The sequence below is a fragment of the Chionomys nivalis genome, chromosome 6 (assembly GCF_950005125.1).
Source record: "Chionomys nivalis chromosome 6, mChiNiv1.1, whole genome shotgun sequence".
NCBI lineage: Eukaryota > Metazoa > Chordata > Mammalia > Rodentia > Cricetidae > Chionomys > Chionomys nivalis.
In genome coordinates, this window is record NC_080091.1 from 69476183 (window position 1) to 69764540 (window position 288358).

Below are 288358 nucleotides of genomic sequence, written 5' to 3' on the forward strand. Positions count from 1 at the left end.
ACACCAGAGAAAGTGTGTGAAAAACAGGACTGCGATTCTGTCATACAAGGTCCCCTTGCTCAGCTGCAATAATCAGCATGTTGCCATTCCATCTTCTTTCCATGTTCCCCTTTTCTTCTCCCTTCTCTTCCCCTCACCCCCTTCCTGGTGTTTATTAAAGAAAACCCCAGGCATCATATCATGTAACTCATTTCCTATAAAAATTTCCTGAAGACCACAAGAGAGAATAGGCTGGGAAAGTGATTTCTTAAGATTGGGTTATTCCCCCAAATAGGGATTATTTTTGTTGTTTGTTGCTAAGATAGTGTGTTTGTGTGTGCGTGTGTGTGTGTGTGCGCGTGCATGTGTGTGTGTGTGTGTGTGTGTAAAACATTCTAAAACCTCTACATGATACCTTGGGTCTTTCGCTATGACACTCCCCACAAAAGCTTTGGGGAGGCAGTCTCTAGGGACTTTCAAATCTTCCTTTACTATGAAAACAATAACAGAATCTCTGAAATTTTGCATATCTGTAAACATTAAAAGAGGTTCATAGTGTTCTTAGAGCATTGTCTTTGAACGCATGTGTGAAGCTGAAGGGAATCTTTTATGATAAGCAGCTCTCACATATTTACCCCTGCCCTAGTCCCCTGGGCCGTTTTCGGTAACCTGAAAGCACTTAGGACCCAGGATTTAGCGAGGAACGCATGGCGCACAGTTGCTTTAGTGTTCGAACGCACCGGAGTTATGGAGCACCAACTAACTTAGGAGTTTGGTTATTTTTTCCTAGTAAACATCATCCAACTAAATTTGGGTAGAACACCCTCTGAATAAGTCAAGCAGACAAGGGCTCTAAATGAGGAAATTAATTATAGCTCGTGTCCCAGGGAAAAGCACCCCACTGCGGCACAGAGCACGTAATTAATGGGCGGGAAGTGCCAACAAATCACTCTTTAAAATATTAACGCTATCAAAGAACAGCTGGATAAGGGGGAAACTTGACCCTTGGGGGACTGTCGGAGGCGCTGTTGCTGCTGTACTGTTTCACACACGTGTGATGTAATGAAATTCCTCAAATCTTAACTTTTTTTTATAAAAAAGGTATTAAGTAGTGTGGTTCTGGGAAAGTTATTAAGAGTTAGTGTGGCTTTGCGTCTGATCATTTTATTACGATCATTGTAGCTCACGCTTGCTGCGGTTTCTAAATCACGTTCCCTTTGTTTTCCTGAAAACAAAACCACCCTGGCTGCAAAAAACTAGAGCTTTTGTTTTTTCAACTTTAAAACCTAGTGGCAACATTTTTTCCCTATATAAATAAAAATCCATTACCTACGAAATCTCTACCAAAATAGCTTCCCTTTATGCGTCAATTAAGTTCTAAGTAAAAAAAAAATGTACTCATTATGTGTTTGCCTAAACGTAATTTGGCCTTCCTTAGCAGCCTGTTAACTTATCGTTGTCCCCTCCTCCCCAAATCTATCAGAGAGTAAGTTTTGCGCAGTCCGTTAAGCACGTGTCATGATGTAGATTGATTTTATAATTAAATAATAAAATCTCGATTTTTAAGATTAGAAGCTAGAAGCAATTCTTTACCCGGAATAGACTTTAGTTTAGATACTTAAAAATAAGCCGTTTTATTCAACATTGACGTTTCTCTAGAAGCCTCTGGGACCATGGGCGAGCTGCGGATGTGATAAATACTTCTGACCGCACACTCGTGTTATCGGCGCTCACACACTTTTCCTTCATTTATTTCACGAGACTTGGCTAACATCTAAATCGGTGGCGGTATTCAGAGTGCTTGACAAACCGTGTGGCTAAGAAAAACGTCCTCACACGTACCGAACCAATAAACCCGGAGAGGAAACACAGGTTGCCGTAAAAATAAAGCCCTGACGTTAACCCAGGTTTCACATAACTCTTGGCTTCACTAGGCTCTCCCTCCGCTGGAAGAGCCGTGCCCCTGCAAACAGCCCACAAGGGACACATCATTTAAATAAATGTGTTTCTTTGCCCGAACAGAAGTTCAGATAGGCTCGATTATCATTAATTCTGCTCTTTTATTTCCTTTGCGGGCGCGAACACCGAAATCCTGGCCTTTGAAGTGCGGCTGGCGGAGCTGACCCGGGTCCTCCCCGGCGCCGGCTCAGCGGTGCGGGAAGGAGGCGACTGAGAGTGAACTTGTGGCTGCTAGGAGGGGGGTGGGGTGGGGAGCGAAGTGCGAATGTTGGTGATCTTAAAAAGCAGGTTATCGAAACCGAACGAATCCCTAGAATCGGCAGCCCAGGAATAAACTGGGTCGGTGCAGAAGCCGAGAGAACACCCGACGAACTCCAGCCTCCGCGCTCGTTTTTAAACGAAACCCGTGAAACTCAACCTGGCCAGCGTGTTCCCTCGCGAGCTGGCGGGCGTGGACGAAGGAGGGACCGTAGCCTTAGTCGTCGTTATGCGGGTTTTTCCTGGCTATATGACAGCTAGGTGTGTATGTGGGGGGGTGGGGTGATTGTTTCCCTCCGGGTCACCGCCCTAGTCCCGGGGGAGTGTCGTGGGTGGGGGAGGCGGGGAGACGTGCGTGAACCTGCGGGTGTCTGGGACCGCTCCACAGTGCGTCCGCTGTGATTAGCTCGCGCGGCGACCCCGGAGGGCGGACTCTCCTCACCCGCGTGTCTCCTCCTCCCTCGGCCTTTTTAAGGAACGCCCTGCAGGCAGAGCTGTCAGCCACCCTAAGTCCTCTGCACTTGGCCGCGGCTAGGCTGTCTCCCGCCCGCGTGACAGTCAGGGGCCGGAGCTGAGTTAGCAGCCGGTCCCCGGGCTGCACGTGGGGAGCCAAGGTGCGCTACCCGCATCAGCCCACGATCGGGACGCTGCCCGGCCTTGTGGTTGTTAGTCCGGGGCCCGACGGCCCTCGAGGAAAGCGGGAAAGGAGGCGGCCCAGGCCCGGGTGTTCCTAGCGCGATGAGCGGGGCCAAGGGCGGCCGCTGCTTCAGTTGCTGCCTCCGCGGTGGCCTCCCTTGCGCCCTGATCCCCTCGCCCTCGCGCACCATGCTATCCTTCTGCCAGCGGAGTCCGTGGCGCAGCCCGCGCCTCCTGCCCCACCGCTGCTAACCCACGAGAGAGCGTTCTCGACCGCGGGGTCAACTGGCCGCGCAGTGCCGGGAGGGAGGCGGAACCGTGGTCCCCGGAGCCCCGGCTCCGCCCTCCGACTCTCCAACTGCCACCAGGCGCGGGGCGACGATGGGGGCGCTGCTGGCGCTCTGTTTCCTCGTGGGTTTGCTGCGCTGTGGCCCGGCGGACGCACAGCAGTCTGGGGAATACTGCCACGGCTGGGTGGACGCTCAGGGCAACTATCACGAGGGTTTCCAGTGCCCCGAGGACTTCGACACGCAGGACGCCACCATCTGCTGCGGCTCGTGTGCGCTGCGCTACTGCTGCGCTGCAGCCGACGCCAGGTTGGAGCAGGGCGGCTGCACCAACGACCGCGGAGAGCTGGAGCATCCCGGCATTACCGCGCGTAAGTGCGGTTCCCCGGCACGGAGCAGCCGTGTCCACCAGACACAGACATGCTTTACTAGCTCGGGGCACAAAATGAACTCCGCTGGGTCTGGGGATTGAGAAAGGGTGGGTGACCGCATTTCAGATTAGGGAATCCTTTTGCTTTGCACTTTGGATCCCAGCTGCACGTGGTCTGCGCGGTTCGGCCCTAGGGAAAGTTTGCTAGGGGTTGCAGGGACTGTAGGGCTGGCGTGCACCTGGTGCTCCTGGAGAAGACAGATGGAGCTAGCCTGGGTTTTCGTGGGCGTTCTGGTCAGGAAAGGCAGTGAAGGCGATTGTGGTCAACAGCCCAAATCCGTTCGCAGGCAGCTTTCTTTTCTTTTTTCCTTTCCTTTCCTTTCCTTTCCTTTCCTTTCCTTTCCTTTCCTTTCCTTTCCTTTCCTTTCCTTTCCTTTCCTTTCCTTTCCTTTCCTTTCCTTCCCCTTCCCTTCCCCTCCATTCCCCTCTCTTGCTTTCTTTTTTTTTCCTTTTTTTTCTTTTTGTCGAGTGGTAACATTTCCTTACTATTCCAAACTCTCTTTATTTCTCTACATCTATTACCTAACTCTCTGGCCCAACCCCCATTGTCATGCTTTTCAGAAACACCCAAGTCTTCTAGGTAGGGATTTAAAATTCAGGGTCATAGGGCTTTCTCAAGGCCCCCTATTCTCACGTCGGAAAACACGGGTCAAATTTCCGCTCACTTGCTCACTTAAGAGGTGAATAAATCACTACCCCAAGCAGAGGAAATTTACACCTTGAAAAAAGTTTTCCACTTGAATTGGAACATTAGGGAAACCTTTTACAGCTCAAGGCGATGGTTTTACTGCCAGGAAACCTGAGAAGTGTGGAGCTGAGAGCTGGTGACTCCCCTGGACTGTGAGGCAGCGGCCTGGAGCCTGCACACTAAGAGCCTGAGAAACGCAAGGGAAGAGGGGCCAGAGAGACCATCCGAGTCTCAATCTCCAAATGACAACCCAGAGGAAAGGGGGTCAGCGGATTTCATTTTGGTGGTTGGGGAGGGTGTCCTGAGGACATGGGAAGTAGTTTCCAGACTATTTCCTGGGAAGCGGGAACTCTGGGCTATCGTGGCCTATTGGAAAACTAGACTTCTCTGCTGGTTCCCGGTCCTGTACTTGGGACAGGATAAGCCAGCCTCCTCCCCCAGCCTCCTCCGTGGAGCGGTGGGTGGGCAGTGGCGGGTGGGGTGGGGCTCCAAAAGAGAGAGCAGAGGATTGGAGTACTCTCACCATTTAGTGACTCTGAGATCAGGCCAAACCAGATGGATAGTGGCTTTGTCTCTTGCGAGCAGTTTAACCTCTGGTGACTTAACTACACCAAGCCACTTCTCGAATTTAAGATGGGCATATTGCCATCGGAGAATCAGTTTATTGATGAAACCAGCATACAGCTGCTTGGCACAGGGCACAGGTCGTGCAGGTCACTTTTGCCTGGCCTTGTACACCTCTGTTACTCACATGGGGGAGGGGGGGAATAAGGGACACTGTAGAACTGACTGAGTGTCTCTGGAAAAGTAAAAAGCATTCTGATTTGTATCTGTATCCGGACAAGAGCGAGTTTCTATCTCTCATGGTCTCCGTGGTAAGACCAATCAGATACAGAAAGCAGGCACAAGGGCCTTAGTTGACTCAGGGGTTTTGTCTGCAGCCCAGAAGCTGGAGGCTGCCTCTCAGTGCTTCTTTGACACAGCGAAGCCACTGGCGCAGCTGCCCCATGATACCTCTAGGGTGAAAAGTCTTATATCTATCTTCCCTTTAGAAATGGAAGCAAACTAGTTTGCTGTCTGAGGGATGCATTTAGAAAAAGTCTGGGTCGCCACTACTAAGAATTGCATGTTGTTCTGCCTGTGGGTGCGAATGCAGAGGCAGAGGTATGGCCCCTGGAGTCAGGGCTGGTGGTTTGTGAGGTAGTGGGAGATGTAAATTGGGGCTCCCTTTGGACCTCTTTATATATCTCTAGAGACTTGTAACACCCAGGCCTTCAACAGGCCTGCTTCTCTTTTCTTAGACTGGAAACATTTGGACAGAAGATAGATTGTCAGTCTAGGAGTTGGGTTAGGCTCTTAAGTGTCCCACCATGATAGAACTCCTAAAACCTAGATTTAAATGCACATCCATGGTGACCCTCAAACTCAGCTTTTCCCTTTAGTGCGTGAACAGGACGACAGACGGTTCATCTCTGACTTCCAGATGTTTAATATGACAGCTAATTGCTAACAGAGGCAACAGTCTCAGTTGAACATTCCAACATCATAGTTTGCGATTCAGAGATTGCCAGTCACATGCTTGAGAAGCTGAGCAGTAGCGGTATTGAACCTTCGGCCTCCCACATCTAAGATGCTAAAGCAGAGACTAAGGGTATGAGTGACCTTTACCCAGCATTTGTGTGTGTCTGTTTTTTGCCTTTTAGAGCCTGTTTATGTCCCCTTCTTGATCGTCGGCTCCATTTTCATCGCCTTCATCATCTTGGGCTCTTTAGTGGCTATTTATTGCTGCACCTGTTTGAGACCCAAGGAGCCCTCCCAGCAGCCAATCCGCTTCTCACTCCGCAGCTACCAGACAGAGACCTTGCCCATGATCCTCACCTCCACCAGCCTCAGAGCACCTTCCAGGCAGTCCAGCACGGCCACCAGCTCCAGCTCCACAGGGGGCTCTGTCCGGAGGTTCTCCTTTGCCAGGCCTGAGCCAGGCTGCCTGGTACCCTCATCACCTCCACCTTACTCCACTGGCCATGCCATACACCTAACCCAGCCGTCCGGTTTCCTGGTGTCACCCCAGTATTTTGCCTACCCTCTGCAGCAGGAGCCCCCATTACCTGGGAAGAGCTGTCCGGATTTCAGTTCCAGTTGACGGGTGGCGGCTATGAATAGGCCGCATGGTGAAGTGGGAGCCAGGTGGGGTGTTGCTACACTGGCTGAGTCGCCCGCACTTTTGAGGAAATTTGTGGTAACCTATCACGATCGTGGAAGAGAGGTCCAGAAAGACACAGCACTTTTTGGTCTTGAAGTCCTTGGCTACGGACAAGATCTGACTTTGCAAACATGGTGAACGCTACGACATATTCATCTTTTGTTAAAATATTCGGCAGTTTTCAGGCTGAAGGAAAATATCTCACTGGACAGTTCAGCTATTCTTTGTAGAAAGGTGTCCTATGTTCCTTTTCCTGTGTTGACTGAATTATAATTGCAAATATATTCATAAATAAGGAAGGAAACACACTTAATTGTAATTATAAAGGTTCACTTAAAATTTAATTGTTAAGTAAATTCGAGGGGCCAGTGAACCACCTATTTATAATTTTGGGAGTAATCTAACCATAAGTAATATTAGTATAATGAGAACATTTACTTCTTAAATTAATAACAAATTTTGTTTAAAACGTAAGAGTTTTTTTTTTCCAAAATACGAGGTGTCAGTAACCACACGGGGTAACTATAGCTTTAAATATAGACTCAGACATTCATTGTTGCACAGACTCTGTGTAAAATCACTTCCCCTGCCATCCCGGGGGAATATTTATTGCAGACTTTTTGTTCAGCAATATTAGTGTTTAAAAATAAAAGTAGGACAGTTGGGTCTTAAAACATTTATTTGTAAAAAGAGTTATATATAAATGTGAAGATTTGTAATTTAACTCACTCACCACATTGACAGTACTAATTATCTAGAAGTCACACTGTAACTTTTGTGGACGTCAAAGGCCATCTGATAGGGGAGCCATCGAGGAATCCACAGTTTCTGTGCGACTGTGTGTGTGATGTCTGGTGATTACACATGTGGACCAGGCTAGAATAAATACATTTCTCTGGTTTCCTGAACTCTATTTGAGATTTTCAAATCAAAGTTCTTCAATGTATACTCTTAATGGTGATTCGATTCTTTGCCGCCTAATAAGAGAAGGCATCTTTATCCCATATGTCAGAATGAAGGAAAGCGTTGTCTTCATCAGAACTTATGAAAGCTGCAGAGGTCAGTTCCTACAGAGATCTCAGAAAACAGGCTGTTTGTGGTACACACACACGCACACACGCACGCGCGCGCACACACACACACATCACATGGCCTGTAGAGTTTGAGCATCCAGATATTTTTCATAGGAATCTGAAGTTCTGTCTTTTGTAACACACAGAAGACGCGACACTGCTCGTCCTGCCCAACATGGGGTCTGGCCGATCCTTCAGGCTGGACACCTGCCCATTCCCAGTGCCTTGCCTGTTTCTCATGTGCTCATCTCCTTTGCTGTCACCCCGATGGTGCAGTTGGAGAGTCTAGCTTATGGGAGTTTATTGTCACCTATCACCTTCAGTAGCTCTGCCGAGTCGACAGAGGTAGGCTTCTGCCCTACGGGGGTGAATTGGCTTCCTTGCTTTCCCGTTGAGGATCAGAGGAAACTAGTTTGAAGACATGGCTCCTCTGCCAGGAAGTTAGAGCCGTGGCAACTCCTAGCCTCTTCTCTCTCCCACATGCAAATGTGGTCTTTCTCCCAAGTATTCAAGATTACACGAAACCACTACAGAAGCAGCTGAACGTAAAGAACAGATCTTCGAGACAGTGTTCATGTCTGATACATGTCTGTATCACCAGGCCGGTTGTAGCCACGTCTGCCCTGTACCACGTCTTTTTAAGGTAACATCTGCCAAATTCCTACTACAGTGCCGAGCAGGTGTGTATTAACTTACCCCATGCCCCAAACAATTCTAACACATTATAATCATCATAGTACGGCCTTGGAAGTGGAGGCAGAGGAGTGTTGGGCAGTTCTCTACAGCTAGGTAATACTGGAGATGGTGTGTACAGTTGGTTCAAACACCAGGACCGCATCTGCTTTGAATTTTTTTTTTTTTTTTGAGAGAAGGTGTTCCTACAACAAGACTGGTCTAGAACTCATAATCCTGCCCCCTCAGCTCCCCCTAGATTTGTGTGCTGGGGTTATGGGTATGTCTCACATAACGGACGTGGGTGTGTTCTTATGTGCTGGTTCATGGCCCCGCTGAGGGCAGTGAATGATTTTTACTTTGTAATTTCTTTAGTTGTCAAAAAATGAATTTCATGGGTAATATACCTGTGAGGAAGGGAGGGAGGGAAGGAGGGAGAGAGGGAGATAGAGGAAGAGAGGAAGGGAGGGAAGAAGTGGGGGGGAGAACGGGAACCTATTAGACATTGTCAAAGCTTCAGCAGATTACTAAGGACTCAGAGGCCAATCCTTTATGCAGAGTCACAGCGAGGGAACTGAGTTGGTTTCACCCTCCCATGCCCACTTTCAGAGTCTACTAGAGGTGGAAATGCCCCCTCCCATGCCCACTTTCAGAGTCTGCTAGAGGGTGAAGTGCCCCCTCCCGTGACCACTTTCAGAGTCTTGCTAGAGGTGGAAATGCCCCCTCCCATGCCTACTTTCAGAGTCTGCTAGAGGGTGAAATGCGACCTCCCATGCCCACTTTCAGAGTCTGCTAGAGGGTGAAACACCCAGCCTCCCATGCCGAGCCGGATTCTAGTTCCTCAATGGCTGTACTTTCCTTTTCCTGCTATTTTGGAGAGCAGAACACGCTCTTTAGGCACACTGATGTTGAGAAATTTGTGGAGGGTTCACATCTAGATTTCCCTGCAGGATTCTCCAGCCAATCAACTGGCCATATAGTATTTAAAATTAGGATGATACTGTGTACGTACCTCATTGTTATGTGGCATTCAGTGACATTCATGCTCATGTACTTGGTGACACAAAATGTACCGTTGTACAGGTCTTCTCTTTGGAAGCTAAGTGACTGCTAACATTATTAATATTACTATGATTATATCATAGTAAAGTCATCCCATGGTAATTTCTAGACATGTCCCATTCAACAAACCTTTGAATGACATTCTTCACCTTTGTGTGAGGGACTGAGAACATCAAGGGGGAATAAATGCAGTTCTGATTCCAGAAGTCATTCCACTGCAGTACTGCGGGTGCTTTCAGGAAAGAAGCACTGTAGGGACCAGGAGTGTGGCTCAGAGGATAAAGTACTTGGACAAGGCTGAGTGCCCGAATGCGTCCTTAACATCCACGAAAATGCTGAACGAGCAAGGCAGTCACCTTGTATTTCCAGCTCCCTCTGAAAGTGAGGATGGATCCCTGGCAAGCCGGCTAGCTAGACAAGCTAGATCAGTGAGCCCTAGCTTCCACTGAGGGGCCTTGCCTCAATGAATAAGGTAGAGGACAGTCAAGGAAGACTCCTGATATCAGCCCTGGGCTTCCACATGTACACTCCCACACAAATGTGAATCCTCCCATCCCAAACACAAACATCACACATACACATGTAAAAAGAAAAAAAAAAAAAACAACAGAGGGGCATTGTTACTGTCCCTTCTTCCTGGGAGCTCACTGTCAGGTAGGGGAAGGTAAGTCCTTGAGTCAGTGCTTAGAACTCACTGTAACTGCAGGCATGACGGGAATGCAGGATACATGGAAAGAGACCACATACTCATACTGAGGGCCTGTTGTAGACACAAAGAAATGTGGAAATGTGTGGAAGGTTTGAGTGAGGAAGACTAGCGGGGGCAGTAGAGAAGCATGATGGAATTTGAGGCAAGAAGATCTATGAAGGAAAAGAAACAGGGACATCTAGGGACAGATTAGAGCTCTTGAACATCAATGTGACTGGATACACACCAAGTGCAAGTGGCAGTCTTGAAAGATTTTATAAGGGGCTGTGAGTCCTCATATTTTCTGTTTTGGACAGTTAGACATGAAGGGTCAAGTCATCTGACATCTCTGAGGAGAAGATAGCCATATCCCACGACCACAAGACACAGGGGCAAATTGTCTGGTTGAAATTTTGTTTTCATGAAGAATTTGAATTCTAGCATCCACAAATTATGATTATTGGGAAAACTAGAACTCTAGGAAACTAGAACTTTGAAATATGGCTGTTTGTATGGTTACATTTATTAAGCAATGCATATTTCTCAAGAGCTGTCTATGCTCTGATGTTGAGTCTTCAGGTGATCTTTCATCTGAAGTAGGACTGCTATATGCTTGTCTCGCAGATGGAGAAATCAAGGCAGGACGGTTAAACAGAATGTGCCAGGGCAAGAGATGAGTTAAGATCTGTGCCCCAGGAAGTCAGCTTTAAAATTCTATGTTCTTTATAACCATAGCCTAGAAGGTCCAAGTTTCATAGGAAAACAGTCCAACATATTTCTCAGAAAATCCACTGGGGATTGATGAGTTTAATAGTGTCATATATGTCCCATAGCATCAGGGGTCATATATGTAGCTTGTACTACAGTATAAGAACATGAAATAAAGCATGAAAAGAAGTATTAAATGATAAACATTTTACCCTTGGGGCTGGAGAGATGGCTCAGCGGTTAAGAGCACTGACTGCTCTTCCAGAGGTCCTGAGTTCAATTCCCAGTAACCACATGGTGGCTCACAACCACCTATAATGAGATCTGGTGCCCTCTTCTGGCCTACAGGCAGGAAACTGTATAAATAAGTAAGTATAAATCTTTAGAAAAAAATTTACCCTTTACATGTGAGAAACAGGAGACACCAGAACGTGGTTTGACAGGACTTTCGAGCTTTATGTCTGCTTGGGTTTCTGGTTTTTGCAGAAAAGAGGTTTTGGGCCATTTGATTCATGGCTCTTTTTCTCGTTTGTAAAATGGAAGAGTTAACAGTTCTCATTGCTTTGGATTTTCTGGGTAGGAAGAACCACTGTCTTAAATCACTTGCATTCTAGTAGGGAGGGGGCGGGGTGCTAAATTAATGTGTACACAGAGCAGGTGAAGAGCCGTGAAGTACAAACAGAGGACCAATCGCTGTGATGGCAGGCACCACTGTGGGACAGAGAATAATATCTTGATAACTTATGACCCCTTGACAGGTGGCCAGATTTCTGTCATCGCCTATTATTGCTCCAGCATGTGGGGTACTGTGGTTATTGTTAGTCATCTTCCAGCACTGGGACAGGATAGTTGAGGTTGAACTTCAGGATATAAGGTTTATTTGGGCTCATGGGTTTGGAGGCTCAGTTTGCTTTGGGCTCATGATGGGGCAGCATGCCATCATCATCGCCGGAACATGTAGGAAGCAAAGCTGCATCCTTCCCGAGCCAAGGGGAGAAGCAGGATTGAGGAAGGGCCAGTCATCCGATCCCCTGTGAAAGCCAGTGTCCAAACATCTTCCAGTAGGCCCCGCCTCCCAAGGGTACCACTCTGTGTACCAAGCCTTTAACACGTGGGCCCAAAATACTGCATGAGCTATACATTCAATTTATCATATCTAACTAAATAAGTTTGCTTTATTATACATTCTGAAGACAACTTATTATACTTTTAATTGCACAAATGGAGAGATTGTTTCCCTGTAATTTCTTCTACCCACTTACTCTTTTTTGGTGTTAGGAGTTGTATGTCACATTATTGGACTGATTTGAACCCACAGGAAAATTTTCTCTAAAATGAGATAAATAAAAGGCTCCCTGAAAATACATCCAGTTACAACCAGGAATCTGATACATTACATTGAGCTGGTATTAGTTTACTTTTTAAATTTCATGCATGTTTAGGAAAAATAAGAATTTACAGGCATGTTATTACTGCAGCTAGGTGTTAACATACAATTATGTACCTGGCTATTTAAAAACTGCAATTAGACATTCATTATTAGTGGAATTATTCCAACAGAATGTTTCTTTCCATTGCTACCCAGTTTGTACTTAGAGGTAATAAAGACCAAATGTCACAAAGTATTTCATATTTTCCAACTTTTTTTTTAAATGAGTTTACTTGTGAAGCTATCTAGCCTCGGAAGACCTTTCTTCATTAAATCGAGGTGCCTATGTTACAGCCCTGGTAGCTTCAGGTTAGAGATGCTGTAAGCATGGGAAAGTAGACTTTAAATGGAGATGACATATTGAATTTATGACGTTATATTTCAGTTTGCTGTTGCCTATGGTAACAGTAGAAGGCATCTTAAATCAAGGCATCAGTATCAACACACACTATTTTTTTAAAAAGGGGAATGGCAATTAAGTGTGTAAGTTATAATAGGATTCAGAGATAACTTTCCATCAAGTGCTTTCCTAAGATTTTGCATGAAGACCCACCACTGGGTGCCTCAGGAGGTCTGTGGGAGAGGACAGGGGCTCCCAACAGCCAAACAGACATGATCACAGTATAATCAAATCAGATACTTTCCAATTTGTCATGCCCAGTACCTCTGTATCAAGAAATCCTATTTCTGCACTTAATCAAACTACATCTTCATTGGGTGTGCATCTACTAAATGATTCTTATTTCTGAAAAAAAAAATCCTTATTTCTGGTGTTTCCACGTACTTTTGGCTAATTATTTTATGGTTCCATCTTACAAATGCTATTGTATAAATTTGGCCACCTCTCTCTCTCTCTCTCTCTCTCCCACCATTCCTCTTTAAAGTGGGTTTAGAAAACCTATGAAACTCACCCAACACAAAAGGACAGAGAGCGGAGTGAACTATCGACTGGCAAGCTGATTTAAAATGCAGAGATACTTGGGAGATGTTTCTAAACAATAAAGTCAAAATACGACAACTTTCCAAAAAATAATTCTCCGCAAATCACACAGACCACCTGCCTATCAAGTCAGAGCTAGTTTTGTATTGTACTTAGCCGAATGAAGTGGATTAAATATAGCTGTAAACAAAATGTGAAGGAACTATCAGGTGGCCGCACTGTCTCAGACTGAACTGCTTTATGAAACAATGTAATTTCTAAAAGTAGCAACGAAAACTTCAGCCAGTGCCTTTACGTAATGGTAAAGTTTATTTTGTTTTTAATAACAATTAGAGGACAAATGTTTAAAATTTGCAGTTTAAAACATGCACATCCACAAAAGGCCAATGACACGGAACAGTGCATAGAAACGGTAGTAACTATTTATAAACATTAAGGTACACAAACCTGAGAGAGCCACTCTAAGCACAGATTCGACACTCCCCACTCATGCAGCGCCACAACCTCTAGAGCAGTTTCGGCAGGAATGGCTTTTCCACAGAGCTGAGCATCGGTGTAACCTCTCATAGCTGCCTTCTGAGGCTGCCTTCTAACTTTAACGTGACACACTTGGGGAAGTGAAAACTGAAGCTGGAAGAGGCCAACAACAAGTGGTGCTCACTGCAGTTATGGCTTCTAGTCTATGACTGGGAATAAAAACAATACTCTGTCCACAGCTTTGCCGTAGCGAACTTACCCATGGAAAGCTGCTGCTAAGTCAGAATCAGCACATATGCAATCCAGCTTTCTTCCTACTTAGGGAAGATTCATTTGCTGAGAAGTTTCATGGACTTTCTAAAGAAAAGTTCTTAGAGGCAAGCCAAACAGAAGATCCAATTAAATAAAAAGATTCAGTTGAATTTGTTGAAGCTTGTAAAATAACCCATTTAGTTAAAAAAAAAAGTTGTGTGGAGGACCAATTAATTTATCCATTGACTATTAAATTCTAGTTAGGCCACGATAAAGTTTTATAAGACAGAAATAAATATCGAGATTTTTTTTTTTACAAAAGCCATGCATTTGCCTGAATCACTTTAAATATTAAGTCATGCAAACCACAAACCTATCAAAAACTAAACAAAACAAACAAACACACACAGAAACAAAAACTTAAACAGCTGTTGTTTTACAGAAAAAAATCAATAAGAGACATGGAAAGCATTTATTTCCTTTTCTTCAAAATTTAACTTACATTCCACTTTAATAGCTGTTGAGGATTAATTAAAAAACACAGCAAAGTATAACTGAGTTTCACAAGTGTTTTATTTTAATCTGAGAAACACCAGGCTATGGTATGTTGAAGAGGCCGTCCAGAAATACTCATCATTAAAAAGCATTTATGAGGCACAGAGTCACGTGGGATTACTGTAAGCAACGGACAGAAGGAATCCACGTACGTGGTCACCACAGTGTGCATGAGAGGGACGTTTTCTTGATGAATTTTGTAGTTTTAAGACCCGGAGCCATCAAAAAAACCCGCCACAAGATAGGCAGGTAGCGTTGCAATAGCTCCACACTGTTCTAAGAGGATGTCCCTCTCTATCGCTCTCTGGCTAGCGTTCCCTTTCTGAAAGGCTGTTTTTCAATGACAGCATATGAGCGTGGCACTAAGTGTAGCACAAATTAACCTGTGAGTATCATCCCAGCTCTCTGGGATACCAAATTGAAAAATCAGAATATATAATTAAGTGTGGGGATGACATGTTGATCGTTTCGAGAATTCGTTCTGCCTGTTGGGAAGGAAAAGCCTGACTGATTCTCTTCGATGACAACACAATGCATGGCTCCCTTAGCTGGCAGTATCCCTTCATCTGCCTGTGAGAAAGGCAGATGCTACTGATGCCATCTCACGCACAGCGCTGAGGGGAGCGCTAGCCGAGAAGCACACTTACCAGGTTCAAATTTCCCATGTTCCTGAAAACACTGCTTTCCTGCTAATACCGTCTACAGTAAAGCATCTTTCAGGGTGCGAGGCACCAATGCATTTTTCCATGTATATCTAGCACATAGAGAACCCATGCTATATATTCCTGGGTCTATTCCAGCAGGAATGAAGAAACTCCCAGCTTTTCGATGCTAAAGTAATGAGGCTTTTCTGCTATAAATAGTCTTTTCTGGATTGTAAACATTACAAAGCAGTCATGTCAGCATTTACTAAAGCCCCTAAAAGGGACTTTTTAAGGTGGAGTTACATATTGTTTCTTTGAGAAAACATAGGTTTAAAGTAATTTTGACTGCAGTCTTTTAAATCCCAGTAAAACCATGAACTTTTCTCCCACCTAACAATGGTTAGAAACTGCAGAGTATCAAGTCTCTATAAACTCACTGCATCAGCAACTCTCTGTTTCAAGTTTTACCCAAGCTGTTGCTCCCCTGCTCTCCCCAGCCTAAGGAACAGGGAGACTGACTTTAAACACAGGATGCGGGAATGAAAGGGAATACAGAGTTTCATTTCAGGAAATGCTGTGTACTGATTAACCATGAGGAATCTCATGTGGAGGAGTCCCATCGAAATAATCCATGAAACAAGATTAAAAAGAAGACTTTCAATTTCCACACGGGTGTCAGACCACTGCATTCTCACCCACAATGTGCTGATGGGAGGAATCTGGAGACAGGTGCCTCTAATAGCTAGGGCAAAGGGAAGCCATCCCTGCTTAGCCACTCATGTCTGTTGTGTGACCTCAACTGTCACCACCAGGAGGCTGAGGAAAACCCACTGGCCAGATTTAGTTGGTAGAAGGTTAAAGTCTACAGCTTTACAAGGTGAAGAGTTCTACGTGTGCAGTTCTGCTAGGCGTTTTGATTCATGGGTTGCTTAATCTCAGCTCCAACAGGATGGGTTGGAGATGTGATATGTCCACTCTACTCCCTTTAGAATTATGTGAATGCTTAGAACCTCTCATTTGTAGGGAATGCGGAGACACACTGGTAACTAGCTACACATTTAGAGGAGGAAGAAACACAGCCTGATTTTGAATCCAGACTGAAAAAAAAAAGGGAAAATAAGGTAAATGGGGGCGGGGGGGCGGGTAATTCGGAGAATCCCTCTCCTCAAAGCCAGTCCTCGCACATGTTTCAAAGTCTCTATTTTGCTGGTAACCCACTTAAAGGCAAACAGGCTTTTGAATAAAAGGCAGAAGAGTTTGTTTCGATCTCTGAAGTGTATCTGAAAACTAGAACCCCCTTTATCTTTGAAGATGAAAAAAATAGTGTAAAAACTGTAGAAAACTGGGTGTGGTTTTTAAACAGCCCCTTCACCTTTTATTGTTGGTAGCAAAATAGGCATTTGTCAGGAGATTTCATGGAAATGCCAAGACAAATGAGCATGGACGTCTATTTGAAAGTGCACCAGCAGGCCCTATTCACGGTGAGAAGTAGTCACGGACTAGACGGTTTCCCGGAGTAGAATAGGTGTTTCCTTAACACAAGGCAAATGCGCTACTTATCTGTCTTGTGTCAATAAGCGGAGCGTGACTCACTTTGGGAATTGCTGGCTGAGTGAACTGTGAAATAATTTTCAGGCTTAAGCATATGGGTAGTTACGGTCACACCAACTCTGTTACACATCCCATCTCCAGTGGGAACACACGGTGAGGACAAACAGAACACAGGACGAAAGCCGAGCCCTACGCATATGACAAAAAGCCCATGCATCATCAGATGGATTATCCCAGACGTCGAAACAGAATCTTGGGAAATCCCACAGAAATACATAAGCATAATTTTCTTAGGAGGGAAAAAAAAAATTGAAGACGAAGTGACATCATTCAACACACAGCAGAAGCCAGTTTTTTAGGAACATCTAAAGGAGTCTAGAGTTCATCAGAAATGACAACAATACAGTTTAAAAAAAAAATACCAGTGTTGTAACAAGGGTCACAGGGACATAGGTCCCTCCAACTGGAACAAATAAAGAGACAATCGACAGAGAAGCAGTTGTAAGGCCAAAGGTGCAACATCACAGATTTTAGTAGCAAATGCCTGGAAATGTTTAATTTTTGCAAGTCGCGCTCACATTTGAAAAGTCAAGCATGCGGATCGTACATGCTGTGAGGAAACTTCCTTTTAGATTTCTGGGCAGTTGACTACTGAGTGAGAAACACACACACCGAACGTCTTTGGCAAACACTTAGCAAGACACTTTTTGACACAAACACTTAATGCCTGGTTCAGAAGTGTTCAGAAGAGCGAATCAAGAATGCTGGTTTGTTTCAGCATAGCCTGAAATCGAAGTCTGGATATCAAGAGACCTCCCCTTCACACCAGTTCAGAGTTGTTTTTTTAAATGGTTGATTGACTGCTGGCTGAGCCAATGAACTGATAGTTACAGCCCCAGAGGGATAGCTTGTGAGCACTGACCTGTCCCCCGGTTTGAGAAAGCCCTCTGGCAAAGACACAAGGTCATTTCCGGTTTAGAAAGACTTGAGAACATCTGAGGGCGATGGTGCTAGAGTCGCATAGTGCTTATGTCCATGAAGTCCGGCTGCGAGATGAGCTCAGATCCACTTTTCCTCCCCGTGGAGCAGACTGGGATTGGTCAGCAGGTTGTAGTGATGACCTTAGATTGTGACAGCTTTCCTCAGAGACACAGCAGAGCCTGTTGCTCGGGCCTCCTTATCACCACTCATCGGGCCTCTGCTTCGTGGTATCGTAGGCTCTAATCACTTCCGACTGGGAGACGATGCCATTTTCATCTTGAGAGAAAGCGTAGCCGTCTGTAAGTAACGAAAGAACAGACATCGCTTAATGAACTCACTGGAAATTATCATTCATTCTGAGGGCTGGTGGTGGCCGTGGCGAAATGACACATATTTCCCACCTACAGAAACAAGGGCACTCATTTTTGACATCTGGAAAAGACAAAAGATCAGCAGCCAAAAAGGGAGAGTTGGGAGAACCAGAGATTGCCAGTGTGGTGCTTAAATTCTTCCCCACTCAGCTAGGCAGAGGCTGTCCTATCTCCCTCAGCCCTCTGACCCACACAGCAAGGCTAGTCTCTTCATTTTTGCTTCTCCATGACTGGAGGGGCTCAGAGTCCAATCATGGCATTGGATACATTTTCAGATTGATGCAGGCGAGAGAAGGTTCAGTGGGATATATAGGCGAAGAGAGGAACGTATTAATTAGCGTGACTAAATTATTCTACCATGATTGAGCACACAGATAAAAACACTACCCTAGACTCTCTAAATAGATATATGAACATTTCTTAATTGGTGCCCTTGGAGGAGAAGGGACGAACACAGGGAATTGCCAGAGGTGGAGGAGAGACCTGCTTTCTTTAGCTAACTTTCTCTTTGGTTTCCTAGTGATGTTTACATGCTCTGAGGAGATAATCCCTAGGGGAATCACTTCTTTGGAAAAGGCCCCTGACTTATAAAGATCAAGAGCACTATACATGAGCATAAAGGAAAATAAATTACACGTGGAAACACAAAATAAAAGATATATTACCGACACCAGCAAATTTACTATAGGGCTGTATGTATTATGTTCTCTTTCAGGTCCTTGAAATGTTAAGAGGGTGAGATACCCAATAACTTCTCCCAACTCTAAATATGCATAAATATTTTTTGAAGGGGAAAATATATGCTTCCTTGCATTGCCTGAAAGCTGAAAGGACTCTTGTGAAGTTATTCAAGTAGAAAAGATAACAACGCAGAGGCAGCTTTTCAGAGTTAAGATTTATCCCACCGTTTCTTTTCAAGATTTAAGGCTGCAAGGAGTGCGGAGAGAGCATTTTAAAATCTGCTATTCACTGCGAGACGGTGTAGCCCACGGGCTTGTTAACCAACCGCTTGTTTTTATATACCACCTTGCAAAATTTTAAACCATTAATTCTAAGTGGTTAAATATGGTGGAAAGATATTTATCATCGCTCTGATAAATACTGGGATCCACAGAGCACAGAGAATTTAATCAAAACTCTGATACTCACGGAGCAGGTTCTGTTGCAGGGACTCAGAGCGGTACAGATTGGTGTGATTCTTCTTAAAGACATTCTTGAGCAGCTGGGCCCTCTCCGTGAGGCTGTGGAGCAGGCACAGGATGTGTGAAACACAATGTCAACTCAGGGAGCAGGGCTCTCAGCAGGACTACCAGCGGAGCCAGACCGAACAAAAGCCAGAGAGCCGGCAGTCCGATCTGACTCTTTTTTATTCTATTTTCCCAGATAGCAAACGAGAGTGTGAGTACTCCCTGCATGGCTATCTAGAAAAACTAAGATTTCTTTACCCAGCACCAGTAAATCTAAATCAAATGAAATACCAACTCCATTCAACATAAGTAGTAAAACATAGCCAAATCATCTAAAATCTTGATTGACTCAATATACTCAGGACAGAACTTTTAGGAGTTTAAATACAGCGATCTTACCCATACTGTATCTTGCTTACACTTTGACATACTCTGATATAAAATGATAGTTTTAGTTATACTAAAAGATGAAAACAATACAAAGTGCAAATAGTATCCCTTTTAATTAGAAAAATTCTATTACCACTCTAATCTGGTTTAAGTATCTCAATTTCATTTTAAAGTACGAATTGTTTTTTTAAAAAATAATTATTCTAGATAAAGCAACAAGGAAACAAAAATCCACGAATGCTTAGCCTGACCTCCACAGAGAGGTCTCCAGAATCAATTGTGGAGCTTGTGCGACTCCCACTGTGAGAAATCACACATCTTCCCTCTACTGCACACAGTGGAGTTCCTCACGCAACAGAAATTCAAACATTTGTCGGTAGAGGAATCTGAGCAATTTGGAGACATGCTCACACACCTTCTCCGACTTACTGATTGTGCTGCTTCTCTAGTGACTGATTTATTCAATGTTCTTTGACAGCAAAGAACAGTCACCGTGGGAGGAAAGAAGGTGTCTTTGTGGAAGGGAATAGCCATAGCGACGCAAGTGTGTTCTAACAACTGGAAGGACATCGGCTAAAACAAAAAAAATTCTCATCTTGTTTTTTTCCTTACTATGCAGCTTTAGTTAAGCTGCTGTAAATTATGCTAGTTCTGTGTTTTGCCATTTTCTTGAAAGCCCCCAATGGAATTATCTCTATCATATACACAATACACAAAAGAGATCCTTCTCATTGTATAAATGAATTACATAGACATTTAGGCAAAAATCGAAGAAGGAAAATATTTAGAAATGTTGACGTTTGTATTAATCTCTCACATAGTTTTTGAAGCCTAGGGATGTTAACTAGGGCTTATGAACATATTTTATTGTCACTGGGAATTAGCTGCATTAAAAGAAGAAAACATATTCAGGAAAGCTTGACCGGCACTGCAGTAGTTGTAAACCTCGGTTTTGCCACACACAAAGGAGAAAGGCTCATCTCTATAAAGTCACTTTCCCTGTCCTCCTTCTCTTTAAATGATCTAACACCACAGACCTGAGAGCTGAAGGCCACTAGGATGGGTAACTCCTTTGGGGAAGTTCAGAGTGCGAGCCTGGGACAATCTGATTCTGTCAGCAGAGTGCTATGGACAGGGTGCCTGGCAGTCTCTGCTGTTTGAAGCTGAAAGGATTCTAGAAGGCTGGAGGAGGGCAGAGGAGTTTTCGGGCAGCTTCTTCCCCAAACCCCTTTTTATTAGGTTTCAGGCTGGCCTTCCAAAATGCATCATACTTTACTATCACAACACCAAAATCTGAAGAAGTCTAGGGACGGACTTTATGTTTTGTATTTCAGTAACTAAAATACAAAGGATGATCCTTTTTCCCGATTTACTTATTTATGCCTGGAGCACTGAGGTGTTCCTGGAAACCTAGCACATCCATCAGGGGAGAACACAGACTCCGGAGTCCGTCTTTGACTTTCTGAGTCTGCTACTTGTTAACTGGCTCACTGTAGACAAACCTTCCTGGGCATCTCACTTATAATGGAGGACAATACATAACTCTCTGGCAGACAGGCAGGGTCTAACCGCTTGACAGTGCGGAGATTGACACTTAGGAAGCACTCAACAAATGCTGGTCCCTCCCACTCCTGTCCCCCAGAAGCCAGGGATTATTAGAAAAAGTGCTTTGTAAGACTCACTTTTGATGCCTTGGTTTGTATTTAACCTTGGCTCGGTGGGAGAGAACCGCTGCTATACATGAGTTTTAAGTCCTCATGCCCCTATCCTACCTCACTGCTAAGAAAACAAATAGGTTTTTGTTGCTCTGCTCTTTCCTTGGTGACTCTGTTTTCTGCCTCCTCCAGAATATAAATGCCATCTACAGGAGGGTGCTTAGCAAATTAGAAGTGATGGTGAGTTGGATTTCCCTGCTTTTTCTACCCTTGGGAAACAATTCATTATTTCAAAGTTGACGCAGTTTTATGTCATCCATGTTTATGGGGGACTAAGATTACCATCAGGTCCCATTATAAAGTATGTGGATAACATGTTAACATAAATAAGTATACTAAAAGTTTAGTTTTTTGGTTGAATAGTTTAACTCAGCATGGCAGAAGAGAGAGAGCAAAGGATCAAGATATAGCCTTACTAAAACCACATCTAGTACAATTCTTAGGTAGTAGTTCTTTTAATCCTGTAGATCTTTTATTTACATACCAAATATGCAAATTCCAAGTTTGTTTAATGCAATCACACAGTAACTACTTTTTTTTTTTTGATTTTTCAAGACAGGGTTTCTCCGTAGCTTTTCTTGGTTCCTGTCCTGGAACTAGCTCTTCTAGACCAGGCTGGCCTCGAACTCCCAGAGATCCGCCTGCCTCTGCCTCCTGAGTGCTGGGATTAAAGGTGTGTGCCACCACTGCCCGGCTCCAGTAACTACTATTTAAACACTGTTGCTTTATATTTCCTACTCCATTACAATGTTGTAACTTAGGTATTTAGTGGAGGTGAACGAAAAGATACTGAGTTTAAATATAGTATTTCTTTTAGAAACACTAAAATATGTTATTGGCTAAAACTCATATACAGTCAAGGAATGTGTTATTTTAAAGGAATCCTGGTCACCTTTGATGGGTGGTAAAGTGGCAAGAGTTGGTTTGGCATGGTGGTTGCTTTTTTTTTTTTTTTTTTTTTTTTTTTAAAATCATCTTGACATAACCCTAGACATATCCAAGAAGAGCAAATCTCAGTTGAGGAACCGCTCCAGTGGACTGGCCTGCGGGCAAGTCTGTGGGGATATTTTCTTGATAGCTAATTAATGTGGGAGATCTCAGCCCACTGTGGGTTATAGGCCTGAGCTGGCGGGCCTGGACTGTGTAGGAAAAGCAGCTGAACAAGTCAGAGAAAGCCAATCAGTAAGTAGCATTCCTCCATGGTCTTTGTGTTCAATTTTCTGTTGCCAGGTCCAGCCCTGGCTTCCCTATGTGATAGATGGTAACCTGTAACCTGAAATAAACACTTTCTGCTACAAGCTGCTTTGGGGCAGTTTTTTTTTTATCACACAGCTGGCAAACTATTTTGATTGGCTCACTGTAGGAAATGCCCAGGAAGTTAACAAGCATTTAACCATGAAAGGGTTAATGTGCACAGATTAGGATCTCCTCCATCTCTCTCACCCTGGTGATGAGTAGGCTGAATAAAGCTTCTTCTTTAAAAAACAATTTGTAGGTTTTATTGAAAATAAAATTAGTGTGTGCTTGTGTGTGTGCGTGTTGTGTTGTACTTTTGGTGAACGTCATTTATTAGTGTAGTTGTGTACATGTGTGCACGAACGCAGAGGGCACTGATGGTGAGTCTTTTTTGGATCATCCTCTACCTTTACTTCTGACACAGGATCTGTCAGTGAGCCAGAAGCTCATTGCTGGGCAAGTGTCTGACTCCACGGATGAGCTTCGGGGATCTGCCGGTCTCTTGCCCTCACAGGGTTGTGGTGACAGGCATGCTCGACCATCCTGGGTTTTTATGTGGGTTCTAGAATTCTGAATTCAGGCCCTTGAGATTCCACAGCATCTCCCTAGCCCCAGAACGGCTTTTCTATATCCTTCTTTATTTTCACAGAGTATGGGCTTTCATACTGACATCAAGACTGGAGTAAAAACTGGGACACAGAATTTCATTGGTTGGTTCTCAGACAATACTGAAACTGCTTTCCATTAAGAAAAGAATACTGAGAAGTTGGGAGCGATCCTCACCATGGTCCTCCATGACCAAATCATCCGACACCCCGTATGTGCTAATTTCTCCTATATGCTGAGACCAAGGGACAAACAGTGGAGATGTACAAACTGGTGACGTCTGATATGAAGATCCTGAGCCCAGACTTGTTAAGGACCAGCTCTGTTGGCTGATGATCACAGTTGAATATCAAACCGGAGCCTCATTATTTACCTGCACATAATATACATGGCTTCACATATACTCCAGTGACATCCAAGAGTCTCTGTCCCCAGTGAGGCCACAGTCTCTATAATCCCTATCGCACCCCCTTTTTTGGGGTGTGCCTACTCAGGCACCTGTGAAGGGCATGAGATCACTGGTTGTCTGGGTATTGCCACTCTCCCCCTTCTTCTGTACATACAGGGTCTCTCATTGAATTTGGAAATAGGCTGACTGACTCCGATAACCCCAACAAGCTTCGGCCTCCACCCCTCCAAAGTGCTGGGGTTATGGGCATGGATGACCACACCCAGCTTTTTATGTGGTGCTGGAGACTTGAACTCAGGTCCTAATGCTCACATAGTGAACTCTCTTCTCCCCTAAGCCATCTTCCAGCGCTTGCCTCTGGTGTCTGAATTCACATTTTCTTGCTATGGTGTTTTGATAAATGTTAAGATGTTATGTGCAAATGTTTGGTTTCAAAGGACAGCATTCCTGTCCTGTTGTGGTCCTCGCTATAGCTCATTGACTCTCCTTCAGCCACTTCTCAGCAGGAAGCCACCATGCTCTCCCTAACCACCAGCTAAGGCTGGCCCGGAACTTATGATCAGCTGCTTCAGCCCCCTAAATGCTGTGATTACAGGCTTATGTCATCCCGTTCCCGTTATTTCAATCGGGCATATGAGCCCCATTTTATTGATGAAAAAATTGAGCATTAAGAAACTCATCTAAGACAGCTCACTGCTTAGCAACGGCAGACCTGGTTTGAATCCGTACTCCCGGATTCTAGAACCTGTAAGTGACACCACCAGTACCAAGTTAAATGATAAATGCAAGTCTCACAACTTATTTCTAGCCACTAGTAAGAGAAAAATGTAAAACTTCTCTCATGAAAGAACATATTCAATTTGCCTTTTACCTTTTTCCAAGTACGACCGCCCCAGGGTCTTGAGATTTCGCCTCGAGCTCCTGAACTTCATCCACTAAGGTTTTGAAAGCCGTCCTCTTGATACTGCAGGGGAAAAGATTTGCATGGCAATTCTCCTGCGAAGACTTCACAGATGTGGACATGTGGCTGACTGTGAGCCCTTGGCAAGCACGGCAGTAACCAGGGGTGAGCAGAACTTCAACAAACCGAAAAAGCTAGGGCACTTTTGTTTAGTAATATAGGGACAGGAGTCATAGAAACTAATTGAGATCTACAATACTAAAATAGTTACTGAATAAATATATCATTAACTTTAGTAACTATGTTGTAGGGTAAGACAGCATTTTAAAACATAACAATTATGAAAAATAGTTTTTGTTCCTTTCATAGTTTATATATGTTTAGAATCAGAGAAGCAAGAAATTTCCTTTCATAGCTCCCCAGAAACATGTTCAGAGCTAAAAACCTCTTTTTATTTTCTATTTTGTGGTCTTGCAGGGAGTTTCTAAAGGCATGTGCCCTGATACAATCTTCTCCAATCCAACAATGCGCACGTGGAAGTAACCACTTTATTTCTCATTTGGCCCTTTCAGCTCATTTAGTTGTCTTATTGAATCACGTCTTTCTTCTTTAAAATAAATAAAGTCCCTGGCTCCTGTTTTGCAGATTTTGCATGTCTGAGAATGACAGAAACGTCAGGGGTGCTGTGCATACACAGTTTTGTGTCTACAGCCATATATGAGCACTTACACTTTGCAGAGCACATCCAGAAGCAAGGACGCCACAGGGATGGAGAGCAAGCCCATCCAAAAGACTCCGGAGCTGAAGAGCATGGCTGCCTGTGGAGGACATCACCAGTTGACACTTCCGTTCCTCAAGGGTATACCATTCACACTTAGTTTCTTAAGATAATTTAAGTAAGGTAATTTAAATATCAATTTATAATGGGAAAAACGACACTCCAAGCTCAAACATAAGGTATTTGGAGTTAAAAGCCATATTTATCATGCATTTACACCCCAGCTTTTCCTCTCAAGTAGCTGATCACACATCAAATCTTTTCACACATACATGATTTTGCAAAATTATTGTGCTCAATGACATAAAGTGTAAATTTTGGCCTTTTGTAACGGGGCATCATTATCAATCTTCCTGAGAAAATATATTCAAGATTTAAGTGAAATAATATGGCATATAAAATAATTCATATCTAGAAACAAAATCCAATAATTCTAGCACATGAAAATGAACTTTACACTTATCGTACTGCAGGACATTACAATCATCCAGAAACATTATGACTATGGTATAATCAAATTAAGTTATCTATGAAAGTAACAACTTGATAATTTTGCGCAACTGAATAGACATAATCTTAATTTTGTTCAATGAGTCACATAAATTTTAATCGGTATATATCTATGATTGTTAAAGTCAAACCAAATATCTAGTATGTGGAATTCAAATAAAGGTATACTAAGACTAACTTTCAATTATTCCATTGTATTAAATTTCCAATTGAGTATCAGGGTCCTTCAGACTATAAACAAATTAGTTCTGCGATTTTTAAAAAGTAATAAATTCTATTAGCTGTTTGTGATTAAAGTAAGTATCACTGTCATAGAATTAGATCACCAAGAGTGTAAAAAGACCAGTTTTGTACAATAACATACATTTTGGCTTCCCTTTGAGTTGATTTGTTCTCAAGGTCAAGCCTGCAGTACCTACTTGGTTCCCAAATATACTATGCTAATTCCAGTACACAGTGGTCAGCTAGCCCCTGCACAGTCACACCCTTCTGCAAATCAAACAGAAAGGGTTCTGTTTTCAAAATCTTCAATTCAGGAATTGTTTCAGGAATTAAAAAGGATCTAGAGTTTAATTCTGGGTAGACTCACAATCACGCATAGCTGTAGTCAATCCCTTCTCATCATAGAGGAAGATAGAATTTTAAAGTATGTACGGACCCAGTATTCGTTCTGACTCTCAAAGGGGCACCGGAAAGGACCCCCATGCTTTCCCTGTATGAACACACAGACTACCGAGATAGGCTGCCACTCAAGCACACTGAGTTTTTTCATTTTCTTTTTGGCAATAAAATTAAAATAAAAACATGCCATCATAAGAAAAAATCTCAGAAAATAGAATTTGTCACACGGGTTCTGAGGAACAGCACCCATATCCCAGACACCAACAAGTGAAAAATGTCCCCATAAAAGTCACTTGATTTAATAAGCAAAACATGATCTGGGACATGCTTGCTGACATCCTCAATAGTGAAAACCAACCGTAACTGTGTAAGAGGAAATGTCTATCAACTCACGGGTCTTTGTTGCCATTCAAGGCCGCTTTCTAGCAAGGTAACAGCTGTTAGAAAACAAAACAACAAAACCAACAAAACAAAAATTGCTTGCATATCTTCTGCTTTCTGGGGAAAAGGGTAAGGTGAGTGCTACGTATATCACGGAAAACATGTCTTCCTGGCTTACTTTTAATGTATTTTAACATTGAGGGCAAGAGAAGAAAGACTCCCTCTTGCCTTTGGCAAACCTTGTATTAACCTCGAGCTAAACGTCTCCCTGGACAAGAAAAACTGGATCCTGCAGGCTGCTAATTCTGCCCATTGTCATGCTAATGACCAAGGGGACAGCTACAGCCCACTATTCAGCTACCGCCTTGGCCTTTACAAATGAACAACATGAATTGAGGGGAAAAACTTTTTCTGAGTCATATCTGAAAGCCTGTCAGATTTTTTTTTCCTTTTGCAGCGTTAATCCAAACCTAAGAGATTTAAAGCCGACGTTCCCGTTTAAGACAGAGAGTCTCTTTGTATTTTTTTTTTTTTGGATGAAGAGGAGGGGAAAAAATGAAATCCCACAGAGGTATTTCCTTCCTTTCTGTACAAGAAAGCTCCCCTCCCTCGGTGGAAGCCAGTTTGTCTCTAACTTTTCACATCTCCCCCCTCTCAGGCAGGTCAGCTGGGAAAAGGCAAGCCCCGTGCAGACAATGGTGCTTATGGGGACGTCTGCTAGGGGTTGTTGGTCGGGGCTGCCTCTGAGAGCGGTTTGCAAATGGTCCTGAACGTGGGAGATTGGGGGGCAGTGCCAAGTGTCCCTTGTTCTCTTCCAGGTCCTGTGAAACCAAATAGAATCTGCCACAAAAGCGGCTCCCAGAGGGGCTTGTGGGGGGGGGGTCTGTGCACATAGGGCTGTGTGGTTGGTACACTGCAGGCTTGCCTGTGCTCGGCCTGGGGAACAAGCAACTGCTTGTCTCTGCAGAGGTCACAGGCTCCAGATGGGACCATTAGGGCTTCAAAATAAAGCAGGCCTACCTCTAATGGAAAACACAATCCGGCAGGGGAAGTGCTCTGAAATTTTCATGTAAATGCAGAAGAATATTTGAGAAGACAACAAGCGCATTTGGAGGTGCAGGACCAGGACCAGGACCGCTTATCTCTGACCCACAGTGAGGACACCAACAGAAGTTCTTCACAGTCAACGTTACAAAATGGAAAACTCACATTTGCTGCTTTTAGCTGCACAGTTCTTATTGTCTCTGACTTGGCCACTAGAAGGGCTGGTAAGGCTTGCTTGCTCTTCCAGAGTTTTTAAAACAAAAGCACCTTTGAGAGCCCTTGGGCCCCAACCAGAGCAGGTTTGGTGCTCTGCAGCCTTTGGCTTGGTCGGCCAGTGCCCACAGCAGCCACAAGACTCCAGGGGGAGTGACTTTTTGGTCCGATTCCTCAGCTGTCAACATGGCTGCATTCATTATTATTGATATGTTCTCCTATTTTTATCTTAACTTTTGGAATTCTTTAGAGGAGTCTCATCTCTTCTCCTTTCTAGTGGTCTGTCCCATGAACTTTAAGGAAGGGAATTTTTTTTTTAAATCAAGTTCAGTGAAAAGCAATCTATAAATTTTATGTTTTTGATCAATACATACATTCATACATACATATGCCAAAATATAGTATAAGTCAACATAAATTGACCATTAATAAATCTCAGCCTTAAAGATTTGCTAACAGGAGGGGGGCTTGGTTAAGTATATCAGTCACAGAAATTTGCTTACAGGAAATGGAGAAAATAGAAATTATTATATTATATATTAACTTTATAGGTGTATTACTAAGAAAAGACTTTTGCTATGTAGCCCAGGCTGGCTTTGATCTTACAAATGATCTGCTTTTGCCTCCTGAGTGCTTGGGTTACAGGCACATGTCACCAACCCTGGCTGAAACCTCTGGCAGAAAAACAGTCCTGTGGTCCTGTCTTCCTCCCTTCCTCTCTTTATCCTTTTGTTTCATTCCTTTTTTGTAAGAGAAAATAATGTAAGTTCAAAGGAGCGACAAGTTAACACTAGCAACAATTTTAAAAACTCCGGACAAATAGGCCTGGGAACAGTCCTCGGAGGATAGACCATCCATGCGCTGTGTGTGAGGCCTGGGTTCAATCCACAGCACTCCAGCAAAACAATCAAAACCAAGAAGTGGCATTGTCTAGATAGGGCTTTACATGGGATTTCTATATTTAAAAATAGTGGGGAAAGAACTCTCCAAAATGAATAAATTCCCAGAAACGCAGGACTTCCACAGGCTCGGGATGTGAGTGGAGAGGTGGAGCACGCTGGAGAACGAGTCTCAAATGCGTGCGATTCTGGGCTTCTATCTGGGCATAAGGAGAGCCCGCTCGTCTCCTACACATCGATTGCAACAGACAGGCAAGGCCAGAAACAGTGTTCTCAAAAGCCATAGCATCCGTCAGTGACAGTCATTCTCTGCAGTCATCAACAGATGCACTAAATTAAATCAGATAAAAAAAAAAAAAGCGCCACCAGTCGTGGCGTGTGGAGAGCTGCTGTTCAGCAGACACCTGTACCAATCCATAGATCTCCTGAAACGTACTAGCCTGTGGGAAAGGGATGGGGCCACAAACACTCCTGTCAACTTGACAGTTCAGTTTCTGCACTGTGTGTCAATCTGCACCCAGCTTCTGTGGAGGGATTACCATCTCACGAATCTGGTGATCACCAGTCCCTACAGGGTCCCAGGGTGCCAGGTGTGGTGAGGTGACTGCAGCCTCTCAGAGGCAAGGGCAGGACAGTCTAAGGAAGGCCTGGAAGAGATGGAGTAAAGAGCCCACTGAGCTGCACAGAGCAGCTTGTTATGAATGCACTGGCGGACCTTGGAATGCCTCTCCAAGGCTATGGAACTCAGATATTCGCTGTAAAACAGCAACAGCTAACAGATCAGTCTGAGTAAATGCATGTCCACATGAGGAACCTATTATGTAAGCTCTTTAAGATCCTGCCCACAGAACGCAATGAGTAGAAAATGGATTGTTTGGAAGGGCCTTGAGTAAAGAGAAAGATAAGTGCCACTATTGCACCTTTAGGGACATCTTGCCATGCTGGTCATTGTTGTGTTTCATGGGTATCACTGCTAGGTAGGATACTGGCTGCTTTTCTCCCTTGGCAGCTCGTATAGGGCCTCCTGGTATTAAGAAAGCTAGTTCTCAGAGAGTAGGCTTTCAGATTAGATCCAGTTTGGATCTTCCTGCCCTCAAAGTTCATGGCTCTTCAGCAATTAGGACTTATTTTCAGTTTCTGGTGGGAAACCAAGGGCAACAGCAATAGCCTATAATGTTTTGGTAGCCTCAGACTCCCTTGACCAATAACTCACGAAGAGGATTTTTTATGCACTGGTACTGGGTGCTTTGCTATACAACACATGGTTTCTGGGCTGAGCATCATCAGCTCAAGTGGCATAACTTCATTTAAACTATACTCTATCTCTAATACTTGATGCAGGAGGCACAGAGGTCCTTGTGCTCACAGATAAACCTAGGGAACCTGGAGTATGAGCCACATCGGATTGTTCCTACAAAGGAACGGATGCACAACCTGTTATCCACCTGGAAGGCTGGGAGCTGACATGGTTAACAGTCTGGTGACTTTGGTGCTATCTGTGTGACTGAAACCACACCAAACACTTCCCCCGACCCTTATCATGAGCTTATTTTTCTCAGCCAGTCTTAGAACTCAACTTCATGGAAAGGAGCACACGCTCTATACAAAGAGTTCTAATGCAGTCATGTCCCACATTTATTTAGCTTATTTTGCGCTTTATTGTGTACATGGGATTGAGTTAATTATCACCAGGAAGGTTCTTCTTCTTTTTTTTTTTTTTTTTTTTTTTTTTTTTTTTTTAACCAAACTGTGCTGTGCTTAAATATGCTTGTAATAAACTACTTAGGGTCAGACTCAAGATTTTTGAACCAATACAGTCTACTTAATCATGTTGAACTGAATTGCCTTTGCTTCCCTTTTACAATATATATATATACACACACATTTATATATGTATATACACACACACATATATATATAGTAAGATATATGTATATATAGCAAGACATGAATGTACACACAGAATGCTAACATGGCCTTTTCTAGCATGTCTGCCAGCCTTGGTGGTCCTAGACACCCCTGCAACTGTAGCCGGGGTTGGTTAGGTTCATACTCGGAGCTCCATCACTCCATCAGCTCCATGGCACTGAGCACCCTGCAGCTTGCTCTATCATCATCAGGCATTATGCTTATCTATCTATCTATCTATCTATCTATCTATCTATCTATCTATCTATCTATCTATCTATCTATCTATGCCCCCTTCCCCCCATGATAAGCTTCAGGGAAAACCTTTCCTTTTCAGCGCTGTATTCCTACAGCAACTAGAAGAGTGAACCTGTTAAGTGGATAAACTATTCAAAGTCCAGCATATGATACAGACAGCCCATCAGCGTGACTGACATCAGAGGTATATGTGGGCTACTGTTTGTCCCGTCCTTCACCTACTTTTTGATGCTTATTCAATGATTTTAAGCTACTTAAGTTATTAAGAAGTTTTTACTAATAATTTTATTTTTTAAAACGCAAAACATCATTAATTTTCTCTGGTATAAGAAGTACTCAAGGTAAAAATAATAATTGTTTTAATTCTTTGGTCAGGTTTCTTTGGTTTGTTCTTTTCCACACTGAAGGTTATTTTCTTAGGCAAGACTGTAATTTCAGAAAAGACATATTTTTTCCTTAAAAAATTTAAAAATTCCTTAAAAAGTTTATTTTTTTTATCATTTTTGTGTATGTGTGTCTATGTAAGCACACGCCATGTGTGTGTGCAGGTGCCTATAGAGGCCAGAAGAGGGCATCAGATCTCCTGAAGCTGTAGTTATGGATGTTTGTGAACAATCCCAGCTCAGGTCCTCTAGAAGAATAACCAACATTGCTTTCTCCAGCCCCTAACTTGTGACTTTAAAAAATTGTTTTCAATGTATCCATTTATAATTCCCATATACACACACTTACACACATACATACTCTTTCTCTCTCTCTCTCTCTCTCTCTCTCTCTCTCTCTCTCTCTCTCTCTCACACACACACACACACACACACACTCACTCACTCTTACACACACTCACACACACAGACACACTCCTTGATGGTGTGGTGAGTGGAGTCTTTTGTTTTCCTTGTACCTTTGAAGTTTTAGGACTTCTTGCAGGAAAGGCTCAGATTAGAGAAAACGCTACTAGCAAGCCTATCCTGTTTCTTAGGATTTGGTTATAAAATGGTTGATTCAAGAAGTTAACTGCTTTCTGGCTATGCTCAGCCTTCTACACCCAGAGGGGTTTGTGCTGTGAGGGGAAAACTCAAACCCTCAGCTCCCAGCTCTCTTTTTCGGTCGTATGTTGTGGGTTTACTTTTCCTCTCTTCTTGTCCCCATGCATCTGCTAATCTCCTCAGGAAACATCATCTTCGTGAAATAATCATTACAACAACAGCAAAACCCCCAAACTATTTTCATGACCGGCTTCAAATTGCAGGCATTTCTTACTTTTTTCATATGCTATTTCTTGGCACTCCTCTCTTTGCGGCTTCTCCTTTTCTGCCTACAGTAGCAGTCATACAGTTCTTTGGAAGAAGTATTCTGTGTGTGGCCATATTCCAATTTCAATCCCAAGCCACCCAACCTCAGCCCCCCACAGGGTCTTGTCTGCTGTAAATCCTGTTCTCAGTCAGTCAATATTAGTGGCTGCAAGGATCTGGGTCATCAAATCCAAGAGACAAGAATATCCATTGCTACCTTGAACCTGAGATATATGACAAAAACAAAAAAATCAAACAAACAAACAAAAAAATCAAACAAACCAAGATCTTCAAAAGTATGTAAAGTAGGCATCAGTAAACAGCATTTCCACTTCTCTTCTATGGAGAATTCTAGAGGTGATGAGGGGCTGGAGAGCGGTTAAGATGCCCAGTGTGGAAGCAACAGTGCCCTGCAGGAAACTCTCACATGTCCATTGTCTCATGAGTAGATGACGGGAGAGTAAATCAGTAAGGAAGGTGCTCGGAGGAAAAAGAAGGCACTAGCAGGCACTGGCTCAATCAGAAGTCAATTCTATCCCAACAGTAAAGCCCGGCTACACAGCTATGCATACTGGAAGTGGCACGGGAGAGAAGTCTGCAAACTGTGCCTCTGAAATGCTCATCTCTAGGACTACAGTTTCCAGAATAGTAAAAGTAATTAGGAACAGAGTTGTTGTTGCATTTTGGCTTTCCTTATTGTGCTATTTTAAAAATGGAAAGACAACAAAAAATGAGGATGGAGTCAGTAACAAAATATTATTATTATTATGAGAAATGCATATTGAAAGCATTATGCCATTACTTGGGTAAATTGTATAAGGGTGAATTATCTCAATGTTCAATGTTCTTACTATCTAAAAATAGAAATGCCTTTGTCTTAATTAGGGTTTCTATTGCTGTGAAGAGACACCATGACCACAGCAATTCTTATAAAGGAAAACATTTAATCTTGGTGACTCTCTTACAGTTCAGAGGTTTAGTCCAGTATTGTCATGGTGGGGTGCAATACAGCATGCAGATAGACAGGGTGCTGGAGAAGGGTCAGAGAGTTCTTCCATCTTGACTTACAGACAACGGGAAGTGGTCTGACAATCTGAGCGGTATCTTGAGCATAGGAGACCTCAAAGCCTGCCCACACAGTAACACACTTCCTTCAACAAGGCCACATCTCCAAATAGTGCCACTCCCTTTGGGGGGGTGGGGCATTTTCCTTTAAACCACCACAGCCTTAGACCACAGACTCCTGTTCTTCCTTGATCCTGAGATATTCTTTTACATAAAACAGGCATCTAAGTTTCAGCCTAACTGTCCCAGCTTCAAAAACACTCCTGAGCATCCATCCTATCTCATTCCGTTACTCTTCCTCCCATTATACTTTACTTCATAAAATGACTGACACTAACTCATCACGTAGAGGAGTAACTGACACATCAAGTCCCCCTGCTCCCTGCTCTAACGAACATCTGTCACATGCTGCACTCTGTCCGTGCTCAGTTATCTGGGCAGACCACATCTGGCTCACAGCTATGATGTCACTTCTGTGTCATTAGCAAGGAGACCACCTATGGGCAAGGACCAGTTCCGCTCTCTGCTTCCTAAGACAGAGCCTGGACCAAGTTTGACACTTGCTCTGCACGGGAGGAAAAGAAGCTGTGGTTATGAAAAGCAATGCCACATCTCTTCATGGCTCTCAGGAGAGCGGTCCATTTTAAAGTGTGTGCTAAGGTCCTGAGTCCAAATCCTGTTTGGTGTGTTCACACCTCTTCTGCTTGAGCAGTACTAGACAGGCTTCTCTGAACAGGAAGGGCCTGGAAATGGCAACCTACCAGCTGTCTCCCTTACTGTCAAGGGCATGGGTCTGTGATCAAGGGCATGCTTGTCCTTAGCTCACTGATGAACGTCTGCTGGAGTTTAGGCTAGTGGGTCCCTCCAGGCTACTTGACTTAACACAGTAATCTCAGATAAAAACCCTGCCCCACTCAGGAGCCCCAGCCTTACAACCAATAAGTTATTATATTGCTGTCCAGTAATTAAGAGCTGATGGATGGATAAGGACTATTTTAACCAGGAAATTCCTCATCTGAAGTACGATTTATGATGTTGGAAATAGGCAACAGCACAGTTTAGGAAAATCTTATCAGGGTTGCAGTCCATGAATGTCTTTCTTAGGGGGTGACATCGAAAGGCCCAACAAAAATTTTTACTGTTTTTCAGACGGACTTTACAAACCTCAATCAAGAGATCTGAAATTCTGTAAAACACATGCTCTTTCCTTAACTTCAATTTCCTTCAGTAGTTTTATAGGTCCCCGAGGCCAGGGAGAGCAGAAACAGATGGCGCTGGGGGTGGGGGTACTTTACAGTGTATGTCTGCAGAGTGACAATAAATTTAAAAGTTTTCCTTTTTTTCTTTTCTTTTCATTTTTGCAACCTAGCTTCTGGTATTAATCCCGATGTGAAATGACCCTTGATAGAGTTTGATATAGCTACTTTTTCTAATTTTTTTTTGAATCTGGTTTACTAATCATTTTGGCTAAAACATTTTCTTCTGGAAATTCCAAAAACTACCCAGCGCCATCATCTAGACAAGTCTGAAAAGCAGGCTGGTCTATGTTTATATGACACAGCGCTATCCCCAGGGCCTGCCGTACCCCATAAACTGTTGTCCTGGTGTGAAAAAAACACAAGTCAAGTCTGAAGAAAAAAGTCCCCCTTTTAAATCACAACCATATTTGTGAGTGGCAGGGAAAACAGTAACATATTTAGCTTGTCGCTGTTTCCTCTTTATTTTTAAAGATTTCCCTCCAATTGTCTAACTTCATAGAATCCACTTCTACTAATGTCATCATTTCTTTTAAAAATCGTCTTTTAGCAATTTTGGGCACAGAGTTACTAGTTCATCATTATCGTGTGACCATCATTCTGGGGAGGGATGCTGAAGACTGGGTTAGAGCCACAGTGTAAAACTACAAAGGGATGTTCTCACACGGGAACACCCTACCCACGACTAAGAACTACCAACGAGGAGTCAGCGGAGGATGAGCAAGGCTCTGACGTGTGGGTGATCCTTCTGTAAGTCCACAGGAAAAGAAGCCGTGGGTTTGTGTGAAACAACCCTCCAATCAGTGACCGAGGCAGCTGAGGACAGCTGGTGATGGAAATGCTACGTGCAGTATTTGGCCACTTCACCAAGCACACAGAAATAAATACAAATGCTTTGATCTATGACACTGGTACCAAATGAAGGTTAAGCATCTACTGTTGCTAAGGCTGGGAGAAAAGCCGTCTTGGCGCAGGAAGAAGAGGTCAGTGAAGAAAGGAGAATGAACGTATTTGATGGCATGGTGGTCATGCAGACAGGAAGAGGCTGGGTTCCAAGTGCAGCTCACACACTCAGGACCTTGAGGAGGTGACTGAGGTGTATGCAAGGCCCCACCTCAAATTGTACCTGTGGCTCCTGGGTAAGTGAACACCAATAAGGGTTTCTAAGAGCGTCTTGGTCAGGTATACGGTGCCCCAGATCAGCGGTAACTACGCATTCTTATTCTAAAACATGACATTTCATAGTTTTTTTTTTTCACAAAACAAGATGGACATTATTAGTAGCTGATTTTGTTATCAAAATAGGTCAAAGTCTAGGATAGAGTGTGTGTGTGTGTGTGTGTGTGTGATTTGCTTGTTTTTTTTTTTTTTTTTTTTTTTTCCCAGAGTTGGGTTTAAAAGCATAGGATTAAATTATACCATTGGCCAACCAACCAATCAACCAACCGACCAAACAACTCTTGGGTCCTGGAATGAACTCATAATGCTCATGTGCGTTTGGCAAGTTCTTTATGGCTGAGCCATCTCCCTGTGGGATTTCTGTAGATGAGCTGAAGAAAGATAGGAACTCTGGGCACTTTTAAAGAGACGGAAACAGTTTCGTACCTGGTTAAGTGAAGAAGCTGATCAGGGTTCCAGGTAAGCCATGAAGTAACAGGATAAATAAACACAGGAAGATGGCTACAAGATGAAAAGAAAGAGCTCCCATCTGGGAGTAGGAACAGCAATGGGCACCAAAGGAATGATAGAGAATTCCTCAGCTCATCAGAGGAAACCAATGGGATTTGAAACAAACGTTCTGAGGTTGCACTTTCTGGGTCACTAGCTAGTCACTGGCTACTTCTCAGCTCATGGCAATATGACCTAACAAACACAAGCCACGCCGGCCACGAAATGCACTGCCTGGACACCATTCTGGGCTCTCTTTCCTCCTGCTCTCAGTGAGCAAGGGTTTTCCCTTCCACATGCTGTGGGAAATAGCCGTGTCTTCAGGCGGGGCTGCAAAGACAAACCAAAAGCACAAGGTGGAGATGACTCCAAAATCCAGAACCATATGTGAGCCTACTGAGCTGAACTGGGAGCACGAACCTGTATCTGTACATTCCCTGATTTATATAACTCACACCCTGATACCTGGGAGCTGAGTAACAGTCGAGCCCTTTCAACTTGTTCTACCTGAGAGACCCTAGAAGCTGTGGGGTGTTTCGGGGGGGGGGTGTGCCTAGGAATAGAAGGCACCACGGAGGTGTGGGGTGGATGAGTCACTGCCTCAGTGTTGCTAGTGACTGAATTGGTCACCATCACTCGAGCATGATGTTGGCAAGCCCAGCATCCTGCTCCAGAGTCATCTGAGCTGAAATTGATCTCTCTGCGACTTCTACCCTACTGGTTTTCTTCCATTTGCAGAAGACACAGCAGAAGTTTAAATGAATGCTCAATTAGTGTTTATCATAGCAACCCTGCCCCGTGTAAGTGGGTAAGACAACGGTGATTAGGACTCGTTGCTGTGGCACTGTAATGACCGTTGCTGCATCGATGCCTGGGAAAGGCAGCCCTGTAGGACAACAGACAACAGGTTTCCTTCTCTATGAAAAGCCATGAGACACCCACCAGAAGGGAGCATCCTCGCAAACTCAGGTTGTTCTAACCAAGCATCTACTACCAGAGAAGTAGCATTGCTGAAAGCCTTCTGCCACTTCCCATGTGAGTTCAGATTTAACTGCTCAGTTAATTCATCTTGAAATTGGGCCACTAAAACAAGTCTGTGATGGGACCCAGGGAGTTAATGTCTAATGTACTCTTGTTTTGTTGACAGCAAACACTAGAGTCAATCTCTCCCTGCCAACATTCCACCTACCTGCAAGTCCCATCACTTGAAGGTCTCAGCATCTTACCTCTTCTCTGGACCACTGCCCTCCTGGTCCGAGAGACCGTTGCTATCTCTCACCTGGTTCCCTGAAATAACCGTGCATAGGCTCCTGACACAACAGGCAGAGCGCCCATGCAAAGCTCAAGCCAGGTCATGAGACCCTGAGGCTCCTCCAGTGGCTTAGCGTCTGACTGTGAGCCGAAGCCTCGGGGTTCCGTGGGAAACCTGGCACATGGTACCCTTGCCCGCTGCACTTCTCTACCCATGTATATTCTGCCTATTTATCCATCGTCCTTCTCCTCCCACTAGAGAAGTCAGCTGCAGGAGGACACGATCTCTGTCATTCCTGAATCCAGAACCTGGAATAGTGGCTAATGCAGAGGAATCCCTGGAGACCTTTGTCAGACTGACTGACTATGCATGCAGTCACTGGAGAAGAACCTGAGGTCCGAGTTCAACAGCACTGGCTGACTGGTGCTATGGCTCTTTGCAGGTCTTGGCTACCTTTAGGAGTAGCTCCTCTATTCAGTCAATGTCCCTTTAAGGCCATCGAGTGTCTCAGCTTCCAAAACCTGCCCATATTTTAAGCTTTTCAGCAACTAAAACACACCCACTGTGGTGGTTTAAAGGAAAATGGGCCCCAAAGGGAGTGGTCATAATGAGAGGCGTGGCCTTGTGGGGGAAGTGTGTCACTGTGGGGGTGGGCTCTGAGGGCTCATATATGCACAAGCCATACCCAGTGTGACAGATCACTTCCTGTTGCCTACAAGATACAGAATTCTCAGCTACCTCTCCAGTACCATGTCTGCCTGCATGCTGCCATGCCCTGCCAGGATGACGGACTAAACCTCTAAAACTGCAAGCCACCCAATTAAATGGTTTCCTACATAAGAGTTGTCAAGTTGTCTCTTGACAGCAATAGAAACTCTAAGACACCCATGTACAAAATTGTGTCGCGGGAGGAAGTGCTGCCGAGACAGGGAAGGACGGGATGGCAGGGCAGGTAGAATCCCTGAATCAGACACCAATGACCTTGCTATTGTGGTGACAGAAAGCTATTACTCACTGTGTCAGGTGTTCTTCAACTATCCCTACATTCTGGGCATTGCCCTGCGTGGTGTTTCACGGCGTGTACTATACAGCACATGTCAAACCAGGCAGAGCTGACCGCCGCAACCTACAATAATATACTGCCCTATATATGCTGTAATAGCTTTGTTATGAAAGTTAGATGACTAAATAGACTGTAAGATGACCAATCAATTCTGCACAGATTCATAACGGATAGAAAGCCTTGGCACAAGAATGAAAACTTCATATATATATATATATATATATATATATATATATATATATACATGTTCTGTAGTCTCGACTGAAATATAGAACTTTAGGCTTTGTAAAATTTCACACACAAGAGAAATCACTTCTTTCTGAAGTGATTTGAGGTTTACTAGAACAAATGACTGTGCTTATCATGAACTGCTACAAAGAGGGGTTCCGATTACCCCACTGCTCAAGCAACAAATGGACACCACCTATGTTTGACAACATGAATGGCATTTCTGTCAAACCCTTGGTCGGAGATGAGGGTCACTTGAACACACACTCATGTACACACACTTCAAAAGACGTGACAGGCACTGAAGGGCGACAGAAGGGTAAAGACTCGATCTTTTCCTTTGGCTAAGCGAAGCTGACATGTTTTGGACAAGCTAGCAAAGACTACGGCTGAACTAATTCGGTCCTTCTATTTTCAACGAAGCTCCAGCTATGTAAATACTTTAGTCAAAGTTGTGGTAGTCATGAAGCCGGAAGAAACAGGGCTCCCATTAGCAGGTCCCAGCGTCCACGAAGCGAACAGAACGTGATGGAGCACTGACATTCATTCCACTTTGAATTAAACACGGCACTGCCGAGCGTCTCAGGAGACGATATTAAGTTCTGTGTTTGGGTAATGCCAGGAATTCTACAGGCAGGGGTAGAATTCTATGTGGCTGGCTAAAAGCCAACCATACTTTACACTTGTCCTAGAAGTAGGTGGTCAACGACTCAGTTCTTGTCATCAGACCCAGTAGCCACAGCTACTTAAATGATCGGGGTCTCAAAGTCTCCTGGGATACTCGTTTTGAAGATAAAATAAACACGAAGAAACAAGGTAAATGCAGTGGACGTAACATGCAGTGAAAGAGATTCAGTTAGACGTGACCTTGGGGGAAAAGCGGGTTCAGGCGGACATCGCAATGCAGGGACATGGCAGGGCTGGGTCAGAGATAGGTGACATGCACTGTCACATGCATGGAACATGTTCCTCTGCAGGAAAAAAGACATGGGAAACCAAGGCAAAGAGGAGCTGCATTTATAGCTTTCTCTCTCTTCTCTTTAGAACACATTCTGCAAACTTGCTAGGCTTCACAGTGTGCATGTTTCGAAAGATGCCTTCCCATGTGACGGAGGGACAGCGGGCTGGTCGATGCATCTGGTTTCCCTGGAATAGTATAGAATGCCTTTCTCTAATAAATTTAACCACATTTTTTTTTAAAGTGCCTGCATTCTGTTAATTTATAAAAAGCAGGGTGCTGTCAGATCAGATTTCATGAAAATGATCTATAAACCAGACTGTCAAAAGTGAAGGGTCCTCAGGCAGACTAACAGGCAGAAAGTCCGTGCAGACCGCTGGAGAGGGCTCCTGTGGAAACGGCGGAACAACAGCCCGCAACAGGGCTCACGTTACCTTGATTTGCAAGTAACTGTGAGGTCACAGGAAATCCCGAAATGTTTTCCACATTTTCTTTCATACATTTTATGTCAAATTTCCTGCAATTGAAATCATAAACCCTCCTACTGCTGGACTCTCTTCTGAAGGAAAGGGGATAGTTTGACACTCCCCTATGAACACCTAATAACTCAATTCCTCCCAGTGTAACAAGAAACTGAAAGACAGAATTGAAAATGGAGTATGATAAGGTTGAGATGTCACGTGCCTCAGTTCCTTCAAAACAAAGAATCAAACTGTTGTCCTTGGACAACTTGAAAAGTGCATTTAATCTCGTGATGATTGACTTCTTCTTGGAATCAGAGACAACAGAGGGAGTGACAGATTGTCCCAAAGAAGGGGCCACACCATTTCCCGAAGTCTCTTATCCTGAGCGCACTTGTGGATTTATGGTCTACTTTTTAAAATGGTATCTTCTATATGGGTACTCGTGACAAGATTCAAATTCCCTACAACCATATTTTATTGTTCCAGTGTGTTTATGAAAGGATAAGTCAGATTTAAGTTAAATGTTGAAGTTTAAAATACTGGTTGGAGATTTATCTCTCCCACCTGTGGCATTTGAGGGTGGTCAAACGCAGTTGACTAGAGACCCTCAAGATGGAAAGTCATGCTGAGTGGGATGAGGGTTCGGTAACGGATACCCATTTCTAAGGTTCTGCTGGGTCATGAGTCATTAACATACATTACCTCTCCAGACATATCGGGGGCCATGGGAACGGAAGGCCACAGAGATGAGTAGATTCCAAAGAACACCACCCACAGCGCGATGCTGCCCCAGATGGCAATGTGGCTGAACTGTGAGGAAGGAAATCTGGGTCAGTCAAGCATGCAAACGCTATGAAGACAGCCACAGATTCTCTTCTGATGCGTACTGAATTCAGAAAAACCCCACCTCCCTGGACTGGGCTATAACTGCGTGCATTCGTCCCGCAATCGCCTCCATTGTCCTCTGCTCTGACATTTATCCTTTTTATCCATAGCTTCCACTCTCCTTTATCCTTGCTCTGTATGCTCTTCCTCAAAGACGTTAGACACACGAGAGAGAATTACACCAAAGTCAATCGGTGTCAAATCTAAACTTCTCGCTCCAATTTCCCTCCTCCTTGAGCATTGACCTATAATTTTGTTTTCTTTAGTAACTCTCTGTGTCTGGAAGTAGGCAGGCTGCAAAACCAATGTGTTGAAAACGGAACGTGTTTTATACAGATTGTTCATTTGTTAAGTGTCTGAAGACAGGCATCTCATTGTTGTGGGATAATCTTTTTGCACACTGTGAAGACGTGTCTTTGACAAGGCACCTTCTAATTGATTTAATAAAGAGCCGAATGGCCAATAGCTAGGCAAGAGGGGATAGGTGGGATATCCAGGGAGAAAGAGGAAGAGGAGGAGGGATCTAGGCAGGATCCACCAGCAGATTTGGAGCAGGTAGAAAGTGCTGTATCGAGAAGAGGTAATCAAGCCATATGGCAGAACGGAGATTAAAAAAAAATGGGTTAATTAAGCTGTAAGAGCTAGTTGGAAACAAGCCCAAGCTAAAGGCCAAGCTTTCATAATTAATAAAAAGTCTCCATGTCATTATTTGGGGGCTGGCAATCCAAAGATAGTCTCATAAGAAAGCTTGCTACATCTCACTAATTTTTTTTGTTCTAACAGGTTTCCTGTGGAACATCAGTCCTATGGCATCACTAGCCTGAAAGACTCCATCTCTGTGAGCTGGTAACAGTGTACAACACTGCTAAAGGCTCAAGAGGTCTCAATAATAAACACATTTAACTCAGTGTTTTCAACCCACAATCCCAGCTTCCCTCCCTCTGTACCCAGTGCTCCACTATCAATAACTGCAGGTTTTGTAACAAAGAGACACATGCTTAGAGATATTCTTACCCATGTCCAATACGAGGTTTCCAGTCCAGCTTTCAAACACACAGTTATCACTACAAACTAAAAACAGAAAGGGAAAATGTTACTTTGTCTTATAATATTGTGTCATGGTATCCAAATCTGTCAAGTGACAGAGAGGCTTTCCAAAGAACAAATAGGTCTGAGTGAAGCCAGCTCTGTGCTTATCAAATTCGTGGTTCAGGTTAAAGGCACTCATTAGGCCATGGCAACAGTTGCCATGTGCATGGTTCCTGCTGCCCCTCTTCTGCCTCTGCTCACATTCATTGCCTCAGAGTCCGTCAGGGAGGCTACCGAGGGCCCCGCTGGTTGTATCCTACACAATCCATGAGCAGTGATGGCATGTGCTTCCTTTAACAGAATCTTTTTCACTTCCTGAATTTTAAAGATAAATTATAGAGGCAAAACAACTAGATGTTTAGGAATCTAAGTCTTTATTCTGGAAGTTTATGTATGTATAATTCTGCAAATGTAGGATTATGAGAGTCAGCCACTTTCTTCTTCTTCTTCTTCTTCTTCTTCTTCTTCTTCTTCTTCTTCTTCTTCTTCTTCTTCTTCTTCTTCTTCTTCTTCTTCTTCTTCTTCTTCTTCCTTTTTTTTTTTTTTGAGATAGGGTTTCTCTCTAGCTTTGGAGCCTATCCTGGAACTAGCTCTTGTAGACCAGGCTGGCCTTGAACTCACAGAGATCCATCTGCCTCTGCCTCTCGAGCGCTGAGATTAGAGATATGCGCCACCACCGCCCTGCTGAGACAGTCACTTCTTGAAACACACACCCTTTGGGGTGATTATATGGTGTCCTGTCTAGTGTTATGTCAGTTTGACACAGGCTGACGTCATCTGAGAGGAGGTCTCTTATTAATCTTTATGGCAACTTCTGGCCCCTGCTGCCCAGCGTCAATTGTTCGACTGTCCTAGCAAAGCAAAGGTTTTGCGGCCGGGACACTAGTCCTCTCGCTAATCACAGCTGATTCTTCAGCTCCAGCTGACCAGAAACTTCAGACTTTAAATTCGAAATATTATACTAATGGCCCCAAGAGTCTTTGAAGGACTCTCAAATGTCTCTCTGACGCTTCATAAGTCTGTCTTTGTTGTCTTAGATCAGCCCATTACGCTCTGAGCACTCAATGTCATTTCCAGCCTGACACGCTACACTATTTCCCACGCACAGCAGGGTAAGGTCTGTGAGAGCAACACCCCACTTCTGGTACCAACTTCTGTTCTAGTTTGTTTTCTGCTGCTGTGATAAACACCATGAAAAAAAAAAGTGACCTGGGGAGGAAAGAGTTGATTTTGTCTTGCAGGTTATAGTCTATCATGGAGTGAAGTCAGGGCAGGAACTCAAGTCAAGAACCTGTAGGCAGGAACTGAAGCAGAGGCCAGAGGGACTTCTCTCAGGTTTACCTGGCTTATGCAGCCCAAGCCCACGTGACCAGAGATGACCCCACCTACATCAATTAGCAACCAAGAGACTGCCCTACCACATGCCCATGGGCCAGTCTGATGGAGGTGATTAATCCCTCACTTGAGATTTCCTCTTCCCAAGTGTGTCAAATTGACAACCAAGATTAATCATCGCTCTGCCCACCAGGATGGATCGACACCTTGAGCAAATAAACTTTATCAGATGTTTGTCTGTAGTGATGAAAGACCAACTAGAGCATCTTCCTCACAAGGTGGTTTTTAACTAAAACACTGAATACAGACTACTCAGACCACTGCTCACATTATTATGATCCATTTATGATTTCATGTAAAAAACTTGAAACATCATGAATCAAGGAAACTCTGGGCATTAGGATTAACTCATAGCACTGAAAATGTATTTCTTGCCTGGTACTGGCGACTGCCAATGCCCATAGGGCCCAATCCTTCTTTCAGGTTTTGGGGACAGTGCATGTTTAGACATTTTTGGGCAGGGTTGAAAAGTTAAGGTATAGGGGTACAGTTGGGCTTTCTCATCAGGATATCTGTTGGTAAATTATGATTAATATCTGCAGACACTAAACCCATATTAGTAAATATTAGCATAAGTTACATAAAATTTCCAGTAAGGGACAAAATGAAAGCAAAGCACTCTTCTGAGACCCGAGACTTCATGGTGTGTCCCCAAGAGACAGCCAAAATATAAATCGTGGCTTATTTTCAGCTACCTAGTTAAGTGTTTACACAGTTCTGTTTTGGCATTCATGTTATAAGAGAACAATCCTCTCAACCATTGTTTTTCTTTTACTTCTTCAATGGGAAGACACCCATGGAAAGAAATCCCAAGGTTTTCCCAAACCTGAAGCCCTCTGACTGAGTATGACTTCTGTTGCTGTGATAGAACATCCCCCTTTGGGCAATACAGAAACATTCGATTTGGCCTGGCCTACAATTCCAGGTTCCCATCATTATTACAGGGAAATCAAGGCAAGACCCTCACACATCATATCCACAGTTAAGAGGAGAGATAGAACCAATGCATGTCTCCGTGCACGCTTGCTTCATACTCAGCTAGAATTCTCTATCATGGCACAGTGTAGTGGAGAGGTAGAATCAGTGCATGTCTCTGTGCATGCTTGCTTAATACTCAGCTAGAATTCTCTGTTTTTATATAATGCAAAACCAAAACCATGAAATGGTGCTACTCACATTCAATAGAGGGGCTTCTCAATTCAATTAACAATCCCCACAGATAGATATGCCCATAGGACAAGTGGATCTAAAAAATTCCTCATTAAGATTCTCTTCTAGATTGTGTGAAGTTGAGAGTTCAAACAAGTTAGTACAGCAAATGAATCTAATTTCTTATCATTCAGTTATTTCAGCACTTGAGATTGGTGTATTTTAGTTTTCAGTGTTGGGGACTGAAATGCGTTCTCCTCTGAGCTATTCTCTCAGGCTCAAAATGACATTTGAAGACAATTATTAAAGAGTCAGCCACACCAATGGCTGGTTGGCCCGCTTTCTCTGCACAGAGGCTGAAGAGGATTGAGTGATGAGCAGGTGGGGAGTGAGGCATATAGGGAATAGACAGAATGCCGTCGTGGAATATACAATTCAGGCTGGAATGACTGTGCTCCGGATTCGGCTGTCTGGCCATGGGCGCCAGCAGTCTGTAGACCTCTTGAGTTTTAGCAGAAGAATGGTCTGAGTGCTTTCTGGCACCTTAGAGGCAGTGGGAAAAGCTTGGTGGGTCTCTGGCAGCTGTGTGGTAAATGTTACCTAAGCTTGCGAGTCTCTCTCATTAAAAATATTATGTGTTTGGATATTTCCTTGCATGTATATGTGTGTGTGTGTACCACTTGTGCGCCTGGTGTCTGCCAAGGCCAGAAGAAAGTGTGAAAACCCTCTCTGGAACTGGAGTTACAGAAGACTGTGAGGCACCATATGGGTGCTGGGAACTGAACCCAGGTCCTCAGAAGCAGCTAATGCTCTTAACCATTGAGCCACTTCTTCCATCCCAAATCACTCTACTGTTAGTTAGCACGAGCCTTTAGAGAACTCACTGGTTACACTCCCAAGAATACTTTGATGATGTTGTAAGCATTCAGTAAGCCACACACACACACATACACACATACATTAGTGATGACAGTAAGATAAATTAGAGGAGAAAGTTAAAAATGAATTAACGGGAAACAGAATTAATGGGAAAGTGAGAGTAAAGAGGAAATACTGAAAATCAAAGTAACAGAAATCTTTTAAAGTCAGTGACTCCAAATCATTCTTAAAAAGAGCAGGTGTGGTGTGCCTGTGCCACGTGGCCATTCTGGCACTTGGGAGGCTGAGCTAAGAGGGCCAGCCTGGGCTACACAGTGAGGTCGAGGTTGAGGTAAGAGGTTGAGGTAAGAGTACTTTGAGTTAAAGGCCAGCCTGGGCTACACAGTGAGGTCCTATCTCAGAACAAAACAAACAACAAAAAGAGCCCAATACACAAAACAAACCCAAGAAAACCGTATGTAGAAAGCTCTTAATATTCCAAATAAACCCTAAATGACCTTTAACCCCACCCTGCACACGTTTAAGTCTGAAAGGAAAGGGGCAGAGACAAAAGGCAGTGGCTTTAGACAGAAGCATGCAAGGGGGCTGAACTCACAGTGTAAACAAAGTTTCCCAGAAGCAAGTAATCTGAGGTTTTCCCATTTCCGAATACTGTGCCTGCAAGGAAAGAAGGGAGGCTTGTTAGGGAAGAAAATGAAAGAAGGTTCAAAACCAAGACAGCAACTTAGTCATTCTGAACATGAGAAGAACCTAGAGGTGTATGGTGGGGCCAGAAATGAAGTGTATCTTTGAGACCATGCTGCTCTTCCTCATAGAGTTGCTGCAGATGGGCCACAAATTATTAAACACCAAATGGGAAATCTGATTTGCTAACCAATTCTTAGCCTCCACAAGATGAAAATAAACAAATACGCAAAAATGTTGAGCTCTTAGTCATTTGGAAAGCCTAAAGTTCTGGTATTGATAGGATGAGATTTCCAGAAGGCTGACAGCATCAGGACAGTCACTGGCTCCTTCTCAGTGAAGCTACTAACATGAGACCAAGAGGGAGCTGTGAAAAACCATACACCAAGCCGATCTCAGGCACACGATGCTTTGACGGTCTGGCTGGACTTCTGGGCACATTTAAAGTCTTTTGTTATTCTAGGAATAAGTAACAAAAATAACTGTAGATGAAGGAATAGCAACTAACCAGGAGATGCCATTACTGGTAGAAAAGATTGATACTCAGTCCCAGGGAACTTGGCATGAGGCTCCCCGCTAGGGTGGTTTTCAGGTTCACTCAAGTTACATATGCTGTCTGGGCTGAGGCAGGGACACTTGGATGGCTCTGGGAAACCTCTGGCTGTTGTTCCTGGTCTTTGGACTCACTCAGAAATGATTGCGCATCCCCAGGGGCTTCTGCATACATGCTTTATAGCTATCAGTACTTACCAAATTAGAAATTAAAACAGAACATTAAAAAAAAAATCTGTATTTTTTATCTAAAAATAACAGTAATAAACCCAGTACTAAGTCATATAAACACATTTTATGAAAAATAACTATTTTCCTAAACAAAAATGAGTGAGAAAATTGGCATTATTTTACATTAATCTCCTTGATGTCCAGAATTTAACAGACTACAGCTGGGCTCTCCCATGTTGCTTTGGTTACAATATTTCAGAGAAATACGGATTTGTAGAGATATACACGGAGTTATGATGGGTGTGTCTATGTTTCTTTTGGTAATCTTTCCCAGTAATTCTTTTATATTACATCAAAACTCAACAAGCATTCCCACCCCAGAGGTAGCGGTCTGATTTTTGTTTTTGTTTTTTAAAGGCTAGTTGCCAGCATGGGATCTGATACTCCACTAGTGAACTCTGTGTACCTGGTTACATTAAAATCCACTGGTCACGTGGTGCCACGTGAGACTTTCATCCTGTGGCAGCCAGTGTCTTGACTCATGAAGAGTACATCCTTTCCCCCACTGTGAGACACTGAGCCGTGTGCTTTCTCTCAGAACTCTACCGAGACAGACCAGAGTTCAAGGGTTAATCAGAGCACTGGCCGACAGCTTCTTCACGGGCAACCTTAAGTGCTACTGGGTATATAGGGCAGTGGAGAATGCAGAGACAAGCACAAGTTCACTGCCACTGTATTCAACAAAGCACCATGTGACTTATCCCACACTGAGTTTGTAGAACAACTGAAAAAGACAAAAAACTGACTATTACTAAAATTGATAAAGACTCAAATTCTGACCCCACAGACTTCCAAAAGCTCTCGAGTTTTATAAGACATCTATAGACAACTCTTGGAACTGTTCCACTAAAAATGATTATTATGTTTCATGTTGCACGCTTCTACGGGCTCCAGTTTTTCCTTCCTTCCAAAGCAAAACAAGCCTCCCAATCTCCTAGCACTCACTTAAAAACAATTACAAAGCTCTCAACACCAAACTGGGAACTGAAGCCTGTGCTACCTATAACTCATTCTTTGAAGAAAAAGCCAAGGGTCCTCAAGACTTTTCTGGATTTGGTTTCCCCAGGCAGCAGCTGCCTGGGACGGTTGGGTTGAAGTCGGCTGATGTGGACTGTTTCCCAGGAAAACACAGCAAGAGATCTGGCATGTTTAAAGTATATTGTATGGTGTTTGGTTTGGCTTATTTTTGATATTAAATTTCCCTTTTCTAGTTTAGGATGTCGAAATGGTAGTTTCATGGTTTGGCGGTATCTTGCTTTTAATTCTCATGTTGATTTTACATTTTGAAACTAACTTTCCTTGGTGAATTTGACTAAGGCCAGGATGTCCTGAATTGTACCCTGGACTTCAGTATCTGATTGCTTCAAAAAGCAGAAACAACATAATGTACACCAAGTGATTAGTGGGTAACTAAATAATGGTACGGCTATACAGTGGAATATTATTTAACCAGAAAGGGGATCACTGATGGATACCACAATGTGAAAAAGCCTAGCGCATGTACAGAACTCCACTTACACGGCATGCTCACAATAGGCAAGTTCACAGAGATAGAAATGAGTGGTTTGCAAGGGCTATGAGGAGGCTACGGGAAATTAGGGAGTGACTGCTGACAGGCACAGGATTTCTTTGCCGGGGTGTTAAAATATGATGGCACTGGCATTATATGTGGGTGACCTTTACACAGTTCAATACTAAAAAACCACCGAACGGTGCATTATGAAGGTAAATGTGGCAGTAACTTAATTACACCTCAATAAAAAAACAAACTATTTCCCATGATCTTGAAATTGAGCAGTGTTTACTGTTAACAATTTCCTGAGTCATTGACAAAGGAGATTACAATCTCGGCTCAGGCAGGAGTCCACCACTTTCTCTGTAACATTTAATGCATTCCCCCTGTGAGCCTCGGTATCCAGCCACAGCTGACTGAGTACCCACAAGAAGCAAGGCACTGTTCCGAGCATAGCAAGTATCAGCAAACCGACCCACTCCTCAGCCTGCTGAGGCTTAGAGGAGGAAGATGAGGCAGAGAGGCCAAAACATCAAGCCAGGTGAGGCAAGCAGTGTGCAGACGTAAGGGGGGGCCGCAGCAGGGGGACAAGGGTGATCTGGGAGAGCCTCTCTGGGGAAGAACACACAAGACTCCGGAGGTGGAGGACTTTGTTGCAAGTGTGTTAATCCTTGAAGCACTTGGTTTAATGTCTTCTCAAGGTCATCCTGGAAACCCATGTTAAAGGAACTGTATGAGGGTAGGAATAGGCGGTATGGAGTTATGCGAACAGCCATGAGTTCATAGGTGGTGGAAATGCCTATACTCAGGAAGGACTGACAGCTGCCTGCGTGGAGAATGAGCCAATGTTTTTCATTCTTGCTGCTGTTGGAGAACAGAATCGAGGAGCCAGCAGCTTCCTTAGCATCCCAGGAAGGGGTCTGCCTCAGGGACTCAAAGCAGCAGGCTAGGCATGACAGACATCCTTCCTCCCTAAGGCACCCACTTCATCATTTTTATATCCGTAGGAAGTACACCGTGATCCTCTCTTTCATAACTGATGGGATAAAATCGCTCCCTTGAGACTAGCCGAGACAAAAGTGCACACTCCAGGACGGAGAGGAAAATACACGAAAACTGTCAGCTCAAGATCACCTGAAAACGCGGTCACAAGTGGTGAGGCTCAGTGGAAAGTGTTCCAATGTGAGCCTCATGGAAAAATAAAAGATGACATCAGGCACGGGCACTCATCACTGTCGCGGCAGACACTCGCAAAGGGGGAAAGAGACAACGTTTTTAAGTTTGGGAAGCATGAGAAGGAAAGAAGGGCTTTGCACATTTAATCACGTGACCTAAAGGAATAATAAACGTCTCTATTGTGCGCACAACTTTTGGAGACACAGTATTTTCGATTAAGGAAAAAAACCACAAAAGGAAAGCCTGCCATAACGCTGAGCATGTATTGACAATGAGTTGCTCTCCTAGAATGTTGAGACACCACCACCTCTTTGCATTCATATCCTTTCTACTTACCATACTGGAGGGCTTTTAGTGGGAACCAAAACAGAATAACTGAGTGGAAGAGGCCATTCAAACAATGAACCCAGAAAACCTGAGGGAAAACAAGAATCCATGAGAACCATTTGCGATAAACCCGTGCTGTGACCTCTGACCTTCCTTTTTATCTACGAGCTAGATGCACAAACTGTGTTTCTGCCGAGGCCACCGCCGTGAATTCACAGAACTGACAGACACTCTTTGCCTTAGACGCTCACGGGCCATTTATTTATTTTTATGTTTCTCAAGATGTTTTTTCAGCTTCACTTGGAATTTTTTTCCTATGTTAAAAAAAAAATCACTATCAAAAGTTTAAATTTCTGCCAGCCAAAGGGGGTGGGGGGAATCTCATAACAAATGCAGGTCCCAGAATTTCTCACACTGGGATTCTTTTCACAATTCTCGAAGAACCGACCTTTAAAAGACTATGACTGGGAAATGCACCCCCTCTTCCTGTCCCACTACTGTGTAAATGTTTCAGTGGTACGAATACATAACGCTGTTCTCTCTCTCTGGCAATAGACATGCACACGCATAGAGTGTGGAAACAAAGACGAAGTCTAACATTTAGATTATATATTCATTAAAATAAAGTACTGTGACTACGTCTGAACTTATCAAAGGCTTTTTACCATTGTTTAACATCTGTCAGTACCAAGTTTCAGTCACCACAGCCACTTAACAGCCATTACTTTTTATGTCCTGTGTATTATGAACGGGAGAGCCGGCATCGTCGGGACTGGTAACGGAACGTGAAAGATTAAGCTATGGGATACTGCTTCGAATCTTTATGAGCCCCCGACAGCTGGAGTTTCACCGTTTAAGATGGCTTCATGCAAACAAAGCTTAATGCTAAATGCAATCGGCACGTATTAATAGCTTTAAGCTGTTCAAACAACAGAAATTAAGTGGCCCGCCTCCCAAACTTTTCCACTCTGATCTCAACCTCCTTTGTTAGTTCACCCAGCCACACTGGATTGTATGATCCGATTTACGCTCCAGCACTTTACACATCTGAACTTGTGTTACTCATTAACCTTTGTTGCCTCTGCTCACTATGTCATTACCACAAGTTTTTATTTGACAGAAAGCACAGGTGGGTGCAAGAAAAATTAGTTCTACTTTTCCATTTTCCCCGACTGATACTTATTGTCACATGCTAATCCTTTAACCCCTGTCATGACCTCAGGACCTCCGACCCCTTTTACCATAACAAACGTAAGCCTCATCATTCAAGGGAACAATGCTTCCACACTCGGGACCCTCGGCAACCGCTGTGTAGACAACTATGCATTTTGTAACCATTTGTTCCTGAATTTTAGAGCATTTAGATGGAATGCAATCAAACGGTTTTGCTGAAATCATTTGCCAAAAATCTATAAGCCCTAGAAAAATAGATGGCAAGCTGAATGTATAAGCTAAATACCTACCAAAGAGATATGGGGCGTATGCAGCCTAACTGAGTTGATCTGGATGGAGTCTTTCTAAATGACCAGCTCTACAGATAAAGTACTTTTCAACAATGAAACAGAGAAGGAAAAAGTTACTCTTATGTCAATACAGCAGACTACCTGTTAAGGCCCTTTTCCTGACCACAAAACTGTGCCCATAATTGTCACATAGGAGGGCATACGAGGACAGATGTAGCTTTTCAGGTATTATTGGGTAATCCTGGGCGGATCAATGCGGGCTTTCACTCAAGAGGGACGCGGTCACGTTTGTGGCTGAACGCTACCTTCTGAGATAGCATCACAGAACCCAAACTGTGGAGACAAGGACCTGTACCTAAGCTTGATAAAACCCACTAGGCTAGTGAGAAGTATTGTCAATGTACCAGTCTGCACCTGGCTCTCAGGTCACTTTTACAGGAAAACAAGAGCTCATGACCACTGCACCTGCCTTGGCCGTAAAAGCTTTTCATCATCTGAAAATGTTCACCATTGATAATAAAACCATGGTGGCAATGTGGAGGAGAATTTGATACAAATTGTTCACAATCAATAAATACCCTAAAAAATAAAACACTAAAACATTAACTTAGACACTGTATACTATGAATAGAGACAGCTGAAGAATACACCACTAAAAATACATTTCAAAACCAGAGTACAAATTAGGCAAATGTCAGGATGTTTGATGTTTTAATTGAGCAATTTCAATTATTTAACCTGAAGCTACCAGGTATATGCACGTGTGCTGCTGGACATCCATGTAGTGTGTTCATGAAGACTGAGTCTCAGGAGAAAAATAGCTTCCTGTTATAGACTCAACACTATCATTTACGGTGTGTGGTACAAAGGCACCGAGACACCTGTTTCACGTTGTTCTTGGTACACTGCGACTAAACAGCACTAATATGAATTAATGCATATTAAAAGTTCCTATGCTAAACGCCTGTAAATTCAAAACATAGGATTGCAATTATCTCTAACTGCCACAAATTTACTATTAAACATGCACTAAACTAAGTGGAAATGAGTCAGTAAAGAGGCATTACATTTGTTCATTAGTTTTATTCCTAATCAAAGGCTATTAGAGTTTCAAAATGGCATATACCTTGGTGGTTGCCATTTTAAATTTACTCTCTCAGTTACACTAGACAGAAACCTGAATCATTACGTAATCCTAGTGTGGAAACAGGCTGGAAGATACACTCACAGCAAAGTAAACTCTGCAGATATGCGATTCTTTGCTGCTGGAAGGACTGACTGACTATCACAGGTCACAGGAGAGGACAGTGGCACAGGTGAGTATGAACCAAGCAAGGCAGTCAGCGCAAACACCCACCAGCAGATGAGTGGACAATGAAAATGATGGGGGCGTTCATGAGGCAGCGTTCATTCAGCCGTAAGGAAAATAAGTCCGTGAACCTTGAATGGAAATGGATGGAACTAGGAAATAGTATATTAAGCGGGGTGGCCCAGATGCAGGAGAACAAACCCTGTCTTTCTCTCTCGTATGTGGCTCTTAATCTCTCTCTGTTCTTTCTTTCTTTCTTTCTTTCTTTCTTTCTTTCTTTCTTTCTTTCTCTCTCTCTTTCCCCTTCCTTCCTTCCTTCCTTCCTTCCTTCCTTCCTTCCTTCCTTCCTTCCTTCCTTCCTTCCTTCCTTCATTATATTTAGTTATTTCGTTTAAACTATTGATTCTTTGTGCATTTCATATCATGCATCCCAATCCCACTCATCTCCCGGTCTCCTCGCCTCTGCCCTTGTGACCTCAATTTGATGCATGCATGTTCAGGTGAGAATATGTACAGACTGAGGTGAGGAACCCAGCAGAGGCCAGGAAAGGAGGAAGAGGCTCAAGGAAGGGTGATGGGCGGGGTAATAGAACGATGAGATCTGAGAGTACAGGGGAAGATTGGAGGTGGGAAGACACAGCAGGGTGGGAGAAGGGACAGAGAGGCTAAAATCATCACACAGAAGGAAACCTGTTGCTTTTTAGGCTAATGAAGAAAATAGAATAACGACTTTCTAGATAAAAACAAAAAAACAACAACCCAGGCAAACTACAGTTTTAGACAAAATGCTGGATGCTTCATCTTGCATTTTTAATTTTAAGCCTTGGTGCTACCTAGCAAACAGGAAGTTACTTCCCAGAGACTATAGTTTTAATTAATGTCCGACTCAACCAGTCTAAGATTCTAATGTGAACGTTATTTTCTTTGATGGGAGATTGGGAAAGAATGAGATAACGCTCCTCACCCCAATATACAAGTAAAGTCAGGTTGTGTTAGGCCTGGGTGACTAGCTGGTAAGAAGTGACCATTTCCAACACTGTCTGAAAGAACAGGGACATGACCTGGCAGGTTGCATCTACTCACTGCTGCCCCAAGAAGAGTGGGTTCATTTTAATTTTGTAACCTTCCAAAAGAAAAAGAAAGAAAAAGAAAATTCTAACAAATAAAAAACAACAAAACCCCCAAGCAATCCAATCCAACCAATAAAACTCCTTAGCCCCCCCCATACTCGGAACCTTCAAATGACTTCCACACTCGCTACTCTGGAGCTCTTGGCCGAGGCAGGCCAGATGGCCCAAGCTTCAGCCACAGAGAACCAACTCTGAAGACTCGAGTGGAGAGCAGTTCCTACCTTGGTGTTGAAGTCCAGAGCGTTCTGAGATGTTTTGTACAGCTCAGGGTATTTCAGCATGTTCTCCTTTCTGCACGACCTCTCGAATATCCCCAGGGTTAAGGGAGGCATGGCTGTAAACATCTGAAAGCACAAACTGCTTGTTACACTGCACGGCAGATGACAGCGGTTACACTTAGCTTCAGCCGTAAACAAAACAGGGATTATCAAATGGGCTCAACTTACCACATTATAAAGTCCTATGCACCATCTCTCAAAGAGGATCTGTCCAGAAAAGCCATTGACAAAGGCAAACCAGATCTAGGAAGAAAACAAGTCCCAAGTCCCAGAATTAGGACAGAATTTCAACACATGGAACCCTAAAAGGTAGCACCAGTGGACTGTCTGCAGGTCTCCGGACAATGACATTTCCTGTCTTTACTTTTGACTTAAAGGGGCACTTTTATTATAAAGTTGCCATTTGAGACAGAATTTGCAATATTTGCCAAATCTAAATATCTATATGGGCAAGCAATTGCAGATTTAAAAAATGGCTACTGCTTCTTTATGTGAATATATTTATGTCATTAAATTTTCATAGCTTTAATTCCCCTTTCAGACTCCTAGAAGGATTTGGTTAAAGATTATTTTTTATTACAGATGTTATGCTTTTTTACTTAGGAAGTAATTTCCTATAGTAATAGAATTATCATTTTCTCCTGTGTCATGTGTGTAGTTTATATAAATAATGTCACGGTTTATTTTACTTGAGACCAACTGTATAGTGTCACAGCTTACTTCTTCCCCTTAACATCACAAAGAGCGCTGGAGTTTTCACAACCCCTTAACGCACTGTTAATGGATTCAGAACTTGCAGTGTGGAGATTTGGCGGGTTTAACAGCTTTTGCTATCAGAAATGATTCCTAACTAAAACCTTACATATCTTCCTCCTCCCTTGGGATAAACATTTCAAGTAAAACTAAAGGTTTAAATATGTTCCTTTTTGTTTTCTTTTTCTGAGGTTCTTGATAACTCTTGCCATCAGAATGTTAAATTTGAATTTACATACTGAAATCTTTTAAACTTAAAATTTTAATTTTTCATTCTGTGTAGGTGTATGAGTCTGCGTGTGGGTATGTGCATATAACTGCAGGTACCGGAAGGGACCAGAGGCACGGGATCTCCTGGAGGTGCAGTGACTTCAACTTCAATGCCAGAATAAAGTCAGGTCTTTACTAGAACATGTTTGTCAGTTTCTTTGAAAGAGAAACCCTAACTTGGGAAACAAAATTTAGGAGTAATAATGATTTTTATTCAGCATATTTAAAGCAAATACAAAACTAAAGTGATTACTGGCAATACCTTGAAAAAAGAATGCATTTTAAAAAAGCCAATCTAAATATAATTAAAAATCAAGCGGACTTGGAAAAGGAAGACGCCTGGCCCAGCAGGAAGCTAATACAGGCACAGGGCACAGGAATAGCAGACAATCGGGAAGAACGGCTTGGCATGCGGCTCCAGAGAGCATTTGGAGTCACAGAAACCTTGCTACACTTCATGTTTCCTTTAACCTCATTGTGGAAGCATGAACTGCTACAAATTCGACATTCATCAGTATGAACCCAGGACGCCCCCTGCCCCCACCCCATGAAAAGTTAGTTTCTGTACTGGCCTTCTCCGTGTTTATAGTGGAAGGGAATGGCTGAGCAAGTGTTTAGCGTGAATGCCTCCAATCCAGCGCACAGGGAATGACTAATTTTAAATGCATTGTTAAATCATGATACTGTGTTAAAGTTGATACTGTGTAAGCTCATGTTAATAAAGTGTATATGGCCAGTAATTTAGAGTACAAGATTAGAGTTTAAGACCCCCCTTCAAACCAATGAACAGACAAGGTTTCAAACACAAAATAGCTCACAAATAAACCAGCACGTTTGCATTCAAAGTATATTTTAAAATATATAAGCAGGCTGTGTTATAATCGAAAACATTTAAGTGGGAGTTAACACATTTTTATCACTGTGCTTTCTGGACGGAAGGTATGTGCCATGTGCTTAGAAATTTATCCTTTGTACTTCCACAGCTTAGTCTCCGTGCTGTTTTTCTTTTTAAAAGAGAACAGACTCAAATGCCTGCATAAGGGCAGAGTCTTTCAATACAGGAGACATCTTTATGTAAACAGTTGGTATTCAAAAGTTTGCTCTCTGCTTTTCTTTTAAGGAGAAAGAGAATATCTTTGACAGAAGAGTAGTCTACCGTGATCACTTTAGTCTGAGATTTGCAGTTCAAGTCATAACACACCCCTAAGACAGAACCTGAATTACCAGAAGCATATAGAGTCCCTCCTTTCACCCAACTAAAGCCCTGGGTGTAGAAAGAAAGCATCAGACCTTCCAGGGTAGCACCCAGATTATTTAAATTCCCAGGGAATTTACTTCCCAGCATAGCTTACTGGGAAAGTACCACCTTATTGAGTTTAATGACTTTCTAGGAAGGAGAAACACTACATTGTTTTTGAGGGCTCTAAGAAAACCTAGATGCCACCAAGTATCTTAAAGAAAAGCTCCTCTTTGTTAGGAAGGGATCAGAGGATTTGGAAGAGAAAGAAAGGAGCCAGTGATTTAAGTGAACACCTACAGCCACTGCCAGGCAGCGACCCGAGCAAGCTGTCTATCGCCACCTGCTGAACCCGTGTGTGGTTGCAATTCCCAGCAACAGAGGAGTTCGCTAGTGATAGCCCTGGCAGGCCAGTGGCAAGAAAGCAGTTCTTGCTGATAATCTATGATCGTTCCTTATGCATTCTTTTGCAAGCCCCCCCCCCCCCGCCCTTCCCGCAGAGGCGTGTCAGCTAAAGCCTCACAGACATCTTCCTGATGGAGCACTTCTGAATCTTAAGCAGCAGCTTGCAAAGAGTCAGTGGGGTCCCTGCTCCCACGCCCGATCAGCACACAAACAGAAAGGAGAGATCCCAGACTGGCGGTTGTCCTGGCTGGAGACATTCAGAGACGTGTTTTCTGCCTATTCATGCTCAGTATTGACATGAGCCATTAACATCTGCAGAACTTGTTTTAGCTGGCAGAAGCTGGGTATGGAGGGAATGGTTTAAAAGTTCAACCCATGTCCAGGACAGTTGAATTATATTCAAAATACATTTCCAAAAAAGTGCTACCAGAAAAATAAAAACTCCAGTGGAGTTTCTATCTCGCTTCCTTTAAACCCCTTAGGAATGCGATCAGCGTTAAATAGCTCATGAAGGGGCTTTATGTTCAAAGCCAAGTCAAATTCAGGGCTGGGTAACCACAAGTCACATAATTCTGGGTTCGAAACTAGGTGTAAAGACTTCATTTTCACTTGAATTAAACAAAGTTTAAGTTTCCCCATTAGAATCTATGTTTTCACACTTCATTGTTGCTGTCGGTCTAGATTCAAGGAAAAAAAAAACCAATTGATTGCTAACTAGTCTATACTTAAAATACAAACCTATTTCATTAAAAATTATACTTTGTACACAGCTCTGTGTTGACAGATCTTACATTCTTGGCTTAAGATTCTTAAAACAAAAGCAATCTATATAAATAAAGTATATCACACTCTCATTGATTTAAGTGAGAACACAATTAGGAAAGTTAGATATACAGAGGGGACGGATATAAAAATAATTCTTTTAGGGAAGGACCGCAAATTTATATAGAAAACAAACATTTTGTTGCTGCCATTGCTGTTCATTTTTTGAGACAGTCTAACTTGGTAGCCCAGGCTATCCTCAAGTACTAGGATAACTGGTGAGCACCAAACTCCTGACTTCAAAGATTAAAAAACAAACAAAGAAACAAATACCCAACAACAAAACTTATAAATTACTTTGAAAGTCTGTATTAAACACAGGTTTTCCAGATCAAATCTAGTGGTAATCAATGATGCTATGTTTCCATGAATTTGCTACTTTAGCAAAGAGCATGGTAACCTAACTAGAGATGTGAAGGGGTGAAGAGATGACATAATCTGGATACCTCAAAATTAGGGATCCACATCCCAATCTAACGCATAACAAGAATTCTGACAGAGGTGACTGAGCCAACTACCTAGCAAGCAGTTCCAACTAACACAGCAGATGCGGAGTGAAAATGGATCTTATTTCCATAAAGAAGGGGGTGGGCCATGTCCTTCCAACAGATGAATTTGAAATGTCCACGGGATAGAGGGAAAGGTGGCACAGAGAGCCATCTGTGAGGATGTGGGCAGGTCCTCGGAAGAGTGGAAGATGGCTTTCTGAACAAATTATCCACATTCCTCAGAGCTGGCCAGAGGAATGTGGAACTCAGACTACCTGGAGGTTCATTATTATGATGTAGTTTCTGATGACCTAGGGGCCATATATTAAAAAAATAAACAAATAAAAAACCTGTAAGAAACCGTGGGGAGCGGAGGAAGCCCTGAGGGAGTGAAGTACTGAGTGAATGTGGGTTGGTCACATGGGCATAGCCACGAGACAACTCCACAGGCCCAGAGCTATGGAGGAAACGGCAAAGCTTTCCCCCTGGCGTGAGGCTCAGAGGGACGGGCCACCAAGTGTGAGTGCTGTGAGTGTAGGCAGAAAACGTCCACCACAGCTTTCTCCCCGGATATTTACAGCTTGAAGACTGTTGGCTTACAGAGACTGCCCTACAGAGTAGCTGGACCTGCCCCCTAATCCAGCTGTATACCATAAACCCCACTTCCTTGTGTATCTATACATAATATCCCTGCCTCCTTCTTTAGGAGTATGCAATACCCTGCCTCTATGTTCAGCTCTTTCTAAATAAGAACACTTAGTTTCTGGGTGATGTGGTTTCTCCAGCAGAGAGCCCAGACCACTCAGCCCCTGCTTTCTATGTTTTTCTTCATTACCTTGTCACTGCCCCTCTCCCCCTGCCCATCTGTTCCAGTTCCCAAGAGCTATGCAAGGAACTGACAAAGAGCCTTTGAGATGGCTCAGGAGGCAAAGACGCTTGCTGCCAAGACTGAAGATCTAAGTTCTGTAGTAGGAAGCTGCTTGTTTGTTCCCAGCTGCCCAGATTACAAAATAATCACTCAGAAACAATATTATTTGCAATACTGTTTGGCTAATAGCTTAAGCATATTTTTTAGCTTGCTCTTATATCCTAAACTAACCCATATCCATTAATCTGTCCATCACCATGAGGTCGTGGCCTACCTACAAGGTTCCGATATATCTGTCTCCCTGCGGTGGGCTACATGGCTTCTCCTGATTCCACCTTCTTTCTCCCAGCATTCAATTTAGTTCTCCCTGTCTAGATCTACTCTTCCCTATCATAGACCAAGGAAGATTCTTTATTCATTAATCAATAAAAGCAACACATATACAGAAGAACTTCCTACACCAAAGTTCCATCCCCAGAACCCATGTAATAAACCTGGATAGAATAGATTCCCAAGCTGGGTGATGGCACATGCCTTTAATCTCAGCCTTTGGTAGGTAGAGGTGGGTGGATCTCTATGAGTTCAGGGCCAGCCTGGTCTACAGAGTGAGTTCTAGAACAGCCAAAGCTACACAGAATAACCCTGTCTTAAAAAACCAAAAAAAAAATAACTAAATAAAATAAAAAAGAAAACATTTCTACAAGTTGTCCTCTGATTTTCTGTCTTCTGAAGTTTGTATGAGTCTACATCCATACCCACAAAATAATAAATGCCAAAAAATAAAAAATCACAACTGAGTAACCCTTTCTTGTTCATTTATCCACCAATACTGTGCTGCCTGCTCTGCTCTGCAGGCCACATACATGTTAGAGCACTTGGCATGCATTCAGTCCAAATTAAGATGCACTGGAGTGATGTGGGAAGTCCTTCCGTATATGTATTGCTTTTATTGGCTAATGAATAAACTTGTTTTGGCCAATGGCTTAGTAGAGTAAAGCCAGGCAGGAAATCAGAACAGAGATAGAGAAAGAGAGTAGGCAGAGTCAAGGAGATGTCATTGTAGCTACTGAAAGAGAAAGACTCTTCAGCTGCCAGAACCTTACAGTCTCATGCAATACACAGATTACTGGAAATGGGTTGATTTAAGATGTAAGAGCTTGTTAATAAGAAGCCTGAGCTAATAGGCCAGACAATGTTGCAATTAATATAGTTTCTGTGTGTTTATTTGGGCTGGGTGGCCGGAAAACAAACGAGCAGTCTCTGACTACATTGAAGGCAAAATATGTACAAGATTTCATACACTGGGCACGGAGGAAAGAATGTAGAATATAAGCACAAGTGCAAAAATATTCCTAATTTTTACATCGGTGAGGGTGGTAATATTTTTAATTATTAAAATTAAAAATTTTAATAATTAAAATAGACTTAAATAGACTTAAAATAGAGTACTGAAATCAATTGGGTTTTTGTTGTGGCATTTGCTAATGCAGCCCCTAGAAAAATTAAAATTACAGATGTGGCTTCCACTGTCCTCACCGGCCAGCTGCTGGGGTTATGGCCTGCGTTATTTGATACCTAGTTTGGTACCAAAATATCTGCAGGGTAAAACCAAGTTTTAATTCTCTGTGTGTACATATGTGTTTGCATGTGTGCAGATGCTCATGAGTGTGCATGTGAATGGAGGCCAAAGGTCAGCCTCAGGTATCCTTTCTCAGGAGCCCCCCACTGCTTGTTGGAAACATTGTCCTGGAGCTCACTGAGCAGGCTACGCTGGCTGGTTAGCTCCAGGGACCTGCTTCTCCAGTGCCTTGATTACAGACGCATGCCGCACCATGCCTGCCTACTTATATGGGCTCTGGGATTCGAACTCAGGTTCTCGGGCTGACAAGTCTTCTACTTTACCAAGGGAGCTCCCCAGACTAAGGCTTCCTCTGTAAGATGATGCTATAGTTGATATATGGAAATAACCTAGAAATAGAATGTTGTAGAGCAATTCCTTATCTAAAGCCTTGTTGTTTGCCAACCCTGGGAACTAAAAGAGATGGCTAACAAGACATGGAGAAGAGCCAAGATAGTGGTTCTCAACCTGTGGGTCATGATCCCCTTTGGGGGTTGACCAACCCTTTCATAGAGGTCATGTAACAGATACCTTGTGTATTAGATGTTTACATTACAATTCATAACAGTAGCAAAATTACAGCTATGAAGTAGGAATAAAACTACTTTTATTCTTGGGGGATCACCATAACATGAGGAACCGTATTAAAGGGTTGCAGCATTAGGAAGACTGAGATCTGCTGATCTAAGTAAGACAACAAGAATGCCTGACAGCTAAACCTAGTGCAGTTCCTGATTGCACTCATGCGCCTCCCCGAACCAGAGCTAACCATTATCCTTGACTTTATTTTTGTCCTTCCTTGCTTTCATCCCCCCCTCCCCCCTTACCAGGATAGTTACTTTTTAAATACAGTTTTTCACATGTGTGTATTACCCATCTGCAGTGGGCTGAAGAAATTCCATACATGCTCAAGCTTTAGAGTCTTCAAAGTTTTAAAAATGGAAAACATCACTCATTAGCAATTCGACTTCGGCTTCCTACCAAAGTGACCTAATACTTTTAGCTAGTGTCAAAACACTGATGACTATTCTCATGGCTGCTGTCTTATATGCTTGAACACGATAGACATTATAAAACGTGAAGAAATGGCACAGCAGTCAAGAACACTGACTGTCTTCTGGAGGACCAGGGTTTCGGCCCCCACAAAGCCTCACAACCATCTGTAACTCCAGTTCCAGGAGATTTGCCCTGGTCTCTGTGGGTGCTGCAAGCCCATGGTGCACAGACAGACAGACATGCAGGCAAAACACCCTTTCACATAAAACAAAAAACAAATCTTAAAATTGCTTTTTTTTCTTAAAAAGTGAGAAGATGAAGTACTTATTAAAGCAACGAGAAAGATCTCCACAAAGAGAGCAGTTAGAATTACGAACGGGAGGGGCAGGACTAAGTTTAACACGCCACTACCTCAATGATGTAGAGCACAATGTTCTTGTAGAAGCAGTAGAGGATGCACTTGGAGACTCTGTTGTAATTCCAGGCACCATGAACCATCAGCAAATTCTTCAGATATTTGAACTAGGAGAGGAGCGGAAAGACATTAGCATTTTACTCTTCACTGCCAGCCGCTGGAAAGCAGTGTTGGTGTGTTTTGTAGCTGTGAGGCTTTACCTGAGCTATGGAGTAATCCGAAGAGTTAGCTGCCTGCAAACCTTCATTGCCGCTTATCCCAACCCCCACGTGGGCCGTCTGTATCATGCTGACGTCATTGGCGCCATCTCCAATCGCAAGTGTGATGACTTTGACTTGTTTCTTAACCATCTCAACAACCTCGGACTTCTGAAGAGGAGAAACCCTTAAAAAAAAAAACCAAAAACAATAATGGATGACTGATCACTCCCGTTTCCTGAGAAAAGAAATTGGAGATGTTGTTTTTGACCAATACGTGAGGCAAAATATCTAGATGATTGGTTTTCTGATGAACTATGAGGGAAGGGTTGCAAATGGTTGGTGTTCTGTGAACCTATCTGTCGCTTCAAGGGAAATTCAAAACAAAAAGGATAACAAAAGTCCTAGAAGCAAATCTGTAGGTGATATCCAGGAGACATAATGCTTTCTTAAGCATTTTAAGTGACACAGAAATTTAATTCAAAGAGAAAGCATAACAAGCTGTTGAGGTGCTAAGAGACAGTTCAGTGGGTAAGAGGATATATTGTTCTTGCAGCGATCAGGATTCAGTTCCCAGCACCCATATCAAGGGGCTTACAATTGCCTGTAACTCCAGCTCTAGGAGATCCGATGCCTCCTTTTGGCCTCTGTGGGTACCTGCCTCTCACAAGCACATTCTCCCCTGTATACATGTTCTTAAAAAGCAAAATACATCTAAGACAAATGAAGCCAAACAACCAAATTACTAAATAGGTTCTATTCAGTCTTTTGAAAGAAAAAGTTTGAAACTTCCGAGTGCTAATCATATGTAATGTAAAACAACACAAAACTATGGAAATTAATAGTGGGGAGCTGGCTGGTCTGTTATCCCATCCTCAGACAGCATTGTGAGTATCAAGAAAAGTAAATTTCAGATGCTGGAACACAGTTTATACACTCCATTTCCTTCCAGAGGCACAGACGAACACGCACGCAGAAATCCAATAGCCTTGCCTGCAAACATGGACCAGGGACAGAAAGCACTGGCGTTTATACTAATATCACATTTGGTATTAAATTTGAAGCATTTTCCATGCATCTTAAAAAGCCATTTTAGAAATAAATGCCAAGATAATGATAGAAACGTTCTAAGACAGAGTGCTTTGGCGGCAGCACAATTAACCTAATCTATTGTCCATACTGCGCTGGAAATAGAAAGACAGGAAGACTAAACAGTGAGTCAGTCCAGACAACTATTAAGATAGCAATTAGAGCTGGGTGTGGTGGTGCACCCTGGTAATCCCAGCACTTAGAGGCTGATGCAGGAAGGAGGGTCATAAGTTCTAGGCCTGCATGGGCCCCATAGCAAAGTGCTGACACACACCATGGATAAGAAGACACACATGGGTAAAAAGAAGCAACTAAGGTATAAAATGCTAGTGCACAGAAATATCTTAGAGCTATACCACCACCACCACCACCACCACCACCACCACCACCACCACCACCACCACCACCACCACCACCACCACCACCACCACCACCGCCCACCACTGCCCATCACCGCCCATCACCACCACCACCACCACCACCTTGAGACATCTGAGGCAGTGTCAGCCCAAGCTGGGCTTGAATTAGTTATGTAGCCGAGGCTCATTTGACTTCCATTTTCCCCGATACTAGATTATAGCATCCACCAGTCCACCTCAGTCAGAGATAAAGTCTTTATTAAAGTAACCACCACAGATGTGTAAGAATACTTGCTGAAATAACACGCAAATCACTTGCTATTCTTTTGAAAAATAAAGGCCATTTAAGGAACGGATAGGTCTTTCCATACACTCTTTGATTGTGCTAATAATCCCCAGCAGTGGGAACTCCGCACAAATCTGTGCCTTGAGGAGGCTCTACTGCCCCGAGGAAGGGAGTGAGCTAGGTAGGAGTGAGGTACGGGCAACTCTGAATCCTGCCGGAGGTTGGAGAAGCCCAGCTTGAGCAGAGTCACTGACAGAGTGGTCCAGTTGCCTCCTCTGTGCTCTCAGAGGCTGATCCAGAAGAGAAACTGGTAAACAGCTGCTATCTCAAGGTATTATTTTTAATTTTTCTCTTTGGATTTCCTTTCAGAGTCTGGCAACGGTACAGAATGACACAGCTCTGAACTCAACCAGAGAATGAATATCAGACTACTAATGGCTCATTTCAGCGTCTGCCCCCATTTCTCTTCAAAGCAATTTTCATTCCATTTTCACGTTTTATTTAATTTTTCCTAACAGGCTAATATAAATTGGTAAGCCCACTGGCCTTAGGCCAACAAGGTTTTAAACACGGGCTATGGTTGACATTTGGTAAATGTCAGAAAAGAATGCTCACCAGAAATGCTACAGAAAGCAAATGGCAGTGGGCATTAATGAAGGAAAGCAATTGAGAACATTTATCAAGCTCCCTTGAACGGCTCCCAGTCTACACACATTAGAAAACCACACTGTGGAGCAAGGACATTGTGGAGCCTTTTAATGAACTGAACCCACATAGTGAGCTAAACCAGTGACCCACAGGAGCTCCAGAAAGAACTACACCGAACCTTTTGTCCCTTCTCGGTGATCACAGCCAGCGACTCCTGTCTCCGCTCCACACGGTGATATCTGGTTTTCTGTCATAGCTTTCTTTAGATTATCTCCGTGATCTAGCAAGTATTAAATTAATGGCAAGTGCACTGAGATACACAACCTCGGTAATTACAGTACAGAATAAGCACAACCCGGAAGGCACCAAGTCAACTCACAGAAGCAGAAGAGTGTGTGTGTGCACTGCATCATGTCCAGGCTGTGGCAGAGGGTGCTGGGGCAGCTGGTGGCCATTCTAAGAGACGGGCGTGCTTCAGGGGGTATTCTGGCTAGTAAAACTAAAGTCAGCGATAAAGATTTGAGCGAGGTGTGTGTGTGTGTGTGTGGGGGGGGTATGTGTGAGTCAGAGGATCACCCTGAATGTTGGGTCCTCCCCTTTCACTTTGTTTGAGACAGAATCTCTTTTTGCTTTTGTTGCTCACTGCCGGTATGGCAGGCTAGCTGGCAGTGACCTTCCAGGGATTCCCTGCTCTCTGCCTCCCATCTCACTCCAAGACTATTAGGAGTTCACACACATGTTGCTGTGGGTGCTGGGGATTTGAACTCAGATCTCAGGTATACATAGCAAATGCTTTACCCACTGAGCCCACTGAGGATTCTTGTCCCTCAAATCCAAACCCTGAAATTTCTGGGTGCCAATGTGATGTTGGAAATTCAACATCAGATCTCACGTGACAAGTCACAGTCAAAACACATTGAAATATATAAAATTATCTTCTGGCCCCGTGTTTCAGGCTTATGTAAAACCTTATAATAATTTATATAATAATAATTTATATAGTAATATTTAATAATATTAAAAATTATTCAATTATTTAATTAACAATTAACTGGTCATAAATAATATATAATATAATGAGAAAATTTTTATGAAATATGAATGAAAGTCATATTTAGATTTGGGGCTCATCTTCACAGTATCTCATTATCTATAAGTACATATTCCAGATTTGAGGACCCTGAGTTCTGCAGCATGCAGAACCCCAGCATTTCAGAGGGACACTCACATGGGTGCTGTTTTTAAGGCAACTACTTGAAAAGTGGCTTCTTGATACACAGGGTGGGGACACGGGGGTGCACAACAAAGCAAGCATAATGTGACTCCCAGGCTTCTGCCGCGTTAGTTCCTTGGATGCACTGGAACCAGAACTCTGAGGGAAATAAACACCTCCCTTCGGTTGCTTTTGTTAGGATGTTTTATCAAAGAACCGGGAAAGGAAACTAAGAGAAGCGGGTGTGGCACATAGCCTCTTGATAGTTCGCCTGGACTTATTAATTCCAGATGACGGACGACACCTCCTTGACAAGGACAGGAGAGATCACTGCACATTCATGAGCACAAGGCGGATTTTTCCCTGCACTCAGGTTCCACAGAGCATGGTCCTTCCAGCTCTTCAAAGGTTACTACACTCCTCACCAGGATTTGCTTTCTTGATTTTGCACATGCTTTTGGAGTTGTACAATTTCTACAACGGCTTAGAGCAACCATACCACACAGCTATTCAATTCTTCCTAGTGCTTATCACGAACTCTATGTCCAGGGCTGGGAGTATCGAAGCTTCAGCTTTCTAAGTACCAACAGTGACCAACTCTATAATACACAAGCATTGGAACAATGCTGTTTTCTTCTCCCAGGTGTGTATATGTCTGTACGTGTGCACAGTTTGTTCCACTTGTGAGCTTCCAGCAAGACTGAAATGACTCAAGCCCGTCTTTCACGGTTGCCTTTCTTTTCTGGAAGCAGTGGTGACTCTACTGTGAAGGATTACTAACGTAGCATGGGCTGCGAAGGTCTGCTTTTCTTCCTGCACACCACAAGCAGAGGGTGGTCCCTTGTGGTGTAACCTAGCGGTGAGCTGAGTGCAGTGTGCTTCTCAGATATTATTCTGGCTGCAATGTCTGCACATGTTATTCATTATTGTTCTCATTTGTTATACAGTAACTTTCAGTGCCCTGTGAACATTAGAACAGAGAGCATAGGAATGTTTTGTCATTCAAGCTAAGACGTATATAGGTGGTCTATTTAAAAAGTTGTTTTTACGTATTTGAGTGTTTTGCCTGCATGGGTGTCTGGTGTCAGTGGAGTCCAGAATAGGGTATTGGATGCCCTGGAGTTGGTGTTACAGACAGTCGTGAGCTACCATGTGGGTGCTGGGAATCAAACCTGGGTCCTCTGGAAGGGCATCCAGTGCTCTTAATCACTGAGCCATCTCTCCAGGCCCAGGTGGTCTAGCTTATACAGGTTTTGTTTTGCGCTCATTTAATGGGAATAATTGTCTTTCTGAATAGAATATGGATAATGATTATATGTATATGCATCTCCACAGTCTAAAGAATTCTGTGAGGACTTTTCATGGGTAGCCAAAAGACTTATGCTATAAACTTAAAAGTTAAGAACATTATATTGTCAGTACAATTTTAAATGTGTAGGTGGGATTGTTTTGTAGGGACATAGCCCCACCCATTGGGGGCGTGTTCGCCTCGGGCTAATGTTTACGGATAAATCTGCCGGGCGTGAGCCCAGCAGCCCTTTTCTTTTGCTCCACTTTTCCGGTACACCGTGGGAACCTGTGGTCCTGTAAGTTTATTTCCTTATTAAAGCTGTATATATCTATATAATCTGTCTACATTCATTTGCGCCACCACATTGTTTTTTTTTGGGGGGGTTATCATCCTAAAACATAATTTAGTATGATTAATTATTATATTCCTTTCAGCCATACATTAAAGGTAAAACCCTCAGGAACATGGAGAGCTATAGTTGCAGTTCCCACTGTAATATCAGACTCTCACCGAAAGCATCTTAGAGGAGGAAACACTATTTCTGTTTCTACCGACAGAGGAAGTCAGGGCAGCAACTCAAGTAGGGAGCTGGAGGCAGAAACCCTGGGGGATGCTGCTTGCGGGGTTGCTCCCTGACTCCCAGCTCACACTCAGCTTTCTGATCCAGCCCAGGACACCTGCTTAGGAATGCTGACACCCATAATGGGCTGGGTTCTCCTCCATCAGTTAATAATAATCAAGACAATCCCCACCGACAGTGCCCAGCGGTCAGCCCAATCTGGGCCATCTTTCAATTGAAACTTCCTTCTCAGGTGATTTTAGGCTGTATCGAGATGGCAATTAAAGCTAACTAGAGTAATTAGTTATCATAAAGTGTTCTATGCACGCAGTAACCAAACTTTGGTTGTCAAGCACGATCACTCCTGGCTATTTAGAAGTCAGCCAGGATGCACTGTGCTCCCCTTTCCTACTTACTTCCTTAGCTCTCTCCTGTGAATATCAGTCTATTCTCCATTGAGCCGTATCACGTTGACTAATAACGCGGTTACAAAAAGAGAGAAAAACCTAATTTGATCTTACTGGTTTCCTTTTTAACTAAAATTTGTAAGGCTCATTAATAATGCTTCAAGCTGAGAAATATGTGGCCAAACCACATACCAAAGTTACATGTGTACTGGAACGGTGCTAGGAGCTCATGGAGGATTCAATCCTGGAACGGAAACATCAGCTGATGCAGCAATCCTAGGGCTGTTTAGCATAGGGCGCATAGTGAAACATTCAACCACCCCTGCGAAAGAAAACCGTGCTATTCAGATGACTGACGAGCAAGCACCCGCCTAGCCTCCAAAACCAACATCTGCTGATATTCTGTGCACTCAAAGGTACGGAAGAGACTTCACAATGCAGAGGCCAAGGTTGCAGAAATAACACACAGATAGCTCTTCTCGGGGGAAGAAAGCAAAATGGAACAGCAACTTCAGAAAAGACTTCCTTTCTGAGGCACAGCTTTTCTTGTGGAGTGTACACTTACACACAGATCAAACACCGTGCCTTCAGTTTCAACGGTCCAGACCATGATATTTTCCACAGGGATCGTTCATGTCGGCTGTGCATATCTGAGGGCTGTGGTGTGCTCGCTGCACCTCAGCAAACAGAAACTGGCATTTAGACCTTACAACGGGCATGAAAAAGAAAGGTGCTCCTAGTGGGAAATTTTATTGTAATGTTTACACCAAGATCAGAGTTTGGCATAGGTTAAGGTCTCAGTGGTAGAGTGTGTCTGGCGAGCATGACTCCCTCAGTTCAGTCTCAAGTACAGAGAAAGCCTACCCACAGCTGCTTTCGAAAACACTTCCTTCCTGTTGCAGGATGTTACAGGGGGTACCAACTCCTCTCTCGTACCTCGATCTGCAAGTTGTCCGTATGTACCCTTTCCTCACTTCTCTGTGCCCTTGCTGACACATCTGTGCTTCAAAACCATCCCTCCTGCCGGGCGGTGGTGGCGCACGCCTTTAATCCCAGCACTTGGGAGGCAGAGGCAGGCGGATCTCTGTGAGTTCGAGGCCAGCCTGGTCTACAAGAGCTAGTTCCAGGACAGGCACCAAAGCTACAGAGAAACCCTGTCTCGAAAAAAACCAAAAAAAAAAAAAACAAAAAAAACAAAAAAAAAAAAACCATCCCTCCTGTAGGGCACCTTCCCTTTCTCTCTGCTCCATGCCCCGGAGCTGCCAGAAAGTCTTGCCTACTTTTCGAGCCGTTTTCCACACGTGGAGCTCCAGCAGAGCTTGGAACTCAGACTTCCTTTAATTTTTCCTTGAGAAACACATTTATTAAAATGAAGATAAGCAGCAGAACCCATCACAGGCTCATAACGAATTCCGCTTCCCTTTTTAACACAGCAGGGTCCACAGGTTGAGACCATAGAAACATCCTCCACTGTGTATATCATGTCCTTAGCAAATCTGAGCTGAGGAGACCATAGGTAATGTATTGGGTGATTGCTATTTGGCTGAAGGCTACAAGAGTTCTGATTTATCAACTGGTGCCAAGCTTGGCGGGGAATTCTTAGGGGAGAGCTGCAAAGTTCAGTATTTACCATCGACGAAAAGCAAAGGCCTCTGAAGGATCTTAATGTACTGAGATACATATGCACACTGGAAGTCAGTAAAATGTAAAACAGAAAGGACAAGCTGAGTAAGAGAAGATGTAATTTAAGATGGATGGAGATGGAAATCAAGGTAGCAGCTACCGGTAAGCGACGGCAACATGAGGGGCTCCTTGGATACTGGCCATGCTGGAGTGAGCTGCCTGTGGACTTTGTAAAAATGTGCTGAGTATGCACATACAGGGTTTTTTGTTTGTTTGTTTGTTTTGTTTTTTTTAATTTTTTAAACATTGTTTCTAGTACAAATAGCTGTGACTGAAGTGTGTGATATGTCTCTCTGCACTGCTGAGGTGGCTTTTCTAGAGTCTGACGCTACCATACTGAGTATTTGGTAGCTCTTTGGTTTCTTGTTTATTCTTAGGAAGTTTATGCAAATGTGGACTTTCCTGGCATAGTACATCAGAAGTGGCTACCACATACAATAAGACCCATAGTTCCTTCAGCATCCCTTAGTAGAGGTGGAAGAGCAAAGGAAAGGAGCAAGAGTTGAGCCAGAGGATTAAGTTAAAGCAAAATATGGGCATTTTATAAAGCTATAAAACCCACTCGGTATGTCCTTTCTTCAGGTTTCTATGAAAGAAACAGTCTCTCCCACAGTTCCAACATTTATTCAGATTTTCTTGGAAGTAAATGCGGGGTTGACATGCATTAACAGTTTGTAAGTCTTCTCAAAGTAAACATCTGCCTGGTATCCATTGGTGTGCACATTTTCTTTCTCTTTGAGGAATGTCTGTTGAGTATTTACTGGCTTCATTTGTGCTCTCTAGATACCTCTTAAGTAGGACATTTATTTAGAGATGTCCTTGAGCTAAAGACAATCCCCAAAGACTCAGGAAGTAGATCTTCATTGACTCCCCCTTTTAGTCAACATACTTACGCTACAACAGAAAATATACAAAGTGTCCCTTTAGGCCTCTTCTTGGCAGACGGCATTGGGCAGAGTAAGGCAAAAGGTTTTGCCTGGGAATGCCACTCTATGCGAGGACGCTTACTGAATTCAAGTGGACTTCTTTATTTATGTATTTTTTTTAAAGTCTACCATGGGTGGGGGATAGTCTAAAGGGGGGGTTAAGCTTTGATTAGAGATGTTGCAAGTAGAGAAAAATGCTTACTTCAATTTAACTTCTGCTTTCCAGGAGACATGAGTACATAAATTATGTAGCAGAACGGTGATTACTAGACAGTCTAAAAGCTGGAGGCTCTAAGCCAATTTTCAACCAACTGTCACAGAACATAAGTTTCAAAATATGTTTAAACTAAACTGACAACTACAGGGGGAAAAAAGTAAAGACTCTTTGAAAAGCTGGGTTATGTGAACTGATGAGGACCTCGGAGACCACACTCTATTTAACACAGCGATACTGCTCTGTGGCCTTCCCTCTCTTCTGGAGGGGAGGGTCAGAGGAAGAACAGCTGTATCCCCAGACCAGGAGCTAAGCAACAGAGAGGTGCAGAGCAGCCAACAGAAGCAGAGTTCATCCAAACACTGCAAGGGTGACAGGCAGGTCTCTGAGCAGGGCTCCCGAGCTGGGGTAGGAAGGTACTGTAGGAAGGAACGTGTGAGCGTGAGCTCCCTCTGTTTCCCCTCTCAGTAGCTCTCTTCTACCTGCTCCAGGCAGCTGGGCACCCTGGAGGATTTTATCCCTGCTACCATTTCTCAATCTCATCATGTTGTAGAGAGAATGATTTAATTCAGTGTCTAAGGTGCCAGAGAGTCGTAGAGTGAGAACATGTTTCCTGAATCCCCAGTCAAAACAGCATCATGGGCCAGGTGGTGGTGGTGCATGCCTTTGATACCAGCAGTCGGAAGGCAGAGGCAGGTGGATCTCTGAGTTCGAGGCCAGCCTGCTCTACAGGGAGAGTTCCAGGACAGCTAGGGCTACATAGAGAAACCCTGCCTTGAGAAACTAAAAAGGAAAAACAAAGCAAGCAAGCAAACAACAAACATCAAAAGAGCAACAAAAACTCCACAAACAAACAAATTCCTTCTCCAAACCAGCATTATGTTAATGTATAAATGGGAAGACTTAGGGCAAAAGCATGTAAATGGAGACCATGCTTTCATTCCCTGCCATCCAGACCCGAATAATTACACAGAATCTATATTAATTACAGCACTGCTTGGTTAATGTCTTGGGCATATTCCTAGCTAGCTCTTACATCTTAAATTAACCAATTTCTATTAATCTGTGGATCGCCACGAGGCCGTGGCCTACCAGTACTTTCTCTCTCTCTCTCTCTCTCTCTCTCTCTCTCTCTCTCTCTCTCTCTCTCTCTCTGTATTTTCTGCCTGGCTTTACTTTGCTAAGTCATTGGCCAAAACAGCTTTTTTATTAGTCAATGGTAACAAAACACATTCATAGCATACAGAGGGGAACCACACATCAAAAGCATTAGCAACTGAAGTCAGGATTATTTCTCTAGATTCTAGAACCTCAGGATAGCTCTTGATTTAGCTGTTTCCTCAAATCCCCATGAGTCCTGGAGCAAAGGTTGTTTTCTGTAAAGAGCTACAGGTCATCTGTGAAACGGCAATGGGCCACACCATCCTGCATTAAGCACGCGTGTCTGCTCCCAATGGAGGAAGGAGGTGAACCAGAACTTTCTTTTGTTCTTCAAAAGCAGCTGAAAGGGCATGCCAGCACATGTCTGTGATTCTAGGATTTGGGAGGAGGAGGAACGAGGACCAGGAATTCAAAGCTAGCCTAGGGTACATAGTGAGCTCAAGGGCTAGCCTGGAATTCAGGAGACCCTGTCTCTAGATCAGCCAGTTAAACAACCAACCGAACAACCAATATATCTGTGATCATGGCAAGTAAGAAGCAGTGGAGCTGGGCAAGGGAATAAAAGGGAAGAAGTACTGGAAGGGGATGCTTATGTTGACATGTTGAAAGCAAGAAGCTCTTGGAAGTAAATTGCCCAACAGTAAACACAAAAGTTGTGTAGTGTTGTTATAGGACCCAGCCGTGACAAGCTCAATAGAGACCTGAGTCTCAGAAGTTTACCATAAGGCAATAGTTGGTTCCAAGAAAGACTACAAACTGAGATCACCCAAGAACAGACCATCCAAAGGAAATTCCTAATATTACAACCATTGTAGATAGGATTGCCTGCCAGCACACACCCATCGTTTTTTTTTTTACCAGGACACCCCTAGACAAATGTTAGCCAATCAGGGGTCCTGAACCTTAGAAATCCCTCAGCCCTACCTTTGCTATTATAAAAATCCAACCCCAACTGAGCTCGGAGCTCTCTGATCATGTCAATATGTTGGACACACGGAGAATCCAAGTTCACAAACATCTGTGAACACAGAGCTTGCTAGACTGATAAAAACAAGGCTATGTTCACTGTTTTGATTTCAGATACACACACACACACACACACACACACACACTTCTTTTCTTGAGGTATAACATGTAGCCCATACTCTGTAATACAAAACCAGGACTCAAATGCCTTGGATAATTTTGGTTGGGGGGATTAGCTCTGTCTGTGAACAGTCCCCTCGGAAAACAGTGGTGACTGAGAGATGCAATGACCACTGACAGAGGCCAGCAGCTTCTTTTAATCCAGTGGGAGCCTGGGGGGATGGAAAGCCCATTTTTGTAACCGTGGCAACTGGGTCAACACTAAAGCCTCTTTCTAAACTGGGTGCTGATGTCAGAAGAAATCTGATAGAATCCTGAAGACAAAGTGAATGAGAGACTCGTTATCTGTTCTGGGAAGATTTTCCTAGTTGCACCAGTAGACCATAGTAGATGGTCCACCTCTTAATTATGTTTATATGGATATGGACTGACAAGCAACGGGCTGGAAAGGAGTCTCAATTTGAGGAATAACCTCAAAGGGTTAGCATGAGCACGAAGGAACTTGGGAAACAGTATCATTACAGTATTTTGAAATAAGAATCAATATTTATCTGAGCGTCACTCCTCTAATAGAATAAAATCTAGAGTTTCCTGAGGCTGGGAGGTCACGAGAAATGAGGAGTGACCCTGGGGTTCATTCTCCAAGGACCATACACAGGCTCACTCCACATTCCCCAGCTGTGATAGGAACATCATTACACTGAGGTCAGTATGAGGAATGAGAAAAACACGATCTCCGCCAGCGGTTTCTATGTGAAGAGGCACCAGGCCAAGGAGGTGCACAGACATTAATCCGGCTGTGGCACTGATGTAATTATAATTATGTGTTTCGACAGGCCGCAGAGCCAGGCCAGAAGCTTCTCTTTAGGGAAAAGAGTATGAAGGTAATTAGAATTTTAAAAAAAAGTCAAAAAAGGTATTTTTATTAAAACAACATCAAAATCCTGAATAGAACCAGTGTCTGCCATTCAAAGCCCCCAAACACCCATAAAGCAGATGATGTGGATTCCCCTCTGTATGCTGTGAATACTATTGGTTAATAAAGAAAACTGTCTTGGGCCTGCACAGGAAATAGAGGTAGGTGGGGAAGACTAAATTCTGGGAGAAAGGAGGCAGAGTCAGAGAGAAGCCATGGAGCCGCTGCCAGAGACAGACATTCTGAAACTTTGCTGGTAAGCCACTGCCACACGGCAATACACAGATTAATGGAGATGGGTTAAATTAATAAGTAAGAGTTAGCTAATAAGGAGCTAGAGTTAATGGGCCAAGCAGTGATTTAAATAATACCGTTTCTGTGTAATAATTTTGGGGCCAAGCAGCTGGGAACTAAGTAGTGGCCGCCTTACTACAAGCAGAGGCAGCCAAGGAGAGAGGAGATAGCCAGACACATCTTTATAAGGACAGTGTCAGCACTGAGCTGCTGGTGCATGGCAGGGTGAGTCCCTTCCCGATCCCTGGCCTGGATGAGCTCTGAGGTCCGTATGACTTATCATCCTCCAGGACAAGGATCTTCAGGGAGAATTTCACAAGCACAGAACATATTTCTTCTCCCTCGACTCCGCTTTCTAGTGTTCCTCTGTGTTTGTTTAATTCTGTGGTTTATCTTCTGGAAGAATGGAGGGAATGCATGAAGCTCTGCTGCCGGGTCTGCTGCATCAGGAAAACTGGCCTCCTGCATCTTTCAGACCAAATGATTATGCTTGCAGTAGAGTGGACAGAGACAGCAGGGAGAGCAGGTAGCAAGTCATCCTTGTACCTGGTCAGTGCAATACCCACGCCAAGCACCTATGTCGAGTTAGCATGTCACCAATGCTAACTCGAGCCAACTGGCCACTTTATCTGAATATTGCTGTTTTGTGGTCTGTGGTCTGTTTCTGAGTAGGAGCCAGCAGTCATAACACTGATGGGTTTTTGAGCAATCGCCTGTTGATCCTCATGATCCCATTAGCGGAAGTGACTAAATAGCTCAGCGTAGCACAAAGTTATCCTGATGGGAGCCTGTGAGAGATGAGTGTTACTAAGCACTTGTCAAGACATTGCAAGAAACCAAGAAAAGTTACTGAAGCCCCAGATTTTACAAAGTATGAAGATGCCCAGATAAAAGCAAGAGTAGAAGGTCATTTATTTATTTTTGTGATAAACAGAACATGACTGTTATGAACACTGAGCATCTACGGAATATATCACTCAAGAATCTCAGTTATATCAGTAATATCCCACAGAGAAGAACAGTCTCCATAGGTAAAATAATTAGATGCCTGAAAATAAAAGGCAAGTCTTTTTTTTTTTTTTTTTTTTTTAGTTTTTCGAGACAGGGTTTCTCTGTGGCTTTGGAGCCTGTCCTGGAACTAGCTTTGTAGACCAGGCTGGTCTCGAACTCACAGAGATCTGCCTGCCTCTGCCTCCTGAGTGCTGGGATTAAAGGCGTGCGCCACCACCACTCCACCAGGCAAGTCTTAATTCTCTGAGGAAACTATAGCTTTACAGGTCAAAATGATGCTTATACCCGATCCTTACAGGGTGTGGTTTATGTACATCCCAGGAAGTAAATTTCAATTGAAATTCAAAGAGTACATGTAAGGTAGATAAGCGGAGACAAAAAGTGGTTTAAAAGGAATAATTCTCCTTTATTAGTAAGTAGAACTTTTAAAAGTATTTTGAGCAAAGAAAAGAAAGCTAAGGGCAATAGTGAGAAGAGAGACTGAGAAATTCTCGAGAAGCCCCACGCATACTCTATCTCCTCAGAAAAGAAAGAGAGTTGAGGTAGTGCCGTGTCTCTGGATCCACTGTGACCAGCTGGTAAGAGTCAGTCAGTGGACAGCAGAGAAAAATCCTTAGCTGAGGTAACCTCAGGAGAGGAGCATGGGCAGTGCTATGCAGTACTCTAAATTTTCAGAGGAAGACAATCCCTGACAAGAAAATCAGACAGGCTAGAGCTCAGTGGCGCTTGTATGCATTAGGCCGTCGTAACTCAGAGACATGTAAATCTAGGATATGAGCAGTTTTATAAGTTAGGAGGCCCGAGTCTTAGAGTAAATAAGCAGTCATCAGAAAAGTATTCAGCTGTTTGGAGAAGGACCCAGTTTGTACCTCCCAACATGCTATCCCCACAAAATAAATTCTAGCAGTTGGATCAACCATCTAAATAGAGACAACAGGGCCCTTCCATAAATGAACCAAGAATGAAATAAATGCAGATAAATAATTCACACCCCCTCCACCCCGCTTGTGTTGAAGGTCAAAGCTAAGGCTAAGAGCTCACTCTATCACTGAGTTTTGGCTCTGGCTCCGTAACTTTTTTTTTCAGTATGGGGGTTTGAACTCAGAGTGTTGCATGTGTTAGGCCAAACCCAGTGAACTACAGTCATAGCCCTCTTGAGAGTTTGTTTGCTTATTTATTTATTTATTTATTTATTTAGGTATATAGTCTCCCTAAATTGTCCAAGCAGACCTGAAGCTTTCTACATTTGGTCTTTTGCCTCCCAAGTAGCTGGGATTATTGGCCTGTGCCACATACCTGGTTGCCATTGGCTGATTTTATATACAGGTAAAGGCAAAGAGCTGGTGGGTTCAGATTATGAATACCATCTAATACAGATCGTTAGGACTCATTCCAAAGTCTCTGCTGACAAATCCACCTCAGTTGGTGAACCTTGGGACTCTGGTAAACAAAAGAACGAACCTAACATTTGTAATTTCTGGATTAAAAAAAAAACAGTATGGAACTTTTAAAAATTAAAAGAGTAAGATGGGGCTGGAGGGAGAGCTCCGTTGTTAGGAGGCACCGTTCTGCTCTCCCAGAGATCCAAGTTCGCTGGTATTAGCACCCAACTGTCTGCAATTCCAGCTTCAGGGGGTCCAGTACTTGTGGCCTCCCTGGGCTCCTCCACATGTGTGGACAAACTTGCCCTCACACACACATATAATTAAAATAAAATCATTAAAAGATACCATTAAGATAAAGTCACTTTGGTTGCAAGTGGACAGTGCTGGGGACAACTTACCTGCAGCAAATGACGGCTTTGCAGGACAGAGCTAAGTCCAGGAAATACTGCCGCACTCCAAAGGTTAAGGCGTATTTGAGGGTCTTCCCATCAATGATAAGAGCAAAATCGTTTTCCTTCCGAAGGGCATCCCCAAGGGTGGTGCAGTGCCGACTGAGAGTTTCCCTGGTTCCCTGAAACATCAGCCAAGGTCGTCAGCATTGATTCTATTTGTTCTACTACAAAGTCTTCAAGGTGTAGCTAAATTTCAAGTAGTAACTATATTTAGTTATTTTTAGTGATTTTAAAAAAAATCTTTCAAATTACTTTCACAAACATTCTTCAACTCAGTTCTCACAACAGTCTCTGGAGAGGGCAACTGACAAGGTTATCAGTTAGATTCTGTGGGTTATATACCTGTCCACAGCGGGGCAGGGATGGGACCACAGTCGCTTCATCCTGCGTGACTCTGCCATTCATTACTCTCACCATGCGATTGCAATATTACTGTAGCATTTTCAGCAAATTCTCTTCTCAAGAAAAAGAACAATGCTGACCTAATTTATGAACTAGTCAGAACTGGTTTGCTGCGAACCAAGGGAAAAAGTTGGGGAACATAACCGAAATAATTTATGAGTGTTCTTTTGAGAATACCCAGTGCTATTGAAATTTAATGCCCAGGAACCTAGAGCAGGAAATGCGGGGTTCGTAATCTCCTGTAACTTCATGAATTGGCTTCCGTGGCTCCAATCATGGTTCCGTGATGCTGTATTTTAGTGGGGGGCAGAGACAGGTAGCTTGGTAATTGTGATGGAGGCAATATAAGGAGCCTTTCCATCAACCAAAAGTTTACTCTTAAACAGAATAAAAACCTTTAGTAGCAGGGAAAGCTTTATTCATTTAAATTGCATAAGAACAGGTGTAGGTCCTGTACACCTCTGAGGCTTTTTCCCTCAGAGGGAAAAAGGAAAAAAAAAAAGATCAAAACCACCATCACTACCAACAACAAACAACGTACCACACACACAAAAAATTATCATTTTGTATACCTAGTTTTCCTCCCCAGATCCTAAAGACTCTTCTTCCAACATAATGGTTCTGTCCAGTTCCTGTTCTAAAGAGTCCCGGCACTGAAGAAACTCAACACTCATTCTCCACAAGAAAACAGACATTAAAGTTATGGCATGAGTACTAAATCTACAATTATTTATATAAATAAAATACAGTCACACATAATATGCTTATAGTATACTTTGCATTCATTATATTCAAAACAGAGTTAAGTGTGATGGTTTATTTGGATTGTCAACAGCGTTAGCCTTAGCGACACCTGAGTGTGACTGTTTGCAGAGACAAGCAGAGCTCTGAACTAATAATGGACTCACACCTTGACAGCTTCACAGTGTGGTGCTGCTGCTGGAATGTGGTGAAGCGAGGTGGCGCCTGTTAGAAGTGTCACCAGGTGCGGGGCAGAGGTGCTCTTACCTGGGTCTGTTTCAATCTTTGCTTGCCCCTGCTTCCTACCCACTGTGCTGGTCTGCTACACCCGGCCCACATCATGAACTGAACCCGGGAAACTGTGAGCAAAAGAAACCCTTTCTCATCACTAAGTTGTTCTTATTGGGCATTTGGTCACAGAAAAGTAACCGATACTGTATTCCTCCCAGCCATTTCATGGTGTGGGAAGCAATAAGGAGATTAAAATTTCACACTGGAGATATTGGAAGGTGTTTTTGTATTTGTATTCAAATGCGGTTCACACTATATCCTAGCATTTTAGAATCTGTTTATCTGAATGACAAACCATGTCATACTGTAGAGTAAGAATGCCCAATATTCCCAGCAGTAAAATCTTCCAATCTGATCATTACATATCACATTACACCAGGGGGTGAACACTTGCTCCAAGAGGACTTAAGGAAGTATAAAAGTCTATAAAATTCTGCCAGTAAAGTTTATGAATGGCAGTCTAAAGCACATGACTCCAGATTGCTTTAAAAGCAAATTCAGAGATTAGGTGGATAAATAAACCAATAAAGGTGTGAAAAATTGGAATAAGAATAAAATGCCTGACATGTGCTGCACACTGGGCTGTTTTAAGAACTATGTGTTTAGATGAGACATTTATGTTAACACAAAGTATAGATACTATTCTTGTGTCAGTGTTAGGACACAGCATTCAAGCTCCTTGCTCAAGAATACATTTACAAAGTAACATCAGTTCAGAACTAAGTTTCTGCTCTGGTTTGTCTTTCTCTGTACACCCCATCAAAAAGAAACCAAATGCCAGAAGCATCAGGTAGCACCAGGAACAAGTTCAAGGCCACAGTATTCTTTCTGTGGTTTCCCAGAAGCCTTCACTGCCCTTCATCTCACCTGTTCATAAAACAGAGTTAAAGCACAACCATATCTCTTCTTGCTCTCCCATCTTTTCAGGGATTCTAGGGATCGACCCACTAAAATCTATCCCCTTACGTAGTACTGATAGTTTGATCCCGAGGAACTTTCCCCAGAGTCCTTTCCACAAACTTGACTCTTGCATGTCTTTCCTGCCAAAGAAAGCTGACCTACCAGGCTCTCAGGCTGCCCTGTGCAACCAAGCCTATGTTAACAAAGCCCTCAACTCCTGGGAAGTGTTCAGGGCTGAGGCCCTGCCCACAACATGTACAGAGCCTACAATTATCACAGACTCAGAAAGACATTTTATTAATGACAACACTGATAAATAATGACAGCATTCCACTGGCAGTAGTCCATCTCTCTTTAGCGTGCAAACGCGTGTGAACACACACACACACACACGACAGATAGAGACAAAGACAGCAGACTTTCAAATAAAGATAAACAGCCCCCCCTTTGTGTGTGTGTGTGTGCATGCGTGCGTGTTGCTTAAGTGACACTTGAGCTGGAAACTTGAAGCAGAACCTACAAGGGACCCCAGGGAGACTTCAGGTCTCTTTGGGGGATCAGCTGTAAATGAAGAAATCACCCCCAGCACTGTGGAACGCCCATGCTCCCCAGGCTGTGGGAGCAGCCCCTGTGCCCTGCTTTCCTTTTCTAAGATCTTCTCTGACACCTTCAAATTGGCTGAAAACTCTCTTATTTGTGGCATCAGGACCTGTGTTTCCTTGGTGACTTATCAAAGACCTTCAGCAAATCAAGAGGTGTCAAGAGATGTAAGAGGCAATATCTCAGGCAGGGTGAAAAACTCAGCAGCCCACCTCGGGTGCGAGGTTACATCAACACCAGCCTGCTAACTCGCGCTATTTTAGTTCAGAGCGTCCGTGTACAAGGAGCTCTGTTGCTGGCTGGGTGTCGCTAGTTATGATTTATATTTTATCCTTATTTACTGTTTGTGCTGTTTAAAAAATTCTCTTCTTTATGAAACATCATTGCATTTTCTCCAAGCCTGGTTGGGAGCTGTGCTTTATGGCCTCATGGCATCGAAGCTTATCTCCTGTGGCTATGGATAAATTTATTACTGCATTAGCTGCTACTCTGTTTTCTCTTTGGCTACTGGAGGGGGAAATGTTTAAACATTTAAACTCAGTGACTTGTGAAAGTGAAAATATGTAAAGAAGAAGTTAAGTTAGAAAAAAGGATCAAAGACGGTATAGGGCGGAACAATACAAGGTCTGTGCAGCATCCTGCCCGTTGCTATTTGTAAGCTCGATAAAAGGGGGCATCAGAGGTGTCCCGAGGCTAAGGCAGTTTGTGGAGCCAGACACGGGGACAGAGGAAAGATCATAGTTCTGGCCAATAAGGGAAAAGTGGGTTTGACAAGGCTGTGACATTTCCTATGGCTTCTCCTCTTTAGTCCCCTTTCCCCGGAAGCCAATGTCTTTCACCCCCTTGTACTCAAGGAGAGCATTCAAGGCAAGGAAGTCCTTCCCTACCATCTTGCCCCACCTTCTCCTCTTTGCAACGTCACAACCTTGCTACAACAAACACCATTTCTCAGTGCCGGTTAGGTTTTGTCAAACTTGATACAAACTAGAGTCACTGGAGAGAGAGAGACCCTCAGTTGAAGAATGGGCTCCATCAGGTTGACCTTTGAATCTGTCTGTGAGTTGGTGCCACTCCTGAGTGGTGGTCCTGGGTTGTGTTAAAAAAAGCAAGCTGAGCAAGCCATAGAGAGTAAGCCAGTAAGCAGAGGTCTTTTGTGGTGCCTGCTTCCAGGCTCCTGTCTCAGCTCCTGCCCTGATTTCCCTGATAGACTCTAATCTGTAAGATGTAACAAACCCTTTCTACCCCAGGCTGGTTTTGGTCAGTCTTTATCACAGCAATAGACGGCAAACCCGCATAGGCAGTAAAACAGACGCATCAATCTCTTCTCCCCAGAGGCTAGTCCACATCCTTCTTCCCTCCTGCTAAAAACCTGACTCATAAACATCTGTATGCTTCACTCTCCCCTTAGCAGCGTTCCCAGCCCCCATGGTTATTTAAGCCTATGTACAAGGTCAAAGTTTTCTTACTCCAAAAACAATGAATAAATAAACTAAAAATAATTTCTCAAGATCCTACTTTCTTCAAGTCCTCCAGGTAACAAGAATGCTTCCATCTTTTGGGTCCCCTAAATAACCTGTCTGCTTATGCAACATAGCTGTGGCACAGCTTGATTTGCATCTCAGCCTTCTTCCAGTGCCTGAAGTCTGTGATGAGGAGGCCACAGAGAAGAAAATTGTTAGTGACAACAGAACTCCTTGTGGGAAGTTAAAATGTCTCACTCGATCCTGTGACCCCTGTGGATGCTTTCCTGCTGCCTCTAAACTCTTCAAGAATCTGGGGTACTCTCAATTAGAAGGAAGAAAATGTTACTGTGTTTCTCTTAATAGAAAAGAAATAAGGAACAAATAATTAGTGACAACCCCACATCTACTTCTGCATCAAACAGCATTGACTGCCCAGTGAATACAATGATATGATACACACCCAGGCTAACTACCTAGTGACCAAGGCAAGGTGTGCAATTATAGGCCCAATGGGGAGGAAATGGTACTTTATTCAGTTTATAAGAAACTGAGAGAGGGTGAGGGGAGGGAAGGAAGAAAGAGGAGAGGGATGGAGGAGGCATGTTGAGGAAGAAGGCAGTTAGGGCAAAGCAGAATTCTTTACAACAGCAATAGGGCCACGGGCCTTCCTAAACCCTCACTTTAATTTAGAGCAGAAGCCGGTCAAACAGACAGCATGTTCACAGAACACACTCCAGCAGCAATGTTGCAGGAGCCCTGAGACTGTCAGCTTTATAGAAATCTTTTGCATTATGTTTACATGATCTGTAGCAAGGAAACCCTTGATAAAAATCACAGAAGGTGCCCCAGACAATGAAATCAGATACGGTCTTAGAGGGAGATACATCGGAAGCTGTGATTTGTATGGTAAGGATCACAGGGCACAAGTTGTCATTTTTCTTTTGGCAGAACTGCTTAGAACCAGCTGAGGAACCCGAGGGCCAGATGTGCAGAGAGCGCATCTGGCCACCTAAGAAGCGGGTCTGTGATGGGCCCCAAATGAAGTGCCCCAGAGAGCAGCTGCATACAAACGACCCTGTTCAGTTCCTCGCCTTTTTGTTCCTTCCCAGATTCCTCTCAGAGGTTTACAGGACAGAGTTTTACTTAGGAACACTTCCAAGGAACACCCTTCCTGAGAATCTGCAGAAATTCCTAGGCAAAGGGAAAGAGCCATCATGGAGCAGGAAGAAGATCCAGGACAGGTCACCACAGAGTGCCTGAGGCTACTGGCTGCCACAGCTTGCCCTGAAGCTAGAGTTTCTTAGCTGTAGTGAGCCTACACAATGTGGTCACCCATGGATACTCCGAGGGCATCATCAGCAAGTCTAACCAACATTAAAAGAAACCTACACTTACTTATCCAAAGCATACGTTTGGGCCCAAACACAACTAAGCGTCTAGCTTTCTATCTAGTCTTGGGAACCTATTAATGTGAGAAGAAAAAGTGATAAATTATATTATGAAGAGGGTTTATCCCCGGAAAGGAAGAACTAATACATACAAATTCTGAATAACATCAACTTCCAGGCAATATTTAACAAGGCATTTTTATTCTGAAGAATGTCTGTGTTTCTTCAAACTTCCTATACTGAAATGCTGACTTCCTATGTGATGGCGTCCTAGGTGGCAGGACCTGCGTGGGGTCATTAGGGTATGGAATCTGTCTGGGATTTGTACATGGCTTTATAACAGAGATTCTGTGAAGTGCTCCTTCCTCCTGCCACATGAGGATACAGCAAAAGGACAACAGTGAACCAGGACACAGGCTCAGGAGACCCCTAGCTGCAGGTACCTTGCTGGCAGACATCCCTGTCTCCAGAACGCAGAGAAATGGATCTTCGTTGCTGAAGCCATTCCATCTGTGGTATTGCTCTTAGAGCAGCCAGACTGAACTAAGGCAATTTTCTTACTCTTGGATTTGTTCTTTTGTCTTTAATGAATTAAGGAAACAGGCATATCAGTAGGAAGATGCAGCTCTCATTTTGGTGAGAGTGGACTTCAGATTAGGAGGACAGTCCTTCCCACCCGGTATTAGAGCCCAGAGCTTCAAGTTCACTTGCTGTCCTCCAACAGAGCAAAGTCTAGCAACAGGCTGAATAAAGATGGAGACTACCCAGATGAGATGACTGGCAGGAGGCGGGGCCCCTGTGAAACAGCTCTTCGGAGCCTGTCTGCAGGCGAGCACAGATGTCATCAGCACAGAGGCGGCTGCCTGCCCAGAGCGCACACCTGCAGCCATGTCAAGGGAGACGTGAGACGCCGAGGCCGCCTGTCGGGGCTTACATGTCACTCCAGCGTAGTAACAGCGTCAAACTGAGTGATGATGTCATATTGTGAAGAACTAAGTTCTGGGAGCTAAACATATGCCATGGTTCAACATGGTTCAACATTCAAGGTTTCCCTCAGTCTCAGATGGATACAGAGTACAACAAAGGCCATCAAGCCTTTTACCTTCTGTAAGAAGGAAAAAGCAGATGTTTTGAGAAAATTCATGATAAAAAAAAACTTGAAAAAAGGAGAAATACTGAATAGCTTCAAACATTAACTCATCACCTTAGGACCTCTAATGTGTGTGTATGCGAGAGAGAGAGAGAGAGAGAGAGAGAGAGAGAGAGAGAGAGAGAGAGAGAGAGGAGATTCTTGCTGGTCTAGAACTCAATATATAGCCCAGATTGGGCCCAAACTCATGAACCTCCTGCCTCAGTTGCTCCAATGCTGGGATTACAGGTGTACATTACTATGCCTAGATGAAAACCCCTTTTTGGGTAAGATGAGGCAGCTACATAAGAAGTCAAGAGTTCCAGAAAAGATCTCTTGCCGTGATAGAGCCGTGTCCCATCTAACTCTCGTGGGCTTGACTCACCGGACTCATCTGACAACCTCCCATGAGGTGACTATCTCCCATAAGGTGACAACCTCTCATGAGGTGACAACCTCCCATGAGGTGACAACCTACCCTGAGGTGGCACTAGAGCAACCTGAGCTGGAAGCCTGGCTCTGCCACTTACTGACTCTTTCCTCAGGCAGGGTTCATGGGCTCCTCCGAGTCCAGTTTCCCCCTACTCATCAGATTGGATTAGTACTAACTTCCCAGAGTGACCGTCACAATGCAGTGTGCTGACTTCCACTTCCTCATCATGGAGAAAGTGTCCCACCAAGTGCTCGGCACAAAGCTGACACCAGAGTTCTTTCCCCTGCTCTGGCATCAGGCGCAACAAGTCACCTATGTGGAGAGACAGCACCTCAAACCACCAAGCTCTGTGGAGCAATAGGAAATCCAGTAGGCGCAGTCAGTCCCGGGCTGGGGTCACTTTAAGCATTCTTACAAAGTCTCCCAATGACAATATTCCCATCTACCTGTGGCTGCTAAAACTCAACTCTCCCAACATGCCTTCTGCTGCAGAAACATGATCTGTAAACCCGACTGCCCTTCAGTTCTAGCACTGAGAACATCACCTCTTCTCCAAGGGCATGTAGCTCCTGGTGCATGGTGGGAGGAGAAATATTTATAGAATTACTGTCTGTTTTTCCCTAATAATTTTTGCCTGAGGTAGAATGATCTGATACAGCTCATTTCAAAAATCACAAAGTAAAATGGAGTTCCTCTGCCATGATTTGTGTTTTATTGTGTGAGTGACTAAATTAATACATGTGTTTGTGTAAAACAGTCCACGATAAACCTAAGGCTATTTCTCCAGTGTATTCTTCAGCTATAGCACCACTACGGCAATTCTCAGGCACTGAATAGTTCTTAGGCACAGACATAAGTGTCACCTGGACAGTGGGGACTTATTCTACTTTGGATTTACTTTAATTCACCATAATTTAAGAACAAATATTAAAAAGAACACAAATAAGAACTTGGTATCTAAACCTATTTTATTAGCTATTTTGGTGGCATGTGATCCTACCTCATCATCACTTAGAACATGAGTTTTATGACCAAATGCTTCATTCTTTTCCTACTTTTATGCTCTCCAAATGTTCACACCCTAAAATTGCAAATTAGCAGAATATTCCAGGAACATTTTTAATAACATACTCTGACTATATCAAGTATGGACAACGTTAGCACGTTCTTAAAGGGTGAGTTATGACTCCTGTAATAACAACTTGGATAAACCACTGGGTATTACTTATTTTTCTACAATGTGTTACTGATTCACTGGAACAGTGGACATTCCAAATACGCCTACGCAATACATATATCAACTGCTCCTTCAGCTACTGCAGGCAATAGTAAAAGGATATACACCCGAGAGTAGAGAGAAACTACATTCATATACAATCAGTCTGTTTAGTATGCACCCCAGTCAGGAGAGCTAGTGCTCTTTGACATAGTTTTTTTGATAGAAAACCTTTGGTGTTTCTAAATTCCTATCCTAAATTAGAATATAATATTTAAAAACATATGTGTACAGAACCAAACCAATATAAAGTAATTTTTCCAAAATGCGTAAGGGCAGACAGAAGGTGAAGTCATTAAAAACATATGGTCAGAGAGGTCCTCCAAAGTAGCTTAGTGGAAGGCGGCCAAACGAATGCATTTCGTCAATATATATCGCTGAAGATAATGGGGCGGGGGAGGAGACAAAAAAAATCGCATGCTTTGTTGATATACAAATATGGGTTTTCCTGAAGGAGGATAGATGTATAACGCTGTTGTTGAGAAAACAGTTCAATCTTCCAGAGGGGCCGTGCCATCTGAGAAAGGTCAAGGGTCACAAAATGGAAACAGGTAAGAGGAGGAAGTCGGAGTGCTGGGTAAATTGCACTCAAACCTCAGTAGAGGTTTGAGACTCGGAATTATGATAGGTTCCATAAGGAAAATAATTCCCTGAGAGCATCAAGTCTTGCTTGGAGTCCGGGAGAGAGGAAGGGAGAGGAGTGTTGAATGCGTAGCCAGCCTGTGTTTTGGTGTCGGGGTCGGGTATGCAGTAAAGAAAGATCAATCCAGGAAAAGGAAGGAAGAATGAGATGGGGGAGCAATTATATAATTTAAATAGTTTTGTGGATAAAGGCTTTTACCAAAGCCTTCACGGTAATTATTTTAAACCACCACTGAGAGCCTCCTAAACACTTATTTTGAGGTTGGTATTAAATATTCTCCAGCGGTGGCTGTGACTCAAACACGAAAAGGAAGCGTTCTGGGAGGGACGGGGTCGGCAGACATCCAGTCTCTCCGAGTGCCTTCAATTCAGCCAGGAAGAGGTTGCTTAGAATATACCACTGGTTTTCTGAAAATAAGCAAATTACCAAATCCATGGTCTGGAGAAGGTAAGTTCTGAGGCCTATGAGAAACTGTTCCCCAGACCCAGAGAAAGCAAATGCCGAACCCATTTGCTTAATATTTCAATTAATGAACGGAGGAATATGGAAGAATCATTATCTGCAGGACTTTCTCAGGGCAGAGTCCAAATACACACTGTTCCCATTATTCTATGTCTTAAATAACTCCTGTGTACAATTCTCATAAGGGGAAAACTGAATTCCATGAATTTTCCAGAAGGGCACCCTCCTTTAGTTGCTCTGTGGCCCTGCGGCTGAGTGAAAGAATTAATGAAACAAGTTGGAAGATGTAGCAATGATTCTCAGGATGCAGAATCCTGTGAGTGAGTCATTTTGTCACTAGAGCACGTACAGTTATTTAAGGATACATCCCAACTCAGACTTGAGCACACTCTGGACTTGGAGTAGCTGGCGTGGAACATCAGGAGGGATACTGTGATGTCCAGCATGTGAGCACAAAGGGTCCATCTGCAGTGTGGACTAACGGCCCCGGCCCTATCTACAGGAGCAGAGCGTGCAATGCCTCTGGGTACACCTGGCACCCCGCCCTACCTACAGGAGAGAGCGTAATGCCTCTGGGCACACCTGGCACCCCGCCCTACCTACAGGAGCAGAGCGCAATGTCTCCGGGTACACCTGGCACCCCATCAGTCAGTTTCTCACAAACTGTTACTTTTAATGCTGTTCTGACCCGCCAAAGGTCTGGGCAGGAGAGATGGGAAGAAAGTGGAGGGTGAGAAGTGCGCCCTCAGAAATGTCAACAGTTTGAAGGCAGAACAGCAAGGGAGCTGCATGGTTAGAGAGCACTTATCTGTAATTCTAGGTCTCAGGGAAGAGTGCAGATGTTTATGCCGAATGAGGGAAAGAATATTCAGACTTGGGGGTGGGAGAACTTCTTGAACCAGAGACACTATGAATCTTTGAACAATTTCACTCGGTTCTTTCTGTACACCAGCCAGTCTCGCTGCAGCATGTTTAACAAAAGGGGACACGTTTAATTCCACGAGACCAAACAATGTGTTTGATGAGACTTTTTCAACCACATACTCTGGCTGCCAGCGGATACGGTCTTAAATTAGAGGCATGGAACAGAGACAATTTGTTCAAACATCATTTTCACTTTTTACTAATGCTTTCATTTCTTCCTGGGGGTAAACAGTGTGAATTACAGGATCTAAACAATCTCCCTACCACGGGGCATGACAAGAAAGCTTTAGGCTTCAGATAGAGGATGTGAACACCTCTAACTACCATCTGAAGCCTGCGACCTCACGCTGAAAGAACTTTGCTAATGGTAAGAGAAACATCAGCCTAGACATACCAAAACCGGCAGTGGAAGGGAACTCGGTGTGGTTTCAAACCTGTCTAAGCTAGTTTTCAAAGCAATACAAAACTTATTGTATTAGACTCAGGGGACATATCAAAACAAAACCTGAAGTAGCTCGCATTTTCCTCCCCCGCCCCTTCTCTTCTGGAATCAGGTCAATGACTTGCTTATTCTGGATTTCTTTCAGAAGCCATTTATTGGTGGCTGGATCCCAAAACAGTGAGGTTTGTCTGCATAAAACATGTAAGTCATGCTTAAAAGGGTATAGATGACAACTTCAGCATTTATACCTGGAATGTCCTGTATGTTATAGGAGACATTTTCAGGTTAGAAAGTCAAATGAAGCTAGGAAAAAAAAAATTAGCAATTGTTGGAAGTGTTTTCTTTTACCAAAGTGTTGAAATTCTGTCCTTTTTTTTTTTTTTTTTTTAATGCTTGGTGTAGCCAACAATTTATTTTCAGTAAAATATATCAGAGAGGAAATACTGGGATGCATAATCAAATTTATGGCTGATTTGGGGCCACATTCTCTAAGAAGCCGTGTAAAGTTATCTCTCATGGAAGCTCTCCTCTCCCACAGAGCAAGAAACTGTGTAAAGTTATCTCTCATGGAAGCTCTCTTCTCCTGCAAATAATGCTGTAGAAATCGGAGCAGTGAAGGCTGCGATCACAGCATTTCTGGGATGCTTACCAAGGCAGGGTGCAGGACCAGGGGAGGGTAAAGGAATGTGGATGAGGGGATGAGAGGATGCCCTTGACCTTTGAGCCTGGCTGAAGCCTCTTGCCAGCTAGCAATAAAACATTCAAATCCAATTAACATTGGCTGTGAAAGCTGCCTATCTAGAGAATATTTTATGTAGATTTATTTTCAAGAAAGAATGTTAAAGTAGCAATGAGCTATACCTAACGCCTACTAGTCCACTACCTTCCTCCTTTCCCAGCGGTAAAATCATAATATACTTACTAGAAATCTCATACAAACCCCTTTTTCTACTAAAGCAAAAACAAACAAAAAACCAAACCAAAAAGAAAAAAAAAGAGAGAAAAGAAAAGTAACAAATCAACGTCCTCACAGGCTCATGTTTTGAGTACTCGGTCTCCAGGAGAAGGTGTTGTCTGGGCAGGTTATAGAACTTCTGCAACATGGTATCTAGCTAGCAGATGTCTTCCACTAGGGGCAGGCCTTTGAGCGGGAAAGCCTGGCCCAGTTTCTAGTCCCACTCCTTGCTTCCTGTTCTACCAAGACAGGAGGAGAAGCTGCATCGTCTTGCATGCATGAATTCTGCCATACCCTCACACTATACACTACGATGGACTGAAACCATGAGCCAAAGGAATGCCCCCTCCCTTGGATTTTTCTGTCTAGTATTTTGTCATGGCAACGAGAAAAGCAACTCGTCATATGCATAGAAAGTCAGCAAATGATATTTTCCTAGGAGACAGCTGATACACAGCTTCCCCAAACACCAGGTGGGTCTCCTGACTAGGCTGCACGTGAATGTCTACAACAGCAGAGACAGTCTAGAGAAAGCACAGCTAGATGAGCGGAGGTGGTGGGGCTGGTTAGGAACTTGGGAATGCGGGAGCCTTTGACTGTGAGCGGAGGGATTTATTTCTCTGAATAGATTTATTTCTCTGAATAGCAATCTCGTTAACTGAATCAACGAATAGAGACTAACTATCTCTCCACCTGTTCCCCAAGGGAAAGCCAGACAGTAGTAGGCTATACCAGAGTAGGAATGTCTCTAAGATCTATGGCTTCTTCCTGGGGGAGCCCACAAATTTCTCAGACGCGAGAGATGCTAGATGCATGTAACACTAAGGATGGGCACAGGAGACCCAAAGAATGATGGGCTTGGAGTTACCTGTGGCTTCAGAAATAACAATCTCCAACCTGCCCTAGGTTTGACAGGTGAAATTGGGGATGCTGTTTTGAGTTATTGGAATGAGACAAGCCTTCAAGATTTTTCTAATTATGCAAAAACTTGGACCAAAGCTACCAACCTCAGTCTGGAGAGATGGCTCAGCAGTTAAGAGCATACGCTGCTCTTCTAGAGGACCCCAGTTTGGTTCCTAGCAGCCACATCAGGCGGAACATAACTGTAACTCCAGCTCCAGGGGATCCGTCACTTCCGGTCTCCACGGGCCCTGGAGCCCATGTGTACACGCAGACTTAACACACGTTGTTACAAACCATAAAAATAAACCTTAAAAATTATAAAAAGCTACCAAACAACCACAAAAAGAACAACAAACAAAGGCTGAGCCACCTGGAAACATTTTTGGAGATCCATAGTGTTGTCACACCAAAAAGGACTTGAGTGACCTCACAATTATCTTTCTCAACGTGACATAAACCTAGTCTTCCCACAAGAATTTTCAGTCATTTTGAGAGACTTTAATCAGAATCTGGGAAGTAAAAATAGGCCACAGTATAAGATTCCCTGGTTCTTGCCTCACAGTTTAAATGCTTCCAGTTTTTAACATGTTTTGAATAAATTATTTACCGATAGACTGAAGGATTTCCAGGAAATGTAAAAAGGAGTCCCGAACAAGTCAGTAAAGGAACGAGGCACTTCTGAGAGGTGGGTGGGATCATTCCTGCGCCCTGGGTGGGGCAGGGGAAAAGCATATTTTCTTTCTTTATATGTGTGGAATGTGCACATGTGATCATGTGTGTGTGTGTGTGTGTGTGTGTGTGTGTGTGTAAGCAGGAGGACATTGTTTGGATGGCCTTTTCTATTTCTCTCCATCTTATTTCTTGAGAAAGGATCTCTCACTGAACCCAGGTCCTGCCATCTCAGCTAGGCTAGCTGGCCAGAAAGCCCCCCCGAATCTGGATTTCTCTCCCTCTAGGGTTAAAGACATGTGCCACCCTGATGGCTTTTTAGGTAGATTTTGGAGGTTTAAACACAGGTCCATTAAGTGCGCAGCAAACGTAATACCCACTGAGGTTTTTCCACACACTGAAATTCTTATTTTTGAATTTAAAAGGTTCAACAAGTCTTTCTGCCTAAGACATCGGCATTGTCAGCAAGAGTATCTCACACTGTCATGTGGTGGCAATCCAAAGATCAGGGGACAAGATACTGAGCAGTACTCTTTATCTGTGTCTCTCTGTGCTGTTTCAGAAGGTTAATGACATTGAAACTCAAAAGATAACAGGGAAGCGTGGCAAACGTTCCCTTTATCAAAGTCACCAGAAGAAACTTTCCCTTCTTTTGAGAAATAGCATCTTCCTCTGCAGCTTAGGTCAGCCTCAAGCTTGTTATCCTCCTGCCTCTGCCTCCTGAATGCTGAGATTACAGACACGGGCTGCTGTGCCACCTGCGAAAGGGGACGGTGTCTATGCAAGTCTTCAGAACTTCAAAACACGATTCTTTATAACAACGTCACATGAGACCTATCTTCTCCACTTTCACATTAGTCTGGTAGAAAACCTGGGCAGTGTGTACAGCAATATGGGCCACCCATGAACGATGATCTGCAGCTCGAACTTACCACCTTATGAAAAATATTAAAGATGGGAAATGATACACTTTTATAAAAACACGCATTAAGCAAAATAGAAAGCTATTGGAATAGTCCTTGTGCCACCACGCTTCATAGCATCTCTTTGTATGTTTCATACACCATGTTTGCCACACCAATGCTCTGCCCAAGGTTACAGTCTCGTTATATATAGACAGCTAGACTATGGCTCGGAGAAGCTGATTTCAATGTCTAAGGTCATCACTGTGCTATTTCAGAGGACGATTCCAGCGCCCTTGACAAGATGCATGTCCATATCTTCCTTCCTGAGACAGTTATGGTCCTCGGTTTATTACTTGTTCTTTGTGTTCATGGACTGGTCACCCCAGACTGTCTCGTTATCTGTCAGTATACAGCCTACAGACGGGCTGTTTTTCTTTCCCTCTGCAATGGGAAATACAAACAATGCTTTTACCTACAGGCTACCCAGCAGCTCTCAGGGTTTGCCTGAACTCTGAGCCTCCGGATTTTATGAAGGCGTTGTGCAAAGTGATGCTTCGTCTCCTGGTGAGAAACAAATGAGTTCACCCCAGGAGGTCTGACCTCAGACAGCCAGTTTGTAAATTCACTACTCAGCTCCCAGGGAGAAAAACCTTCCCCAGACATTGCTGGGAAGACTGGCAGCCTGAGCGTAGGGAAGTGAGTGTTAATCCACTGAGCCACAGAGTCTGGCTCCTACCCTAAACTACTTGCATTCATAAGGAGGCTTCAGATATGACGAATTACCTCAAATTGAAAACTGATGCACATTTTTTTTTTTAAAAAGGGAAGCCCTTAATTTGAAATGATGGTGACTCAGCGCTCAGGTATCTATCCGTCCAGTATTTACTATGTGTTCCGTAATTTGTTGGGCACCAGGAGGGATAAGCCAGAGCAGTCCTTGCTCACAGCGAAATTGTGTGTTCCCAGAGTCTTTGGGGCCACTCTCAGAGGCTCCTTTTCCAGGGACCAGAGTGTTAAGTCTCTGGGCTGCTTCTACACCATACTCTTCGTATGTGTCCGCTTTTGAAAGGCAGGGCTGACTTGGTCACTGTTCACAAGATAGTCTTTTGGCTGTGGCAACCCAAAGCTAATACATAAGAAGGTTTCCAGACTCTCAAAGAGGCTCAGATGCAGGGCCATCATGGTACTGTTGCAAAACCACACACCATTGCAGGTTGTTCAAAGACTTCACAAGAAAAGGGAAAAGTACCAGGTTTTGAAGTTAAGTAATTAAAACATTTGCAACCAAGGGTTGAGGATTTCGGTCCCCTAGGCACCTTCTAAGCATTCTCCCCAGTGATTCCTTCACCATCTCGCAACACTGACAGGCGGCTTTGCAGCTTCACCCAAACCCCTAATTATCAATGCTCCCCTCTGCTTTTTCGTCATCATGAGTATTTTAAGCAGGTGTAAAACCATCACCTCCCTGTTTTGTCTTCCACCTTACATCACCAGTAACCACCTTGACTTTGAAGTACTTACTGGTCATTTGTCCTACATATTAGTCCACTAAATATGTCATTCTACTAGTCAGGGCATCAAAAAGGAACACACACACACACACACACACACACACACACACAGACCTTTTGTAGCAGACATGGTTATTTTGTATTAGCTTAGTATCCCTTTCAATAAACTCTTTAAAGTAGAAATAGGTATTAACTTTCGAAGCTAAAGGAGATCTAAAAAAGGCTAAATACATAAAACGCAGTGTTCCATCTAAATGAGCTGCAGGCCATACACACCGACCCAGGGTTTTTGTGAAGCAGCTTTTCGGTCCTATAACACTTAGGAAACCAGACGGCAGTTTCTTTAGCTAACACACGTCGTGTAAAGCGTGAGTCAGTTTACGTTAGTGCTGTCCAAAGCTGTACGCACAGTTAAAGCAAACAAAGAGAATGAAGTATACAAAGCTATCTTTTAACCTCATGCCAATGGATATAACAGATATCGGATATAAAAAAACAACAGAAGGCATTGAAGCACGAAGTCACTCACATCAAGGGAGCCTTCATTTATAACGATCATCCCCATGTTCTTCTTCAGAAGTCTGCAGGAGTGTCCTAGGCACACACAATAAACAGGTACCATTAGTCTTTCAGGAAAGAAGGGACGCTTGGAGAGCAAGGGTATGATCAAATACCGAAAGAGCATCTTTACGGAGAGGGAAGGGTTATCAGCTGTTTCCCAGACTAATAGGAAGTTACAAATGAAACACTCTTGCTGGCCATCAGGAAGGGTGCGAGGTAAGGACATCATTTGCAGCTGCCTTGATAAACAATATGGAACAACCGAGTTTAGTGTTTCCACATCCTGAAGGCTGCCAGCCAGACGCACTGTATCCTTTTTGGTGGCCAATATGAAGGGTAAAGGCTGGGCCAGCAGGTGTTTGCAGAGAAGGTTCAGGAGGGTGGGCAACTCTCTTGGACCTGCTGGCCTCACTATCTCCCTGTCCGGGATGGTAGTGACATCATTTTCTTGCCCTTCTTACCTGACTCATCTTACACTAGCAACAATTATACCAGCATTGTTTACACTCGTTGTCGCTGTGCTCTCAGTGCCTTGCTCAGCTGTCATCAGAGCAGCTTCCTCATGGGAACGAATACCGTAGCCAGAACAGTAGCCAGACATTATGCGGAAAATGAGAGACCCTGGAACACTCAGCCCTAAATGGGATGCCTCCATTAAACCCTTTCCCTTAGGGCTCAGGGAACCCTGGAGAAGAGGAGGCAGAGGGAATGGGGGACACCAAGGAAACAAGGCCTTCTAAATCAACAGGATCTTTGTGCATGCGAACTCAGAGGCTAAGGCAGAATGCACAGGCCTATACTGGTCTACAGCAGATGGGGTCTTAGAGATGAAGAAAGAAGCAGACACATGCCCCATTCTTAATCCAAAAGTGAGCTCCAATTGGTAACTACTTGCAAGTGAAAAATTAGTTTTTTTCCCAAGGAGTCTCACTGGGGAAATAAACTACTCTTCAGGGTAGGCCTCATAGATGCCCAGCAGTAGACGGCCAGTAGAGAACAGACTCAGTGGCATCTCATAATGTCATGACAGGGCTTAAGTGTCTTTAATTTTATTTATATATCTTCTCTCTTTTCATCCTACAGGTCTTTCATGTATAATTTATAGTTTCTAGTCCAGGTGTGTGAACAATTGGGTCTCTGCATCTATATGTTTCTTGTGCCTCTTCTTGGGCTCTTTTCCTTCTGTTTGTTTTGTCCGATTTTACTGTGATAGTTTTTGTTTTATCTTATTATTATCCCCTAGAAGGCTGTTTGTTTTCTAATGAGAGACAGAAGGGGACTGGATTCAGATCGGAAGGAAGGTGGAGAGAAACTGGGAGGAACAGAGACAGGAGAAACTACAAGCAGGATGTGAGAAAAATTCTATTTTCAGTAAAAGAAAAAATTAAAAAAAAATTGGAATACCAGCTACCTCTCATCATTGCCATTTGGTCAAAGCCACCATTACACACCCCTAGGTCACTGTGACAGTGTCCTCACTGGCTACTCTGCTGCTTTACTGGCTTCTCAAGACTGACGTCACTCTGCACTCAAGTCTGTGGCCACAGGAAGCCCACCACATCTCTCCCTGTGGAACATCATCCTATGTCTTCCCTGCCGTGAATAGCAAACCCGGAGGCTTTTCAAGGCCTGGCACTGCCATCCTGTCTGGCTCCCCCCTCAGCACCGGGGCTCACTCTGCAGCAGAGGGCAATTAATACCTTGCCAACCACAGGAAACTCCTCCTCCTCTTCCAGGTCTTTCCTCAAATGTCACCTTCTGCAAGTCCTTCCTGATTTCCCTCTGTTCAATGCCCTTTCTCCTCCCATATGACGTGTGTGTGTGTGTGTGTGTCTGTGTGTGCACGCACATGTATGCACATGCATGCAGGGCTAGAGGCTGACCACGAGTGCCATCCCTCAAATGCCATCTACCTCTCACTGGTTTGGAGCTCACCCAGTAGGCCAGGCTGAGCCTGTGCCTGTTTATTGCTTGAATGCTAACCTAAAAAAATTCAATAAATAAAATCTCTACTACTTACACAGACTTTGTGATGGCTATTCCTGGTTGTCAACTTGACTCCATCTGGAATTAATTAAAACCCAAGCAGCTGGGTACACCTATGAGGGACTTTTTTTTCTCAATTAAATCATTAGAAGTAGGAAGACCCATGTTTATGGATCATTTGAGGTAGGAAGAGTTCACATTTAATCTTGGCCATACAGTCTTCTGGCAGCTTAGATGAAGGAAATGGAAGAAGGAAGCTTTTTGCCTGCTTGCTCTCACCCTCAATTGCAAGTTCACTCCTTTACTGACATCAGAGACCACTTCTTTGGGATTCTGTTATGTACTGAAGACCTATGGAAACACCCAGCCTTGTGGGCTGGACTGAACAACTACTGAGTTCTTGGACTTTCCATTGGTAGACAGTTGTTGTTGGACTAGTTGGACCACAGTCTGTAATCATTTAGATCTAGAGGAACAAAACTTTAAGAATGAATATATATACTATGAATATATATTTATTATATGTAACATATATAATATATAATGATCAGAGAATTATGTATATATAAATATAAACATATATATATATATATACACATATTCATTCCTACAAATTCTGTTCCTTTAGAGAGCCCTAATACAAATTTACTATATGTTTATGGTATAGTTTTTATATTTTAAGGACAATTTAGGGTGACTGCTAAAACTAAAATGCACTGTTAGTTAAATGTACTTGAGATGAAGAGATCTTAACAACCTTCTAAGGGTGTGGTTCCACGCTATGTATAACATGCATGTTCAATTCTGGGGAGTTTGGTATGTAATGTGCATGATCAGTATATAGAAGTGAATCTATGTCTTACAGTGTTTGGGCTATCCATCCACGGTTACTGAACCTGGAAAAAAGAATCTTCCTTTTCTGTATTATTACAGGTTTTGAACAATACCAAATACTTTCCTCTTTGTGAGACTTGTATTACGAATCACATTTTGTCTCCTCCCTCCTCAAATGTACGTGCTGAAGCCTTGACTCTCCCCACTGTGGACATGGACACATGGACATGGCCCTTTAAGGAGGCAATTAAAGTTAAATGAAGTGGCCTGCTATGGTCTGAGTAGTCTTATATCACTTCAAATTTCAGTTTTTTATTTCCCCAAAATGTGAGAAATACGTTTCTGTTGTGATACTCTCTTATAGCAGCTTGAGGGGACTAACATGAACACTGCAGAAGATTGGGAACTGACTGTAGAATGAAAGTGAACTGACAGCCATATGTTCGGAACAACTTCTGGCCACAGCAAGTAGATCTAGCACATAAACACACCACCGGTCCAGTTTCTAGACTTTAAAAGACAACTGTAGAAATGTGACATTCATAGGCCACTGATGGATCAATTGTCCGCCAGCAAGATGCAGCGTCTGAGAGTGCATGCGTGGTTGTACGAGCTGGTCTGGCGGTACACAAAACCACTGCAACTTTAAAGGGGAGCATTGGGGCCACAAGTAAGCAAATAGGTGAGCCTAATAACATTACACATTGAGAGCCTTGGATATCACGTCTTAAAATATCTTGTTATGGGCGAGGAGAGGTGGCCTCCTCCCATGTTCTCTCTGACCCCAGCTACAGCAGCGATCTCAGCTCTTGTGTTCCAGAAGAATTCACACTGGGGGACAGGTGTAGCAAGCAAGGTGTCAAGGTTTATTTCAGCAGGTGAGAAAGCAGAAGTGGGAAGTGCGTTCCCTCCCCAGAAGGTGGCTCAGTTGAGTGAAAGGCACAGGGAGACTCTAGCCCTTGGACTAGGTGTCTTGGTTAATAGCTTCTACTTCTCTTACCATCAGTCTGCGTTAAGTTCCCAGTGCTGTGATAAATACCTTGACCCAAAGCAACTTGGGAACGAGGCAGGAACTGAAGCAGAAGTTGTGGAGGAACACTGCTTACGGGCTTGTTCCCCATGGGCTTGCTCAGTCTGCTTGCTTATATTATTTAGGGCCATGGGCCAGGGTAGCAACTCCAGTAGGCTAGGCTTGCCTACAGCAATCATTCATCAAGAAAATGCCCTACAGCCTTGTCTACAGACAAACTGATGGAGGCATTTTCTCTAGCAACATTCCTCCAAAGTCAGAAGTTTTGCTTTGGGCTGCCAACCAGCTCCATGAAAATTGAAGACACGGAGACTTGTTATTAGCTATGGATGCTTGGTCTTAGTAAGGCTTGCCCCACTAGCTCTTTTAACTTAATTTAACCTGTCTCTATTTCTCTACATTTTGTCTCAGGGCTTTTTACCATTCTTTCATTCAGTATGTTCTACTTTCTTGCCATGTGTCTGTCTGTCTGTCTGTCCTCTTGTGTTTCCCTGGTGTCTCATTTCTTTCTTCTCTTAGAGCCTAAATTCCTCCTCCTCCTTACTCTCCTTGCCTGAAGTCCCTCCTAGACTTCCTCCCTCAATATTGGCCATTCAGCTTTTTTATTAAACCAATCAGGTGTTTTAGGCAGGCAAAGTAAAAGAGCAACACATCTTTACATAGTTAAACAAATATTCCACAACATCCCTCTTCCCAGATAACTCCACCATGTGTTAAGCTGATACGAAACTAGCCAGACACCACCCATGGGACAGTCTGACATAATCTCCTTTCTGGAATAGGAAGAGGCTTTCTTAGAAGTTACCCTTTCACACATTTCCGTCTGTTAGAATTAAGTACGTTAGATATAAGAATTCACATAAAGTTGAGACGTTCCCTCGGGGAAAGAGAAATGATGTCATGTCCCTGCTCCAGGTCAGGGGGTGGGGCTCCTTGCAAGGGATCCAGGGTCCACTGAGACTGGCTCTGTGGCTTTTTCAACAGCCCTGTCCTTCTTGAATCTGTTCAGATCAACTATCCCATGACGCAAGTCCCTGTCTTCAGTGTCCTCAGCCCCAGGGCTCTAACACATCTTTAATTCATCTTATTAAAACACACTGGCCTGTTAGAAGGTACCAGGATTTAAAATTGGAGTGGGGTGAATTACCAATATTGATGGCAGTTTCTTGCTTGTCCCCAGTCAGGATCCATATTTTGATGTCAGCTTTCATGAGAGTTTCTATAGTTTCAGGCACCTGGTCTTGTAATTTATCCTCGATGGCTGTAGCTCCAAGTAGCTGAAGATTCTGGGGGAAAAAGTGTTACAATTTTGAAGGGGAAAACTACTTCACTGGTTAAGAACAAAATGTGAAATATGTTCAAATCAGAGACAAAGGTAACTCAAGGATTTGGGCATAAATCCCGACTATCCTGTTGTTTTCTTTCTTAAGGATCCTTGACTTTAATCCAGTTGTTTTTGGCTGAAAATGACATTCCCTGAAGCTGGATTACCTTAACTCTTTCTAAAGTAAGGATCTGATTCATAAAATGAAAACAAACCTGACCCCCACTCCCCAAATGAGGGGCACTAAAAAGTCGGCTAAAAAGGAGTAGGTGGCTACTGGAAACAGATCAGGGAGAAACGATCTTGACCAGTTTAAAAAGAGATTAAATTTCACTTTGATGCAGTGTCAGGAGACACACACAAACAGAACCGAACATGATGAGGTGGGAACAATAAGCTGAACGACAGCATGAGTCTCTAAGAAAACCCAGTTTGAGTGTTTTCCACATGGCTTTGGATTTGTGTGCTGGAAGGTGAGATCGTCACAGGACTCTAGTGTATTGGGCGCTTTCTTTCACATAAAAGCTAATATAGTGAATTGATTCATACCTCAGGGATGCTGCGAGTTTGATTCTGAAACACCACAATTGTGGTGGTTTGAAAGAAAATGGCCCTCAAAGGGAGAGGCACTATTAGGAGGTATGGCCTGTTGGAGTATTTAGGGTCTTGTTGGAGGAAGTATGTCACTGTGGAGGTGGGCTTTGAGGATTCATATATGTTCAAGCCATGACCAGTGAGACAGACCACTTCCTGTTGCCTGCAAGTCACGATGTAGGGCTATTCCTCCAGCACCATGTCTGCCTGCACACCACCATGTCTCATTATGATAATAATGGACTAAACCTCTGAAGATGTAAGCCACCCCAATTAAATGTATTTCCTTTATAAGAGTTGCTGTTGTCGTGGTGTCTCTTCACAGCAACAAAACCCCTAACTAAGATAATAACACAGTCAAAGGCCTAATGAAGCAAGTCACATGAACTTTTTGCTTTTTTTCAGTAAATATATCTTATGCCTATACTACACTATATATATACTATATAGTATGTAATACCATCATGTATGAAAAAACAATGCAAGTATTTTAATTCAAAATGCTTTATTGCTAAAAATGTTAATGGTCACCCGAGCCTTCAGGATCAACATGTTTTTGCCAGGGAAGCATCTGGCCTTGATGCTGATAGCTCCTGACATGTCAGCTGAGGAGGCTTGCCAATTAAAATAAGACAATGAAATCTGCCACGTGGTCAATTCACTCCATGCACTGTTTTCTCGGCAGCATGCAATGCTGTTTGACAGCCTTTTATCCACAGTAGAACTTTTTCAAAGTTGGACTCAGTCATCTAAAACCTTGCCACTGTCTTCCCAAACAAGTTTCTAGAACATTCCAAATCTTCTGCTATTATTTCAACAATTTTCATAGCATCCTCCTTGGCAATAGATCCCACTGCAAGAAAGCAGTTTTGCTTTGTTTACTTGTGTTTTTTTTTCCCCCTCATCCATTAAAGTTTTATCATATGACTACAGAAATTTATTTGCAGCCTCTAGTTCTTTTGCTATGCCCACCACATATGCAGTTACTCCCTTCCCGGAAGTCTTGAATCTCTGAGAGGAATCTCTGAGGGCTGGAACCACCCTTCTCCATGGTCCTTTAACGTGTTGTTATTTTTCCCTCATCCAGTGAATTGGATCTAGGCATCTAGGATGGTGAATTGTTTCTGAAAGGCTTTCAATTTACCCAGATCCATCAGAGAATCACTACTCCACCCACATCCTTTACAGAAAGCATTTCTTAAGTAATAAGCCTTAAAAGCTGTGCTTGCTCCTTGATTTGTGGGCTGCAGAGTGAATGTCGTGCTGGCAGGCATGAAAACATTAATCTTCTTATGTTTATAAATCTGTTAAAATCATTGGCTGACCAGGTGCACTGTCAATGAGTAATAATATTTTAAATTATTTTTTCCCCAAGCTGTATGCCTCAGTAATAGGTATTAAATGTCCAGCACGCCATGTTATAAACAGATATGTCACCCAGGCTTTGCTGTTCCATATACAGAATATAGGCAGAGAAGATTCACTATAGTATAACCCTCAAAGGCCCAAAGACTTCCAGAATGGAAATGAGTACTGGTCTACCTTAGCTACCAGCTGTATTGTCCCAATTTGGCCCTTAGAAGTCAGGCATTGATTTCTACACTCTAGTTATGAATGCTTTGGGTGGCTTCTTTTTCTGATTAGAAGCTCGCTTGATCCTCACTGAAAATCTGTTGGCTGATATAGAAGTCTTTATCAACTATTTCTGCTAGACCTTCTGAATACCTTGTTGCAGCCCCTGCAACAGCATTTGCTGGGTGACTTGGAACTTCCATGTTTGGAGATGGCCTCTTCATTTAAAGCACTTTGAACTCCTCTCCTCACCCCTATCTGCCTTCACAGAATTGAAGAGGTTAAGAGCTATGTTTTGAGAGTGAGAATTCTATGTCACAGACCCACCCATGCAAAGAGCTTGCTTTGAATTAGGCTTTGGCTCAGAGGAATGCTTTAGCAGGTTTGATCTCCTAACAAACCACAAAGACAGTCTCCACATCACTGTCAGGATATTGTTTTGCTTCTGTATCATTCATGTGTTCGTTGGAACTGGACTTTAACTTCCTTTAAGAATGATAGTTACAACTAGGCTATTTGGTGAGAAAGACCAACTTTCAGTCTTTCTTGGCTTTAGATATACTTTCCTTATTTAGTTTAATAGTCTCCAGCTTTTGATTTAAAATGAGAGACACCCAACCCTTCCTTTTGCTTAAGAATTTGGATGTGACAGCAGAGTGAATCTACTTCCAATATTTGTAGCTCAGAGAATAAGGCCCATGGAGAGGGAGGGAGATAGAGGAATGGCTGGCTAATGGAGCCATGAGAACACACATATTTATTAAACTTATGGTGTTTCAAAACAAGTACAACAGTGAAGGGTTACTGAATACAGATTATTATAAGAAATGCAATAATCAAGACAGGTCTGGTTATTATGCAACATCTCAAGAACCACCAAGACTTAACAGTAAGACATGTTGTGAGCACATGCCAGACTTGCAGGTAGTTTATGCCTGCATCAGCCTGGGGTGCTTCTAGTGGAAACTCTAAAAACGACTTAGGAGAAGGTTTGGTTTTCCTTCCATAAGTAGGCGTGAGGTAGGTAGGGACTGGGAACTCAACCACATCTCCACATTCAACTCCACAATCATTTCCTAATGTCTCAGAGGGGTTGCCCTGGGAACAACTGAAATGACTATTCTGAAGGCAAGAACAAGGAGTCAACAGCAAATCTATCTGCTTCTCATTTGGGAAACAACTGTTTCTACACATTCCAACATATTTCCAAACAAAGCCAGTTGGCCAGTCTATGTTATAGGGCTGTCACGAATTATGCATTTAGTTTTTCTAGCCTCCATGGTGGATATGCCAAAGCAGACGGATGGATGGGACTGAGTGTTAAATTAGCCCACCAATAGCCTCTTCCACAAGGGATACACAGAGGGCCAAGTGTATGAAAGGTGCTTGCATGGTATGTTTATAGCTATAGCCCCTCACCTTCCTCAGTCCCTCAAGGCTCTAGTGACACCTGACTCATACAACGAGCCAAACTCAAAGTTACTGCTTCTTTTCCCTTTCTTCTCAGAGTTCAGCTAACTCTTATTACATGTTTTCATGTACCATACAGATTGAACACGTACCATGGAAAAATCTGAAATGACATGCAATCTGCGTGTGTTTGAGGACCAACAAGATGCCGCAAGCGGGGAGGAAATCCTATACATGACCTCAGGTAACAGGTGGCAGTCAAAGTGTAGGTACAACAAGATGCGGACAGTTATAACACAAAATTACTTCCAGACTTGTAAGTGAGGGGTATATGGAAGAAATGAATTCCATATTTAGATTTGGGTCTCATTTCTGAAGAATCTTATGTAGACAAAGTTCCAAACCTGGGAAGAAAACCAAACCAAATGAACGAACGAACGAACGAACAACAACAACCAACTCTGAAACACTTTTAGTCCTGAGCATGTCTGACTGTGTTACAATCAGGTGTTAGAATGTGAGACTCAGGAAGGCTTGCTGAAATACAGGATCACATCATTTATCTTTGCATCCAAAAGACATTGAGAGTAAGCACTGGGTATGTTCACTAAGTGACAAACAAGACAGAATCCAAACCCAAATGTTCCAAAATATTGCTACCATTGAGACCTCTTTATTGTCAGTATGTTCCAAGTCCCCTGAACAGCTATCAGACACACCTGGTATGTGACATTTAGTATATGACACACAAAAAAAAAAATGGGGAAAAAAAAGAAGACAGTATTATTTTATTATCTATAATAGGAAGCAGATTTGAAACCTATCATACCCTGATGAATAATTATCACTGAGGTCAAGGAGAAGAGACAGAAAGGCCCAATATCGGCGAAGCAGCATCACTGCTGCTGTATCCCAACGTGCACACAGTGCCTCCATCAGCTCTTGCATCTACTTTAAGGCATTTGCAGTTACATCATTCCGGCTCACATCCTCTTGAGAATAAAGACAGAGCTGTGTTCAAATTTTAAATTTTCTATGGGGGCTTGATAAGGTCTTTTAATAATCACAGAGATTGTTCAGAGACAAAGCCTTGAAAGTTTCTGAACTAGAAAAAGATTACCTTTCGTAATGTGTTTCACAAAACACTGGGTAACTAGATAATTGGTGTGAGTCAAGATACGGGACACAGCCATGAGAACTGTATAAACACACACATTTGTGTAGTTCCCAGCTCTACTCTCGGGGGGAAAATGAGCTCAGAAAGGATATAGGTACAAATTACCACACACAAAGCTATAAAAATAAAATGACTTCACCGGAGAGATCATGAAGAAATCCTGTTTGGAAAAAGGCAAGAGTCTGGTTTTATACGGCAAAGGAAAACTATAAAGAAACAGGGATGTAGGGCCAGCCAGGTATGTGGGGAAAGGTGATGAGCAGGCCAGCATGGTGTGCGGACGGTGGCTGTTCTCACAGGAGTTTCTACAGGTCAGGTGTCATGACCAGTTCTGAGCCTTCAGCAAAACGACAGTGGTCCTAACACAGGTGTGAAGACACACTGCACCCCAGAGGCTGCTGTGTCCCTTTATCCTGAGTGCCCTGAGCACGGCAGTCCCCACTGTGAGTGGAGGGCTCTGCAGACGCCTTTCCTTCCTCTCGGCATTCATTGTAAGATTAGGATCTTGAGTGATAGGCTGTTTTGCTTTCGGAAATTAATATCTTTAGCTACACAGCCGTCATTAGAACAGAAAAGATGTGAACTTTGCGTGCTTTTCCTGATCGTGGCACCAAAGTGTTCAGGCGGTAATCAATTTCATCCCAAATATGTATTACCTTACACAGATGGCCATTAATGGCCACTGTGGGAATTACATATTCAGAATGTGTTGAAACACCAGGAAATTCCCATGGTATTCATGGAATGAAAAAAAAAAAAGCCTAAACGCTAATTTTCCTTTCAAAATGTCACCATATCAAAAGTTAGAAAGGGCCAGGTTGATGACTCTTTGACATAATGCGCATTTAGTTATCACAGAAAAGTCGTGAAATAATACTTAGTTACCCACAAATGCCCTCAAAAATCTCATTTTTTTTCCTTTAGATGTTTCTAAAGTATGTAGTCTCTTTTTTTTTTTAAGAGGAGGAGATAAAAATGCAAAATTTCTACCTCAGTGAAAGTAAAAACTTTCATATAGAATCTTTAAAAACTCCAAGTATATTCCGGTAACACATATTAAAGTGGATATAGAAACATTGTTTTTCCCCCAATGTATGTAGACTTTACTAAGTAACAGGCCTCCAATGTGACCTGCATTTTCATATTAGCAAGTAGGTCATCAGTGCTTAGATACTGTATTTGTGTTATGTTTTCAAATGAGAACAGTACAATAACCACGCTCATGTCAACTCGCACTTCTGAATGCAGCATGGTCTGTTTGGGCATCCGTTTCTCTGAAGACAAATACTGATATGCAGAGCTTTACCCCTGGAGGAAATACAAACATAACTAAGCAAGACACAGGAGCCCTAGTGTCAGCGTGAAAGAGGCTGATTGTATAGGGCAGCGAGGATGGAGAAGCACCCAGCGTGGCCAACGAGGAGAGAAGGCTACAGATAGTGGAAAATGGTTCCCATTTGTGATCGGGAGTTATTGACTTCAGGGGGTCAAATACACTATCTGGATTCAGAGAGGAGCAGGTGAGCCATGACATCAGGAGGAGAGCAACAGAGCAACACGCCAAGAGGAGCCAAGCGGGATGGAATCCGACTTGACATCACTCCCTTCAACACTTGCCTTGAACAGTACTCTGCTCCTGAAGATGCTTTCCTGCCCCGTTCTCAGTCATCCTGGTAGGTGAACCACGCCTGATTCCCTCTTACACATGTAGATCCGGTTTCACGGTTAGGGATTAGCTCTTTTGCACAGGCCACTCGTGTCCGCTTTCACTCACTCTTCATTCACTCATGACACCACGCAGGGAGATCAGAGCGAGATATCGGGTACAACTGTGAGTTCCTTCCATCGTGGAATTAGAATTTGTCAAGCAGGCCAGCCTCGTGGCTCATGACTGTAATCTCAGCACTCAGCACACCAAGGCAGGAGGACCTGCTGTGGATCTGAGGCCAGGTGGGGCTAACATAGGGAATTTGAGAGTGAGATCCTATCTCAAAATGGGGAAAAAAACTTACCGGAAAGGCCTGCTTCCCTTAACCTCTGCCTGCCTTGCTCTCACCTTGCCAGGCATTAGAACCGCTAGGGACGCCGTGACACACCCTGTGCTCCACACCTAGGGGATGTGCAGTTCCCCCATAGTGTTGCTGGTTTGAGGACCTCATTGTAAGAACTTCTGGAACTCTCTATGGAGACAAGCCTGGCTGCCAGCTCAGTGATCCACCTGCTTTTTAAGTGCTGGGATTAAAGGTGTGAGCCATCAGATAGAACTTGATTTCGTCTCTCTGAAAGGACATTTTGACTATTGAAAAGTCTATTAAACGACTGTCTATAAAAACATCAACAATAAAACCTCCACTAAGGTGGAAAAAAAAAAGAATCTGCTGGTCAGAGCCAGATTGCCAACCTGCTTTTCTCTAAACAATAATAAATAGTTCAGTGTTTGAAGGGTCACAATTCTCTGCAGCAACTTAACTCTATCATTATAACATAAAAAGTGCCAAAGACAGTACGTAAACAAATGGAGGTAGCTGTGCTTCAACAGAAATGGGCAGAGAGTGGATGCGGCCGTTGATCTGGCATTAGCAGATCTGTGGATACAGAAGGCTTGCAGTTGCCCCTTTCTGCTCCTGAGTCTTCTTGGTTGAATACGCTGGCTGTTTGCTTGTTTAGCATCTGCCTTTCTCCTAGGCCTAGCTTCAGGTCTTCCAATCCCAGGTCCTTCTCCCTTTATGCAATCCTAAACTCCAGGAAAGGCTTCTTAACTACAATATAGAGTTACCACCAGAGAAACATTGCGTCACATTACAGGAATGCTATGTTTGGGGACCGAGGAGATGGCTCCTTGATAAAGTGCTTGCTGAGCAGGCATGAGGACCTGAGTTGGACCCCCAGAATCCATGTAAAAAACTAAAACTAAAACTAAAAAAAGAGCTGGGTGAAGATGCGTGTTTCTGATCCCAGTGTTGGGCAGGCAGAGGCAAGAGGATCCCTGGGGCTTATTGGCCAGCCAGTCTAGCCCAGTCAAGTAAGTTCCAAGCTAGCGAGAGACCATGTGAGGAAAAACATCCAAGACTGCCCTCTGCCATCCACACATACATCCTTGAAAACACACACACACACACACACACACACACACACACACACACACACACACACAGATGTGTTTAGCACTCTGTACTTACATATGATCATAATTGATGATCATAGGAAAGAAGTACCAGCCTAGCATGGCTACTTCAAAAGAAAAATAATAAAACAAACTCTATATGACACAAGCTTGAATTCCTCTAACCCTAAACACTGAACTAAGAGTTAGGAAAACAGCCAGGATAAGTGAAGAAACAAAACAAAAGGGATGCTAATTACAGGTTACACATGCAAAGACAGGGCCACGAGGAAGCAGATCTTGTTTGAGAAGCTGTCATTTACCCAGTACATGCAATGTAGCGGGGTGGGGAGGAATATGAGACTAGAGGCCCCAGGGAAGGAAGGCTGAGGGGCCCATGCATTTTGACAAAGCCAAAACAGTATGTGGGGAAGAATTTTCAGTAAGGGAGACACGAGATCATATCTGCATTCTAGAAAGTTCACTAATGGCCAGCCTGGCACAGAAGCTTGGTGACTCAGAGGTCAGTTAAGAGACCACTGTTTTTCAGTTTTAACTGTAGTCATCCTGGGATCTGGATGTGCCTGGAACGCTCAGAGCTATACCACAAACTGGTTCTCAGGGCCAGCCAGGCTTTTCTGTGTTCTGTACTATGCAGAAGCAGGGGCCTCTGGGAATTTTCTTCTCAGCATCCGTTAGCACGCCATGTTGCAGTTTCATTTACAAAGGAGCTCCTATGTCTTTCCCTTTTAGTGTAAGCTGGGCTACAGTACTAAAAACAAGGACATGAGTTCACTGGAACGACTTGCTGGCTGCTTCTGGAGACATCATGCAACTGGTTAATTCTTCTAAGGCCAAGAAAAAGGTTTTAACTTGATTTTTTTTTTTTGAACAGAAATCACTTTTGAACTCATAAAACTAAGAACTTAGCAAATAAGGCCAGAACTTCACACACCCAGCTGAAAAGAATCAAACTTTGAGAAGCAATTGGGTGTAGCTCTCCAAAACAACTCATCTATCTTATCTGGTTCAGAAGATAGTGATGCCCAGTGTGGAAGGAAAGTCTGCCATGGAGTGCTTTTAAAAAGGGAGCTGTCATACCAGAACGGGGAGCATGTGACCAGAAATGACAGGAAATCACGAGCATTCGAACTAAGATAAGTTGAGGGGGAAATCACGAAAATCATATGTCTTCTATCTATCTATCTATCTATCTATCTATCTATCTATCTATCTATCTATCTATCTATCTATCTATTTTAAGAGTAGGGGTTCCATCCATCCATTCATCTATCTATCTACCTATCTATTTTAAGAGTATACCACAGAGAGTAGGGGTTCCATCCACCCATCCATCCATCCACCTATCTATCTATCTATTTTAAGAGTATACCACAGAGAGTAGGGGCTGCCTCACTTGCTAAGTGGAAAACTCCCGAGTAAGTTGATGCTCAGTCCTTCCCAAGTGCTGGGCTAATGATTATGCAACTGCCACTTGATTATGTTTGATTTCTCAAGTCTCCAATATTTTTACACACTCTGTTTTCTTCTAAACCGAGCTGGCAGTCTAATATATGGACTCTTAACATGAGACTGGAATTAAGACAGAACTTTGTTTTCAATCCCTTTTCTGCTGACTAACATAGATCTATGTCCTGTATCAAGTAACTTAAATTACTTGGGAATCTACTTTCTCCACAGCAAGAAAGAGAGTAAAATTACAGGTTTACTAGGATTCTTCTGGGGAATGAAATTAGATAGATCATCCCAAACTGTTTTTGTATGGTATATTAGGAAAAAATCTTGAATAACATACTTGCTCATAATGGTGAATTATAAAAAAGATGAGATGAATGTAGTCAGAAGTTCCAACATTTTCCTGACCATCCTAATGGACAACCATCTTGTACATCCACTCTAGGGAGCTCTAGACAACTCAGGGTATCACGGAGTTGGGGTTAGGGGTGCTGTAGCCTGACTGGCATGTGTGAAGCTGTGAGTTCGATCCCTGATCCTGAGGGGAAAAAAATCAGGCAAAGAGTAGAAGATTAGAAGCTTAGTAACTGTTCGAAAGGGGCAGGGTTGACAGGCAGATGGGCTGCCAAGCTGCAAATGTTCTCAAACAAATAGTAAAACAGGAAACTACTGGAATTCTAAACCCCACGGTCACTAGGACATCACATAAACTTTCATCTAGCTGTTTGGGCAAATGAAAGTGGCGTTTGCAGCCACGAAGAATAGACATGGTAGTTTTATCTGGAGAGGCATTCCACTGTAATTCAAAAGTCTCTGTGAACCTGGTAGCCGGCAGCGCTCAAGAAAACTCCTGTTTTCCATTAAGTTCGCTATTTCTCTAGGAATTCTCCAAGGCACTTCTGCTACATGCTGCCAAGGGCACAAGGCTGTTGGAATCAGTCACGTGAATGTCACGGTTGGTATACATCGTACCACATTAAGGCAATCTATAAATATCCTCAAAATATCAACTACATTTTTGGGGAAAAAGAAAGGCAATAAGGAAAACAATATCAATAAAAGATCATGACTTTGATATTCCATCATAATACCTTGTCTCAGTGCCCGGGCTCTAAACCTTGTCTAGAATTACATTCTCTCTCTCTCTCTCTCTCTCTCTCTCTCTCTCTCTCTCTCTCTCTCTCTCTCTCTCTCTCTCGGTGCTCTTCCTCTCCAGTTACTACACGGGAAGCAGAGGTTTGTAATCCACTCCCATTGCAACTCTTGAGAGTCCACCACATATCAGAGACCAAGCATTTGCTGCTGGGTGACTTTAACCATCTTCTTCTTATGTTTATATATAAGTAACATGGAAGAGCATTAAAAAAAGAACGAGCCTATATTTCTAGAGAAAGAATGACATCAAAGTTACCTGCTCCTTTGCTAACACACTCCTCTGTTGATCCTTAGTGGTGTCACCACTGCTGCCCAGGTCATTAGTGCTTGGAGAGCACACGTGAAATTAGAACTAGGGGGCAGGCTTTCATTAGGAAGGCACTTATTAGGTGCTAGTTTCTGCATAATTTACTTAATTGAATAATTCATTTATTCATCAAATATTTACTGAGTGATTAACACAGGCCAGACAGTCAAGCACTGGGGACAGGGTGATGAATATGGTAATTATGGCCACCGCCAGCATGAAGCTTCAGTCTACTGGATGATCTACATTAATCACAAAAGACAAAGCAGGGCAAGATGCTACCCAAACTACAGCATTCTGATTTCATTCCCCAGCTCATAAAGGATCCCCTGGCTCAAACGTTCACTTTGAAAAATGCATTTCCCAAGCTATGACTTGAAATAAAAGATAAAACTTTTATTAGCAGGGAAATACTGTGTTCTGTTAATTTTAAAGAATATATATATATATATATTATAGCAGCATCATATGAGGTTAAGTTAAAAGTAATTTCTGTGTCTTAGAAATAGTAGAATAAAATGAAAGAGACAGATTACATTAAGAAGGCGAGAAACTTCATAGAGACAATCACCAATCAACTACAAAACCTTCTCATTATTGTTACTTATAATTCTTCCTGAGCACATATAAATAAGTTGGATCGAAACTTAAGTTTGTTTTAAAGTAATCTGATTTTACACCATGGAGCGCACACCTGAAGCGGTTCCATAAGTGGCACGCTGAGTCTGAATATAGGGCCTGTCCTCCAAAGGAAAACAAAAGAGGTCAAGCTTGGCGTCTGCAGAATGAGACAACTGTAAATTCTCTCAGGCGGTGACGAAGAGAGAAGAGGAGGTGCTGCAGTCCACAAAGTGGGTCAAGAGCGGAGGGGGGGCTGCCAGGACTCCAGCCCCCCACATCTCAACCCTCTCAACTTCTAGCTGTTGAGGAACTTGGCCTTCTCTATACTGTCACCTTTTGTCTTGTATTCAGTAGCAAGGTACCAGTAAGCGGTTCTCGAAAGAAACCACAGTATTAGAATTATTATTCTGAAGAGGAATGCAAATGCTGGCACCCAAACAACACTGTCCTTGAACAATCATGAATAAATTTTACAGATAGACACTAAAATCCCAAATCTTCTGTAACAATAACTGTCAACAGAGAGGGCAGTGTCTGGGAACATTTTTGGGCCTCCTATGTTCTGTTCCCTGTAGTGTGGTCCTGGAGGGTAAATCTGCTGCATTCTAAGATATAGATGCTCTGGAAGAAATGTACCAGGGTCACAGCAAAGGATAAGTGTCAGTATTTTCTTGGATGTGGCCTATTTGTATTGATTTAATATCCATCCATCCATCCATCCATCCATCCATCCATCCATCCATCCACCTACCCACCCATCCATCTATCCATGTATCCATCCATCCATCTATCCTTCTGGCCAACCATCCATCCATCCATCCATCCATCCATCCATCCATCCATCCAACCATCCACCAACTCACCCACTCATCCATCTATCCATGTATCCATCCATCTATCCTTCTGGCCGGCCATCCATCCATCCATCCATCCATCCATCCATCCATCCATCCACCAACTCACCTACTCATCCATCTATCCATGTATCCATCCATCTATCCTTCTGGCCATCCATCCATCCATCCATCCATCCATCCATCCATCCATCCATCCACCAACTCACCCACTCATCCATCTATCCATGTATCCATCCATCTATCCTTCTGGCCATCCATCCATCCATCCATCCATCCATCCATCCATCCATCCATCCACCCATCCATCCATCCATCCATCCACCAACTCACCCACTCATCCATCTATCCATGTATCCATCCATGTATCCATCTGTCCATCCATTCACCATCTTTTTGAAAAAGAGTCTCACTATGTAGCTCCAGCTGGCCTGGAGCTGTCTATGTAGACCAGGCTGGCCCCAAACTCACAGGGCTCCCCCTGCCTCTGCCTCCTGAGTGGTGGGATTAAGGCAAATGCCATCACACCTAGCCACATATTTTTAAGCTTATGCAGGAGTTATAACCTCCCTGAAGGAAAAAGGCTTTAATTGAGTTTTAAAAACCGAGTTACTAGTTTGGACAAATACTGGAGGGATATGAGACTTCACAGAGTTTATAACTGCAGCTTTAATGACGCTGTAAAAATGTCACTTGGTCCACCATACATGAAAACTATAGTTCTTTAGGAGAAGCTCTACAAATCTCTCCAATTTAGAATGTTTTCAATGTAACACGATTACTGTGTCCATGGCATCTTGCATCACTAATTCAAACATGCTCAGAAGTGTCTTGCATGACACCGATGATCTGACCCTTTATAAAACACATTTCTAAAACAGCCGCGCACAGATGTAACATGATATGGTTTTCAGACTGTACCCAGTGGAGCCCAGAGTCCTGGGAAGCCCCTTGCGGACCACCACGAGCAAGGTGGAGGCAGAGGGGAGAACAGTAGGGGCTTCTCTCTGCCCTCAGGCTAACTGGAGCAGCGAGGCTACCATCAATTGCATACCTTAGGATTGAGCTAGTGTTTTGTTTGGAAAACGGACTCTGCTCTAAAAAGAAAGAGAAAAGCAAAAACCACTCTCACAGTTTAGAAATGAACTGCCTTCGACTCTCAGTCCAATACCACCGTCGACATGCTAATGGATTCCAAACATGTAAGGACCAGAGTGCACAATCAGTGTGTCTCAGCCAAAAAAGCTACGGCGGATGAAATAAACACCTAAGGAACTGGTGGCCTCTCTTGTTCAAAGTGTCCCACTAGGCTGTTTGCAAGGGGGGCAGTAACCACAGCTTCAGAGTGTGAATCCAGCTAGTTTTAACAAAGAGGGGACATTCCGACACATAGCCAGCCATCCTGCTCAGTCTCACACGCGTGAAAACACCGCAGTCCTCAAGGGAATGGGACTGGCTGGCAGAGACACTTTCCAGAAAAAATAACTTAGGCACCTGGACACCTGTGTTATTTTCCCCCAACTTTGCCTAGTCCCCAAAGACTACTGCTATCTTGTATCTGGCAAAACAATCTTTGGAGAGCCATTTCAGAAGTTTCCTTCAGACAGAGAGAGTGGGTCCTTCCTTGAAGTTCCTCACCCTGGGAATCTGTGCAGACCATGGTGGTGTCTAGAGGTCTCAGGGAGCTGTCCTCATTTGCTTAGCCACCCTGTGGTCTAGCTGCCTTAATCCTTCAGTGAATGTTAGTTAAATGAGAGCCTGAAGGAGAACCCTATGTTAAGAGTAGGAAAGCACATAAAACCCGCAGGCTGGCTGAGGATGGGACTCTGTCTCCCCACATGTCTACATCTTAGATTTCTCAACATGTGGCTTATTACAAATGTTAAAACTCAGTTAGCTTTAAATTGCTTTTTTCCCCATTCTTTTAAAAGGCAGTCTTAAGGAGGTTTCTGTATTTGTATACTATCCAAGTGTGTGTGTGGGAGGGAACAAGTTCCCAGGAAACTTAAATTTTAATATAACTCACGATCGCCATCTGCTGGACAAATATTGAATGTGTATCCCAGTTAAAAGGTTTTTTTTTTAATCACAGATGTGTAACTCTAGGTGTCTTCCCCTTAAATAATAAATAATAAGCATAAAGGGGCATATAATATTTCTTAACATGTAATAAACCAGATACTAACCCTAAGGTAACTGCAGTGTATTTTGAAAACGGAAGACTATCTTGAGTTTTATGTGTCAGAGAAAACCACTGCAGCTAGAACAAGACGTTCCCTAGTGTTACATAAAGGAAGGGTTGTGGGGAGTGGAGTGAGGTGGGTGTGAGCGAAGGGGAACAAGTCCTGGGAGGTCTTGGTGCTAGTTGCCTTCCAACCTAGGAAGTACCCAGTTTCACAGCAGAGAGGAAAAAACGTCAGCCTCATCCACCTGCAGGCATGACCAGGTGGACCGCACCTCAGAGGCTCCCTTGCTCCTATGCTGCACCCCGGGAGGGGGGGGAGACGCTGAGGGAATCAGGTAACTGGGCAGTGACTGAGTGGCAAGGTCAAGCTAGAGCAGGGCCCTTGAACACATCAGAGCACAGGGCTCTGGCGAATCCTCTCCTGAACTCTGTGACCTTGGTTCAGGGTCTTAGCCTCTTCGCGTCACCTAGATTTCTTCATCTGTAAGTAGGGACAATTAGTTCCTCAAGAGGATTAAGCATGTTAGCAGATGAAAGCGCTCCTATACCACTAGCGCACAGTAAGGACCTACACAAAAAGCTTGCTGTCGTTCATTCAGGACACAGGAGTTCTTGCTGCCGTATCAGCTGTCAGCCTGAACAGACTTGATTTCTTTAAGCGTAAAATCAAGGTATTTGACAGAAATGGCGAAGGACACTGTGGGTGCAGCCCAGTGCAGCTCCAGTGCAGGAGAAGGCACCAGGTTCTCTACAAATCCTCAGAGCGGCATCATTTCATATTACATAAACATATCAATAATAAATGTACACGTTCTGTCTGTACTTGTATATGTAGATCTCTCTCTCTCTCTCTCTGTGCATGTGCAAGTGTATGTGTCCATGTGCACATATGTTCTCATGTATATGTGCCTGTATGTATGCCCCTGTATGTGTGTCTGTGTGTGCACATGTCCCAAGTCTTCAGTCATACAGAAGCAATGACATAAACGGATCAGGAGTTGCTAGAGTAGCCAAATCATGACACAAAACTGGGAACAGTGAAGATCTCTATATAACAATACCTAGTCCTTGGGCCCTTCAGCAAGATTTTTGGATCATATTAAGATTTACTGGTTGCTGATCTTGAGGACCAACAGTGAAGTCTTGTGAATACCTGAATGGGGGTTAGAAAGACGCAGGTAGATAATAAAGTAAAAATAGGCTCTCTGGGATTGTGACTTCTCATTCCCACAAAGCACTGTGAGGAGAACTTGGCGACACGAAGGGCTAATAAGGAGAAAGGAAGGGCCCAGGGGCCCTATAGCATACCCAAGCCAGCATCCATTGAGAGAACTCCACCTTAGGCCCTTCCCACCCTGAAGGGATAAAACCGTTTCTTTACCTTTCTCTGGAGGTTTGCCTTCTGTCTTTCCTGGCCCTCGCCAGGAAATGAACTCAGCAAACCCTAGACAACCACCAGCCACCTACTACATAGCCTGCTTCTGATTCTACTGGTCCCCCAGCAAGGAAAGACTGGACACCTGTGGAAATGCACTTTCTGTAGGCGACAACGCCCCACGCACCTTCTCAATCAGCTCGTAGCTCTCCTCCAGCTTCAGCAGCCTGTTCTGCACCGATGTGGATGCTCGCTGGTAGACAGCCCGCCACTCCTCGAAGTCACTCTCGGAAATCTCAGCCACAGCAAAACACAGAGTCCTCAGCCCTGCAAGAGGCAGCATGCCCCAGCACACCACAGAAGACTGAGTCACAAGTCTGACGTTTCCAATATTTAACAAAATCCAATTTTTTTTTTTTTTTTTGGCTTTTCGAGACAGGGTTTCTCTGTGGCTTTGGAGCCTGTCCTGGAACTAGCTCTGTAGACCAGGCTGGTCTCGAACTCACAGAGATCTGCCTGCCTCTGCCTCCCGAGTGCTGGGATTAAAGGCGTGCGCCACCACCGCCCAGCCAAAATCCAATTTTGAGTAGTCTTCCAAAACCATTTGTTGATACGTCACTTTAACTATGACACAATCCTCAATATCAAATGTTTAGAATGCGCTTTTGGCTTTTAAATTTTGTACCTTGCTTACAATTCCAAGCCCCTTTAACCCTCCCTCCACATCTAGTCCCAAGCCCAGAGGGTACCTCACACTCTTCAACAGTCTCCCCAAACCCCTCGCCATTCTCTTCCTGGGACATAGGGGGTTCTCTGCACTCATTGGCCAGGGTATTCATTTTACCTCCCTTTCTCCAACTCCCCTTCACTGTCTGCAGGACAGCTCCACCTCCTGAGAGAGGAGCAGAGTTACTGACCACTGGGTCACTTGGTGGAACTTAAACCTTAGGGTTTAGAGCAGTTTTTTTCTTCCTCTTTTGGGAATGTAGCTGGAGACTTCCTTGGGGGCAGCAATGGGATAAGAAGTCTCTTTCAGCCCAAGGGCAGAAAGAATTGGGTCGTGATGGGGGCCAAGACAATTCAAACAGGGGAACCAGAGCCTGGTAATACTACTACCAGTGTGACGGTGTCCAGACCTCCAACTCAAACCTGTGTGACCTGGAATTGGGTGGCTTAAACCTGGCAAACCCAGCTGGGGGATGTGGAGGTTTCTGAGTTCTTGCATTCTTGGGAACTTGGAGAACATTATGCCCTGCTATTCCGAAGCCTATTATTTATTTACTTATTTTGGTCTAATGTTTTTAGAAAACATTCTTATCTTTTCAAAGACTAGATCATGAAGAAGCAAGGACTTGAGCAGGGGTCGGGCTAGCTGAAGGAGGAGTGAAAACGGAGGTGAGTGATTTACACACTCAGTGAATGTCGCCATCAAGTGCAGCAATACAATAATACACATTCTCCGATTAATGGACCAGAAGGCTGGATGGCCCTCTTCCACTCTTCTAATGCAGAACATCTCCTTAGACCCTGTATTGCTGGCCTCCTACATCATCATCTATTTCATTTACCACAGACTCTTGGGCCTCACACAAACACTGGGTGGGGTTCAATAAAAATAATAAAAAAGTCAGGTTATAAATTTATATAATATAGGTATTTATTTCTTTTTTCTTATTCAGATTATAGAAGCTCAGTTATTTAATTTTTCTTAACTAATTCCATGAGATACAAGGTAAAGCAATTTAAGTGGTATTCATTCTAAAAAGTAATACAGATTTAAAGGCTTTACTAGATCAAATGGGGGCCAAAGTATCTTGGTATTTTAGGTTTTTTTCTCCTTAAGGAAAAAACTTGTGGGAATAGTGCATAAGAATATCTAAGCTATCACCAATAACCAATAATTCAATAACCAATAAATTAAGAAATCTGGAAGTGAAAACGCCAATGACCCTGCAAGATATCAAAAGTCCATGATTTCTTTGTGTTTCAATCAAGTTCTATTCATAGAATGCTCACCTTCCGTAGCAAACTGTTCTAAATGTTTTAGGGTGATTTCTTTGTACTTTGAAGTCTCTGCAAGCCGTTCATAAATTACTGTGTCCTGGAAAATAAGCAGAAGGTGCGGTGGATTAATTAAGTATCCTGGATTTAATAAGACTGAGGTCAGCAATGATATTAGTTGCGAATCTGCACAAAAACTCCTGGTGGTTTCTTTTAAGCACAGAATTTTTATTTTTATTTATTTTTTGGCCTATGAGTAACAGTGATTCCCCAAAGGCAGGAAGGAATACAGCTGGACCTGTGGGTTTGCATCCATGGATTCAATCAGTCACAGGCAGAAAATGTAATCTGGCCTGTAAGGTTGGGTCTGCAGAGAACATGCACACACATTTTCTCGGGATAATTCCATAAACAGTACGATAACATTTCCCACATAATGTTTACGACACAGTAAGAATTGTAACTCATCTAGAATTGGCTGGAAACCCAGAGAAGGAACTGGGCCTGGTGGCCTTCATTTGTAGCCTTAGCACCTGAGAAATGGAGCCACTAAGTGGCTAAGAGCGCTATCCCTGGAGGTTCTATAGAATTTCGCAGAAAATGGTCTAGGCTCAGGGAATATTGGGTGTGTTTGCCTGACAAAGAAATCTGTCCTATGCAGCTCCCCCATGCGCTGGAGCCTCAGTGGCTATGTGTGTACATAAAACTTATCCAACCATAGACCCTTCCGGGGACAAGAGCACCTCTCCGGGTCTGTCTTCACAGAGGGACACACTTGAGGTGGCACAGGAAGAGTCTACCAAATGTCCTGAGATGTTCAGTGGGGACACATGAGGACCTTCAATCCTGGAGCTGCTTCAAACAGCCTACATCTCTGTGTCTGTGTCTAGCTTTAAAACTTGGTTGACTTAATTTGTAAATTAAAACTCCCGAATTAAAAACAGTATTCTTTCCTTGAAATTGCCATACAGTGTGTTTTGATCCCACTCACCCCTCCTCCGAACCATTTGAAAGTCCCGTTGGCTTTAGCTTTATGCGCCATTTACTTCCCTCTGCTCTTTTCTCCTTTATAAATTGCCTATTGTTCCTTTAGTTATTCGCTGGCTTTGGTTTAATGTCTTAAAGAACGTCAGTATTCAGCCTTCATGACTTTTTATTAGACCAGGAAAAAATAAATCATTTACCTGCAATTACTCTCTCGGTGGTAGTACCCACCGTGGGGTTTCCAGGCTCAGGCCGAGATCTGGAAACTGACTAATGGAGTATGATTTAGAGCCCTTGAGAGAAACACACCAAGTGACCTCAGAACAGATGGAATGGCCCAAGTCCCAATTATGAATTTCTTTTCATTTTCCAGTAGTGGATGGGAAGGGAAACAGAGAAGGAAATGACAGTTTGCGATCACAGCTCTTTCCTGGGAGGGAAAGGAGTCACTTTGGAGTTCTTTTTATTTTTTTATAGCGGTTCATGAAAATTTTCACAAAGCTAACAGGGGCCATTTTCAGAGGAAGAAAAGCTTTTAAAAACTTGAAAGACAGAAGTGGTAAGTGAAAAAGGAGGGAGGTTGAATTCCGCAGTATATCTGAATACACTGGCGCTCAGAAGAAGCGATTCATTGACTACATTCTTTGTGGTATTGAGAAGGGCAAGCGAGGGGATGTGGCCTTCTGCAGCACATACAAGTTTCCAAACGGCAGTCACAGTGGTTGGCCGTGCTTGCAAGTAAAGAACGAAAGACTTAATAGTATGCCATGCTTTTAGGAGTGAAAAAAAATTTCCTCCCTAGACACTAGAAGAAGTATATGTCATTAGTTCAGACTTAGAAGTTATGGAAGCTCCTCAGGGAACTTGGTTATCTTGTACCCTGGCCCTCGGTAAGGAAAAATTGGAAAACCACAGTGACCGGATTATTGTTGTAGATGGCACAGCACAGCCAAATTATTATTACTATGAATGGGTCCAAGGCTTTAGGGAAAATTAAACCCGCGGTTAATCATTCCTTTTTGGTGATCATTTACTCAAAAAACTGTTTTCTTCTTGCTTGTTATCTTTTTGCTTTTTGGAGACAGGGTCTCATGTAGTTCAGGCAGGCTTTGAATTTATTATGTAGCTGAGGACAACCCTGACCTCTGATTTTCCTGTTTCTACCTCCCAAGCACTGGGATTAAAGACATGGGACACCACCTCTGGCTCCTACTGTGTTTAAGATGAAAGTTCAAATTCAGCTCTATGTTTACGAACATATTTTTGCGCATGTGCATGTATGCATGTGTGTGTTCATACGCATGTGGAGACCATTGGTCAGCCTCCAGTATCGTTCTTCGGGAGCTAGTCACCTTATTTTTGTGAGATAGGGTTGTGGAGCTTGCCTGTTGGCTATGCCGGCTGTTTAACAAACCCCAAAGATCCTCTGTCTCTACCTCTCCTAGAATTACAAGTTCGCGCTATTTATTTTTTACTTTTATGGGTTTTCATGATCAAACTTAGGTCCTCATGCTTGTATGCCAAGCATCTTACCTACTGAGGTATTTCCCAGCCCCAACCAAAACATATTTTAAAAAAGAATAAACTCTGTGTAGGGTTGAGGTCTAAGGAATGCTAATGATGGGAGAAATAGTCTTCCCAGGGGAAGACCACACCATTTGGCTATCCAGTACCAAATGGCCAGCCCTAAAAACATACTGTAGTGATCTGACTAAGAATATCCCCCATAGGCCTATATGTTTGAATGTTTAGTCACCAGAAAGTGGAACTATTTGAAAGGATTAGAAGGATTAGGAGGTGTGGCCTTGTTGGACAAAGTGTGTCACTGGGGATGGGCTTTGAGGTTTCAAAAGCCCACAAGAGGCCCACTCGATATAGCTGTCAGCTGCTGCGCCAGTGCCTGCCACCATGGTCCCCACCAGGATGATAATGGATTAGATCCCTGCAACTGTCAGCAAGCCCCAAGACTAAAGGCTTTCTAAGAGTTTCCTTGGTCATGGTATCTCTTCACAGCAATAGAACAGTGACTAAGTGCATTCAAGTAACATGAGACAGACTGAGCAGGAATATATATGCATATATACATATGCATGTAATAGCAACGAACGAAAAAGAAGCCATGAATTCGAAAGAGCAAGGAGTGGTGTATGGGAGGGATTGGAAGGAGGGAAAGGGATGGGAAAATGATGTAATCACTGTGCCATGCTGCGTGTATGGTGACCAGAGAACAAATTACAGGGCTGGGTTCTGTCCTTCTACAGGCCCCAGGGATTAAACTCATGTTGGCAAGTTTTGGGTCAGAACCTTTATTTACTCACCCATTTCACTAGCCCATGGCATGCTCACATTTAAGTATGCAAATATTTTCTGTGATAGGCTCCATTTAGAATTAGCTAATTTGCCTCTGATGTGGGAGAGAACCGCTAAAAGCAGCTGATTTTAGAGATGGTCTATTTTGGATACAGCAGAGAATTTTAAGAGATACCTACTTTGATATTTTCAGTCTCCTTAAGGTTCCTGTAAGACAAAGTATGCTAGTCAAGTTTCTCAAGTCTTCCTGTGGTTTAGAGTAAACTTCTTGAGTAAACTAATGATTTGGTTGAGTAAATGGTCCTTTTTCTCTAACTGGCTACGATCACAGATGCAAACTGTAAACGGTACATGCTTCCTTTTTAATTTATAAATTAACAAAGCAAGGTATCTTCCTTACAGAAACTCTTAAAAACCAGGAACTATAAATCACACACCCACCCAATCCCTGCTTCTTTATACTGTACGCTGCAGGGAATTTTCAGACTGTCCTCTAATTTGCTAACCTCAGTCTCCCCTCAATTGTGCCTAGTTCAGAATTTACTTTATGATTTTAAAGACTGCTTAAGATTTCTGACTCACCTTGCACATCTACCAGATCCCCTTCCCAGTGTCTTTCGAATGCAAATAGCCGTAACTTTTTTATTTATTGTGCCGAGCTTCCAACACCCTGAGGCAGAGCTTCTACACAGATGGTCTAATCTGGAGCGAATCCACGTTTCTCTGGTTATGGTGCCCTGGCTCCTCTGGTGTGAGATTTCCACACACATCCCTGGCTCTGTATTTTCTTGTACGCATGCCAAGCTCATGGTTTTATAGTCTTAGCAGGGGTTGGCATGAGTGTTTCTGCAGCCCCTTTGCATGATTAGAAAGCTCAGCACTTTGGGCTTGGCCTCAGAGTAGGAGAGCTGGCTTGCACCTGAGCTCCCTAATTGGACTTATGGCCAGCTCCATGGGAGGGAAATCATGCCTGGTACTAGAAGCCTAGCAAACGACCTGGCACTAGTGATATTATGGACTTGGAGGAGAACCTCCTCCTGCCACAGTTCCTAACTCCATTTTAAAACTCACCCTTAACCCAACAGTTAAGTGTGGCTCTCACTTCCCACTAAAGAAACTTTGCCTTATAGCAAACAGAGAAACCACAACTGGTCCAACTGGTCCCAAAGCAGAGATCAGCCAATTGTGGGAGCCCAGCCAGTCATAGTAGATACATCTACAACACAACACCTGCACTTAAGGCTCAGGGAATATCATGGTCGAGAGGCTTAGAAAGATCAGAAAGTCTGTTGTGAGACTGTGTCTTCCAGAAATGAAAGGGAAGCTAAACACTGAAGGCTGAAGTCTCAGGGGCCCTCTGTTAGCCAGGGTTTCTATTGCTGTGAAGAGACACCATGACCACAGCAACTCCTATAAAATAAAACATTTAACTGGGGCTCCTTATAGTTCAGGGTTTTGGTACATTATTGTCACGGCAGGAAGCATGGCAGCATGCAGGCAGACATGGTGCTGAGAGGGGCTGAGGGTTCTACATCTGGATCTTCAGGAAGCAGGAAGGAAGAGTGAGCCACTGGGAATAAGTTGAGCTTCTGAAACCCCGAGGCCCACCCCCAGTGATATACTTCCTCCAACAAGGTCCTGCCTACTCAAGCAAGGTCACGCCCACTCCAGCAAGGTCACTCCTCATAAACCTCTGTGGGTCCTTTCATTCCAGCTACCACAGGCTCCACCCATAGACAATGAACTAAAGTGCAACCAAGGAATGTGGAGCGAAGAAGACTTGGTCTTTTCTTCGGGGTGTCTATGTGAATGTAGATCATTGCTGTGGGTGCCCTGGAGGCTGGGAGAGAATCTGGCTCCCCTGGAGCTGTGTGGGTGCTAGGAACTAGACTATGTTCTCTGGGAGGTAAGCAAGAACTCTTAACAGCTGGGTCATTTTTCCAGATTCTCTCACTCCAATTTCTTTTCCTGGGAAATCCTGGCTTCGGCACCTGATAGCCTTGTGTATAATTCCCAGCTCTCTATCATGGTAAAGCAGTGTTAGTCCGCTCGGCAAGCCAAGTAGAAATCCCCAAATGATCCCTGATAATCCTTTCCTTCAGCACCTGCAAACATCAATTACTAAGCCTTAAATCTTCCTTCCCTGTCTTCTCTGTGCCTGTCTCCAGCCATCCCTAGCGGTTCTTGCCTGGAAGAGATGATAAGGTTTAACCGGAACCTTTGTCTGCATCTGTTCGCAGCCCTCAAATCATCTCCCCCAATAACAAGGAAATGATCAAGAAGAGAATACCTGTTCTTGAGCACAGGTATGGGGGCAAACCCAACACAACCCCTCACCCAAAGCCAGGCCATACAAACCCTTCTGCCTGGCCCATGTTCAGCTAGTTCACGTCAATCTACAAACTACCATTGTCAAACAGTTCTTGCTGTTTTATGATTTATCTCTGTTCTGGAGGGAAAAACGATACATCACGATGTTAATATGTGCAAACAATCTCTGTGGCTAAAAAAAAAAAATCCATGTTTTTATTTTCTGTCCAATACTTTAGTTCCCTCCAGTAAATGTTTAGAGGTAGAATGTTCAAAATTGTAAAGCGAAGGTGTGATTTGGGTGTTGCAAACCAGATGGACGTCAACCAGTGAACTGGAGGTCTTAGTTTCCTTTCACTCTCTTACAGTGCACGTTACCATAGGAACATGGACAATCAGTACCATGTGACTTAGCACTACATCCTAACCATCTCTGCATGGACTTCCCTGGCTAGACTTAAGCTCCTCACATGGCTTAGGTCCTGTCGTCACATCTCTAAAGTCAAGTTCAAAGTCTGAAGATAAAACACTCATGATGAACACAGGTTTGGCATCTTAATCAATGGGAACACAAGAACCAAAAAAAGAAAAAACCCTACATATCCAAATTCAGAAGACATCATGAAATAATTCTACCAAAATGTCCTAAAACCAGCGGCATTCAAAAATTGTGTTTTGAGGCTTTAAAGGCAAGGCATTTAAGGTTCTCAACAGGAATTTAAACAAGGGGTTTGGCTTTCTTAACTTTAGTTTCCACGGAACCGAGCACACTTATTGAGTCCATTTGAAACTGTAAAATCCCAAGCTGAAATGTGTGAAGTCTCACCAGGCAAAGGGCACCTCAGGAGGAAAGTCCTGACGAATTCTAGCAGAGAACGGCCTGGTTGATAGGGTTCTCATGCTTCCCACCACTGTAAACATGCTTTTCATTGGAACATTCAGTGGGAATAGGCAATACTATTTCTGCCACTATAACCTACTCACATGCTGAAGCCAGCCAACAATCAGCAGTCCTATAATATCTAAAGCAAGACAAGCAAGCAATACCAAATGAGAAATTGCAGCAATAATTGTGAGCCAACCCTCTCTTCATTTCTATGCTCTTTAGGCAAGTAGATTAAAATCAGAGTGTATCATTAGATTCTAATACAATTTAAAAATATTTTCTGTATTTAGTCATCCGCTAACAGAGCTAATATAACACAAACCTCAAATATCATGTATTAAAAAATTGAATTACAAAAGTAACCTATGCCAGACTTTTTCAAAGCACCAAATTTATCCAGAAGGAATTCACCATTTCACCAGAAGAGGCTGAAGGCTGTTACTATAAAACACCAACAAACGTGGATGTCATCAGTTTCACGTTAAACATCTGTGTTACATTTCCATAGCAGGATGCCTAACACGTACATTATAAACCACCATAAATCAAAACTGTGAAAGGCAAAAAAAAAAAAAAAAAAAAAAAAGACTCACAGCGCCTTTGCAGTAAAGCCGTAGCTTCCCGGAGGGAGTGCGAACCACCACCGACATTCTCTTCCTAGCGCTGAAATAAAGAGGTTTCCATAATGGGTCATCATACTGCAGATCTGCATAGACAGGTTCTTGTTGGGCTTCGCAGATTTTAATGCTCAAGGTGACAAAATTAACCTGACCAAATTATGAGCCATAATCTTTCGTATATACAAATTATTTCCCGAGTGCACAGCTGGGGGCTTCAGAGAGCCACATTAGATTTTTGACGTCACTGGAGTACCATCTACTGTCCTAAAGGAATAAGCCAAATAATACCCACCAGAGTAGCAACATGCTTAATATGTTAATATTCGAAAATTATTTGAGCTAGTATCTTAATAGATGGTTATAGGCTACACTTTAAAAATTAAAAACAGAAACAATATTTTTAACCACATAATCACAGATAAAGGCAAATGCTAGTACTTGTAAGAAGCAATATAAGCATTCACTGTTGTTTAAATGATTGCAGCAGGCCCTTTACTGAGAGGGGTACAGTCCAAGACCCCCAGAAGATGCCAAAGACCGGAAATAGTGTCAACTCAATAATGCATTTTTTCCTGTACATATACCGATGACATTGTTCAATTTGTTAGAGTAAGCAAGTAACAACAGTGACTAAAAGAGCAATTATAATAATACACCTTAGTAAATGGTATTTGAAACTTAGAAATTGTTTGCTTCTAGAGTTTTCCATTAGATATGTTTAGAGTATGGTTGACCATGAGGAAGTGAGGCCTCAGCCAGGGTGGAAACACTGTACGAATATGCAAAGTGGTCTCGCCTACACATTAACTTAGCCTTTCTTGGCCCATGACATTCTTAGTTCAGTGCTGATTTAATGGTCCCAGAATCATCAAGTTACTTCCCCTGGCAAGATCTCTAAATGTGACTCGGAACCCTCTTTTGAGATCCATCCAAGTAAGATGGCCATTGCAAAGAAAAGTCACCGAGTCCGAGGGGAATACTATGGGATGTACAAAGCAGAGGTGCTCCACAGCGACCATCCGTACATTTCGTCCCTCTGCGAGGTTGGCTCCCTCACCCCTGCGAGGCCTCGGCACACATTCTTGACTCTCCAAGTCCTTCCATGCTTCCTTCCTGCTCCAGACTCTGAATTTCAGGGACTCACCCTCAATCCCTCACACTTTTCAGCCTCCAAAACTGGCTATGTTTGCTCCCTCCTCCCTCGGATTTACTTGACACCAGGTAGAAGTAGTTCTGTAAATCGCTCACCTCACCTTCTCAGCGGCTTTACTCTGAAACCACGCAGCTCTCCTGTGAATCTGCCCCCTTCCCCTGCTATGTGGATCATGTTTATCCACAAACATGTTCTAGGGTCTCCCTTATACCTCACCGAGCAGGCATCCTCCCCTGTGAGTCACAAGTCCTTTCAACTCTGTCACTCAACTCTGGGTGAACTATGTCTATATTCAGGCTCCACCCATCTCTCCTCCACTCCCATCTTCCCACCATTCCAATGAATACTCAACAGATCTTTTCCAAACTTCCCCTTACCTACACTGGCAGCTGCCTCTGAACAGGTGATTATTCTTAAGATTTCTCTCGGCTCTGGGCTATTTATCATTCTGCTTTTGTCCTCTGTATCTTTAACAATAACAACTTGATTTTATTTAGTCCCCTCTTGCAAAAGTTGCTCACGCTAGCTAAGCACTCTACCGCTGAAGTATACACACAGTCCATTTCTCATTTCAAGGCAAGTTCTGAGAAAGGGGCCTGGGATAACCTTAAACTTGTCTGCATCCCAGGGAAGTTTTGAACTTGGGATCTTCTTGTTTCTGTCTCTAAATTAGTGAGTATTACAGGTCTGTGCCACAATATTTGGCTAATTCTTAGTTTGCAATCAATCCTTAATAGTTTGAATTATTTTTAATAAGTAGCTTAGTCATCAGCCTTCCACTTTCTCCTTAATCTAGATTTTATATTCAGAAGATCCTACTGACTTATAAACTTTTGGTATCATTTGGAGACCAGTGACTACTGAACGGGTACTTCAACCATAGTTTTGGTTTTATCTTCTGGCTTTATAGCCAATTCCCTACTGGACATTTTCATCTGTATGTCTTCCAGACATCTAAAGCATAGAGTTTCCAAACATCTCATCTACCACATCATTTCTATTCCTATCTCTGTCATCCATGTAAAAGGAATTTCTATATACCTAGCTGTTCGAACTAGGATCCTCACCTTTCCCTTTCTTCTCTTTGTTCCTGCCCCACCCATCCAATCTATAGCCAAGTTCCACTGATCTCCCTCAAATAAGTGTAAAAAGCCCATCATCTTTTCTTCAATCTCACCACCGTTATCCTGATCCAAATTGCTAGTGCATTCACGGAGACTGTTTGACAGCATCACATTCGTTTCCCTTTCCAGGCTGAGGCCCACCCTCACTACAGAATCAAAGACCTGAAAGTCCTCACTTTTGATTTATTTTTCTCCACGGCACTTTTCATCAGCATAGAGTATTCAAAAACCACATCTATATGCTAATTTATATGCTGTTTATATTACCTTTAACACAAACAGGGTTGGGAAAGACACTTTATCATGAAGACAGAGATGAGTGATGTATGTGGGAATATTCTATCCTTAGGTAATTAACTTAGCTTCTTCCTTTGAGCTGTTTGGAAAATATAGCACAAGGATAGGGTTTAATATCTCAGAAGACCATGTTATTTGGTCACGTGGTCACTCAAAACAGTCACCAAAGTTAGCATAGAAAAGGAACGGTCTCTCCCAGGCACTGTGTAAATTTGCTTATGTAGGAGAAAGCCTAGAAAAACAGGTGGGCACGCCTTTTCTCAAACAAAGCATTGTTCTGTCCAGGGCTTTCATTTCTGAAGTGTCGTTTGAGAGGGCATACAGTCTTTAGAGATCTTGTAGTAAGATCCATTTGTCCTGTGAACATAGGGCAGCTAGGCAACAATGCCCAATACAAGTTTGAGTAGGGTGGTATAGCTGAAGGCCTTTGGTCTAGCTGGAATGCAAAGACATCCCCACAAGCTCCTACATTTGATACTTGGTCTCTCTTTGGAGAGCTAGTTTAGGAGATGAGGCCTACTTGGCTGAAAGGTGTTACTTGGGGAGAGTTCTTCTGGGTTATGGCTTGGTGTTCTTCTGGTCCTGATCTCTCTGCCCCTGGATTCATGGGGATTTAACGAGACATGTCACATGCTCTTGCCATTATCCATGGAGCTCCAGGCACCTTGCTCTCCCTGCCATGATGGACTGTATCCCTTTAAAACGTGAGCCAACATTAAGTTTAGTTTCTTTATGTTGTTTCTGGCAGGATCTTGTCATAGTGAGGAACACAGTCAACATTATTTCTTTTTAAGAAAGGAGTGAGTGAGACACTCACTTTGCTTTCTGTTTCTTCCTACTAGATGGTAATTCTTACTTCACAGAGACAAGTGGGCATAAGGAACATATAATGAATACAGAGGCTTCCTGAATCTTAACAATTTCATTCCACATAAATCTTGTTGCCTCTTAGCATATCTATGATTTTAGGTCTTTAGATGCTAGAGTTTAGAACTGAAATACACCCCCTCAAAGGCCCCATGTATTGGAGGACTGATCCCAGAGAGGTGCTATTAGGAGGTGGGAACCTCTAAAATGTAAGAGGTCTTTGGGCCATTGGGTAGGCTTTGAGGGGCATCTGTGAAACCATGTCTACTTTCTTGTGCTCTTTTGAGATTTGTAAGTATCTCATGAGCACTAAGGCCATTCTGAAGACTCCATGGTAGGAGCATCATGCCATGAGGCGAGTAGGTTTACTTCTCCCTGTGTTCCTGCCTCGTGTGTTACCTCACTATAGGCCCAGCGTAGCTAGGCTATTGGTCAAGGAGTGCAGCCTCAAAAATGTGTCAAAATAAACTCATCTTTAAGAGGTGACTGTTTCAGGCACTCAATATTATATCGGAAGGCTGGCTAACAGGCCAGCCACAGGGCTCTTAGTCTTGTCCTGTAGCTGGGATTCAGGCAATTGCCTCACAGAAAGACCCTTTGAACTGCCAGCAGAAGCCACACAATCCCATGTTCTGAAGAAAACTGTGCATGACTTGTCTACAGACAGGACACCTAAACCACATGGAAGATCTTAATATTCTGCTTAAACCCATATGTATGTATAGCATACATTCCAGCTGTATATAGGAAAAACAAAAAATGAATGAAAATGTATCCCCCCCCCCCCAAATTCTAGAGCAGGTGTCTTTACCTGGTGAACTCTAGGACATTGAGCAATTCATATCTTTCTTCCTGCCCCAGCTGCAGAATAAAAGAAATGAAAATACTTTAGGTTTCTTGGAAATAATCACTTGTCACAAATTTTTATTGTAAAATGTCAACACAAACATAATTTCCCTTCCTCCTTCTGAATTATGGGAGAGAGTTTACTAAACTTTCAGGTTAGTGAATAGTGAAAGAGAGGAGAGAGCTCAGGAGCATTCCGAGGGTCACAGAGGCAGGCGGGAGAGCTCTGTCGAGTGGAGACTGCGACAGAACTCCCAACAGACAAGATTATCTGCTGTGGCCGTACTGAGCTTACTAGCTAAGGAGGCAAGGACCCACAGAGTCAGGGAAAGAAAAGGATACAATAAAAAAATGTCAAAAATTTGTCCTTAGGAAATGATGGAAAACAAATTCTAAGAAAAAAAAATTGAGTTAGGAAAGAGTTTAATGAAAAGATACCAAGTACAAAGATGCTTAGTTATGAATACATGCACAGGTGTAATAAAAACGCTAATAATAATTTTTAAAATGAACTATCATTTACATTAAATAAACCACAGAGATCTTCAATGCAAACCGTACAGTTTGATAAAGGTACTGCCTGTGCAAATGCCACCCTGTTGAGGATGCAGAACATCTGACCCATAATGAAGTCTCTCGCTGCATTTCCAATCAATCTTCTCCCCGCCCCAAGGCAATGGCTGTTCAAGATTCTATCATTATAAATCGCATCTGCACAGTTTCCAGCTGCAGACAGATGGGCTCATAAAGGAGGCTTTCCTTTGTGTCTGCCATTCTTCCCTCCTCAATATAGAGTTTTCGTGATTTATCCACACTACTCAAGAATCAAGAGTTCACCTTTTTCATTGTTTCAATTGTCAGAAGGATCTCAACCTGTTCATCCTCTCCTGTTCATATGCATTTGTTTGCTTCCCATTTGGCGTAACCACAAAGACAGCCACCACGAACAGTCCATTTTACCTCTTATGGTGGATGCAAACTTCCCTTTCTCCTGAGTAACGGAGAACTGAGTATAGCTGCTGGATCGAGGCAGCTTTCCTTTATTAGAAAACTCTTCAGAAATTCACTAACATTTGTTTCCATCAATGTTTTTAATTTCAGTCTTCCCAGTGGGTGCATAGTAGTGTTCCACTATGGTTTTGCATTTCCTTGATGACTAGCCACGGTCTGCTTGTAGCCAGCCGGATATCACCTGCTATGATAAATTTGTTCAAAACTTCCCACGTAAAAGCAGATCCTGAGGAATGACCTTTTTGTTGTTAGCTGTTTTGAGACAGGGTAGCCCAGGCTCATGTAGCCCAGGCTGGCTTCAGACTCACTATGTAGCCCATGCTGGCTCTGAACTCCAGGTCCTCCTGTGTCCTACCTCCCATGCACTGTGATAACAGACAGGCCTATGCACTATACCCAGGCTTCTGCATACTCACATAACCAAACATTTAATAATGCCTGGATTCTAGAGAAGAAACAAATGGGAAGATGATTCAAGGCAGATAAATCTCCTTTTAGTAGGGCAGAAAATCAGTGGATAGGTCTAGTTTGGAAGAATCAACACTGTCTATCAAGCGTATTATCAGCCACAATTCTGCTAAGTGTTGAAGCAACCGAATGAAAGGATGGACAGTGGCGCCCCCTGGAAAGGTAACCTGGACTCCACTGTGGTCTTTCCCATACTGCCTTTATCTCGGAAGCTACGAGAATGTGCTATGCAGGGTTTAACGCACCCATAAGACACAAGTGACTTACCGAATCTATGATGACCGAGTCAGGAGTTCTTCCAGTGAAGACAAAATTCAGCTGCTTGGCCGCTCTGACCAGTGCTCCCTCATCTGTGTCAGGGAACAGGTGACAGAAACAGATGATATATGCAAATGTAAGGGAAAGAAACTGGCGCAATGCAGTTTTCTGCTCAGTTAAAAATTCCTTTCATTATCCTCTGAAACCTATTCCTTTTTGTGTATATGATGATGCCAGGGGAACGGGAACAACCATTCGTGACCCACACCCGACAGTGACAGCTTGAACGGACACCTTAGTCAGCATACGCTTGAGGACACCTTTCTCCAAATCCGTGGCAGGAAGTCTTTTAAAGATTTATCCATTCGCCCCAAATGGTTGAGTGTTAATTCCAATGCCTGAGATCTGAATCACTTAAAGGGAACAGAGGCTTAGTTTATGTCAGCTGCTTTCCTCACCGTGTCACCAAGCTTTGTCACTGCTGAGAGTGATAAGACACACACACACACACATAGATACACATGTGCACACACACAATCCACACACACATCCATCCATCCACACACATATCCACACGTGCACACACACGTGCACACATACATACATATGCACACAGTGAACACACACATGTGCACACATATACACATATGTGCACAGACATACACTCATACATAATATACATATACACACATATACTCTATGTGAAACAACAAAATTTCTTACTCTGGTTAAGGAATTTGATGAATTGTTCAAGACATAACCACTAGTTAAGAATATGGCTTTAAAATACAAAGTGTATCATTTCCCTTAAAGTTTGGATTATTTACCTAATTTTATCTTGGAAATAAGTCTAAAATCAAGCCTAAATAGCTTAATGACCAGTAAATATTTTATAGAATGCCCCCGGAGTGCAAGAAGCTCTCCTCACCTAAGTGAACACAGAAAAGGTGCCCTCCAGTCCCTAAGGAGAGGGCAGAATTATGTTCTAAAACCATGCATAGCGGCTTTCTTAGGCAAACAAATCTCCCATCTGACTATGTGTGAAACCCATCATGCAAGAGTTTATTCTTATTCATAAGGGGGAACAATTACATGCATACAAATACTTTTATTCCTTTGTGTACACTTTATGACTCAATTTTCCATGTAATTAATTTGAGAAAAATCACAAACCCAAAGCAACATATTTTCATACACACACACACACACATACACACATACACACACACACACACACACACACACACACATTTAACCCTGAAAGCCAAGTTTCTAATTAGGATCCAATTGTTTTCAATCTAAAATCAAAATTTGATTATGTTCCATTTATAAATTAAATTGAAAATTTAAGTTCTATAATACCAAATTTCAGAACAACTTTCTACAGAGAAACACTCCATTGTTGCTTCTTCTGTACCTGGAGATGCTGCCTGATAGAAGATCTTCTCGCCTTCTCTCTCTGGTACAGCTGTGTGGCAGACTGCCATCATTGTGAGAAATTCACAAATGATAGGTGCGGTCGGCTGTGAGGAATAAACACATAATTTATCCCTTTCATTTAAACATTTGACACTAATGGCAGTAATGTTACTTCACGGCCATCTATTAACAGTACAGCTGGACAGCATTGGGGGTGTGGGATTACAGCCAACAGCTATTATGAAGAAAACCTAGTTAGAGCTCAATTTATTTGTTCTTGTACTTCCTCATTTATTCTGTAAACATTTATTTAACATGATTTTGTGCTCTTAAACAGAAATGAGAGAAAAAGATGATGAGTTTGGTCCTTAGCAGGCAGAAGACATATTCTAAAATATTCACTTATTTGTTTGTAATTTCTAGTCAGATTTAAATTTCAGACATCTAACCTTTGAGTGGGGGTGATTATGTGTGTATTTTTCTGTAATGCCACCTTCCCTTTCTCCAATATATCTATATATCTATAAATTTGTATCTATGTATCTATCTATCAACCATATATCATCCATTCATGTCATAAGTCAGTACTAAGGCTATGATGTTGTAAGTCGGTACTAAGGCCATAATGTCATAAGTCGGTACTAAGGCTGTGTCGTAAGTTGGTACTAAGATGGACAGGTGCTCTTACCAATAGTTAAAATTACAGCAGCTGAGGGAGATGAAAGGCATTTTCTAACAGTATAAGCAAGAAGAGATTAGGATTGATGATACAGTACCTTGTGTTTTAGTTTACTTTCACTTTTGCTGCTTTTTTTTTAAAGAATCCCACTGGCATCTACATATGTTGTATTGCTCAACTAGCGTAGACCCCGCTTCTACACCACTCTACTGTGCTCTGTTTCTCACACCTACAACCCGCCCTTCCCGACTTCTGTTCTTCTCCCCACTCCGTCCTCTGTAGACTTTCTGATTTTCCTCTAGCTTTGATAATATTTGAATTCTGTTTACTCTAACTATATCCTATCTCCCCTTCCTATTTAGGGGTCGTATAAAATAGGCTCAATAAAATCACAGCGGGAACCTTCAAATCTAGGGGAAGACACAAGCATCTGGACACAGGAGACATTTAGAACACTGGTACACATAAAGTAAAAGAAATCTAAAGAAAAGATCATGCAAGTAAAAACCAAAAAGCAGAGAGATGGAGGGCAGCTGAGAAAGCCGTGTGAGTGCTTATGTATGGGGACAGATCACGTTCTGACGACACTTACGTGGTTATTCTGGAGATTCTCCAGCAGTGAGGAGTCATTAAATGTTTTTTCATCTCCAAACTGCGAGTTCTGCCTAAAGGGGCAAAAAAACAAAGCAAAGTTGGATCGCTTATACAGACAGGCCTATCCATTCACTTCTAACTAATGATGAATGATTATCTTCAATGAATTCCAATAATTGATTTCATGACTATCATGCTTTTAAAAAATATTCTAAGTATTAATGAGGTTACTAAAATATGATTTTACTTTGGCCAAATGAGAACTCTTTATATGTAGTAACAATACAAATGATCGTATGAAATATAAAAATGTGAACAATAAAATATTTACATAGTTTGACAACCTTTATAAATATGTAAAAGAATATTTCTGAGTATATCATATCATGCTATTCAGAAAGGAAACTAATCACGAATGTATATGGGGTTTGCACTGTGGCCGGCTCTTTACATTAACACATGAATTATGTACTTTACTTGAAACAAATGGGAGCTGCATTAACTTTTAATCTATTATTAATCTCGTGACCCTGCATTTAAGAAACTCAAACCAAAAACCAGGAGCATGCAAGTAGGCACAGCGAAATACTTCAAAGTATCTTTGAAATGCACCTTGAAAGTGTAAATGTGAACTTTTTTTTTCTGTATAAAAGTTTCAGAATTGGCTGAGGAAAAACCAACATCTCCATGAAACAAGTAATCACAGTCTAGAAGATTTTAATCATAATTTAAGTTTGAGTTACAGAGTTTTGACAGCGCTAATGTGTGAAGCACCAAGACTTTCTCTGACATCCTAAACCACAGTGAGAAAGGGAAAGGTCACTGAAGAAAGCCGAATACAATGGAACCAGTACGCCTCCCTGAGCTGATGAAGTAAAACTGATGAGTGCTTGCAACACTACGCAGCTCCTTTTATTTAAATATCAGCGCGTGGCTGGTGGATTATACAAGTTATATAAGATATCTTTGCTAGCAGGTTGTAGTTAAGAATTCTCAAAATTATCATTGGTTTTATTGGTTTAGTATTAAGTACGGGCTCAAATAACTTCCAAATGACTTGCCAGTGGGAAGATAGACAAGCAAACACATTTCTATAAATATTCTCATTTATAAAGAATAGTTTTACTGTTGGGACTGATGAGATGGCTCAGTGGGAAAAGGCAGCTGATGGCAAACCTGGCAGTTGGAGTTTGGTCCTGGGACTCTCAGGTGTAAGGCAAGAACTGATTCTACAGGCTGTCCTCTGATCTCCACACATAACACCATGGCACACACACACCTCTTTCCAAAAAATGAATAAAGGCAATAAAAGTAAACTTAAATTGTTTTAAGTGTATGAAATATCCCCGTAATCAAAATCTATTCACTCCTGTGTCGCAGCTGTAGTTTTATTTGTTGGGGAGGTCAAAGAATAAGGGGATATTCACTCACTTCTTAAAATATGAATACTTTTTTTTCTAAGAGCTCCAAAATAAAAATCTTTTGAAATCTTATATGTCTTATTACTCATTCACTTCAAAAATCCCAGCTGCTATTATTGATCAAACTTTCAAAAGTATTTCAATAACTTTAGATGTACAACTGAAATACTTACACAGACAGATCCCATTCTACACTCCCTAACAAAGGCTTCCATTCTGTAATGTATTAAATAAGAACTCCCTCCCACCAAGTGGCCTTCTTATCAAGACCATGGAAAACCATACGCAACTCATCCTCTAGCAAGGTGGCTTGACTAGGATGCTTCAGGCATGGAGTCATCACTACACTCCCTAATCTTATAAAAGATCTACTTTTGGTTAAAAAAAATAGGCAAAAAGGAAGGTTATATTATTTAAAAATAAGAATTACACTAAATGCTTAAATATTTAAAACTACAGGCATTTACACATTGCCTGCACATAAAAATGCAAGCCAATATCAATGTGTCTCATCTTCTTTTTTTCCTTAGAAAATTTCCAGCCGCACTTTGCCCATAAAGAGACAAAGGCATGGTGGACGTGCACCAGTTAAGAGAAAGAGGAGGAAGCATGTCTAGTTCCCTGCATCATCTGTAGCTTCCTGTAGCTTAAAGCCCACAATATTGTAAGTATTGTTCAATTAGAAGAAAATGAAGAGTCAAAACAGCAATTAAGAGAAAACTCAGAAAGTACCCAGTCTAATCAATAATGTCTATCCTTCAAGCATAACATGGACTATGAGCTGTTTATTTACTTTCTTATTTATTTGTCTGCAGTGCTGGAGCCCACGAGGCAAGCATGTAACCGATGAGCTACAACCTCACTACCTTGACTACAGATGCTTTTTTAAATTTCAAAGTTCAACTCAAACTGAGACAACTGGAAAATAAAAAAGAAAACAGAATAAGGTTAAGCTGTAGTTTCCATCTTAATCCTGCACAGTTTGTTAAAAAGCACTCATGGGAGAGGCCTAGGCTTCCTATCTAAGTCAGAAAACAAAACACACAGATGTTGATTGAACCGACTGTGTAATGATAATTATTCCTGAAGAGAAAAAAAAAAGAAAAAAAAAAAAAACTACCAAAGGGAAATCAAAAGCTGCAGGACAGATTGGGGGAAAATCAAATTTATGTGATTGAGGTAATTCCTACAAAAGAAAACAATCGCATGGATAAAACAAAACAAGATCAACAGTGACACAATACACCAGGCAGGAAGATGAAACTCAACTCATGGAGAAGGGGACATCAGTGGCTCTGACCAGGTGTCCACTCTAGCTGGCCTCATAACAGGATAAACAGCAATTTGACAAACTCTGTACAGTTAGAATTGTGGAAAAAGAATGAAGCATCTGTGTAAAAGTGGAAATTGGTACCTAGAGTTTCTAAACACCAACTGGAGATCGTGTGTGAAGGCAGCTTAGCTCTGAGGAGGCTGAGGCAGGAGGATTGTAACTTGGAGGTCAGCCAAAAAAGAGTAACTGGGTAAAATTTAAACTAAAATCTTTTGATCCAGTAACTCTTGTTCTAGGAATAATTATTTACTTGGTATAAAATGTTGCATGCAAAAACATTCTTTGTGTAGTACATTTTCAATAGCCAAATATTATTACAGGGGAAAACGGGATCTTTCTTCTGGGTTGTTAGCCTTATTAATAAAAGAACTTAGGACTAGGCTCAGAAGAAACCTTGAGGAAAAATTTATTCGTGTCTAAAAAAAAAAAAAAACCCAGGGAAGCAAAGTGTACATCTGTGTAGATCCCTGGAAGAGTAAGATGGAGAAGGGGAAGAGAGTAGGCCTTAGTTCCTAAACCACTGTGCAGGGTGCAGGTTGAGGTGGGCGAGTTGTGACTTATGAAAGAGTAAGGGGGCAGGGAAGGCAGAGGCAGGCGGATCTTTGTGAGTTGGAAGCTTGTCTGATCAACATGTGAGTTCTAGAACAGCCGCAGCTAGTGAGATCCTCACTATTTCTCAAAACAGCAAATAAACAAAAAGCCATCCCTATCTACCACCAGCACCATAAACAAAAAAAGAAAAGAAAAAAGAAGTAGAAGAAAAAAAAATAAGAAAGACCAGAATACCTGGGAAAGTATACCCTGCCCATGTTTTGCGAGTATAGGAGGGAAGGGAAGGAGAGAGGAAGAGGGAGAGAGAGGAGAAGTGGGGGGAGAGAAAGGAGGAGAGGTAAAAGGAAAAGTTATGCTGACTTCACAACTCTGTGTGGCTGCAGCTTGACTTCCCCTGAACACAGGGAAGAAAAAGTGCAAAAGTCTCTTTAAAGGAACAATCACCCCTCCCATCTCCTCAGCACAACAGAAGGTGACTGACCCACCTGGGTTAACTCTTGGGTGGTCTCCACCCAGAGGGAGGTTATATTCTTTTGATAAGAAGGAAATAATTTTCCCTTCCAGTTGCTTCAATGACTACAGCAGAGGTAACCAGAGTACTGCTTAGGGAACTTGTGGTGTGTCCACAAGACAGTACACTGTATGGGAGGGTCAGTTCCCTGCAGAGTGTGAACAAGTCTCAGATAATAGCCACTTGAAATACACACATACACTACACAAGACCACAATGCACACCGATGGACACAGACAGCTCATGCACATGAACAAAGACACACGCAGCGGTGTGACTATGAGGAATGCTTTTCCCTGTCTTACAAAAGCCACTACTTCAATGAGAGTAGGGAACAGGTTAGTGAGTACGACGTCTGGACAGACCAGTAGAAGGCAATGGCTGGCTTTACTGTCCAGAAGCAAGCAGGACAAACTTCAGATAAACATACAGAAGTCCCGAGTATGCAGGATTGTGTTTAAGTTGTGTTCAACACCCCTGATGAGACAAATGCACAAACAAAACCTCTCTCACTCACACGGGAAATTTATGTATTTGGGGCTGATGGTCTATGCCTATGTTTGTTTTACTTTTTTTTTCTCCTTTGAGATAATGTCTTGAAGGCTCTGGCTGTCCTGGTGCTGTATCCTGTGCTGGCCTTGAATTCCTGGCAATCCTTCTGCTTCAACCTTACAAGGGCTAGGACTGTGGGCATCACTATCTCTGGCTTAGAGATAAAAACATACAACTTTCAGCACACATCTAAATATTTTCACACACAAAAAAATTAGAATTCTTGCCAGGCGGTGGTGGCGCACGCCTTTAATCCTAGCACTCGGGAGGCAGAGGCAGGCGGATCTCTGGGAGTTAGAGGCCAGCCTGGTCTACAAGAGCTAGTTCCAGGACAGGCTCCAAAGCTATAGAGAAACCCTGCCTCGAAAAACAAAAAAACAAAAAAACAAACAAAAACAAAAAAAACAAAAAAAATTAGAATTCTCCAGGCAAGTTTCAGGCAGACAGGCTTCAGGTTGTGTTTTATGTGCACCTTTAACTTGTTTGAAGCCTGTTCTTATTCACAATATGGGTTGTGAAGAAGGGATCATCAAGCCCTGTTCTGACTAAGAAACAATAAAGAATCTGAACATTAGTACAATTTATGGGAGACAGAGGTTCTATATTGGTGTGTGTACTGAGTGTATACCGGAACAAGTGCATTTTTTTAATTCAGGCCAGACCCGAAGGGACCTACGGTCTTTTCAATTCTATCTCTACACTCCTCACATGGTCCAGACTCATCAGCTTTCCCCAGAAAGGATTGTTTGGCAAGGCTTCTCTAGCCAAAGGTTAAAAGACAGATTTTCCCCTAGATGCCCTCTGGGAACAGGTCTGGGCCAGCCAGTCACTCTTAGACCTCGCTTAACATCTAATTTCTGCTGCTCCCAGACTTTGGGATGGGGGTAAGGACTGGATCCAAGACTTATGAGGCCCTTGGGTGGGTACTTTTGTTTCTCCCACGCAGGGAACCTCGCTAGGGAATGCTATAGTGTGGCCTCAAGTCACAAGTTCCGTAGATCTTCCTCCTAAGCAGCAAACCTTCACAGAACCTCACACAATCTGCTCTTGGGCAGCCCCTACTCATTCTCCATCACTCTTTGTCAAATCACGAGGCTCTGTCCCTCAGTTTTCTGCCTTTCCATCCCTCCATTTCCTACTGGCATTCTTCAGAGTCGCTTGTTTTTCTTGGACTTCCTTCCAGTCAAGAGTGTGTTTTAGATCTTGCACCACTAGGTGGCAGGTTCCTCCTTCCTGCCTTTGCTCCCTCCCAACTTTTTCCTGTCCATAAACCTTTCCAAGTAGAACAGGCTTTGAAAGGAGACTTCCTGCATTTTTCATTAAGTTGTTCCAAGAAACCAACGGGGACCACTAGGCAAGAGAGCTCCAGCCACAGAGAGATTAGCGCTGGTGTAGGTGATGCTGGCAGGCTAACCTGCACAAGAACATATGGTGAACACTGATAATCATTATCCCATAAGATGTGGACTGACTCCGGGCAAGCTCACATGCTAACCCCTAGAGCTATGTAATAATTACCCGTGGCAAGGATCGCAGGGAAGCAGAGTCCTTGATCTGCAAGAACTCCTCTTTCTACCCAAAGGCTTCAATTTTAAAATCAAAATCATCTCAAAACCAGAAGAACGGTACATCTCTCTTCAACACTTCAGTGAAATGTGTTGACTAACAGCATCCTCATCTGACTTGGAAAATCTTCTGTTTCGGAGGCCAGGCGATTCCCAGCCACTGACACATGGTCCAGGAAACACTGTGTGGTGGGCTGGGTGTGAAAAGCTACTGGAACAACACTTATACAGTGTGTCAGTCAGGACAAGCTCAGGGTGGACAGCCCAGCATGCAGCCGCTGTGTAGAGGCTGGTTTCCTGACCGGCGCCACGTCTCTGGGGCAACATGGGGCAGCACAAAGCAGTTTTCTGAGGCAATGAGCAGGGCTGGCATCCTCTCTGACGCAGGGACTGACCCCTTCCCTAACCTAGTAAACCCTGCTGCCACGGCAGAAGGACTTTCTGGCCCCAGTCGTAAGGGCACTGACTTTTTTTTTCTTTCTTTCTTTTTTTTTTAAGGGTCTGCCCCTCCAGGTTTTTAAAGATCCTGCTGGTTTGGAATCAAAATTGCTTGCAGGGAGATTTAATTTCTAGCCATGAGTTTGTTACTCAGAGTCAAGTCCAAGAATCTGAACTGGTGATTAAGTTCACTGCTTTTGCTGATAATGGTTGGTTTGGATTCAAGCGATGAGACCCAGTTTCCTGGGTGACTACAAGTATTCCTAAAGGCAATTGCAAAAGAGGAGCTCTGAGACACCGTGTGAAAGTCTGCACCACTGAATAAGACAGCTTGCCAAGGGGATTACTTTGAAGACAGACGCTAATATAGATGTGTTGGATCTCATTATTATAAGGGCACGCCTGGAAGAATGTTTCAGTGAGTCTACCTTTTACAGCAGAATAAATAAATGCCACTCACTCCACACATAATTATAGGCTAGAATGAAATGAGAAAATAACCAACAGAAAAGAGAAACTAGTATCAAGTACAGAGGCTATAATAATAGCCAAAGCCACTGAAATGACTGCAGGGCCGACTCGAAGGCATTTCCTCTGGAGAATCACCCTGTGGCCATTTACTCGGAAACTATGAGAATATGATGTGTGACTATATCAAATAGTTAAGAAAAAAATGAAATAATCTATTTTGTGAGATTTGCTTCAGAATAATAATGGGAGAAAGGCACAGGTGGGATGAAACTGGCCCAGAGCACACACCTTTAAAACAACTGACAGGGACAGCTATTGGTGCCGCTTATCCTTAAACTTTCCAAAGTAAGTTTTTTAAAAAAAGCTATATATAATCTATATATTTAAAAACTTACATATATATATCTTTTGAAAATAAGAAAAAATTATGATTACATGAGTATTGAAAGCAAAAGGTGTTTTTCTTTCTAATCTCTCAAAATTTATAGTATCAATTTAGATAACAGTTTTTAATAGAGAGGAGTTCATCTGCAGGATTCCATGCCAATTTTGAGAGAAACACAAGTCCTTTAATGCCTATGGGTGTGTGATAGAGTGAACCCCCTTCATAGTCAGGCTCCGCTGGGCTTAATGCTGGTTTCCATGTCTGCTGATTGTGTTCTTGGGCAGATTGCTTATTGGCTTTTCTACTTAAATTCTATCAACTTGAAAATGACTGTGTCACAGATATGACGAGGAGTGAGAGTAAGAGCCTTCTGGTGAGAGCTAAGTTAATCTTCAAAGTTTCTCACTGAGGTAAGTGCTATTGGTGACCACAGTTTTCCAACGAGGCTACTCGGGCCACAGTGGCCTGTTCTAAGGTTAGGTCAAGATCTGAACTTCGGGGGTCAGAATCCAAAGTTCACATGCATGGCTACTCCACATGACCTTACACAGGACCTCACAGATCTGTCCCACCACCTTTGCAAGCCTACAGGTAATCACTTTACAGATGGAGAACCCAAGGACACAAAGAGATGCCTTTGCCGTAACGGCGAGGCGACACATGTCTTTCCTGGTGCTGATTTTTAAAACAGCAACCTTCTTTTAGATTCAATGGCAGGTGAAAATATATAATTCGTGAAAAAGCTGGGATATTTCATTTGAACTCAGAGTTTCCCAAAAAAGATATTTTATGAAAAAAATAATCCTTATGAGGAAGATGAAATGGTATCATCTCTTCCTAGCAGTGACTGATGCCACGAGACATCCCCTGCTCACAGCTTTTAATGATCTGGGACAACAATATAAATGTCTGGAGAAACACGTGATGAAGTTAAGAAAACCAAACCATGTCTCATAGGGTGATATGTGGATTAGTTCTATATTACTAAACAGGGTTTAAAATGGTAGAATTACTGTGCTATAGGCAAGCAGCGAATGAAAAGACACACAGGTCCTATAAAGCTCAAGGAGCTTGCTTACTCAGATGGCACTCAGCCCCAAGTCAAAGAACACCCTAAGAAACAGGGTAACTAGAGTCACAGGACCAAATAAGTAGGGGTATATGCAGTGCTTAGCTTGAGTGGCCAACCAATGATAAAATGCTCTGGCAAAGGTATGGAACTCTGTGTAACGGGCATTGATGGTGCCACTTGTCACACGAATCAGACAGCTGCCTCCATCAGCAATGAGCCTTGGGTATTAGGAGGTTTATGACAAACTCTTAGCAAATCTCTACTTTAGTGAAATAAATTCCGGTAGGTTGAACACTTATTTTGTGGCCGGAACACAATGAACAGTGGGAATATAACTTAATCATAAAGTATATGTGATCCAAATATATAGAAGAAAGCCTCAATAGTCTCAAAAATCAGTATTCTCAAAAAAAGCTTTAAAGGAATCAATTTCTTAAAATTTTATTTGCTACCAAATCATGACAACTCACACAAAAACAAAATTCACTAAACTACCCTAGATAAAAACATAAACCCAAAGCTGAAAGGATTTTAAAGTAAAACAACCCAGAAACTTCCCATAGCAGTGAAGCTAAACTCATAATATGCTGTGTTTAATAAATCTAAAGTGATGCTGACGTTAGGATGCATGGTGTGAAATTCACAAGGAATCAGGAAAAAGTGAAAAAATAGGAACTAAAGTGAATCATGCTGCGTCCACTGTTAGCTTGCGGGTGGGAGAGTTCTAGAACACTTGTGCTGCACATTTAAAGGTCTTCATCTTACAGCCTCGGAAGAGACATTAGAATAAGGAACAGTGGAAAAGGACACTTGTACTGCATGACATGGTCCAGCATCATCTGTGCCGCAGCTCAGGCAGAAGGGGGCAGTGCCGAGCTAAAAAACACAAGCAAGCTTTCAGAGCTGTAGTTGAGTGTTCCTTGCCGGGGCACTTTGGAATCAATCCTTACAGGTAATAGATAAATAACACAAGGCTCTAGCAACTTTTAAAGCTTTAGACTGTGTTTATAAAGGTTTTTCGATAAAAAAAAAAATCAAAGATACTTAACAGAGTTTAAGAAACATGCACTGCAGAGCGTCATCACCCAGCACCTGTGAAGACTTCCCACGAGACCAGGGAAGCTGGATTAACACAGTCATGCAAGGGAACCTTTCAAAGAGATCAAAGGACCAAGTTGCTTACCATTCATCAGGCGAGCACCCATAATCCTCAGGTTCTGGGACATGGCTTCAAGAGGAGGGACAGAAAGAGAGGGAAAAACAATCACAGAAAGGCTGGAAACATAAAACCATGAATGAGGGAAGTGCTAAGAGGCGGGTTTCTAGAAAGTTAAGAAAAATGAGCTTTTAGTTGGATCTGGAAGAATGGCGGTTAGTATAATGAGCAGAACATGAGGATTTATGGTAACCAGGTGGACTTACAAAGGTACTCCACAGCCCAGAACTGATTGATGCTCAGAAGCCAGAATTTAGTAATAAACATGTTTAAATTTAGCTGTTTAAACATATGCTATAAAGTCCGTAGGACATCAATCATCTATATTTATAACCATTACAAAGTATTTTAACAACACAAAGATGCTAGTCACCTAGGGCACAGAAAAAAAATCTGCCAAATATTTTTCAGGAAGCTTTTACTGCCTTGAAACAATAACTTCCTAAGAAGGGACAGGAAAGTACAAGTTAATTGTTACTTTCTTTGATTAAATGGAACCATTGATATTCAAAATAGTCCACTCATCAAATAATTTTTAATCTTGAAAAATGTTTTCAATGATACTTTAATTTTACCCATGAGCCCACGAAGCATGGGAAAAGATCCCCGGATACAGTCCATTCCAACCTCCACATGACACCCAAAATACCCATCAGAGTAGATTTTCTTATTCTTTCATTACATATGATAAATCAGCATCTCCCCTTTAAGTTAGACTTTCTATACATAGGTAGAGTTTAAATGCACAGATGGTTCTCAATAAGCACAATAGCTGCTGGAAACTTAAAAGACTTCATTAACTCCCTAAATGCCTACCCACGTTTAACCTATCTAGCCAGGGCGTGTCTCGTACTTCCAAAACATTAAGTTTCCGTCCAAGAACAACATCCCCTCCACTACAGCAGTCACAATGAAAGGGATCCTTTGGCCCACTATTCTTTCCTGTCAAAGGCTTGTGTTTATTGTTTTGGAGGAAACACTCACCCTGACCATTTTGGGCTGGATTTCCAGGAAAGGTGCTGGCCTGTGGCAATGCACCATGGAAATGGGCTACAGAACCAAGGACAATCACTTGCGATTAACTTCAAAGTTTGGGCTCCAGCCCTGGCACTATCCAGGGGAGCGCTGGTAACTGTCCAAGCAGGAAACACCGGAGGAAGGTCCTAACAGCTTGCATTGGTATTGTGTCCCTGCTCATGGAGAAGGTCCTGACAGCTTGCATTGGTATTGTGTCCTGTTCATAGGCAAGGTCCTGACAGTTTGCATTGGTATTGTGTCCTGTTCATAGGGAAGGTCCTAACAGCTTGCACTGGTATTGTGTTCCATTCATAGAAAAGGTCCTGACAGCTTGCACTGATATTGCGTCCCATTCATAGAGAAGGTCCTGTCAGCTTGCATTGGTATTGTGTTCCATTCATAGGGAAGGTCCTGTCAGCTTGCACTGGTATTGTGTTCCATTCATAGAGAAGGTCTTGACAGGCTGCATTGGTACTGTACCCCTGCTCAAGGCTTCACACCAGCGCTGGAGCTAGTGCTTCCTAAGTCATGAGGCTTACCAGCCCCAGAGCACAAGGGCCACAGTGCCTGCCCCTGAGTCTGGTGCAGTCCTGGCAGAAGTTGAGTGGCATCCAGAGGGTGATGGGCAGCAAGTGACTTATCTGTATGAGTAGCCATGAAGACAAGTCAGTGTGATCATATCTGTTCTGGGGAGTTCGGCACTTAAATTCATTCTCAGATTTGGGTTAAGGACCACTATGTGTAGAAGCATCCCTTCACTTCATTACTCTATCCCATACCATCTGAGGCTCGCACCTATTCTACTCCATGTTAGCACTATTGTATTATAATTAACTAATACCCATCGACCAAGGTTACACTGTGAATTCTGTGTGGAAACCATGTAAAATCGGTTTATTAGTAGGTTTCTGTTACCTAACAAAGAGCCACCCGCAGAAGGAGGCAGATCAATATTTGTTGTAGGTAAATGAAGGTCACAGTTGGTCACCAGACACATGAGCAGGCTATAATCTAGTCCTTGAGGCTGGGTGTAGGATAACTGCGAAGATTTTCCTGGTGGATCTCTCCTCAGGGTTGTAGAGTTATCTGATCTATCAAACATTCTTCTAAACAAAACCTCCATGTAAACTACTCACTATTGTTGTTAAGAATCTTCATCTGTTTTATATAAAGGGGAAGGGTGCATGATTTAACACTACTCAAATGTCTGATCCCTCAAATAAAAATAAAACAGCAACAAAAGAATTATTCAAGTTGCCTAATAGACTGTTATTTTTCTTTAATTTTTTTATTTTTTATTTTTGCCCCACAGACTAAATTGCTGCTGAGTACTGGCTATATGAAAAACTCTTCAAACTGTCACAGTGTTGAGAACTCGACCACTGAACACAGATACTGCAGATACTCAACCGGCTGTGACAACATCCCCACAGTGTAACCTACTACACTGATACTTTTCTAAGTGTATAACAGTGAAACTTCTAGCTTGCAACAAGTTAAATTTATAAATATAAACAGAGGTATCCTTATTCCAAAGTTGATTTCTATGAAACAGTCATGGCTGGCAACTGTGTATGAAACTTTGAATTTCATTTGTCATGAAATCCAAAGGAAGTCTGAGGCAGAGCTTAAGTGAAATGAGAGAACCTTTGTTAGAATTAAATTATGAAACACTGGAGTTTATTCTATTCCTATAGAATTGCTGGATACAGAGAACTAGCTAAAAACTGCACTGCTGGGAGATTGACAGCCCTGGCCTTCTAAGCTGATCCAATGAGACAGCACAGGACTCTTCTGAGAGCCTGAAGGAGGATTAGCTGTAAACTTGTTTGTTGGCATCCAGAGTGTGTTACTTTCTCTTGCTTTGTCATTTGCTGAGGGTGCAGTGGGGATGAACACCAGGATCTCTTCTGCACTACCTCCTCGTATTGAACACGGTTGAGTGTAAATGAAAAACTGTGTAGGTTCCTGCAACCCACTAGTGCTCAGTAAGATGGCTGGCTGTGACTGACTCTTCTCTGTGTGTCACCCGTGGGAACAGGCAACAAGGCTACACCCCTGATAATTTACATATGAAATATATACCTAAAATCACACTGAGACCTATGGGCACTAACACAAATGAACAAACCCTCAGTGATGCTTGGAAGGAGCTTAATAGCTGAAGTGTGGCTTCCAGTGTTCTTGAAAGCATGACGCCACCCTGAGCAGGACCCCCTCCTATCATATTGCTGATCACCTGCAAACAAAGGGACTTCTGTTCTTATTACTAAACATGATGCTCAGGGTCTGCAGCTTGAAAGGACCTTAGAGGTTCATTTTATTAAGCTTTATTAAAGCTTTACAGAGTTAAGAATATCTGAAAGGGGACCGTCTAAGGTCGCAGGAGGGAATCTAAGACACGGCTCTAAGATTCATACCTTATCTCTTCACCTCAATTTTAAATGTTCTCACAGGACGTGCACTGCATTGCCCACCTGTCAGGACTGACACTTAGCTCAAACCCAGGCTGTCCCCCCATACTTTGCGTGAAGAAGTTATAGACAGACAAGGGAAGAGCTCCACTTCTGCACTTGTGGTCAAGGTTAAGACCCTATTCTGAGCTAAGGAAAAGCCCTTCTCCCTCTGGCTGAACCATGTGTAGAATGTGTAAGTACTTGATGTCAGAGAATGTGAATATGAGTCTCCTGCCCAGGAACAATTCTGGGGAGGATGGTGGAGGGCTGTTTTGTCTGAGAACTTTCAGGTTTCAGATAAAGAAAAAAAAATGTAAACTGGAAACATCAGTATTCTTCCCAAATCAAAAGTCTGTCTCTATGGTGTGGAAAAGATATCAATTGCTGTATCTACAGGCTGAAGTCATTCTGAATCAAACTCTCTCCTGCCCTTGGGAACAAGCATATTGGTCTCTGTTCCTGTTTGCAGACACTATACATAGGAATAATAACAAATTCGGTTTAAAATGTTTTCAAAACTGAACACCCTCTTTCCACTGACTTACTGCTTACAGATAAAGCATGAATGAAAACAGTGGGTTTAAGCCAGAAATGCCCAAAGCAAGAAAGTGATTAAGAAACCAATATTTACTCATCTCACTGAGGTAAGGACAGTTGCAAAATTTGCTGATAAGGCTAGTGCTACTCAAGGTTTAGGTAGGCACACATATAATAAGACATAAAGTAAATGGACGCCACAGCCAGTCAGAAGGACATTATCACTGCTGTTCTTCAAAGAGATGTTTGTGTCCCTACCTCCTTCCTGTCACCAGCACTTTAGATTGCTCTGTGACTGCAAAGAGGAGACATGATAAAGGATAAAACAAGAGTAATTGTCTAAGCACCATAGTATTATTTAACTTAACAACAGACGAAGGCCCCTCTGCAGCTTCTTCCCACATCTCTGCTGCACCCTGACTTAAGTCAGAGCAAAGGGAAATGGTTTCTTATCGCCAGGCCCAGATGGCGACCTTACAAGGCTCTAAATACTGAGAGACATGCCAGTCATTCTCCACCACATATCATACCCCAAGGAAAGCAAGACCAACTGTAAAATACACAATTAATCCATCCCAAAGTAAAAAGAACTGCTCTCTAGACTAAAAGGCAAAACAAAACTCAAACCCTCCTTGCACAAGAACTTCCAAATATTTCAAACCGATGGCATCAATTAAATGTGTATTTCTTATGCCAAGTAAAGGGAACCCACTCACCCATAAGCCACGCCAGCGATGGTGCACTTCTTAAACTGCATCACGTTGCACGTCAGGGTCCCAGTTTTGTCAGAAAATATGTATTTAACCTATGAACAAGTTTAAAGTCCTAATTAATATTTCAGGTTTTTTTTTTAAAAAAATTTAAAAATGTTCCTCTTGGTGTCTTATGCATATCAGGCAAGAGTCCTACCTATGGGAAGAAAATGTATTTAAATTATACTTTCTTTAAAAGTCAACTTTGTTCTACTGTGGGGGTATAATGACAGCTAGAATTGCTTCTAGTACATTCTTTAAGAATCAGTTCAGCTCTTTTAGTATTTTAGTGATCAATTGTTTTGTATATGGGTATTAATGTGCACTAGAAAAACTAGAGTCAGAGAGAAATCTGCTTCAGGATAATCTGAATTTTTACAGAAAGTTTCACTGCTATTTTCAAACACAGACAGTACTAAGACCTAGCCAGTATTTTTTAAAATAACAAGAAATTCTACGGTTGGCAAGAGCTTGTGCAGTTAACTTCAGACACCATCTAAATTGGTAAGGAACAATATAATCTGTTCTAAATGCAATTTGAATAGTTTGCGTTGGAAAGTGGAGGAAGAGAAAACAAAATTTTTTTTTCAGTTAGCACCTATAAATGGTTCACATACACACACACACACACTCACACACACACACAGTCACATGTCACCTAAGGATGCTTCAGCTGGTGAAGGATGCACGTATGATGTGGACACTACAAGACTATATCGCTTGCCTGCTGAGGTCATAGCTGTGTGCCTTTTATGATGCTTACATAATGATGACATCTCCTGACAATACACTGTTCAGAACAATCCTTGGTAGGTGATGCAAGACTGTATACATTAATAAAGTCTCAGTTATAAATCTAATCTGAATTCCTATTTGACTAGATTCATACAACTTAAAACTTTTCCTTCATTCTGGATGAAAGTCCTATAACTCAAAAACAGCCAATATTTTCATCAGACTGCCTGCTAAGAAACACACCTAGCCTTTGCACAGTATCTCACCTTGAAAGAAAAAATCTGTTTACTGTTTGAAAATTTCGCTATGAAATATGACCACCGTACATCAGGCACTAGCAAATGCATTTACGTGGATTATTCAAACAAGGGAAAATGAAGAGCTGCTACGTCCTCTGAAGTCACCACACAAGGCAGAAATTCTACCAACTCTCACTTGTGATCCAGCTGTGCCAGTAAGAGCTTACCTGGCCGAGTTCCTCATTCAGATTAGATGTCCGGGCCATTGCCGCAGTGTCTGTGGGCTCATAGTGCATGTCAAGATCCTACAAAGAAGGAGTGACACCCTTGAACACAAGGGGCTGGGGGACGGGGTCAGCAAAAGAAATCATTTTGTTTTCTTCACGTTTCACAAGTCTCCACTGGACTGCTGAGCTCTGCGTAGCCACTCTAGTTCCTTGCTGTCTGGACATGATTCTATGTGGCCGACCTGAGAAGTATCCAGTGGGGAATGGTTCGCTTTCATTGGAATGGGAAGGAACGGCAGTGAGAGCTTGCTGTGGAGTCAGATAGTCCACTTACTTCCATCTTCATTCTCAGCAAACTTAACCTCGTGCTGGGGTTAAGTTATGCAATACCCATGAAGGGCTCCCTAGAGCGATGCGAAGTGACTGTTCAGGGGTGCTTTCATACAGTTAGCTCTTCAAGCAATGGGAAAAGCTATCTCGAGTGACCACATCTGGCTGAACTTCCCAGGCTAAGTTTCTTTTAATACAGATACTTGACAGTCAACCGAGAAAGGTATAATTTTATATTTCTTTGAACTTGCCTTGCACCCAGGGACCATGAGGTCTGACCCCATCATCCAACCCCAATATGTGAGAGTTTTTACAGTAGAATATTGCCTATTAATGAATTGGGACTGTGGCTCATTGGGTTTCACACCTCTCCTGTCTCTGTTTCTGGAGCAGGCTTTTGGGTTTACATGTCATGTTGGAAGACAGACATTTGCCAAGTGAGTTGTGTTGAGAGAGGAGAAGAGAGGGCTCACACAGATCAGTCTGGAAACCACATGAAACACAGACCAGCTAGAGGAGAGGACGGGGTCTGAGTCAGGAGGGTCAGGCATGACAGAAGAACAGGCACGAGAGGACAGCCGAGGGTAAACATCACAAAGCTATCATCCAGAAATCCATACTGTATAACAAGACAACCGGCCAGAACCAGAATCCAGGAGACAGTTATTGATCTCATTTTCACCCAAGGAGAAAGCGGGCTTGTCAGGGTCATCACAAAGTCTCTGCTGGTTAAGAGGATGGTTAAGAAGCAAGAGCCTGCCAGGCTAACTCAACATTACCATTATATATTTGAAACCAATTCTACTTTTTGAAAATCCACATAAAAAATAAGGACTTGAGTAGCCATTTGATCGTCACAGCACATTCACCTAATTATTTATATGAATGAGAGCCCCTCATTAACTTTAATTTATCTGCATATATAGCTCAATTCTCTGGCACACGTTCCCTGTGTGAAGTGAACTATGCCTGCTGCTCATTTTAAATGACTAAACTACACTGATCTTTTCCCAAGCACAAGAAAGAGGCTGACATTTTAGCAAGATCACTCACCACAGGGAGACAATGAACAGGTGCAAGCGTATCTTTGGTTATATTTTTAAACTACTGATACTGCTCACATCCAAAGCTTTAAGATGAGTTTGGAACATAAAAAGTGAAATCAAAATTTCTCAAAAAATTCAACTTTTTGGCAAATAATGCCTGAAAATATAATTTACACAAATCCATTAATTTTAACTAAGATAAAATGGAAAGAACAAAACAATATTTGATGGAAAAAAATATAGAAACCGGATGTTTAATACATCTCTCCAATATTAAAATCATCAATATAATAATTCAAAAAGGAAACCCATGCACGCCAAAATCATTTACGGAGTTGAAAATGAGCTAGATGGATGAGCAAATCCCTCAGCCATGGTGGCAGAAACACAGTTACGTGCTTGATTGCTTAGAAAACTCTGCCTCTAAACAGGTTCTTGAGCTGCACAAACACATGAGACTAAGCATCTTGTTAGTGTCCAGAAACGAAGGTCCATGAAGTCAGGTGACTGGACAGAGCTGCTTACGTAGTAAATTATGACACTGCTTCTACAAGACGAATTTTTGGTTCCAAACACATGGGGTCTCCTTCCTCTACAGACACTGTGTGTTCACAACAGGCTTCCTGAACTAGACATCGGTTTTCCTCAGGATGTCTGCTGTCATCAATTTGCCTGACTCTGAGCAGACCGTGTCAAAATTATATGAGGCTTAAAAACTACCATCACAGAGTCATCAAAAAGGACATACAGTTAAGACTTAAATTTTTTTTTAACCTCCACAAATCAAAAGATCCTAGTAGATTAAATTTTTAAAAAGGACAAAATACATACTTAGGAAGACGACATATAATATAAATTCATATTTACCCAATTTATGAAGTATGCCTGGGTAAATTTTACCACTTCTAATGTAACCAACAAGCTGATGGGAATGAGGTTGTTGAAAAGGATAATGAAAGTCAAGAAGTTCAGCCCGAAATTACTAGCGCCACCATCTGTTGAAGAGAAGGGAGAACATCATTTATAACTTTTTACGTCTGCAGTGAGAAAACCCGAACATCGCAAGAATTTCCTATATTACACAGCTAGGCAAACTGAGGAAGACTTTGCTAATAACACTCTCAAACCTCTCCTTCAGTGCAGAATCAAAGTTCCATCATCCCTTTCTCTAGGGTCCCACATGAAAGACTGAACCAACTTCTGACTGACAATAATCTATCTATACCTGATATGTGTAGATGGTAAATAATACAGTATAATAACTACTTACACAGCATATACTTTGCATCATGCATATTAAGTAATCTGGATATGACTCACAGTACATGACAGAATACACACAGTACAAATACTGGGCCATTTCAAAGAAAGGCTTGGGCATCTGTCAGGTTATAGTCTTTTCCTGGTGTCCTAGAATCAGTTCCAATGCTACAGAGAGACAGCTGTACTTGTATTCAGCATGTTAACCTATTAAACTCTCCACAGTGCTATTAAAAAGTGCAAGAAACCCGGCATGGCGCCTTTAATCCCAGCAGTAGGGAGACAGAGGCAGGTGGCTCTCTTGAGTTGGAGGCCAGCCTGGTCTAAAGAGTGAGTTTCAGGACATCTAAGGCTATACAGAGAAACCCCATTCTGTTCTGGCGGGGGCAGGGGAGCGTGGTGGCACGCGGCATATGTGGATGAAAGATGAGTGCTCTAGCTATTGGTATAGCACATCCTGTTCCAATAAGGAAGTTCAGAGATATCAGGAGGGCTGAAGGTTTGTAAATGCAAAGTTTCAATTGGGCGGAAGACTTCTATGTAAATTCTTTAAAGCATTTTCAAAGCATGGTTCCAAAGCAGACACAATAGCAACTAGAACGATCCAAGTTGTAAGAACACTTCTTATTTTTCCAGTACTGAGCTGTATCCTTAGCTACAGGAACATTATTCATGTGTAGGTAAATTAGCCTCCTAAGTATAACTTCTTCTTCCTCAATAAGGAAAATAAAACAGGGAAGCCTAATATAGTGTAAGGAATATACACAAACAAATTGATTGAAGTAATAACATTTTTTCCATGCTGAAATAATAAATCAATAACTATAAAATAACTTGGAATAGCTGCAAAGCTAACTAAATGTAATAAAAAAGTTAGATAAATGTAATAAAAACAGCTTTAAAAATCTGTTTTTTGTTTTTTTTCCTGTAAGACTACTGCAATTTGTTTTCACACTTTGGGGAAATTATTTACTGACTAAGTATTCATCACAAGGAAATGCAAACTCATTTCCTAGAAATACCCAGAGGGGATATATTAATATGAGAACAGCAAGGGAATACATATTCCAGACGGAAGTGATTAAGACCACTCTCCCTGGAATAAAATAAACATTTACATAAAATTTCTTTTACTGAGTTCAAAGGAAAGCACATTTAAAGGAAGAAAAGAAAGAAAGGAAGGAAGGAGGGTAGGAAGAAAGAACATTCAAACATTTTTAAAGCATATAAATTATGCTTTCATAATATATTCAGTACTCATAATTTTCTCCATACATCATCTCCTTTCGTGAGTTTAACTGCCACATTTAATATATATTAGAGGGCAGTTTTTATTTCGTGTATCATGTTAATGGTTATATTTATAAAGCATTTTATACTACTATGGAATGGAGGTATGTTTTTAAGTATTTTGAAGTTTTGAGAACCTAAATTTTACTCACTTTCCCTGGAAATCTATTAAAAAATGAAGAGAAGACTTCCAGTTATCCTAGCCACAAGTTTTCTTTTCAGGAACAAGAGGACATTCCTCAAACTAAGTTAAGATTGATGGCGAAGCAAATGTCTATTTAACTCAAAGGGAAAGAATAAGGAAGTCATTGCTCACAGTGTAGATGGAGGTACCAGTCTTTCCCAGAATGCCTTCGATTCCAAATTGCCGAGCCCACAGAACAGATAAGAGACATGGCAATTAAGATGCAAAATAAAATCAGAATCTGTACATTTGTAATCCGTTCCACATTGGAGAGTTTAAGTGGCGGGCTTGTGGAATTCTGTAAAACAAAACAAAACAGAACAAATGGTAAAAATTGCACAGTTCAGCATTGCTTACTTAGTATTCGATGAGGCCGACAAAGTCACAACTAGCACTTGGGCTTGAGCTGTAAACTTTTCCAAACATATGACAAGTACAATAAGGTGCCCACGGCTGCCACCTCTTTTTCTTACCATGTACACCTTTTTCTGGGCTGTAAAATAATGAGAGAAAGGGGAGGCTAACATTCATTTTGCAGGGAGGTTAAGATATACTTGTCTACTTAAGCAAACAAGATCTTTCCATAGCATCTACTCCCTGCCTTTGCTTACAAAAGAGGCCAAGAAAAAAGGCCCATGGCTCTGCAAACATCTCAACATCCAAAGGTTCTCTGGTGCCGCTCGGCAACTGTTCTACTGGACGCAGCAGTAGTTCAAATCAAATCATCTATGATCGGTAACAGCAGCTGCAGCAGCAGGCTGGCTTAGGAAGCAGAGGCAGGAGGACCGTGGAGCAAGCCTGACCTATGCAGCAGAGGACAAGGAAGGCTTCTCTGCTCTATGTGATGATTCAGTAGTTATGCCAGATCTGTGCTAACCGAGCATCCTCAGGACAGAAAAGGAAATCCCTCATGGCAAATATAAGTGAAGAATGATAAATTTGATAGCACCACCAGGGTAGGAGCCCTACCAACCATCTCACATGGATTGACAGCAACGTCATACCTGTATGATGTACAAGAACACTGCTCCTTAGAGTGGAACTCCTATTATTTCAAAGTGCGTTTCCTATAATTGCTACACTACTGAATGCAGATAGTATTACAATGTAGAGATGAAGCCCCCATGGATGTATAGAAACATCTGGACAATAGATGGCAAAAACAGTCTTGTACGGAATGTCATGGGGGGGGGATGGTTGTTTAATTTATACTTTTCTTTAAATTTTATGAAAAAACTCCAAGTTTAAAATTTGATCATTGCATTATAATAAAAGCATAAAATAAATACTTTAATGCAGACACTGGTACACAGACCACTTGAACTGAGCACTAGCAGTTGGAAAACACACACCACCATTGGGCATTCTTGCATCATGTGATCTTGGGAGAAGCTTCTCAGTGTTCCCATGTGTAGAGAGCTCTTCACACAGAGAAGGAATTTCAAGATCTCGTTTACCTTGTTCCCAATATGGATGTGTGGTATAAGGCTAAGCGATATCTGGCGGCTGATCTGCTCTGTTTGGGCCAAGGGCACCAAGAACAACGAATTATGCCTTTCCAAAAGAGTTAGCCTGAAAAGGTTTCATAGATAAAAGTCCCACCTGCATCAGTTTGGTGTCATGTCCAGTGTAGACGACTATCCCATGGACCCACTGAGTATTTCTTAACTGAGCACCTCGAAGAAGAATCTGGTCTGCTCCCAGGGGGACAGTGCTGTGACAGAGTGTATTAGCATTAGAAATGACATTGTCCAAGATGCCCAAGAAATGCACAGCCATCACAGTTACCAAAGTTTCTACCATGAACACTTTATTTTTGGAAAGGAAGCAATTTTTTTTCTACCAACAATGATAATTTTCCAATATAACTGTTGGGAAGACATTGGTTTTGTCCTTAAGACCAGACAGGCCATTTCCTATATAGCTTTACTCTCCCTGGGGGACTACAAGTATCCCCCAAATATTTCAAAGCTGAAGCTCCAACCCCCAACGGTGATGACATTTGTAGTCGTACCTCTACCAGGCTATGAGTTTTAGGTAAATTCAGGAGGGTGAAGCACTCTGATGCGATTAGTGCCCTAACAAGACACCAGAGAGCCTTCTTTGTCACATAAATACACACAGAGAAGACGTGTTTGGCCAGATGCAAAGATGGCCTTCATCAGAGTCCAGTCATGCGGGATAATTTCCATTACCCAGATGGGAAGAAAAACAAATTTCTACTGATAAAACTATCAGGTTCTATCATCAAGGCAGTCAGAGCAACCCAATATACTATCTCAAATAGCAAGCGGTGCTTGCGGATGCAACAGCTGATCTCACATATGATTTTTCCTAAGTTAGTAAGTTGACTTAAGTTTATGTAAAGTTTGGAACTGGTGGAGCTAAGATATCTGTCCCCACCCTCTCAATAAACAAACACAAACACAATTTTAAATTACAGACAACTTTGTACACAATCAGGGCTCAAAAAGAGCACACAGTAAAATAAACCCAAAGCTCACTCTGCATTCTGGCACTATCATCCCCTTTCTGAAATCAGGGCCTAGACCTAAACCTTACAGTATTCATCTTACAGGATTAATGTCAGTTTCCCAAGCAATACAAACACATTTCCCATAAATGGTAATTATTTTGAAGCCATTTGCTTCCAAGACTTTAAATCACATTTTCATGAATAAGGCCCAGGTTGGTTTGTGTGTATCCTCTAAGGCTAACCAAGGAGCATGTTATTGGGTGCGATATATAAACTTGAACAATGACTCATGAGTACCAAGGCACTATTGCAGATGTGCCCTGAGTCAGTCAATGGAAATGGAAGATGCAAAGTTGAATGGGTCAAAGATTCTTAATAACCACGATGGTTTTCATTTAACAAGAAAGTTAAATGTAAAAAAAAAAAAAAAGTCCGATATGAAGAAAATATCTTAAAACTTCTAGGAAAAGAAGGAAAGCATTTTTAATGGAAGTCTATAAAAAATATAGGATTTGTCATTTAGAAAAGGCCATGGAGCTGAAGGAACTCTGTTTCTGTGGGTTTAGGTGGTTGAGTCAGCTTCTGAGGATAGAGATAGTTTGGGCATTGGAGTTTCTTTCAGGAAATATACTCTCCAGGCTCAGTGGAATCAATCCGGACGTGTGGGTTAGAACAGCCCCTGCGGGAGTCCTCAGGAAACAGTATTTCATCCCCCATCACTTACATCCAACAGCAGCCCTTAGAGCCTTTGGGGATGGGAATGAAACTGAGACCGTTGTGTGAAATAATATAAATGCCTGAAGACTGGTTATTATGTATGAAAAAGAGGTTTAATTTTGAGTCAATCTGCAGTTATCACAATGGAGGCTGGATTGCCAGTATATAAACCCTGCAGGAGACAAAACCATATTGAAACCACAAAACTCTCTTGTATGTATGTCAATATTTGGAGTACACTTCAGGATTGGGGTGGTGGTGGGGGCTTTGAGGCTAAAGCAGGTTCCACAAAGTCCTCGAGAAGCTGATGGATTTTGCTCTAGGGTATAAGTACACCCACCAATTTTCACCTATCTGACTGGGCTCAGCATCACAGCCGACATACATTTGTCCTTTCCACTGCCTCACACCGTACCTGTTCCTCTTGGAGCACCGGCCTCACCCATTCATTTTGACCTTTCTGATAAAATTAAGCATATTATAAAATTCCAGTCCCTTAAATCTTGGCACTATCATGTAAAGTTTTCTTCATGGCATGGATTTGCTTGGCACCAATTTAATGAGAAGTTGGTTAAGGAATGGAAGCTGGCCAGTTAAAAAAAAAATGTCAGACTTGAGAAATGATACTTGTCCAAATGGCCAGATTTATCATTAGTCTATAACCAGATGTTCAAGGAAAGATTACTTTGAAAATTCTAGAATTCACATTTACCTCAAAGATCATAGGAAGTTTTGGGGGATGAGGTAAGTGCCTACCACCTCAGGGTATGTGTCATGTGCCATTTACTTAGTATCTTATTCATATTCTAATAGTGAGAACATTGACAACATTCCTCTAGGCTGTTGGACCAGAACATCTAGCTGACGCTTACCTGGCCACCACACCTATCTCTAGACAACATCTACTGTGTAGAGGAGGTAGGGCAAAGAGGGAAAGAATGAAGACAGGAAACAGAAGTGGGGCAGCACACACCCCATCTGTCTTGCGTAGTTCTGCCTGAATTCTTTGCCTTGTATTGTAAACCTCCTGGATAAAGAAGCCTAAGCTTGCTATAGTCAATTCTTCTCCATGATGTCAGGTTCACCCTTATCAGGCTCACCCTGCTCTAATCAAGGGCCATGATCTCTACTCAATAAACCAAAATGCTCGTGATCAGCTACATTGCAATTGGTCATGGGTGACAGCTGACCCAACTTTGTACCTCTCCTTCTTCTTGGAAGTTTCTTTACTCTTTCTTGGTTTTTATCCCATGAACTTGATCTTTAATCCCTGTTCTTCTCTCAGTCTTCCAATGCTAGACAGTCCTTGGGTCTTTTGATTTTCCTGTTTATATTCAATTTCAATGATTTTTCCAGCCCCAGTGAGGAGTTTAAATATCTACGTGAACTACTATCAAAGTTGAAAGTTATATTTTTGGTTTTTGAAGACAGGGTCTCTCTGTAGCTTTGGAGCCTGTCCTGAAACTAGCTCTTGCAGACCAGGCTGGCCTCGAACTCACATAGATCTGACTGCTCCTGCCTCTTGAGTGCTGGAATTAAAGGCCACTATTGCTGGCCAGATATATTCAAATGCTGCTTGGGCACAATAAACTTATTAAGTCCAAAACTAAAGATGATATTTCCCCTCCATAACTCACTCATGGATCCCAAGTTTGCTCAGAAACCCTATAATACCCTACACAGCCTTTTGCGATCTGGCCCATCTGTTGGCTTTCACTTTAATTTCTCTTCTTCTAATCACAGTGATTCACACTATTTATTCTGTTCCGAATCATCTACTTCAGATATTCAAGTGATTAACCTCCTAACCTCCTGATTAGGAGGTGATCTGAACAATCACCATTGCTCAAATGCCACCTAAAGGAGGCTGACTTCAATCACCCCGAGAGATTCCCTCCTAAGGAAATTTCCTTACCAACAGATTTCCTCACCTCTTGTCCTAGGCTGTATCTCCTGAAGGCTCTATTGTTTTTTAATTAATAAAGGAAAAAAATTTTCTTATTTATTCCTTTATTTCTGTTTGCCCTTTATTTACTTTACTACAAGAAAGTAAGCTTACAAAATCCTATATATTTACATATTGAAATGCAATCTTTAATATTGTGGCACTTAGAATATTGGTTTCTTGAGAAGGGGTGGTTAAGTCTTGAAATTTCTGCACTCATGGGGCTGGGGAGATGGCTTACTGTGCAATCATGATGACCTAGTTCAATTTTCAGAACTCATATTAAAAAAAAAGCCAGGTACTCGTTTGGTGTGTGTTTATAATTCCAACACTGGGACTGGCAGACAGGAACATCCCTGAAGCTTCTACCCAGCCACATAGCTCACCAGCCAATCAATTGATGAGCTCACACCAGTGCAAGACCCTGGATCAGAAGACAAAAGTGGCTGGCTCCTGAGGAACGACAGCTGAGGTTGACCTGAGGTCTCTTCGTGCACACTTTTCACACAGGTGCAGTGCGCACAGGCACACACACACACACGCACACATGAGTTATGGTCTTGTGACTGGGACTGAAACCTTACAAAGGATGCCTGAGGGTCTCCACCATGCCAGGACTCAGGGTGCAATACTTCCTTATCAGCCACCAAATTTGGTGCCTTGATCTTCCTATGGGTAGTGGATTCTGTTGCTCATAAATTTTTGAATTTTAAGTAATTTTGTTGGAGTGGATGAATCAGTGAAAACACACAAGCAAAGGTATTTATCTGATTTGCTCATTGTGGCTTGTGTAATATTTGTAAATTGTCTTGATTATCAGGTACATATGAAATTCTAATTGAATGAGTAAGAGTGGTAATAAGGAAGTTGTAGGAATGATGGGAATCAGGTAACAAATAACAGTGACTTTAATGATAGTATGGCCTAGAAAAAAGCATATAGAGTTATACAACAGAGTCAGACAAAAGAGATAAAAAAAAATAACCAGTTGTGGTACAGTCTGAACTCCTCGAGGTGTCCTGAGATCATAGGAATGGACCATGGTATTGGGCATTGGAAAGTTCATGGCAAGAATCTCAGTCAAAGAACCAGTCACAGGCTATTTAACCATCGAAGAATATTCCAGAATCCTGGAACATCACTGACAACATCTAACTGCCAGACCGGCAGGAACATGGGAAGGTCCTGGACTATGTTACACGAGTGTGGCGGGATTCAGCCTCCTTCCAGAGGGATGTGAGTCAGAAAACAGACATGCTTAAAACGAAGGTGGGAAGTGAGTATTTACAGTGAGAGCAGAGGAAAACCGTACGGGCTACAGGATTACACGGTGAAAGTGAGTTTACCTACCCATGTCCATCCAGCCTTATGTTCCCAACAAAATCATAGAGATGTCTGTTTGGGCTTTCACACTCGATTCTGCCGGAAATTCTCATCAAACTGTCAATGTCCTTGATGTCCGATGTTGCTGGTAAGCCCTGTTGGAATATTTTAAGACAGAGTATTTTACTTAAGTATGGTGGGGGCACTCTCCAAGGTCTTACAGACAAGGAATGTCACTATTTTTCAAGTAATTCCCTGTCTTTTTATACAGTACTATCAAACTATAATATATCCTTATCAGTGTGAGCATGGACCTTTAGTAGAAAATAATGTAACTTCTGTGGAAGTTCTAAAGTACCCAGTGTACCAAGTAAAAATCAATATTTGCCGCTGTAAACTCTCTGTATTTTAAAGATAGAGTCTAATGAAAGGGACGAAACACAGGCACAGTCTGTTCAAGAGAGCAGTTTGTCCATCCTTCCTCCTTCTCCTCTTGCTCCACCTTGAGAGGGAGAACGTCTGAGCAGTCCTTCACCCAGCTGGAGGTAACAGGCACTGAGAACATCCACTCAGCCATCTGATTTCAGTTCCCTCACGATGTCCAGTTCTACCACAATCCAAACACACCATTACTGTGATTCAGCAAGAAGTCAGTGTTACATATTTTAATCCCACCTCCCTCAAAGCTTTAAAAACAAAATCTCACAGTTGTTCTGTGCAACTTTTCATAGAATGAAAAGCAAATTAGAAATATAAAGTAATTCAAATCCCCAAGATAAATGCTTCTGAAGAGCAATGTAAATTTTGGCTTGTAAGTGTGGCAAACCCAGTGCTAACTGGGGGGCTAAGAAAAACAAATTAACATGCCAAAGAGCTTAGAACACTGGATGGTAGTGGCACTTATCTTTCATCCCAGCACTCACAGAAGCAGGTGGATCTCTGTGAGTTTGAAGCCAGCCTGGTCTATATGATGAGTGCAGGCCAATCAGGCACACTTGTATGCATTCTCTCTCTCTCTCTCTCTCTCTCTCTCTCTCTCTCTCTCTCTCTCTCTCTCACACACACACACACACACACACACAGAGAGACACAAACAAGCATTAAGAACTGCTACTATTACTATTATTATCATTCAAGCATTGGCTATTATGCAAAATAGTATTATAAATAATATTAAAGAGAAAATATTGCAATTAGACGGAATCACTCTTAGACAGTTAGAGGGTCTTAAATACACAGCAGAAAGCAGTAACTGGGAAATGATGGCAGAACTCACCTGTCTAATTTTCAAGTTGGTTTCACCATCTAAGTTGGATGTCTCGATGTAGCACATGGCCTGGGGCTCACTGTTATTCGTAATTGAGAAACACAAAGATTCAGTTGGGGAAGGAAAGGAAGGCACCAACTGCCATTGATCTTAGAGCTCAGACTCACCAAAGCCATTTGTTCTAGACAAAGCTCTGGTCACCTAGCTTCTTGGTGATTCTCATTCTAACAGCGAGACAATAGGAGGCAGAGCTACTCATGCACGACACTCATGGATCAGCCTTCCAGCCAGGAGAACCCCAAAAGCTACTTCCTGACAACACTCGGTGATGAGCTTCAAGATCACATAATGAGGAGCCACACTACGTAAACTGCTTATCCATATAGAAACAACACAGACTGTTCCGAAGTCTAACGGAGGTTTGTGTCCAGACTTATCTCTAGCTCAGAATGTCCAGTCAGGCTTCATGCTCATAGCCCACATGTAAATTGGTTATGCAAAATGGTTGATTAAAAACTTCCAGGCTGTTCCTTCCGCAAGCTTGTACTTACTATCCTTTAGCTCTGATGACAAGATCACACAGACCATGTACTATTAAGGCCGCTTTTAAAGGATGTATTTTTACAAAGAAAGTGACATTATGCTTTATATTTTCTGGTCTATTAAGAAAAAAACTCGAGCCGGGCGGTGGTGGCACACGCCTTTAATCCCAGCATTCGGGAGGCAGAGGCAGGCGGATCTCTGTGAGTTCGAGACCAGCCTGGTCTACAGAGCTAGTTCCAGGACAGGCTCCAAAACCACAGAGAAACCCTGTCTCGAAAAACCAAAAAAAAAAAAAAAAAAAAAGTTTTTGAGGGATGTGTGTGTGTGTGTGTGTGTGTGTGTGCGTGCATGCATGTTCATGTGTGGTCAGGTACATATGTGTGGGAAAGGGCACGGATGTGGAGGCCAGAGTATAAGCTCAGCTATCACTCCTCAGGTGCTGTCCACGTATTTTTGAGACAGGGTCTCTCATTGGCCTCAAACCTGCTGAGTAGACCAGGTTAGCTGGTCAGTGAGCTCAGGGGATGGATCTGCCTGTGTCTGTCTCCTTGGCTGTGAGCTTGCGAGTGTACCATCACACCTGGGCGCTTTCATGTAGGCTCTCAGCGACTGAACTCGGGTCCTCAGGCTTACGAGCAGGCACTTTATAGACTGGGCTATCAGCGCAGCCTGACTGAGATGTCTGAAGCAGAAAAATATTAAACCTAAAGGCAGTCCACCTGGCTATACCGCCTCGTGTCCTGACGCTAACGTTAGGCAGTCCACCTGGCTATACCGCCTCGTGTCCTGACGCTAACGTTAGGCAGTCCACCTGGCTATACCGCCTCGTGTCTTGAGGCTGTCACATGGGAGCGCTGGAAGCGGATTCTGTATGTGGTGACTGTGTTCTCCCGTTTTGTCAGAGCATCTTACTTTATTTGCTCGGCTGCTGCAGACATGTGAGTGTGGCCAGACCGTAAATTTAATCCTCAACTCTATAGAAAAACATTCTGAACATAACCCAAGAAGCATTCTTAAGTTAAACCAATCTCATTAACACTTGGCTATATAATAAGCCTAGTGTGTTATCTGATAAATGACTATTAATATAAAAGAAATGTACAAGTCACAAATATTGGAATTTTTTAATCAACTTCCAATTTGTACATGTGCAAAACAAACTGCCCTAAGTGCTGGAAATGGGCATTTAGCCTAACTATGCCACCCTGAAATTAAGAAAAGTTACTTAAAGACATAGACATCAATCAAGTTTTATAAGTAACTTCCCACCTTCTCCAATTTTTTTCTATGAGCTTTTCTTTCATATAGGCTGCTATTTCCCAAGCAGAGAAATCTTTCCATATTTGTATTTCAAATTATTCTAAAAAATATTTTTAACTCATGGTCAAAATAGTTATTCTCACTCTGGCAACTGTCCAACTTTCTAATTTTCTCATATCCATTTGAAACATAAATGGTTTCTTAGACCGTGAAACACATTTCCCTGCTAACAAAGAAGAATGGCGACAAACAAAACACTAACTGAACTGTCGGTTCTCTTTCTAGGCAATAAAACTTATTAAAATGCTACTAATAAATATACTTATCTAAAACCAGTCTTATAGTAAAAAGAACAACATTCTAACACTGCTCTCCATACAAAACACCTTGTGTAGAGCTTTAAATGACTAAGAAATTAGGATGTTTAAATGCTCACTTCTACTTAACGTGAAGCCAATTAAATTACCCCAATTTGGAACATTCCTAATGATGATTTAAGACAGTTATGACTGCAGGGCTGTGAAGAAGCAGAAGAGTCAGAAATCATGCTAGTTCATAAATACTTCAGCAAGTCAGGATAACATCCAAGACACAGTCAGACAGCAAAGCAAGCTTTTTGATTAGTAAGTGGAAAAAAACGAAACAAGATGCAGACCACGGCACAGACACCGGGGGACGGCTGACATGGACCACAGCAATGTGCGCTTGCTCACAAGTTACAAGTGGGATAAAGACCGGTCCCCAAGCATGCAGCACGAAAACGTACGACATCCAGCCTTGTGCAGGGGTCCTCTATAAACCCTATACAGGCCCAAATTTTAGTCGCAGTCACTGCAGAAATTCCACAGAACTTGAGGAAAATTTTGAAATAGGAGAATAAGAAAACATGCTTAAAATGTAGTCAGCTTTCAGTGGTTGTTTGAGGAAAAGCTGAACACCGTACAAGAACAATATGCTGGAGAGTTAGCGGCAAAAGTCGAGGCATATTGTTAAAACATAAAAGTTGAGGCACATTGTTAATACACATGTGACTGGTGCAAAGGAAATCAACGTCTCTTGGCCTCCTATTGGTAATACCAGTAGCCCGTCTGCCCAGCCGAGGGACAAACGGCATCCAGCATGGTAATCACAAAGTGCCTTTAAAACGCCTCTGATGCCCGTCGTCCAGCAATAGGCGTGCTTGGTGCTTTTAAGGAAGCGACCGAGCTCAACTGCGTTTGGGCGCCATGGTTGCTTGGTTTAGGTGAGGACCCGCGTACACGCCCTGTGTGGCTCTGCGGTTCTGACCTGGAGGACAGACTGATGAGGTCTGCTGGGAGGTGCTCCCCATTGGCCACTCTCACTATCTCCCCCACTGCCACCTACACGTCCCAGTTTAAAATAATTAAAATGGGAGGGAAAAAAAGACAAACAACAGAGAAAATAAAAAACCAAACAAATGGACAAAAGAGACAGAAGGTTTGAAATTATTATAGAAAAGAATTCATGTTAATAAAAATGTCTAATGCCGATTTTTTTCAAAACTTATTTTGATCAGGCCTGAAGGGAAATGAAAGTATTTTGCACCCAAAGGATACTTATTTGATTTTTTAAGCCCAATTTTCAATTTCTAATGTGAAAAATTAATATTATAGCTTATAAATGAGTATTTATCAAATTAAATAAAAACATTTTATAGAATTATTTTATCATACAGATTTTTTTTGTAAAAATCTTTAATTTGCTGCCAACACTATGCTTACTCCTATCAAATAAGCAAAGAAAAAATTTAAAACTATGTGTTAGCTATCTGAAAAAACAAGTATACTACATTAAGCTCCCTCTCATATACTGCAAAAGTAATAAACTCTGTTCTGATTCCAAAATGTTTTCAAAGTTGATTGTGTCCCTACCATATTAACTTTACTGGAAAGCTGCACAGGTGTCTGTCTTAGGCAGTCAGGGGCATGACTGAACCATTTGGAGTTATTTAATAATTGATAAAGTATAAGTAACATATTGTGCTTTACAGAGTATAGGAGGGTAAGCCCTTGTGTCCAGAGAAATGTTTGATTCAAGGACATGAATTAAATAAAGTCTTGGTCGCTGTGTGCCATGCTTTTGTCACATAGTGGTATCTGTGGCCACGCGCTAAAATTTCAATTTGCTCATTTCAAGTGAAAAGTCAGTGAAACACAGAACTGTCAATGAAATTCTAACCTAATTCCCAGCCACCTAAGCTCTCACGTAACCTAGCCAATCAAGTCCATGAGCAAACAGTTCCATTTCTGAAATGCTCCCTAATGAAGTTCTGAGCAGTCGCTGAGAACAGAAAGTCTGACTTAAGGACAGTTCTCTGTGCTACACAAAGATGCTTGTTACAAACTCGAGAAATAAAACTGCCCTGACTTACTTCAACCCCTGAATACCTGTTTCTATAAATAGCCAAGGAGCTACTAGCTTCCTGATTATGATTTACTAACTTGTCAATTATAAATATCCAATCATTTTAAACCATGACCTGATTAAATAGATTTTGAAAAAAGGACACTGTCCATATTTTTATGTGGATTTTACAAATCAAACTGTCCAAGGAAATGATGATAAACAACCTCAAGAATAGTAAAAAACATTTCTTCTGTATTTATTTTTGGACTAGTTTTAAGGTTTTAAATCCTAAATTTACATAAGGACTAGTATGATAGTTTTTAATCCTAAAGCCATATGTTCTGAATACTGATTCACAACTATCTTAAACATGAATACAACAAAAATTATCTAAAATCAGTAACAGAAAAGATCAAAAGAAAGAATAAAGTACTCTTTTTTTTTTTTTTGGCTAGAAAACATATTATTTAGTAAGGTACAATGACAAAAAGAAATAAACCACTCATCGGTTCTCTTGTACCATTTCACCATAAGGAATAGGAAAGTTTGCAAGGGAGATGGTTATTGCACCATAAAGGATGAATGAGGACTGAAAGAGAAAAATCAGCAGAGCCCAGTCTATGAACGGCATAAAGTCAATGACAGGGAATCTTAAGCCGAGTTAGTGGTCCACACACACCACAAGGATCTGGATGTAGCCAGAGGAGATTGAGAGGAGATTCTCAAGCTTGGGCTAGGTAGTACCCGATACTTGTTCTGTATGGCAAACATAAAGCCAATCCATTTTTTAAACACTTAAAAATCTCGAGAGGTTTGCAATTCTTCGTTTATTCTTTATTTCCTTGGAGAAACCACAAGGTCAATGCAGGGTAGAGAAACCATCCTCTACCCTGTTTGAGCATCAGTAGGTGTCTCTACCTTGATGAGAGAAGGACAATGTCAGCAGGTATATACTCTTTGCCTTTTATTATAACTATATCTCCAACATTTACCTGAAAGAAAACTGGGAATTGGTTAATTATCTGCATGGAAAGATAGCAAAAAAAAATATACAACCCATTGTATTAATACACAGAATAAAAAAAAACCATTCTAATCTTCACAAAAATGGCATAAAATTATTTAGGGGTAAATGTATATTTGTTTTTAATCTATTACTTATCTTAATAAAATTTATTGAACAATTATAACTACTTGGTTGACATCTCAACTTCTTAAATGTTCTTGCTTTGACATATTGTGATGTTTATCTTGAATTCATCCCTGAACCAAACTTTGGGAATGCAATTATCTAGTTATAACTACTAAATAACTTCATCTCTTTTTAGTTGGGTGGCTTCTGGGTGACAATCTAAATTCTGTCTTTTTATATCATAATATGGAATATGCATGTTAAATTTGGCTCTGACCTCAAGAATGACTAACAAAGCTATCATCACGGGTAACCCGTCAGTGATTGTCTTTGTCTATTAAGAATTTAAAACTGTGGCTGGGCGGTGGTGGTGTATGCCTTTAATCTCAGCACTCGGAAGGCAGAGGCAGGTGGATCTCTGTGAGTTTGAGGTCAGACTGGTCTAAAGAGCTAGTTCCAAGACAGGCTCCAAAGCTACAGAGAAACCCTGTCTCGAAAAACAAAAAATTTAAAAATGAGTTGGGCAGTGGTGGCACACACTTTTAATCCTAGCACTTGGCAGACAGAGTGGATCTCTTTGAGTCTAAAGTCAGCCTCGTCTACAGGGCTAGTTCTAGGACAGGCTCCAAAGATAAGAAACCCTGTCTCAAAAAACAAACAAAACAAAACAAAATAAATTAAAAATGATAGTTGCAATAATCCATATAGACTAGCATAACCTCAAAATAATGATCACCATTAGGAAAATGTGAAGGTTAATTTTAAAAGGGAGCAGAAGAGAGCTATTACTGGACTGTATATTCCCTGAGCAAGAAGTTTAGGAAAGAAGAAAAAAAAACCTGATATATTATTTTTCAAAAGTGTGCCTTTCTGTTAACTATACCGATAATCTAAATTCAATCCATTGTATCTGATTCTACCCCATCTGTCTTCTCTATGAAATGCTATAAGCACCAGATGAGCCCATGAAGGCAAGTTCCTCCTGAAAGTTTTTAGCGGTATTGTTTCCGACTTTATTCTTCTGCAACAGAGCTGATTAGCTCAGAAATACAACACCCTGAAGACATTTTTCTCCTTATTACTTTAATATCAAAGACCAGAAAGCAGAGAGATGTGAATGTTCTCATCTCTGGAAGAGGAGATGTCAGTTCCCAGTCTAGCCACTGACTTAAAAAAAAAAATCAACAAAAATGGAATTAGTTTCTTATTGAGAAGAGACCCTATTCCTTCACGGTCAGAAGGTGAGAAGGGAGAATCAAGTGCGTGGACTTTAATGGGGTGTAAATGAATTGGCGGCAGGCAACACTTTTGCTGTCCCAGCCAAACACTCTGCTGTGAGATATGCAGTGGTCTCCAAAAGGCCATCTGATGAGTCACCACGGCTATCCACTGTGGATGACTGGGGGATCCAAGTTCTGGAACTAAGAACTGACCTGTCATTATTGCTTACCTTTAAGGCCTAACAAGAATGGACACCTGGGTAGCACTTGCCAAATTACAACTCCACCCACTAAATGCCGAGGCAGAGGTCTAGCAAGCAGATCTACCCCCAAAGCCAAGGACTGACTCCTGCTTCATTAGAAAATGATGTTTAGTTTGTATGACTACTTTTCTGAAAATAATAGTAATAAATAAATGGGGTGATTTCACTACATGAATTTAACTAAAACATGCAAATGTAAAATATCAGAACTTGATTTTTTTTTTACTTGGACAGTAGATGATTAAAAACAAAATTTACAAAACAAAATAAATAAAATCTATGAAAGGAGTGCTCAAAATATACTGTGAAACAGGAATGTTCTGGTCAGTACTTTCCAAAATAGCCTTCCTGGACGAGTACAGAGATGCTCAGTTTGCACAGAGCTAAGGGGAGACTCACAGATCTTTACATTAACTACTAAACAGCCTCCATACCAGTGGAGTTGCTGACGGCTGCCTGTAACAGTACACAGTTACGTCGATCAAGTGAACCTCTAAGCACTTCTTTCGCGACAAAATAAAAATGAATGCATACCTTTTCCCAGTGAACAATTTCCCAAGCACCATTTCTCAAAACTGCAAAGAGAAGACATGACAGGTTAAAGAACACTCCTTTACTACCAGACGCAAGCCTCTGTCTAATGGAATGGTTACTCGAAATGAATGGCTTCGAGTGAAATGACGAGCAGCAATATGACACCTTTAAGAACCAGCAGGATCACACAAGGAAATAAAAACTTCCAATGTCTATGTCAGCCCCCACAGTGACTCGCCTCTCACTCAAGGCAGCTTTGTTTGAGAGGCTATATGCCTCCTCCAAGAAGACACAGGGAAACGTCAGGAGTAAGTTGGGGTGGGGGTGGGGAGAAAAAAAAAACTACAAAAAATTATATAAAAGGGAAGCAACTGGCCTTCGTCCATTTCCTATTGACAACCATTATCCTCAGGTTGTGCTGGTCTACATGGATTACTGTAACTATCAACTTTTAAACTTGAATACACAAAGACAATACAACAGGGACATCTTAGATTTCTAATTAGTAAGACTTTAATACAAGGAAGCAACCGAACAAAATACGTATCACTAGGTCCATAATAATGTAAAAACATTTCATGTTTGGCTTACTAGAAAAAGTGAAGCAAACTATTCTAAAATTATGAGGAAAGAGTGGTTATTGTAAACGGGCTTACTGCTGCAGGGTACAGCACACTTACTCAGTATCTCTAAGCCCACCCACTCTAGGTGTGTGATGTGACGCTGAGCACACTATGCATACCAAAACCTGAAAACAGTGCAAGGCAGTAACGGGAGGTAGCAACACTGCACCAAGGAGTTAAAGAAAAAAAAATCATGGTCCATTGATAAATGACACAGACATTAAAGCCTTGAGGGCAAAGCCCAGGTTTGCTTTAATTAGAAAGAGCATAGCACGTCCACAATGGGAAATTACAATATGAACAATTTCTAGTTGCTGCAGAATAATCCTTCTGTACACTGTGAATATGTATTACTCTCATTGGTTAATAAAAGTTGACAGGCTAGAGGCTGGGCAGGAAGTTGGGTGGGAAAGCCGAACTGAGAATGATGGGCAGAAGGAGGGCGGAGTCAGGAGAGAAATGATACAGCCACACGGGAAACAAGACCTGCTAGAGGCAGCTAAAGCCACGAGCCATATGGAAATACACTGATAGATAGGAATGGGTTAATTTAAATGTAAGAGTTAGTTAGTAACAGGCCTGAGCTACTGATTGAACATTTATAAATAATATTAAGTCTCTGTGTGGTAATTTGGAAGCGGCTACTGGGATGGGGAGCCGATAGTTCAGACAGGAAAACTACTGCCTACATTCAGAAAAAAAAAAAAAAAAACTATACGGTATTCAGTTCCTTTGGATGTTAGAAGAGACAGAGAGGAACCTTCTAGAAAAAGTCACGAAAACAAGCACAAAGCATTAAATAGCAAACCCAATATTAATTTCACATCATGTTTTAAAACCGGTATTGTAATAATATGCACTATTTTAATCTAGATAAAAATTCTTATGTTTCCAAATTCTCTTAAATCAGAGCTCATGTCTCACTTAGCTCCTTATTTCTAATGTTCTGCACCATTTCTGTCACTGAGACATCCAGATGCTGACAGAAAAACAAATGCAAGAATAAACACTTGCAAGACATTTTGGTGAGCTGATAACTTTATTAAATTCAGTTTCAACTCTACACGCCCAGGATTCTATCTAGTCTGTAAAACTCTAAGGCGAGTAGAGAACACACAAACTGACTCCACAAGGGAGGCTGCTCTTTGCAGTGTTCACACCGTCCCAGGAGTCAGAGGACACATCTCACAGGAAAGCCTGGGCTTAGGCTGTGTCTCCTGATGCTTCCTAGTGTCTTTCTCAGAATAGATTGTCACCATGAATCAAAATTAAAGGGGCAAACATGCTGCCTGTTGCTCTTGTCTCTCTTGTCTCCCTAAGCAGCCCCTACACAAGCATAACACACTCACACACACGCACACACACAAAATAAATCTTTAAAAAGTCTTGTTTTTATAATATTATTTTTCCTCATCTCAAACAGACTTATATATGGATGCACATGTGTATGTAGTGTGCCAATGTGTGTACTTGTGTGTGTGGGGGTGCACATGCACTTGTATGTATATGGAGGCAACATGCTGACGTCAGGTATTTCCCCCAATTGTTCCTCAGCTTGTCTTTTTGAGACGAGCTCTATCACCCAACCAGATGCTTTCTGGTTGGATAGACTGCCTGACCAGTGAACTCCGGGGATCTGCCTGTCTCTGCCTGCCCCACGTTAAGGTTATTGTCAGTCATGACTATAACTGATATTTTGTTGTTCTGTTAAATAGACATGGGGATCTGAGTTCAGGTCGTCATGCTCGTATGACAGAAATCTTACCGACAGAGCTCATCTCTATGACACAGCTACTGCTGACTTCCCATCTTCACTTCTTGCCATTCCCTTCACACCCTCCCTGTGCTTTCTGTGGTCAAAGCACCCTGCTCTTTCTGGGCTCCTTTGTGCATGGTTCTGTGATCAGAACACTCCTCCATCCCGGCTTTTGTGCAATGTTCTCAGGTAACTTTTGCGGATACTCGGCCCTTTATCACTATCCCAAGACTAAATAATCTTCACTTCCTCCAGAATACAGATCCCAGTCTTACTTATATGTGTAGCTGGGGAGGGGCTGTTTCCTCCCCAAATTGTAAGATCCATAAGAGTGGCAACCACCCCTATTCAGCTCATTCTAGTATGTCCAGGGTTACAACACTGCCTCACAAAAGTACCTGGTGAGTACCTGCTGGATGGAATGCCGGGTTCACTGGTGTCCCCTAGTGACCATAAGAAGTCAGAAGAGTAGTTACACAGATGTATTGATGATACAACCCTACTCCCTAGCAAATGGCATAATAAAATATACAGTTGTAGAGGAAACTACTTTAGTTGTTTCTCAAAAAGTCAAACACATAATTGCCACAAGACCCTGAAATCCCTCCCACTCCTGGTGTGTACCTCCGAGAGAAGAGAAAGGCTGTTTCACATGTAGCTTGTGCATGAGTTCTCTGCAGCATGACTTACATGAACCCCCAAGTGGAAATCACCTAGATGAGCATCAACTGCTGTTCAGATGAGCACATGTGGACTGGCCTGGTGTGGGAGGTCCTTCTGAATATGTGTTGCTTTTATTGGTTAATAAATAAAGAATCTGTCTGGGGCCTGGCAGGGCAGAATAGAGGCAGGTGGGGAAAACTAAACTGAATGCTGGGAGAAAGAAGGTAGAGTCAGAAGACGCCATGTAGCCTCCGCTGGGGACGAGGTGAAGGGAAACTTGCCAGTAAGTCACAGCCACATGACAATACACAGATTAATAGAAATGGGTTAAATTAAGATATAAGAGTAAGCCAGTAATATGCTTAAGCTATTGGTCAAACAGTATTCCAAATAATATAGTTTCTGTGTAATTATTTCAGGAATCTGGGTGACCGGGAAACAAACAAGTGGCCTGCCATTTAATAGTATGCTCCGTGTCACAAAAAGGAGTAAAGAGCTAAAAGGATGACATGGATGAACCCTGAAGATACACCAAGTGAAAGATGGCAGATAAAACCAGGCCACAGATTGTATGATCACACTTATATAAAGTACTAGAATAGACAAATCCATGGAGACAGAATGCAGATTAGTGGTCGCCAGGCTCAAAGAATGGGACAGCAGGGGCTGGCTACTTACATGTGTGGGTTTCTTTATGGGGTTCTGAAAACGTGCTGGAACTGGGTGGTGTGGTGGGTGCACAGTCTCCCCAAATCAGCTGAGGCCCCAAGGTTGCCCACTTTAAGATGGGGAATATTTTGGCAGGCGAGTAATAACTGAACAAAAATAGCCACACAAATATGCAATGAGCTATTGAGACATTTGCTTAAAATAGATGTCTCGGTTTTGTAAGTTGCTCAAAAGATTCCCGTGGCAAGCATTCGAAAGCGTTATGTAAAAAAGATGAAGTAACATACTCGTCAGCTTGGGGGCCACCCCTCCAGTTCTGACATCTAAGCCAGGGTGTTAGAACTGATGCCGTATTAGCAGGGGTTTGCTACGTCACATGTAAAAACAGCTCTGGCCCACTCTTCTGGTTGCAGCCCATACAGCAAGAGTCCAAGCAGGCTTTTAGAGTGGTCTTCCAGGTCCATGTCCTGTCTCCTGCCCTGAGCCCACTCACTTCCTTCCCACCTTGCTTTAATCACTGCTTTCTCCAATTGATCTCTCTGGGATCCCTGCCTCCACCCAGTGGTACATTCTCTCCACATAAGTGCTTCCTGTGGGTTTAATGTTGAAGAGGTAGCTGGACTACTGAAAAAATTTACACACCTAGGAACACTTTAAATACAGTGCTAGCCAATGGCATGTTATCCTCTGTCTCTCTGGTATTATTATTATTATTATTATATTAACTTGTATGTGCTTGTACAACTACGCTGTGGCACTTGTGTGGGGGTCAGAGGACAACTTATGAGAGTTGGCTCTCTTACTCCACCATGCAGGGCCTGGGTACTGAACTCAGATACTCAGGATTAGTGGCAAGCACTTTAACCACTGAACCATCCCCCCTTTTTTTATTTTGGAGGCAGAGTCTCACTATACAATCTGAACCTGCTATTTATTCCAGAGTCTGCAGCGGCCTGGATTGATCAATGCTTATATTACCAATAAGTCCTCACTAAACGGTATGTTCAGAAGTTACAGCCGGAGCCTGTCTTTGACACTTGTTTTGTGGGTCTGCAGAACTAGTAGACGAGGCTGACAGGAATGTTCCACCACCCTTTCCCCCGTGTCTTCTGCCCCTGAAATACAAGGGGTGGAAATAAAGGAAACACGGCCTGGCGCTGCATAGGTTTTCAGCTCTGAGAATAGTACAGAATATGGTGAAGTTAAAAAAAAAAAATCAGCCACAACATGAAAGTATTTGAGTGAATCAAGGCTTGACCACCAGCCAAGGACACCTTCCTCTCACAGTTCTCTGCTGTCTCTCTTTGGGAACTGGTTCCTACCATCTAACCCTTAGAACAATTAAAGTAAGTCCCATCGCATGCAGTGTGCTGGCAAGGGAACCAGGAACCTAGCTATTTTTCGTCTGTAGCCTCTTCTACTTCCATTCCAACTTCTTCTAAGAAAGCTGTGGGGTCCTTGGCTGAGACTCTGCTTAGTTTGGTTGGCCCAAAGGTAACAGCCCTCCTATTCTGCCGGCCTTAGAGATGATTAACGCTGCTGGAAAAGGAGCGGGAGCCTCCTGAGGGAGGGAGGAATCTTGAATGGCTGCGAGGTGCTTTGACAGCTCATTCTGTCTCCCCCACCTCGCCTTGGTGCCATCCAATCACACCTGCTACAGTTTCCATACAATCTAATGAGTGTGACAGTGTGCACTGGAGGGCTCCGACACCAAACAAACACCCCAGAGGAGCCTGCCTGTACCCAGCAGTATACCGGCACCTGTACCCAGCAGTATACCGGCACCTGTACCCAGCAGTATACTGGCAGGCCACTTTGTTGCAATGGCTTTGTCTGTGAATGGCACACGTTCTGTTAGAGTTCTTGGGCCGCTCCTCCCCAAAGGCCTGGAAAAGGCTATGGGAGACAGACAAAAGGCATTGCAAGCTAGCTCACTGCATGCTCATGGCTTCCAGGAAAGAGGATATCATCCCAGCTCCCCAATTAAAGAGATTTGTCACTAGGGATGTCTTTGAAAGTCACTGGCTACCTATCAGTCACTTCTAAGGTGGGGAGAAAAAGGCATATCTTTCTAAATGGTACCACATAGAGTGGAGTAGAAAACACACATGCACACACACACGAGGGGGGGGGGAGAGATAAGTGTGTTTGATTTCCTTTCCAGAAGTAAGCCTTTGAGAGAGATCTTAGGTTATGGTAAAGGTCAAGTGTGCAGGCGAGACTCTAGACTTCTGTAAAGAATCCAGTACACTCCTACTGAAGCACCATGCACTCACCGAATACTCTACTGTAACGACAGTTTGAAGGCAGAAGCATCAGTGTGGCCCAGAATGACATTACACATAAATAGTTTGTGTAAACTTGCCTACAAAGGCCAAATTCAATCACTGTGTGTGTGGTCAAAACACTTTCTTCTACTGACAGGAAGGACAGAGGGAACCTCCTCAGCTGATGCCTTTTGAATAGGTTGTTCATGCTGGCATCAAGGGGCCTGGGAACATTTCTATAACCTCAATTATAACATTTTAAAGTGACCCTTGAAATGTGTCCTCTTGCCAGTATCCCCAGCAGCTCTGAAAACTTCTTGAAAGAGGAATTCTGAGATCCCGTGCCAGGTGTCCAGGAACCCTAGCCATCAGCATCTAAGGAGCCCTCTGAGGGACTCGGAGCCATGATCAGATCTGAGACACCTTAAAGGCAAATGTGCAGAGAAGTGATGGGACAGGAGCCCAGGGACAGCAGTGTATGCTCAACAGCCCACTCACCTTTTCCTTCCCTTCATTGAGAAATTTCTTACAAGAAACATCTCCTCGCTGTGCCTCACCAATCAATCACATCTCTTAGTTCCTTGGCTTTGGCTTTCAAAGATCCTCAACTGTTGTCCAGTTACAAACGGGAAAGAGATTTAGCTCAGAGCTATGAAGCCCTGCTGCTTCTGAAATGCTGGGTGGGGTGGCTGTCGGGAAGTTGGCACTAAAAGTTGGCAGGGTTTCCTCTCCCACCTCACCATTACTGTTTCCCATGTCCTCTTAGCTGCCACCCTTGCTCCAATCCACAGTCAATACAAACAAGGCCATTTTGAATCTTGCCCTGCCCTCTACAGCTGTCAGCTTCATACTGGCAATCTAGTTACACTCTACAACCATGTCTTCCTCTTTCTTACCAGGGTCTCCAAAAGCCTCTTAAGCATGACCCCAACTTGCCCTTCCATGCTCTTTCTTGTTGCTCCCCCAACATGCATCTCTGCTATTGTCAAAAGGGACCATTTGCTGTTTCCAGACGGATATCTCCCATCTGCCCACATCCCACAGAGCTGCCCACAGTAGCCCTTCAGCCACAGGCAGTCCTAGGCTCTCTGTTTCGTGCTCTAACACCCACCCACCCACCCACCCACTGGGAACCTCCCGAATGCCATTTAGAGTTCTGCTTCTCTCATTTGGTCCTCGGTGCCCGGGCTGGCTCGCACATCCATCTGCTTTTCATCTTCTCTACCTTACCACAACGTCCCATGAGGCGGGCAAGGGGACTGTGCTTGTATTTCTGCATAGGTCTCAGCACAGGGGAGGAGCTCGACACAGACTGACTAGAGGGGAATAGCAAACATCCTTTATTTGAAACACACCTGCTTTTCTCAGGAACTCTGGTCATGCAATTCATCTGGGCTTATCTAACACAGGTGGGAGGAAGTACCTACAGTGTAACGCTGTGTTTAAAAGAAAGAAAGAAAAAAAGACAAGGAGAGAGCGGTCTGTCCATACAGGAAGGGAAGCAGCAACTCTGAAATCAGACCCCTCACGATTAAACCATGCTCATAAATTTCCTCAGTGGATTTTGCTTCTCTGTGTTACATTTTTGATTTATGGGAGATGTGAAACACAACCCAGGCTGTGCTACCCCACAAATAAATACTGCCTTCCTACCCAGAGTTATTATAGTGGAGGGCTCCAGTGGGCTCAATTTACACACGCCTAGGACATGCAAATGATTCGGAGACATTACTAGTCTTCGAGATGTCTGAATTTATTCAGGTGATCCACATGCATGACTTTCAGCTGCAGGAAACTATACCATCTAAAAAGCTGCACACAGGTCAGCTGATGTTCACATGGCAAGGGGCATGTTCATATGTGGGGAGCCCGCCCTGAGACAGAAGGCACTGCTCTGCATTTCCATGGGCCAGTGGATTGGTGCTATTTTAAGTCCTTTGTCAGCTCTGATGAGAACTGAAGCAGATGGACTCTGTCCTGTTAGTGGGTCACTTCAGACTGAATTACCCAAACAGCACCTCAATGCTTTTTCCACAGAAGACTTTAAAAGTCACGTGGTTTCCAGGGGGCGGTCAGCAACTACTAACTGTGCACACCACAGGGTCTTGCTTGCGCCCTGTGCCCTGACAATACTACCTCCCTTCCACACCAGAAGAGACAGTACAGCACTGAGGAGGAAATTCGGGGGGAGAGGGGGGCAGTTAGTTTGTGGTGTGTCCAGTATGTCTAGATGAGAGGGGCTGGAGAGATGGCTCATCAGTTTAGGGCACTTGTTGCCCTGCCAAAGGACCTGGGTTAGTGGTCTATCATCATCCTAACTTCAGTTCCAGGGGAATCAAATACCCTCTCCTGACCTCCACAGGCACCAGGCACACACATGGCGCACATACATACAAACAGGCAAAGCATGCATACACATAAAATAAATCTTTAAAAAGCCAGTGTGCCTAGGTTACGAGGATTTAATATTGCCTTCTCTACAGAGTCTAATTGCAGAGAAAGTTCATTAACGAAGGCTTACTTTTCACAACACACCTGCTATGATAGTAAGAGAAGGTAGCATGAAAACTAACTCCAGTAACGTTGGCTTTCATCCAACCACAGAACAAGCCAGGGGTTCAGCAGGTGGCTCTGCTTCCCAAACCACACTTGCTGGACATGGGCAGAGCATCCTTCAGGGAGTATGTCCAAACCTGAGGTTTTAAACAGCACTTCTATTCACCGCCACGTATAAAGTATCCTGACTACCTTAGTCTGTACCCAAGCTCCATCTTCTCTCAGCCCTCCATGCCATGATTTTACATAAGACGCCATTTTACACAAAATTCCCATCGCATTCCACAGAAAGCGGAAGAAGGGTTTTACAATTTAAAGAGAGCATTGGCAGAACCACCACAATAAATCCACATGGGGATTGGAGACAATGTAGATATTACAGTAACAATGCCAAGTGTAAAGTCCACAGAGGTAAGCTTGGCACAAACAACCCCGTTCAGGGATGACAGGGAGAGAATCTTGTATGTGTGTGCGCATGTGTGTGCATGTGCACAGGAAAAACTGAGGTTGGAAGAAGAAATCAGAGGAACTAGAGGTGAATTTAGATGCAAGGAAAACCGAGGCCCTCAAGTATGACCTTGCGCTGAGCTCTGAATAATGAAAGTGAGAAATGGATACTGTATCCATTTACGGGAGGTAAAGCTAGGGCAACAGTGATGCTAAAATGACTGACAGTGAAGGTAAGGAAGTGTGAGCATTCCCATCATGCTAAGATTTGATCCATGCCTGCAAAGCAGTCCAGAACACAGTGATATACATATACATATATGTATATATAGTATGTGTACACATATATTGCTTCATCTTGTTCGCACTTTAGATCACAAATTCTCAAGAGAGTTCCTTGCACGCCCAGTCTCTCCTTTTGTTAGCTATAGCCAACAAAGACACACACACAAACACTGCTCATTCATGCACCCACATGTACACATGCCCATATGTGCACATACACACATGGACACGGACACCACTAATGCATGAACACACATGTATGCCTGTGTGTATGCATGTGTATGCATACACGGACACCACTCATGCATAAACACACACACACATGTATGCACACACGTGTGATGGAGGAAGGTCATTGGTTAAATAATAAAGAAACTGCTTGGCCCTCATAGGTTAGAACATAGGTGGGTGGAGTAAACAGAACAGAATGCTGGGAGGAAGAGGAAGTGAGCTCAGACGCCATGCTCCCCTCTCCCGGGCAGATGCAGGGCAGCTCCTCTTAGAGGCAGATGCGATGAAGCAAGCCACCAGGTCGGACATGCTGAATCTTTCCCGGTAAGACTGGTGCTACACAGATTATTAGAGATGGGTTGATCGGGATATGAGAATTAGCCAGTAAGGGCTAGAGCTAATGGGCCAAGCAGTGTTTAAAAGAATACAGTTTGTGTGTTGTTATTTTGGGGCATAAGCTAGCCAGGTGACCCAGGAGCTGGGGCGGCAGGAACGCAGCCCACAGCTCCCCACTACACACGTGCCTGCATACAGACACACATAGAGGCAAGTACGTGCAGCATCTGCTAAGACAGGCCCCTGGGCTGGAAGCTCCTGGAAATCCAGAGATGAGCAAGTGATGGGCCTGTCCTCTGCAGTGTCCCTGTCAACTACATACAAACCATCACCACAGCAGCACACAGACACAAAGAAAAGCAGTCACCACTGTTTGGCAAGAATGGACCACAAAGCTCACCCAGATTCATGTGTACCTGCACTTGTTAGTATCAATGTATGCCCTGCCCCTTCTCTGCAACTAGGTTCCTGGAAAACAATAAATAACTTCCATTTGCCAGATCACTAAGCTATCTGCTTAACTAGCATATAGATCTCCAAGGCAAAAAGTAGCATTTCTCCAGAAATATTGAGGACAAAGCTTAAATGTAAAGCCTAGTTGTAAAACTCTGAGTTGGAGCCAAGCCCCGTAACTTAGCTGGTAAAAATGAGGTGATGGACAGGCACCCAACGATAGCCAAGTGGCTAAAAAATATTGGAAATAAATGATAATTTTTTTGTTTGTTTGTGAAGTCTCCAGGGATGCCGAGAGTGAGAGAGCGGAGCAGGCTTTCTTGTGTCTTGACCCAAAATACGAAAGAGCATTCCTTTGAGTGGGGATATCCGAGAGTGAGCCCTGGCATTAGGATCAGAGGCGTCCTCTCATGTATTATGTGGCCTTGGCAAACATTTAAAAAATCTAAGCTTAATACTTTAAATCTCTGTCAAAATTAATTACCTGTCATAAATATCTTCCTCCCCCTCCTACACACCAACCACTGCCTTGGTTCAGGAAAGTAAATCGAATTTCACTCTTGTCTAATGGCAACAGATGGCTCTCATATTAACTAATTTGAGTTATCTGACAGTAGACAGCATCCTGTTCAAACATTTTTGTTATCTCCCTTCATCTGCCAAACCAAGAGTACCAGTGCCCAAACTAGGCAGAGGTTAGCAGGAAGATGCCAATCACCCAGGAAACAACTTCAAGCATCAACCTTGTTTCTTGGATACAGGATTTCCAAGTATTCTGCTGACTAACCTGGTTTCTATAGCCAAGTCCTTCTATTTCATTGTATAAGTAAGGCTCATTTACACTTAGTGGGGAAGCCTTCCGGCACATGTGTCTGGTCTTCATTTCCAGATGGAGAGATAATCCTGCAACCCCATGCAGAGGATGGAAAAAACCCAAAAAGAACCCACAAAGCACGTTCCTTCCAAAGGGAGCATTTTGGAAAGTGGAGATATAAGAAATCAGCCTCCCTCTGGCACAATGTTTGCTGACTGAAAAATCATACCATGATGACAGCTGTCTTTCGAAGCTTGCAGAAGTCTCCAGCCAATCACTGAAGACTGGAGCGCTCTGCCAGGGAGAATTATGAGCTGGAAAATGGCTTGCATAGTTGTCCTCCAAAAGCTTCCACTAAGTATTCCAAACAACGTGACAACAAACGCAAGAGCTGCACCCTGTGGGAAATACTAGCACCCCAAACATCTAGATAGCTCCCTTGCATCCTTATGATTGCCTCTCTGCATGGAACTCCTGGAGCAGCTCCCAGTCCATCTCCCGTGATCCTTTCTGCTCTCCATCCTGACCCTACATGTTCAATCTGCTTCTGTTGTGATTCATAAGCCTTAGTCATAGCTGCTGGGAACGCACAAGGAAAGCTGGAATCTCCTCGGCCCGCATTTACCACCTCATAAAATTTGACCGGCCTATCTTGTAATCACATGGCTGCTTCCCTCTGCTATGAGTCGCCTTTGGACACCTGATGCTCTAATAATAGCTCAGTCCAGCGATCCAGCAGCCGTCCTTCTTCCTCAGGCTGTCTTCTCTTCCCCTTTCCCACTCAACCCACAGGCAGAACGTCACCCCTGTGTCTCTCTACTTATCCACAGTCCTCCCCAAATTCAAGACCTAGCTCAAGGAATTCCAGGACTTTCCTTTTTTTGGGGGGGGGGGGTGTTCTACAGGATCAGACAGGGAAAACACTATTTGCCACAAAGATCTAATGCATCATCGAGACCGCACAGTCCAATCGTTCACCTTCTACCCAAATCTCTAACTATGTACGTTACTTATCTAACACGTAGGCTGTAAGCTCTTCCAAGCTAAAATCCTTATTTGATCTTTTCTTACATCACAAAGGAATATTTCGGTAGATACTCCAAATATAGGCTAATTAATAATAAACACATCCTCCTCAAATATATAAAATACCTAGCAGGTGTGGCCCTTGATGGGAAGTGATGAGAAAGAGGAGCGCATTCCCATAGGGCACGACACTTTAATACAGTTCTTCATATTGTGGTATCCCACCACTGTGGAATACTTTCACTGCTATTCATAACAGTAATTTTGTCACTGTTACGAATGGTGATGGTATCTAATATTCAAGATATCCGATACACATCCTCCAAAGGGGTTGGGACCCACAGGTTGAGAACCTCTGCCATAGGGCCTTCTCATGGGAGCTGCCCTAAATACTGTGTGTGAAGACTAGGTGATACTAGAAGATACCCGATCCCTTCACCAGAGAACTGCGGAGAGAAAGGAGTCCCTCCGCAGAAGCACACTCAGGGATGGCGTAAGATGTCTGCTTGCCAGGTCTAGAGACTTTTTAAAAATCTGACAGACACAGTCTTCTTGGCTGTGTTGAAGGTCATTTTGGTTTGGTCTACATCAAAAAAGGCCGTGAAAACACTATGCACATTCAGAATCTGGTCTGGTTTTAACCACGGGCTTTATTTTGATGGCAAATTTCATCTGCCCGTGTGGAATAACTCAGTGGTTTTCAAACCAGTAACAAAATTTCAGATAATTTTCTATTATTTCTTTCTACAGTCAACACTGTCCACAAATAAAGTAAAAACATTTTATAGTTTTTAACACAGTGAAAAAACTGTAGTAGACCTTTTAAACAATATATTCAGAAGCATATAGCTAGGAAGCACCTGAGTATATTAAAAAGTGGCTTTCTCAAAAATATCACTCTAAGGTGATTTTAAGTGCCATGCTAATAATTGCTAATAAAGTAAGAAGGATAATCTGGGACAAAAGGTATTTTAATACAGCATAGTATTCTCAAACAAATCATATTTAAGTAGAGTTTGAGGATATGACGGTGAGCACACTTGGTAAACACAAGAAAAAAGTGAAGGACCTACCTTGTGTCTGTTTCTTGTTCACAGCATTATCAGCTTTGTGCCGTTTCTAAAGTTCAGAACAAAACAAAACAAAAACCTCAGTGAAAAAGTGAATGAGTTTGATAAAGTAAAATGGCACTCACAACCAACAAAGGTCATTTAACTTATGTTCTCCTGCTTTTTAGATTTCTGCACTCATTGACAGGGGTGTTGCTAGACCGTTCACAATGCTCCTCCCTGGGTGCACAGGCTTGGGGTCCTCAGAAAGTTCTTAAACAGCAAACAGGTAGAATAACATTTTAACGTTACTAGAGAAAACATGAAGCAAAAGCCTGATTTAGTCTATTGCTTAAATAACTCACGTAGAAGATGGCCCAAGAGAATTATCTATAATAACTGCCATTTAATAATGGGACTGAAGTATTTTCAGCTTTTTGTGAGACTCATTATCTGATTAAGCTGAGTACATCCTCCATAATTTGAAGATGTGCAGATGTCTGCCGACAGCTGGAAACACATTCATCCTCCCCTTTTACTATAGCCTGTCTTCACGGCCCCACGGGACCACCACGTGCAACAGACGCCACTGAGCAATAGCTGCTATTCCCTTCCTCCCAAAGCACCCACAAAAGGAAACGGTGAGCAGGTGATTTTTAAGTTGAGGCAGGTGAGGCTGAAGAGTTACATAAGCCAAGACTGCAGAAGAGTAAGAGAAAGAAACAGAAGGCCAGAGGAAAGGTGAGACGCTCATGGCCATATAGGGGCATGATCTCTTCTGTACTTCAACCGGAGGTTTCCTGTGGCTTCGGTCTAAACTTACAGTGTGGAGAGAGACACACCAGACTCGGGCAACAAGGCAGCCAAGTGTTGAAAGTAACTAATCCTTTGCTCGAAGATCCTACCTGAGAAAGCCAAGGCTTGCACCAGCTGTGAGAACTGAGGACAACTGCAAGTGCCTAAGCCTTCCATCTGAGAAGGAAATACGGTATTGAAGCTAAGTGAAAATCATTTCCCAACAGAAACGTGTGGAGTCAGTGCTCCCGGGAGCCACTGCTGCATCTGAGACAGTGGAGGAAGAGCAGACAGTGTGGACTCAAGTCGCCAAAGTACGACCTGAACTGTGCAGCATACAAACAGGACCCAAGTCTCTCTGTGCAGAGCTGTGGGACAGGACAGGCACACATCTACACGGCACGTCTTTCTCAGCGCAAACTGCTCACAATAAATGTGTAATAGTGAAGAAATCTCATGGGCATATTATTGTTTTCAAAAGAAAGTATAATTTGCTAGAATACTGTTTGAAATAAAGGAACTAAAATCTTCTTGTACTTATATTAGCAACAGAAAAATACAATCGTAAAGTTCAAACTACTTTCTGCCGCTGTTTCTTTCTTAATAGAGACGACAAGAAATTTTGAAAGTAATCCATAATAAGCTTGGTTCAAGAAACTCTTTTAAAAGTCCAAGGTAAATTTAGATAGTGAAAGAAGGTTTATCTTTGCTTTCCCCATATACATCTATGATGGACAATGGTTAGACTCCTAACTGATGGAGATAAACGTTAATTAATGAAACATTTCATATCAAACAAGAAATGAAACTTTACAAAACTAAAACTGGCCTTGGACATTAGTTTTCACCTTCAAAAAATTCTTAACCCAGGCCCTCTCTGTCTCCAGCCTCCCCTCAGTTAATAAACTAGGTCAGTGTCCAGCTCCTAACTTTCCAAAGGCAAGGAATTTATAGTTTGAATGATAAAGATATTATATTATTCCTTCTAAAACTAAAAATTCACAAAAATATAGTTATTCTCTGATTCCAAATGTTACTGCCTTATAATCAAAATTCACTCAATATCACTGCGAGATGGTGGAATGTTTGCTGTTTTCTATTTTGGATAGGAAGTCCATCAGCAAATGGTGTCCTATGAACAGAATTAGTTCCTTGACAAGACTGGAAGTGGCATGCTAAATTCCATCTGAAGGAAGGAAGCTGAGTCTTTGAGGGGTCATGGAATTTGTCTGAGAAGGTGATGGACTCAGACTCCTTGTTCATGAAACCCTTTTCTCCCCAGGCATTGTTTTCCAAGTTCACTTGGTCCCTTCTTCAGAGATGCAGATGACCAAGGTTTAGTCCCTGCCCTTTCTCACTTCTCTACCCTACATTCCTTACTTAGCTCAACTCTTCCACACCAAGACTATCATTGGGGCTGCTTTTAGTCCACACCCACACCCTCTCTCTTTCCCTCTGCTCTCTCTGGGCCTGTCTCCCTCTCTCTGTTTCAAAGGGGCCTTGAACTGTATCCATGCTGTAATGTTACCTTAGCCCAGACAAGGAACCACGAACCCACACACACTCGGTTGTATAAATCAGAAACTTAAAGCTACCCTGAACTTTCTTTTCCCTATTACTTTATCTAACACCATCTTTCTTTGCTAATCAATTATTTACCAAGCGCCCATCTAGTTCTTCTCCTGGATGTTCAGCTCCATCCAGACTTCTTTCACTCACCAGCACATGCCCAATACTTGGTACATGCATCCCACAGACTCTGAATAAGTATTCATTTTGCAATGACTGAAACCTACTAATGTTTAATAATTTTCTGGCTTAAAAGAAAGAGTGTTTTTATGGTTTTGAATATGGCTTTATGGTTTTGTTAAGCCAACTTAACAGACAACACTAATTCTGATTTCTACCACAAGAATTAGAACTTATGATAAAAATTTGGAAAGAGATTTCCATCAATTTTGAGGGTTTTAGGTATTTTTTCTTTATACATACACACACAAAAAAAACCCACATTCATTATGTTAAGGTATGCAAAGCATCAGGAATGGGGATCAGTCTTCAGTACCTCACATATAGATACACATGATTTTATTCTAAAAATGTAAATACAATGCTGATATAGCCCTAGACCACAAGCTGTGTTTTATTTCTGAGGCATAAGTGGAAGACATAACTAGCCCTCGCAAACATCTAGTTCCATACGGCCACGGATGTGAAAAGAGCATCTCTTTATCCCGCCGTTAGTTCTAACACCTGCAGACAGATGTTGTAAACCACTGGGGGCCCAGACCCTTGAGAAGTGCTATCACTCCTCCCGCCACCCTTCTCTGCTACAGTGAACCCTGCCATTCTCTCCAGCAGAGATTTAATTCAGTTTGCAAACCCAACTGACCACACTGAACAAAGCTACTTTCTCCCTGTCTCTAGCAACCGCAATGCCTTTCAGTAAGTAAACAACAGGCATATCTTAAGCCACTGACATACTAAATATGATTAACAGACATATCCTAATCTCTACCCTAAGCGCTGATAGGCATCTAAGCAGTGTCCTTTTGTTTCTGTCGTCCCTATAGGCTCTGTGAAAATACGATAAGTCATTATAGTTAAATCACGATAGTTCTTTGTCCAGCTACCTAAACTATTACTCATTTTGTTGTCTCCTCAGGTATTTTTTCAAACTTTCTGTAAATGTGTCATTGAATATACACTACATGTTAAACAATTCCTCCAGCCAGTATCTATGAAAACAGTGATTTCGCTAGTAAACTCCGTCAAGTGACATCACTACTGTCTCACGATGTGGTTATATTTCCTAAGAGCTGTCTGATTAGTTTCTTCCTAACAATATCCAGTTAGTGCATTATGCTCTATCAAAAATACTTCTTGAATCCAATTTTATTTACTGTATATTTTCGAAGACAGCATCTAGATACCACAACTAGAGAAATTACAGTTTTGCTATAAAACCAGAGAGAAGATGGAAGAGGCATCTTACATGAGGGCTAACACACCAGGCTCCATCCAAATTGCCATAATTGAACTCTGACATTGGCTCTCAGCGGCTGACCTCAGGCAAGCGACTTAGCCCTTCTGATTATTATTTCTCATTGGGAACGGCAGTAGCACCTCTGAGGTATGCTACACACGCTAATAAACATAAGCAACAGGGACCAAGCACACAGAATCCAGAAGCACAGTAAACCTCACTGCTGGTGACTCTGTACTGAAAGCTCACCTGGGAAGGAATTTTGATGTCACCACTTTTTTGGACAAGGGCTCTGACCTCTCAAAGCCTCAGCTTCGCCACTTTGTTTTTCTTCCAAATTTCATATTTTAAAATCCATGTGTTTTTTTTAAAAAGACTAATTGATATTTTAAATTTATATTCGTGACTGTGTAAGCATGTGTGAATGAAACCAGGCTAGGAGAGGATATCAGATCCTCTGAAACAGTTACATGCAATTGCCAGCTTTCTGACACTGTGCTTGGAGACACACTCAGGTCCTCTGATGGAGCTGTACACATCCTCAAACACTGAGCCATCTCTCCAGATCCAGCTTCCATGCTTTAAATGGAGAACTCTTGAAGCCACTGAGTGAAAAACAAACAAGCAAACCCAAAACCAATAGCACAATGCCTAATGAATCATGTGTGCCCCAGAAAACAATCAAGTTAAAGAAAGAAAAGAACAAAAAGAAAGAGACAAAAGTTACAGTGAGGACCAGTCCCCAGGGGCTGACAAAACCAGCCACAGCTTAAAGAAAGTCAGTGGAACACACTAAGGAAAGAGAATTCCTTCAGTCTCCCTGTATGTGGGCCCAAGCAGGATATCACCAATCAAGGGCACCACCGTGTCTTACACACACAGAGTTATGTACTCAGCATCTACTGTTAGGTACTTAGAGCCTTGAGACCACCAACACAATGCCCAATCACTTCAATTCTAGCAGGTCATGTGAGTCTATGTTTTTTCTCTTTTTAATAATATTAATAAAGTAATGATGCAGAAGTAATGCTACTATTTGTGAAATTTGGGGCTGTGTATTTATAAAGACTTCCTCAGCCTCCCTCCCCAAATCTGACTCTCTAAAGCCCAACGGGAGGTCATTTTTAGACATGCAAAGGAGTACTGTATAACAACTGGAATCCTAAACAACCCACTGTGTAAAACACAACCTTGGCTCTATCAGATAAGACAGCTAAAATAGAATGCAGAAAAGGTCTAAAGTTATTTGGGGGAATTTATTTTACAAAGGGAAACTGACTTCCTCTTTCCTACCATGGAAGCTAAAAATAACAAACTTACTGCTACTTTCTTTCAATAAGACAAGATAAATGGAAAGGAAACTCAGAATACGAAAATAGAATGATAAGAAACAGAGGCATCTACAAAGGTGAAAAGCACAATGTTTAATTTTAAAAATAAAAAGTACAAATAAAAATCTTTTATATTTAATTTGGAGATTATTTCAATTAATTGGAAACTGTTCAAATGCAATTTTATCTTCAAGCCAATAACTATATTTTGCTTCTTTTATTAATAAATTATAAACGGAAGAGAACATGGTATCAAGAATTTCTTGATATTAATCTGTTAGAAATGACTTCCAATTCTATTCATTTTTAAGTTGAATGGGCATTTTAAAGGGCCTATGCTGTAAATTAAGTAGCTTAAGAAAATAAAATTAATAATACACTTGAGCCAGTTTATATATGAAAAATTGAAATACTTACAATATCTTCTATTATCTCTTTGATAGCTGCCACAGCTAAAATAAATAAGAGAGGAACCAGTGTTGTGTAACGACCTGTTGGTGACACATCGGGTATTTGCTGAATAAGAAAGAAGGCAAGATAACGCCAGTGAGAACCAGAATGGCTATCAAATACCTAAAAGAACAAAGTCACAAGTTCTTCTCAAACATTCCTCGCTGATTTTACTAGTACTGGGTGAAGGATCTGCAGAACAAGTTAATTTGCTTGATTATAAATATACAGTACATCACACTAACACAGTGTAAGACCGAAAAAAAGACAAAGTAGCACATAATACTACACATTACCATCAAAATGATGACTTAGAAATGCAATTAATAACTGCAGAAATGTCTACACATCTAACACGAATAAATCAGCTTACAAAATAATGCTCATTTCATTATCCCTTTTTGTTATCTGAATCAGAAAATAATGCTGGGGGCCAGAAAGAAGACGAGAGCAGAGCACCATGCCCCACTTTCAAGAGCAGTTACCCCTGGTGCTGTAATGATTGGTTTAATTTTTCCATGTGCTTTGCTGCATTTTCAACTCCTTTTGCTAACAGTGAACATTTACTACTTTTAATGCAGTTTTTCTTCTTAAAACATTTATAACAACTAACCTAAATGGTCATTTTGTAAGTGATAATTTTTATAGTGAGTCAATCAGTATTAACACTTTCATTGGACAATTTGGGGAGAAAGTCTCTATTCCCTTCAACACTGAAAATGAACACTTGTTGACACTGAATTTATAGATCATATCAAATATCTGAATAAGCACGAACCCAAGGCTCTGTGAGGAGAGGATGCCTGATACTGTGGGCATGTAGCAGCACCAGCAGCAGGGGATACGCACTATGGCCAGCTCATAGCTCAGCCTTTCTACAAGCCTCAGGGTATTGGTGGAGGATTTAACAAAGCCTTTCTTCCTTCTTGCACACAGACTTTGAACAGAGGTTTGAAGGTGGACGGAGCTTTACCTGGAGCAGGGCAATAAAGAGAAAGAATGAATTCGCTGCTCTTCTGAACTGAGAGTAGAGGAATCTTGGAAGGAATGTGATCACGTTGTATTTTGCAGTACTAGAAAGCAAAAACAAAAAGAAGCATAGAACTTAGCCCCTCTGTAATTAGCACCCGTGTTTTCAGAGTTCTGTTCCCAGCACAGGAGCGATCAGAGGACAACATTTGTTCACAGTTTCAAATTTGGAAACTATAGTGAGGATTGCTAATGTACGCAAAACAGGGAAAGGAACGGGCGAAACAGCCAAGGCTGAATCCCAAGGGCTTTGTTTATCTAGAACATCACTTGTCTTCCCTGGCCGGTTATCACGCTGAACAGTACCAGGAGTAGCTTGCAAAGAAGGGCAATTTTAGATAAGACACTGCATAACACATCAACAGAGAAACATCGGCCTTTGACAGGGCAGACAGTGGACACAGCTTCCTAGATAACCAGGCCAACAGCTTTTTCAGTTGTTCTTCCTGTGCTGTCTCTATGACCATGCCAGAACATGGCAAGGACTCCACACTGCCCAGAGACAGTAAGAAATGAACGCATTGGTCTTGGCAACAGCTACGTCTTCCTTCCTTTGGCTAATAAATAGGGGGAGATTAAAATCCCTTGCCATACTCTTCAACAGAGATACGTCGAGAGGATTTGCAATCTTGTAAATGGGTACATCTCAAATACGGTAAATCTGCCCCTGCAGACAACCAGGCAAGCACTTGGGGTGTTCATGTGGTCCAAAGCGACTTAGAACCTACCGCTTATGTAGAATTGCTTCATGACTGCTGAAATTGAAAGCCTATGGTTTACAGTAAGGAAGGCATTCTCAAAGCATGCTGTATTGCGCATGCTAAATTACAACCATCCAAACCCATATTTTTAAGACTCTAGCTAGAACAAACAAACCAAACCTCCAAAAGTTCTTGGTATAGAATTGCAAGATTTGTTCCTAAGCTGTTAAAACTTGGCATGTAAAAATAAGACACTGCTACATTAACGGGTTTAGGGAAAAGACACCGTTCATGAGCAGCTTTGATTAGTCAAAGTTCCTGGAGTATGGGTGCTTGCCCCTTCTGCTCTTTCCTACATCCAGGGGATTTTGATCTTAGCCTTTTCTTTTCTTTTGTTTGAGAGGCTGGTAATTAACCCAGAGCTTTATAAATGCTAGACAAAAGCACTCTACCATGAGTCAGGCTACAGCCTGCTTTCTTTTCTGGAGGGAAAACAGTAGAGCAGCAGACTGTCCTACCTGAGCTGAGAGCTCTCGGTAACTCACCTCACCAAACTCCTCTGAAACAGGGTTTCTTCCTCTGCGTAGCCCTGGCTGTCCTGGAACTCACTCTGTAGACCAGGCTGGCTGTGAACTCACAGAGATCCCCCTGCCTCTGCCTCCAGAGTGCTGGGAGTCAAGATGTGTGCCACGATACTTGGCAGGATTTTCTTCCTACCCATCCTGCTCTACCATCCTGTCCTCCCATGCCTCCCTTCAGCCCATCCTACCTGACGTGATTGTTGCAGAATTTTGTCAGCTGAGGCTGGTTGATGAATATGGTTCTTACTTCCTCCTGATCAGCCAGCGAGGTCTTCTCTGAAACATCATCTGTCTTCTCGTAACCTGAAAGAAACATGCTTCTTAGTGGACAAGGAATGTTTCGATTGTCGGGCAGAGTTGGTGAACACCTTTAATACCAGCACTTGGGAGACAGAGGCAGGCAGATCTCTGAGTTTAAGGCCAGCCTTGTCTACAGAGTGAGTTCCAGAACAGTCAGGACTACACAGAGAAACCCTGTCTCAAAAAAAAAAAACAAACAAAAAGAACTGTTTTAATACCCTTATTCAGACCAGACCTACATTTCCAATCAATTCTCCAGTGTCAAGTCTGACAAGGGCACATGCTTCCCTTCATCGGCGGTATTCCTTTTATAACCAAAAGTAAAACCCATATAATATTTTTGTTAAGGGTGCCATTTACTATTTATTTTAAAATGATACATTTCAAAACCAATAAGATTTATTCATCCTTTTAATGAATGTCTTAGTCTCTTCCATTTTATAAAAAGATACCCCAAAGTCAATAATTTTAGACTAGTTTAAGTGACAGCTTAGGTAAAATTCAAACACAGTATTCTAAAATGTGTTTTAAAATTTAAACATCATATTGAATATTTTTGGTTCCTTTTTATTTTTGGGTGAAAATGAAAAAAAATGTTTAATATTAAGATTTAAGCAGGCAATCATCAGTGATCCCTCTACACTCATCTCATCATTCCTCCAGGTAGAAGCAAGATTTCTAACTTCATTCTCAAGACCATCACACAACTGTTAAGCTACCCATTGTCATGCAACAAACGCAATCAACATCACCCCTTGCTGCAAGACTGACAACCCCCCCCCCAAAAAAATACAGGTCACATAATTGAGAGAACAGGAGAATGTTTAAAGGGCTCATTGTTATTTCCTAGAGAAACCTGGGGGTTGGGGGATGAAGGGGCTACTGCCAAGACCTTGAGTCCCATCCCTGGCACCGTAGCAAAATTAAGCAAGCAAACAAACGGGAGTGAATTAAGTTAAACCCTTCTTCCCCTGCAGTAAAGGACAACAATAACATTCTACAAAAATCCATTTATCTTCATTTTCCACCTTTCAGTGCCAGCTCTTCCCATGCAACCTGCTGACATGTGGCCTTCTGAAGGGTTCTGCAGTGCTGAAGCCAGAAAAACCGCTCTGGGCCCACAGCCACCAGGGCCAACTCCTCCCCCATAGCCCACTTACCAAGAGGTTTTCTGGCTCTCTGGTTACCAATCAGGTGCCCCCTACCAGAACAGGAGCCGCCTGGAGCTGTAGTCTGTGAGCTATTCATCTTCTCCACAAACAGCAGGCATTCAACAAACATTTGCCTGACAAATACACCCCAAAAGACAAAGGAATGGTTGTCTCCACTGCCCCATTTGGAAGGCAAGAGAAAACTCCTCCACCTCCTGATAATGATACTGATAACCAAGAGCTAGTGACAGACAAGTGGTACAGACAAGCTTGCCTGTGGGGCACAGATACGGTAGGAGACTCAGAGGGAAGCTAAGAAGGGGAAGCAGAGTAGGGATGGACTGGAGGTCATGCTGAGGAAGCACTCAGGCGGGCTCAAAGAGGGTTCTCAATGCTGAGAAAGCAGTCTGGAGTCTAGTCTCTGCCTGGCAGGGAGCCACTAAGAGCTTTCCAGGATCCAAGTTACAGTCCATCCCAGCATCCTGAAGGTCACAGCTCCAAGCTATGCTCAATCACACCTATTCTTTCAGTTCTAGAAAGGTCAGTTTTGCCCAACAGTCATGGTCTATTGCTACATCATATTTCAGATGCAACACAAGCTTCACCCTCTACTTTTGCATTATCCTAATTTCACACAGGGATTGGGACATGGGTCATTTGGTAAAACACTTGCTGTGCAAGGGTGAGGACCTGAGTTTAGAAATCAAATAAATGCAGAATGGGCGTGGCAATACACCTACAATCCCAGCATGCGGGAGGTAGAGACAAGAGAGTCCACGAGCCAGCTAACAAGCTAGTCAGGCTGAATTGTCAAGCTCTGAGATCAAATGGGAGACCCTGCCTTACAGGGTCTAATATAATAGATAATAAGGTAGCGATTGATTGAGGAAAAGAACCCTCATGCAATTCTCTTCATGCAGTTTGATAGCTGCTCCATGTACAGTCCACAGCTGGCTTTTAAGTACATATTTGTGTTGTTTTCTTTTAAGGCAGGGTCTCATGTCATCTGGTCTTGAACTTGTTGTTTCTCAGAGGATGATGACCTTGACCTTCTGATCCTCTTGCCTCATTTCCTGGACCCTAGGATCACCAGTCTGTGCGATCTCTCATCAGTCATGAAGGCCTCATGAAGAGCTTGGGGGTATAGTGGTAATAAAGGTGATCCGAGGAAAACATCCTGCATCTCCACCCTAGAGAGGTCAAAATTAAGTTGGCTTGGAGATACCAGGTTCCTTTCCATACACAGTTCCATCTCTGCTTTAAGAAGAGAAATGATAGCTGGGTGGTGGTGGTGCACACCTTTTAACCCCAGCTCTCAGGAGGCAGAGGCAGGCGGATCTCTGTCAGTTCAAGACCAGCTTGGTCTACAAGAGCTAGTACAGGACAGGCTCTAAAGCTCCAGAGAAACCCTGTCTCGAACCCCCACTCCCTTAAAAAAGGAAGCAAAATGAAATGATGTCTCTTAGGAGTGGTTTGGTAACCCAGGGGGCTTGTTTATTAGTGATGTGTTCATGTAAGCCGTTAAACTTATTAGCAGTTATCAATCTACCTGTCCACACTCTTAAGTTTTTTTAGGAGTCTGCCACCTTTACAGGAAGAAGAAGAAGTTTGAAGCTACTGTTTTAGGATGAGTTCTCACTTAGCTCTCCTGGTCAGCCAGGCCCTCTCAACCCACCGAAACCATGATGACGGTGAAACTGGGTTGGAGAGAGAAATGCATGGCTATCACACTCTCTAGCATCAGAGAAATGCATGGCTATCACACTCTCTAGCATCAGGGAAATGCATGGCTATCACTCTCTAGCATCAGAGAAATGCATCGCTATCACACTCTCTAGCATCAGAGAAATGCATGGCTATCACACTCTCTAGCATCAGAGAAATGCATGGCTATCACTCTCTAGCATCAGAGAAATGCATCGCTATCACACTCTCTAGCATCAGAGAAATGCATCGCTATCACACTCTCTAGCATCAGAGAAATGCATGGCTATCACTCTCTAGCATCAGAGAAATGCATGGCTATCACTCTCTAGCATCAGAGAAATGCATCGCTATCACACTCTCTAGCATCAGAGAGAAATGCATCGCTATCACTCTCTAGCAACCTTGGCAGTTTTCCCTGCTATAAAATTGCACGAGGGCACACAGCACTCATGCAATCAATGGAAATCTACCCTAAAGCATTGGTTTACTGTTTCTGGTACCTCCTCAGTGACCTATTATCTCCAGGTTAGTACTGAGAAGGTCTTGATTGAACTTGGAAACTAAAATCTCATTGAACATATATCTGATAAATATCAAGGCAAACAATAAGACATATTAGGTGTTTATTCTCATTAGTATCCTAATTTGCAAAACAGAAATATTGCATGTCCATCTCCCACAATAATGAGTATAAGATGACAGAGGCTGTATACACAGTGCTTATAAAAATGTTTGATATTAGCCAGGTGGCGGTGGTGCACACCTTTAATCCCAGCACTCGGAAGGAAGAGGCAGGCAGATCTCTGTGAGTTAGAGGCTAGACTGGTCTACAGAGCAAGTTCCAGGACAGCAAGGACTACATAGAGAAACCCTGCCTCAAAAAACCAAAAATTAAAATGCTTGCTATTTACCAAGGATATGATAAAGTCATCTATGGTGCTTGAAGAATGGGCTGGCGTGGATGAATTCAGATGATGGGTCTCAGAGAAGGGGAGGCAGTCACAGTGTTTCACAGTGGTAACTCCTTCCTCACCGTGCAATTGTGAGCTCGTCTGCTCCCCTTGCTACATGGAAGGTTTCCTGAAGATTCCACTGGATTCCCACAAGTTGTCTCATGAGTGCACAGGCAAGCGAAGCAGTATGTTGAGAACAGATCTCTTTCTTACAAGTACAAGCAAACTCCCCAAATTTTTAAGATGTGTAAATCCAAACTTGTTAATCAATTTATGATGTGAGACAGTGTCAGAGGGACTGGAGGAACTAATGTCCCAACAGAAGAAAGCTGAACAAGTAACATATCCCATAGAGTCACCTGCTTCCTGGAAAGGCATCAAAATTCATAGCAACCCTTAGGAGTGCAGGCAGGTGGCGAGGGATGTTAGTATATCTTAACACTGTAGAATCACTGAACCACGGTTCCTATAGCACTGTTTCTAGACTAACAGAAACCTCACAGCTGAGCTGATTCTCCTAAATTGGCCTATCTGGAAAGTCAAGTGAGTCACCATGTGCTTCATGAGAACCAATGCAACTCAGCCACTGGTGAACGGATGAAACAGGAATCCACAGCTTGGGCTCACACAACCTAATGAGCTTCATCCCACAAAGGACAGATACAGCCACAGGACCAACGTCTTCAGTCTGTTGAAGACCCTGGAAATGGGACCATGATATGGCAGGTCTGCTGCTTACCAATTTTCCTGCACAGAGCTGCCAATGTATAACTCTAACTCACCCAGCCCCAACTGGCCACCTTCTCCAAATCCAATCTGGCATCTAATCTTTTGGTGGAATTCAAACCAAAGTCTAGGAACCAATATATTCCTAGCAGATGACTCTGCTTATGTCATATGTCGAGGGGGAAAGGAGTGAGTGAGAGAAAGAGAGAGAAAGCAAGAGGAAGGATGCTCATATGCGTATTTCCCCCAAAGTTCCTGGAAGTGCATCATCATGGCTGTCAAATACAAGCATAACTCTAGCTGCATATTACACTTTCTAATGCTTTTATAGGACCAACGCTTTATTTTTAGAAGCCAGCCTCAGTATCAATACCTCATTGTTCTGAATTGCCTCAAGTATCATATTCCTTCACACACACATGCACACACAATCTCAAACTGAACAGTGAGTTCTTGCTGCAAAAAGGATTTAATTTTGCTCCTATTTATATCTTTGTCTACCAGTGTAACAAACACAAAGTGCTCCAGGTGCACACTTCTTCAGCATATTTTGGAGTTTCTAGAATCACTCAGGTATTCATTCCCAGGTCCTAGGTGCTCAGCTAGACACTTGACAACTACTAATATAATCAGTTTCTTAAAAACAAAACAAATTATTTTTGATAATTTCATACAGGTATACAATGACATATGTTCATATCTACTTCTTATTTCGCCTCTATATTCCTTCCATGTGATTCCCCTCCCACTTCACCCTGATCCTCATAACACACCAAGTCTAATTAGCTCTGTCCATACGTCCATGAGGGTGGAGCCATGGACACCTTCAAAACAAATTGTTTCTTCCTCCCTCTGCAGTAGGGGGCGGGGTCTGGAAAGAGCTTTCCTAATTATCTGATTACATGAAAATTTCTACAGAGCAAACTGGCAAGCAGTGGTCCTCCTTTACTAGAGCATATAGTAGCTCCAAAGAGCCTTGTTTGACATTGTACTTGCCAAGGTCTTTCCCACCTCCCTGCCTCCTCCTCCTCCCTGTCTCCTCTTCCTCCTCCTCTTCCCTGCCTCCTCCTCCTCCTCCTCCTCCCTGTCTTCTCCACCTCCCTGCCTCCTCCTCCTGACTGTCTCTTCCTCCTCCTCCCTGCCTCCTCCTCCTCCCTGCCTCCTCCTCCTCCCTGCCTCCTCCTCCTCCCTGTTTCCTCCTCCTCCCTGTCTCCTCCTCCCCCTCCTCCTTGTCTCCTCCTCCACCCTGCCTCCTTCTCCTCCCTGCCTCCTCTTTCTCTTCTCTTCTTCATATCTATAATGAGATATGGATTCCTGATAGCATTTCTTGACAAATCTACCAGCATTTCTTTGACCAAAATGTACTGCTCTGCTGTGGGACTGACGTGGTGGGTCAAAGCAATCCTGGGCTGAAAAATATAAGACACAAGCCTAAATAACCTTATTCCTTCTAAGTTCATTATCTCAAATTCTTTGTTCCAGCAACAGAAAGCTGAATAACACACCTTTTAATATTTTTTAAATGACAAGGAGTATAGTGATTCAATAATTCAGAATTCTAGCTATATTAAAGGTTTTAATTTAGTAAAAACCCTACCTGATTTGCATCTAATCTCATCAGAAAAAAATGTTTTCTGAATAATATCATCATTTCAACTAATGATAAAACTACTTAGGATGCCCTAAGTACACATGATATCAAAGATTTATCAGGCAGATGTCTTTTTTTAGTTATACTATGACCAAAAGGTGTGTACAGAGTTCTGAAGAACCTAAAATAGCACCAGAGGGAAGGAAATAGTCACCTAATACTCACCATTAATGAGACATTGCTTGGCGCTTGCATACAAGAATACAAAAGTCACATGCTGAAGGCAACCATTTCACTCTTCCGCAATAATTTCTACTATCAACAAATGAAGGCTGGAGGTGGGGCAGTATCTTAGTTACCCCTGTGAAGTGAACACATGCTTCCCTTTCTCAGCGGTGCCAATGACTAAAACCGTGCACAGGCTGTGGAGCCAGTCTTGGTTCCTCTATCAATGACATCTGTCACTGCAGAGAGCCTCCCTGGTTATGTCTTGTTTTTGCTAAATGAGGAAGCAGGGCTGATAACCTTATGCTCTTGTCTAGTTCTAGAGCGTTCAGTGTCTTCTGGGCAAGAGTAGAAAGTCAGTAGCTTGTATATTTATAAGAACAAGGACTTTACAGGAACAAGTTTTTATGAAGCCGTTTGCCAAACCAGTTGACCTAGCCTGGAGTCACCATTCAGCCAGAAGGCAAATGCTCACTTGCCTTTGTTGCCAAAGTTCTCTATTTGAAGAGATAGCACAGCAACCATTAGCTCCTGCCAGCAGCCACCGGGTTTCTTCTGAGCAGTTACTGCTGGGTTACCAAGTCGGTAGACCTTAGCTTTCCTCCTCCCTCTGCCTAGCATGTCCTTTCATGCCACAAAGCATGATGCAACCAAGGACAGAAAGGCTCAAAGGTTATTCATGTAAAAGGCTTGAAGTTTTTCAATCCTCATCACAAATATCACATTCCAATCAGCAAAATTAATATCATCATTTGCTCAGTCAACGTACTTATGTCTATGGGAAGACATTTTTAAAAAAAAACAATACAGACACAGCAGAAGATAAGATTCCCTCTTTGGGATTTATTCTCTAGAGTAGAGGAAGATAATTACAGGTCATTCTAAGGGAGACAAAGGAAATGGCTAGCGGGGAGTGAAAGCCCATTAAAGCTCTCTATTCTTGATGTGGTTATAGTTTCTGCAGACATCAGTGCTTTGTCCAGGAAGGGGGAAGCCTCTCCAGAGGAGCTGAATTGAGGTCTTGGTGACAGAAAGAAAAGATAAGGGATAACACTGACTCAGCCAAAGAGTGGAGGGGCAGCCCCAGGGGAACAAAGAGGCAAAAGGACTTGTGATATTGAATCCTGACCCTGAATCAAGAAGAGAGGCAGGACCAGACCCAAAGACACAAGGAACAACTTGAATTTATGTTCTTAATCCAGTGGGAATCCAAGGAGAAAGGCTGTTGGGAGACCATGTGATAACACAGGGGAAGGACAATGAGGTCTGGGTTCAGCTTGTGAGAGCTGACAAGAACATAGACAACAGCCTTTGTAGCCTCTGTCTCTCACTGTCTTCCCACCACTGTATGGTATCAGACACATCTGCCACTAGATGCACGCGAAGCAAAAGCCTGAGATCTGAAAGAGTTGTAGGGGTTAAAAAAACAATTGTTTTGTATTTATAAAAAAATATTGTATCTATAATCTCTTATTGTGACTTTTTGTTAAGCTTAAAATACTCTGGATATTCCAAGTGAAATAAAATGCTAACCCATGGCTTCTGCTTTATCACAGGGTTTAGTGGGGATTATATGAGAGGACACAGTTGTGAAACAAGTGGGGCAAGATCTGATTCTTCAGACACAGGGAAACATTCGAGCCATTCCCAGCTTATCTTATCTTATCTTATCTTATCCGAAAGGCGGATTCAGGAATGGGCAGCCTTTAGGCCAGATCTGTATTCAGAATCTGCTCTGGACATTTCTGTACAACACTAAACAAAGCAATTTATTGCCAATGTCTTACTTCCTCAGCCATAAACCATTACCACTAGGATGGCATCGTGTCATAATGTAGACCGATACTCGTCACTCAAACTGTTCTTGCATTCTGGTTTCCCTGGAGACTAAATAAGGTAATTTTTCGTTCAAAATATTTGATATAGGAAAAAAACTGTTACTGGCACAAGTAAGAAGGAATAATAGTTAATCAGGGGTATGCCCAATGTGAGCCAATTCTGGCAGCAAAATAATGAATTTTTTCATGCAATTCTGTAAGTTGATATTAAATAAGTATGTTTTCCTCCAAACTATCCTCTGTGTAGGGGAAATGAAATGAAACGCAGGGGTGAGAAGGTAAGCAGGAGAATAGTACAAGATACAAAATTTTTCTGTTGCCTCTTAATATGGCTAGAGAGCCATTACGACTGTGCAGACCCAACTTGATTTCAATTAGATGTAAGACCACAACATGACTTAGAATGTCTATTATTATCTCCTAAACATGCTAAGGGGAGTCCAATGTTTTCCTATATCAGTCCTTAAAGAGACCATATTGTTTGCTCAAGATTCTTGACCTAGATTTAGGTAGTTAAATAAACAATCATGCTTGCAACAGTCAAAAAGCTAATAAAAGAATACAAACTGAACAACTAGCTGGTGACTTTAAAGGTGCAATTAAAGATAGGTAATACTTAAGAGGAAATAGAAACACAGCTCACTGCCCTTTTCAAAGACTCTCTCTGTGTGTGTATTGTTTATTTGAGCAAATGATTATAAAATAATTATAATTGGGTGTGCACTTAAGTGCGCACACACACTCCTTTCTCTCCTGTCCCAAGCTCGGGTGTGGGTTTAGTTTCACAGAAATCTGTGGAGGAACAATTTAGATGTTTTCATGCTCTCTATACACATGGAGGCAGTTACTGCAGCTACAACGGAGATTTGACACCTTGCATTCTGTGTTGCCCTAGTGAAGGGTCATTTCGAATGTTCAAATTGGGAGCTCAGTAGCTGGTAAGAGAGGGAGGACAGAAGGCAGGCCTTAACTCTGGGACATTGAGCTGGGCACTTGGCAGCTTGGGCTCTCTCTCATACTATACTTTGAAGCAAGGCACTAAAGAAATGAAGCACATGCCCAAGTATGGAAATTAAACCTCAGGTCTATAGACCAGGACTGCATAACTGGGGAAAAGAAAATTTCAGTTGTATCAATACAATACAATCATTGCTGGACCGTGCACTGCTCAGACTCTGCACTGTGGACATCTGCTGCTGCCTCTAGTTCAGTGTCCACTTCTGGAAAAGTTTCTCTCTTTCCTCTGGAGATAAACTCACAGAAGTATTGGGGTACCACTCCCATCATCTTCCTGTGCCCCATTTAACTTAACAGCCATTTGGACATAAGAAAATGCTAAGCGTAGTCCGACTGGCGCTTTGGTACCCGGAAATGACAGTCCACCTCGCAAACCACCTTGGCTCTTGCCTGGCCTGTCTGTAAAGCTTTACTTTGTGCCCAGGAGCAACTTCACCTGCTTGCCAGGTGTCCTCAAGCTTCTGCCTGTGGAGCAAAGGTGCTACCAACCCTTCCCTGTACCGGGCCAACCTTCTTCCAGTTGCTGAGTCCTGTTCCTGGACTTGTAGTCATGACTGGCATTTCTGCCTGGACTCGAGGCTCCCCTGCCCTCCTCAATAGGTCACCAAGGTTTGGGAAACTTCCATAACAGGCTCTACTTGCTGGATCAGATCAACTGGTTGCTCTAATTAAGTTCTTCATCCAGTACATTCTGGAACACTGTGGAATGCCACCCAAAAGGACTCATACTAGAGCTGAAAAGTTTTTCCACATCACTAGCCTCTTCTCATTACCTTCTTGTTCAAACAGCTGTGATTCTAACCCATTACCTTTAAACCTCTCTAAATTTCTAAAAAAAAAAAATGTAACAAAGAGACACATAAAGTATGGCTACATGCTTTGAAATAGATATTTTTTTTTATGTTTTAATATTTTTTATTTGGGTTAGATATTTTATAATACAATTAGGCTTACTTTGAAAAGAATTCTCCTCAAGGTGATAGAAATAAGAAAGCCCCACTTCTCTCATGGCCAGAAAAGCAGTGAGCAGCTGAATCAGTGCATAACCAGGAAACCAATGAAGTCTGCCTTAGCGCTAAAACACTAACACTAGTGGACACACGCAGCCATCCACTCATTGATTCCGCAGCTCAATGTGACCCCCACCTCTTCCTTGAATTCCAACTCCCACGCAGTGTTTCCAGGTAAGGGGCTCCAGGCCTGCATAGCCCTGGTGGATTTCACTTCCATATCAGAACATATCCTTTATCATTTTTCTTCCATGCATCACACAGGGAATGTGCCTCTGATGTAAAAAACCGATAAATCTAGACATACTTACTGAGTAATGTACACACTCAGTACTGAGTAACGTACACATGTGTGCACACATATTATGTATATTACAAGTGAGAATAACAGATTTAGAGATGCCCCTAACTTAGGCAGCAAGGCTAGATCAGGAGCAAAAGCACATTTAAGTATTATTGGCTATGTTGCTCTTATATAGGGAAGTAACATAAACCACCCTGTAGAGAAGTCCTGTATATACACTAAATATTTACTAAATTTTCTACTTCGATATAAGGTATCCCGAAATTCTCAGATGTTTATAATCTTGCCCCATCATGACAGCCACTAGGATACTTTACTGTAAGGACCTGCTTTTTCCATACATAGTAAATAGTAGTTTTCTTTAAGGGCCTCTGTGGGAACAAATCTAAAAACAGACAAGCGTGAAAACACATTAACATCATTTCTCTACAACAGGAAGAAAATGATGGCGGAACACTTCCTGGAGTCATGCTGGGTGCAGCAGACTCTAAAAGTAGTACTACGAATCCTAAGTGGGAAACACCACGGCAAAGAATCCCTGACTTCAGAGCAGAACCCTAGTCATAAGCAGACCTCCATGAAGATGGATGGCATGCCTCGTGTTGGGCCTCACACAGACCAAGTCCTCAGTCTCTGTGGCAGCCACAGATGGGAATTGTCCTAGAAAAACAATCACTTTGGGCAGGTTGAGTTATTAGAAATGGCAATAAAGCATTGACTAATGCTAACATCACGCTCAACTGTAAAGGCACGAAACACAATGTAAGATGGAGGGAGATTCGATGACATCGGCTTAGAAACACCCCATGGACCACTTAGTCTGAGAGAAAAAAGAATGGAGAACATGCTACCAAGCAGACTGACTAGCACCAAAGGGGCCTCCATGGCGAGACAGCTATCAGACATCCTGGAAGTTGCAGTCAGCTAAAAGCACTGGCAGCTTGCTTAAGCCTCAACGTCTACTCTAAGAAGGTTTTGGAAACATTGCTGATGGAACTGCGCCTGTGGACTGGATGCTAACTGATGGAAAAGTGGTAAAGCAGGAAGGATACTAAAAGACGCAAAGGGACAGGCAGCTTTGACAATCAAAGAGGGGAATGCTAGGCCAAGTTAGACACTTCAGGACACATTTCAAGTTATTACCAAGATCCCAAAAGGAGAGAAGCCTGATTGGCTACGGCAACATGCTGACTAACTGTGAAAGTCTCTGAAGAGAGAAGAAAATGGAGGAGCATTCAGACTCCACTGGGTTTGGTTTTTAAACATAATTTCCTTATTGATTCTTTGGGGATTTCCACATTGTGCACCCTAATTCCCCTCCCCTCCCGGCCCCTCCATATCCTCCCCTCACCCCTGCAGTGCCCCCTCTAAAAGAAAATTAAAAAAAAATTAAAACAAAACAAAACAAAGAAAGCAAGCAAACAAATCAAAAAACAAAACAAAAATCCTCTTCACTTCTCCTTCTTTCCTCCCCACCTCTCCAACACCTCTCCATTCATCCTGGTGGCACTGGGAGTGGTGTGTCACATAGTACAGTCAGCTTTACCAGCAAATGTTCATTGCGATGAGTCACTGGTCTGGTTCGAGAGCTCTGGTTTCTGGTCCACCATTGTTTCTGGATCCTCACCAGAACTCCTCTGGGATATCCCTCGGGCCTTCCCTGAGTCATGGAGATCCTGCAGATCCTGTATTGTTCCACAGGACAAGTTCCTTCACAAGCCCCAGCAGACCCTAGGTGGGACAGATGTTAGGTGGGCCAACACAACTGCATGGGTGGTGGCTGAGCTTATCACTTGGTCTGGGCCCCAAGGGCTACCAATCTCCAGTGAGAGGGCAGAGCCAGCTTCCCTATGACCATGCCATCAGGGGCGATCCTCCATGACCTGTGTTGAGAGAGAACAGGGACCAGCTCTCTTGCTTCAGTATTGAGCTAGAGGCAGGGCCAGTTTTCCCTGGGCCAGCAAGGCCCTCTGATTTCATCAAAACCCCCTGAGGTAACATGGGCCACAGCCATTTATTTGCTAAATATGTTGGAAGAATGAGAAACAAAATAGAAAGTTCATTTCCTGGAAATGTGGATAATTGAATAACACAGCTGCTAATTTGCTAAATTCCCTTTGATGTGATTCCTTAGTGAGTTGATAATCTAGGATTTGGCCTGTTTCTTTTTGTTTTTCTTTTTTTTTTTATTTTTTGAGACAGGGTTTCTCTGTGGTTTTGGAGCCTGTCCTATTTGTTTGTGATTTTTTAGTTCCTACTCCTTTCCTTCCTCTGGCTCCCCCACCTCCCACTCATCCCATGCCCCATCCACTCATCAGAGAGGGTGAGGCTTCCCATGAGGAGTCAAGAAAATCTGGCATAACACTTTGAGGCAGGACCACTATATCTAGGCCGAACAAGGTATCCCTCCAAAAAGGATGGACTCCAAAAAGCCAGTTCAAGCACATAATTTGCAGGCAAAAGGATAGAACTAGAAAAAAAAAAAATCATCCCAAGTGAGGTAACCCAGACCCAGAAAGGCAAACATGGTATGTACTCACTCATAAGTGGATATTAGTCATAAAGCAAAGGATAACCAGCCTACAGTCTATAGTTCCAGAGAAGCTAGGTAACAAGAGAACCCTAAGAGAGACATGCATGGATTCCCCTGGGAAGGAGAAATAGACAAGATCTCCTGAGAAAATTGGGAGCATGGGCAGGGGGTACAAGAGAAGGTGGAAGGGGAGGGAGAGGGGAGAAGAGAACATGAGGGAACCGGATGACTGAAATGGAGGAAGGATAGAGAGGGACTGTAGTGATATTTCATTTGTATTTTAAAAAATAAAGCTTGCCTGAAGTTCAGAAAGCAAAACAGCTGTACTGATCAGTCTTACAGACCAGGCAGTGGTGACACACACCTTTAATGCCAGTAGCCACACTAGTTTGCTATAAAAACTGCCTGCATGCCTTTAATCCCAGCACTAGAGAGGAATATAAAAACAGGAGGAGGCAGCTCTCACTTACAGTCTCATTCTGAGATTCCTGGAGGCAGGATCACCATTTCAGTCTGCGGTAGAGTTAACAGCCAGTGGCTGGCTGTTCTGCTTTTCTGACCTTCAGGCTGAACCCCAATTTCTGTCTCTCGATTTTTAATAATTGTGCCACAAGGGAGAGTAAGGAAAGAGATAATCTTGATTAAGAGAGCCATTATGGGGCTAGCAAGAAATCTGGCACTAGGGAAATTCCAAAGAATCCACAGGGATGACCTAAGCAATCGTGGAGAGGGTACCTGAACTGACCTTCCCCTGTAATCAGACTGATGACTACCTTAATTGTCGTCCTAGAACCTTCATCCAGCAACTGATGGAAGCAGATGCAGAGATCCACAGCTAAACACTGGGCTGAGCTCTCAGAGTCCAGTCAAAGAGAGCGGTTATATGAGCAAAGGGATCAAGACCATGATGGGGAAACAGATGACCTGAGCAGGGTCATCAGGGAACCTGCATAAGACTAAACTAGGCCTCTGAATGTGGGTGGCAATTGTGTGACGGGGGCAGTCTGTGGGGCCACTGGCAGATGCCACTGTTGTTGGACAGAAATTTCTAGAACAAGTTAAAGGAGGCTCCAAAAGGCAGGACACAGGCTTCGGTGGTCAGGAGCGAATGCAAGCACAGGGACCCAAGAATGGAGCAATTGTGTTTTTAAAAATGTTAAGGAGACCACCAAAATAGTTTCCCCTTTCATTTGGGATGCAAGAAACTGATGAGACAGGCTGTGCCTGAAATAGATGTGCTAAGTTAACAGACAACAGAAGCAGAATTCCTGTTTCACTTCACTGTCTATCCAGAAGCAGCATCGAAAACCAGGAAGGGCAGAGCAACAGGAAGACAAGGGGTGGGGGTGGGGGTTAGGGAGGGGTTCTTGTTGTTTTTAAGGTAGCACCTACAAGATTTTGTATCTTATAGCTAATCTCTCTCCCTCTTTCTCTCTTCAGAATTGTGAGAACCTGGATGATAGTTAAGTGAAATGTCATAACACAGTGTCATGGTGCACAACAGAGGATCTAAAAACAAAAACCAAAATAAAATAAACAATAAAACAAAAATCCCACTGTCCCCACAGTTAAAGGGCCAGATTTCATACATTACAAGGTACTGTTTACACATCAGGAAATTAGGAATCAACATATGTGCTCTCCACGCTCCTAGATCTGGGCTCATGTGTTCCGAGGACTTGTAGAAATGTTTTGAACATGATTAATTTGGAAACTAAGAAGAACATCTTCTATTCACAGAGAATTCAGAAAGGCTGAGTAGGATTTAATTACTCTGAAGGAGCTATTTCAATATATACATAAATAGAGGATACATGAAAAGGTATGCCATTTTAGCAAGTGTTCTTTTTATTACCTAAGCCTGAACAATACTCCTATTGTCCCATGATTTAGAAGCCAATGTCAGTCAAACATCTGATGGAAAGAAATAATTAAGAGGATGGTATAATGACCAGAAACCAGCAGGCTTCCATAAATGAACTTCTTTCTTTTCTTCTTTTCTTCCCTCTTCTCCCCTGCCCCACTGAAGAAAGGGTCTCACTATATAGCCTTGCCTGGCCTGGAGCTCACAATGTAGACCAGGCTGGCCTTGAGCTCACAGTGGTCTGCCTGCCTCTGCCTCCCGAATGCTGGGGTTAAAGTTCACCACTTCTAGCCCTTCATTTCTTTACTAAAAATAATAGCACACAGGAGCTATAGAAATAATGCATCTCTGTGGTCTAGGGCTTGTCTATCATGTGTGAGGTTCTAGGGAGAGGGATGGGACAGACAGACTACCATCCTATTACAATCCATGGCTCTATAATGATACAGACCTGTAAGGAGGTGAAATTTGTAAAGTTCAAGCACGGGCTGTTCTTGGTTCCCACTTCCTTTCCTTCCCTGGTCTAGTACCTAACCCTAGGTATCAGGACCAACACAGTCCACACAGGAATAGAGTCAGGCCTATTCTGGAATGGACTTGTAATTCAGCAGCAAGGCCAGCTGACTCAGTACCATGGCGATGTGGGCTAGAGGGTGCCACAGGCATGCTGCCATGGTTTGCGAGTGTCCCACAGTGGCTCATGCGTTGAAATCTAATTACCATTGTGAGGTATTAAGAGAACGAAACAATTTAGAGGCAGAGGCCTTGGGGATTCGTTAGGAGCAGATGAGCTCAGGGTGTGTTCCCTGTGGCTAAATTAGAAGTAGGTGAGGTCAGGGTGCAATCCCCATGACGTGAAGAGGGCACATGGGCTGATGTGCAGTCTTCTTAGCTAGAAAGAGATGCATGAGAAAGGGATGAACTGTCTCCAGAGGTGTAATCCCTCCCCAGACAGGACAGGATTCAAGCAGGAAAGGAGGCCTCAAACAACTGCTAACATTTTGTATCAGATCTGTGTTCTAAGAAATGGCTTTTAAGTTCTATCTCAACCCCAGAAATAAATCATCTTCCCATTAAAAAAAATTATACCTATAGGTAAGTGTAGCTCTCACCCCTTACCAAAGGATCTTCTTTTTGGAGCAGATACCATTTCAGAAAGCTACAGCTAGTCAAAATGCAGAGGACAATTGCCAACGGCTGCCTATCCCCTGTTGATACATCTACAACACAACCCCTGCACCTGAGAAATCGCAACACTACATCTGCTTAAATAAGACCCTGACAATGAAAACCCCAACTGACATGCCAATGTAGACGGGCAAACCCTAACAGGGCTTTTCCTCTAAATGAAGAGCTACAGGCAGTTAGCTTCTGCTGGGAGAGGGAGAGTCTTTTCCAGGGGTGAGCCCCCCTCCCAAATGGTTATCTAGTACCAAGTAGCCAGCCCTAAAACATACACATACAAATAGCACCAAATGGATTCAGTTGGTTATATTTACACAACTATACATAATATAAATATGTGTATTTCCATGTATATGTATATATAAAACAAAAATAATTGAAAAGAGGCTATGAATTTGCAAGAAGGTAGAGGGACAGGGAACAGGTTGGAGGGAGGAGTGGGGATGATGTAATTCTCTATTTTTCTTTGTTATTTTTTTGTCTGACATAATCATATTTTAATGAAAAGTAAGAGAAAAACACAATTTTCAAGGTCACGGAATCAGTCATATGGTGCTAGCCCAGCAAGCAAGTTCTCAACAAATGGAACACAGAAAAGTAAGCCACTGAGTCACAATGAATGTTCATAGGACAGTTAACTCTAGAGACAGCAGAATCAATGCCCTTATAGGCAGACATCACTGAATTCCAGCTCTGAATGAGCTAGCCAGCTCCTAGAGGATCCTAGGAAAGTATTAATAAGCAACCATGAGGCTCAGCAATTTTTCTCCTTTGGAGGCACTTAAACATTTTAGGATACAAAAGAAGCAGATGAACACTTGGCTCTCGTTGACTTCACCTCGTTTGTCAACAAGGTGACAATACAAGCCACCGAAGTACCCAAATAACATCACCTGGATGTCGCACTATTCTCAGGATGATTCAGGGGCATTTGACTGGCACCTGCTTCTTAACTCCCTTGTGACTCTTCAATAAAGAATCGAAAATCTACCTTGATTCTTTTAAAACAAGGATTCAATCACAAAAAAATACACAAAGAACAGAAATAAAACCACCTAGTGAAAGAACGAAAGTCCAGCTGCCAACTACAACCTTAGTGGGGTGGGTCATCAGTAGGGCACACAACAACATAGTCTGTGTGCCAAACAGAACAACAACTTTTACCCCTAAACACCCCACCAAGAAGAAAGCTGTAGCACTATGGCCATTTTTGAAAGGTGGTGTAGCTGCCTGGCACGCAAAACACCCAAGTGCACTACACGAGGTTAGAAAACTAGCAAAGCCATGAAGAAGCATTCTGCCCTAGTGTAACCACGAGACTGGGTGTGGCGCTGGGGACGCCTGGTCGGTGTAAGCACATGGGCAGGATTGAACAACCCAAGTCTGGTTAGGTGAGACAATGCTCAGATCTAAGGGTTATGTGCACAGATCCAAGTAGGTCAGAGCTGGCTTCCCTTAGCTTGCCAGGATGTGGCTAGAAAAGGCGACAGAAACCTCCACTGAAGAGATGAGACTGGGGTGTGTAAGTGACAGCTGGTGGACTGCAGAACTTCAAAGACCCAGCCCCAGCTCTCGGTGACATTAAAGCAGCGACACCTACACACGCTTGAGACGACCAGCAGCCTCAGCATGCGGAGGGGAGGGATGGAACAAAAGCTTCAAGAACTTTACTGACGCCACGAATAAAGGCAGAATGATCCTTCTCACATCTTGTATGTTGGGAGTTCCTCACCCTTTCTGAGGTGGAAGTAAGTTTAGCTTAGTAATGGTGCCACCGTTTGGCCACAGGCCCAAACTTGGACTCTCTTTTCAACACACTACATCTTTTCTATCACTGAATCTGCTGGTCTCTCAGGTTGTGCCCTCTGTATGCCCCTTCATCATCATCTCCACTGGCACTCACGTCTCCTGTTTCAACCATCTTCTCAGTGTGGATGAAATCAACTCTTTGGGTGGGGGATCCCTGGGCATGCTAGGAGCTCCCCCAAATTTCCACTGTGTAACCAGACTTTCCTCCGTTTTCAAAGCAGACATGTTATTGGCGGTTACTAGCCTTCTGCCAAAGGAAACCAGCATTCACAAGGAGATTAACAGTGACTTTCCCAAGGCCACAGTGCTTTTGAAAGGGCGAAACCAGTGGCGCTCAGCAGTCTTATAGGGAAGTCTAAGGGCCTCCTTTCACTTTCTCTCAAAGGAATTCTTTATAAGACTCTAGTGGAAGATGTTAAACAGAATGCCTGTTTTGGGTTGGCCAAGTCCTCCTGGGCATGGTGTCTGCCCTAGAGTGTGGTTGATACACCCAGTGATTACCTTACCTTATTTGTTGTTGTTGTTTTAGTCTGCCTGCTTTCTTTCTTTCTCTTTCTTTCTTTCTTTCTTTCTTTCTTTCTTTCTTTCTTTCTTTCTTTCTTTCTTTCTTTCCTCCCTCTCTCATTCCCTCCTTCCCCTTTTACCTCTTTCTCTCCTGAGAAGTTGGGCAGGAGGGAAGGATCTAGGAGGAGCTGGGTAACAGGAAAGAATATGATCAAAATGTAGTCTATGAAAAATGTTTTAAAAGCTGACAAAGAGACGTGGGTGAGCACTGAAGGACGGAGAGCCGTAGTGGTCTGTCACAAAGCAAACACACTCTACTTGTCTATGGTTTCCACGATCAACAGGTGCCAGTGAACAGAACAAAGCCACAAGAAGAACAAACAGAAACTATGCCATTCAACTGCTTCAGTGAATGTCTTTAGAAAGACAATTCCAAGCCGGGCGGTGGTGGCCCACGCCTTTAATCCCAGCACTTGGGAGGCAGAGGCAGGCGGATCTCTGTGAGTTCGAGACCAGCCTGGTCTACAAGAGCTAGTTCCAGGACAGGCTCCAAAACCACAGAGAAACCCTGTCTCGAAAAACCAAAAAACAAACAAACAAACAAACAAACAAACAAACAAAAAGACAATTCCAGCCAAACATACGGAAAGATGCCTGATATGAAGAGAACTGTCAAGCTCAGACAAAAAAACTTTGATCTTCGGTATTAGCCAACAGTAAAATATATAGGCGATTGTTTTGCAAGCCCTGATAATAAGGTCCATGGGGAGAGTGATTTAATAGAACCAGGGGAAATTCAAGTAGGTATCTGGGGAAATTAAGAGGGCCTTAATTTTTTTCCTTTTGCTAATTATATTCACTTTGTAGTTAACAAAAAGTCAACCTGTGCAATGATTCTTTCCTTTTTTTTTTTTTTAAAAAAAAAGATAGGAATGGGTGGCTATCTGGTGTTGAACTGAACTAATAACTCAAAACTTTCTCTCTTCTATTTTTTTTTAAATAAGTTAAGATCTTGTCGGTGAAGGCACTTTGGACACAATCCTTAGAGGAATCAACAGGGATCTGACAGGGACACCTCCTCCTTGGAAATAAAGTCACCAAAGATGTTTCAAAGACTTCTTTTGCCAAGTTGCTAAGCTTCCCCCTACTGCCTGTTAGCTGAAAAGTAGCGATACATTTCTGGCCCTCAAACCCAGGATAAATATAACAGTGGATATAACCGTTACCATTACATAATAAGAGCAAAGAGGTTAGAGAGCGTGAGGACTGGCACCACTCACCGTCAACAAGCTTGTAGAGTGGTTGGAACACAGCTTAAAACAAACCACGTACACTTTGCATTTGGTTATATTGAACTGAATAATCAGTTCAGAATTTGAGAGAAAAGCTTCCAAACCTAATGACCATATCATCTCATGAACTCGATCATTCCCGTGAAGGGGAATTAAAAGGAATAAAATGATCACCATCTGGTAACCAGGTGATAAGATAAAATTTTACCAGGTACAGACACATGCCCTTGGATTCTTGGCTAGTAATTGCTGTGGCCTTCTACACTCTGTTCCTCATCTTTTCTGCTATCATGTAAACTCAGGGATCTACGCCAGTGTATTGGACACTGATACACATCATTGTCACCTAAGAGATAACATACAACCTTTGATCCACGTAGACTTGTCTGGGCCCCAGAATGGTTTAGAAGCCCTCAATAAGACCATGAAGCCAGCATTGAGTACTACTTAGTTCACACAAAGTTGCCACTGCCTTGCCCACATTGAGCAAATTTTGCACTAAAGATGGTAGACCGTTTTTCCAAGTCATTTTTCTTTTAATATTTATTTATTTATTATGTATATAGTATTCTATCTGTGTGTATGCCTGCATCCCAGAAGAGGGCACCAGACCTCATTACAGATGGTTGTGAGCCACCATGTGGTGGCTGGGAATTGAACTCAGGACCTTTGGAAGAGCAGGCAATGCTCTTAACCACTGAGCTATCTCTCCAGCCCTCCATGTCATTTTTCTAATGTTATGCCCCCACCAGTGGAAATAAACAAAATTAATAAAATGCACAGACTTTTCCAGAGAACATTTATTACAATTCTGGCATAGATGGCAGAAGGAACCCAACATATTTCTAATAAAGCATATTCCTAATAAGGTACAACATACCAAACCTGGGTAAAATTTATGCATGGAGATGTTTCTTTTCTTTGACCAGAGATGGGACATGGTCTGATGTAAAGAAAAAGAGTAAGATACACTAGAGAATTGAAAGGGTCAGCCGGTTCCTGCTACTGAATGACACCACGGGAGCAGAAGGAGTTAGGGAGCTGTGGTCATAGGCGATGGATGCCCTCAGAACCCGAACTCTGCCACCTGAAGTCAGTGTGTCTAGATGTGCCATCCAAGAGCAGCGGTGGAGAAGATGCAAACAATGTTATTGAGAAGCCTTGGTAGGTCTGTCTGGATCAGCATCGAAATTGCCCACAAGGGCAAAGGCCTGAAGTCCACGCTGTGTGAGGTACCATCTTCAATAAAGACAGGGTATCTGTTCCTGGGGCTACACCAATCACTGCGGTAGGCACTGAGGGCTGGGGAAATGGTGGCAAGATGTTTGCATCTGTGTGTGTGTGTGTGTGTGTGAATATTTTTACTTTTAAAACAACTTTTTTATGTATAGCAATGCAATTTACATATTAAGTAGTGATTTAATAGTTTTAAACCAAAAAAAAAAAATGTTCCCCTTGCCCTGGAACAATTTTAAAGTAGCAAACAACACCTTCCAGACAATCACGAAATTCTCAAAGTGTGCTCTGTGGGCCTCCTTCCCTTTTCCCACACTCCCTGGTAACCTCTGGTTCCCCCTTGTGGTCTCCCTGCTCTGGTTTCTTTTCCTCTTTCCAGTCCTTCTGCACATCATCCATCCTTCCTACTCACTCATCACTACCTTCTCTTGTCTCCTTCCTGACACTTTATTCCACCTATACCTGTTCACATACACATATGATTACATTAGAGCCAAGACCAACATATGACAGAGCACGTGGAGATTTTGTGTTTCTGAGCTCAGATGCCTCTCTCAATATTATAGTTTTCAGATGTACCCATTTCCTTACAAATTTCATGATTTCATATTTCTTTATAGCTGAATAATATTCCATTGTGTATGTATGTATGTATGACATTATTATTATCCATTCATCTGTTGATGGGCCTCTAGGCTGGTTCCATTTCCTGGACATCATGAACCTATCAGCAGAAACTATGAATTTATACATTCTCTGTGGTAGGATATGGAGTCCTTTGGGTATGGGTCCAGGAGCGGTACGGGGGTCACTGAGAGCTGATTTCTATAATGGCTGCACTAGTTTGCCCCTTTCAGTCAGAATGGCTACCATAGAGAGACATCAAATGTTGGTGAGGAGTAGGATAAAACAAAACAAAACCGAAAGCCCCACCTTTCATTGTGTCCTGTTTTAAAAGTGCCAAGTCAGAGCTCTGTAGATGATCAAGACTGGAGTTTGACTACATCTCCAGGAGAGTAAGGAGCTGCCAAGAGGAGAAAAGATGGCTGTAATGGCTGGAAGGAAACAGCTTTTTACACCAGGTTCACTTTACCTGGGCGACCAGAGTTTTGGCAGGGCCTAAGCCAATTACAAGCTCAACCCTTCCAGACTGGAATCAAAACAAAGCAACCTTTGAATTCACCGCAGCTCACCTGAGTTTGCTTGCATCATTAAAGCCTTCCCACACTTCAGCTAAGCAGGGCTGACCCACTAAAGCAGCTCCCTGGTCCAGAACACAGGCTGGCTTTGCCTTTCCTGTGCCTACTTGAAATGTCTGTCACATGACCAACCCGATCCCACTGAGCATAGTCCCAGCAGGCTCAAGATCAGCCATCTTCAAAGATAGTGTGCACAGAATAATGAATAAAGGTTTAACTTAACACCGACACTTCTCTTTGCCAAGGCAATTAGAGGTGTAAATAATCCATGAAGCCCAGTTCTAGAGTCCTTCAGACCAGCAGGGGAGAAGGTGAAAAGGGCGAAAGTTACATCTATTTCACATTTGTTATCAATGAAATAAAAATGAATAAAATGTAGGAAAGATGGCTTTTGTTTATTAAATCTATTTTTAAGAAACCAAAACCAGAACATCAGGTTTCAAAAGACGGGATGCCACACTATACTCAACCAGACCCGTACACTGCCACAAGAAGGTCATTTCACAAGCAGAAACGATGACGCACTAACATCGTGTGTGAGGTTTTAGGACACGTGACTGCCTTCTGTTGTGAGGAAGGAAGCGTGAAAGCTTCATCTCTACTCTACACATTTAGTGTTTCATGAACTGCCTGAGCCACTGTTTCCACCAGAAGACTGTATACCTTCGCCAGCCTAGCCAATTCTAATGTGTTAGCACATGCTAGAGGTATCGACTGTAGTTCTGCTGTCCCATAGCCCCTAAGCATCTGAAGCAGGCTCAGTTCAAATTGACATCCATTATAAATACAACATGCCTACCATCCCTGTAAAACTTAGCACAAATAATCAACAAAGTTATCTCATAATTTTATACAACTATTTATATACAAATATAACATGATGAAGTGGTAGCATTTTGGATATATTAGGTTAAAGCAAATATATGGTTATATATCATTTATGTTGATATTATGTATTAATATATTACATATATCGTTTACATTATGACATTTAATATTTGAATAAAAGTAAACATATCATTAAAATTAATTTATCTATTTTCTTTACATTTCTTTTAGGTTTAGGAATGTGAAATTTTTATTCTGAATCAACTTCCATTTAACACCAAATACTTGGCTTACACATGAATTAAAAAAAAATAGATGATTTAACCAAGAGCTGGTTTTTAAGTCAGAAGCTTCTAATTTATAGGTCCTAATCACTACAAAGAAGAACATAGTTTTCAAAAAAAAATCTCATTCATAATGTCTTCATACAATACAAATACACTTGTATACTTCATTAGAATAAGTAGTTTGCTAAGAAAATGTTCTCCAGCACATGAATGAAAAGAATCCAATGAATTAGAAAAACTGGGCATACACAACTTAGAATAATAACTTTGTTAATTTTCTCAATTTAAAATTATATCTTGAATGCAATGCCAATAAACCACACTTCAGCATATTTTTTATCTTGACTGATGATATGTTCAAAAATTGGCTAGTTACAGAGTCAACTAATCTGAGCTCATAAGGGCTCACAGAGTCTGAATGAATAACCAGGGAGCCTGCATAGGACTGACCTAGGCATGCTGCATATATGTTACAGTTGTGTAGCTTGGTCTTCTTAACAGTAGGAACAGGGGCTATGGCTCATACTTAGTTGCCTTGGCCAACCTTAATACATGGGGAGGTACTTAGTCTTACTGCAACGTGATATGCCATGTTTTGTTCATATCCATGGGAAGCCTGCCCTTTCTTAAATAGAAAGGGAGGAGTGGATTTGGGGGTGGGGACAGAGGAGGGAATTGGGGGAGGGACTAAGAGGAGAGGAGGTAGGGGAAGTTGTGACCAGGATACAAAATAAATAAATAATAAGATAATAAATTTAAATTTTTGAGTGGGTAAATAAACATAAAAGCAGTCAAAAAAAAAAAAACTGTAAGAAGATAGACCAGCAAGAGTAAGATTGAAGAACATGGGTTTGTTTTGGTTTGGTTTGTTTTTTGAGACAAGGTTTCTCTGTAGCTTTGGTGCCTGTCCTGGAACTAGCTCTTGTAGACCAGGCTGGCCTCAAACTCATAGAGATCCTCTTGCCTCTGCCTCCCGAGTGTCGGGATTAAACGTATGTGCCACCACTGTCCAGCTGAAGAACATGTTTTTAAGTTACTATGAAGGAATCCGATATTAGGCAACAGAACAGAGGATTAATACAGAATGGTGGGGATTGCTCTAGCTTACTATCTATTGCTGTGGTAACTAAAAGCAACTTGGAGAGGAAAATGTGTATATGGCTTATAGGTTAGAGTTCTTCATCAAGACAGGCCAGGGCAGGAGCTCAAGCCCGGAGCTGGAGGCAGGGACAAAACCAGAAAGCACTGAGGAATGCTACTTGCTGGCTTGCTCCTGATGCTTTCATTATACAGCACAGGATTGCTGCCAGGGATGGCACCACCCACAGGAGGCTGGTCCCTCCCACATCAATCATTAATCAAGAAAATATTCATGGACTTGTCTATTGACAATTCTGGGAGAGGCATTTTCGCAATTCAGATTTCCTTTTCCTATGACTAGTTTGTGTTGACAGAAAACTCACTAGCACCAGGTCTAAGGGAGCAGATCAACGCCAGGAAAAACTCATGTGTAAAGAAGCACTCTAAACCACAATGGGGAAATCAAGCTACTAAATATAAAGATTAAATAGTGAATGGAAAGAAATTTGAGGCAAAAATAAGACCATGACCTGATGTCTCATAAGAAAGTGAAACCTCAGGACTTAGCGATGTCCTCAGACAAACTGAGACCTAGAAGTACTGGAAGAAACTTTGAAGTAAAAACTTATCATCTTGACATGAAAAGTGATAACAAAGGAGAAATTTTAAGCAAAAAAATCTAGAAGATAATAGTTCTTAGAAGGTAACTTGTAGGTTAGGGAGCTGGCTCAATCTGTAAAATGCTTGACTTGCAAGTACAGGAACCTGAATTTGACCCCAGAACACAGAAGTAAAAGGTCAGGTTTGGTGATGCACACTTGTAATCCCAAAGTTGAAGAGGTTGATGCAGGCAGAACCCTGGAGCTCAATCAACAGCCAGAGAGCATAGCATCCTTAGAGAGTTCTAGACTTGTGAGAGACCCTGCCTCAAAACAGCAAACCAAGGGTAGATGGCTCCTGAGGAATGACACCTGACACTGTCCCCTGGCAAGATTAGCATGCATACATGCAAAATACTACAAAACTAACAGATAACGTACAATCAAGGAAGAGTTCCAATCTTTAACCTACAAGAAGTTCTTAAAATTCAAGTATCTTGTTTTCTCTTGCATGTAAAATCTGAAAAAAAAAAGATGTAAAAATAGGAAGGGCATGAGAGGCGGATGGAGGGGAGAGTGAGGGGGGAGGTAAATGTGACCCAAGTGTGGCCTTTGCAGGCATGGAGATGCCACCATAGAGCTCACAATTATTATACACTTAGAAGAAAGAAAATATTAATATAAAATAAACTTTGTAAAGGAATACAATTAATCAACTCAGAAATAAATCAAAAACTAAATTTACCCAAAACATAATTAGACTTACAGAGGTAACCCCTCCTGAACTGCATATTTATCAGAATAAAATAAAATCCACCATGGATTGCCGAGAAGAGCAAGAAATTATGAAATAATCAGAAGAACACACACTTTCTGATTATTTCCAATGGAAGTCTAAAGCGAAATAATCCTTCCAGAAAATCTGAAATATGTATCGAAAATTACTAAAACACACAGAGTTTTGACCTAAAAGTCCCATTTCTATAGACTTTGCCCATGGAAATAATTGAAAAGGGCCAACAGTACAGTGTATAATGATTCCTACTCAAGAGTTTGTTTACAAAACAAAGCAAAACAAAAAACCTCAAATGGCCTAAATGTATACCCAGAGAAAACTTCTGAGTAACCAGCAGGCTAACCAAAATGCCAAACAAACTCTAAGGTAATGAATAGAAGTCTTTGCATTTAACAAATACGGACCCCAAACATGCACAGTCCTTGCTTTAGGAACTCATCCTCAAGTTCCTTTCACTCACCACCCTTTCTGTCCCGACTCCCAACCGGCACGCAGTGGACACACAACACATGCTAGTTAAAGAGTTACTGCGAATTATTTCCTTGGGCAAACTCTGCCCCAGCTGTACGTGGCCCCCAAAGTCTGTTGAGTATATACGAGTATATACATGGTAGAAAGCAAATTGAAGGGGACATTCCTATGCAGCTATAAGACATCACTCATGACTCTGGGGAGACTTTTCTGAGATGTGGCTGGTTTGTGTCCCTTATGGTCCTATATGTAAGCCCAACAAACTGGCTGAGTGAGTAGAATTGCTGGTTTGGTCCATTGTTTCCTCCCACAGGGTGACATTATACCAGTGAACAAAACTGACAGACAGTCCTGCCCTTGGGGAGCTTACAAGCCAGAGGACAAGAGCATGGAAAGGTTCATTTGTCAGGGAGTAAAGAATTAAAGCCAAGCCAAGGGCAGCCATCCCCACCCTGACATTCACCCTAACAGAATTCCCCGCAGAGACGCACATAGCAGACTCCTCACAGCCTCCACAAGCCTCCTCTGCCTGGGCCAACTTTCCTGGGCTGCTAACCAGGCACCAGCATCCTGTTTCACTGTAGGTGAAATGACAGAACGTGGGGTGGATTCTCTATATGTTAGACAACCTAATGGAGTCTGTTGCACTTAGTGTCTTCAGGATGACATTAGCTGGAATGACACCTCAAGATTGGATCACGTGCTTGCTCCTGGTTATAAACCCATCTCCACGACTCTTTCATTCATCCTTTTTGTGCCAGTTCCCAACCAGCTGGCACACGGCAGGTACACCACACACGCTGGCCAAAGAAATGAGGTCGTTCAGTCATGTTTGGTCTGGACAACGGAAAAGGCTTCCTAAAATTTGTCCTTTGCGAGAACTTACCTTGCTCCTTTTGTTGTCTGAACGTAGTACTCTATAACATCACAAAGGTGGCCATTTGCTGAGAGGAGGATGAAGGCTCAGAGGCTCTAAATCCATCATGGCATGTTTCAAACAACCTTGACCAGTCTCACATTTCCACACTGGAACACTCAACAGAAAATAACAGAAGCCCATGGGGAGGTCTGCTTATGGTTGTTGTTTTAAAGTATATTTCCTCGGCTTTGAATAACACGATGCGGATGATTTTGTAAAGTATGGGGCCTAAAATTTTCCCCACTTGCTTCAAGCAACAGCCTCTGGCAGTCTGGGAACCTGATTATGACTGAGCGTGTTTGCCTAGGAGCCATTTCACATTAGTGACACACCACAGAGTAGTGACGTGCTCAGCTGGAAAACTCCACTGCCCAGCTTCTCCTGCAGATGGGTGCGAACGCAGATGGGGCACAGATGGGGCGTTTGTCATTGGGTGGTACTTGCAAGAAAACCCCTTTACCCCCCCCCCCCATGGCTTTCTTGTTTGGAACTCCTGTAAGAGAGCCGACACCCATCGACCATGCTGTCGATGGTAGAAAGTCCAGGACTGTGGAGCTCAAAAATGTGAGCCTATCCCCACCTTGTCTGAAGGTCAGAGAGTTTTTGTTTGCTTAAAGTTGTTAACAACAACTCTGGCTATAAACCCTGACCTAGGGTGTGGTTGCTTTGTGTTTTGGTCGTTAAGAAGGCAGATCCACTCCACCTTGACCAAGGTCAGAGATTCAAGGGATACTTCTGCTCCCTCTTTTGAATTAAGAGGTTTGACTTAAGGAGTGGCTGCCTTCAGGACACTTGGTCTAGGGTGGGTTCACTGCCTAAATAAACAACAGAACGCTTTTCTCAGGAAGTAATGACTTGACAGCTCTAAGCACTGACACAAGCAACTGTTCTTAGTTGTCCTTTGTATCATGTTAAAGTGCCTTTTTCCTTCTTCCCTGTAGTATTGAGGTATAAAAGTATATGGAACTCCCTCCTGACACTACCCTATGATTCTGTTTTATTATTTTCATTTGTGTCTTTGTTTTCTTTACTTATTTCTCTAATCCCCATGCCCCTACCCTGTTAAGTGGTATACTTGTCAAAGCTGGTCCCAACACAGGATGATAAAGTAGAAAGGCCTACGGAGTCAACATCTTGTAGGACTTTATGTGGCAGGCATGGCTTACCTTGACTGGCTTCTTCCACACTAGCTTTTGAGAGAGGAAAATGGTATTCTGTAAAGGAGACTGCACGTTGGTTCCTGGTCACCCAGACCCAAATAATCACACAAAACCTATATTAGTCACAACACTGTTTGGCCAATGACTCAGGCATATTTCTAACTAGCTCTTACATCTTAGATTAGCACATTTGTTTTTTGTTTGTTTGTTTTTCTGTTTTGTTTTGTTTTTCTGAGACAGGGTTTCTTTGTGGCTTTGGAGCCTGTCCTGGAACTAGCTCTTGTAGACCAGGCTGGCCTCAAACTCACAGAGATCCACCTGCCTCTGCCTCCCGAGTGCTGGGATTAAAGATGTGCGCCACCACCGCCTGGCAGATTAGCCTATTTGTATTAACTATGTATCACCACGAGGCTGTGGCCTACTGGTAAGGTTCCAGTGTCTTTCTCCTTCAATAGCTAGTCTGCCTGATTCTGCCTTCTTTCTCCCAGCATTCAGCTTAGTTTTCTATTCTGCCCTGCCATAGGTCAAAGCACCTTCTTTATTAACCTATGGTAATAAAACATATTCATCACATACAGAGGGGAATCCCACATCAGTATTCTATGTGAGCCATCAGTATTTCAGTCTGTGATGATGAAAACTGTGCTCCAATACCCATTTGGTTTAGCTGGGATAGCAGTAAAGAAACCTAAAAGTATTTAACCTTCTGTTTCATCTGTTCTTGTTTTATGGAAAATATCTAACTATGAGTGTTTCAATATCACCTTTGAACTGAAACTTCCCAAGTTTGATTTATTGCCCAGTACCTGACTTCACTATTTCTAAGATCTTTAAAACATGTCAGTTCTGTTTCTTTTCTTTAGTACTGTAGCCCAGGCTAGTCTAGAACTCACTCTCTAGCCTGGGCTGACCTTGATGACTCAGCAGTCCTCCTGCCTCAGTCTTCCATAAGTGTGAACAATAGCATTCAGCAGGAACAGTCAACTTGTGTGTCTTATGATTATAAAATTTGAATTATTCTCTTATTGTACTGAGCATCTTTGGCCAGTTTGATAGGTTCCTCTCTACTAGTCAGGCTCAAGACTGTAAGGAAGAGTTCCTCAGAATGGACTCTGCACCAGAACCTCAGGAGGCCACCACTTTGCCTGCCCACTCCAGTCTCTCCAGGGTCCAGTCTCAGAAGCTGCATCTTCATGCACTGGGATCTTATAAACATGGAAATTAAAATTAAATTTAAAAACCCTGCAGATTGGATACTCTTTTTTCAGAAAACAAACAAATAAAACATTTGTGTGTGTGTGTGTATATCTGTCGTTTGTCTGTCTCCCACCCTTCACTCACTGTAGAGTTCACTGTATGTTCCTGTAACATCCCAGACTCCCCTGCCTTGAGGCTTCTGCCCAGACCGTCCCCTCCACCTGCAACACTCTCTAGTCAGATCTATAGCAGACCTCCTTCATGTTACCTTTTCAAAAACACTGTCCATCAAACTTCAACATACTTCTTGACTGAACTAACATGGTTCTTTGGGGTACCACTTTGTGACAAGGATTTGGCACCACACCAGGCCCTTCAGGGACTGTATATTAGTGTCATGCTGAAATGAGAAATTAGATTAGGCAAACTCTAAGACCTTGTCCAAATATTCAATTCTATAGCCAAATGATTCACTTGGTATTCACAATGCTTTGATCCAGCCATACTCCGCCTGTCTGAACTTACACCCTCCTTCCAGACTTCCCTTATCTGTAGCCATGTTCCTGAAGTCTAATGCAAGCCATGCCCATTTACAGCATCTCTTTCAAGCCACTCTTATTACCTTCGCCACTTTCTAGTTCTGAAATAGTTTCAATGCCCTTTAGAGATTGCTGTCTGTAGGTCAGCAGTGTTCAGCCCGACCTTTGAGCTTGTCATAAATATAATGGTTCTACACACCCCTGGAGCTCCTATATGAGAATCTCCATACGCAAAGCTGGCACGACAAGAGGGCTCTGCAGCCATCCCTACTCTCTTGCTCACTAATAAGAACAAATTAAAGCCCTACATGTAAACAGGACCTATGCCACCACCACCCACAGTTAGTTCAATTAACAACCTGCCCACTACGATGATTTGCTGCCTACTTTATTTAAGGTTTTTCTTTACGGTTTGGTTGTAAACAACTTACAAGAGCACAGCAGTTGTGCATCTGGCCAATCTGAAGTCAGGGAACAGAATCCATTCACATCACTTCAAAGGGGGTTTAACACTCCACTGGGAATTCAGGACAGAAAACTACGGAAGGAGGGCAAGGTCTGGTCCTCTGCTCTTCACCCAGTTTCTGCTGCCTATTTGGGTATTATTTGCAGGGTACGCTACAGTCACCCCGTTTCTCTCCTGCGAGCCCATTTAACTCTGGTTTAATTTTCCCAGAAGCCATCTGATAGCACAGGGACTCCTTTCTAGAGAACCACAAAGTTACAAACTCGTGAATCACTCAGGGATTGGCTGCCCTTGAGTGAAGAGCCCACCTTGTTCCAATAAGCTGGGGCCAAGAGGACTGCAGCTTAGAATTAGGGCCTTATGGGGGGGGGTGTCACTCAGCCATCAGCACCACCACCCTGACACTGCTGAACACAGGGAACCACACAGACTCAATGAACAGTAGCATCTGTCGCTCCTGAAACAAGCATGCTGCTGAACTAGCTGTTTGACACTGTCAACTCACTATGCCATTCTGGGTCAGGTTTCCTCACCATGATACTCAACAGCCTCCAGAAGTGTTGCAAGATCCCATAAGGCAATTGTTGGGAAAGGGTTTGAATAACGCAGGTGCCAATCAAAAACAATACTGCAGCCTCTCAAATACTGACACAGCCTTATGTTGTTTTAGATCTCGTCTTCTTCCCTCGATTCCCTTTACTCTATGACCACCCATCAGTTGCTATTATTTGTAAACACCAAATAATAGGGTAACATTTTCAACACCAACTGTCCTCACTTTATGGCTTTCATGGCTCAATTGGTGAGTGCATTCATTCATTTCACTCAAAATTACAAAAATAAAATAAAATAAAAAAACAACCAACAAAACAAAACAAAAACCCATGTCTATAGTACTAAATTCTTAAGTAAGATACAGGTCAATTTTGACTTTTGTGTCACCTTCTGACACAGCAGTTTAATTTAATAGTTCCCTGTCTCTTCGAATCAGAAAACCCTACCTCTTAAGAGCCCAGAATCCCTATTTTTCACAAGAGAGCGGTACAGTTCTTACTGCCTTCCTCCCCTATCCACCCCCTCACCCCTGCCCTGCTAGGAACCCTATTCTCCTCACTTCTATCCTGCCCCCCCCCATCAGAACCACTTTATCTTGTACCTTATGGTCAAGGATAAGGATGGGGACAGGGATGAGAATCAGTACCATAGTAAGATAGACTGTTTCTCAAAATCGTGCTATCCCACCTCTTACAGCGTCCAAGGGCAGGATTACAGTAGAGGGAAAACAGAGAAAAAAATAAAAGTACAGCGTTTTAGCTTTGCACTAACAAAACCAAGGAATGTTTACTGAATGCTTGCCACACGCCCGACTGGAGGCAGAGGGCTCCTCAGTCAGGTTGCTCAGCATTTCAGCCTACCCCAAGGCGCCCTTGTCCATAACCTAGGGCATCTGTTGCACACTTCCTACAAGTGGAGCCACTCAACAGCTGGCCCTGGGTGGAGCAAAGAAAGCAGGCACCTTACTCAAAATCAGCGAAGCCGGCCAAAGTGCAAGTTTCACACAAAAAGAAAACCAAAAATGAAACCTCGAACTAGAGCCTGGTGAGCCGCAGGGGGCAGAACTCCCGAGACTGGAACGCCGCCGGGTACCCACTGAGAACTCAAACCCAATTAAGGCTCCTCCAGCCCAGGGAGGCTGGGAACAGTGGATCAAAGAATCGCGACGCCTGGGAATGGCAAACCGGCTCTTCGGGAAGCCGTGATATGGGGGCAGCACAACAACAGTGGGTACTAGAGGCCGGGGAATTGGGGGAATCTATTCATGGGGGTGGGGAAGCTGATGGGAACAGAAAGGTTGCAAAGATTGCGCGCTGTCGGTGTGTGTGTGGGAGGGGAGGGTGACGGGCGGGGGGGCGAGCGAGTGCGCTGGGAGGCAAGGACTGAACAGTCGCGCTGCGGGTGTAAAGGAAACCTTGGGGCTCTCGCCAGCGCATAAATTCATAGATTTTGGATCCTGGAAAGCGTTTGCCAGTGCACTGAAGGCAGAGCTGCAGGAGGGGTCCACCAGACTACTGGGAGGGGTTAAGAGATGGGACACACACACACACGCACACACACACACACACACACAAACACACGTCGGACCCCAGGCGTGCTGGGCGCACAGCCTCCTGCTGCTGCGGTCACTCACCTTCCGCACGAGAGCGGATCTCCGACACTGTTCTCCTCATGGTGGGCATCACGACAGCCCCTGCAGGTGGGTCTCGGGCGGGGACCCTGCACCTGTCACGGCGCCGCGCGGGCGGGAGAGCTGGCTGCGCCGCGCCGAGGGCTCCGCCGCCACGGGGCCGCGCCTCCCACCCTGGGCAGCGTCGCCACCAGGAGCCGCCTGGGCACTCGCGGGAGGAGGAAGGCGACAGAGGAGCTTCGGCCGCAGAGCCGCCTCAGTCTCCCGCAGCGGCAGAGGGGAGGGCTCGAGGGGCGGAGCCGGAGCCGGCGCCGGGGGCGGGGTCTGCGGGGCGCGCGCTCACTCGCTGGACTCCCGGAGTGGGACGGGGACAGCGCTGGGTCTCCAGGTCCCGCCCAGTTCGGGCCGTACCATCCGCGGGGAGGGGACATCTAATTAGTATTCTCGGTTTCTAGGCACACCTCAGCGTTCCTCAAGGCCAGCACTAGAATCCCAAGTCTTAATTAAAAAGGAAGAGCTACTCTAGTTTATGAAAGCTCCGGTGCCCCCTCCACCCACCCTCTGGCTCCGCAATGCGATGGAACCGCCCGCCCTTAGCGCCAGAGTGTTGGGTTCGGTGTGGGCAGGCAGAGTCTAGGGATCTGAGCTGGTCAGGGTGACGTCTCTGCTGGTGTGGGGGATCCTGCGTTGGCCATCTGGGTGGAATCGTTGCCTAGATCAACTCCCAGGCTGACTCCTGGCCTGAGCTGCACTTGAACCCTCGCTAGTAGCAGGTTGTGAGGCATGAAGCCGTGGGAGCCGCTCCTCTTCTTGTCTGGAAGGCTTAGAACCTCGCCACCAACGTGGGTGTGAGCCCGTACTTCCCACCTCTTCCCATCTTCAACACTTCAACCTGTTAAGGCTCTGAAATTGCAAGCAAATCAACAGTTAAGCACGTGGTTAACCAAGCAATTCAGTTTGTGGTTTCTGCCCCAGAAAGTTCGATGCAGTAGTTTATTCTCAAAGCTTGGTGGGGGTGTTGATATAAAATCCATAAAGATGTCCTTATATCCTAGAGATCAGCACGATCTCAGTACCTTTTATGTATAGTAAAATATACTCTAACAAGTCGAAGCAAACGAAGTGTTTTTAATTTGTTCTTGATTTCACCCTGAGCTGGGAAGGAAGGAATAACCAGGTAAGCTTGGTCCCTCTCCCTGAATTGTTCTTCTGGGCACCCAGTAGAAAGGGTTTCATACCAAGGCCTTTCATTTGTGATTTCATTCAGATCCGGGAGAGAAAATACGGAGAAGTTTAACTTGAAAGAGGTGATTGCAGCTCAAGCATAAGGAAAAGATAAATAAAATCTGCTAACGGCGTCTTCTCTCCATTTGTGGTATTTCCTCTACTTCCCGCAAGGTCGCACTGGCTAATCAGAACTCTACCTCACATGAATTCCCAGGTGGCCAATCCATATGTATGAGGAACTCACTCCACCTGCCTCATATTCAGAGGCTGGGATCAGAACAAAGAAAACACATTTCCAGTGTTCTTGGAATCTCTCAGCTTAGAGCAGACTTAAACATAAATATGTCCGTAGCAGCGATGGCCATAATTTAAAACTATAGTCTGTTGGAAGAAAGAAAAGGAATGAATCCTTAACAAGACTGTCATCAACTGGCCATTTTTACTCCTCTTAGGTTCCACAATCTCCTGGGGGAATAGCAGGCTTCCTCTTGATTGACATAAATGTGTCTGAAACAAAGTAAATGACTAAGAATGGGGGGGGGGATCAGCTTTAAAAGTAAGCAAACAAACGGGGGGGGGGGTAGGGAGTAGTAGTTTCTGTTTAGCATTTTGCATGAGATTTTTATAAACTCATTGCTTGGCAAAAATGACCTGTTTGATTTATGAGCCATCTCTTTTGTAATGCCTGTGAGCCCTTCAGTGAGGTTTGCTTCTGCTTATGTAACTGATAATAACTTTATAAAGGGAGTTCCAAGGTTTCTATAAGAGCCTGTTTTCTATAGAGCTGTCTGAAATGCATGCATTAGCCAAGCCGACAGCCAAAGCCATCAGTTCATACAGGAAATGAAAACAGTTTCTCATACAGTCTAAGCTGGAAGATGCAGCCTGTGGCTTTCCTCTGGCTCTTTCCCACATGTTCCCATCACAGAATCCATATTGGCAGGAGTATCCTAACTCCCTCTTTTCTGAAAATTGGCTCCTTTGTGATTGCTAGAAAGTCATCCATTTTTCTGGTTCCGAACTGTAATCGAGGTTGAGAATTGCACTAATCTGCACCTACCTGGTTTCAGAGCTCAGGGAGCTTCTCACCTTCCATTGTGTGAGATGCATCCTGCCAGGCCCTGGCAGGGAACTCTGCTTCTAGCAACATGACCTTGTTACAGAATCTGCAGCTGAATTCAGATGTCAGCAAGTCATTTAAAAACGTTCAGGTCCTGCGATCACCTTGCCAGCTGATGACTTAGAAGAAAGCAGGCTATTTAAGGATAGCTGTCCTGCTGCCCTAAGGATCCCTTTTTGTCATTATGCAGAAAATATACGTTAAATTCATGTTAGGGCCTGGATCAGCGTGCTAGGCTATGACGGACTTGGGGAAAGCTAGTTGGTGGTGATGCAAGATGTCTGACACCCCATTCCAGCTAGACAAGAAGACACAAATACAGACTTGGAGAGAAGGGAACATTCCATATGCAGGGATGACCAACATTTTTGAACTAGAGCTTGAGTAAGACTTAAGTCTATAGAAATGAATGAGACCTGTTGCCAAGTAAGTTGCTAAAAAAATACTCAAAGGAAAAGATTGTCTAGAGAATGAGATGGTTGAAGTGATAGAACAGAGTATATGGGTAACAAACAAATTTGTCTATAACAAAGCTTCTCATCTGGAATCCATGGTAACAGAATAGAGTCTTAAATGTCACTCTAAGGACACCTTTATTCCCTTCCCCACGAACCTTCTAAGTCAGTAGATTAGGAACCTCAACTGTGCCTACTCCCAGTCATCTTTACGCTATTGTCCCTGGATGTCCCTTCAGTTTGCCGACTAACTTGTGCCTAAGGTAATAAATGTTTACCACAGAGGAGCTCAGGGAAAACTCGTTCCTTAATTTTTCTTTCGATTAGGATGGTTTGTGTTATTGAGGAACTACAGAAAACCAAGTGATGCAAACATACCTTCGCTGTTCTGCTCTAGCAGGGCGTAGAACCAGCTTTATTTAAACTTCAGACAAATAAGGAGTGACCGTCAAGTAAGAAGATGGTTGCTGTGGTTAGCCGGTATCCTCCAAAGTTTATGGGTTGAAAATATAATTGTAAATTGTACCTGTGAGTTAAAGAGGCAATTGGGGATGAGGGCTGGGCCCTCCTCAGTGGACTGATAACATGGTCTTATGGTGGGAGTGGGGAACGTGAGTTGGGCCCTTTGTATGCTCATCCGCCCTCTTGCCCTTCTGCAATGGAGTAACAGTGGAGATCTTTCATTAGATGCCGCTGCCTTGATACTGGATCCGCCGGGCACTAAAGATGTGAGAAACAAATCTCTGCCCTTCATTCATCGTTCCGTCTAGGGGCTTCTGCTACAGCAGTGCATAGTGAACTTTCAGAACAGTAAACATCATAAAAGAAGAGGAAAACATAAAGGACCAGGGGAATGTTCTTACTGGGGCTAAGAACTCTCCATGTCTAAACAATTAGAGACAAAGAGCAATCTAAACGGCAGATGATGGAATGGAACTGACCCATTGCCTCAGACCATCTGCCCAGACTCATTGAAATGGATACAGGCCCGAGTGCAAAAGTCACTCCAACTATAAAACACTCAGAAGAAAAGTGGGAGTGTACCGGGTAGTTTTATGTCGACTTGACAGAAACTGAAGTCATCTGAGAGAAGGGAACTCAGATGAGAAAATGCCTTTATAAGGTCAGGTTGTAGGCAGGCCTGTAAGTCATTTTCTTAATTAGTGCTTGTTTAGGGAGGCCAGCTCATTGTGGGTGGTACCATTCCTGGGTTGGTATCTTGGGTTCTATAAGAAAGCAGCTGAGAAAATCATGGGGAGCAGTCTAGTAAGCAGTACCCCTCCACCTCCATTCCTCCCCCCGTCCATGGCCCCTGCCTCAGCTCCTGCCTCCAGGTTCCCACTCTGCTTGAGTTCCTGTCCTGACCTCCTTGAACAGTGACTTGAGCCAGTTAAACCCTTTCCTCCACAACTTGCCTTTTGGTCATGGTCTTTTATTGCGTCCATAAAAGCCCCGACTAAGACAGGAGTTACTCTTTCCGAGTTTATCTCCGTAAAATTAAGTTATTTGGTGTAACACCAAGAGCATGAGCAACAAAAGAAAACACGATTTATCAGATGGCATCAAAACCTTCTTGTGCTTCAGAGGAACACTTAAAAGAATGTAGAAAAAATATAACCTGGAAAATCATATACCTGATAAGTGATACATGCCTCAAATATAAGAAGAACCCTTATTTCTTTTCTTTTTTTTTTTTTTTTTAAATTTGAGACTGGGTTTCTCTGTAGATTTGGAGCCTGTCCTAGAACTAGCTCTTGTAGACCAGGCTGGTCTTGAACTCACAAAGATCCATCGGCCTCTGCCTCCTGAGTGCTGGGATTAAAGGCGTGAGTAAACACTGCCTGGCTAAGAAGAACCCTTATAACTGAATAAAAAAGAATAGCCTAATTTTAAAATACGTAAATAGTCATTTTGCTAAAGAAAATATCCACATGGAATAGGCTCCTGAAACGATGCTCAACATCATTATTCCACTGGGGAAATGTTAATGAAGATCAGAAAAGTTGGTACCCGAAAGAATGGGAAATCAACAACATAAATAATATCAGGGTGAGATACACAAATGTTGGTGGCTGGAATTTAAATGACACAGCTGTTTGAAGTAGTTGGGCAAATTCTTAAATAGTTAAACGTGGTGTCACATGACCTAGGATTACATTGCATGTACCCAAGGAAAATAAAAACATAAAACATAGGTCTCTGCATAATCTGCTCCTGTATGTTCAGTTGGATAGGACTCATTGTATCCAAAGGAAGTAACAACCCAAGCTATCGGTCAGTCGAGTGATAGGTCAATAAAATGTGGTCTAGGATGGGACATCAGTGGCGTGATATGCGGACACATGCTAAACACACACGACTTCAAGAACATCCTGCTAAGTGATGTGACAGACAGGCCTGGAGGTTCACAAATCACAGGGTTCCGATTTTAAATGTCCAAACTACAGAGACATGAAAATTGTGCACTACAAATAATACCGTCAAAATTAAGTGACCAAATTTTAAATACAAACCAATTACAGCCAAAAGCTCTAAATTGTCTCACTGAATAATCCAGCCACTTATTATTCTCAGTGACAAAAAAATCAATACTTCTCTCCCAAACTCATGACTCATTTCTTATGCCTGTATTACCGTTCTCTTTGCAAGTATCAGTGGGATTTTAATTCAATATTAAAAATCAATATTAATGTTAATATCTTTGAACATTATCTTCTTCAAAAGTTGGGGATATTTTTAAGAACATTTTTTTTTTACTCCACTGTAACTGAAAATACTCTTCTCTAGCTTAAATGAGAGTAGCTTTAAGATATAGATTTGGATTATACAGAAGGAATAGGGGCTGCCAGTGTGTTCCAAGTAAGAGTCAATTCTCACATCTTTGGGGGAAGGCATTTGTTGAATATTTAATGTTTTATTCAAAAGGAAATATGCATTCAAGGAAAACCATCTACTCGATCATCTATGCATTCTAAAAGTCTCTTCTTGCCTCATAGCATGGTTCTTATATGTCATTCGCGATGGTTTGACTTTGTGGATTCCATAGAATATATGACATGCCTGAGATGTTCATCATGTTGACTTATCTGGCCTTTGGAGACTATTGTCATGGAGGACATCTGATGGGCAATGAAACTGACAGGATGCATATTTTACAGAATATTTTATCACACCAGGATGATAAATAGATATCAGATAATTGCATAAATAAATACAAAGTCGCTACGTGTCATACTCTGTGGCCAAGGTAGTCAGTTTCTGATATAATTGTTTCTAGAATATGTCTGAGCTTTCCCACTTCTCGCTGGAGACCCTCAAAGTTGCTAATGTGAGCTTGATGATCTGTCTTCATAGCCCACTCGATTGAACGGAGAGGCTCCTAGGAGATCATGATGGCACAATTCTAGGTGTAGCTGTTAGGTGTTTCTGGAGACTATTGTCATGTGGGACAGGTGATGGGCAAAGTGTCCTCGATGTGGATGGCACAGCAGACTTGGGCTCAGACAGCGCAGAGGCAAAAGGAGGCAACTAGACAACACGGTTCTTAGTGAGCAGGTGCAAACTGCCACTGGAACAGTCCATGGCTCCAGAGTCTAGCTTCTTCAGCCTCCAACACAGACTGGGCCAGCAATTCTAGGAAGTTCTAGGCCATCAGGTTCAGGTTGGTATTGTATCATTGGTCCAGTAGCTTCCATCAACCCAGATTGAGTAACTACGGAGTTCTCCAGTGCAGGTGTCCACTGTGGGGCTGTCTGGCTTCTGACTGTGTAAGCCAGTCTAGCTCCCCCCACTTCTTTTCTAGGAACCCGAAGGTGCTTTTTTTTTTTTTTTTTGTTTTTGTTTTGTTTTGTTTTGTTTTGTTTTGTTTTTCGAGACAGGGTTTCTCTGTGGCTTTGGAGCCTGTCCTGGAACTAGCTCTGTAGACCAAGCTGGTCTCGAACTCACGGAGATCCGCCTGCCTCGTGCGCCACCATCGCCCGGCATCCGAAGGTGCTTTTGTATGTGCAAATGGACAGCACGCTCTTTGTTTCTATTGCATGTTGTGGCTTTTATTTTAGAAAGAGAAAAATGGGCTTGAAATGCAAACAGGATAGCCAGCCACGAAGAGAAAAACGATCTTGATGTTGGCCAGAAAAACAAATAATACTGGAAGTGAAAAGGAACTCTCAAGAAAACCTTTTGCTCTCACCGTGTCACAGTAAGTGCTGCTTCTCAGAGGAAACGCAGTAATGACTAGGTTGAAAAGCATGAAGGGGCAGGGGGGCCACAGGGTTTTCATTAAAGATTAATTAGGCAGCACAGAAAATGAGATAAGCATGAGTATCAAATCTAATTTTGTAATTCCACGCCTCTCGCTTCAGAAAGAATGATAGATCTTAAGGCAGTGTTCTGAATAAATGAAATAAGCCATAGCTTTCAAATCTGAAATCTTTGCCATTTCTATTTGGGCCTCTGGGATGACATATCCCTTTGCTCAGAGGCTCATAATTTACTGCAGTATATTTATTTCCCAATATATTTATTGGGAAGTCATAATATTATTTTCCTCTAACCTTAAAAATTTCCAAGAAGAACACTTGCTGGAAAGGGGGATCATTTATCAATGCAGATTGTGGTCATCTCTGAACTCCAAGGAAAGTCACCAAATTGAGACGAGTTGATACTTGATCCAGAAGGAAATGTATTTGCTCCAAAGAAAAGAAGCTAGAGGGAGCGGCAACAGCTTAAAGAGATGGCAGGGGGTAAAATGAAGTCTGTAGAAGCTAGAGATGCTGGTGGTTGAGGCAAGAAGACCCAGGGTTACACCTGGGAGCAAAGTCCATTCCTCTCTGCAGACCCTCTCCTGTGTGTCCACTGCCGAAGGCAGCTTTCCCTGTCTGTGTCCTGTGTGGCTTATGTTTAGTTTAAACTCTGAGAGACTGGCCTTGTTCAGTAACATTGGTGCATTCTCCCACTGTTTCTGAATTCACAGGTTCCCCACTGTGGCCTGTGCCTTGATTGTAAAGTCACACATCTGAGAGAAGTAGCTGGCTGGCAAAAACAAACATCAAACAAACAAAACAAAACAAAAGAACAACAATACAAAAAAATTTTAAAACAATGTTTTCCGGGCTTTAGTTTAATTTTATGTCTAATCAGGAACCCTCTGACTTTTTCTGGTTTTTTATTGATCTGAAAGAGACTGTGCCAAAGGCTAAAGGATATCTGTAGATTGGAGAACACTGGAGCTGTGGCTCTATGGCAGAGTGCTTGCTGAGCATGCACAAAAGACACTGGACTTGTGTTCAGTAATGAGGAAGAAAGAAAGAAAGAAAAGAAAGGAAGGAGAAAAGAAATAAAGAAAGAAAAAAGAAGGAAGGAGAAAAAGAAAGGAAAAAAGGAAGGAAGGAGGGAAGGAGGGAGAGAAGAAATAAAGATAAAAGAAGGAAGGAAGGAAAGAAAGTCAGGAAGGAGAGAGAAAGAGAGGGGGGAGAGGGATAAAGAGAGGGAGGGGGGAAAAGGAAAGGAGGGAGGGAGGGAGGGAGGGAGGGAGGGAGGAAGGAAAGAAGGAAGGAAGAAAAACTGGTGCTGAAGTTGGACCCAGGGCTTCCTGCACACTGCACATACCAGGTGAGCTCAGCGACACTGCCATTCACACACCCATTTTTCAGACCAGTACACAGACACCGGGTTATGGAGAGCCAGCCCACAAACCAGAGAAGTGATAAGATTAAATACACAGAGTATAAGGAACCCATTACTGGCTCTGCAATGTAGAACAAAATTTTACTTCAAGCAATTATTTGCTAGGTGGCTCACACTCACGATTCCAGTCCTTGGCGGCTGAGGTAGGAGGATTGTCACAGATGGGACCAACCTGGCCTTCAGTATGGGACCCTCTCTAAAAAACAAAAACAGAATAAAAACAACTTAATTTCTTAGTTCATGAATTGGTTGTGGTGGTAACAGAATATAGGACACAGGCCATTGGTAAAGCGATCAGAATAGAGATGATAGGAACGCTAACCTGTCAGAAGAAACGGTAATAAAAAGACCTAAGCTAGAACGAACTGTGAAACTCCTTTTGTTATAATTCTCATGAGACTGGAGAGCATGATGGACGAAGGTCTGTCTGTAGGAAAACAGTCTTCCCCTATGGTTACAGATACAAGGTTGCATACAGATAGTTATGTTTGAACTGTTTGATGTTGGATTGGTTCCCACTGAATCAGAAATTCTGACATCGTTTGAACAGCAATACATGTCGAAGCATATGCTTGATTATTCAAAAGTTTCGTTTATCTTTTAATGCTATTTGCGCTTTTGTTATTCTTTTTGAAAAGTACAGTTAATCTGGGAACCAGAGGCTCGATAGCCCAGATATCTTTTCTTCTAGGATAAAAATAAATCAATAAAATGATTCCTAATGGTATTGTGCTATACTCATAGATCAGTGTCTAGCCCAATTGTTGTCTTCATCCGGCAGCTGATGGGAGCAGATACAGAGGCTCACAGCCAAACAGTAGGCCAAGAGGGAGCCCCAATTGGAGATCTCCATTGGGATCATCCCCTTGAAGCTCATGGAACCCCACAGAAGAAGGGGAGGAATGATTGTAGGAACCAGAGGGACTGAGGACACTAGGAGATCATGGCCCACAGTATCAACTAAACAGGGCTCCTAAGGGCTCACAGAGACTGAAGGGGCAATCACGGAGCCTGCGCGGGCTGTACTAAGTCCTCTGCATATGTATTATGATTATGTAGCTTGGTGCTTTTGCGGGACTCCTAACAATGGGCGTGTCTGTTCTTGGGTCCCTTTTCCACCTGCTGGTTGCCTCGCCCATCCCTGATATGAGGGTTTGTACTTAGTCTTATTATGTGTTGTTGTGTCCCTTTCTGTCCCTGAGAGGCCTGCTCTTTTCTGAAGGAAATGGAAGAGGAGTGGATCTGGGGGATGGGGACTGCAATGAGCAGAGGGAGGGGAAACTGTTGAGAAGATGTATGAGAGAAATAATAATAATAATAATAACAATAATAATAAAGGGTGATGCTTTTGTTAGCTTTCTGTTATGGTAACTAAATGCTAGAGACAATAAATTGAAAAAGAGAGATTTGATTGGGCTCACTGTTTTGAAAATTTCAGTTCATGACCAGTGTTTCTCATACTTGTGAGTGTGTGTCATATTGAGATACACATTCAGTGCAGGGAGGGTGGAGAAAGCTCTCTCCTCTCTCTGACACTGAAAATGAAAAATGTGCCAGGTCAGGCGGGGCTTGGTCCTGGAGCACTGATCAGGGGAGGAGAGGGAATGGGGAAAGGACAGACACACAGATAGACACACAGACACTGGTACAAAAAAGCTGGGGTCAGATGGGTTGTGCCTACTCTGATGATGGAGCCCTACCAACCACAAGAAGACCCTGAAAGCCCAGTGTATTCATTATGTACAACACAGGGGGAGTTGTTTCTGAACCGCAAAACACTAGCTAAAGAAAATCTGTATTTAAGAAAAGTTACTATTTGATTCATTAAATTTACATACACAATAGTTTTCCCTTAAGTTTTGAAATCCAACTAAGTCATAGACTTAGTCTTAAGGAAGTATCTGATTAATGGTTGGTTTCATTTATAAATTTGCAGTCATTTAAGCATTTTAAATTACTCTGATAGAGTTGACAAATTCTTGCTTTTTAAAGGCCAGTCCTAGGAAAAGTGCTTTCTAAGCACTTCAGTATTCTTATTATACAATAAATGCAAGTAATAAAAGTAAAACTTAGGTTTCAACACATTGGCTAAGTTGGACTTCGACAAAAAATGTTGAACTTATACTAATTAGTTCCTTAAATTTGATTTTGAAACAGACAACAGACTTCAATAACAGATAAAATTCTCTTGAACAGAATGATTAAGCTATCTAAAAATGTGAGCAGTTTGTATTTTATTTACTTAATTGGAAATACACTGCTCATCAGGTTTAAGGTTGCCAATTCTCTTGGGAACAACTTCCTTCCCCCCAGTTAAAAGCTCCTGATTTGATGATGCCGTTCATGGGTACTACATCATTTCTACGTTTCCATCTCCCTGCTCCAAATCCTCTGGTGCTCTCCCACATGCTGTCCAACAACCTCTCAAACTCAAGACCTTCTCTTTAGTTCTTACTGATTCTCTCTCTCTTTCACACGTGTGTTTTGTGTGAGTGTTTGCTGTGGATGTGTGTGTTTGTTTTTATTGTGTGTGTGTACCTGTGCGCATGTGTGCATGCATGCATACACTTAGTCCATTTAGCGTTGCTCAATGTATATGCGTTTAGGTCTGACCAACTGAGATTAGATCTTTTATCAGGGGCATTTCATTCCAGAAGAATACTGATCCTCCCTCTCTCAGTAGCCACTGATTGCCTGTAGCTCGAATTGTGAAAATACCTCACTCACTCTGGCATGTCAACTGGTGTCCTGATAATGCAGATCTTGATTAGGCAACTGTATTGTTGAGATTTCCTGGCTGTAACTTCTCTGTCACGTCTAGAACACATTATCTTGCAACAGTAATCCTGGCCCTCTGGCTCTTAAATCTTTCCATCCCTCTTTTGTGATGGTCCCTGAGCCTTAGGTGTAATGATAGTGTTGTAGACAGATCAACTGATACTGATTAACCCATGGTCACTTGTTCTCTGCATTTCGACCAGTTGTGAGATTGTCCCAAATTTAGGGTTTGCATTCTAAGTATTTTTGAAGGCTACACTCAGGTGTATATTTAAAGAGTTACACTAGAGGTAAATATAAACGGGAACCTCTGAACTTGAGAACTACAGAAATCTTTGAAAATGTTTTATGTATTTGCCTATCAATGGGACCTCAGATTCAGGTTAGGCACTTCCTAATATTTTTATTACACAAAAGTCCACATCGAATCTATTTTATTGGCTTCCATTGGCCTACGACTGTGCCGTTATTTTAGTTGTTTCCATATTTTCCCTGTCAGAAGTAACATGTTTATAGTTGGTCTTCTGTATTTGTGTTCTGTATGTACACACTCAGACACTGACAGAAAACATTTTAAACAATCATCTGCACTGAACATATGCCAACGCTTTTCTCTAAACAGTATAGCAACTGCTTACATAGCATCAACGTAATACTACAGGGCACCTAAAGATGATTTAAAAGTATACAGGGGTGTGTGTGCATGTGTGTATATGTGTGTGTCTGAGTATGAGTAGAATGCAAACACTACCCCATATTATGTGAGAAACTTGAGCTCCTGTGGACTTTGTATTTGTTGGGGATAGGTTGGGCCTGGACCCCTTCTCTCACAGATGCTGAAGAACAAATGCAGTTATTTTAATGCCTTTTGATTGGATCCTGTTTATTTCACCTCATGATGCATTTCCTCACTGGCCTCTTTTGGTTTTTGTCAAGAGTCACGGCAGCTGGAAAAGGAATCCGCTCCACACAAAAATCTGGAACTTGTGCCTCAACGGTACACCACCCCATCTCGGCCCTTCTTCCTTTTTTATCACTCATCCAGATCATGTTCTCCAGAGCGTGCACTGCTTTTGGCTGCCATGTACCACTTGCTCCTGATCTGGAGCAGTTCCTCAGGCTTCCTTTGGAATTCACTGCAATGATGTATTTAAAGAGGACAGGTTCCATCTCTCCCAGAATATCACCTCCATGTACGGGGCTGTCTGCCGTCTCTTCATGGCTCCGACAGAGATAATGCAGAAGCAATGATGGATGTGTTCTCTCAGGAGACATAGGCTGTGGATAGCCCCCTGATGTTGGGTCAGCTTGGATTGCTAAACCATTGCTGTATTTTTTTCACTTCAGGGAATATGGGCGTTCCTTTTTAAGTTGCACCGGCTGGTGGAAAACTCTGGCTTTAGTCAATCTTGCCTAATATCTTAGCCATTGTTCTATTGCTGTGAAGAGACACCATGACCATGGTAACTCTTATAAAGGAAAGCATTTAACAGGGGGTGACTTACAGTTTAGAGGTTTAGTTACTATTGTCATGGCAGGAAGCATGGTGGCATGCAGGCAAACATGGGGCTGAAGAGGTAGCTGAAGAGTTCTGCATCTGGATCGGCAGGCAGCAGGAAGAGAGAGACACCAGGCCTGGCTTGAGCATTTGAAACCTCAAAGCACACCTCCAGTGACACATGCCTTCCAACAGGGGCACACCCACTCCAACAAGGACACACCTTCTAAGAGTGCCACTTCCTAATGACCAAGTATCCAACTAAATGAGTCCCCATGGGAGCCAGTCCTGTTCAAACCATCATACCTAGAATTCTATTCTGCAGTTTTGAAAAAGAAGCCTGCTGTTGCTTCCCCCCCTCATTCTGCCTCTGCCCACCCTCCATCTGTCCCTCCCTCTTTTGGTTTTCCAAATTCACTCCTTACTTGTAAGCCTGGCTGTTATTCTCAGCTCTGCTATTGGTACCTATCTTCACATTTCTGCTAGCCCAATTTTTTTAAATATCTTTTTAGATTCTTTTAAAAGTTGTTTTTATTGGAAATTCATATAATATTTTTATCATGATTTTCTCTCCACCATCTCCTCTCAGGTCTTTTCCACATCCCTACCCATCCAACTCCATGCCTTCTTTCACTCTCTTTTTAGAAACCCAATAGGCTAATCAAACAAACCAGAATAGAAAAAAAGAGCTTGAGTAGCATGTTCTCACATACACACACATACACACACACACTTCATACAAACACAAAGTCAAAAATTATAATATACAGGTGAATGACTAGTATGATTTTTTTTAAAACGTCCAAACAGGTTGATATGAGACAAAAAAATATCTACAAAACAGCATTGAGTTTGTTTTGTGTTGATTATCTTCTGCTGGACATGGGGTCTGCTCTTAAACGTATATACCCAGTGAGACTTGATTGAATAAGACTTTTTTTTTCTTTGCAAGTTGTTGTAGATTGACAATAGCCTCTTATTTAGGATTGGGAGCTTGTGTTCACTTGCCTTCTGAGTGCTGGAAGCCTCTCTGGCTTGAGCTGAGGCCCTGTGTGTGCTGCCACAGTCACGTTGGGTCATTTCTGCTGTGTCTGGCAGACATTGCTTCCTTGGTGTCTTTCATCCTCATCTGTCTCATCGTCTGGAATAGCTCCCTGAACCCGGGGAGGGGTTTGATGAAAATATACCAAAGTCTTTTACTCTGTGCACATTGTCCAGTTGTAGGTCTCTGTATTGCAAGAGGTAGCTTCTCTGATGATGACAGTGAGGTGCTGTACAGCAGAATGCCTTTAGGGATCCTTTTATTGCTATGTTCCCTTAGTGGAACAATAGTGTTTGCTTTTTCTCTAGGCCCATATTCGATCTAGTCTCTGGTTCTTAGCTCCCTGAGCAGTGCCAGTCATGGGTTCCCTCCCACTTAAATCCAATGTGTCAGTGGTTGGTTACTCTTGCAGCATCTATGCCACTGTTGTACCATCGTACCATGCAGCGGATCTCTGTTGTAGATTGCAGGGTTTGTAGCTGGGTTGCTCTTTACCTTTCTCCTCTGATAGCATGCAGAGTACCTTTCAGTACCATGAACACCAGTCAGTAGGAGTGAAGGTGCTAATCAGGCACAGGCTTGATTTGTCCTTGTCCATTGAGATATGCATGTGTTGTTATCAGCAATAAGGCCTTATCACAAGCTTGTAAAGAGCAGCCAACAGCTTTGGGAACAGCCTGAGTTGTTTGGTATAACCATGGGACCCCTTTGGCCATCTGCTGTGTCAGTTTTGTAACCTTGTATAGAACAGCTGGGGAGGAAGCCCCAATTCCCATTACGCCTATCCCCTCATGTCCCCAAACACAACTATTAAAAGTAAATAAATACAGGGAATGCAACTCATTGAGAGTTCAGGAGGTTACCGAAAGGAATTATATAGATGGAAAAAATTAAGGAAGTTTCTTTTACATTTATAACATTTATTAACACTTTTTTTTCTGAGTCAGGCAGTAGTGATGTATACCTTTAATCCCAGCACTCGAGAGGCAGAGGCAGGCAGATCTCTGTGAGTTTGAGGCCAGACTTGTCTACAAGAGCTAGTTCCAGGACTGGCTCCATAGCTACAGAGAAACCCTAACTCAAAAAACAAAACAAAAAAGAAAAAGAAAACTTTCTGAAGACATGGATCTGACCACTGTAGGCTTTATATACTCTTTGACTGCAATATGGAAAGCTCATTGATGCATGAGATCAAAACCATTAAATTGATCAAAATTAATATTCTTAATCATGCTACATATCTTGCTCCAGGAACTTTTGTAGGCCAGCTGAATGTAAAAATAAAGAAAAAATGCTTTTGAGATAGGATATCACTTTATAGCCCTTAAACGACTGATAGTCTTCTTGCCTGTGCATTCCAAGCACTGGGATTACAGGCAAGAGCTACCTTGCCTGAGTAGAAAAACTCTTAATAGTGGCATAAGTAGGTGAGAAGAAATGTTTCACTGTGTCACACAAGACATAACTTCTGATTTTTCTCTGTAGAGTAGATGGTAGAAAAGTCTACAGAGTTAAATACTAGGACCTCCCTTTGAATGTCCATCTCCTCAACATATTAGGAAGTATGGTCCGGAAATGGAGGTGGGAAATGCAATACAATTTTAAGCAGTAAAAATTCCTATTCTGCAAATTACTCCTACAATTAATATTTCATTCTAATAAGAGAAGAGGGCAAGCTGACATTCTCTCCACTTTGACTCAGATTGTTTTCTGGCATTAGCAAATAGATAATGTGTTTGTGTGTGTGTGTGTGTGTGCATGTGTGTGTGCATTCATATCTATATCACTAAACCATCTATATGTATACAGTCATTATCCTGGTACAATGTGCCTTGGAAACATCGGCAAGTGGGAGATGGGATATGAGTGAACCATTGCACGGGTCACCTTGAAGAAACCTGAAGTATTTGGCAGGCATTCAAAAGCTGGAGATGGAGTGAGTTAAGGCTAAAATCGATCTGCCTTGCAGCTTTCTGTTCAAAAACCTGCCTTCTTTTGTTGCAGCCTTGAAGCCTGAACTCTCTTGTTTTGACATTGAGATGTTCTGAAAGTCCTGACAAGTGCCCAATAAAATGCATCAGGCAAGGTCAAGGAGCCCCCTCCCCCCCTTCTGTGCTCCCTCCTTGAGCTCTGTCCTCTTTCGTCCTCACTGACCATTCAACTGTCTGAGCATCTGGCTCTGGCAGCAGAGACACTGTGGCCGCCCGAGGGTGAGATTTTGTTCTGTTCTCCTGGAACAGCCTCGCATTGAGAAAATTACAAGCTGCAGAATTCATTGAATTTTCCCATTGCCGGTTTTGTTAGACTGTGCTTGGCTGAGGTGACATGAAAATAAAAGAAAGAGGAGACTGACCTCACAGGAGGAGAGCATCCTTGATTTCCTGATTACAACAATTAAGAGCAGCAGTCTTTCTGAGAGAAAGGAGACTGTGCACCCAGCCACAACGTTTTCAGAATTTTATAGGACAGAAGTGGGATTTGGGAGTGGGGGTGGAAAATTCCATCTGGAAATCTGTTTTCTCTGATTTCAGGATAGTAAATGCTAGCAGATGTTCTTATCCATATGTTAGCTTCTTTGACAGGAATGTCTCAACTCAATGGTTGTTCTTTGCTGTAAGTCATTAAGCCTTCATTTCAAATCTTATGTGTTCTTAGAAGCCACATCCGTGTATCCATTCCTGATGACTCCCTTCAGTGTTACGAATACAACGAATACAACTTAGCCTTCACCTTCCCTCCACAAGACTGGGTGTCACCCTTCTGGCACTATTTTCCTTTCTGTCCTTTCTACTTCCAATCTTTCTGATTCTTCTTCTTGTTCTCAATATTTGGTGGGGGGGGGGGCGGTAACATCCCCAGGCTAGGCAAATACTTAATGGCCCCATTCATGTCTAACTCTGCTGCCTCCCTTTGGCTCCTAAAAAACCTTCATTGGTTTTTCCTTAAAACCATTAGCTTTTGCCTAGTCAGTGGAACATCAAACTCGTCCCTCTTCTTGCCGCTCTGGCCATTTTCTCAGGACTGAGAACTGAAGGAGCTGAACTAAGGGCTCAATTAACCTCTCTGCCTCCTCAGCTTTAAGAAATCTCATAGCAGCTTGACATCCTTCAGCACCAACTTGATCTTCTGTCTGCCATGGTACTCCAAAACTGAAGAGGACTAGATCTCCTGACCCCTACTAGTAATGGGCTTCTTGTCCTATGCCAGGAACAACAGTGCTTCTATATCAATAAATCCAAACTGGTTTGAGATAAGGCTCAAAGAGTCAGGATCAGGGCTAAGAAAAAATTAACAAGCCTCAGAAAATCTCTGGAGGGTCACTTGTTTGAATGACTGAATAAGTTGGAGTCTGATGTCCACAGGGGATGGCAGCGGTGGTAGACACCCTGACTGCAGTAGAATGGAGTTCACACGTGCTGGTTGGCTTTCTCATCTCTTTATTCTTCTGGGCCCCTGACTTGCTGGTGGTGCTATATGCAGTCAAGAAAGGTCTTTGCCTCTCAGGTGCCCTTTCTTCAACATGTCAATCTTCTCCTGACTCACCCAGATCACTGTTCTTGCTAAGTGAGACAGCCCTCTCTCTGGTCAAGTGCATAACTGACATTCACCCTAACAAATCTACCCCAATGTGAGTGTGATTTTTTCTAGACAGCTGAAAGTTCTGCCTTAAGCACCAAATTTTCTTTTTGGCTTTGAGGAGTGATATAGCATAGTACTTAAGCAGAGATTCTGAGATAGAGTTCTGCCTTTAAATACTAACACTTTTCAATTTCTGTGATTGGGTGCGTAATTTAATTTAACCTATCGTATTGCAGTTTCTGCACTTGTAGGGATGATAGTAGACTTTAGCCTACAGGATTATTGTAAGGGCTGAGTAAATGGCTTTAATCACACACACACACACACACACACACACACACAATTGAATTTAGATTAAATTTAGAGTAATTTAAAATCTACACGTATCTTAGAAGAGGTATTATTATTGCTATTATTAGTTCAACCGCTCACATAGAAATAGTGCTAATAGTGGTACAAGCCTTTGAAGAACATATTGAACATTGAATCCTCAGTTATTCAACTCAACATTAAGGTTTGACAGTAAAATGTCTATCATTGGCTCAGTTATTGCTTAGTTCTCTGGTACCTTTAGTCCACCAATGTTTTAAGGAGGTTAGATCCTTTCCTTTAATGTTGCATCTTTTTATTTGAATGTAGGAAAAATATTAGGTAGGCTGAATGAGTTTGAAATCCCCATCATATGACATCTTTCTTTCCTTTGTAATGCTGAGGGCTCTATCCACATAAAAATCTAGTCTATATCACAGCAGAGAACAGCCTAACAGACGTGTTGACTTGTCTTTTAGCCTCCTCAACTCGTCAGTCTAATGCCAATGACCTGTTCTTTGGTAATGCACCTTATTTTTGCCAATTTCAAGGCTATTAATTTTATCAGTAGAGTGCTAAATTCATGTATGAGGCATGAAAAGTCACAGGACTGAGTTTAGCAAGCGGTCTTGTCACAGTGAATTCTTTCTCCTGTGGTTACAGAGTTGGTTTTTGATGACAGTCCTGTTCCTCCTTAGTTCAACAACATGCAGGACAGGGGAAGCATGCTTCTGGCCTCAGCAGGTGAGAGAGGCTGTTTACTCTATCACATTGTAGATGGCTGGGAGGTGCACTTTTGTAGAAGACATGAAGTAGGCATCACCTTAAATCACTAAAGTCTTCATACTTTGTTATCTGCCTGCTTTGTAATCCTTACTATCTAGTTTCTATTATAAATTTACATTTTCTTCCTATATTGATCAATACCTTAGCAAAGGCACCTTCTCTAAGACTCAATGACAGTCATATTTCAAGTCTGATATTTATTTTTAGACTGTATTGCAAGATAAGGAAAAATTTGTTTAAATTCATGCAAGTTGGATTTTCTTTTATCTCTAATTAAGTCCATTTCTTATCACATCTCTTCATATAATCAGAATTCCAGAAGGCAAGAATATTCTGCCAGCTCTAGCCATTTGTAAGGATAAATAAAAATTCTGGTAGTCTCAGAATCAGAAGAGCTTGGCTCAGGAGAACACAAAGAATGTCCTTGGAATTTTGTGATTAGAACAGAACAATTTCAAATATATTTATAGTAGATAAAACTAAGTAAATAATAGGTGTGTCTGAGTGCGACATAACACCCCACAGAATGCTGTAACCTAGTACAGGCCCTGCAGAGGGAGAAAGGTATAGTTAGACAGGGCATTTTGTAAAAAATCATTAGTCATGAAGATTCAGAAGGGTCCGTAGAGAAGACTGGATTTTACTTGGTTATTGATCATCTCAAGAATCAGCCAAGTTATCAGAAATCCCACCAGCTGTTTACTCCATGGTTGTGCAGTAGTTTCTGCAAGTTCAGCTCTCGTATTCTTTCTTATCAGTCAGGATGAAAGGAACAAATCAAATATTTCTGCCTTGGATATTTTTCTGAGAGAAAGAAAGTATTGCTCTGAGTGCTTCAGCCTGCTTGTATGTCTTATCAGACAGGACTGAATCACATGATCACTCAAAATCAATCATTTGTTGAGAGGGAGAAAAATAATTATGACTTGTTTTAGCCAGTCAGGAGTAACTTGCTTGGGATCAGGTGCCCCCTCAACCCCTGCCCCCTGCTACACCTCCCACCATGGAATGACGGCTTTGAGGATAGCTAATAAAGCCAAGGTTCGATGGAGAGTAGAGTGGAAAAGTGGGAAGGGATGATGGTTTTAAGGATGACAATAGATAGCGTCTACCTGCCATCCAAATACAACTGGCCTTTTCTGCCTGATTCATGTTCAGGGATTTTTGGACCATTTAAGACAGTGATTCTCAACCTCCCCAGTGCTGTGACCCTTTAATACAGTTCCTCATGTTGTAGGGATACCCAGCCATAAAATTATTTTTGTTGCTACTTCATAACTGTAATTTTGCTACTATTATGAATCATAATGTAATTTTTTTTGAAATAGAGGGTTGTCAAAGGGGTTGTGGAAAAACATTGACTTAGGATATAGCAATTCTCAGACAGATCTTGGACATTCTGGTAACCTGACATATGGAATCAAAAAGTATATTTGTTTGGGCAAGTTAATTAAATTGAAAAAAATAATGTTCTCATATAGCCTCATAGAGAGTTTCAGAGTTAAAATTGCAGCCTGAGACCCAAAGCTACCGTTAGAAAAGTATTGTGTTTCAAAAATAGAAATGAAAGTAACCCATAGAGAGGATTTACTTTCACTTTATTTGTTAAGTCACTCTCAGGTTTTAGAGAGTACTTGAGAGAGCCTTCCAGGGAGGATTGAGGAGAAAATGGGATGATGTGGCTTTTTAGCCAATCCAAGAGCTGGTGGGGCAGTTAGGATTCCAGAGGAACTAAGACAAACAACAAGTGTAGTTGGTTTTTCTTTTTACTTTTTTGGGTGCCTGCCACCAGCTCCAAATAAAAACATGAAGACTTATTCTTACTTAAGAATGCCTGCCCTTAACTTGCCCTGTTTCTAGCCAGGTTTTCTAACTTAAATTAAACTAACCTGTTTCTCTTCTACGTTTTGCCTCTGGGCTTTTTATCTTTCTCTATTCGAATTGCCTTTCTTCCTGTCTTACTCTGGTTGTGTGGCTGGGTGGCTGGCCTCTGGCATCCTCCTTCTTTCTGCATTTATTCTCTCTGCTATTTCTCTCTCCTGCCTAGCTATTGGCCATTCAGCTCTTTATCAGACCAATCAGGTGCTTTTTTAGGCAGACACAGTAGCACGGCTTTACCGAGTTAAACAATTGCAACGTAAAAGAATGCAAAACATCTTTGCATCATTAAACAAATATTCCACAGCGATAATTCATTTCAATGTAACACATTTGAAACTAGTATTTCACAACAGACAAGTTTTGAGGAATTGCCCTCTTGGCAACATTAGTCCCTGTAAACTATTGGTCAGAGACAAAGGGAAGGGTTAGTGAGGCAGAAGAGAGAGCTGAAAAGAAAATCACAATGGAAGTGGATATTTTTATTATGTGGCATTGTAAACCAATATGTAAATGGTACCAACCTTTGGTGGACAACGTGTGGGACTCCTTTCCTTCACTGCATGAGCTCTGAGAGTGAACTCAGATTATCCAGCTTACAATCAAGTGCCCGTACCAGCTCAACTATCTCACTGGCACCTAGGTAAACTTTTGTTTTCAAAATTCCTTGAAAATGGGCCTGGCATGATGGCACATGTCTTTAATCCCAGCAGGTGGAAGGCAGAGGGAGAACTCTATGAATTCGAGACCACACTGGTCTACATAGCACATTCTAGGCCAGACAAGGCTACATAGTGAGACTCTGTTTTAAAAATATTCATGAAAATGGAAATGTATAAATAGTCAAAAAAATAAAATCATGACTTTATCATTGATAACATTTATATCATTTTTAGAACTAAAGTTTTGAGGACTTATACGCAGAAATATGTAAAGTACCATGCTCACATTGTTATGCCCAAATTTGCAAAGTTCCCCCAAAGCCAATAAGCAGACCTAGTCCCGCACGTAAAAGCAAAGACCCCTTATTTTATGCAAGTTTGCAAACTCGGTCTCTCTGCATGTCCACTGTACTGGAATAAACGGAGAGCCCTAGCTCAGTTAGAGTTAGGTTTTTATGGTAGTAAAGATGGGGGGTGAGGGAAGTGATTCAGGATCCCTGATTGGCTGACATTTGTCTAGGGGTGTCCTGGTGCCTGTGTGCTGGCAGGTGATCCTATCTACATTGGAATGTTAGGCATTTCCTTTGGGTGGTCTGTTCTTGGGTGGTGCTCAGGTAATCTTAGTTTATGGTCCTTCCTGCAACCAGGAAGGATAAACTACTGAGACTCAGGCCTCCATTAAACTTATCGATGGCTGAGTCCTACTCTGGCAGGTGATAATGGTTGGAAGTAAAGAACTTCCTTTGGGTGATCTGTTCACAGTTAGCTTATCATGGCTGGCTCCTATAATATCATAGCATTTCTGTCAGAAATAGCTGGAGCAGGATGGGGTGGAATGGGATCTAGACCTAGATAATGAGATAACCAGAGCAGGGGTGTTGGGTGGGAACTAAGGCAGCAGCACTGCTGACCTCACTTGTGGCTGAAGCTCTCATCATTTGTCTTGCACAACGAAGCCACCAACATAGGCTGAGCAATAGCTCCTAAATATTCCATCCAAATCCCTGGAATCTCTAAATCTAGTGTCACTTGCAAACCCAGTCCTTGCAGATAAAATCAGGTAAGGTCAAGATTATGCTAGACTGGTGTGGACCCTAAATGTGCTGTGAATGTCATGTGGCTAGTTTATGTCTAAGAAGAGAGAAGTTTGGATAGAAAATACCTGAGCATCACACTTGAAACAACACACTTGTAAACAATCAAGGATATAGTTTAAAGACAACAGAAAAAAGTGTATCGAGCTGAATGAGAGAGAAAAGAGCATGTATCAAGATTTGTGGAATGCAGCCAACACAGAAATGAACAAATGTACACCACTAGAGAGCAGGAAAAGTCTCAACTGATAATCTAATTATTCCCTGTCTAAAGGCTAGGGGAAAAAAGGAGTAAGGAGAAGAACAAGAATGATAATAAATGAAGAGATTTGTAAAACCAGAAATGGAAAGGCAATGAAGAAAAATCAATGAAACAGAAAGCTCTGAGTTTCAAACGATCAATGAGAGCCACAACCCTCTAGGAAAGCCATCTGAGATGACCCAATCCCAGCAGGAATGAAACCGAAGATGCCCCTGGAGACCATTCAGAAATGACAGGAAGGAAGTGTTCCAAATGACTCTATATGCACACACCTGACAGCTTAGATTAAATGCGGCAGTTGCTTTAGAGCCACAAACTAACCACAGCTCCCTCCATAGGAAATAAATAATTTCAAATCCTCATGACGACTAAATAAATCAAAATTGATGACTTAAAAGCTTCTCAAGACGAAATCTCCAGACCCAGAGAACTTGGTTAGAGAATTGTCCTAACCTTTCATAACATTAAGTCTACACTAAAAGGAAGGAATGATCCCCATTCATTTTATAATGGGGAGGGTGTTGTTATTCTCATACATAAGAAGGCAAAGATGGCAGGAAAGAAGGCAAAGATGGCAGAAAAAAAATTAGAACATGGTCTACATTCATCATGGATACAAATGTAAGAAAAGAAAAAAGAAAAAAAGAGAAAGAAACCCTAAATAAAGTAAGCAAGCATAGTGAGCATAGTGAGTAGGATTCTTTTTTTTAATGTTCCTTTTCTTTTTTTCTTTTTTTTTTTTTTTGCCGTGGGCCATGCCAGAGGAGCAGTGAGTAGCAATTGAAGTACCAGGTGTCAGCCCAGCAGAAGGGACTCCTCTGATGAGCCAATCTCGTTTTGGCAAGGCCATGGGACTACAGATCATGTGATGTCTTTTGCTTCTGCTGTGCCCTTACACGTTTGCTGCAGCTCTCTTTCTCTGGTATCTAGTATGGTGTGTGTGGATGTGGGGCAATCTCCACTGCCTGTGATATAGTGTGTTTATCTCTCAGAAATATCCCATTCTACTGTGCATTTTTACATGTGGATTGTCAAGAAGGTGACCCCTCCCTAAGCTATACTATCTAATTTGTAATAATAATAGCATAGCTTATACAGAGTTTTGATGAATGAAAATAAATACAAGGATATGTTTCATAGTCAGGGTCTGTGAGTTTCACCAAAGGAGTCAATAGCAGGGCTGTTCCAATTCTTTTAACTTTAATGTTGGGAGATGTGTTCACAGGTCTGAGTGCACCACCGCTGAAAGAAAGCTTTGAAAATAATAAAGTTAGTAACTTTTCTATACACTGTTGAAAAAAAAAAAGAAAACAACAGAGTTAGACTAAGATGTTTTTGTTAAATCGTTTTGAGGTGGAAAACCCAAGAAGACAATCTTAAGGTTTAGAAAAGGACATAGTTGAATACGGAACACTTTAAGGTTAGGGAACCAGAACAAAGCAGCCCGATTACTATTGGCAGATGTACTCTCCTTGCTAAGTTTGGTTGATGACCTAAAGTGATGATAATTCCTTATACCCATTTATGTCCTCAATTTTCTGATATAAAAATTTATTAATGAATGGCTATGTACCCTAAAGATTTAAAGTAGAGCTGACTGATTCTTTTCCATATATAAAAGTTTAGGTTTGTGATTTCCTTAAGAATCCTTATAAGATTACATTTCAAGGTAAGTAGTAAAGTAATTGACGTTTTCTTTTTAACTGCAAATTCAGCCTGCCCATAAAAGACCTGACAAAAACACCTTGCTGGCCACATGGTTGATGGTTGAACTATAACAAGTTGCTTGGGTATGGATGTATGTGGGTTCTTGGGATAACTTGTCTTTCACCTGTAATACGTAAAATGTTTAATCATGTGGGAGAGATGAAACATATGTTTTTACCCAAAATCATTCATTTGAGAAACAGAATGCAACTGTTCTGACTTTTGTACTGCCTGGAAGATTCTGTTGGGGGTATAAAAGCCGTAAAGCAACATGAGATAGGAGAGAGAGAGAGAGAGAGAGAGAGAGAGAGAGAGAGAGAGAGAGAGAGAGAGAATAATAAGAATAAAGAAGGAAACCATCAAGAAAGTTCGTGAGTGCATTTTTCCCTAATCCCCCCTCATAAAGAAAAGTTTAATCTCACCGACCCCGTGGATTCTTGTCAAAGCCCATGCTGCTGGAGGCTGGTCCCCAGACAGCAGTACTTTTCATGTATTATTCTCTGTGTCTTTCACAGCATGCATCTCGATCCCATTCATTTTCTATCCCTTAGTATCTACTCTCTGCCCTTGCAAACTTCTCCCCAAAATAAAATAAAATTTAAGAGAAAAAGAAAAGAAAGAACAAAAAGAATGAAAAGGAAGGAAGAAAGGAAGGGAGGGAGGGGAAGAAGAAAGGAAGGAAGGAAAGAAGGTAGGAAGGAAGGAAGGAAGGAAGGAAGGAAGGAAGGGAAACAAACAGGAAAATTGCCTCATGGAAGCTGTAGTGTGACATAGTGAGTCACACAGTAAACCCTTTTATCCATATATCTTTATGTGCAAGTGTTCACTGCAAAAAGCCGTTGGTCTGGTTTGAGGCCTCTGCTTTCTCCTACACTATTAATGCTGGGTCCTCATTGGGACTCCTCTTGGATATTCTGTTGTTGCCCTGTGTGGTGGAAATCCTACAGCTTTGGGTCTGCAGGACTGTCCCCTTTATACGCTCTAGAAGATCACAGATAAGATGAATACTGGGGTGGGTCAACTCCTAAGCCTGATTCTGGGCCTGGGTGGTTACAAGATTGGTCAGCCCTCAAGCTCTCTCCTGTCTTCACCACCAGGGTGTGCTCGCCAGCGTTGCCCAACGAGTCCAAGCCTTGCGCGATGAGCAAAGGGTGGGGCCGGTTCTATTGTTTCCACCTCCTCATAGTCGGCTCTCTCATGCCTACACCTTCAGGGCCAGCTCTACTGTGCTTCCCAGATGTGGTGTAGGAGCCCCTCTCCCTCGGCTGCTGCGGCTGGGCGCGTAGCGGGCTGTCCTGCTCCTGTGACCTCAGGGCCAGTTCTCCCACCTGCCTCAGGAGTTGAAGGGGTGGTGGTGGGGAAGGCACATCTCTCCCCTGCCCATGTCACCGTAGGACAGGTGAAGACTGGGGGCAGCTTTCCTATGCTAGTGTTCTTGGGCAGGCTCACCTGTGCCCCTGTCATCAGAGCCAGCTCTGCTGTGCAACCCAGACGAGGTGCAGGGCCTGCTTTCCCCAGTAGTGTAGCTGGTAAAAGGGAGGGTCAGTTTCCTCACCAGCTGGAGGCATCTTTTCCTTGCCCTCACCACCACACCACAGACAAGGGAGGTGGTACCAGCTATGCCCCTCATACCCTCGGGCTGGCTCACCCTCACCCCTGTCTACAGGGTCAGCTCTATTGTGCTGCTCAGGTGATGCACAGGACCCATTCTCCAGAGTGCTGCAGCTGGGAGGGTTTGGGTCAGGTCCCCCACCTGCTGCAGATATTGAGAGGCAAAGGGAGGAGAGTAAGGACAAGTAGAATTCTTTTTTTAAAAAAATATTTATTTTATTTATTTATTATGTATACAATATTCATACAGGGCAACAACAGAATATCCAAGAGGAGTCCCAGTGAGGACCCAGCATTAATAGTGTAGGAGAGAGCAGAGGCCTCAAACCAGACCAACGGCTTTTTGCAATGAACACTTGCACATTTATTTATTTATTTATTATGTATACAATATTCTGTCTGTGTGTATACCTGCAGGCCGGAAGAGGGCACCAGACCTCCTTACAGATGGTTGTGAGCCACCATGTGGTTGACGGGAATTGAACTCAGGACCTTTGGAAGAGCAGGCAATGCTCTTAACCACTGAGCCTTCTCTCTAGCCCCGACAAGTAGAATTCTTAAGCATATGAATTACATTCTATGAGCAAGTAAGGTTTATTCCAGTTTACCATAGTAATCAGAAGTCCAATAAATAAAGATGATGATGATTATGTGTGTGTGTGTAGATTTGTGTATAAAATAATTCCAACGTAAAACATGTTTGTATTTGCATTTATTTATTTTCTTCCTTTAAACATGGAATTGTTCAATAGCATACAAACTTCTTCATGCTTTCCAGTTATTATATATGAGCTTCATGAACTCCGAAGAATAATCTACAGTGTTGATTCTATTTTCTCTTATTGACCATACAATTTCATTTTAAGCAAATGTAACAATTTGGGTATGATTTTTCATGAAAAGAAATTTAATTCCATGTTTAAAAGAATAATACTCCAACTTAGTGTACTGCTTTATTTATAATATGACTACTTTAGATTTTAATAATCATTGCCGGGAGGTGGTGGCACACGCCTTTAATCCCAGTACCCAGGAGGCAGAGGCAGGCGGATCTCTGTGAGTTTGAGGCCAGCCTGGTTCCAGAACAGGCTCCAAAGCTACAGAGAAACCTGTCTTAAAAACCAAAAGAAAAAAAAGGATTTTAATAATCAGTTCTTTACTAATTAAATCTCTTAGAAATGTAATTTAGGTTGAGTCACTGACTACTGAATACCAAGCGATCAACTGCCGAGCATTTCAAAGGGCCCTTCCTTTAATCATTTATGACTTTTCCTTTGAAACATGCGAAAACGAAAAGATATGAAATATATTTTATCTAATGTAAAATTAATGAGCTCTAGGAAATTATTTTGCTATCTTCAGAGAGTTTTATTGAGATCAAAAGCAGCATCTTGTTTGTCATTGAACAAATATCAGCCTTACCTCCTCGTCCTCGTCCTCGTCCTCGTCCTCCTCGTCCTCCTCGTCCTCCTCGTCCTCGTCCTCGTCCTCCTCCTCGTCCTCCTCATCCTCGTCCTCGTCCTCGTCCTCGTCCTCCTCCTCGTCCTCCTCCTCCTCGTCCTCCTCCTCCTCCTCCTCCTCCTCCTCCTCCTCCTCCTCCTCCTCCTCCTCCTCCTCCTCCTCCTCCTCCTCCTCCTCTTCTTCTTCTTCTTCTTCTTCTTCTTCTTCTTCTTCTTCTTCTTCTTCTTCTTCTTCTTCTTCTTCCAGAGTCTTTCAAAGCAGTCAGACCTATCTGGCTTGAAACTTTCTTTCTATGCATATCAGGCTGGCCTTAAACTTAGAGCGGTCCTTGTTCATCTGCTTCTCAAGTGATTGGAGAGGAAATTCCATTTTATTTTTTAAAATATAGTTATTATTCTAGAAGTTTCCACATCCTTCATAGCAAAGCTATCTAGATCACCTCAACGATTCGGGCCAGAGAAGAATATCTAATATATAGCTGACTATGACCAATTTCCAGTGGGAGAAAGTACAAACAAAAACGGAATAGCAACAACACCACAAATCATGGTGGAAGCAACAACAAAACAATAAAAATTAAACTTCTAAAGCTTAATTGATGAAAAATAAGTTATCCGCAATTGCTTAGAAATGGGTGAGAGTCTGTTACATAAGACTGCACAATCACTTATCCCTGTGGTAAACATGTCTTTCTCTCTATGAACTGCTATTGACATTCACAGTCTTAGACCCTCTGATCTATATTTTTATAGCACTCTAGTGCTGAGCTCATGTGTAACATGAGATATGGTTTTGTTTCCCTTCACAAGAAAGCATGTGCTTATTAATTCACCCTCGACCAATGTATAAATTATTAAGCTAATCTTATTTGAAGTGAGAATATGAACTATCTCTGCAGCTAATACTTATGGGTTCATGTGAAGCCTTTATATATTTCTTTGCTGTCTTGGAGAGAGGTGAAGAGACAAATCGCCCTAAACTTTAGAGCAATATTTGAACTTTGAGCCATTTAATAATAATTTCCATATGAAATAATGATCTAAATAATAATGTGTATTGCATAAGCATGTGTGCCTTGGTGAGGGTGTGGAGGTCAAAGGGTAACTTGAGGGACTCTGTTCTTTCTTATCACTGTGTGAGTCCTGGGGACTGAACTCAGGTCATCAGTCTTTGCAGCAAGCACCCTTACCCTTTGGGCACATTGCTTGCCTGAGACCATGATTTTTGTTCATATTTATGCCTTCAGATCAATCTCTATTCCTTGATACTGTGTTTCTAGTCAAGAAAATAATTATTTCTCATGTATCATTGAATTTTTAAACTCATGTGCATACCTGTTCTTTTGTTTTTACAATGACACATTTCTGAAACTAACCAAGGTGGCAGGAATGATTAAATGCTTCCCTCTAAGGAAGTCAGCATGCCACTATCTACAAAATGAGATCTTTGTCTTAAATAATCACATTGCATTTGTGTGCCCAACACTCTTACCATTAGTTCGTAACATAAACACATAATATATATTTCAGAAACATCTCACATTATTCAATAAAAATCTCACAATTATTTAAGGAAATTACGATTAACAAAAATCATATAAAACCTGTTCCTAATGTGTCTTTTAAATCTCCCCTAACAGAGCCTGTTGGCTTTCCTGCCCTTGACACTTGAGGTCTGTGGGTTGAATGTCTCATAGAACATTCCATCGCTCAGTACTGTGCTTCCCGCTGTGTCGGGTTGGGAATCATATACCTATCTGTCTGTGTCACCTGCAGCAGTGAGCAGCTTTGTGACAAAGAGAAGTGTCGCTGGATCCCTGCGAAAAAGGGGGAAGCCTTCTCCTTGCAGAGAAGGAGTAATTTGTGGAGTGATACTTGGGTAGAATTAGCCTGTGCCTCAACAGCTCTTCCTTATATGACCTTACCATTCATGTATGTCTCTTATCATTGCTAATTATAATTTAAGGGTTATGAAATGGTAATTTTTCTAGCTCAGTTACTGCTGTATTTTTTCATTAGTATTATTTTGTGAACAAAACCCCAAATATTTTTCCTCTTTTCTCTTTATTATTTTGTACAAATGTATGTGTGCATATATATATATGTATATATATATGATAATGATAACCTTGATTAAATTATCTTTTAGGATATTATCATTTTGCTTAATGTCTATTGCTTAATCTCTATTTTATTGTAGGAAAGCCTATTGCTTATTTATTTATTTATTTATTTATTTTTGATTTTCGAGACAGGGTTTCTCCGTAGCTTTTTTTTTTTGGTTCCTGTCTTGTAACTAGCTCTTGTAGACCAGGCTGGCCTCGAACTCACAGAGATCCGCTTGCCTCTGCCTCCCGAGTGCTGGGATTAAAGGTGTGCGCCACCACCGCCTGGCAATATTTATTTATTTATTATGTATACAATATTCTGTCTGTGTGTATGCCTGCAGGCCAGAAGAGGGCACCAGACCTCATTATAGATGGTTGTGAGCCACCATGTGGTTGCTGGGAATTGAACTCAGGACCTTTGGAAGAGCAGGCAATGCTCTTAACCTCTGAGCCATCTTTCCAGCCTATTGCTTATTTTTTTGAGGTAAAAATGCATGATGCATTTTGATAAATACATATCAAACAAGATCTAACAGCAAAAACACAGTTCTATTTATCTCACAGCCTCTTCTCACAGCCCTACCCTGCCACCCCGCTGACCACACCAAGTGAGTCAGTCAGTGGACATAGACTTGCTGGAATTCTGTTTTGCCACATTGGAAAAATGGTTTATTCTCTTCTTTTCTTTTGGTTTTTTTGAGACAGGGTTTCTCTGTAGGTTTAGAGCCTGTCCTGCAACTCTCTCTGTAGGTCAGGCTGGCCTCAAACTCTCAGAGATCCTCCTACCTCTGCCTCCCACGTGCTGGGATTAAAAGGCATGCACCACCACTGTGGCCCAGAAGAAAAAGGATTTTATTCTACTGTTGTTTAACGTCTTCAGTGTGATTGCACACGAGGCAAGTGTGAGAATTAGGTTTTCACTAAGTAATTGTTTTCTAGAGCCTGAACATAAAGACCACCTGCTTTTCTTATCATGCTGGCCATTGGTGCTTTTTTTTCTGATTGCAAGGAAATGCTGAGTTCATTTTAACCTGAATGGTGTTATTAGATTTGTTAAGCCACTATATAGCTTTATAAGTGATTTTCAGACATTGCTGTATTGTAAATCTGTTCTCTTATAACATAGGAGGCTACAGTAATTCTCCAAGGTGTGTTTCACAGCAACAAAAACTGATTTCATAGCCTTTTTATTGAGTCAGAAGTGCTGTGACTGAGGAGCCAAGACTGAAAGAGCAGAGGGACAGTCAGCTGCTGCTCTGAAGGTATGGGGCCCTGCAGAGTGTGACACTGATTCCCATTCCAAAGTCCTCTCATTACGTGTTTAACCTTCAGCAGGATTGCTTTCAGATTGCCTGTGGTCTAAATTGCTTTCTAAGTCTTTGTGGGAACATAGAACAGCCAAAGGTTCAGAGTGTAAGCAGCAGAAAGATCAAAGGTGGCGTGTGTCTGTTTCCATATCAATAAACATAGAGTAAAGTGTGCACTCCTTCACTAATAAGGAGACATCATGAGTGTGAGAAACTCAGATTCCTTTTATCAGGTCTGAGTGGCAGCATTACCATGGCTTCTAATTCAGGGTCTAAGATGGTGCCCTCTATACAGGCCTCATATCTGCACTCGGCCAACATGAATACTTCTTGAAGCTTGTATGTATCATTTAGGCTTACATCCACTAGAAGTAATTTAGCCATATAGACAAATGTAGGTCAAGTGACTGTAAAGTAAATTTCAATGTAAGGAACTGTATTCCTAGCTAACAATTAGTGTTTTTTATTATTACAGTAACTAAACATGAACATGAAGTACAATTAAGAACCTCTGTCATAAGTTTGAAAGTTTGCTTTTAGGAAATTGGCTCATCAATAAAAATTGACAATATTTACCAGAATTGGCAATTACCAATATGGTGTTCTTTTCTTTTAACAGTTGACAAAATGCTCCTTAAGAATGCAATCTAGCTCTCTCTCTGTGCACACTGACCTTCACCAGGCCTGTACACTGCCCCCCAAAAAACTCCTGAGCAGACTTGTCGTATGTTCCATGTTTCCTTCTCGCTTGTATCAGGTAATTTCATTGGTTCTGTGAGACTCGGGCTGCTCTCCTGCCCCTCTCCTGAGGTTGGGATCCAGAACCGGGTATATTTTCCACAACAACCACGTGTTCCATCTGCCTGAGTGCAACCTCTATGCACACCACTGGCTTCAGTTGGTGAGTTTCCCCATTTTGGTCAGCCTAACCTTTTCTCTGAACCCGAGGAATTGGCTGTTGAGCTTCTGGCAATCATCTGGTGTTCCTAGAAATGGCGGCGGGGGTGGGAGACAGCCCCCAACCATGGCCTTCATGGCTACGGTTGAGCCCTTCCCTGATATTTATCTCTGGATAGCTTCCCTTAGCTAAAAACGTCATTGGACAATGCAGGGTTGCCCACCCACCTCAGATTCTTCTTTCTTTTTCTTTTCTTTTCTTTTGGACCATTCACCAGTGGTCCCCACCATGAGAGACCCCTCGGTCTCTAACCTCTCTGGCTTCCCAGTCGCCCAGACTGGAGCCAGTCAGGCTTTAACCCCCTGCCTGTAGATAGAGGAGGCTCCTCTACAAGCCCTGCGGTGTTCACCGCCCTTTCACACCCCCTATAAGCCTTGTGGTATTGCCATTTTCACAGGTTTTTACAATTTCAGCTATGGGTAGCAAGCCATCCAAGAACATCAATCCAGTCTTCCCCCTGAGATACCTTTTAGAGGCCGTAAAACCCCAGGCCTTTATGCCCTACTTACAGATTCCCACACTTGTCCATCTTTGTTAAAAAAAATGGCCTTGTTATAATTTAGATAACAATTTAAAGAGGCCGCCTAATGGCGCTTTTGATCCCAGTATTCTATGGGAGTTTTCTAACTACTGCCAGCACACAGGCAAATGGAAGGCATTTCCTTATATCTAAGCCTTTTTACTACTAAACCCCAAGACTAAGCCATCTGTTCTTGCAAGTTGTTCACCCGCTTACACGTTCCTGGCTATGCCATCTGAGCCGGAAGAACACTCCACTTCTGCTCTTGACCTGGCTAGTGGAACCCCGTCCTTTTTACCTCTGCAGGCAGTTATTCCTGCTCCTTCTTATAATCTCACCTTTCATGATATCTATATAATCCTATCTAATAACCTACTTCCTGAAGAGCACAGGCAAGTTTGGGAGCAGGCGAGAATACGTGCAGACAAGGTTCACCAAAAATAGGTAACACACCCCCTGGGGGCATAGGTGGTCTCCGGGCAGGAACCACACTGGGATTAAAACACCCCAGGTGGAATTTCAGCTAGGGATCAGTTTTTGACTTGCCTTTTGGCAGGTTTCCCTAAGGCTACCCTCTAGCCAGTAAACTATAATAAGCTCTTAGAGGTCATTCAAGATATGAAGGAAAATCTTTCTGAATTTTTGGAATGCCTCACTAAAGCCCTGCTACAATACACTAACTTAGATTCAGAAACCATGGAAGGCAGGCAGTTACTCATAACTCATTTTTTTTTCAGTGCTACCCTGACATTAAGGCTAAACTTAGACATTTGGAGAAAGGCCCCTTGACCCCCACAGGTGGAAGTCTTAGAGTTGGCTTTTAAGGTGTACCATGCAAGCAATGACAAAGCCCGCAGTCATCACTGTCACAGGCTAGCCATGGCCCTCCAACCAGCCGAGGCAACAGACCGCTCAATCTGTGCTGTCTGTGCTACTCCTTTTCCTGCCAGGACTTGAGAACACCCAGGTCTGTGTTTCAAATGTGGTAGAACTGGTCACTGGGGCTGAGCATGCCCTAATCCTTATCTTGGTTCTGCGAGACCTTGTCCAAGATGCCATAGGGAAGGACATTGGGCAGTTGATTGTCCTCGTGTACATTGTGGCATGGAGACATCAAACCCAGAAAATTCCCAAGTTGACCTTCTAGGTCTGGCCATGGACGAGTGAGGCTGCCTGGGCTCCTATGACCTGACCACAACCACTATCTGTAACAGGGAGCCATGGGTAAACATCATGGTATCAGGATGGCCCATCTCCTTTCTCTTGGACACCTGAGCCACATACTTGGTACTGAGGGAATTCTGGGGGCCTACCTCTCCTTCTTGTTTCCCTATTGTCAGGGTAGGGGGACAGCAGACCCCTCACTTAATTGTGTTTTTAGGGGTATTTATCTCACTCATTCATTTTTAGTCATGCTAACCTACCCAGTACCTCTTATGGGAAGAGTTTTTAAGCAAAAGTAGGAGCTTCCATTTCATTTGCTCCTTCCATTCACCTTACCCTAGACTCACCAACAGCTCCCCTCCTCCTCCTTCTAGCCTCCCAACTTCCCAGCTCCTATGTGTCTTTTCCTATACCAGCCTCTCAGGTGGACCCCCAAGTCTGGGACACCCCAATCCTCCCTGTTCTAAAAACCATCCCCCATTGTTATCCAATTACAAGATCCTACTAAGCACATTACCCAATCTCATACCCCCTTGCTCTCCAGAGCCTTAGGGGAGTTAAGCCTACCATCTCTGACCTTCTAAGAAAAAGGCTACTTCACCCCACCTCTTCTTCCTTTAACACCCCTGTACTTGCTGTTAAAAAACCTAATAGAACCTATTGCCTGGTTCAAGACCTCTGATTCTTTAACTCCACAATGGTCCCTCTTCATCCTGTAGTGCCTAATCCTTACACGCTTCTTTCCACTACCCCCCTAGGAACCTCCACTTCTCAGTTCTAGATCTTTTTTTTTTTTTTTTTTTGGTTTTTCGAGACAGGGTTTCTCTGTGGTTTTGGAGCCTGTCCTGGAACTAGCTCTTGTAGACCAGGCTGGTCTCGAACTCCCAGAGATCCGCCTGCCTCTGCCTCCCAAGTGCTGGGATTAAAGGCGTGCGCCACCACGGCCCGGCTTCAGTTCTAGATCTTAAGGATGCTTTTTTCTCTATTCCTCTCAGCTCTCAATCTCAAAATATCTTTGCTTTCACCTGGAATGACCCTGACATTCACCTCTCCACATAGCTCACCTGGGATTCCAGGTGGTATTAGTAGAAGATGCCACACTCATTTTCCAATTCTGCCCATTCCTTAATGTCTCAAACTTCCTACCTTAACCTAACATTAATTATTCCCCACCTCATTCCTACATAGAAACATCAGAGGATTTACTGCCCTACCCCTCACATATGCAGGAGGGCAAACTGTCCCATGCCACTTATACCTGGTACATAGATGGCAGTTCATTTTTATGTGAAGAGACTCATAGAGCAGAGTATGCCATAGTGTCAGATACTGGGGTGGTGGAGGCACAGGCACTCCCTGCCCATACCACTAATCAGCGGGCTGAATTAATAGCCCTTACCCATGCCTTCCAGTTAGCAATGGGACAATCTTTAAATGTTTATAGAGACTCCAATATGCCTTTCATATCATCCTGTCCCACACAGCTATCTGGAGGGAGTGTGGGCTTCTTATGATAAAAGGAGGATCCATAACTAACTCAGGTTACATTATGGACTTATTAAAAGCCTCCCATCTCCCCAAAGCTATAGGAATTATTCACTGTTGGTCTCATCAGACCAACAGTTCAATTATTTCCAAGGGAAATAACTGGGCTGACCAAGCGCTAGAACAGCATCATTCCAGAGACCAAACATACCTCAATCACCTCAGGGGGTTCATACAGCACAGCCCACATTCTTACAGACACCCCCTGACACTCCGCAAATTCTGTCCTACCTACATCATCTCTTTTATCTTAATAGCAAAGCTCTGTTTCATTTTGTCAAGGCTCACCTCCAATCCACCCCTGAGGACTTAGAGTTCTTAAAAGCTATCACTGCCTCTTGTCAAATCTGTCAAAAGTCAGATCCCAAGATTAAATATCGTAGCTTCCCTTTTCCCATCCACCAGGTCAGGGGCTCCCTTCCAGGAACTGACTGACAGCTTGATATTACTCATATGCCCACAGTTAGATGAGTTAAATATCTTCTGGTTTTGGTCTTGGTGGATTGAAGCATTTTCCACCACTAACAAGAGGGCACAGACAGTTTCTGATGTTCTTCTCTGAGAAATTATTACCTGGTTTGGAATTCCAACCTCTCTTCAGTTGGAGAATGGCCCAGAGTTTACCTCCCAGATCTCTCAAACTTTATCTAAGGTTCTTAACATTCCCTGGTATTTTCACATCCCACACCATCCTCAGTCTTCAGGGAAGGTAGAACAAACTAAATGTTCCTTAAAAAATGTTCTTGTTAAGATGTCACAGGAGCTTCACCTTGACTGGATAAAACTTTTGCCTCTGGCCCTTCTTAGGCTTAGGGCTCTCCCCAAAAGCCCCCTTTCCATCTCGCCCTTTGAACTCATGTATGGGCAACTGGTTTTAACTCCCAGCCTCTCAGCTAAAACCTCTTCCTTTCTTGATCACCTGCTTACTCTTCTGTTATCCCATCTTCGCTCCCTATTATGGGATTTTTATCGACTACTCATTACCTCAACCATGTGCCAATTCATGCCCACTGCGGATTAAAATAGAGATCAGGTGCTATTCTCTCTCCCAGACCAATGCTCCTCACCCCTTTCCCCTAAATGGCAGGGCCCCTTTAAAGTAATTCTTATAACTCCCACAGCTGCCAAGCTTGAGGGACTCTCTCACTGGATCCACCTGTCTCACCTTAAACCTTTTACTCTTCCAGCTCAAGACACTCCCCATATATGGTAACTCAAACAGGGCCCTGCTCCCTTGAGTTCCAGAGGACACCAAGATCAGCCACTCTTTCTGCAGTTCCGGAAAAATAAAAGTCTCATCACCATACTCAACCATCCTGTGCCAAAACTGCATATATTTTCCTTCTTCCTCTTTCTCCTATCTGCTTTACCAACTTCTCTATATCTCCAATGTCATACTTCAATTTCCAGCTAACCACTCAGCTGTTATTACAGGGAGCATCACTAAACATAGAGCTGGAGGTACAAGGATTGCCAAAAGCCCAGGTGGTAAGAAACAATAATGAGTTTAGGGACATTCACAGCCCCAGACTCCAAAAACTCACAAAACAAACTTTAACATAACAGGTTTATCACCGACTGCAGCAGTGTCTCCTAGATGTTAAGGTAATACCATTATGCTAAAGAGAACAAGAGCCTTAAGATTTGCTTCAGGTAAAATATTAAGGGGTCTAATAATTCCCCTTTCCAATAATTTCCCCTTGTTTTTCTCCCTCCTCCCCACTGTCTTCTATTCCAACACTATACCATCATAATCACAAGCTTTTAATATGTCTAAAATTTATTTCTTTTCAAACGTTTTTTCATAAGCTCCAGGGATCCAACTGGGACTATCTAAACGGACCAGACTTGCCCAGAATAAGTATCATTTAATTCTTCCCTTATCATTCCTGGTCTTGGGAACCCCTGGGAAATTCCCTTCTTCACCCCCTCTATCTTCATCTTGAGACTCTCCTCCCTTAATCACCCGAATCTAAAATTTTTTCCAGACATAATTTTTTGCCTTTTCAGCATTTTGTGAGGTCCAAGCTGCCAGCCAGCCAGTTCCACAGAGCCTGAAAAAAAACCACAAAAGTAACCAGTCACCCCAGGTTGTGGTCAAGCATCTTGACTCTCTGACACCCACAAAATCAGCAAAAATCAGTCTCAAGAGACCTGACAACATGCACAAAATCAGCAGGAAGCAGTCACGAGAGATCTTACAACACTCCATTCCCATCCATTAAAGACTCCAAACTCCCCAAATTCTTGCCCCATTTCCACCCATTAAGATTCCAAACTCCCCAAATTTTTATAATAAACAAAAGGGTGGAATGTTATAATTTCAGCCACAAGGCTGATACTTCCGGGTTCCAGGGCCACGCATGTGCGTACAAGCCCTCAGGCATGACACACATGCAGTATGTTTGCATCATCAATGTATGATGCAGCTGCGTGAGACCTTGCATGCATGTGTGAGCTTTGTCATCTGTCTATGACATAGCCACGTCATCCCCCTGTGCACATGCACCAGGTGGCCTTTAAAAGCTGAAGGTGCCATCTTTAACTCTCTCTTTCTCTGCACACCGATTTTCATCAGACCTGTATACCCCCCCGAATAAACTCCTAAATCGGTTTAAAAAAAAGAACACAATCTATTTTCTGAATTGGCACAATGAATTTTGTTAGTAACATTATTTTAAATCCCAAGAAGTATTTTATCTTTCTGAGTCAGTAAGAACAGGACACATCTATATGTTGATGTTTCTTATCCAAGTTCTCAAGTGCTCTTGCACACAGAGGTACCACAATCTTCATTGGCGTCTTGTCCTATTTGAACCAGTGAGAGAGATCTTGATAGGTGACTTTTGCATATGCCTGCACAATGTCATCCTTTAGAACATTGAGCTGGGGTGGTCCCTAGAGCAAGTGTGGACTATGTGAGACCATTTCAAGGGCTGGTATGGAAGAGGGTGTCTCTTGGCTCCACTATCTTCCCTTGATATGGAGCTTATTATTTTTGAAGGTATTTGTGTGTGTGTGGTGTGCATGCACATTCACATGTTTGGGGGCACACGTGTATATGAGGGTACACATGCACACAGATGTACTCATGGAGTCCAGAAGTTAATTTCAGGTGTCTTTTCTTGATCACTCTCCACTCTATTTACTGAGCAGTCTCTCTCACTAAACCCAGAGCTCCTTTCATTGTCTAATCTAGCTATCCAACATGCTCAAAGCAGCCCATGTCTCTGACCCCTAAGCACTGGGATTACAAGTAGACTGCCATGTCCTCTTAGCTCCCATGCTGGCAATTAAGGTAGGTCTTGGGGATCTGAATTTCAGTTCTCATGCTTGTTCTATACCACTGAGTCATCTCCCCATGCTCTAACATGCAGCTTCTATCTTGGGCCATCACTGTTCACATTCTAGCCAGTAAGAAGGGGAGAAAAGGGGTATAGTCTTTTTGCTATGGGCCGATCTGAGAGTTGCTTAGGGATCATTTTAATAGAACTCTCTTCTGCTGTCAGATTTGTTTGCTTCTATATTTTAGGATCATGAATATTAGCATAATCTATCTATTGCCTATCTATCTATCTATCTATCTATCTATCTATCTATCTATCTATTATCTATCTATTATCTATCTATCTTCTATCTATCCAATCCATCATCTCTATCTATCATCTATCTATGTCTTCAAATATCTCTTTAATTCAGGTATTGTTTCATGAAGACAAGAGACTGAAATGCTTTCATGGCCAAAACTATTGTGCCGGCTAGTCTATATCAACTTGCACAAGCAAGCGTTATCTGAAAGGAGGGAACCTCAGCTGAAAAAAGTGCCTCAATCTTATTTAGTGATTGATGGGGACACTCAGCCCACTGTGGGTGGTGTCATCTCTGGACTAATATTCTTGGTTCTGTAAGAAAGCAGGGTGAGCAAGCCATTATAAGCAAGCCAGCAAGCAACACTCTTCCATAGCCTCCAGCTCCTGCCTCCAGGTTCCTGCCTAGTTTGAACTCCTACTTTGACTTCCTTCAATGATGGACTATCGTGCAGAAGTGTCAGCCAAATAAACCATTTCCTCCTCATCTTGTTTTTGTTGTGGTGTTTCATCACAGCAGTAAAAACCCTAACTAAAATAACTGTTAACCACAAATACTTTTCCTTCTGTTCTAAGTAGATAATGTATTTCTCTTGCTGAGATTCAGGGAAGGGTAAATATTCATGCCATCATCTTTTCTTTCTTTCTTTTTTTTTGTTTAATCTAATTTGTACATGGCATGAGGCAATGCTTGAAATATACACATTTTCCTCCAAATGGCCAACTGCGAGTCACTATTTATTAAGTAAGCCTTTTCTCCTCTATTGATTTGCATGTCTTCACTTTATGAAAACACAGAAACTAAAAACGTGAATATTTCCAGTCTACTCTGTTTATTTCTGATGTCCACAGTGCTTTGGCAGAAGTTCTTTGCAGTACTGTTGCTATAGTCTTGAGCCTCCAGACAAATGAGAACAATTTTCTTTTCTTTTAAAAAATGAGTTTAGAGGGTTCTTCTCTGTGTAGATGGCCCGCAGGCACTCCAAACTCAATGCAAGCAAAAGAAACCATTTCCTGTCATCCTTCTACAGCTCTGCTCCTCCAGTTCACCCCGCCACACTAATGTCCTGGTTTCCACCAGGCTCCTAACTACAGACCTCAGCATCACTGCTGACTTTCCCCAGTACACAACCGTTCCAGGATGTTTGCTAACCCCGGCTGGTAGATTCACTGTTCTTTCTCTGGTTGCTGTTGCCTCTATTCTCAGGGTTGTGCTGTGCTGGGTGACAGCAGTGTGGAGTTTTGCCTGTCTCCAATCTGCACGGGTATCAGTTATCTCTAAATTACAGGTTACACACACTGCCCCCGCTGCTCTTACTAAGTCTGTGACTGCCCACTGTCCTCAGAAGAGTCCACCCTCATCCTTCACGTCCACAGCTGTATCCAAGATGGGTCTCTTACCTTTTCTCCAGTTCCTTCATTCCTTCCTTACCTATAAAAACCATTTCTGTCACCCATGTTCATGACTCACCACTCAAAATACTTTCATTTTTGCTAATTGTCCCACAAATCCCTTTATCTCCCTGTTACCACAGATGACATATTCAGAGGCAGATCAAATATTCTTCACTCTGGAAGTCCTTCCTTACTCATTCAAACTTAACTGCCCTGTACATTGTGCCATTACTGGATTTGTACATATAGTTACCATAGCCCAATATCCTTCGAAATTGCTTAACAGCAGGATGTCTGACAATACATTCTAAAGGAAGCAAAGTGGCCATTTGTCTTTGTACACACAGTCACCTCATGGCAGGTTTTTAAAAATTTTCTATGATAATTTAAGCAATCATCTTGTCATTACAGAACTGCACATGTGCAGCGTGGACGCTACCTACTGTTCCCATCTAGCGCTGGTCACCATGGGGTGCCATCCATGTTTGCAGAGAGGCCAGGAAGAACCTCATGGGAGAGACTGAAATGCTACTTTCTTCCTGAGGTTTCATGGTGTAATTTTTTTTTCTGATGGATTGAGATGGCAATGATGTGGTTAGCCTTCTGTCATAAAGCATATAAAGGACCAAAAGGGGTGGAGCTCATCAGGAAGGAAGGTGGATACAATGTGTGACGTGGACTTCTTACTATTCTCCCTGTATGTGAAGGCCACTTGTTTATGATAGAGTGTAAGTGTGGGATGGACAGTTCTTGGGCATGGCATCTTGGCATTGTGGGCTTGTGTGTGTCAATTAAAAGAGATGATGCCTTTGGGAGCTGAGTATGTTGTGTTTCTGTGACCTGTGAAAGCTGACTTAGCATGGATGACTCAGCAGTTAAAAGCAAGGTCCATTTTCAATAGTGTGACACATGCCAGCAATAGCAAAAGAAGCAGGGAAAATTATAAAATAGAGTTCACAATGTTCTGAGTGTGTGTGTGCTTCTCTGCCCTGGATGTCACTAGGGTCACTCATAAATGGTCCCTCTGGAACAGACTCAACTCAGTTCCTCTTTCTTACACTCCTCCTGGGGACTGAGCTTAGATGACCCTAGGATGATGACACTGGGATATTGAAAATGTGACGCTGTGTCAGGCGGCGGTGGTGCATGCTTTTAATCCCAGCACTTGTGAGGCAGAGGCAGGCAGATCTCTGTGAGCTCAAGGTTAGCCTGGTCTATGAGCGAGTTCCAGGATAGACTCTAAAGCTGCACGGAGAGACCCTGTCTCGAAAACTGAACCAAAGCAAACATAACAAAACAAAAAACAAAACAAAACAACCCTCTCCCTAAATGTGATGATGTTTGCCATCCATCCTGGTTTGCAGGTTTTCCAGGTTAGCCAAAATTGTGCCTTCCTAGTCATACTCCATAGTGATGCTATAGACATGAACATCTGCATTGTGAGGGCCTTGGGGAATAATCTGAGTATTTCCACATTGCTAAGAACACAGAACTGAATTAAATTGCTTGTATTATGTGTTTATTTTAATGCGTATAACTACAACCTTGATGTGACGTTTTAAAGTGTTTTATTAATGTATCAGCAAAGTTGTTCACAGAGGGTCTGGGGGGATTGCAATAAAGCAGAAACAATGTGTCCCAGTTCTTTGAGATCTTACACCATAGTTACTTTTATGTATTGCTGTTATTTTGAAAATAAAACCATTAAATAATCTCATGACATTTATTTAAAACATTATTTGTATAATGAGGAAATTCCTGGAGGAAATTTCCCCACAAAATTTACCTCAGACTCTCTGATTCGTAGGTTTTCCAAATGTTTGTAGCCTTGCCCTCTGATACAGAACTTGGTTACCCATTGCTACAATTTAAAGAGCCATTTTTCTTGTCTAGGAAGGAGTTTCTAAGTGTACTCCACTGTCAGTGCGTGTTTGTCCTGACCACTGTGGTTAGAGCACAGAAATGTGCCCTTTGGGACGTGTGCTGGCTCAGCGCCTTTTCTTCTAGCCCTTCAAAGAGCCTTTTGTTTTCAGTTCTACATGGTTCCTATTGTTAGCTCTCTTTCTCTATTATCTGCTCATATGAAAGGAGGTCCAGTGGGTTGTTTGCGTCTTGCTTTTTATGCCCCATACAAACCATCTTCTGTAATTCCAGTGAGAACTGTATGTAACATACAGGAATTTTACCAAAGTTTATGAGAATATAAGGGAAAAAAACTTTAAACATATCTGATTATGTTGAGATGTCAAAAATGTGTTTGTTTGTCTGATGTATAAAGCATACATGTGTACTGGTATGCTACTAAATATTTTAACAGTAATCTCTTCATGAATAAAAAAATACTCTAGTGTTTAAACTTTTCTAATTTCTATGCATTAAAAATTTCCACCATGGACCATTTCAAACTACACTGTAATATTATTGAACACACAGATACAATCAAGGTAAAGAATTCCAAGAAGATAGACAATCATACTAGAAAATACTAGAAAATTATATATTTTATAGTGATATTTTATTTATGATCTAACAAATAAAGCTTGTCTGAAGATCAGAGGAGCAAAGCAACCAACCACTAGAGAGCTCTTACCTCTATGAAATCTTCAGAAAAGAGAGCACGAGTTCCTGTATCATCCCACTTTGTTTTCCTCTCTAGTGCTGATATTAAAGGCATGTAACATCACTGCCTGGTCTTTATGGCTAACTAGTGTGGCTGCTCGGATTAAAGGTGTGTACCAATACTGTCAGGCCTGTATAGCACTAGCGTGGTTGCTTTGCATTCTGATCTTCAGTCAAGCTTTATTTGTTAGAACATAAACAAAATTATCACTATATCTCCCCTTTTTGTCTAATATAAAAAAGAAAGCTATAGCTAATATAAGAAAAACAATATACAATAAGTACAATAACTGTATACAATATATACAGGCAGTGATCACATCAACAATGTCTAGTCCATTTATATTTGACAAATTCAGAGGAAACACTTTATTATCTATCCTATCTTGGTGAGTCCAGAGTCTTGTACATAATTTAATTTCTGTCATAACTTGCATTACTATCCAACACTATCTTTTGATAAATCTCAACCTTCTTTAGTGAATTTCCTTTCTGAGTCTCATAAACAAAGAAAACTATAACTATGTAGACATCTCAGGGACCCAAGAAGGAAATAACATTGTGAGTAAGCAGAAAGTGCAAGCAAGCAACTTCCAAAAAAATGTGAGAAATAACTGAAACAGCTGGATGCTTGGACAGTCACCCAAAGTTCCTCTGTAATGTTGTGGCATCCATCTTCAGCCTAGAAGCCTAGAATATTTGAAAGACTTCTCTATGAAACAGAATTTTTGAAGGACCGTCCTACCTTATCTTGACAATGTTTGGTAGTCACTCTCTTTTGTGTCCTGCTTGTCCAAGTAGGACAACATACTCAGCAATTGAGGCAAGGACATTTTCTTCCTGGTGATTTACATTTGGCACAAAGAAAGCAAACTCCATATGGAGTTTCTCTGATGCCCATTATCTTCTCTGAAGTAGATTAGTGCTGTCAGGAGTAGACATGTCTCATTGTCATAAAAAGTACCTATGCCATTAAAACATCTTAAACATCATATTCTATACATCTCTGAAGTGTTTGAAGATGACCTGTCTATTTAAAATCTATCTCTGTTTGATCTTGAAAATATACCTAATATGACTATAAGTTAGATTGTAATAAGTGACTAATTGCTAACCTGCATTTCCTTATTATTCTAATAGTTGGTTCATAATAACTTTTAAGAACTAGAAATTTGCCTTACATTGTTAAATGAGCTGTATAGGTACAATACATTAAGCAGAATTAGAAATATATGTATAGTATGTTTTAACAAAATTAATCTTAAATTTGTATCAATATACAAAATTTGTATACACTATACAAAAGTCCAATCCAATGTAAAATATTTAAAATTAGTAGTTGCTTTTAAAAAGTAGATTCAATATTCTACCCTTTTAACTTATCGTATCTATATTCTCCTTTTTTTCTTTTTCAGTGGAGATTCAATAATCTATACTTTTTCCTATCATATCTGTTTCCCCCTTTTTTTCTTTTCAAAACAAGAATCCTGAATCTAATCTCTTTTGTTTAACTTCTTACCTGACAAATACCAATAACTGCTTTTTTTTTTTTTTGGACAGTGTTTCTCTATGTAGCTTTGGAGCCTGTCCTGGCACTAGCTCTGTAGACCAGGCTGGCTCAAACTCACAGAGATCTGCCTGCCTCTGCTTCCCAAGTGCTGGGATTTAACAAAGGCCCCAAAATGGGAGGCAAGCACAGTTTTTTCAGTAGTCACATTTTTTTTTTTCAGATGGGTTCTGTTTGCTGGCAGCAAGCAGGAGTGCCACATCTCCTTTAAGAGAGGTCTTCCTGTTTTAGCACTAGCATCAAAAAACCATGAGCTTTCTGGTTAGTGATAGTTACATGTACAGCTCTGTCTCCTTCAAGAGGCCAAGCACTTAAATGGGTTTATGAGCAATGTGTTATAAATTGCTTAATGGTGACACAGACCCACCATGACCCTGGATCTGGGGCAGAGAGAATGACTCTCAGAGGTAGTGAACATGCCTCCACCATTTTGAACAGGGCAGAGCAATCAGGCAGGACCATAGAGTTGGTCCTAGCCATGCCCACTTAGCATTTTTTAAAAAACGGTGCTCCTGGTCAAAAAATAATTACACATATGCAATAAAAACAAATTCAGACAAAAATAAACCTCTGAATGGGTCACAGTGTGTTTAAAAATGTATGTAGGCTTGGGAAAGAGAAGAAAAAGAATATAGACACTTATAAAAAGAATAGTTTTAAAGATAAAACAGTCTTTAAAGAGACAGAGTACAGACAGTAATAGATTAAAGGAGTAAAGAAAAATAAGACACATAGAAACGGAATATACAGAGAGTCTAGATTATGTATATTATTGTGTTTTCTTTGAATTTTTTGACTGTGAATGAGCTAAGAACAGAGAGACATTTTATTATACAGTTTGCTATACTAAACCAACATATGTATTTTAAAGGTATCTAGACTTCCAAATTTTGGTCTAAGGATATGTTGCTTTGGAAAAGAGGTTCTGCTTTTGTTTTCACAGAAGATGAGAACCTGTGAATTCCTTCCAGATTGATGTGGTTCAATATATCAAGACTCCTGAAAGGTCTCTGTAAACCCCTAAAATTACTTTGCCCAACAAAAATCAGGAAGCAGTTTGAAGAGAACTATGTCCAAATTTCCAAATATTGTTTATACATTTAAAGGGAGATATAATATAAATATGAATACTTTGAATTGGTAGGGATCTTGGTTTATTGATACAAATTTAGGTTCAATTTTGTTATATGTATATTTCTGTTCTTGATTAAAGTATTGTGTTTGTACAGTTCATTTAAAAATGTAATATATAATTAAGAAATATAGGTTAGTAGATAGTCATCTGTAAGATTCAAGCCTGTAGTCATGTTAGTTAGGTTTTCTAGATGTATGGAAGTATATTTCAAATGAATAGTTATTCTTCAAATCTTTCAAAGATTAACAGAATATTGCATTTATGATGTTTTAAAAACTTAGGATTTTTCATTACAATGAGATACATCTGCTCCTGGCAGCACCAATCTACTTCAAGTGGATGATGGACATTGAAGAGGCTCCTTATGGAGTTGGTTAGCCATTTGGGCAAGAAACTGCTCTTGCCTGGACTGTTTGCTTGTATGCTATATGAACTGGACATGCAGAATTCACAAAAAAAAATAGGCTACTGAAGTTAGCTAAAGAAGGTGAGACAGTCATGCAGGGTTCCCACTGTGACAGGGTTCCTGCTTCATGAATGAGTCTACCAGACATTCTGCAAGACACAGAAGAAAGTAACTGACAAACTGCCAATAGAGGCAAAACTGTCTTCATGGAAAAGTCTGCCAGATACTATGGGCCTGTAGGATGAAGATTGGATGCCCTAATGTTATAGAAGAACTTTGACTGACTATCCAAGCAGTAAGATGTCTCTGTCAATTTTAGGGTTTTGGAAGTTGCCTACAATGTACTTCCTGTTAACCTAGGTAATATTATATCCTTCTGGAGTCTTTGATGAAGGTGAAGTATAGATAGTTATATTTATAGATTTCCTTAGATATGATAAAGGATAAAATAGATATAAATATTGTAGCTGTAGTTCTTGGTCAACAACTGTTTTGTTGAATGTAATCTTGCTGTGTTAAAGCTAAAACCTTCCTTTTTAATTTGTCAGAAAAGAGGAGGTGATGTAGGATTCCCTCTGTATGCTATAAATATGTTTTATTGCCATTGGTAAATAAAGAAGCTGCTTTTGACCAATGGCTTAACAGAATATAGTCAGGCTGGAAATATATATTAGGCAAAGTGAGAGAGAAACCATGTAGCTGCAGCAGGAGACAGACACCAGATGCTGGATGGAACCTTAGCAGAAGGTTACAACCACATGGTGATACACAGATTACTAGAAATTGGTCAATTTGAGATATAAGAGCTAGCCAGAAATATACCTATGCCATTGGCCAAGGAGTGTTGCAATTAATATAGTTCTGTGTGATTATTTTGGGTCTGAATGGCCAGGAAACAAACAAGCAGCCTCTGCCAACACATACCTGTATTGTCCTTTTTACTTTTCAAAACAAGAATCCTTGACCTAATCTCCTTTGTTTAGCCTCTTTCCTGACTATTACCAATAACAACTTGTTTTTTATTTTGTTTTCTTATTTATTAGATTAAAAAAAAATCTAAATCCAAATTCTCACTCCCTCCCCTCCTCTCATTCCCTCCACACACCCTCCCACCCCACCCCCATCTAATCCCAAGAGAGGGTAAGGCACTTTGCTATGTGGATGGTCCAAGGCCCTCCCTACTACATCTAGGTTAAACAAGGTATACATTCAAAGAGAATAAGATCCCACAAAGCCAGTACATGCATTAGGGGTAAATCCTGGTGTCACTGACAGTGGCCCCTCAGTCTGCCCCAGCCATACAACTGTCAACCACATTCATAGGGACTAGTTTGGTCCTATGCTTGTTCCTTCCCAGTCCAGCTGGAGTTGGTTAGCTCCCATTAGCTCAGGTAAACTGATTCAGTGGATGAACCCTTCATGGTCTTGATCTCTTTGCTCATATTCTCATTCCTTCTACTCTTCAACTGGACCTTGGGAGCTCAGTCCAGTGCTCTGATGTGGGTCTCTGCATCTGTTTCCATCTTTTGTTGGATGAACTTTCTGTGGTGATATTTAAGATAATCATCAGTCTGACTATAGGGCAAGGCCAATTCAGGCACCTGCTCCTTTATTGCCTAGGGTCTTAGCTGGGGTCATTCTTATGGATTCCCAGGAATTTTTCTAGAGTCAGATTTCTTGCTAACCCATAATGACTCCCTCAATCAAGATATCTCCTTCCTTGCTCTCATATCTGTCCTTCCTCCACCTTGACTATCCCATTCTCTCAAGTTATCCTCCACTCTCTCCTTCTCCCCTTCTCTTCCCCTTCTCCCCTTCCTCCTACACATTGCCCCCATGCTCCGAATTTTGTCAGGTGATCTTGTCTGTTTCCAATTTCCCGGGGGGTCTCTATATGTTTTTGGGGGGTGGTTCACCTTATTACTTAGCTTTTCTGGAACATGAACTATATGCTCAATGTTCTTTGTTTATATCTAGTATCCACTTATGAGTGAGTACATACCATATTCATTTTTGGGGGGTTGTGTTACCTCACTCAGAATAGTGTTTCCTATTGCATGCAAAATTCAAGATGTCATTGTTTTTTTTTTTTTTTTTTTTACTTCTGAGTAGACTTCAATGCATGGTCATAGGAGACTACTTCCTAAATATAACCCCAGTAGTACAGACACTAAAAGCAATAATAAATAATTGGAACCTCTTGAAACTAAGAAGTTTCTGTCAAGTGAAAGACACAGTCAATAAGACAAAGTGACAGTCTACTGAATGGGAAAAGATCTTTACCAACCCCACATCAAACAAGGACTGATCTCCAATATATATATAGAACTCAAGAAATTAAACATTAAAATTCTAAATAACCCAATTTAAAAATGGAGTACTGAACTAAACAGAGAATTCTCAACAGAAGAATTTCAAATGACCAAATGATACTTAAGTAAATGTTCAAAGATGTCTGGGAAAAGTAAATCAAAACAACTCTGAGATACTATCTTACACCTGTCAGAAGGGCTAAGATCAAAACCACTAATGATAGCTTATGCTGGAGAGGATGTGGAGTAAGGAGAACAGTCATCCATTGCTGGTGGGAATACAAACTTGTACAACCACTTTGGAAATCAACATGATGGTTTCTCAGAAAATTGGGAATCAACCTACCTCAGGATCCAGCAATACCACTCCTGGGAATATACCAAAAATATGCTCAATCATACTACAAAAGCATTTGTTCAACTATGTTCATAGCAGCATTATTTGTAATAGCCAGAACCTGGAAACAACCTAGATGCCTCTCAACTGAAGAATGGATAAAGAAAATGTGGCACATTTATACATTAGAGTACTACTCAGTGCTAAAAAAACAATGTTTTTTATTTTTTGAGACAGGGGTTCTCTGTGTAGGTTTGGGCTTATCCTGGCACTAGCTCTGTAGACCAGGCTGACCTTGAACTCACAGAGATCTGTCTGCCTCTGCCTCTGCCTCCTGAGTGCTGGGATTAAAGGCCTGTGCCACCACTGCTTGGCACCAATAACAACTAATTCCCCTAAGCAATGACAAATATCCATAACCCAGTGAAAAACCAAAAAGCACCCTTCCCACTTCTTGGGAATGTGGGTGCCATGTTCTTAAATTTACTTCCTGCTGTCTGGGGATGATGACATATTTAAGGATCCTCAAAGTAAAAATTTGGGTTAATTATCAAGTCCTAAAAGAGGTAGCTGTTGATACAGTCTCTGCTTAATGGGAAAGTGTGGGGTTTCTTTCAAGTCCTGGCTAGAGTAGTCTCTGAGGCTGGATCATCTCAGTTAGCCTCCTCAAAATTATTCTGAGCAGTTTGTAGTCCAAAACTGATCTTTAAGTGGTGTTTCTCATAGTCCTGGAGGAATTGTCACTGTGGGTTTCCATATTCTTTTTGAGACTTCAGAGATCACATTTGGTCAAATTTCTTTTCTTGGTATTTTTTTCTGGGTAGTTCTTTTTTTTTGGGGGGGGGTGCTTATTTGTTCAATGGTCTTAAGTTTTTCAAGATGTTTGTTTTTATTTTCCTGAAAAGACAAAAAACAAAACCCTGCCCTAACCCTAACTTTTGGGAGGTTCCTAATTTAATCTTTATCAATTTTGATTGATGGTTTCTTCTGAAGTTTCTGTTTTAGCTTCTAAAGCTCTTCTATCATCCAGAGCAGAATGATTTCTTACAATAGGCATTATGTTCTTTAATTGTTCAGGGAAAAAGTTTCCTCTGAAATGACAAAACTGAATTTGGCATAAGGGCTTGGGAGTGGTCCCTCAAGGAGTTTCCTGATGGTAAAAGGTTACTTTGAATGTCCCTTGTTGATCTACATTCATTATTCCAATGCTTGCCTTTGCTACACTTTCTGCATAATCCAGAAGGGAGGGGTGTTTTGCTTTGATTATGCTCATAAAAAACCTTGTTTCTCAGAATGCCCTGTTTACAATCCCTTTTAAGGTGACCTTGTTTGCCACAATTATAACACATGACATTTCAATTTTTCCTCAAACCTCTGGAAATTACCTGTTCTATCCAAACATCGTTATGGTCATGAGATTCAATATTGATTGTATTTCAGATCCATTCCTTCAAGAGTGCTGACCTTGCTTTTAAAGACCTAATTATCTATCATTTTGCATTGAGAATTAGCATTTTCAAAAGCCAGAGATTCAATTATTATTTGTCTAGCTTCTGAATTTGGTATCATTCTATTTACTGCTTAAATGAGTCTTTGTAAGAAATCCATTAAGACTTCCTTTGGCCTCTGTGAAACCTTAGTAAGTGGCTCAGTTTTCTTTCCCACTTCTCCAATTCTGTCCCAAGCATTCAAAGCTGCTATACAGCATAAAGCCAAGGTGTGATCATCATATAAATATTACCTTTCTACAGTAGCATAATCTTTTTCTCCAAGAAGTTGATCTTGGCAGATTTCTATACTTTTTGCTTTACTCCATTGTTCAATAGTCTTAGCCTCTTCTCTGAACCAGGTAATCAATTGTAATTGTGGACCAGGCTCTAAAACAGCTTTAACCAAGTCTACCCAGTCTTTAGGGATAATTCTATTACAAATTGACCATGAGTTTAGCATTTCTTTCACACATGGTGAAGGCATGCCATATGAAGTTATCACTTCCTTGAATCTCCTTAAATCCAACATTTCCATAGGAGTCCATTGAAGTCTTGCATAGCCTTAGGGATATCTGCATTTGGTAGTCATTTCTGTAAGATTACTGTATATATTAAGGTTGGTTGTTTGAAAACCTTAAGCTGTTCCTCTCTAACATTATAATGCAATGCTGAAATTGGTTATCCACTAAATTCCTCCATCTGAATCTGAATATCTCTATGATTTATTTTATTAAGTTTTTCTAAGGCCTGTATCTTGGCAGTCAAACTGAAGAACTTTTTAAGAGATAAGCCAAGAATTATCAAAATGACAACAAGGACTATCAAAATGATAATTAACACTATGTCATTCCTGGCTGATTATCTCTTCATTTAATTGTTCCATTTAAAATCAAGCACTATGTAATTATACAGCTACCTGATTTTTTCTGTCATAACTGTGTCTTCCATTTTTTTAACATGAGGAAAACTCTCCTTTTAAACTAATTCCTCCCTTAAAAAATTCCACATTTTCTCACCAAATCTGCCACCAATGATGATGAAGATGCAAGGCTTTTTGCTGCTATATAGAACAGTAAAAGCCTGACTGGATTTCAAGGTAGCTACCTAGTTTGGCAACAGTTTAAGAAGAGGGGTCAGGAAAAGCACACCAAGAGAAAAGAAAGAAAAACTTAGCTGGTAGAACAGTGACTCCAGCCATGTGTTGCTTGGTCCTATGCTGGTGACTATAAAGCATTTATGACCTTTTCTAAAATTTTATTTTTTAATGTTAAAACTTTAAATATAATTACATAATTTCTCCCTTCTCTTTCCTTTTTCTAACACCTCCTATGAATGCACACCCCTTCTGCTTTCTTCCCCAAACCATGGCTTCTTTTTCTTTAGTGTTCCATATGCATGCATATAAATAAATAAATAAATAAATAGATAGATAAATAAATAAATAAATTAATTAATCAATTTAAAAGCCTAAATACATGAATACCCCTGTATGATCTGTTTAGTGTAACTTGTGTGCATATGATTGGGAATGACTACTTGGTGTTGGACAGTCAATTAGGACACTCATCCCCATGGAAAACAACTTCTTCAGTGCTCAGCATTGCCTCCATATGGGGCCCTGTGACATTTCTTCCTTCCATGTTAGCATGCCTATTGGTGTTGTGCTTATCAGGTCTTGTTTAGGCAGCCATATTGTTGCAATGTCACGGAACTTCCCAGCCTTTTCTAGGAGACACAATCTCCAGCAGCTTTAAAATTTGAGTCCTCCACTTCTCTCCCTATTTTTTGTGTCTGTCTGTGGTTTATGGTCACTGCCCCATTTACAGTCTGCCATTTGCATGTGTCTGCGCCTGCCTGAATGCTTCCAGACCTCTGGCTGTCCCTATGCATCTCTGTGTCTGTCTCCAATAGGGGGCTTTGCTCTGTATTTATTGAGCAGCACAGAAAACCCCATATGGGGAAGGGAGGGGGGTTCTCTCTAACCGTTTTTACAAAGGAAGAAACTTTGTGGAATCCGATTGACAAATTAGCAAATGTGACTAAAAACAGATAATGTTTCCAGCACTGATTGTAGACACTTATTTTATAAAGTTGCTTCCAGCATTGTTGTCTGCCTTCAGCAAATGATTACAATAGTACAGCACACACACACACACACTCACACACACACACACACATGATTTTTTTGGATCATAGGTTAGGAAGAATACATAACTTGAGTGTAAAGTTATGCATTACTTTAGGCTGTAAAAGGGGATTTCATGAAAAATATGAGGCAAGGAAGTTTGTTCTCTTAAAGGCAGGTTAAACTTAAACTGGCTGAGTACATAGTAGGACAGTCAGCTAAATTCATATTCTTAAATAATATTAGGGTATAGCATTAACTTGACTGTGAGGTTCATGTAAGTTCAGTCTTTTGGAGGTCAAAAAATGTTTTCATGAAATTGTACTACTACATTTAATGTATAGGAGACAGAGTTTAGTTTTCTCTGTTGTAGAAAGATGGGAAAGAACAGTTCCCTATCTCCATTATGAAAACCAGTGATAAAAATGGTTTCTATTTACTGTGAAGTTAAGCTATTCAAGTTTGAAATGGTAGAATATAACAAATTAAAACCACATCTGTAATACAGATTAATATATTTAAATTTACTATTACTATTGTGAAGTAATTTCTCTCCTTCCACTTTTACATGAGTCCTGAAGACCAAACTTACTCAGGTCTCTAGGTTTGCCCAACAAACACATTTACCTTCTGAGCCATTCTACATGTCCCTAAATTAAATATTTTAGTACAAATTTAAAATTATGTTAATAGGACAATTATCATAGTAGAATAATGAGTTTTCCAGAAAGTATGTACTCCATAAGAGTATGGCAGATCATCAAGTGCTTGATGAGAACCTGGTTTTACCTTTTATCTGAGAATGTTGGTAAAATCTCTGACATTCTGTGACATTATTAGGGAGATGTGTTCTGTCTAGAGAGGAAGCCAATGTAAAGTTCTAGTTCAAAGTTGAGGTAGGATAAAAACAGACTATGTGTGGGGCATAGGAGGTAACTGAAAACAACACAGTAGTAGTGCTTGTTTGAATGAGAATGGCCTCTATAGTCTCATGTGTATGAAAACTTGGTCCCTAGTTAGTGGAACTGTTTGAGAAGGATTAAGAGGTGTGGCCTTGTTAGAGAAGGTGGGTCACTGAGGGTTTGAGGTTTCAAAAGCCCATGATAGACCCATTGTTGCTCTCTCTCTGCCTCTGCTGCTGCTTCAGGCCATGACTACCTGGTTGGTACCACGCTTTCTACCGTGCTGATCATGGACTAACCATCTATAACTGTAAGGATGCCTCCTGTTAAATGTTTTGTAAGCTGCCTTGGTCATGGTGCCTCCTCACAGCAATAGGATAGCTACTAAGACAATGCCTAAGGTGTAATATGAAGTCTGTTGGACAGAGGACAGATTCATTTGGCAAAAATCTGAATTTTAGCATTGTAACATGCTGCTCCACTGTTCTGTGGACCAGTTCTTAGAGAGATGGCTCAGCAGTTAAGAGAGGGCCTGAGTTCAATTTCCAGCACCCACATGAAGCTCACAACTGTCTGTAACTCCAAGATCAGACACCCTCACACAGACATATATGTACACCAATGCACATACAATAGAGATAAATAAATTATTTTTTAAAAAAGTTTTGCTACAATTTTATCACTGACTATCTATATGATGTTGGGCCAGTTACATAATATCTTTGTACTTCAATTTTCTTCACTGTAAAACAAATGATTTAGCACAGATGGTCCTTGGCTTATAGTAGTTCAACTTAGGATTTTTTGACTTTAGTATAGTGCAAAAGAGACATATGATCATTAGGACTTATGCTTTGAGTTTGGGATTGGGATTCTTTGCTGAGCTTGCATTATGCACTATGATATGTCTTTGTTGTGTCCAGCAGTGGTAGTGACACTGAGGGATAGAACTCAGTCAGTCAAATAATCATATGGGAAAAAACTATATTTTAAGCAGGGCAGTGGTGGCATGTACCTGTAAACCCAGTACTTGGACAGAGGGAGGTAGATCTCTGTGAGTTTGAAGCCAGCCTGGAGAGCAAGTTACAGGACAGCCAAGACTGTTACACAGTGAAACATTGTCTCGAAAAGACAAAATAAAACAAAAAAACAAGACAAAACGAAACAAAAACAAAAAACCCAAAACAAAACAAAACTTCTATATTCTGCTAAGCTATGATGTTTAGTAGGTTATGTACTAGATTAGTTTATTTTCCATTACTATAAGAAAATACCAGAGGCTGGGTAATTTGTAAAGAAAGAACACTTATTTATCCTCCCATTCTAGAAGTGGAAGTACATGGCCCTGTTTTCTGCCTGCCTCCAGCAGGGGCCTCCTGGTGGATAGTGTCACAGTTGGTGGATAGTGGCACAGAAGTGATCACATGGTAAGACAGAAGCCAGAAAGAGATACAGGAGCCAGTCTTGATTTTTTTTTTTTTATAATAATGCCCTCTTGTGGGACTAACTCAGTCCCAACAGCAGTGTTAATCCCTTCCAAGGGGAGCTCTTCTAGTAACCTAGTTACTTCCCAGCAGCCTTTATCTCTTAAAGATCCACCACCTATCACATTGTCACCACGGGATCTATGCTTCCAACACTCGGATCTTTAGGGGACAAATGATATGCAAACCACATAATGCATATTTTATGCATTGTTGACATGATATTTTTGACTTATGATGGATTTATCACGTGTTTCCATCGCTAGCCAAGTTGCTTCTGATATACATATATCATGTTCTAAAGATTAAATCCATTTACGTAAAACATTTGGAATTATTCTCGGAATGCCATAAGCTCTAAGGTTACTGTCATTTTCAATCATTTACCTAGGAATGTAATTTATTAGAATATAAAGTATATGACTAATATATAATTCTGATGTCTGTTTGAAGGGATCCCCTAAGGACCATCTTCTTTTTTTGAACTCTGGACAAACTGATAGAAAAGAAAGAACAATGAAACATATGGAGAAAGCTGGGTGTTTCCCTCAGGACTGATAAGGAGGCACAGCACAATGTGTTCAAGTCATGACAATTAGCTTGAAGTCCAGAAAGTTAAGGCTAGGTAGAACTGCCCTTCTGTAGGCAGCTTTGGAAACCTAATGCATCCTCTCTAGGGCTAAACCTTTTCCTCATGGGGTTCAAACAGAGTGGAGACCATGCCAGCTCAAGGAGAGTTGACCTCAAGGGCCAGTGGAAGGAAAAGTGGCGCCTCCACACCTGTGCTTGCTTCTCTCATTTAGCAATCAGACCCATTTATTGTTTGTAAGTGGGTAAGTATGGCCAGGACAGAGAATCCAGAGTTATTTCCCAATGGAATTTCTTCTCTGAGGTGGAGAATAGTAGAAAGGAGCAAAGGCTTTGTTTCTGTTGTCTAGCATGAATAATAGAAACCTAGAGACAGATATTGGGGTTCAACCTGAAGGTCAGAAAAGCAAAACAGTCAGCCATTGGTTCTTACCTCTACCTCATTCCAAAACAACAATCCTGCCTCCACTATCCAGAATGAGACTGTGTGTGAGAGCTGTCTTCTCCCATTTTATACTCCTTTCTTAATGTGATGAACAGTTCATTCTACAGTACTGCCTGCCTTGCGTGGAGGTAGAGAGGGGTGTCAGTCTCACTGACAGTAAGTCTAAACATTCTTCAACTTATTAATTAGGTAATGTTTGGCTTTTTAGCCATTTCAGATTTAAAAATCACCTCAATTCTTATGTCACTTTAAAGGAGATTGATACATAGTTGTATTATATTATCAATATAATTATCAAATATATTATCAAAATAGTTGTATTGTATTACCATTATTATACAATTATGAATATTTTCCTAAGAAATATTTCCTCTTAGCTAATCTGGCTAATAAAAACCTCAATTTTTTTTTTATTTCCAAGAATTCTGATACAGTCAAATTCAGAATATCTGTATAGTCAAGGCAAATATTAAAAGTTTGTTTCACTGAATCTTGCTTTTGTTCAACAAAATAAGTTAGAATTTCATCATTCTTGAATAATCTTTGTAGAAGGATATTCTGACTTCTCGCAAAGGTGTTCTAAGTACTTACTTTCATTTAATAACTAGCCTATACACATTTGCTTTAAATCAGCTATGTAAAGAGTACTTTACCAAATTTTGGAGAAAAATAAATAAAGTGTGTTGGGGTAGACACAACTGGTTGCGGACATACCCTCTGCTCTTTCTGGGCCAACAGAGCCTGGAGGTTTCCCTTATGTACATAGTGTTGTTTGGATGGGGGTTCTTCAAAGCCTATACACCAAATCCCTGGTTGAAACCTCTGGGGAGAAGAAAATAGAAGGAAGTTTGGTCACTGGTGGTATCTTTTGAAAGGAGTGTTAGGACCTTGTCCTTTCCTCATTTTTTCTGATTTTGCTTTCTGAATGCCACAAGGTGAATAGGCTTCCTCCTCTATGTGGTCCTTCTGTTAAACACTGTGCTACCACAGACTCCAGGCAGCAAGCACACAGCCATGGGCTGAAAAACTCCAAGTCCTTCCTTTTAGGTTGACCATATCAGTGTCAAAGAGAAAAGCTGCCCAGTACAGTCAGGAAGTTATGTCTGGCTCAGCGACAAGTCAGGATTAGCTCGTTACAGTTAAGGAAGCCCATTCTCTGTTCTATACATTTTCCATGATAAAATGGCTATGACACCTGAGCGTGCACTGGCGTTTCTATATATAGCATTTGGGAAGATGGAAAGATGACTCTGGTTAAGAGCAATGGCTGATCCTACAGAGGACACTGGTTCGATTCCTAGCACCCACATGGTGGTTCACAACTATCTGTAATCCCAGCTGGGATCTCACACCCTTTTCTAGCCTACCTTGTACACTGCATGCACATGGGACACCTATTATACATGCAAGCAAAATGTTCATACACATAAAAATAGTACAAGATAACTCCATTTAGAGCTACGGAGGTGAGGGGAAAATCCAGCTATGACTTAGTGTGGTGGTTTCAACCTGCAATCTCAGCACTGGAAAAGGTATTTCTGAAGCCATCCTAAACTATTATGGCTCAACAAAACCATGGAATAGAGAAGCAGGCTAGTGGCTGAACATTTGCCTTGCACGTGCAAGGCCTTGGATGTCACTCCCAGTATGGATAACAAGCAAACAAACAAACAAACTGACGAGCGAATGGAGCAGCTCCAGAAGCCACACAGCTGCAACAAGAATCCAAGACATGCTTATCCACTGAGTCCGTTATCCTGGGAGGACCAAATAACCACTTCTTTTTAATGGAGAAGAAAATATTCTTATTGCTTAACCTACTTTTTTGGGCATCTAATTCTACATAATTATACTGTTTTCCACATTGTTGTGCCAAAATACTGAGCAAAAACACCCAAGGAAAGAAGAGTCTATTTCGGCTCATACATTCATGGCAAGGAGGTCATGGCAGCTGGAATATGAGGCAGCTGGTCACATTGTGTTCTCAGGTAGGAAGCAGAGAGAGGTGAACGCTCACGTGTGATTCTTTTTCACCATGGAATGATACCATTCATAGTCAGAAGGTGTCGTTCCCGCCTCCGTTAACCTAATAAGAAAATTCCTTTTAGACACAGCCAGAAGTTTGTCTGTTAGGTGATTCTAGACCCTGTAAGATTGATGTCTACTGCTTTCTGCTCACCAAGATTTTGAAATAACAGTGTTTTCAGGGATTGTTAACATACATTAGTTCTTTGTAGCTGTCAGTTCCACAGGTGCAGATTCAGTGAAATAAGATTTGAAAATATTTGCATCCATATTGAATAGGCATGGAATTTTTTTATTGTCATTGTTGTCTAAATAATACATGCAATATCTTTTTAGTGAGATTTCACATTACATTCAATATTGTAATTACCCTAGAGATGACTGGGAGAATGGGAAGATGTGTGTGAGATACATGCGGATGCTGTGCCATTTCATATGCGAGTTGAACACCAGCAAAATCTAGCATTTGTTGCGATACTTGGAACCAGTCCTCCGTGAGCAGCCAGGGACAGCTGCAGAAAATCCCAAGTATTGCTTGCACATAGTGCATCATTAGGAAGATGTATGGTTATGTGCATTGAGATTTTTCTAAAATTTATTAATTTCAGCACGAGCAAACCACTTCTAAGAATTGATCCCAAAGAAATAATCTTTAATGTAGAAAATTCATTATGTATAAAGCTGTTTGTGGCAGATTTGCTTATGAATAATGAACAGTTTGAAGGCAGTTAATTATTTAACACTGGGGAAAGTGTGAATATATTTTGGGACATGCATACAATAGATGCAAATCAGAAAAATTATGCAACATAAAACTATGACTGCATAATCTTACATTTACATGAAATGCTATTTTGACATTAACAGAAAGAATCAAGATAAAAATTGTAATGCTGCATATTATTCTAGATTTACTATGTAATAAGCCTATAAAATGCAATCAAATAAATGAGAGTTTAGCAATGGCTTCCTCTGAATATAAATATTATTTTCTTCTATTACTTTTTTATATTATATCATATATATACATACATATATATATTATACATTGAACTAGCATTGCCTTTGTAATCAGGGGAGAAATTGGCAATTCTAGGAAAAGCTTACTAGACACTTTCCTGGTCAGATGACTCCCCCTTGAGCTCTTTAGAGGAGACTCAACTGCTTTTATTTTTATTTAAAATAAGTCAAGTTTCAGCATAGAAAGATTTTTCTCTTTTAGTCTAAATTTCAAATGTACAATGGAAGACGAAGGAGCTCAGCAATTATTTTTTTGTTCTTTCCCCAATTGCCACTGGGATAATGCATTTGTAAGAGGCAATTTTCTGTCCTCGGAAAAATTAGATACATCACATTAGAAATGGATTTCTGTGCGGTATCTCAGAGCAGTCCTGCTGTTCAGATAACAGTTGCATTGGTACAAAATTTTCTTACATGTGTCTTCCTTTTGGAGTTTTCTTATTTTTTATAAAGCGTACATTTCTGCTGAAGACTAGGCATAGACAGAATGAATCACTCTCCGTGGGGTAGTAAGTGAGGGATTGGAGAAAGAATAAGACGAAAAAGTCAGTATCATGAGTGTGGGCACATATCCACCTCACACTTTCTGGAGCTTGCTTGCTTGCTGTCCTGATTATTTTTTCAGATGTAATGACAGAACATTATGAATAAAGCAACTTCGAAAGCATTTCATGTGGGGCTTCTGGTTCCAGAAGGCTAGAGTCCGTGACCATCACGGTGGGTAGAACGACAGCAGGCAGGCAGTCATGAGGCTGAAGCAATAGCTAAGCACTTACATCTTAATCCACAAGCAAGAAACAGAGAGAGCTGACTATGGGATGGCATGAGCTTTTTGAAACCTCAAAGATTTTCCCCAGTGACACACCTCCTACAACAAGACCACACCTCCTAATCCTTCCCAAATAGTCTCACTAGCTGGAGACTACGTATTCAAATATTAGAGCCTACAGGGGCCCGGTCTCATTCAAACCACTGTACCTCACTCACTGGCCCCATAGCCTGTGGCCATATCATAAGGCAAAATGCACTTAGGCCAACTTCAGAAGTCTCCATAATCTTTCACAGACTCAGCAGTTTCGGAGTCCAAAGTTTCTTCTGAGGCAAAAGGAATCACTTAATTGTAACACTGTGAAAAATCAAAAGGCAAATTAAATACTTATATACTGCACAGAGTATATATTACCATTTTCAAAGGGAGGAATGGGGGCAGGGTGAGGAAATAATGAATCAAAGCAAGACCGGAAGCCAGCAGGGCACACTCCAAATCCTGTATTTCTCTTCTGATATGAAAGTGCTCAGATGGCTTCATCCTTCTCATTTTGCTGTCTGCAACTCCCTTCTCTCCCTTGAACTGGCTCCTCTCATTCTATGCAGCTCTCCCTGGCAGTCATCCCATCCCTCTGGCACCTCCAGCATTCTGGGGTCTCCAGTGTCATCCCAGGCTTCACTTCAACAGCTTCACACAATGGCTTCTCAGTTCCCGCCTTGGCTTCTCGGGTAACAAACTGTAATCTGGGCATGTAAGTCAAATAAACTCTTTCTTTCCCCAGCTTGCTTTTGGTCATGGTTTTATCCCAGCAATACAAAGCAAATGAGGACACTGTCTCATGGCAGTTCTGTGCACAGGGATAGCAGTAATGCATGATATTCACTATGGTGTGGCTACAGTTTCAGTGCACTGTTGCCCAGGGGCTCACACGTTGATATTTAACCCCCCACTGGGGCATAGTAACTGAGTGGGAATTCAGTGTGGGTGTTTATAAGTGAAGCTTTTGGGTGTCGATCAGAATTATATAAGGCCATCAGAGTATATCCACGTCTGAATACCAGAACCTCTATAAGAAGAAGACAAGAGGCCACCAGAGGACCACATGTCCTTCCTGTCTCTTACCATTTGATACCCGTCATCACCTTGGGAAGACAAAAAAAGTGATTACATTTGTTTCCCTGACTTTGGAACAGACCTGACAACTTCCTCTTTTTTTGTTAAGTTCAGCAGCCACAAATGTTCCATTGTAATAGCAGGAAGTAGACTAATACATACTTGTGAAATGTTTTCCATGCATGAATCTTCATAAGTGCTTTTTATTTGATCTCCACAATATTATTATCTTTACTTGTAAGACACAGCCTCTGAGACCCATAAACAAAATGGTTTGCCCATAAACACTTGTCTGGCAAATGATCATGGGATCCAAACCCGGTCTCACTTCAGAGTTCACGTTCAACTACTTCATGTTCTTGACAACAGGACAAAGGCACTTAAAGAGTTGTTTAGAATTGCTTTGTCATCTCTAATGTGTCTTTCCTTTAAAACAATTGGGTCTCAATTTTCTTAATATTGTGACCCTTTAATACAGTTCCTCATGTTGTGGTCACCCTAACCATAGAATTATTTTTATTGCTTTTTAACAACTGTAATTTTGCCACTTTTATAATTATAATGTAAATATTTCCTATGCAGATGTTCTCAGGTAGCCCCTGGGAAAGGGTCATTAGACCTCCCCAAAGGGTCATGGAGTGACTCCACAGGTTGACAACCACTGCTTTAATGTGGGCTGCAAAATAGCATGTTTGGGGCCTTGTATGTCTGATACTCTTGGGTGGCTGTCTATGAATCATGCCCAAAGCTCTCCAGCTCTTCCTTGCTGGTAACCACAACAGAACTGCCAACTCCTTCCTAAAGACAGGACCAGCACAAGTTAGGAATCTTCCTCCTCCACTCTTTCTTTTTGACCCCTTCCCTCACTGTGGACGCCTGCATGTAGACTTGGTGTGCGGAGCAGGGATAGGTGTCTTGTACCTCTGCAGAAAAGGCTACGAGGCTCTTAAGGGTTTAACACATTACTTCACATAAATTTGCCAAATTGGGATCAACATTTTTCTTGCTGGGGGAAACATTAAATTGTCCCATCCTTTTGCCATGATAGCCACATTTCCGTTGTTGGAGCCAATTGCAGCCCACTTAAGATAAAGCTAAACAATGTTACTGAAAACACTCAAATATGCAATACTAAATCAGATGTGTAACCAACATATAACAGCAGGTAAAATCCTGGTCCCTTGGTCATTCTGTGTTATTACAATCTGTGAAGGATTCTGCCACCGCAGCCAGCAGCAATGCCAGTACATCTCTGTTTTCAGAAAGTCATTATATTTGGCGCAGAGTGAAGCTTCCATGACAGGGACGGGTCAGTGTGCCAGGAAGCAGACGTCAGCACTCTCTATGGCTCTACAAAAAGGTGTACATTTGGGATGTTTGTGCTAAGCCTTGCTTATAGCCTCTTGCAGCTTTAAAGTCATCTGTGCCTCCTGCCTACTACCACCTGCTAAAATTTTATGCCAAAGAACCTGGCAATTGCCATATAGTAAAACTGACTCAGGACAGGCACGGAACACATCAGAAAGATGTCTTCATTCATTTGGTGCTGCCATAACAGGTTAGCCGAGACCGGGTAACATATAGAGAACAGACTTTTATTCTCTTGCAGTTCTGTGGGACGGGGTATCTAAGATCGATGTGCTGTCCTCTACTGCAGACTCTCTGCTGTGCCATCTCATGGGGGAGAGACAGAGAGATAACAGAGAGACAAGGAGAGAGAAGCAGGGGTGGAGTTGCGTTTTCATGAAGAAACCACCCCTACAATAGGGGCACTCGTCAATTCATAAAGGTGGAGCCCCCAGGATTCGATAACCTTATGAAATTCCCATTCTTACTTACAATTTGATACTGCTACCATGGTAAATGAATTTTTATGTGAGATTTGCAAGGGGAAATCAACATCCAGAGTGTATATGCAGTACTGTGTATGTATATTTTTATATGTACACATGTGATGAACAGACACAGTGAGGAACTTGTGAATTTCTATCAACTTCTTTCACGCCTCCACCCCTTTTCTGAGGCTCTCCTTGTTGTCACTAATTTTGGAGCAATAGAATTTTTCAGCATCGCATCAGACCCAGTGACATTACCTTACTGTGTAACTTGGGTTTCTGGTTACACCAGTATTATCTACATATCGCAAAGTATAAGACAACAGTGAGGGAACATTTTATATTCAGAGGAGTATACTTGAAAATAATAAGAGACATCCAATAGGGCAACATTGTGGAAGAAGTTCCATTATCTTCAGTGGAGAGAAATGTCATATTTATTCTTCTAAACCAGTTTGATTGTTTTCCTCCTCCAACAGGGCTTGTAGGGAAAACTATCTTTAATCCTCTTAAGAGATCCTCCTTGTTATAAGAACCCAAGGAATCAGAAGACTGCCTGTGGTCTGAATTCTTCCTGGGTTCCATCAGCAGGTCGGGTCAAGCCCTCGTTCCATGGAGTGTCAGGAGATCCATTACTGACAGTCCTATGGGCCCTTCTTACCTTACCTCTCTCAGACTGATCTGTCAGGCTCTTGTTGCACCAAAGTAACTCTGCATGCCCCACTCTGGAAGGTTCTGCCATGTATACCCTGGGGCATGAGTAAAAATACTGAAAGTGGGTTCAGGGTCTTTATCCATGTTGTGAGTCCCTGATTTATGTGGTCATTTCCCTTATTAACTTGCAAAAATCATTTAGGTTAAGTCAAGGCGATTCCTGGGGACCCAATTAATAAGGTGATTAAATCTCATATATTTATCAAGTCATAGTTCAATAAATAGTTCCTGGAACCACTAGAAAATGATACTGTTCATTGCTGTTTACCTCTTACTTCACCGGGCCAACAAATGGATATTTTAAAAGGTTCCACTTACTTCTCTGATGTGGGATTTCCCTCTGTATGCTGTGATTACCATTAATGAATAAAGAAATTGCTTTGGACCTATAGCAGGGCAGAACTTAGGTAGGTAGGGAAAACTAAACTGAATACTGGGAGAAATGAGGTGGAGTCTGAGAGAAGCCTTGTAGCCCCACCAGAGACAGACGGACAGAACTTTATCGGGTAAACCACAGCCATGTGATGATACACAGATTAATAGAGATGGGCTAAATTAAGATATAAGAGTTAGCAAATAAGAAGTTAGAGCTAATGGGCCAAGCAGTGATTTGAATAATATAGTTTCTGTGTGGTTATTTCGGGGCTGAGCGACTGGGAACAAACTAGTAGCCCCCACCTACAGTTCTCTTAATCTTTACCCACAAAATATGAGTAAACTCTGACTTGATTGCACATTTAATGCACCCTTGTATCTCTGATTGAGTCTTTAAATTGTTGACATTGTTCTTAAATTTATAAGATTCGTGTGCAAGCCAGCATTGGTGGCACACGCCTTTAATCCAAGCACTTGGGAGGCAGAGGCAGGTGGATCTCTGTGAGTACGAGGCCAACCTGGTCTACGAGAGCTAGTTCCAGAGCAGGCTCCAAAGCTACAGACAAACCCTGTCTCAAAAAAACAAAGAAAAAAGAATTCTGTGTAAATGAATTATTGAAAGTACTGTACTCTATAAACTATTTCTTTATAAAGATTTCTTGATTACATTTGATAGCTATTTGCTTGGCTGTTATTTCTAGATAATTTGTTATCAAAACTCCTGGAGCCCATTCTTCCAATTCTTATTATGCACGGAGTGATTTATCTCCAAAGGTCCTACTTTGAAACCCTAACCTACTGTACCATGGGATATGACCTTACTTGGAAGTGGGACCATTGTAGATATAACTAAGGTGAGGACATATTGGAGTTGGTGGGTCTCTAATTAGGTACAAGTTGTTTTCTTACAAAGAGGGAACTGTCAGAGGTGAGGGTGTTCTATAAATCAAAGAATGCTGCTATGGTCAGCAAACCTCCAGTGGTCAGAGAACCAGCCCCTCTGCTCCCCCAGCCAGGCAAACCTTGAGGTAATATTTCTGTTGTCTAAACCACTTAAGATACAGTTCTAGACAGCTTTGAAAAGGTAATACAACCACTACTACTTAATCAAAGGGGGACAGATTCATTTGGTTAAAATGCAGGTCTCTATTGTTTATCTTTGTTTCGTCTGGGCATTTGATTACAGAACCATTTTCAAACTGCTGCAGGTTTTAGGAGATTAATGTCAAATAAGGTTAAGTGTTTAAAGAACTATTTTAAATTCTATGTAAAATGAAAAATTCTAGCATTGATTTTTTTTGGAAGCATGTATGAAACCTAGGTCTTTTTTTTTAATTTTTATTGAAAAAAATTTCTGCCTCCTCCCTGCCTCCCATTCCCCCTCCCCCGACTCCTCTCCCCCTCCCCCCACTCCTCTCACCCTCCCTCTCCAGTCCAAAGAGCAGTCAGGGTTGCCTTCCCTGTGGGCAGTCCAAGGTCCTCCCCCCTCCATCCAGGTCTAGGAAAGTGAGCATTCAAACAGGCTAGGCTCCCACAAAGCCAGTACATGCAGTAGGATCGAAACCCAGTGCCATCGTCCTTGGCTTCTCATCAGCCCTTATTGTCTGCCATGTTCAGAGAGTCCGGTTTTATCCCATGCTTTTTCAGACTCAGTTCAACTGGCCTTGGCGAGCACCCAATAGATCAGCCCCACTGTCTCAGTAGGTGGGTGCACCCCTCGCCATCCTAACTTCCTTGTTCATGCTCTCCCTCCTTCTGCTCCTCATTTGGACCTTGGGAGCTCAGATCAGCTAAATAAGAAGGTGAACCCAAAGGAAAACATATAGTTATCCTCCTGAATTTTGGAAGTAGACAGGATTGCTGGGCAAAAATTGAGAACTTGGGGGTGGGGTGGGATGGGGGTAGAGGGAAATAGGAGGAGGAAACTGAGAAGGGGAGGATGGGGAGAGCTTGAGGGAACGGGATGGTTGGGATAAAGCAAGGGTGGATATGGAGCAGAGTAGTATATATCTTAATTTAAGGGAACCATTTTAGGGTTGGCAAGAGACTTGACCTTAGAGGGGTTCCCAGGTGTCCAGGGAGAGGTCCCTAGCTAGTTCCTTGGACAGCTGAGGAGAGGGAACCTGAAATGAAACCTAGGTCTTTGAAATTCCTAGTATTTTCTTCATGATTATTCTGGTAAAAGCAGAAAAGTTGGCTGCTAACATGTCTTCATCTTCCTTCCTGGAAATCTAGCCATTCAATTCTTTCTTGCTTTCTCTATGAATGTTTCTGTAGACTCTGAAGTTTAAGAGTGCAAGTAATTTGTACTTGAGATGTATTTGTGGTATGAGTGGTCACAGGTTCCTGGAGCTTGAAGATCACATGGGACACCACAAGCCACTCTTTGCAAAGTGCTCCGAGAACACTTTGTTTCCCAGGAGTTGGGGCTATTACGCATAGCTCTCGAGTTCCTAAGATTTTAGTTATTGAGGAGATGAGTAAGGTTCATCTTTCCAGTTATGCTTTGCAAATATATGGAAAGCTATGCAAAACTGAAGACTTTGGTATTTCTGACAATGTTTTGTCTGCAGTGGAAATGGAGCACACTTTTTTACTGATGCATATTTAAAAATCTCAGAGGCCATTACTAAAATTAAACACATTTCCATGTGTGAGTTTTGAGTTCTGCATTCTTGTTAGAGTTCGTGATAGTATTAATTATACATATGATAGCTGACTTTCAATTCACCTCAAACGCTCAAATTGTTGCAAATAACAGATGTGCCTGCTTATATGTGCTGTTTATAATTTTTAAGTCTTTATTGTCTGGATACATTTAACAGGAGAGAACATCTAATGCTGCATATAAATGACTTAACATTTTGAGATGCTGGAGATTTACATATATTTAAATCAGGAATTGAAAGTGTTGTCTTTGTTCATTGTTCATTGTCCTGCTATTCCTTAAGAATGACACACCCATTGAATATTTGCTTATCTTCAAGGTAGAACCTGTATTGTAAGATGCTCTGGGGAGAAGCAGGGCACAAAAATATGATAGGTTGTTGTTCTCAGAGAATTTATTTGGGGTCTCACATGGTAGTGTATGGAAAGTCCCATGCTGTGATTTGAATTTGAGATACCCCTCCACCTTGTGTCAAAGGCTTGGTTGACACCATGATTGGATGGTGATGGCACTAGCTTGATTAACTTTCTTTTTAAAATTAAAAAAAAAGTTTATTTATTTATGTATTTTTAAGGTCTAAGTGCTCCATCTGCATGTTTCCCTGCAGGCCACAAGAGGATATCAGGATCTCTAGAAGAGCAGTCAATGAATGCTCTTAACCCCTGAGGCATCTTTCTAGCCCTTGATCAGCTTTCTTAACAGGGGTATCTCACTATGCCATTCTGTGGTGAATGTGAGGGGCATCTGAAGAGTCGGGGATAGTATACATCCCAATAACCATTTCTTAAATTGTGTTTGAATATTTGACTTTCGGAATTTCTCTCTCAGCTGCAGACTGGAGGTAAGTGCTTGCCTAACACACATTTCTTGAAAGTATTTGCTGACAGGTGAACTTGTTGTTTTAACTGAAATGTTTGTACAAAATCAGAGTATTTGCCTGGACCTTAAATGTTTTACAAAACCAGAGTATTGAATATCTCCCAGTAACTTTTAAAGCAGTGCTTTGCGTTATAGCATGGCACCAGCTTTGTGGATAATGACCTTATCATCTCTATAAAACTTGCTAGAAGGAGAGAGTTGTATGACGTAAATGTTTCAAATGCTTGGAGAAGAAAGGGCTCTGTAAATACATGTAGCAAGTTTGTAACATACATGAAGTTTTCCTTGCCTTCATGCGGCATATGGACCACTTTTAGTATGAGTTCATTCACTGTAAGAGCATAGACTGCTTTCTATACCATGGTCTGATTTTAAAGGACCCTGTGTTAAAGTGACAGTGTATGGATAATTGATTTGGCTATAAACTATTCATCAAGGTAAATCTTAGTGTATTTTATAACTGAAAATATTTAACT

General features: G+C 42.3%; 2 protein-coding genes across 4 annotated transcripts; one reads left to right on the plus strand and one right to left on the minus strand.

Moving 5' to 3' along the window:
- The first annotated feature begins 3209 nt into the window (after nt 1-3209).
- On the plus strand, nt 3210-7100 carry Shisa3 (shisa family member 3). Its single transcript, XM_057772674.1, has 2 exons — nt 3210-3490; nt 5941-7100. Exons 1-2 carry the CDS (start codon nt 3214-3216, stop codon nt 6378-6380), a joined length of 717 nt encoding a protein of 238 aa, XP_057628657.1. The 5' UTR covers nt 3210-3213; the 3' UTR covers nt 6381-7100.
- Nucleotides 7101-13308: 6208 nt separating this feature from the next.
- Nucleotides 13309-221619, minus strand: Atp8a1 (ATPase phospholipid transporting 8A1). Of its 3 annotated transcripts, none has more exons than XM_057771254.1 (37): nt 221341-221619; nt 188555-188669; nt 187029-187128; nt 186023-186121; nt 180518-180563; nt 167319-167359; nt 163090-163163; nt 160009-160078; nt 158760-158887; nt 153874-153985; nt 152404-152569; nt 150405-150532; nt 148162-148239; nt 146925-147013; nt 142166-142210; nt 132681-132753; nt 131408-131513; nt 130000-130082; nt 128219-128268; nt 123940-124009; nt 116872-116956; nt 115043-115182; nt 98850-98988; nt 93821-93885; nt 77201-77373; nt 62278-62461; nt 62074-62184; nt 54374-54448; nt 54149-54271; nt 50035-50113; nt 46138-46199; nt 42045-42101; nt 40848-40955; nt 25017-25105; nt 24258-24350; nt 18993-19084; nt 13309-17769 (listed from the first exon to the last, which is right to left on the minus strand). In XM_057771254.1, exons 1-37 carry the CDS (start codon nt 221387-221389, stop codon nt 17672-17674), a joined length of 3495 nt encoding a protein of 1164 aa, XP_057627237.1. In that variant the 5' UTR covers nt 221390-221619; the 3' UTR covers nt 13309-17671. The 3 variants fall into 3 exon arrangements, with proteins under 3 accessions (XP_057627237.1, XP_057627238.1, XP_057627239.1); XM_057771255.1 differs by lacking the exon at nt 163090-163163 and adding an exon at nt 165088-165161; XM_057771256.1 differs by lacking the exons at nt 142166-142210; nt 163090-163163 and adding an exon at nt 165088-165161.
- Between the last annotated feature and the right edge of the window lie 66739 nt (nt 221620-288358).

Coding starts and splice junctions, on each gene's coding strand:
- Shisa3 (XM_057772674.1), top strand. CDS start 3,214: ATGGGGGCGCTGCTGGCGCTCTGTTTCCTCGTGGGTTTGCTGCGCTGT. Junction 3,491..5,940: donor GCATCCCGGCATTACCGCGC/GTAAGTGCGGTT, acceptor TTTGCCTTTTAG/AGCCTGTTTATGTCCCCTTC.
- Atp8a1 (XM_057771254.1), bottom strand. CDS start 221,389: ATGCCCACCATGAGGAGAACAGTGTCGGAGATCCGCTCTCGTGCGGAA. Junction 187,129..188,554: donor TTCTGCAACAATCACGTCAG/GTAGGATGGGCT, acceptor TTTGCTTTCTAG/TACTGCAAAATACAACGTGA. Junction 40,956..42,044: donor AAACCTCGTATTGGACATGG/GTAAGAATATCT, acceptor CCTTCCTCACAG/TTCAGCCACATTGCCATCTG.